Source organism: Nipponia nippon, unplaced genomic scaffold, assembly GCF_047370975.1.
Source record: "Nipponia nippon isolate SJK-2023a ecotype South Korea unplaced genomic scaffold, ASM4737097v1 scaffold_9, whole genome shotgun sequence".
In the NCBI taxonomy this organism is placed as follows: Eukaryota; Metazoa; Chordata; class Aves; order Pelecaniformes; family Threskiornithidae; genus Nipponia; species Nipponia nippon.
This window is the reverse complement of record NW_028262413.1, coordinates 42146768-42435125: the sequence shown is the minus strand read 5'-3', so window position 1 is coordinate 42435125 and position 288358 is coordinate 42146768. Positions and strand designations below refer to the sequence as shown.

At 46.0% G+C, this 288358-nt stretch overlaps 3 protein-coding genes across 4 annotated transcripts; 1 reads left to right on the top strand and 2 right to left on the bottom strand.

Moving 5' to 3' along the window:
• Positions 1 to 8213: 8213 nt before the first annotated feature.
• Positions 8214 to 28002, top strand: FAM174B (family with sequence similarity 174 member B). The gene is made up of 3 exons (XM_087745185.1): positions 8214 to 8554; positions 17145 to 17276; positions 24089 to 28002. Exons 1-3 carry the CDS (start codon positions 8265 to 8267, stop codon positions 24090 to 24092), a joined length of 426 nt encoding a protein of 141 aa, XP_087601311.1. The 5' UTR covers positions 8214 to 8264; the 3' UTR covers positions 24093 to 28002.
• A 22971-nt stretch (positions 28003 to 50973) lies between these two features.
• Positions 50974 to 84168, bottom strand: ST8SIA2 (ST8 alpha-N-acetyl-neuraminide alpha-2,8-sialyltransferase 2). 2 transcript variants are annotated; one of them, XM_087743860.1, is made up of 6 exons: positions 83969 to 84168; positions 68841 to 68903; positions 66762 to 66890; positions 65971 to 66228; positions 63359 to 63652; positions 50974 to 53493 (listed from the first exon to the last, which is right to left on the bottom strand). In XM_087743860.1, the coding sequence occupies exons 1-6, from the start codon at positions 84064 to 84066 to the stop codon at positions 53208 to 53210; spliced, it is 1128 nt and encodes a 375-aa protein (XP_087599986.1). In that variant the 5' UTR covers positions 84067 to 84168; the 3' UTR covers positions 50974 to 53207. The 2 variants fall into 2 exon arrangements, with proteins under 2 accessions (XP_087599986.1, XP_087599987.1); XM_087743861.1 differs by lacking the exon at positions 83969 to 84168 and adding an exon at positions 72956 to 73084.
• A 52804-nt stretch (positions 84169 to 136972) lies between these two features.
• On the bottom strand, positions 136973 to 283991 carry SLCO3A1 (solute carrier organic anion transporter family member 3A1). The gene is made up of 10 exons (XM_087744664.1): positions 283800 to 283991; positions 258827 to 259292; positions 171435 to 171533; positions 165748 to 166011; positions 157323 to 157487; positions 155134 to 155332; positions 154083 to 154221; positions 149513 to 149688; positions 146315 to 146379; positions 136973 to 141835 (listed from the first exon to the last, which is right to left on the bottom strand). The coding sequence occupies exons 1-10, from the start codon at positions 283974 to 283976 to the stop codon at positions 141456 to 141458; spliced, it is 2130 nt and encodes a 709-aa protein (XP_087600790.1). The 5' UTR covers positions 283977 to 283991; the 3' UTR covers positions 136973 to 141455.
• Positions 283992 to 288358: the final 4367 nt, after the last annotated feature.

Genomic DNA, 288358 nt, shown 5'->3' with positions numbered 1-288358 from the left:
TTAGAGGCACAGCAAATTTGGCAGGGGATGGGAGTTGGAGTAGAGGCTAGATTAGCAAATCCTCATAGCTAGGACCACAGTGAATTAGCCTCCTTAGGAAGGATTGTATGTTATTTTTGGCTCCAAACAGTGCTATTAGATTCCTACCTTCATAAACACTATGTTCTTTCACAGGTGTTTGGATTGGGGAAAGAAAATGGGGAGAAACAGGATAGGCTTATGGACTACGCATCTTTCATCTCCGCTGCAATAAACCTATTAGCATCCCACAGGTGAGGAAGGGTTTGTGGCACTGTGCTGTAACAGCACTGACAGCAGATGTTTAGTGCCAGGCAAATTCTTTACAGCCAGCCTTATTTGAAATGCTTGCTTCCAAAAATCATCAGCTGTATTTGGGGTGATGCTGAAAATATTTTAAACGGTGTTTCAGGCAGCAAAAACAAGAGATGGGTAGAAAATGCAGCTCACAAAGGCTGGCTTAAGTGACAATTTGTGTAGAGGGAAGCGACATTTATTTGGTTGATTTAAAGGTGCTCTGTAAAGGAAACAAAAATATTTTACACCTACTCTTCATGTGTAACAGAGGCTTAAAAATTTAGTTGGAAAAACGTGTTTCTTATTTGAGAACTATCAAGACATTTTCCCTTTCTCCTTTGCTTTTTAAACAGAGTGGAAAGTAGGTGTGAGGTTTTTTTAAAGTGATGAGATATCTGAATCTTCTGAACATCTAGATTCTTACCCCAGGTGTCTTTCTGATATTTGAATTAAACATGATAACAAGCAACAGCAGGTTTCTAGCAATTTAAGAAATAATCCTTCCTTTCCTGATTGCTTATCTTTTATCTTTTGATCTAGTAAGGTCATAATCCTGCTATTTCTCCACTCATCCTTAGAGACCCTCCAGCCAAACAAAGATAAGGCTTCATGTTTCTAAAGTAAAAACAGAGAAATCCTTCGCTGGAAATCAGCAAAAACAACAAACCCAAACCACCACCAATGAGCCACAGCGTTTGGGCCTCTTTGAGAGCAACAAACTGTAGCAAGAGCTCATGGATCTTCCCCTGTCAGTACACCTTTTGGGACGTCGTCCTCCTGGTATCCATCTTGCCATGAAACAGTCTTAGGTCTGGCTCACACAGGGGATTTGGAAGCCCGGCTGCAGATGTTAACAGATGTTTCCCTACCTTCCCCAGAGAGCGGGTGCCACTTGCACATCTATAATCCTCTATCTGCTGATTCCTGTCACAAGATGCCGCAAGGGTTTAATCTCACAGCTTCCAGGGGAGCTGCTCCACCCGGAGAGTTATTCGAGGCAACTCAAGATCACTGTCGTTCCAGCGGAAAGGCTGGTGCTGGGATGACAGTTACAGGCATTGCTCTGTTAAACCAGAATTAAAGAAGTCGTCTGCTGCTTAAAGGGGAATGTTTCAGTAGAGCCAGGAGGCAGTTTGCCTCATCCCCGCTCCATCGGCTGTTAGGATTCCTGTGAACTGCAAGCAGATGTTTGGCAAGGCGTGTTGCTCTCAGTAACTAGCTCTGCTGTAGCACTTTGACATGGTACGGGCTTTACCAAAGAGCACCCAGGACCAGCGGGGTCACTCCAATCCACAGGCGCGGTGCGTCACGGGGAGAGTGCATAACCCCTCCAAGGGCACCCCTCACGGTGAGATGTTCCACCACGGGATGGACAGGGAAGTCACAGAGCAACTCCGTGAGCTTCAGGCTTTCTAGAGACCAGCTACACCCTCCAAAGGGATGTCTGCGTGACAAACGGCGTGCAGACATCCCAGAGCTGCTTTCACAGTGGTAATGACCACGATGTGTGAGTGCAGCATCCTACAAGGGCTCAGGTGGATTCTCTGCTTCTTATACCTGTGCAGGACTTTTAAGACATAGGTGAGCAGGTACTGATGGATGAGAAATACTATTACAGCACACATACATCCCCTTTGACCTGATCTGACTTCTCACTCCTGCAATGACAAAATAGGCGCCATGTCTGAGGGTGACAATAGTTCAGCCGGACCAGGAGATCGTATACGCAAGGGTTAAAATCCAATTCTGTTTTTTTCACATCCAGGTCACTTGTAATTCTGGATGGAGTCCTGCTACTTGGCAGTCACTTTAACATCATCAATAAACCTCCAAAGCCATCTGAGGCTCCAAGATTAGCAGCTACCACCCCAATGAGTTTATTTTATATAGCTGAGATGAAGAAAAACAGTCTAAGGACACAATCTGCAAATTATCTTTAAAAAAAAAAATGACTTGAATTATTTGTTGGCTTCCTTCAGGTTGCACTTCAGCGGGCCAGCCAGGACGCACTGCATGAATAGGCAGTGAAGCAGTGGGAGGCAAAGTCATAATCAGCATTTGTGTTCTTTGATTATTGTTATCCAATCTAAACAAAGATTTGTGGTTTATTGGTGTCCTTCCTTTTCTTTTTTTTTTTTTTTTTCAGATTAACTGCTACACTGCGACTTTGTGTGTATTAGCAATATTGTAGGAACCTGTTCAAGAGATAATCTCTGCAACCCAGCTTAATGATTGCACCAACCTTTGTTTAAAAGAAATCTGCTGCTTATCATAGACTTAAATTGCAAGCCTTTTGCAGCAATAACACTGGCTTTTAAGTGTCTGTAAAAAGCCATAAATGCTTTACAGGGTTATAAGAAGAACAGGCTACTATGATGTGCTAACTAGGAATGTGCAAAGGAGTCAGACTTGTCCAAGTACATCTGAAGCTATTGCTTGCTCTAGATCACTGCTCTTTAATTAGTGATAGGACTTCACAGCAGCCCTCAGACCACTCGTGATAGATGAGGCATTGCAGTTTTACTGCGCTGCTGGTTGAGGTTATCTATCGATAGTCACTGGAAGAATGATTAATCCTTGCAATTACCATGTGCTCTCTTGTCTGACATCCAAGCTCAAAGACTCTCTGATCGAGACCTGGTCGCTCCTTGAATTCGTATCTCTGCTAGTAGCCTGGGTTTTTAGTTTTGAGACGTCAGAGGTGTGCTCATGTAGCACTGATCCCTTACATGTTATACTTTATTTCCTTCCTTACTGGAACTCCGGTCTTTGTCCAGAAGGTTTATTACTTCTGCAGAAAATCCTTGGGAAGGTAGTTTGCCTCATTTTGTACACATTTCATTTCTCACACAGAAACACGTATTCATTCCCGCAAATCCAGCTTGCCTAAATCCAGCGATTGAGCCAGCTTCAACTCCTTTGTTTATTTCTTCTCTGCACAATTCCTTGCAAACTCTCCCCTATTCCGAGAGCTAAAAATACATCTGGGTGCTGCCCAGAGGCCATCAGAGAGCAAAAAGGAAAGGGCAGCCTGAGCTTCATATGCATTGCTAAGCAATACATGAAGAGCCTTCCCCACAAATGGGGATGCTCTTGTAACAGACATCCATAAATACAGAAATCTGCCATTCCCAGAAGCAATTGCATATAGAAACACTCTCGCTCGTTCTATTTAGTCAGCACCAGACTCTTCTACAGAAAGTGCAATTGCTAGTGAGAGCTCAAACTTACAATGGTACTGAACAGGTGTAAACTGGAAGAACAGCTCAGCAGGGAGAAAAGCTACACCAGCTCCCACCCCTGCAATCAGCAAAGCCTTCTCCTCCAGGTTCATGCTTGTAGCAGGAAAGAAAAGCAAGCTCTCATCAGAAAAGAAACCAAATACTTTCTGCATTTTTCACTGACTGTGAATTTCCTCTCGACTTCTCAAAGCCCCGTGCTTCTACCCAAGCTCTCGGGAGTGCTGGCTTTCACATCAAGCACTGCTAAGGGGGTGAAGAAACCAAGATGTAGTTTCCTGTTATCCACGTGGGACTCCTTGTCCTGTATACATGGAAAACGTGACTTACTAGGTAAAATCTAAACCCCACAAATTAGTTCAGATCCCCAAAAGATGACTCTTCAGATACAATGTTTATTACAGAAGGGCTGGTAAACTCCCCTTGCTCTTATTTATTACTGCTCTGTTCATAACAAACCACATGATGTCATTGAAGAACAGAGTTGCGAAATCCCACATTCCAGACCAGGAACCAGGAATGATTCCCAAATTAGGCAAATGACATGTGAAATATCAGTAAAGCAACCACGAGGAAAAAAAATAAACCCACAAAAAGAAAAACCACCAAAAAAACCTAAAGCCACATGAAACAAATTATGTTCTCCAAAAATGTCATGTTAATGACTCTTCACCTCAAACACATTCACTCAGAAAGTCCTCAGTATCTTGAGAATCTGGAGCTAGGATTGCAAAGTTAATTTAAAATTCAGGAGCAATATTTACAGATTATTTATATAACAACAGTCTGCAAATATTTCCTTTGGATACTGCCATTTGACAGAGATTTTGGATGTCTTCCTTCCCACTTGAATGGCATTTTTAGGAGTGGGACTGTAAAAAAGCTTCCAAGCTTCCTCTGCTCCAACAGCCTATTTACTTGTTTGAATGTTAATATGAAAAGCAAGTATCATGTTATTCTGAAAGCTGAGTCTTTGAATGGCTGCGGTTTATTGCAAGGTTGAAAACCTGGAAGATCTTACTCCATGACCATCGTTGAGATGAGGGCTCTTTCCCCTCTCTGTTACAGTTTTGGGATTCCTTTCCAGTATAGCATTTCTTGAGGCTGGTTTAGTATTTGCACTTCTGGGGTAAAATTTCCCTCTTCTGGCTCCAAAGGAAGTTAAGACAGCAAGGACAGCTGGATCAGTTTATGTTGTCTAAAGTTAGCTGTGATGCTGGGAAGTCCTCAGGAGATACACCGCCTCCTGGGGCTTTATGCCTTGTTCTCAAGCAAGTTGAGCCATTTTCCACTGGTTCAGTCTTTTTAACATCTGAAGGGGAAGAGACTACCCTAAATGCCTTGTATAGCTCAGAAAAAAATGGATCAGAGCTTAGATATTATTTTCTTAAGAATCAGTCACTTGAGAGTTCTATTCAACAGATGGGAACAAAGCCCAATCTGGCCTAATTAAAGAACAAAACAAAATTAAATTGTAATTGAGCAGTTCCTCAGCATCCCACACAACGGGGTGGAATATAATGTCCCATTGCACTGCAGAGTGGAGACACCATGGAATAAATCTAGGTCCTCCAGGCTCCAAGTACAACGTTTAAGGGCAGCTACAGAAGGAAGCAATCCTTTGCCAAAGGAGCAGCAGAATTGCTGGGTGCTAAACACCCACCCGCCCACCCACCCCACGTTGTCCATGCGAAGGGGACATTCTCTACGGTGCACTCGGTGAGCCACGGGACTAATGCCGCAGAGTGCCAGCCAGCAGCTCTGCTCCATCTCCTCGCAGAAGGTCACAGACACCTCCAGGCACATGCTCAACTCCTCAAAGCAACGCGGAGTTTGGTGGAAGGGTCACCTGCGCCAAGAAGATTCCTTTTTGTTTCAGAGAGCTTCAGATGTGGTTCCAAGCATCACTGACGTATAATCTTAGCACCAGCCTCACAAAACACTCTGCATTTGGTCACGTCTGCATTTCTCTGACATCTTCCAGTTGCAAAGACACGCAGGGTTCGTGCAAGAGGTACGCAGAGGTATGAATTACAGGACCCCCCACTCCGCAGGTTCCATTTCCAAACACCATCAAGCCTCTACCCCCACGTGTGTCTAGACATTGCTGATCAGAAACTAACTGAATGCAAGGAATGCAATAAAAAGCATCCAAATCATTAACCACCCTCGCAGAGAGGCTGGTTAAACCCAATTATCTTCAGACCCAGGCAGAAGAGGGCATAAATAAGATCCTCAGAAGGCAGGGAACAGAGCAAGGGTACAAAGAGAACTAATTGCACTTTGCATGTGGATAACGCCTTCCTTTTCTTCCTTCTCTGGTGCTGCTTCTCACCTGAGCACCAAAAATCCCAGCAGCATAAGCCTACTTCTTAGGGGGATCAGAAACAAGCCAAAAGAATCCTGAGCTTTATCACTTCTAGACTGCTTGGAATATGTTTGACACCACACATCCTGGTACAATTGCACCTTGTCAAATAGAGGAACTCTGTAGTGACAACAAATATTAATTCCCTGTGCTGGCTTTCAGCCTAAATCTTAGTAGATTGAAATATCTGCCACAGGAACATCAAAAAAAGCCAAAGTAGGAATAAAAGTCAAACAAAAGTGCCAGATCCAGCATCCACCACCGCCTGGTTTATGCTAGTCAAGTAACAGATGTTTCAGCCTGTGCATTTCAGAGGAAATTACACTGATATGCTCATACAATACAGCAAATACTGTTGCAAATTTGCAGAATATTTATTTCAGGAATAAGTCTGGCTCTATTAAAAAATGGATGTGAAACAAAATTACTTGGCTTGCAAAGCCTACAATGCCCCTTTGCCAGTTCAGCACCACAGCAGCAATGCCGAGATAAGATCAAAGACGATCACAGGAAAATTGTAGGTCCAGCAATGTCCATTTTCAATGCTCAAGAAGGAATTTGTGCTGCCCACCCATCCTGCGTCACCCCAGGGCAAAGCTGGCAGTACTCAGCTCTGAGCAAGCTTAGCAGGAGTCTTTGCCGTTCATCTCTCCTTGCCCAAGGAACACCAAAGGAACGGACGTATGGATCAGCGTGGGACATCGTCTAGTGTTTACCCATCGCTCCTGTCTAACGGCTGAGCACGTAAGGTAGAATCCCGAGTGGATTCACACCCAGGATTCCCACACAGCGATTGCGAATATTAGTTTTTGAGGGTGAAGAGTGTCTTTGGGTACGTGCCCAGTACACAGCACTGTAGAGCTCTGATTTCAATATACAAGTAATGGCGAACGGTTGATGCGGATTTGGGCCCTAAGCTCCGTGACCAGCCAGAGGTGGTTCTTGCTTAGGAAGCCCCTTACACCTCTTCCTTCAGCCTACGGAAAAGCACAGCACTGCAAGAGGAACGGCAGGGTACGACCAAGTGAATGGCAGGGTACGACCAAGTGAAATCTGATAGAGGCCGAGCAGCAGCTGGCAAACATCTCCGAACAGGCAGGGCCAACATCAGGGTCAGTGTTTACTAATAATAAATCATGTGAGCAGCGCTCATACCAATGTTTGGGAAAGAGTCTGCATCACCAATCAGACCTCCTGCCCAGCTGGATTTTTTTTTTTTTTTCCCCCTGAACAGAAATAAACTAGAGCCTCATGTTGGAAACTGGGAAGCTACACAAAAGTAAGCAATGAAATAAAGCCAGAACAATGACCAATTCAGACAGTCTAGGGGGCCTTCTGCACATTGTCCAGGTCAAAATTTCCTCATCCCAAAGAATTTCCTGCAAAAAACACAGGATGCTTTTATTACCAAGTGGGTGGCATTTGATACGGCAGCCCAATTGGCTGGGAAAGTCGATGAACCACGCATTATTTCACCGCCACCTTTCCAATGGGACATGGCCATTAGGAAAACATCTCTGTCATCTTTTTCACAGTTTAGTCACGCGTTCGTATAGATTATACCCTGCCATGCCAACCCTGAAGTATAGAGTTTAATAGCAAGGAAATCAGCTCGCTCTTCTTTCCCTCCTTTCTCCAATTGACTTCATTTTGGTGGCAACATGCCCCTCTCCCGAGACACAATTGTTTTGCAGGGGTGAAGCTCATGCCCATACAAAACATGGAGAGCAAAACTGAGTTCTATCTTAGCAGTACCCTAGCGTGGGCTCCCCTGTTTAGTCTCCCCATCTGGCTTAGCTGACGGCACCGTTCACAGGCTCAGCACACCCAGGACGGTTTGCAGAACTGCGGTCATGATTTCCACGACTCTTAAGATTTTAAAGATGTGAAATATCGGTGAATAAGTTAACCTGGAAGCAAAGGCTAGGTGACCAGCGGTAAGGCGAAAAAAAAAGTAAATCTGATCTAGAAATTCTTGAGTTTAGCAGCTACGCCATGCTGGACGGGCAGCACAGGGGGGTCTGTGCCACGTCTGACCGCGGTTTGAACCCTGGGATCGCTTCGTTTCACGTCAGGGCAGATGCCGGGCGTTGTAATTAAAAGCGGTCATTATCGGCGAGGAAATGGCGTTGGCACCGGGGCTCGGAGGAACCCGCTGGGCCGGGGGGCGGCGGGAGGAACGGCGGGGCGGAGGCGCTGAAGGCCGCGGTTCCGGCCGGCCCCGGCCCCCGGCCGCGGGGCCCCGGCGGCGGGAGGCGGCGCCTCTCGGGGAGGCGGGCCGGGCCGGGCCGGCCGGCGCTGCCTTCCGGGGCTCGGCGCGGCGGCGGCCGGAGCCGGGCAGGATGCGCTCCGCAGCCCCGCTGCTGCTGCTGCTCTCGGCCTGCCTGCTGCTGCCGCTGCTGCTGCCGGCCGCGCCCGGCGTCCGCGGCAGCCAGGAGCCGGCGGCGGGGGTGGTGGTGAACGGCAGCCGCCTGCCCGCCGAGCCGGCCGGCGCCCCCGGCAACCACAGCGGGGCCCAGCTCAGCCCCGTGTCCGCGCTGCTCCGCGACCTCTCCGCGCTGAAGGCCGCCGTCATCGGGGCCTGCGCCCTCACGGCCGCCCTCATCGCCTGCCTCCTGCTCCGCGTCTTCAGGTAGGGCCCGCCCGGGCCGCGCCGCGCCGCGCCCTCCCCGGGCAGGTGCCGGCTGGCGGGCCGAGGCTCCGCCCGCGGCCTCGGGGCTCCCCTTGCCCGGGGCCGAGGAGGAGCGGGGGAGCCGGGGGTCGGGTGGGCTCCGGCCGAGGCCTCCCCGCCGACCCCGGCAGGCGGGAGCCGTTAAGCCCCGTCAGCGGCGCGACCTCCCAGCGCCTCCCCGGAGAGGCGGGAAGCCCAGGCGGCACCGGGCTCCTCGCTTGGTCATAATATTTTTGAAGCCTGACTTGAAGCACAGCATGTGTAAATGCCTTCTGAAACTCCTGGGGAGTCCCCGGCCTCAAAAATCCGCATCTTCCTCCACTTCTGCAGAAAAATAGGGCAGGAGTTGGGCTTCGAGGGGCTTTTTTCAAGCGTCGGGTACGTGGATCCCAGCTGTGTGCATGGGGCCACGGCGATGGCTGGGGACTGGAGTGGGCACAAACCGAAACATCTGAAACTCCACCTGAACATACGAAAATGTGGGGTTTTTTTGCTGTGAGGGTGGTGGGTCACTGGGATAGGTGGCCCAGGGAGGTTGTGGGGTCTCCTACGTGGAGATACTCAAAGCCCAACTGGACAGCGGGCTCCGGGTGGCCCCGCTTGATCTCGAGAGGTCCCGTCTATCCTCAGCCACGTGTGCTGCGTGCGCCCATCGGATAACGCAGGTGCCACCGCCGTAGTAACTCACGTTGGCTAAAAAAGATAAATCTTTCTTTTTCCTTTTAATGAAGCTTAAGCAAACGGGCTTGAGGAGGTCCAGCATAGCCAAAAGTAGATGTTGGTTTAGACCAGAGCCCTGATTTGACTGGAACTGTGATGTGTAACCAAACTCCCCAACATTTCAGTCGGGTAGATTGCTGAGGGATGCAAGCTCCTGCCCCCAGCACAGAAGGGAGAAGGCTCCCGGTCGCTCGCAGAGCCGTGAGAAGTGCTGGTGAGCAGCAGGAAGCTGGGCAGAGGTTTGCATCTGCTTGGTGCTTCTATCTTGTCCTTTTAGCGTGGCGTAACTGGCGCGGGCCAGTTCATTCACTGCCCTTCATGCTGCTGAAGTCAGGTGGTGCTGGCGGTGCTTGAGTTGCCCAGGCAGCCCTTGAAACTCGGGTATCGTCTCCCAGTGCGAGAGACATGAGCAAATTAAACTCAACCCCTTTAGAAAGCCAGTCTTCCTCTTGGCTTGTTGCCACAGCAGAAGAAAAGCAAATATTAAAGCTCCATTTGGCACTGTTAGTGTTAATTATTGTTTATTTCAGGGTAGTGGCGAGAGTGCCCGTGGTGCACTAGAGGCTGTCCCTGTCTCGTGCAGCCTACAAACAAAAAGTTGTCACCTGTTCGTGCCCGGCTTTGCCAGGGAGGATTGCAAACTTTCAGTAGTTAACAGTCACCTGATTTGTAGGTAGGGGCAGCGGGAAAGAGCCTGCAGAGCGGAGCAGCAGGCTCTCAGCGGCAGGGAGGAGGTGTGTGCCACGTCTCGGGTGGCAGAAGTCGTTGAACAAGTGGAGCTGGCGAATTCTTCCTTGTTTTGTCTTCAAGCAGCTCCTTTGCATTTACATGATGGCTCTGCTTCTCCTGCTTCTGGATTAATTCCATGTAGGAAGGGCAGTGTTCACAACAGTGGTATTATAAAGTGTGGTCTTAAAGACCGAAATTATAAGAACTGATATTTTCTAAAGAAATTGACATTTAACTAAATTCTTCTTATGTGTTGCAGCAGCTGGCAAGAGACAATGCAAATAAAGTTGCTCATTAAAGTGAGGTGGTTTGGGAGAACCCAGTAAAATATTGAAGAGAATTTTTTTTTTAATCAATATAACCACTTTGCAGCTGTATAAAGTTGTCATGGACAAACAGCAGAGTTGGTAGTAGGTATTTGTGCTAGAATTAGGAAGTCTATAACTACGTGCAGAATGAAAAGCTCAAGTTTCTACTCCTAATTCTCTCTGATCCTGGAGAGAGATTTCCTCTGCCTCAGTTTCTTCTGGGTATAAAGCAAGAACTTGTGTCAAGGAGACCTGGCGTAAGGCTGAACATTTCTAGCCAAAGAAAGCAAACGGATAGCCTTTAAAGACCTTTCCCTCTACCATAATCAGCAACAACAGGTCCAGGTTAAAGTCACCTTGGGAATGATGGATTAATTCTCCCATGCCAAAGTCATCATTATGCAACTGATCAGAGTTAATGCAGCATGAAAGATATGTTAAAAAAAAAAAAAAAACAAAAACCAAAACAAAACAAAAAAAAACCAAAACCCAAACCACCCTCTGAGATCTCTCCTATATCTTTAATAGAACCCTGCAAGGAAGATGGAAAATGAAGCTTTCAGCTTCTGAGTATGTTTCTTTATCTGACAGAGCAGTTGTTTGTAAACAGTTATCCCAGCTGCAAATGAGACAAGAATACCAACAGGTATGTTTGTACAGTGTCACACTTGTAGCTGACAACATAGATCGGAGGAGATTCTGTTGCAGAAGAGATAAGGGATTTACCCTCAATAAATGTAAAGCTTTTCTCCGTCAGAATAAGAGCTTTGTTCATACTTAGTCAAAAACATTGTGATTTTTTTTCTGAAGTGTATTGAATTACTATTACAGAGATTTTGCTGAAATCCAATCTTTGATTAAACTTTCACTGTGAAATTGTTCTGGGTTGCTGGAAGTAAATTATCCTTTTAGATATGGGTTGTAGAGATGAAATGAACTAGTGTGTGGACAGATATTCTTGTCACAGGCATTGGATTTTTTTTTGAAATTTTTTTTAATACATCTCATTTTTATATGTTTTTATGTATGTATTATTTTCCTTTTTTTGTTCGAGCAGGGATAGATATATTTCTCCAGCTTTCCAGCTCTGTTTTTAAGACAATGCTCAGAGATTCCTCTTCATTCCTTTTGGGAATGTTATGCTCTGAATCCATCTGATGGTCCTGTGATTCAGAATGTGGTGTCACCCTAAGTGGTCTGAATTTCCTTTCTCTCTGTGGCTACTAGGGACTATGAAGGCCAGCCAAGACTTTGCTACTTGTCTCTATGTGTCAAGGCCTAATTTGCTATAGTGTTTTGTGGTTTTTTTTTTTTTGGCAAGCTCAGTTCTGGGCTTGCTTTCTTTCCTATACCCCTGGGCACTCTATGCTCCCAAACTAAAACCATTTCCACAGCGGACCAAATTTCATGTTATTCTCAATCAAATAGCTGGGTAAGTTGCATTACCAAGAGACACAGTGTCTTGCAACAGCTTATGAACAGTTCATGCAGCTAAATTATCTCCTTGATCTGAGTTTTTGATACTGCCTTTCTACCCCCATATTGTGCCCTATTTCTCTCTCCTGGTGCAGCTCAGTTCATTTCATTGCAATGCAATTCTTGGGATCAGCTCCCAGGAAACATAATTTTTCAGATGTGGCTATCTGTGCTGGTAGACCACATGCCTTCTGGGGAAACTGGATAAGTTACTTCTGCTCAAATGGGCCAGCTGAAAGCAACACAAAGCTTTAGTTGCAGAAAACTGTGTGCTGTAAGTGTTTGCTACATGTCTTGACCTGTCCTTGAATGAACAGAACCCAGGCTAGAAATGGCTGCCGTTTTATCTAGATTTTTAGAGAGAAGTTACCTGCTTATTTTGTAACTCACTGCTTTGCTACATTGCTTGTTGTTCAGTTTTGATTTCTTCCTCAAAAACCACTTTAAGCTTAGTTTTCCAGTAATTGCAAAACTGGTATAAATTACTGAGATTGACGAGAGAGCTTCAAGCATATGATCATAGGATACAAGACCCTTTGTTCTATGAGCTGGGCAATTGCTTCGGGCCATCCAAGGCTTAACCCCAGAGAGTCTGACTGATCTAAAATTAATTGTATTATAACCAGTTAGAGTACTCCAGCAAAGACAAGACCTCTGCCAGGAACAGGAAAGAAAAACTCACCATTAAAATGACTTTAAATGGAGAAGAAAAAAAAAAAAAAAAACAACAAAAAAAACCCCCAAAGCACGTATTTGTGACCCACGTTGAAAGCTTCGTTTAAGATGCACGTAGTTTAACTAGAGCCACGGAGAATGACAAATGGGACAGTTGTCCTGGGTCCCAGAGGTCCTGTCTTTGGGAAGACTGAAGTGTCTTGATGTGAGCATAACAGCAAATTGGCAGAAGGAAGGGAGAGGGCATCGCTTTCTGAATCTGTCTTGGGCTCTTTACAGCTCTGATGTGAGCAGTCACAGCAGAGGACAAATGCTGTTTCTGGTAGGATTCACTGCCGTGAAGAGTTTGGGTCGATCATAAGTTTTCTGCAGCTCTGCCCTGTAAAGCAAGGATACTTCTCAAGCACATCTCGGATGATATTGGTCTGACTGTGCTATGATGTTTGGAAGTGCATGCTGGCACTGGTACTGACCACCAGATGTGAGTGGCTGTATTTTAATTACTTACAGACATCACTGCTTCATTGAACCACAACAATATCCCATTTAGGTGTTCCTGAAGTTATTCCCAGTAGCAGCCTCTGATCCATCCCTCCTATTAGCAGCACAGTTAAACAAGGGGATGCTTCTGCTTTTTGTGGCCGCATATATTCCATCTTAAGGACTTGATTGGTAGAAAACACAGCACCTTTGGTTTGCTACAGCAAAGTGTGTATCCAGAAAACATGTGAGGACTTAGCTTTGTGGTTTAACTTCATTGTATACAGCACCATCCAGAGAGCAGAGATACCCAGATGGATCAACAGTAGTGGAATATCACTGATCTAATTCATCGTCTGGTAATAACCCTGGAGTTTCCCCAGGTTTATATTTCCGTAGGTTTTTTTTTTTTTTTTTTTTTTTAACTGCTAAGGCAGTCCATTAACAGCAAATAAACTAGTCCCAGTTCCATTCCTGATATAACATTGCTGCAGTTCTAGGAGAAAGGTTGTAGCTGGTTTAATTAGACTTCCAGTAAGCACTCTGCTAAGAAGGGATAGGGTTTTTGTTGATTTTACTTTTTTTGCAGGGGATGGTCCCCTCCCTCTGCATCCCTTGGCAGGAAGTATTAATGCTAGATTCGAAATACAGAGACCTCTCTCTGGGTCAAGAAAAGCATTATCTTTGACTATCAGGGTTCTTGACTAAAATAGATTAGAGGCGTAAATAATATAATGAACTAGTGAGTTGACTTGAGCATTTATTCTGCCACGTGATGCCTCAGACAGGAGGGTGAAGTGCTGCATATGACTGGTGCTTGATCAAAAATAGCCCTGGGTCAAAATACAGAGACATAAAGTCAGCGTTCTGCTCCAGCCCATCTCTGTATGTTGTCCCTCCCTGCGCGGCACGGTGGAAGGAGTAAATCTGATTTCTGATGGACCTGACCCTGGCGTGGCATGTGGTGCTGCCCTTCGAGCCTAAGGGCAGTGCCAGTGTGTGAACACCACTGTGGCTGAACAGCTCCAGAGGAACTGGAAACAGGCTCCCACGTCCAATAAGTTGTTCTTCATCTTCTCTCAATTAAGCGCTGTGCTCACTACGCCTGCCTTCTGTTAACACCAACGAGTTGGTTTTGGTGGGAGCAGCACTGGGTCTAATGTGAAAGGTTAATATCCCTGGCTGCAGTTAACTTTTTTTTTTTTCCCCTTCTCATGATTCAGTGCAAGACCTGTAGCATCCCCTTCTAATTACGGGGAATGGCTGAAGTCAGACAGCAGAAGCAATGTGATTTTTTTTTTCTTTTTTTTTTTTTAAAGTTGAAGACAGTTTTCTGCGCTGAAATACCCAGGACCGCTTCTACCCTGGCTAAACCACTTGGGGAGCGTTTCAGCTTGTTGTTATGCAAGGGGCATACTCTGACCGCAGCTTCCAGCACGCTTCTTGTTTGCTGTAAAAAAAAAAAAACCCCACACAAAATGAATGCGGCTGGAAAGGAGATCCTCTCTTTGCCCATGAGGGCTAACGTCTCCTGATCCTGTCCAAGAGGTCTCCAAAGTTCATGAAACATTGGTATTCTGTAGTTCCTGCCCTGTGCTACTCCACTGACTCCACTGTCTGCCTGCAAACAAAAGACGCTGCCTGGTCCCACCTGCTGGATAAAATGCTTTTCCTTTTGCGTTGTTGTCACTGATGATTACAGGGATCCTACGGAGGTTCGGGAGTTTTAATGTGCAGTGGTTTCCTGACGGCAGGCTTATTTTGTGTGGATGTAGTGACACTCCCAAGGCTTTCCTTTAAAGTTAGCTTGGGTAATTCTTCTAGTATTTATGAACCCTAGGGGACTTGTTCAAATGAGCAAGTGTGAGAAAATGGACCACTGAAAAGTACAGATTAATGACAAATTAGCTAGGTAATCTGGTGTAGAATTAATTGAGGGAGAAGAGGCAAGGAAAGACCCTTTTGCCCTGCCAATGGCAAACAACTGATTGTAGCGGCTTAGCCAAAAACCAGCAGCAAAATGAGCTTCCTCCCTTCTCTAAATGAGCACTGTGGTTAAGTGAGGGTTGTGGAGGATTAATAGATCACTGTGCAGCAAATTCTGCTCCAGGTCCTCTTTAAAGTGTAGCCCAAGTAGACTAATTAATGGCTGGAGGCTAGAGGGTTCTCGTTTTCTATTTCTAAAAATACCTATTCTGCAGTAATTGCTTCAAGCATTCCAATATTAACTGCTGTAAGATGAACTCCATAGAATAAGTTATGTTTTCTAATGGAGGGACTGAGGGAGGATGTCTCTCAAGAAAGTGGGCCTGATACGCAGGTAGGGTCTGAAATGGGTGAACCTATGGAAACCCCCTGCGGACTGTATGTGTAAGGCAAAGTGGTAAGATGTGCTTGGCTTGTTCTGACAGGTAGACACAGGTTAGTTTTGGTCTATGTTTAGACTTCACAGCGTGAGTAAATGTTTCTTGTAAAAGCAATGCATTACTTGTCAGATGAGACCTCCCTGCATCACTTTGCTGCTAGGTCTTGGCTGAGAAGCAGAATAATATAGAGAAGTGTTTTCAAAAGGATTTTCAAGTGTTTGGGTTAAGAGTCCTACTGTATTGGATATAAAATTGCTTGTTTCAACAACAGCAGTAATAGAACAAACCACCCTGTGCTCTACGTGACACAGCGGCACAGATTGCTATAAAGATTAGACAACAGGAGACGACTTTCTTCTTGCTTCTGATACAACCTTAGCCTTCAGAACAGGGAGGAAATGCAAACTGCTCCATCCCAAGGGCTGGGACCTCTCTGTTCCACCTTGGACTACTGCCCAAAAGCAACGTTGAGCAGAGGCACTGAGACTTCCACGTCTGAGCTGTTCATGGATTTAAATTCCCTTTACTTTAAGCCTGGAAGGGACCGTTGCGGTAGAGATGCAAACGCAGGGCTTGAGTCTCAGTCTCTCTGTAATGCTCTCATCTTGGTTCTTGCCGCCGTGTAACTCTAAAAGGCATCCGTTCTTGATGCAAAAATGGCAATGTTGAATCTGGCACACCTTGCATGACATGCCAGGGCAAGACTTCTTGATGGTGAAAGTGTACTCATGACGTGCTGTCTGCTTGGAGCGGTAGTTGTGATTACCAAAAATTAGGGGCTGCTTGCTTGTGCCTGCACCAGCTCCCTTCTCATGCTTGGCAGTTGCCAGTTTTGTTTTGTAAAAGGTGAAGAGGAAAATTCTGCAGTTTGCGAACCAAAACCATCCACTTTTCTCCCTGAAGGCTAGCCGTACACATCAGCACCTTCTTTAATGTATAATCACAAAACTGGATTCATGCATGACCCTCCTAACATGAACGAAAGGAGTGGGTGAAGTAAAAAGGACCTGCGCAATTCAAGCTAGAGGCAGAGAATTAGTTGAAAAGCCACACACCAAGTGTTTGTTAATTGAAAGTAAGTATTAGAAAATAGATCTCTCAAAACCATGGGACATGCAGGCGCATGAGCATCGCCATCTCAAAAGGAAAGTAAGGCTGGCGTCTATAGGAGGAGAGGTGGTAGGTACGGTTAGCTTCAAATGATAGTTGATTATTCTTTTGTAGCACTAAAACAGTATAGAGCATGAAACTTCTCAGACAAGGCTCAAGGTTGTTGCTCTGGGAGTCCTGAGCGTGGCCTGATAGCAAGAAAAGAGGGCAGGGTGTTTGTACCCAAACATCACCACCCCTTTGCTCCTTATAATCCTGCCTGTAATATTCCCCTGTCTCAGCAGGACTTAACCTGGGCTTTCTCATCTAAACATGTTCACTAAACCATAGGCTGCTTCAGCTGATTAAGCCCACATCTCACTTATTGAGCGTGGCAGCAGGAGGATGTAGTGGGCTGCTGCACTCATATGCCTGCCCTGGATGCCAGAGGATCTTTGGTTTGTCAGCAGCTGAAAGACTGATGTTGATCTGGATTGCAGTTGACAAGAAACTGTGCTCTACGCTGTCGGGCACAAACGGTGGCCTTGGAAAGGCAGCGGGAGGGGACGCAGGCTGGCTCCACAGCCTTTGTGTCTGGGGAGGTCTGAATCAAACCGGGCAGTGATTCAGTGTTGGTGGGAACAGCTTCAGCCTCTCCAAGGAATACTGTATAAAGACGACGCTTCCTTCCCCATCTCTGTGTTTCAGGTCTGGCAAGAGGATTAAGAAGACCAGGAAGTATGACATAATCACCACTCCAGCCGAGCGGGTAGAAATGGCTCCTCTGAATGAAGAAGACGATGAGGACGAAGACTCAACAGTGTTTGATGTGAAATACAGGTACTGCTGCGAGCCTGTCCGGTTAGGCTTGCTCACTGAGCTCTTGTTAGTGAAGACAGCTCTTTTTTCCTCTGCTGGGCCAGCTTGGCAGAGATGAGGCAGTCACAGTCTCTCTTTCACTTTGCCCAAGCATTATCACTCTTTACAGTCCCTCCGCCTGGTTTCTCAGCACACATTGCTCTGTACTCTCCTGCTCTTGTAATAACCATATCACTACCCCTAGACTGTCTGCCCTCCTCTTTCCTCTGCAGAGCAGCACAACGGAATACACGTGCCCCAAATAGCTAACAAGGTTTAACAGACTGAACTTCCCCTCTCAGGCAGCTGTTGGCATTCGTTCCTTTGTGCTCTCAGTGTCTACACACGCACTGGACAGAGGGCTGTGAATCAAGGGCTGCTTTCCCAGGCGCTGCCGTGAGCCTGGGAGGGAAATGATGGCGAATCTCCACCAACCTCTGGGTTTGTACCAGGGTGCTCTCATGTTGTTCTGTGACAAAGAGAGGACTGTGGTCCCTTGCTGATGTTGTTAGCAGTTATCCCTTAGCAACAAACTTCCCTTAAATATGTTTGTCTTTTCGAGATAGAAGCGGTGTGACAACCCAAAACTTTTGGTGCCTATTCTGGGCCTGAGATTTATAGCAACCACTCAGCACATAAAGATGCTTCGCATTGATTTATGGCATCAGGGTATCTGCATCTCTTATTTTTATTTGCATCAAGCCATCCACAGCATTTGAGTTGCATTCTCATCCAAATAAGGCCTACTCTAAAATCTGTCTCACTTTGGCTGAAATAAGCTCTCCTAATTATAAAAACACAGATCTTGACAACTCCTAACTGGAGATTTTACAGACTTTACTCATGTTGCCCATCTCCTAACTTTGGAAAGGGGGAACAACACATTTGCTCCAAGCACATGTGTGCCAGCATCTAAAACACACACCACCGCACGCTCTGCTGGTCGTTTTCAAAATAACTGTGGTGTTTGTCTATAAAAGTTAGGCAATAGTTGGAAGCCATGAAACAATGAAGGGTATGAGTCGTGCCTTTATGTGTAAGTAATTAGTTCTTGAATTAAAAGACTCCTATCAGTCCTTGCATGACCGTTGCCATTCTCTGTAGCTGCCCTGTGTTTGCACTAATCCTTTCAGCTTGTGCAGTTTTTACTTTGGGACTGAGCTTTGTTAAACCCAGAGTGCAGAGATCTGTCTCGCCATGGCCTGCTTTAACAGTCTGTGTCTCCTGCCCCTTTTCCTCTTAACTGAATACTTTCTCTGTGAACTTTGGGTAGTGAGATCAGACAGGGTTTCCAAACACTCAGAACAGAAGATTCTTAATCATGGCAGTGCTTCAGTATAAGGTGTCTAATAGTAAAATACTAGATGAACAAAGAAGAGAGCTTGCTGGAAACCATCTGACTCCTGAGAGCTGTGGTTGTGTTATCTGGTGTTGCTTCCCTGGAGCACATGCTGTGCTGATGCTTTCACAAAAGTTACTCGGTCTTCGTGGGTTCCTTAGCAGTACAAATGGCTCTTCACCTTGTGTGGTGTTCTGTTCGGAGACCGTAGGGGTTTTTGGTTCTTAGCCAACCAGTCCTCTCTTCAGCTGTGGGAATTCTTCCTTTCTGCCACAGTGCAACAGCTATTAAATTCCACATTTTCTGAAGTCCTTGCAGTTTCAGACCTACATTTTTTAGCTCAAAGAGAACTACCTCAGTTTAGAGGGAGAGATCATCTTACGGACAACTGCTTAGCAGAACTGATTTTGGGAAAGCTGCTTTGAGGATACATTTGCTGTAAAAGGTATCAAGCTCTTTGGGCCCTTTGTGTGGCTCGAAGACTACGTTCCCAAACAGTTCCTATCTCCTGTCACCAGTAAAGACACTTCTTTGCAAATTTGAATTGCTGAGTTTGACCACTGATGTCCCCATTAAACCAGTCAGGAGGTTCTTCATAGGGAAGAGAGGGCTAGAGCTGCAGAAGGGGCATCTCAGACATGCCTGCAGTAAGTCAGTGAACTAATGTCTACCAGCTGTTCCGCTGGGGTTCCTTCTCCAGCCCTGCAAAAAAATTGACATTCAGGAAATAGTTGCCTTGTTCCATCTAAGGCTTCCTTTGTTTTTTGCAGCTGGGTGCAGATTCCAGGAAGACAGGGTGAGGAGAGGTAACTTTATCCATCTCTGAGGTTAATGGAAGCTATAAATACATGCAGGTAGCTACACAACTGGAGCAATAGGTTTGTTTTGATATTCAGCAAGTGCCTACAGTTTTAAAAGAGCCTTCACTAATTGCTAAGTCAGGAAAACTACTTCCCCTCTCTGTTATCTCAAAAAAAAAATAAAATTGTGCAGATGCATCAGGTAAACTTGCAGAGGTGTCGCTAGGGCTGATGGATAAGGAATGGGATGATACTGCTGTTTCAGTTTGTCAGCCAACTAAAGGAACACATCATGAGTTGCACCAACCTGGAAGCAGTTGTGATGGGGACAGAGGAGTGACAGGTTTTTCTTGACAAGTACCCATGAGCTAGAATATTCCGTGCTCTCTCTTCTATCTATTTATTTTTTAATTCAAATGAAGGTGCATCCTTGCCAGCAGTCAGTATCAGTTGTGGCGGCTGTTTGGATTTATTCAAGCAGCCTCCTAGCAGCGGTGCTTACTTGGCGTATGGCATGACAGCCTTCTGGCCTGTCTGTGCTACCAGGTCTTGGCAAGGGGATTTTGACCAGGTGCTGCTGCTTTGGTGACTGTACCATTACTGGGATTCCTTTCAGAGAGGCTAAAGCTCATGCAGCCCTGTGCTAAGGCAGGATCCACTGGTGCAGTGCCTAGGCTGACAAGAGTCATTACTGGTACTGAAAGATATGCCTGTGGGCTGGACTGCCCATTGTTCAGTGTTGTAACATACGTGCTGCCATATCTACATCAGAAACTAACTTTCCGTAGCTGTTTAAACCTAGAATTTTCAAAGTCTCCCTGGCTCCTGAATATTACATGAAATTAGCCAGAATCTTTTGTCCTGTTCATTTTTGATTTAAAGGCTGTGAAACTATGGGGAAAATGGTTCATTCTCCATAAAGTCATGACTCACAATGGTATTTGGTCAGTGCTTTCCACTAGAAAGGCACCAAAAGTATTTTTAAAATACAGGCTTCTGAGAAAACAAAGGACCAGAGTGGAAAGGGAATGAGTTTTCCAAAGAGCAACACAGCAGGGACATGTTGGCTGTGGTGGACTATAAGCATTATTCCATTCAAGTGTGACTTATATATACTGTAAGACAATCCTATGCTTTCACATCTCTGGGGTTACCACCCGCATGGCAGTAGGGAAAAATCTGAAGAGCTGGCTCGGAGTGCCATGACATTGGGTACCTCCTGTGCATAGTACTAAGTACATTACCCCAGTATTAACCTACTCTGACTGATATGCAGGTCATAAATAGTCTTGTTTGGGGTTTGTAGCATAGGTCTTTGCTGAGGATGATGTGGGTAGGCTCTGGGCTGGTTTGTTTGAGGCCCCCTCCCATCATTGAAAGATCTGTACTGGCACTGGCATCTGTGTTTGGGGGAGTAATTGAGATTCTGTGCTGTCTCCCCCATGTAATGCAAACAGCACTCTAATTAAAAGGCAGTCGGTATCTAGCAGCAACAGGGGAGAAGCAACATATACCTCTCCAATTGTTCTCATGCAGTTAATTTTCTTTCCTTTAGTCCTTTGTCCTTGTGTGTATTTGTTTCCAGTCTTACAAGAGGCATCAAAGAACAGCAGACTATAAATTGGGCTGTTGGATGAAGGTTGTTTCTTTTTTTTTTTTTTTTTTTTTTTTACATTTCTTTTTTTTCCAGGAGGCTTTAAGGTTTTGGGCTCCCGGTAGATCTCACCCCCCACTTCCCTTGGGCTGTGGAGCAATGAGAAATAACCACCTTCCTTCTGTAAAGCAGGCTAATGAGACAACTTCAAAATCTTAACCAAACACGGTCCTTTCTGTGGATGCAAAAGCCACCCACTGCCTGCCTCTGACAAATGCAGAAGCGTGCATGCACCAGATTAGATACCTGCTTTGCGATCTCATTTCAGTAGCAGGGAAGCAGCTCTGTCAATGGCTTCTCTAATCCTGCAAGCACAATTTCTGTGTGACAAGAGGCTGAAAGTTAAATCAAAGATTGTCACAGAGCAAAGATGGCAAATCACTTAGACATTAACACCTCCTTGAAAAGCTTCATGGAAACCATTTTTTTGATATGGAGGATTGTTTTCTGTGTGTATCTGCTCTGGTATTGAAAGAGGCATTTGGATAAAAAGTTCAGGAATTGTTCTGAAATTATGATAGAGCTACGCAAAGAAAGCAAACTGAACATGGAAAGGGTGTTTGTTTCTTGATCGCCAGTTCAATCTGTGCTGCTGAAGGCTGAAAAGTATCTCTGTCCAATCGATTTTTGGACCATATTAACTGTATTGGTCATCATTTTCCAGATGTCAGGTATTTTTTTCATGTTTTATGATGGGATTACACTTGCTGCACATCTTGGAAAATGAGTTAGTGGAAAGCTTAATCCCGTCCTCCAAGTGTGCTCTTTCTCATCCCACCAATACATCTTGATTTTAAGATTTCCCTCTCCTCTTTGCTACTTTAGCACCTTCTTTCAAGAAGGCAAGGGAACATTGCACAGGCTTCATGATCTTCTTCTTGATGGGGCTAACCCATTGATTCCTCAGGCAGTTGGCACTGTGTGGTACTCAAGAAGAGAGGAGCGAAGTAAAGTAGGTTACAGGCAAATGTCCCTGACAAACTGGTGTTAGCATCCATCCCCCGTCACAGAGCACTCTGCTTGTTTTGTGTAATAAGAGAAAAGAGATTAAAAGAGCTGCAAAAAGAACCAGTTTCTGAAAAGGTAAATAAAATTGTTAGCTTATTAAGCTTATTAACTCTCATGTAGCTCATTGGGGGATTTCTTGTCAGCTTCAATAGAAAACTGAAAACAAGCACTGAATAAATTCTGTGGTGCCTTGCACATGAAAGGCTTTGAAAGCACTTCAGTAATCTGGGATATCAGCAGTGTCCCTCTCCCTGCTGACTTGCAGCTGTTGGAGGCAGTGCGTTCTGCTCTTGCTACGCTTGCTGAGCCCAGCTGGGTGAATTTCACAACCATCTCTGCAGAGTATTATGAGTCCGGGGTGACGTGTGCCACGTGAGAGCCTGGAGTCAGGGAATAACTTGGAATTTAAATGCCAGAGCTGGAATTGTCCCAACCCCAATGTCAGGCTCCTAAATAAGTACTGAAAGAAAGTTTTTCTTGGGGCAGATTGAAACTTCCATCCTTCCTGTTGGCTAAGTGAAATTTCTCGGTTTGTTTTCCACGCTGATTGTCATTTTTCCCTCTGACAGCAGCAGCACTAGCAAAACGCAGAAGCATTTTAGGAATGCATCTTCCAAAGTGCTCTTGAAAGCAGGAAGATTTATGTGTAAGGAGTAGTGGCTGGCAGAGGGAAGAGGACGGTAACATTTATTCAACCACCATGGGACTAAAGGGCTTTTGAGAGCTTGCAGGATGTTTTAGAGGAAAGATGCACCATATGTAAAGGCTGGATTCATCCCTTTTTCAGGTGCCGATAGCATTGAACTGTGTGGAAACATCTTCATCACAGCTGTAGGGCTCAGCCTTTGATGTGCTCAAGTCTTTTGGGAGTCTCTGTAAAATATGAGAGTTACACTATCAGTGTCTTCTCTTTGAATACGTCCTTTCCAGATCCTGACTGTGTGTGCAGCTCTGAATGGAGCATGGTATTGTCTGCTTGTTACAGCAAGGTGTTGACTCTCAAGGGAGCAGCTCTAATGGATTTTTTTGCCAGCAAAAGCCGCAGGCCGTTCTGGATGATGCTAGGTGAATTGCGCTGGGGTTTGTAGCAGCTTAATTTTTTTTTTTTCCCCCAGCAGGCAGCAGTGACAAGTTGTGTATAAATGGAGGGGTACCATTTATCCTCATCTGAAGGGGGTACAAATAACTAACACAGTCAGCTGCTTACTATAAATACAACAAATTACCAAAGCTTTGGTGCTGCTGTTAAGGACTTCCCATGGGTCCACAACAGGGGAGGAAAGAGATGGTCAAAAAGCATTTTTTCATTTGGTTTTTGAAAGCCAGGTTCTTTCCTCCCTTGGCTGTAACAGTTGTTACAGAGCACACCACGTTCTGCTGCCTCGTTCAGTCGATTGTACGCTGGCAGTGCTGTCCTATGGGAGGGCTCTCACCTCCTTCATGGCGTGTAACACGTTCCTATTCAGACCTTTTTTTTTGAACTCTCAAGCAGTTAAAGCAGTAGGGTGTCAGGAGGAGAATCCATAGCAGGGAGGATAGTCCACGTGTGTTGGTTAGTAAGGGGCTGCACTGGTGTGAAAAAAGCTCTGAGGTCCAAGGTGCCATTTCACGTGCAGTGAAATAGCAGCCCCCCTGTGCACACTCCCTTCTCTGGTCTGCTGGTCATGACTATGACCGGTCACTATGACAGTGGCTGGTCATAGAATCTTCCAGCATCTGGGTTTTGTCTGCTATAACTCTGCTTTTTCTTTGCTTGGTCTATCTAGCTTCTCCTGGCATGGTGTTAACATCACGTCAGTGCCCAACGTCACCATAGAAATCAACTGCTGGAGGGAACTGCTGGCAATCACAGTGAATAATGCTGCCTTTTCCTTTGTGGCTTTTTGGTTTTTTGTTTTGTTTTTTTTTTCCACTTTGCACATGGGTTCTTGTCTCTGCCTGTGAGCTATTTAATTGCAAATCTACAGCTGTACTAATTCTTCTTGCTTTCCAGGTAAAGCAGCAACATGGAGCCCTGCAAGATGTCATTCTGCTGTTGAGGGACCTGCTGAAGCCATAACTGTGAAAGGGGAGGCTTTCATCTCTGCAGCGTTACAACCAAACCAAGCCTCACCTCCTCGAGGTGCTGTTTGTACAGCAGGCTATGGATCTTCTGACCAAAACGTCACCATTCAGTTCCCTGGTTTCCAAACTACTGCGTTGGAATGACCAGAGTTCCTCTTTGCAAACTCATCTCTCTCTTGCTTTAGGAGTGCTGTGGTGTCACTAAAGCATGACAAGATGCAGCCCTGTGTACTGACTTGCAGCTCATTACGGTCTAAATAAGTTTTGCAGAAGAAAGAAGACAAAGAAGAATGAACCAAGCTGCCCCAAGGACTTATTTTCTAAAATCCTAATTCAATACTTCAGTCACTGTTAAACTTTGGTCATTGTTAAACAGATCATGTATTTAAAAAAAATCAGGAAGTGTGTTTTTGGGGCCTTACAGAGGTGACGTACAATTTTAGGTGGTAAAAATGTAAGCCATGCTGAAATGCCACACTGTATGTTTAGTGTAGGACTTTGGGGGGGGGGGGGAGGTAAGAGGTTGACTCCTGTAGAAAATTTTCTTGACTTGCTACTGATTTTTTTTTTTTTTTTAAAAACAACAATTGCACTAAGCCTTCAGAATGGCATTCTCACCATCCCAAGGAGCTCTGATCAGACTAACTTGAATAAATGAGACCACAGGGAAATAGGAAGAATCAGGCATGCCCGAAACTACAACAATCTTGGATTAAAGAAGATATATTTTTGTAATTTTCTGCCCTTCCACAGGGAGTAAAAACAGTGTTTTGTACTGTCCTGTGCTTACTGTAACTTGTCTACAATTCATCTGTATTACCTTTTTTCTAAGCAAAATAAGTCCTCATGTGGAATGATCCGATTGCAGAAAGAACACCTCTTATTTTTTCATGGAAGCTTCATGTAAGTGATCTTAATCTGTATCAAACTGGAAGGTTTCCCCTACCACCTGCTTGACAAATCCCATTTAACTCAAGGATGCATTTTTAACCATCGCTCTGTGCTGTGCTTTGTGCTGCAGAGGTCAGAGCTGTGGGATGACACTACGAGAATTAGATTGCTGCATCTGGATGGACTGGGTTTAGGAGACCGCAGGCATGTACACTTTCCAGGCCATCTTAGTAAGGGCAAACCTAACTGGTTTAGTTTATTTACTTTGTGGTTTTCCTTTAAAGTAACCACAGATGCAGTTCAGACTTCTCTTTGACATGTTTATTCTCTGTTCACTGCACCCCTTAATACCTTTTATTTTGGGTTTTTAAGCTGGCTGGAACCTTGCTTTTCTTGGGGAATGCATGTTTTCCAATTGTTTTAGGATTGTCCCACTGTTTGCTTGACCCTCTACTAACCTCCTGCAGTTACAACCCCTCAAGGAGACTGCAGAGTATCTGGCAAAGCACCATCCTTGCAGCAAGCTGCCAGTTTTGGGGTTTCTTTTGAAGGCCGATTGGGATTTGAGGCTTGCTGAGAACACTGAACTGCTTTGTCATGACACCGTGACCTACGCCAGTTCTGTGCGGTTCCCTTGGGCCCTGTAGTCAGTAAAAGGAGGTGAAGGGGAAATTTTTTCTTTTCCAGCAGCCTTGTGCTTTCATCAAAGAAGCTTCCATAACACAGCTTGCTTTCCCTAGCCATGACTCAGCAAAGACTTTGCAAACAGCCCACTCAGCCTGGATGGAAAAATCCCGCAGCAGGCTGTTGTGTTAATATTAGTCATCAAGGCAATATAAAAATGCTATGTTATTTTCATTCATGGAATGAATTTGAGTCATTCCGTATTACTGTTACTAAGCAATATTTAACGTGTCAGCTGCGAGGTGAGGATGGGGCTGAGCGGGTTGTGGTCTGGCTGGTAGGAATCGCGGGGACCAGTAAGTTGAATGATGTTGTGGGTTGAGATGAGATCTGGGGCTCTTTCCCCACCTAGGTAAAACAGGTTTCAGACTTAGGCTGAATGATTCTGAAGGAAATATCGTGTCTCTTCAGGACAAAAGTACTTTGAAGACTGGGAATTGAACTACTTAGGCAGGCTGAGTCCTTTTGAAGTCAGAGAAGTGGCGATGCTGAGAGGAGAGAGAGGTTAAAAGCTTCTGTTTGCATTTGCAGAAAGAGGCGATGGAGTGAGGTGGCTGCCCTGTCTGAGCAGACACCATGGCAACATGTTCATGTCCACTCTTCTGCCAGACTCATTAAGCTGAGCATCGGGCATGCTGGAAGAGTGGTGGAGAAGGAATGAAACCTCCTCTGTGCACAAAAGAAAGGCGAGACCAAGTTATGTAGGAGAGAGATGAGAGGAAAAGGTGCATAAAGGACACTTCTCCTTTCCGAGGGTGAGTCAGTTTTGAAATCAGGAGTTTTTCCACCAACTTCAGGTCACTTGCTGAGTTAGGTTGGCAAAGGCCATCCACTTTCCTTGCTTGTGGCTAAAAGATCCCACTGTTTCCATAATGTGGCCAAATTCAGTGGTGGACAGGGATCAGGCATTTAAGATGGTGAAGATGGCAGTGCCTAACTGCCGCTGGGATGCTCTGGCTCCTCGAGGAGGTCCCAAACCGTGTGCCACAAGCTAAAAAGTACTTATAGGGAAGCAGCAGCTGCTTGGTGGAAATAAAAGGCCAACCTCACCAGTTGCTCATGGTCATGAAAATAATCCAAATGCTTTGTTTGATACTCAATTGCTGTTGCAAATGTGAGGCAATGTTTACCTCTACAAAAGTTGCTGTATGTGATTTAAAGTGTCTGGTTAAATATTCTATAGCTATATTTAGTTAAGATTTTAAGAGCACTTGATGTGACTCATCTAATAGTATATATATGAATATTTTTTTAATGGTAGGAATTTGTTTAAAACATAGTTTTAATAATTTGGACTGTTTGGTTCAGGTAGTTCTAGGAGTTCATTGGAGAAGAAATAGCCATTAACCACTACATGAATGTTTTACCTTAATGTTCTGTGTATCTTACACTGCAGATTTAATCTCGTTGTGACTGTAATGTGTCTTAGTATCTGCTGCTATTTTGTGTTGCATAGTCAAACTTGCTTTGTTCAAGAGCATTTTTAAAGGCATATTTTTTTGTTACAGAAAAGGAAAAGAGAAATGTTATTACAGATGTCTGCCTGTTGCTCGCTCACTGCTTACAAAATCCACCAACTGGTAGCAGAGTCAAACAGAGCAAGCAAATTAGAGGCTTTCCTATTTGTGCATGCTGTGCTGTGGAGGAAAAACCCTGCACAGAATTGCAGCTTCTTTACTCCAACCACAGCCCTGTCACTGGAGATTAGATTTGAGAAGCCAGAAGCTGGTGTGCCATGCTTGCCTGCAGAATTAAGTCAGAAGTATACAGGTAGCTTTGTATTGGGGTGGGGTTTTTGTTTTTTGTTTTTTGCTTTTTGTCCCTGGAATATGTGGACATGAACATCTAACTAGCACTAACTTGTGCTATCCTAATGCTTATCCTAAGCCCAAACTGACTTGTAGAAGTCTACAAGCACTAACAAAGCTTGAACACACAAGCACTGATGCATTTGAACATTTTGTTCATAACTGTTCCCTCCAGTTCACTGTACGTGGTATAATCTCTGCTGGGTGGTGGGCTATGGGTTTCATTAAGGGTTTTTTCTTCTGTTAGATGAGTTTCTGCTGCTGCAGTTTTTGTGTGAGGAGTTATCAGGACCATGCATTTTGTTTTGTGCAATTGCTTGAACTTTGTTTAAAAAATGTTTAAGAGAATTTGTCATTGTGACCAAAGCTTCTTTTTAAGAAAAAATTGGTAAGACTAGTTTGAATGGACTTCTGATGTTTCAGCAGAAACTGCCATCATTAAACATGTTCTTGAAATCCCCCTTGTGTTGTGTGTTATGCTTAGGGAGGGAATGGGAAAGGGGCTGTTGCTTGTTGAAGTTTGGTGAATCCGAGAGCCTTGTGTGATCCCTCGTTAGAGGGCTGCGAGTCCCTGTGCTGTAAATCCCTTTGTCCTGTGATCATGAACCAGAGCCTGACAAGAGGAGAAACTGGTTGTAGCAGCACAGAAGAGGAATACCTTTAATCACACAAAGTCCCCATCAAGAAGCTAGGCTTACACCTGGATTCAAAAGGCAAAACCACTCTGCAATAGTGAAGCTCTCTCAAGCACCTTCAACTCCAGCCACGTTCGGTACCTTGGAGCCCACAAACCGCGGACCTGTTGTCCCAGACTCCAAGCCCGGTTGTGTGAACCAAGCCCCATCCCCTCCCTCCCTGGGGGTCCAGGCCACGCCGCAGCTCTTATGCAGCCTTCCTTCCACTTCAGTCTGGCTTGACCAAGTTCCCCCTCTCGGAAGCAATTTTGCCTTGTGGCTTTCAGGGCACGGTGAGATGCTGCAGCGCTAGAGATAAGGAACAGGGCAATCTGAGGCTTGCTTGGTGGTTGTTGTGCGCATTTTAGCAATACTCTGAAGACTGTTTCCCTCTTGCACTATTTTTAGGTGAAGCACAGACACTCCTAGACCCTGGAGCAGCTAGAGGACAGGCTGAGCCAGTACCCTGTGCATGAATTGGCTCTGCTGCTGTCCTCTCCCACACCACAGAATTGCTCCTGCCCTGATGTCTTCATCTCTTCAGTAATAGTCTAAGAATAATTCAGTGCTGTAGACAAAAGGCAGCTGCTGTCTAGCTGGTGCCTTTTATTACGTCCTGCCAGTAAAGTAAAGCTCGATCTAATTCAAAATACTTCAAAAACACTATTGGGCTTCAGGCATGAGGCAGCTGTTGTGCAGCAAAGCTGGTTTGTGTAGGAAGCTCACGAGCCATCAAGGTTAGCCCCAACCTAACACTGCGCTGTGGCGGAATAGGACAGGCTCCCCTTAGCATAGGCTGCAGGAGTGAAGATGCTGTGTAATGGAAAGGCGGCAGCTGCAATCTCTGGGTGTACTTACCTTTCTGATGAGATCTCAAGTGGAAGATGAGCAAATGACCAAAAATCTGGTGTAAATTATTAGCTAAGGAAGAGCTGAAAAGCTAGAGCTTGATGAAGATGATTGCTGCTGGGGCTCTGGGCAGAAAGGCTGCGGCTCAGTTTAGCCCTTTCTGAATTTTGACATGGGGGAAGCCTGAAGCTACAACTAAGTTCTTGCACAGCAAAGATTTTTTCAGACAAGTCTGCAGATGCTTTTTTTTTTTTTTTTTTTAATGGATCCTATTAAAGGGTTATTTCTGCAATATCTAGAAGAGTTCTGCATGGGCCAGGGTACAACACAAACTTCTCTCTCTCCTGTATGTGGCGGTCGCCACCTTCGTACAAACTGCTGCTTTTATTAGCAAGTCTGTGCACAAGTATGAGGTTAACTGAACAGAGCTGTCAAATACACATCTGTAGCCCTGGGGAAGGGAGGGGGTGCCTTTCTTGTGTCTCTTAGTGATATTTGGATGCCTTGATATTGATAACTGCAAAGTTGTCAGCGATGTTTGGCAAGTGCTATCAGAGAGATGTTAGCTTAACACTGAGATGATTTGAATTATGCCTGACAACGAGCTCTAAGAGTATGAAACAGGAATAGCTCTAATTGCTTAAGACCAAGTAGTCTGTAACTAGGCTGCACAAAAACACCATTGAAGATAGTTCATCTCCCTATCAGCTGGCAATTACCCATTTCTAAGAGACCAGAAACTCTTCTAGCTCTGGTTTCTAACAGATATCTATTCCTCTGAGCTCAGCCAACTAAGCTCCCGGTTGGCTCACTTCTCTAGTGACCGCTTGCTCCTGGCATGTTAAATGAGCTGAATATAATTCAAAACAGCACTTTTATCTCATGAAAAACAACTCCTCAGTTTAGTGTGGCCAGCAGGACCAGGGAGGTGACAGCGCCCCTGTACTCGGCACTGGCGAGGCTGCACCTCGAGTGCTGTGTTCAGTTTTGGGCCCCTCACTACAAGAAGGACATGGAGGTGCTGGAGCATGTCCAGAGAAGGGCAACGAAGTTGGTGAAGGGTCTAGAGCACAAGTCTTATGGGGAGCAGCTGAGGGAGCTGGGGTTGTTTAGCCTGGAGAAGAGGAGGCTGAGGGGAGACCTTATTGCTCTCTACAACTACCTGAAAGAAGGTTGTAGTGAGGTGGGGGTCGGTCTCTTCTCCCAAGTAACAAGTGATATGATGAGAGGAAAAGGTCTGAAGCTGCACCAGGGGAAGTTTAGGTTGAATATTAGGAAAAACTTCTTCACTGAAAGGGCAGTCAGGCACTGGAACAGGCTGCCCAGGGAAGTGGTTGATTCCCCATCCCTGGAGGTATTTAGAAGATGGGTAGATGTGGTGCTTAGGGACATGGTTTAGTGGTGGGCTTGGCAGTGCTGGGTTAATGGTTGGACTCAATGATCTTAAGGGTCTTTTCCAACCTTGACAATTCTATGATTCTATGGGTAAGAAAGCAGTATGGAAGGGGTGGCCATTGCTTTTAAAGCTAAGAAGCAAAGGGTCTTAAAAATCCAGATGCAGTTCTTTGAGTTATGATCATGAAGGTGGTTTTTAGGCTTTTTGCTCGCCTCCTGCTGGTTTCTCATAAGCCATCTTGTTCCCTCGCTTCCCTCCATGTTGGGGGTCCGGCAGCACGGGGGGAGCCCAGCACCCCCCAGCTCCAGGGGGAGAACCTGCTTAGGCTGCGGGTGGACGAGGCAGGGGCAGGCAGGTCCTGAGGGGCTTGAACAGCTGCTTTGCAGCTTCAGCCAGCATGTTCAATCTCTATTTTGGAAGAAATTACAATCTTAAATGCCAGCCTTCAAAGGCTGCCAGCCGTGGCTTGAGAATACACTCCTAGCTGTTAGCTGTCGCTGCCCGCTCCATCCCTCCCGATGATGGAGGGCACCCGCTGCTCTGCATGTGAAGCAGGGACTAGGACTCCCTGGCCAGGGTTTCAGCTCTCTGCTCTGCAGATGGGGGACTGTTTGTTTGAAAGATGAGGGGCGATAAAGATTAGATGACCTACTGCACCGTTTCAGCCAGGTCGATTTAAGGCTTTTATATGAAGAGTAAGACATATAATTTACTTAGAGCTCTTCCTGACTCCTCTGGCTCTTTTTAAATAATTTAATCCCATGTACATGTTGTTATTCTGGCCTAGCAACAGTTTAGCAACAGATACCTGCTCAGGACCTTCACCAATTCCAAAACCCAAATGAGCCAGTTTGGCCATCTTCTCTGACCTGCGCTAGGCAGCACAGAGCGTGTCCCTGGGGACGCCTCCACCCAGTCTAAAAGCCAGGGAAATGACTGTGGCAGCGCTCCCACTTACAGACAGGCGGGAGAGCGACTCGCTCCGGGCTGCAGGATCACAGAAGCCAAACTCCTCCAGACTTGCTGGCCCTTCTCACAGTAAATCCTCAGCTGTGAGTTTCAGCTGTGCGTGTCTTGCCAGGTAACAAGTCTGTTAAGGGGATACAAGGGGGCCTGGGTTGATGTGCCTGGTCCTCATCAGCTCTGATGCCAGTCCTGAATAATCACTGTGCTGCTGCTGAGCAAAAATAAATAAAATGCTTCAAATCATCATCAGCTCCTTGAGGCATCACTTCTAAAACCTTTGCCTCCCCCCCAGCTGTTTTTTGCCCCCCTCCATGAGTTTCCAGACTGCCTCTGCCCTGATGCAAACATATTTAGCTGAAGAGAAGCTCTTCTTTACAGACACTTTTCTCCTGCCTTCAATTCATAAAGGTTTAAGCTCGGGTCAAGAACGTTTGACATTTCCCCACTTCATTTCTGCCTGGCTGTCAGCAGAGTTGTCTCAGCAGCGCCTTTTGGACAGTGTCTGAAATCACCCAGCTCTCTCCGTCTCCTCACATAAGGACTCCTACAATACAGATCCCTGTGGCATCAAGATGGTTCTCAGGTAAACAGAAAAAACAGTCTATTTAGGCGATTGCTCCTGTTTCCTTTCCTTCATCTGATAAATTTTTCTGTTGGGTCACACCAATTCCTCTTGTTGATGGTGAGGCAATGCTATCAAGCTCAGAAGTGAATGCCACCCAGCTTCCTCTGATATTTCTGCCACCAACTTCCCAGTTACCTTACTCTCATCCCCAGCTGCTGTGGGTTACCTGCAGTTACAGCTTAGCAACGCCCTTGCGGATAAGGCTATGGCAAAGGAAAAATAAGGCTGTTTCTTTTGGAGTAATGAGACAAAATATTATTGCAACAGCCTGCTGACAAGGATGGGTCTTGCTAGAAAAGCAGATGTTGGCCAGAGTGCTCCTGAGATCCTCAGGACCCGCTAATCCCCAAGGCTGACTCGATGACATGAACCCACCAGCTAATAAAATCCACGTGCCCAGCCCATACAGCAGCAATGAATGTCTATCTCCCAGCACAGGTCAAGCGTTTGACGCTCCAGGCTCTAACCCCGTCCCGAAAACCACCATATGCTTGGGTGCGGAGTTTGCAGGTGTGGGACGTGAAGGTTGCGCTATGAAAACCGCAAATGAAAACACACCGAGGTGACATTTGCCACGGTCTGTGCAGAGCAATGAGCGTGGCCCCAAGTCACCCAGGCACGCTCGCTTCTCCTCTCGCACGGCCACGGAGCACCCTTCGGTGGTACTGCTTGGTCACGAGCAAGCTTCGATGCGACTTAATCCAAGGTTCCAGTCTGAGCTCCTATAGTTAAGTCAGGTCTATTTAAGCGGTATTAGCATTACTGAAGCTTGCTGAGCTTAAATAAAATAATAGCACCACTCAGGATACTTACAGACAGGATGAGGTTTTTGCTGAAGAGCTGCTATTTAATGAGCTGTTCAAATGAACAACTTACTCTTGTCCCTCTGCGTATATGTAATATTTTTAAAATCACATATTTGCAATGCATTGTTTGCTACTGTCCAAGGAAACAAATGATTTACTTTTAACATAATCACTATAAGAAGTAAATTATTCAGCATTTGCTACTTGGAAGTTAAAAAGAGAATCGGAATTTCTTTTTAGTTTCTTCCTCTTTTTTATAATAGATATACAAGCTGCAGGGCATACTTTTATGCTCCTGTAGCCAAGATTTTGTAGAATTGACTAATAATCTATTTTGCATATTTATAAACACTTTATTATTTATTAATGGAGCATTTCAGGAGTAAATTTATAATCCTGCCATGTGAGCTCAGCCTTTCAGAGAAAAATGGTTGCTCATGTCAAAGAGTTGGAAATTAGAGCTGGCGCAACAAAGAAATGAGTGAGAGTATCTCATTAGTGTGAAAGCAAACAGGCAAGAGCCTTTTGCGAGAATGAATGCACGCACGCAAGATGGCTCAAAACCCCCATATTAGATGTCACATACAGAACACAGCACTCGAGATGTATCAATTCCCTGCTCTGCTTGCTATAAACTCCCAAGAACATAGTGCAGCCCTACAGCCACATAAGAGCGCTGGTCCAGCGCACCCTGCGCTCGCTCTCCAAGTTGCCATTACTGCACTTGGCTACTTCATCTCCAGATACTTTAAGCTTCCGGAGTTTTGAAGGGAATGCAGATGCCTCCTTGGTGGATTCAAGCCTAAAGACTAGATACAGGTGTCCCATCACCTTCCCACATCCCACCCTGCTAACGCTGGAAGTCACAGACCATGCATCCATTGCCAGTACCAAAGCTCAATGTTTCAGGCATCCCCCCTCCATCCCAGTGTACTACAAAACCACTCAGAGATGGGTGCCAGCATCAAACAAGCACATGTACACATATGTTTTCTGATGCCATAGTTGCTTCTCTTAAAGATAAAACCAAAACACCCTCTAGGTACACAGAAAAAACTTCTGAAAACCTTCTGAGCTCCTTTTTCTACCTTACCTGCCTATAGGAAGCCCTGGAGATCTATCCTTGTTGTGAATACCAACCTCCTCTGGTCTCCACAAGCTCTTCGCTAATGAATCATCTTGCAACCAGCTTGCACCACTTACAGTGATTACTCCACTTGTGCCCTTCATAATGTTCTGGTCTTGACCAGCATCCCATCAAGAGACCCAACGCCTGCCAGGTGCCTTCCTTGCTAAAGAGACTCCGCCCACCCCAATCCTCATCTGGCAGACCCAGGTGGAGGAGGAACCTCAATGAAGAGGACACAAGGCTACAGATCCAAAACAGAGTTGGCAGCTTGTGTAAAGACACAGTTGTAGGCTGAAGGTTTCTGAGTTATGCGGCTTCCTTAAATCACAGCCCTTTCACTGTAAGTATGCTGAGGCTATCCCCGTGCTTGCACTGTGGCCATGCTTACCCCGGGGCACCGGTGCAACATGCTGGTTTTGGAAGCCCAGTGGTGTTGTGTGCATTTCCTAGCCCCAGAAGATGCTTTCTCCTGGCTGCTTCCAGCCATAAAAGGAATGACACTTGCTACCCCCGTGCCAGGGCAGTGTTATTCAGCCATTTAACTGTGCGGCTGGGCTTGGCATCGCTACCGGCTGTGTGGGCCGGCTGGCTTTCTGCAAGGCTGAGCTTGCAGCTTGTGCCAACCTGCACAGCCCGAGCCATGGGAAAGACCTCACAGAGCTCCATCTCTTAACCAGGGCTTCACAGGTTGGACAGGACATAACCATCCTGCACAAAGGGCTGCAACACCTAAAGCTCCGAGAAACCTCAGGTCAAAAGCCTGGGAACCGCATCTATCTCTTTTTGATGCAGAGCTGGCAAGCAGGGAGTATGTAGCGAGGTCTCTCTTGGTAAGGGAGAGGTGATTCATGAGTCTGGCTCATAAAAGCTTGGACAGAGAACTGAGGAGACCTGCCGGGCTCTTCAGCAGCAGAACAGGCAGTCGGGTGCAAGGTGGGTCTCCTCCCGTCACGGAGAGCTGCTGTGCAACTTGCCCTGCACTGGAGGCATCAAGGGGCTGCCACTGTTACGGGGCAAAAGCCTCTGGAAGGTGACATTTTATGCACTCATTTTATTTTATTTTTCTGAAAGGAACTGGTAGCGTTTGGAGTTTTCTTTGATTTGAATTTCAGAGGAAGCAGAGCAAATCGGCTGTGCCTTGCCTTCTGACGGGGAGCAGGTGGGGAAGAACAGAAGTAGAGGAGAGAAGGTGAATCGAGCCACAGTTTGGCAGCGTACCCAGGTGTAGCAGCACGTCTTTTATGCTGTTTAATTGTTCCCTGCAACTCAAATAATGTGGAAGGCATTAATAATAATAGCAGCTTCATTATGTTCCTTTTTTGACGTGCTGTCTAAAAAGATGAAATCTGAGGAAGGACATTAGGAACCCAGCATTTTGGGTTTCCTTTGGCATGTTGTTTTTCTGCAGAACCTGAAAGTACTTCAATGAAGCCTATTAAGGCCTAATACAAATATGTGCAAACAGAGGAAACCTGCATACAGAATACAAATAGCGAGTTTTTAGCAGGTGGGGCGTTAGTCAGTGGTTGTGGTACTGCAGCACTGAGGTTTGCACCCCACATCTTTGACCCTCCCAAAAATGCGTGATCTGCTAGGTGAGAGACCAAGAGCCCTTGTTAGGAGCTACCTTTGTTTAGCACAGAGCAAAACACGTCCTGTTGGCTAAGAAGCCTCGGTGGGATGGAGGTAGGAAGGTGCAGGGTGCATGGCTTGAAGAGCTGGGGGAAGAATCTGTTCCTGCCGCCTTGGCTGTTGCGGAGGTCAGCTCAGACCCACCCCTACACGTTTAATATGGCCAATACATTAAATCCTCTCACTCGATGGCTCCGTCTATCTCTTCATCACGTCCTGCTGGCCGGCTCTCATCAGTGGGGTGTTTGGAAATGCAGCGTGGCACCTCTGAGTGCCCAGGGGGTTTCGCAGCTTGGTGTCATTCAGCCTGCATTAGGCTTCGGTGAAGCGCGTACTGACCATGAGTGAAAGAAGGAGGAAGGGTTCCTGCCAAAAATACAGCCAGTTCAGCTGTGGTGCTGCCGAGACAATGGTAGAGGTGGATTTTGTGTGCTGCCAGTTCCCAGCCGACAAGCCCTTTATTTCATTCTCAGTACATGGATGTGTTGTTTTGCTTTTTTGACTTTGCCTCCCCAGCAATAAAGAGCCAGAAGGACGGATCCTGCTCCCGCTGCCACCAACACAAATGGGGAGCTATCCCACTGCTTGCAAGAATATAGAATCATAGAATCATTTATGTTGGAAAAGACCTTTAAGATCATCATGTCGATGCCTTATGTATACAAGACAGATTGATTTTCTTTTCACCCCAGTGCACAGAAAGGACACACGCTAAAGAGAAGTTTTAATGGCATTGGGGCTGGTGCGTAGGTGGTTGCACAGAAGATATTCAGGTGAGATGCTGGAGTTTGTCACAACTCAACCTCCTTTTCTTCCCGAGGAGGCCTGCAGCCTGCGATGTTTACATTGTCAGAGGGTATTTACCATCACTGCTGGAATAAGTTTTCCTGACACTTGCTGGGGAGCACGGACTCACTGAGAAGGAAAAACTCAATGCAGCAGCAGCCCAGAGCAATAGGAGGTGAGAAAATCCTCTTGCACGTAAGACAAGAGGCTAAGCCGAGATTTCACAGTGTGCGGAGACACGGTCTTTGCAATGACCTACATTTGTACATGATATATGGGACCCAAACATCAACAAGGCATGATGAAAGAGCTGGGGAAGGGCAGAAGTGGTGTGTGGTTCCAAGGAAGGCTCTGGGAGGCTGCGCTGGTCGGAGCCGGACCCTCGGTGCTGGGATCAGTGCTGCACCAAGTGTGCTGGTCCTAAATCAAACCGAGGTGCCTGACCTGTTTCCCATCAGCTGATAACAAGATGAAATCGGTGACAAATACAGCTCTATCTGGGCAGCCTCAGAAAGCTGTTGATGGGAAGAAGAGAAGAGGAGCATTGATGGTGATTTGTCCGATGCACTTAAGTCTTGAAATAAATAGTTCAGGAGAGAGTTTAGGCTATTTGTGTTCCCCTCGCTCTTCAAGCCATGCTGTGTCCCTGATGCCAGGCTATCCTGGGTTTGGAGACATGCCCTGGGTGAACATCGTTGTTCTTTCAGATGTTACTGTGTCACTCAAAGGCCACCAAGAACAGCTAGGTGACCTGGGTGGCTGCTGTTAGCTATTACATGCCTTCCCCAGTGTATGTGGACACCAGGAATGGTGTTTTTTTCCATGCCTTGTCCTCAGAGCGTAAAAGGATGCTCCTTTTTCTCTTTTCCCCCTTTTCTCATACCATTCCTCTTCCTTCAGATTATTTTGTCTTTTCTTTCATGTTTAGCTTGTGGAAGGAGTTACTAGTAATAGTCTAGCAACATTTTAAATGTCCTCCCAAAAGTGGGGGACGTAGCAGGCTTGTGAGGGCTTTTCCTTTTTCCCTGTGCACAAAATCCAGTCAGTATTACTCATATTTTCTCAAGACTAAAGATATTCTAGGTGTTGAGGTGACATGATGGATGGAGTGAAGATGAGGTCTGAAAGGATCAGTGAAATTAGCACTTTCGTAAAAGATGGATGAAGCATACAAAGAATTCCCTTATTCACAAAAAGCATCTGCCAGGTTTTTTTTTCCTCCCCCGTGGAGGAAGAAGAAACTTGGAGTGAAAAACCTGCCTCCAGTGAAGCCAACGGCAGGAGTGCCAGTGATGGCAGCCAAGCCAGGACATCGCTGCCGCAGCTGCAGTCTGCCCGTGCCTCTGCCAGGGGCTGCCGTGCAGTGGGTGCGCCTTTGTTTGCTCCTGCCAGCCCCGTTCAACATATTAGAAAGACCACAGGAATGATAAAATTCCTTTTGTTATCCATCTGTCTCCTGTAAAGCAAAAATACAGTTCTGTGTGGGTAGATACCTTTACACTGAGACCCGAGTTTGCTGTCAGCTTGGGCAGGGCATCGTTGCAGCCATGGGTGCAGGACACGGCTGGTCTAGGCAGCATCTGCTTGTGCATGGTCATAACTTCCCTCCTTGGATGCCCAGGCAAAACATGGCATTCGTGTGTGTATTCCAGATTCAACCTGAAGCTAGAAAACACCAACACTGGCAAAAAGGGGTTTATTTGGAGCTGTGAATGTAGGTCATGCTGAAGATCAGGGACCTATATTTCCCAGGTTTGAAATTGCAGAGTAAAGGAAGAGTTGTTGAGCCTTGTGACCATCCTTCTGCTGTCCCTGAGATGGGGGAAGCCAGCCTCAAAGGTCCAGAATAGGGGGGAGATGGCCTATTTTAGGAAAGTTGAGAGGCACTAGACTGGCTTGGAAATACAATTTGTAAGCCAATATTATGCTTGCACTGAAAGGGCTGTGAGCACCCAGGAGTGGCTGTTGTGTAAGGAATGAAGGATGCCTGGGGTGCCAGTGGGAGATGTGTATCTCACTGTTTCAGCAACATTGAAGGCTTGCTACTATGGAAAAATTTAACTGGCTTGCCCTAGGTCAAGCAGGCCATTTTTTAGCAGAGCAAAGTGAACCAGGATCTCTCTCTAGGGAGCATGAAACTATGAGTCCTGCTCCCGGCTCTGAATCACAGCTCTAAGTTTCCCTTCCACCTATTGCCTCCAGATGCATGTCCTGCACTACTGCTGCTCCTGCCCCTCCTCAGGCTCTCAAGCACCCAAAAGCCAAAACACTGGCTTGAAAGGATTGGAAAAGATCCAAAATTAAGCTTCTTTGTTTATTCATTGGTATTTTATTGTGTTTTATATAGGGTTGTCTCCTAATTAATTTGGGTGTCTCAGTAGATACCGGCTTGCACGCTTCTCTGCACACCCTGCCACCTGCAAGGTCTTCTAGTTAGGGTTTTGAAAATGAAAACTGAGCATGGACTCAGATTCAGGAGCTGGAGTTGCAGAAAAAAACCACCCTTTGAAGCAATATGAGGCTCAGAGGAGGATCACGGTCTTCTGCAGAGGCGTGCTCAGGTCGTCAGTGCGGCACGCTCACGCATCGCACGAGAACTGGAGCTGCCATGCCTGATCCAAACACATCCTCTTGGGAATGTGCTTGGTGTTGGAGAGATGGAGCACGCTGGATTTCAGTCTGCGTGGAGGTCAAGAGCCAGGGCACAAACAGTTTCTTGGCAGGCTTGGGCAATTAGCAGCGCTTTTTGAATCCCCAGCAGCCTGTGTGTGGCTACCTCTGTGCAACCTGTGTAGTCTCATCAGTCTTTTTAGCATTTGCAATTGCCAAAGCCTTAGTGGGGGATCAAGTGTTAGATACCCTGTTCACCTGTCTTGACGTTAACTGAAGAATTATTAGTATAATAAACATTTCACCTTGTTTTTTTAAGCCTCAGCGCAGAACATTTTGTAGAATTTGACTGCAAATCCGGACCCTGTGGCTTTTGTCAAAATACTAAATACTGAACTCTCCGCTTGCCTCCCTTCTGACATCATTAATGATAATAATCATCCCCCCACAGCTGCTAATCCTCTTTGCAAAATGCTCTGCCGAGTGCCGGTCTGTCTCCTCTGCCCTGCATATTCTGCAGTCATTTATATCAATTCAATTCGACCATGGAAATGACCTGGTGGGACTTTAAACCGCTGTAAATGACCACAGAAGATGGAGGCCAGCAGAGATGGGCACACGCTGTTCAGGGATGGCTTAGCCGGTTACTGAAGTTTGGTCGGCTCCAAGTTGGGGCGTAGCTGCTGTCCTTCACGCAGGTATGGTACAGCCGTGTCTCACTGCAAAGGGATAGCTCAGGAGAGGAAAATCATGGCAGAAGGCACTTGCCAGAGCAGGGATCTCTCCTGAATCCTGTCTCAAAGATTCAGACGTGCTAACTTGCTTTTATTTTTAACACGGGCAAAATCTAGTCCAGTTGCTGTGTTAGAAACACACCCAAGCAAACAGAACCTGCGGGTGATTAGCCTGACCCCCTGCCTGAGATACCAATTTATTTTTTACATCTATCTTTTCTTGATGTGCAGGTGTTAAATCTCAGCTCATTTCACGTTCTTCTTTAAAATCATCTCTGAAGCGATGGGTCCCCTCAGACTAATACTAAAGTAATGATTGCAGTATCTCTGGGACAACCTTTGCGATGGGCACAGATTAATCAAGCACCAGTTATGGTGCAAATTCACCCTCACAAGAGAATGGCAAGACCTCAAATGCTCCCTCGTATAACAGTAACAGTGAGCTTTTATTTAATGTTCTCCAGCAATCTATCTCCAAGAGCTTTAACAAGGTGGGCTACTGTTTCTCTCCTCCTTTCGAAAATGAAGAACTGCAGCAGAGATACTAAATTATCTCCTCAAGTTCACACATTTTAAGGCCTGCCTAGTACCACCAGGAAAAAAAATCCCATTAAATATACTTCTGATGAAATTTTCAATTCTGTGTGCTTGAAGTTTTCCATGGGAACGACATGATTTTTACAGATGTTCTTGACTGAGAAAAACCAAGTCACGTCAAGATGATCCAACCTGCACACTTCAGGCGCGTTTACCTAACCTGGGAGGTGCCTCATGGACCCCGCAGCCCCACACTGCGGTGTTGTGGCAAGCGGAGGGGCACAGGGCACGTTACATCCAAACTGTGATGCCAGTGGGGCATTTCAGCAACACAGGTGAATGTCGGACAGGCTGAAAGCTTTTTAGTCTTTCTAAATCCCAACGTGTGTGCATTTGTGTAGCTTTCTCTTCTGTGAAAATGGTGGCTTTTGTCTTCATTCCCCAAGAAAGCGAATGCTGAGACTCTGGAGTTCTCTGCAGGGTGGGAATGCTCTTCTCCTGCCCGGGGGGGTAGGGTGGGATTAAAGCTGCAAAGGGATGGAGCACACTGATTTTCCTGCTGATAGGTCCCTTCCCTCCTGCAACAAGTCTGTGCTCTTAAAAAAGAGTAAATTTGTGTCCTGCCTCAAAGTTTTGAACTGTCCACACGCTCAGCTTTGTGATAACTATTGAGGTGTCCAAAAGGAAACAGCTTTTCGGTCTGTAGAAGATTGCTAGTCTGGGTCCTTTGGTACAGCCTTTCCCCCTTTCTCCCTCCTGGTTTATTACAGCCCTGAGACAAGCCCATTACAAGACTTCATTCTTGTTTTATGAAATGCCTTGCAGTCCATTTACCAGTACATTATAAAATCTTATCATAAATAATTAAAACTACAGCTGTCAAAATAAATGGCTGAAGCCCATTTTGGCAATGCTATGAAATACTATCCTACCATGTTGGGGGGGAAGATTGTTTTTTTGTTGCGGTTGCACGCTGGCAGCTAGGAGCCTGGCAGTGCCCTGTAATCAGCAATGAGTTTCCCAGTCATTAGTTCAAATTAGAGCAGCTCTGATGACAAGTCGAATGGCAACTCCAGCTTCTAATGGCTGAGGAAGGTGCAGGCTGACCCTTCTCACAAGCAGAGCAGAATGGTTTATTTTGTCCTGATTTCTGAAAAAAGGAACGGGCACAAAGCAGTTGTATAACGCTGTGTTCAGATGGGTTTGCAGCCGGGAGGTCTGGGGCCAGCAGCGAGCACGTGGCTTTGGTTGGAGAAGCAGAAATCTCGGCAAGAACCAGCAAACTTCTGGGGTCTGGGGAGGCTGCAGCCTCCACGTGTTTTGCAGACCACGGTCTCCCCAGTGCCCTTTCTTGGGGCTTCATTTCAGACCCAGCTTTTCTTGATCTCCTCCCTCCAAAATAGAGCTAGGGAGACATTTTTGTTGGAAGTAAATACACGTTGGGTTGGACAAATCCACCGGTGCCATGTGTGCAGGCAGGCTTTGAAATGTGTGCAGCAAGCAAAGGGGCTTAGAGACAGCAGGGGTGGAGGTGGTAGGAGTTTCCATCTGGGGCTTGCTTAAAACTGTCGGTGGGGGCTTTGGCTCTTAAGGTCTCTGCTCCCAGCAGTACAGCAGCGAGACCAAGCTCTTAAGATCTCCTGAACCTCTGGTTTCTCTCCCAGTCATTGAACTTACCCCAAGGAGATTTTCCTACCTGATTTCTAACAGTGAAGGTCCTGACCCAGGAGCTGCAGCCATGGTGGAGATTAAAGTTATGGCTGAGTGTGATGTGAGCTCTGGGTAAAAGCTGAGCTCTGCAGGGATGGGGAAGAGGAGTGCTGTGAGCTTGCACAACTTCTTTCACTGGTCATATGATATGTGGGGTTTTTGAAGTCACAGCTCTTGCACTTGCAATTATTTGAGATGCTTAGCTTTCATTAATACAATAAAAGCTGCAAGTTTCTAGCCCTCATGGTTACAAGGAAAAAGCTTGAATAAAAACCCTGAGAACCAGTGAAACACAACAAAATTTAAAATAGATGGCATACAGAAAGAGTCCCACAGGTATTATTCTGAAAAAATATTGTGATTTGGGAGGAAGATTGAACTGGAATTATCATCAGCTCCAGAGCTTGTACTTCCTTCCCAGGAGAGAGAAGCATCCTGAAATGGCAGGAGCCTTTCATGGGCATTTGCCCTGTCCTCCCACCCCTACCCTGGGTCACGATGACCCAGCCGGGGTGGAGGTGAGTGTCCCCAAACCCACCACACGCCCAGGTCTGGCAGAGGCTGGGCTGTCTCTGCCACACGCCTCTGTCCGGCAGCTGTCACCTGGAAAGGATATTTTGCGATGATAAAAGGAGCAGCTCAGAGGTCCAGGAGCCAGGAAACCTGGGGTTTTGTCTCTGGCCTTGCCACTAACTTGCTGCCTGATCTGAGGTGGGTCACTTAGACCAAGCCACCCTGACCCTGTAATGCCCAAAACACTGTGAGTGAGCACTTGGGTAAATGGTTTGCAGAAATACAAGGTACCCGCCTTCGCTGAACACCAGGCTATATTTTTAAATGCCTGGCTTTAGCTATGGAGATGACGGTAAAACCTTCCATGCCTCTGTTTTCCTTATCTGTGGAGTGAGGATAATAGCATTGGCTCATCGTCAGAAATCGCATTGAGCCCTTCGTTCGAGGAGGGAGTGGAAGTTTCTCGAAGAACCTCAGGCATTTGGAAGTGTAAGCCCTGGTGAAAATCAGTTTGCAATTAGTCTTAGACGATTTTAAGAATTATTTCTGCCTTGTATCTGCCTACTGGAGTGCGAGGTTTCATTTCTTGCATGTAGCTATTGCTTTCACTCTGCAGCAGGAGCATTTCCTTGCAAAGGTTTTCTCCAGCTCCTACCCAGCCGCTAAGCAAGCCCTTCTCCAGGTCCTGGAGACCTGGGGCTGGACCCACATCTCATGGCTCCTTGTGCCCTCATGGGAGTGACCTCTGGGCACCGCTGACTGGCTGGTAAACGCTGCTGGCTTCTTGGCCAGAAGCATCCCAAATGACTGCTGTGCTCAGATTTCTCTCCCTTCACGGATCTGGCTGAGCCCTTCGGGTGGCTTTTAAATGCCACCTCCCCTGGGACTTGTTAAAGTGCTTCATCAGTGCCCATCTTCCTCTGCAGGGATGACCTTTAACTCATCTCCGCTGTTGCTACCTGACTCGGATCACCTCAGAAGAAAGGTTGCCATGGTGATTTCATATTCAGCTCAGCCAAAAAAAATCCAGCTTCTGTATCTTATTAAATGCTCCCTTTTGCGGACCCTACACGTGGAGATCCAAGGCCAGGGGCTGCTTGCGTTCACTGCGGCGAGGAGTTTGGTCACCGGGAGTTTCCCCGCCAGCCAGCGTGGCTGCTCCTTACCCCTTTCCCAAGTCCAAGGCTTTTTTTTTTTTTTTTTTTCCATGTTAGGGTAAAAGCTGGGGGTTTAAAGCCATTAGTATTACTATGAAAACACTCCTCTGCAAAATGTCAATCTGCCTTTTCAAGGGGATTTTTCCCCGCTCTAATCTAAACTGCACTGTCAAATGTCAGGAGCGGCTGTTTAATGAGGATCAGTTGGAAGTCCTAATTGGATGGGTATTCAATGGGCTTTTTTTCGGTTGTTGTTTTATCCCTGGAACTCTGTTTTCACAGAGATCCTCGTTAAATTTTAGAAGCTGGTCTCCGTTTAAGCTACAAGCTCAAGGAACCTTGGTCCTCGGGGGCTGCTTGGAGCCACGGCTGTTGTGGGCTTTCATTGAATTCACCTGGAATGCAGAGAGAAAACCCATCCAGGATGCTTCTGCAAGAGCAACAAGGACTGTTCTGGGGCATAGGCTGTTCTTTTCTTGCAAAAAGCTAAGTAAGTAGCACGCACAGTAAAAACTAAGATCTAAAGGCGCCAAGGTCATGGGAGTGATGGAGAAAGAGCCAGGGAGTGCTGGGGCGGTTGGCAGGCTCAGTGTGCATTGGGGGTGCGCCTGGGGCTCCCTTCTCTGCTGAGAAATGTGCATAGACAGGGGCGTGAGGAAGGGGTCCAGCTCACAGGGATGCCCACTGCATTTGTCTCCATGGACTGGGCATCCACAGCAGTAGGCAGCTAACCCCTGACCCCTTCCAAGGCCACAAACGACCCCAAACTCATATAACACCTTTAAAACAGCCCGAGATGATGCCTGCACACCCTGCAGCATCCTCTTTGGGCCTCATTAACTCCCTTCCATCATGCGCCAGCATTTCGCTCCCATGGCCTCTGTCAGAGGCAACAGGTGCTGCACAAAATTATTTTAGGGCATCTGTCACCAAGCACAAAATTCATGCTGCTGGATCATCTTGGAAATTACAGCTGAACCCCCTCTGAGCCATCCAAAGATCATCCCAGCCCAAATCCCAATGTCCTCTGCATCCCCCCTCCTGGTGCGTGGTCCCGCTCCCCATCCTCTGGCGTGTCCTGCGTTTCTGGCGGCCAGTGTATCCGATGGGGAAACAGTCGCTTGGCAGATCCCCGTGGTAGCACAGCAGTCCCCCTGCACTTTATTGTCTTGTGCAGCACATGCTTCCTAACAGGAAAACCTTTCCCAAAGGGTTTATTTTTCCATGTGAACTCAGCATCCTGAACCCTTTTATATAAACAGTTGTTCTTTGATTTTCTCCCCCGCACCCCCCAAACAATTCATACCAGATGATTTTTAAAACATCCTGGTTTCCTATAGTCATGTTTTTAATTAAAACCTTGGGATGACCATAAAAGACACATCACAGATGCAAGTGCTTCCATACCCCATTTCAGATTAAACACTCATAAATAACCGCGCACCCCTGCGGCACCTCCTCTCTGCCCCCTTTGCCCTGCAGCACACTCAGGGGTCCATATTTTTAACAGATCCTTTGGCTAGGAACTGGCTCCTATTCCAACACACGTGTAACACCTTCTCTCCATCCCTAATTGCATTTCATTTAACACATGCAATTACCAAAATGACTTCTTCCAAAAATAAACCACAGGATGTTCAGAGCTGCATGGCTTCTCAGACAGTTTTCAGCCAAGAAATTTGTGCCCTCCTGGTCTCTCCTGGAAAGCCCGGGAGCAGGCTGGCATGCTTGTAAATCAGCCCCTTCCATAAAATCCTGAGAAAAGATGCTGTGAAGCCCATACTCGAGGCAGGTGAGACACACAGGTTACAAATCATAACGCCTGCCCAGTCATTTCTAGGCATTTGTTACGGTGTCTTAAGTCAGCAACCTCAACAACTCCCCTGGTCTCCAGCCAGGAATAAAAGCGCTGAAGGAAATCAGGCCACAGAAATTTCCCCAAACCACAGAGCTAACATGCATGGTAATTAATTCTTTTGGTGGAGAGAGGTTTTTTTTCTGCTATGAACTCTCCCAGGGGCTGACACAATAGCCCATCTCCTTGGCGGTCATCCCATGGCTTTAATCATGTGTCCCACACAATTCTGCAGAAAAATTCAGCAGGAATGTTTCCAGCATGGTGCCTGAAATTGAGCTGCCAAGGTCCATCCTTCAAAATGGAGATGTGACCTTCTGAAGCGGTGGATGAAATCGCGGTGCTGCTGGGCTGTGGTGGAAGCTGCCTCTTGACTTCAGCGAGATCAGGATGTGTCCCACCACATGCTGGCCTCTCGATGCAAGGAACAGCACTGCATGCTAAGACCTGGAGTCTTTTGGGACTCATCATTTGTTTTAAAGAAAAGAAAACATCGAAGTCCAGGGCTTGTGGTTAATGTAAACCTTGTAGGAGTAAAGTTTATTTTTCCTAGAGTTGTCTTAGTTGTGGAAGAACTTCAAGAGTCCTTTCACCAGCTTCCTTGAATTTGTCATTGAAGGTTTTGTGAATTATGCTTGCAAACCTCTTTAAGTCTGATCACAGATGGAGCATAAATGCCGTGTTATTGAAGTTGAAGGACACAGCTTACTTTCTGGGGAATAATACATTGCAGTAAGCTGATACAGAATAACTAGGATGATTTTTGTTTTGTTTTCTTTTAACCATGTTTCCTTCAAAGCTTCCATCCATAACACAACATTCACCCACCCCCATAACTAATTCATTATTTTACAGCAAGTAAAATCAAACAGGAGACAAATGACTGTTGTTTAGTGCCATTAGTTTCAATGGCTTTACACAATATTTGAGTCATTGGCTCGCCTCTTGCTTTGGAGGAATCCCAAATCTGGATGAATCTACGCGCATTATAAACCATCCATGGGGCCAGGCCAGGCCTGCCTAACAGATGGAGGTCCATATGCTTTGGCTCTGCACCCATATGGAACACTAATATGCAGTCCAGGAATAGAGCATGCCTCTTCTCCTCTTTTCTAGCAATCTCAAATCCAAAGTCATTTTCAGACACAAGCCGAGGTAAGCAAGTTCATCTGGAACCTGTGCAGGAAGACACTACAAGACTGATGGTCCAAGCATAATATTTTCCTTGCTCTGTGGTTCCTGCTGAAGCCTAAATTGCAACATTTTCTAGAAAATGGCATGTCAGGCTTTCCAGAGCGCTAGTTAAAAAACCCATTACATTCCTATAATGTGCTTTAACCTTTGCTGCCTGGGTCGGGCAAGAACATGGAGTGCTTCATCGGCCCTCACCGGAGGAATTTCTCCAGGCAACCAAATCAGCAAATAGCTGTGGATATTTCACAACGCCTGGGAGGTTTTGTTTGCTGGAGGCACAGGATTAGTATCAGATGGCCTGACACCATTTCAACATAGAGTGGCTTAACTTCTAGTGTTGGCTGCACTCCTCGGGCAGCACTGGTGGGTTTGTTCTGGCCAGGCACTTTGTGGGGGGACAAAACCCCCAGTTCAGGGACACTGTTTGCCCTGGTGCCTAATCCTTGCTCAAACTCTGTGTTTTTCTCATTGATACAATGCAACAGATACAGCTCAGTCCTGTTTGGAGCACGTGAGCAGTCAATTGCATGCCTGAACCATGCAATCTTATAGGAGGTAGGTATCTCCTTTAAGATGGCATCTCCCCAGCCATCCCTGGGGTATGCAGGGCCGGGGTGAATGTCTTCCTCCTGCCCTGTGTCCTTTTTAGGGGGTTGGAAATAGCTGCTGCTGGCTGGGTGCTGGGGATTCCTATGCTAACCAGGAGGGAGATATTTCCATCCATGCTGTTACTTCATGTTTATTCTCAGCTCACGCACAAGGTCGTGAGAGCATCCCGGTGGGAAGGGTTGGTGGGTGCTGATTGTCATTCTTGTACAAGTGCTTGTAGATTTGCTTGGAGATGATGTTAAGCAGCTAAATGCATCTGCCTTCAGCTGGATTGTGAATGTAATTGGCATGTGACGGCTTTGCTCGTGGATCGGGCTAGGTTTGATGGAGCTGAACAGGAGTTATTCCCAGCTGGAAAAGGAGCTTATTGCTGAATGCCTTGATGTTGCTAATACTGGGAGACAAGTCCATCCTCTTGAGAGCATGATGATTTTTTTGGTTATCGTTCAGGCATCTGTCCAAGGTCTTTCTTTGCATACATGGGTGACATGCAACTGTCTGGGGTGGGGAGCAATAAGAGATGTGGTCCATTCTCTGCTGGTGGCGGCCTCTCCAACCTGGAGCTTAAGCGGGGAGTGCTGTAGTATCCACAGTGAGGAGATGACCCAGCGTGGAGCTAGGACACAAGCCATCCCATGACGGTACTGGAGTCGCAGAGGAGACTTGCCAGCTCATGGGTGCTCAGTTGTTTTCATTGGAAAAAATAAGATTAAGTAGAAGTGAAGAAAAGGAAAGGTAGAAAGTGTTTGATGTGGTCAAAAGGGGAACCCCAACGTGAAATTCTGCTGTCTGGCGCCAAGGGCAATAGAATAACATTTAGAGATGGAAATATGTATAAATAAACCATTCATAAATGTGAGAAACCTAACAAGGAAAGGAACAAAAACACTGAAAGAGCTAAAAACCGTGTGGTTTAACAAAGCATTACTCTGGAGACCATGGTTACGTGCCTGGTTTTACCTCCTGACGTTGAGGGGCACTCCAGAGCAAACCACTTCCCTGCCATCCCCTGTGGGTCTATCAAAGCTTTAAGCTTTAATTTCCATAGTTTCAAGCCTCTCTAGCATGAAATTGTGTCGTTTAAATTTTTAAATGGAACGGTGGTCAAAAAATAACATCTATATATCAAGATCTGTAGGTGGTGTAACCTGTTAGAGAATATTTTGCACAAAATTAAAAATGAATTCGTATTAGGATCAACTGAAACCATTTATGTCATTTAAGTGATCCTGACTGAAGTCCACAGTGTTCAGTGTTATTCCCAAGTAGTATCCAGAATGGAGTGTAAAAATGAAAACCATTTTCATCACACCTTCAAAACAAAATATTGTGTCTTTCTGGTTTGCAAGGCTGGTATCTCAAAAAAACCCCAAACACCGTCACTTGCTTCTTAGCACTAAAAAAACCCCTCAGGCAGTTTGAAAAAAATGTTAAAAAAAATTTGTAATCTGGTTCACAAGGACTATGTGCACTTTGTTCACTAATTATCTGGGCTGTGACAGAAGCAGAGGATTGACCCTGCCCCGAGACCCGGCTGATGAGGCATTCAGGGGAAGGTGATCGGCCCTCCTCCATCCCTCCCGTTCGGCGGGAGCGATGTCGTGCCTCTGCCAGCCCTGCCCGGGCGAGGGGCTGGGGAGTGCGGGGGCAGCCGGGGTCCAGCACCGCAGTTCAGAGGAGCCACTGCAACACACCCAAGTCATCTTTAAATAAGGCAGCGCTTGCATTAGTTATAGAAGAGCTTGGCAGCATGGAGCCTGCGGACTCTGCAGCTCGACCAGAGGAGCCGTACTCTGTGCCAGTGCAAGATACGGGCAAGATCTCCCCCAGGAGAGCAACAGCCACATCAATATATATGTATATATACTTTTATAGGAAGAACAAAAGCGCTGTGCTAGTGCATTCCTCCTCTGCATGGCTGTGCAGCACATGCAGAGAGCAATGAGCGTGGCAAGAGCCGAATTAACCTTCTTTGAAGGATCCTTGTTCAGCCTGGACAGGTCTGTAATGACAGGTTTGCTCCTCAAGCTTTCTTCACCAGGAACCAAAATCACCGGAGTAATCAAGGGGAGAGGAAAACAAGAGTGAGCGCGTGCTTGCCGCAATGCTCGGCACCGTTGGAGGGTGCGGTGAGGTTTCATGGCTGGGCTGGCTGTTAGCCTGGAGAGACAAAGAAGCATGTGGCAGATCTGAAGGCTGGGATGTAACCAAGCGAACCATGATTAAAAAGAAAAGCAATTCAGGCAGCTGTGCTTCTGGCTGTGGCTTGGCTGAGCAGGCAAGACCAGACCCTTATCCCCAAGCTGCTGCAAGGGGAAAATGCACCAGAGGCACATGGCGAGGAAAAGGACAGAAGCGAGGTTTGGCCAGAAGCACCCATTAAACTATTGCCCCAAAAATACACGCTGAGAAACACAGCCCCAAACTGTGGGCTTAGCTGGGTGGAGACTCAAGTTTACCTCTATTTTACAAGTTCATGTCACTTGTTACCATCCAAAGGCCTTTTGGCACATATGTGCCTAACCCATGAGAGGGAGGTCCCTGTCCCAGAGCCACCAGCATCACCAGTTTGGGCTGGCCTCGCTGCTGGAGGGAGCAGTGGGACAGAGAGAAGACTGAAGGGAGCTGCTGCTGTCATTCAGGGCAGTTAAGTACATTCATGATGCAAAACATGCACCTGCATCCCTGCCTGAATAGCATCAATACTCTTTTTTTTTGTTTCACTCTTGACGACAGGAGAGCCTTAATTGGGCATGAAGAAATTCATCAAGCAGCAGCCTGGTGCGGCTGTCGGGTCCCCATAGCATCTGGCAGCTGCCTTGCTGCAGCCCTGCGGCTGCTCAACGGCTGGCAGCTGCCCCAAAATAGCCCAAATAGCATCCACCTCCTGCAAGCACCACTGCTCCCTGTGCAGAGCAGAAGGTGAACCCCAAACTCCACTCCTGCTGCTCACAAACAGCACATGGGTTTTACGCCTTGCTGTGTTGCAGGGGCTGGGGCTTGGTGGAGCCAGACCCCAGCTATTTGCTGGAAAGAGAGATGATAAAGTATGTTTCCAACCTGAGGAGCCTCTCACAGCCCACTAAAGCAAGGGGAAATTTCTCAATGTTTTTTTGTGCATATAAACTCAGCAGGGACCAACCCGCATGGCAGCGAGCTGAAATGGGAGCTCAGCCATTGATTTCAATAGCTGCAGGGTCTTACTCTTGGTTTAATATATTTTTAAAATTGGGGTGAGCAGGACCTATTCTGGGAATAGAAATATCACTAGCAATTTCATCCCCCTGAATAATTTTGCCTATAACTTGCCTGTGCTTAGACGCAGAAGCTGTTTCATGGGCACCAGAAATCCCTTCTCCCATCCCCTCTTAGCCCCCCCAGCACACCTCTGTTGTGCTACTGTTGGATTCAGCTCGGTAATCTCTGTAGGCACAGTGAGGACACCTTGGTGGCTTTGGATATCCCCCTGGCAGAGCACCGACATCCACCCCAGATGGGCAAATAAGCCCAGCCGTCCCCTCTCATTCCCTGGCAAAGAAGGTTACAGGGTCTCCCCATTTCATTCACATGGCATTTTATGGTCTTGCCCCACTTCTCACCCTTCTAGTCAATGAAAATAAATAAAAAATAAAACCCCTGCACATTTAATTCATTTCTTGTATTTTTATTTAAAAAGAAGGTTTGCTAACAGCAATCAGTACCGTGGCCCAGGCCCCTCAATACAACAGTTGGCTTTAGCAGACTCTGCAGCTTCATCCCTACTCTGTCCCTCCTCTGCGCTGGGGACAAACCAGGGAATTATCCGGCTTTAACAACCACTCCTGAATCACGGGAAGCTCCTTGGGATTGCAGACTTCTTCCATCTTGCAATTTTACTCTTTGTCTCCTCCTATCTCAGGAAACCCCAACAACTTAAGCTGCAGTTCACAGCGAGGTTCCCAGCTTTACCGTGCAACTAAACTCAAGTAAAAATAAAAAAAAAAAAAAGACAGGTTTAAAAAAAAATACATAAAAGAAATCATTTTCTGAAGGTGGAAAGAAATATCCCCTCAGTGGCAGATTAGCCCACATTTATCCAGTGTAATGTTGCTTATACCTTAATCTTAGGCATCTTCATCTGACGCTAATTAGCAGGCTGGAGGCTCCTGTGGGTACAGTAGCTTCTACATCCCAAAACATGAAAGCGAGTTTCTCTTTTTACCACTTGAAGCACTCAGTTTTTAAAGAGACAATGTCAAGTATTTAAGCCCCAAACTGTACACATTTTAACTTAAAAACCACAGCAGTAGGAGGAGGCACAAAGGTGATGAAACCCAGCCAGGAAAGCATTGCAGCGCATGTCCGAGGCTTGGCTGTGGAGTGTTATTTGGTCTCCCACAAATTAACCCCAAACTGCACTCACTGAACCCCGGACTCAGCCGCATTTTGGCACTGAGCACTAATTAGGAGACCAATAGAGTAGGCTAAAGAAGCAGAAAATTAAACAGGCTAATCAGACCAATCTAATTGCTTCCCTCAAAACCCTCAAAATTTAGGAGAAAAGCAAATGTGATTATAAAATCTTCTTTATATTTTGGGTTCTCTCGGGGAAAAAAAAAAAACGGGCAAAGATCATTTATCTGATGTTCATCACTAGGCAAGCATCCCGTCAAGATTCGACATCCTATTTAACTGTTCAGAGCAAGAGCTAATCGGAGCTTGAAAGAAGGGAGAGAGTGGGACTTCAGGAATACAGCGCTGTATGCTGGTTCTTTGTGGAGAAAGTGAAAATAAATTATTTAGGCTTGACAAAGTCCCTTGAAGTCCTGCGGTCTTTCTGCTTGGCTGGGTCTCAGGACTATCACCAATATTTCAGGGCTTATTTTTGGAGGGGGAGAGAAGGCAGGCTGCTTAGCAGGTAGCATTTGGGAATTAAGAGCTAGATGTACTTATGGTTTTCACGAGCCCTGACAGATGTTGAGTGTCTTCGACTGTGGCACAGTAAGACACTTAATACGAATGGTGCCGGTTTGTGGCAGCAAACCTCCTTCCTGCCACATTCCAGCATCTTTGCTCCTTTCTAAATTGCTCCTTAGGAAAGGAAGAGAAAATACATGCTCAGCATCTCCTCACCATCTGCCCGGCTCAACACTGGTGCACCCATTCTCTGGATGCCCTCACATCTCCTCTCCGAGCAAATGTCACCGGGCTCAGCTTAGCACAGATCCCCACCACCTCCTGGAGATCAAGCTGCAGCCCAGGAGGCTTCTCCTTTGCCTCTCCCAAGGCTGTGCTCAGCCTGGTGGTCCATGTTTCGATGGATCTCTGCGCGACTCTGCCAGCCACCGGTCCCTGCTGGGCAGGAGACGGGTCCTGCTCAGTGCCGCGGGCAGTCCCTCGGCTGCGAGAGCCGCCAACAAACCTTCCCTGCCCACCCCGCTCCCTGCCCCTTCCCCTCCCCACCACGAGCACGGGGCCAAGAACGTGCCTCGCTGCAAAAGTGCCAGCGCCAGCATCCTTGGCCAAACAAACTAACTACCAACCTTGGACCAGTCACAACAAATGGCTTAACGTTTACCCATCACCTAACATACCCTCAAAAACCAAGGCCATCTTCACACCTTTTGGACGTAGGTCGAACGCCCTTCCGAGCCCAGCAAGCCCACGGCAAGGGGTCTTGCCCAGGCCAGTCACGCCAGATGCTCCCGCATCTCTCCTGGTCCTTCCTTGGTGAACACCAAACAGTTATAATACTCAGGTCAATATATATAGGTACCACGTATATATATTTGTGTCGCTGTTCTGCGCATTAACAAAGACAACCAACCCCACCAGGCACCACTCGTCCTTTCTGCCCCCTCCCCTTCCTCCCGTGGCTGTGCAGGAACGCGGCCGGGGACCACCCTACGTGGCCCCATCGCACTCCCCCACAGTCAGCTTCAAGGCTCCCTGCTGGTGCAGCGTCTTTAAGGCTTTGAACTCCAAGGGCATGGTGTGCGGGCTGGCCTGCGAGGTGTAGCCGTACTTCAGGCTGTCGTAGTAGTGGTACTTGACCGGGTTCTGGTTCTGGTCCAGGGGAAAGGGCCAAAAGCCGTAGAGATAGATCTGGTTGCAGAATCGTGTGGCTAAGGTGTACATGAGGAGGCCAGTGGTGGGTCGCTTGATGTGCACCTTGTTCGTTAGCCAGTACCTGCAAAGGGAGAGTAGAGGAAAGTGTGTTATTCCCCCCCGCCAATGAAGCTCATGTCTTGCACATTTTCTCTCTCCAGCCTCTGACTGAGATATATTGGTAATTCAAAGTGAGAGGTTTCTGACTAGCAGAAGAGTTCTCCATGCCAAGAAAAAGCCTCCCTAGGGATTGCTTCATGAATAAGCATCCTCCTGCTCTCTGTCTGGCGGTTACATCACACTTGTTGCTATGGCATTGAAGCATCTCATGCCTCGGCAATCCTTTATGAAAAACAAATTGCTTGCAACGGTGGCCTTCAGTACTTCAGCCTACAATTATCTTCCAATCAACCCAGGAGATCAATACGACCAAACCATCCACATGTCAAGTAGATTCCAGCAACCCCTCGAAGCAGGCACACTCTCACACACACACGCTGATGATTTTCATTGACGAATGACGATTTTTACTCTGACAGTAAACACAACAGGGCTGTAAAAATGTTTGCCTTAGAATAAAGGGTCACCAGGCTGAAAGAGCTAAAACACACTGCTGTGTTCCTGTTACACCCAGCGATTGCTGCTGTGATCCTGGATCAAAATACATCACCATGCTCTGCAACGTTAGTCCTTGAGATAGATACACAATATAGTATATCGCAATATATAATAGGTGATATGGAGGTCAGCTGTGCTTGCTGCTGAAAAGTGCGTTAGTTTTTATGAGGGATGACAAAAAGACCAGGGGAAGGAGGCACCCTGTAGAGATGCACGAGCAGAAACGATATCAGCAGCTGTATTTTGTGCTGCCGATAAAAGTTATTGCAGCATCAACATCCTGTAAGAAGATGTTTCCAGTATTTATTGCACAGGCAATTTGTCTGGTTTGCTCAGCAGAAAGACACTGTCAGAGGAGCAAAATCAGAAAGAAGAAGGTCTGTGGGAGGTAGAAGATTCGCCCCTGGGTGCACTCTTTTCTCCCCCAGCACATTTGATGCCGGTGCTGCCCCACAGCAGGCAGGGATGGTGCAGGCAGTGCATCCCGCCGTGTTGCACCCCATTCAAGCCCTGGGATTATTTTTAATAGATATTTCAAAGGGTCTGAGTTCAGGTGAATGACTGGCAGCACTTTGGTTAAAAAGCTTGAGGAAGTGGAGCAAAGCATGTGGCATTTCTGTGCGCTCACCCAGAGGTTTGGGATCCTGACCCGGGTCCTGCTGTCGCCCGTGGAGCCACGGAGAGTGTCTTGCTCCTCATACACACTTTCCGCCGGGCTCCTGAGGGTCTGGCACTCAGACAGTGGGAACCCTTGGGAGAGCTGAGCCTTAATCCTGCAAATTAGCTTTTCATGAAAGCCATTAAAATTTAGCAACCAAGGCACAAAACGTACTTGCTTGTTCTCAGCCAGATAAGAGAAAAATTACTTTTCTGGTGAATCAAATTCTGGAAGCAGAGTGACCACCTCGGGGTGTGCAGGAAGGGCACGGCAGGGTTTACTGGGGTCCCACCCCCAGGGGTGTCCAAGCACCTGTAGCTTTAGCAAAAGACAAAGGTGATGTTTTGGGGAGGTCCTCCTTGCTTGACTCGTCTCCTCAGCCTCCAGCACGAAAAAGGAGCAAGAAACTGGGGGAAAACTGGTGAGATCCAGTATCTCAGAGGCACAGCATCAGCATTTTCTGGGCTTGCCTGACCATATGGGTTGTGCTATAGGGACACAGCAAAGCTTGCTGCGGTGCCAAGGCAATCTTCTCCCACAGGTAGCCATAAAACAGTCTCCTTGATGAGTTTATGGGTAAACACATTAGACCCCTGGCGTGTTTCCCAGGGAGAAATGGGAGATTATCACAACCATTTAACACTGTGAATTAGGGCATCCTCATGCAGCAGGGAAACCACCTGGGAAGAACTGCCAAGCCACATTAACTGGCTGGCTTTGGGGGAAGACAACTGTCTGGGTTTGTCCTGCAACTACTTTAGCCTTAAAACTCTCCTTTTATCAGTTTACCAGCTGGAGCACAGAAAGATACTGGTGACCTTACAGCTGCCCAAAATATTAACTTTCATGTTTTGTTGAGAGGTTGTAAAAACTCTATGAACATACAACGATCTTGACAGCATGATGAAGTGGCCCTTGCACATGGGTACAGGTCATTCATGCGACCACCAATGTTTCAAGTGTATTAATGATGACAAAAATGCCCTGGGTCAAACACAGAAGTGCCCTACAGAAGCATGCCGTCCTCCGCAACCCAGCATGCACAAACAGCCTTACCAGGAGCAACAAGCATGCGCAACCAGTACCCAAAAGCGGCCCTACCCAAACCAACCTGGCATATCCACCTCCGCACACGCAGCTAGTGAGCCCTCACTCAACAATATCGGGGTAGGGAACAATGACAATTCAGTTTCTTATAATAAAAATTAAAAACCTGGCTCTTTTATCTGTATTTCCCTCTATTGCAGGCATGGCATTGCAAAAAAGGGAAGGATGACAAACCTTGCTCCTACAGAATCATAAATTCTCGCTGCTGGCTGCAGCTTTGAGAGGGGGTGATGGACTCCAGGCTGTCCCAGCCCACCCACACAGATGACATACATAATATATAATGCCCAAACCATAACATAGGCCATGCCACAGTGCTTGCAGTTTGTTTCCTGGACAGTGAAGGTGGGAAATCCTCCGGTGAGGTCTGGGGAATACTTTTTAATGACTGGTTTGTGATGGGAGTGTGGGAGCTATGCAGGAAGATCTCCCTCTTATCTCTCCCACCACTGGCCAACTGAGACAGCGGCCACATTGCTGGTGCAAGAGAGAACAGCTGGGGATGGAAATAAAACCTAATTAATTCTGCAAATCCAAATGAGGTTGTCTGGGTGCACATGGGATGCTGTGTCAACAGCACACCTTTAATATGTGAGGTCCGGGATTTTAATTAGGAGGAAAGATAATCTTGAAGCAGGCAGTAATTATTTTTCAAATTGGCTACACCAATCACCATAACTATTAACTGCAACATTTTATGGAAAGAGACAGCAATTAAAAGAGAAGAGCAAAGAGCAGTCCTGAAACCCAATACCTCCTTTCTCAGAGCCTTTCTCACAGCATGGACCTCCTTCAAAAGCTGGTGCTGTGTCATTTCTGTAAATAAACCCTCAGGGGTGGAAGCAGCTACAGAGACAGGCTGGTGCCTGAGTGGGATGCAGCTATGAACAGGAACCATGATGCTGTCAGGCAAAAATTGTCCGAGACAGCTCTTGTTTCGGATCATGATAGTCACAGATGGAAAATGCCATCAGATCTTCAAGGCCATCTTTTGTAAGGAGGCAGCCTAGACACAAGCCCTAGCACCTATTTGAACTAATACTTGATGGTAGCCAAGGACAGAAGCTTCAAGAAGAGCAGCTCAGAGAGTCTCGTCCTAGCTGGTAGGTGGTTCTGGTTGCTCCTCACCAACATCAATTTTCCAAAAGGTTTCCAAGAAACTTAAGAAGTCTCCTAAGCAGAACTGCATAGCACTGCTGCCGGCTGCCCGACCATCGGTGTATGCCTCCTGCAAGAGGGCAGCCCCAGGGTAAGCGACTGCTGTATTTGGACCTTAAAGCCCAGTGGGAATCCTTCAGGAGACAAAACACTCTGAAACTGCCCCTAGGAAGCCACAGCTCCCACCTGAGCCAGGGAAGGTGGCAGCCTCCACATCACACATCTGGAGCATGTACCCCACCACGCTGACAGCACGGCATCCTCCCCCGGCACCACTGAATTCAGGGAGCAGAGCTTGGCCTTGATTTGGGCTGAAATGCTGGGTGGGTGCAAAACTCCTCCCTGCAGGCAGTGTTTGAAGACCGCTAGCGAGGGCAGGGTCCTGCTCTGTGCTTACCCATCACCTCCTGACATGTCTGAGAAAACCCTAAAGTAACTTGTACCCTCCAGGTAAGGGTTAACCTGCAGAATAAAATGAACAGAAAATCCATCGCCCTGATGAAATGAATAAAAAACTCAGGTCAATGAAGAAATCAAGTTTCAGCAGTATCAGCTGCATTATTTAGGGATACAAATCAGAACAGCTGAAATAATGCAATTTCAGACCCTTTTAAAACAGCTTATTCATAAAAGTGTGATACAAACACAAGCTGTTGTGGAGGTGCTAGTCCTTGACTGTCAGAAGCATATTATCAGTCTGCCACACACATCCTGCTTCCATTAATACTCATGAAGAACCAGCTACAGATAATCAGAGCGAGTGCCCCGACAGTGATCCGTACTCGCGGTGGTGCGGGCAAGGACAGGACCTGCCGGTGCTGGCAGGGGACAGCACGTATCCCAGCTGCTGGGTGGATGGAGATGAAGTGCTGGCGCCCAGGGAGCAACTGCTATCCTCCATCCAGCTTCTCGCAGCCCTTTTCTGTCCATGTATCAAGTCTCCTCTGTCACCTCCACCAAAATAGCTGAGAGCCATGTACAGTGATGAGATCTGTGCCGGACAGGTAGGAATGGCAGGTCCCCATCTAGATTCATGCTAATGCTGACTCCAAAAGCTGGATCTGGAGTCAGAGTAGGGCTTTATCCCCAGGCTGGGCAAAGCCCAAACACCAAATCAAGCCTCTATATTCAGACTGGATCTGTACCATGTGGCTTGGGTCTGGTTTTGGTGACTTGGCACAAGCAAATCAATGCTGAGTCATGAATAAATAACTCTTTTCACCTCCAGGTTTTGAGCTCTGTGATGCCCTTTCAAACACACATGGTACTCAACAGCCACAAGTTAAAGCATTTCAAAACAGGCAGAAGAAGAGGAAAGTAACTGGGAAGAGGATTACCCTATTTTTTCCCCTTTCCCTCCTATGCCCCTCCCCTTCTTTTGGCAAGAAAAGACTAAATCGTCTTCTCGATTAACCAGAACAAATTAACTATCTTGGGGTCCCAGTGCAAACACACCACAGCTTGGGTACCATGTGCCTCAAGTGCAGGAGGGGTGAGAATAATTGATCACACAAGGATTCATTTGTGGGATATCCACTGATCTAACCCACATGTGGCTTTACGGGGAGTTCATAGTCCCCCAACTCCTACCCCAGTCACACACTTGTGAATGGCTATTTCCACCCCCTACACCCTTCGGCCATCTTCATCCTTCACCTGAGTGCGGGACTACTGTCCTTAAACTTTCTGTGGGACCAGAGAGGAAGGGCTTTATGGCACGAGTCCTCGGGGGCAGATATTTCAGAGGAACCCCCTGTAAGTGTAAGGGACCACAAGGGAGGAAGAATGAAGTAGCTGGTTTAGAAACCCCACAACTGGGTGACACTGGCTAATCAACAGCGGAACCAATCTCAAGACAAGAGAGTGAGAAAAGATGAGCTGGGAGACCTGTGAAAAGGAAAAGCAGCAGCTTAGGTTTGATGTGATAGAGAAAAGAGAAGCCCATGGAAGGATGCAAAAGAGAGAATAACCTGCACGTGTGTCCTGCATGGCTACAAGCAAGGCAAGGCTGTGGGAAAGGATGCGGCATAATCAGGACGCCAGGTGAGGAGGGACCAGGGGAGGGTTTCCACCATGGCTCACAGATGGGAAAGGCAGCGTCTGAGCAGCGTTGCCCCGAAAAATCAGCAAAGGCTTAGATATTGTTTGGGTATGACGAGCCAGAGAGTCATCTGAGACAAAGCTGAATCCCACCAGGTTGTACTTCTGAGGATACGTGGCAGAACTGCACTAAGCAAGCTACCGACCCTGAGCAAGGCGATCACTGTTGTGAAGAGCACACGCGAACTGTCATAGCTATTTGGATGTTAACCCTAAAAGGAGATTTAGCCAAGGAGCTGGAAGATTTATAGATTTTTTTAATTTTTTTTTCTTTCTAGAAGCTCTTAACAGAATCTTATGGGATTAGAACTGGTTACTGCCAAGAGACCCTTGTGATGGACACAGTGAGAAATGCTTGACTAGATTATACAAGGCAAACTGAAACATGTCCATGAATTCTCTGCAAGGAGTGATAGTCAAACCTCCAGACAGAATTATTTTCCCTTGCTTCCTGCATTTCATGTTATTTCGCCGACAAAAGCTGCTTGGCAATAGGGATTACAAGGCTTTTTGGAGACACTAACAGATGACTTGTAAGGGGCTTGCTTGCTTCCCAGCCAGGAGACGAGCACTGCACTTGCCAGATGAATTGCTCAGGAGACATTTTACAGAATCACTCCGAAGTGAGTCACGCACCCCCAAAATGCATGGCACCGTCCCCGTCGCCACGAGCTGGCCCCCTGCCATGGCACAGCTTTCCTCCTCAGCCTTAGGTCGTGACTTGGCTTCCTTCTGAGCTCCTCCATCGAAATGCCGATGCCTCTCTCCCCTCTTGGCATGAAGATGGTGAGTTTAACTGTGTACGAAGAGCCTCCATCCTAGTGCACAGATTATCCAGAATCATCAACTCAGAAAGCTATCAGCAAACATTTAAGGCACCCTCACAGCTAGGAAGGTGATATCTCAAATGATGCTGTTAAGGACAACAAAACCAAATGCTTTCTACTTATCACAGGAACGCACACTCTACAAATGCCCCAAATGCACTGAAAATTGTAGGAAAAAATGCTCAATTGCCACTGAAATGCATTCTAGTCTGGGGGAAAGCAGAGCAGGACAATAAATACTGCGGTTCAAGGAGGAGTCAAGAACTCACAAATGTATTACGCTGGTAGTGAAGGAAGAAGAGAAAAGGCAAAGCTTTTGTAGCTGAACTGAAGTTGGCTGAGATGTTAGCCTTTGCAGAAAGTGCTATTCCTTGAAAAAAATAAAATATATAGAAGAGTGTCTTGGCTGAAAGACTTCCCCCATTTCTTTGTGATTTCCAAATCAACTTAGGATAGATTATAAAGGGTAGCTTTATCCAGCAAAGGAGAAGATGGGACATCTCCACAATGGCAGCCCACTGCAGCACAGAGGGATGTTCTGTGGGGCTTTGTGGATTATTGATTCTCTGCTGCATGCTACATGCCACAAAATGCATTCATTTCACAAATCTCGGATCTGTCAAAGGAAAGTGTAATGCTGCGAACCGGCATGTTCCGCAGAGAGAGCTGGAGAGGCAGAGGAAGTCATTGGAGACCATATCCCTGTAACAGCAAGGAGCTCATAAGCAAAAATATAGGATGATCATAGGGATTAGATAGTATCCCAGGAGATCAATAAGTAAGGTCCTAGTGATTCTGGTCAGTTTGACCTGAGGAAAGACTCCTTCTTTATCCCAAACTACATCATATCAATTACCCTGAGCAGGTGGTCAAGACAGCCCTATAGGTACCTGAGAGACTTCCTATAGCACCAAGAGCATCAGCACACCCCCCTCCCTCAGCTGTGGCCAGTTCATTTAGTACTGCCTGAATCTCTTTTAAATCCATCCAAGTCCAAACCTGAGGAGGCTGCACCAAGGAAAGGGTTAACATTGACTCTAGCCTTCCCCCAGAACAGCACAGCCCTTTGCCCCCAGCCCTGGGGTGGTCCCTCTGCACAGCTCCTTCGCCAGGCCACAACACACTGGGTAGGTGTTGAAGTGCTCCCATCAGTTCTGGCTTTCTGAGGGGACTGCAGTTTTAATCATATTAATCATTAATTAGTAGGCTTCCTTGTTTTCCTTCTGATAAGCGTGAGAGCAGGAGGGCAGGTCAGGCAGCAGCGCCCTTGGCTTAGAGGTCAACCCCTGACGAGGATTAGCACTGGCTTCTGCGGTTATAACTGAGTTAGTGCTGCCTCAGTGCAGCCATGACCCACCTTTCCCTATTGCCCCACAGCACGGTGACCAGCCCAAAGGACAGGATCGAGGTCTCAGCTGTAGCTCAGACCAGGTACTTAGAGCATCATCAGCATCAGTTAGTGTCCGACCATGTGCTGGTACTATATCCATCCCAGACACGCACCAACAGTGGCCACTTCACTCGCTTGCTGGTCTGACTGGTTGCATCCCTCTGAGCCCCGCTAGGTTTTCAGAAGCCTGCACGCATGTTCCTTGCACAGGACCCCATTAAAACCCACGGGCCACTAACATGTGCAAAAGGAAGACACTGCTTCAAGCCATGGGAGAGAGGGGTGCATCACTCCATGCGCTGAGAGACAGCGCTGAACCCTTGGGCTTGTCCCAAAATCCCTGCATCCCCTCCAGCCAGGCAGGACCTGCCAGCCACCGGTGGTGGCTCCAGCACCGCTCTGTGCAATCAGAATGCCAGCCAGCCCGGCTGGACCGCAGGGCTGCAGCACAGGAGGGCCAGGAAGGTGCTGTGAGTTGGAAGATAAGCTCAGCAGCAGAGCTTATCGAGGCATCCTCCTCCTCTCCCGTGGGAAAGTGATGCCCAGCCCTTGCCAATCCCTCTGCAAAGCTTCCTACAGGAAGTTTCTGGCACTGGGAATGGTTGCCAGCACAGGATTAGCAGCCTGTTGATTTAAAGGGCTTATTACAGGAGCTTAATTCTATTTTGACAGATGAAAGTAAGTCAATTACAGCTAGAAATAGCTCAGCATTTGGGTTGTGGGCTTCCCCCCCTGCCCTCCCCCCCCCCCTTCTGCGAGTTGTGGTATCGTTTCCTTCCTTTCTTTACCTCAAAGCCAGCTTTTTCTGTAAGATGCCTCTCTGGCCCAGAGAAGCCTCAAACACAGCCACTTGGGGCAGGGCAGACATGGTTCTCCTTGCCCATTATTGCTGCCTGCAACGCACAGCAGAGCCAGAGCCTCCACTCCTCCCAGCCTGCCTGCGGAGCCACCCTTCACACCCCTCTCCCTGGAGCATCCCCTTAGGAAAATGTGGGGAATGACCCCAAAATCTGTCCCGTGCCCACCCTCTGCACTGACATGCAACCCAAGCTGGGACAGAGCAACACCCAGCATGGACCAACTGACCAGAAGAGCTCAGGCTCAGAGGTGTGGGGGAGAAGAAGTGCTCAAAGTGACCAAGAAACATTACTGTTGAGGCTTAGAGGTGAGAGCACCAGCTACCTGAATGAATTCCCATCCCAGGAGATCAACAGAGTCTAGTCAGGATCGGAGAGGACACCTACTGCCGTGAAGCCATCTCCAGCATAAGCCACCACCTGCCTAGACTCCCTACATGCCTAATGAATCATGACTCTCTCCAGAGAAATAAAGCAAGAGCCTACCCCATCCCCAACCTATTTACATGGAAGTCTCACCCCTGGAGCTCTCTTTCTTTTATAACCTCCCCATCCCCACCACACCTGTGTCTCCCACATGCCTGAAGTTGCAATAAGGGAGCAAAAAGACCCCTTCCCTCCCTCCCAATAAATCCATTCACCACCACCCTGCCCTATTTATCTGACCAGCAGGACCAGACCATGTCAGTCTTTTCCCTGGGCTGGTTATTTAAGATGAGCCGTGCAGTTAGTGCCATTACAGGAGCACCCAGGCTACTCATGAACAGCCTTGGTCCTCTGCCACCACCGAGCCCATCCAGGCTGCCATGAGCTCCCTGACCTGAGGAGATGTGTGCGATTTGCATGTGTCACTCAAGCACAAGCTGACAAACCTTGCCACTAGCTCACTAAACCATGACGCACGCACATTTCTCCAAGGAGAGCCCTGACTATAGGCTGGGGAGTTATCATGGTGACACGCAGGCTTACAGCCAGCAAAGTGCTGGAAGACCTAGGCTCACTATGTTGCATGGCTAAAAGACCTCATGCTCAAAGAGCAGAGCAGGGAGCCCCTGATAGCGAGGTGGTCTCCAATTCTCATCTAGGGACCAGCCACCACCCATGGAGTCCTCCTCACAGTCTGCAGAAAGAAACAGCTCATGCCGTTTGCCTCCAGCACAAACCCATCGATCGCTCTCCAGCTCAGGAAGCTCACGAAATCCTGGCTCCAAGCACACTAGAAATGCTCTCACCCTCGGACAGCGTGCAGCAGGCGCAGCGAGGGGTAGGCAGTCCTGACGTTGATGTGATGCTTCAGGATGAGCTCGTTCACCCACTCCACTCGCTCCTTTCCCCCCTTGGCCATGAACGCCGGGATCCAGAGGATGCTGCCGTTGAGGCTGTGGAGGCGTTGCAGCAGCTTCTCCCTCCAAGTCTCGTTCACCAGGTCCTCGAAGGCCCGCTGGATGACCGAGGGGTTCATAGTCACCAGGTCCGTCTTCATGCCCACGTCCTGTGAGTACTCTTGGACAGGGGCCAGATTGCACCTGTGAAGGGAAACACTGAACAGCCCTTTACAATGGACGTGAGAGAGGGCAGTGACAAACGTGAGGGGTGTTCGATGCCAAAAGCCGGGGCCAGTGACAGATGTGCCCCTTCGGCCTCGCTTTTGGGAGGAGGAGGAGGGAGAATGAGTATCTGCAATAAATTAGAGAGGCTCTGACCTGGTAATGATGAGCCATCTTAATATCAGGTCATCATTCCTCAACATGCTGGCATGTGTGCACATATTTCTCTAGGGCAATGCTAATAACAGACATAACTTTGGTGTCTGGTGGGTGGGTTTGTACGGATCGGTATCTCTTCTGGTGCGGTTCAAAAATAACACTTAGCAACAAACCTCCCATCTTTGCTGCCACGGCAGATTTGAAATGAAACGGCCTTTCCCACGCAAGGAAAGCACTCGACTCTTAATTCTAGTCCTGCTGTGGTAATATTATCCCAAGTCCATTTTCTCTTCCTGGTGAGTCTCTGCTAACAGCAGACCCAGTGGCACCGGTGGCAATAATGACACCAGCAGGAGGTGGATGCCAGGACGTGGTCTCCACAGGGTTTGGCTGTCTGGAGGCTGTGACCTTCAAAAACCACCCCTTTCTGTAGTATTAATTGGTGCCTCCTCTCAGGTTGTGCACGCGGATACGGGCACACACGCTCCCCCGGGAGCTCCCGTGCCATGAGCTCCTGTGTCACGCCAGGGCTGAGGGGCTGCAGGATAAACTGCCAACAAATCACCCTCGTTATATGGAGGTTTCCTACAGCTCTTTGAGAGGGGATCCGTGGCTGTTAAGCTGTGGCCGTGCCATGCACGTGGCACTGGGTAAATGGCACCGGGGACCAGCTGATGGGGGGATGCAGAGAGATGCTCCCCCGGCGTGGTGAAAACCAGAGAGTATTCGTGTGTTCGCACACTGCATGCTCTCCTGCGGCGTTTTACAGCGAAGTCACAGTACTTAACGAGCAGGAATTGCATCCTTAACCATCTGCCTCGATAATCAGCATTACTGCTGTTTTCCCTACTTTACAGATGGGGAAACTAAGGGAATGGTGTAAAGAAAATCCAGCTACTGGCACGCGGGGCCCTTCTGACCCACTCATCACAGGAGTAAAATCACTGAAAATAAACATTTGATCTGAAGAGTGAAGCTGTATCCTGGACGCAGAGCCCATCACTGGTCACTGCCAACCCCACTGAAAAGGCTGCCTAGATGGAGCAAGCCTTCCTCAGGAAGATGCAGGTTCATGTGATGGCTCAGATAACCTACAGTGCGAAGAGCAGGTCCATGTCAGACCTGCACTAGCATACATGGCTGGGGAGAAGTTGCTCAAAATCCCAATCCTGACACCCAAAAAGCTTTTCTCCTGCAACTTTGCTGTCTGACATGAAAGTCCCTCCCTAAACTTTGCCACAACTGCAATAAGCAATTTTTCCTTTTGATCGCTCTGGTTACACTTAAGGATGCAAACGATAACGCCCCGTCCCCCGCGGACAGGACAGAGCTGCTAGCAGCCAGGCAGGCTGGAGCAGCTGGGCTTGAGCGGGGGGCAGAGGTGACATTATCCTCGCTCCCACGTCACGCCGGGGAGCGCCTCTGTGAGCTGCTGATGGATTGGGCTGTCTTCATAATAGACTCGCCAGAAAGCAAATGTCTGCACATACATAAATCATCAGCGGACTCCTACAGCCCCTCAGCTAACAGATGTACACGGGTGTCGGGGATGGCAGGGCAGGCGTGCTCCTCCTCTCCACTCCAAGCATCTTCTGTAGCAAATTCGGTGTGTGCCCCAGTGGGGGTCAGGATCTGCTGCTGCAGGTCCATGAGGCAGTGTGTCTGCGGGGACATCGGTGCTGGGGATGGAGTGGTCACAGGGGAACGTCAGACCTGGGCGTGAACAAACATGGTGCCTGGCCACCGCGTGGTGCACCTGGTGCTTGAGGGCAGAATTGACTTGGGGAAGGATCATGCTTGTGTCCATGGGAGAGTCCAGGACAGGGTTCATTTGCAAGTATGTGGGAAAAGACGAGTGAGTGCTTGGGTCTGGAGGTGCTGGGGGTTAGCAGTGCCCTGGGGGGTTAACGGTGCACCATGAGAACACACGGGGTGCATCTGCAAGGACAGTGGGGGAGCAGTTGGTGGTTGGTAGAAGAGTTTGCAGCAGGACGTTTGCATTGGTGAACTCTACACATGCACACAGGGCTGCAAGGCTGCGCTGCACCACATCGATTGGGACTCCAGCCCCTTTCCACCTCTCCAAACCCTTCTCAAACCTCCCCAGCCCCATCATGTGGCAGGGCATGGGCTCCTACCTTATCACGAAGCTGTGTGCGTCGATCTCAGGGCCGCAGCCGCTGCTGAGCAGGACCCCCGAGTTGCCCACGATGGCGCAGGTGGGGAACTGCTTGCCCTTGAGGGGCGAGGTGCGGGGCAGCAGCTCGTACAGGTTCTGCGAGACGTTCATGGTGCTGTCCCTGTCAAAGACGTAGTGGATGACGTCCCCCGGCTTCAGCGTCCCCTTCAGCACCGAAATGTCCTTCTCCGCATCCAGGAACTTCAGGATCTGTTTCCTGAGGACAGGGAAGAAAACAGCCCCATCAGGTGAGGTACAGAGATAATTTGGGTCATACGTAAGACGCACTCTTGCCTCCTGCCTGCCCTCGCGCTGTGGCCAGTCCCAGCCAACTGATGCTCTCCAGGAACAGCTTTCAAACAGATATCTCCATCTTAACGCCTGCTCCTTCTCCACCCATCCCCTCCTGGGGCAGGCTAGCATGGCAAGCCCACCATTAGTGGGGTTCCCTGCATTTGCCCCAGGGAGAAGGTCTCCTTCCCCCCACCACGACCCACCACCAGTGCACACTAATTCCACTTGGCCTGGAAAATGGGGGCTGAAGCACTCCTTGTTTCGTCGTTGCAAGGCCAGCTGGTTCAGCCAGGAATTCATTTCCAAGCGATCGCTTACAGATATGAAGCCTAGCTCAGCAGGAGATAAGTCTTTTATTTCTTCCTTGACTTCTTTAGATGATATACAGAGGCAATTTGCCAGCTTGCACTGGAGAGGACCAAATCTGTCTCTTGTCCTATAGGTAATTACCAGTACCTGATCTTCAAAGAGAGTGTCTGGTTGTGTCTCCATTTGGATGAGGCTGGTTTAATGTTGTGCTTAATGCTTTCATTACTTCTGTCAACAACAGCTGGAGATGAAGAATCATTTATTACTACTTCAGCTCTAGAGAAAAGAAAGACAGGGAGAGGGAGAGAGACAGGATCCGTTAGCATCCCAATAGCACTTCTAATCATTGTCTTTGGCTCTGGCTGCTGGAATTCAAACTTCATCAGAAAAGCAAAACTGTAGTTATTAGCTAAACAAGAACTGAAAGCCTGTTTGTATCCTGCTACATTCAAGCAGACAGACACAAATCCTTAAATACCTGCTCGCTTACATGAACACAGACTTACAGCCAGGCACAGCTCTACAGAAGACAGTCTTACACATCTAGCTGTTGAAATGCATGCACACAAAAACACAAGCAGGCTCTGCAAAGACAGGCTGGCAGATGCACACTCACAGACAAGACACCCCAGAGCCCCCCAAATTCACTGAGACATTTCCTACATGGGCAGCCAAGGTTGCTGACCTGCCGCCTCGTGGTCGCACGTGAGCACCCCAGTGTGGAGCCAGCTCAGCTCCTGCAGCGGGTTAAAATCCCCGTCAGAGAAGTGCAACCTTCACTTCACCCAAAGGAGAAATTAACTTAGGTGAGCTTCTGGGCGCTGCTTGTGAGATCGGACGACGAGCAGCCCGTACCGAACAGGGGCATGCTGGCTCACTGATAACTTTTCCCCTCGTTAGAAGAGAGCACGAGGATTTCAGCATCCGTATTGCCTGCTCCAGACCCAGAAATGAGCAGGGCAACAGCCTGATGCTGCTGTTTAGAGATGATCACTGGGAGACCCCAGCTTTTATTCCCTGTTCTAAGAAGCAAATCAGCCCCAGCACTCCAGTGCCATTTACATGAAATGGCATGAATTAAGGGAGCCTCTGAATATTTGATTCCAGCCAGATGCCCTCCAAAGAGAATACCCAAGCATCTCATCAAGAAGCTGCGCATGTGTCTGCAGCCCCGAAAAAACCTTCACACTTCAGAGCGCTCTGAAAAATACACAGCCAAAGCACTTGCTATCAGCTGAAGGGAATCTCCCTCTCCAGTGCAAAGGGCTTTTTCCAGCTGAGAAATGGTTTGTAAATAAATACATTTATAAAAAGCGTGTAAAAGCCAAGGAGGGAGAAGAGTGAGAGCTGGGGCAGAGCTGGCGGCCCAAGTTCATGGAAAACATACAGATCCCGGGAGCACATCTCCAGCCCAGGGAAGGAGCTCCCAAGGACACACTGTGGCTCACACTGTGTAATGTTTCAGAAAGGTGAGGAAATGTGTGTATAAATGCTGGCTGCCAGGGTCCTTATGTGTGTTTGTACAGTATCTTTTCAGAGGCTGCCAGTCGAGGCTGTTGGATTTGTTTGCATCTTGCGTTTTGCCATATCACCTTGTGTCTTGCAAAGCTTACTTATAAGGTGTCAAAAAATCTTGAGAATAACTACGTTTTTTTTGTTTTGTCCATTTTCTGTGTTTTGATCATTTGTGATGACATCATCAGAGAATGACATCACCCTTCTTTTCTCGCGTGGTGTCAAGACGCTTTGCAACCATGTCACTTGGTAATGCTTGGCTGACATGAAATTATTGTAAAAATAACACAGACAGACACTGAATGAAGCTGAGATGCCATGAAATGACTCTGCAATGGAGCAATGTTACTGAAGTGCATTAAGATAAAACCGAATGAAGTTCTGATGTCAAAGACAGCGATCGTTCTTCTAATAGCACATAGTAAAACTACGAAAATGGCAACTCTATCACTGACTTATTTTCACAATAAGTAACTCTCTCTTTCTCATTCTCTCAATCACCGCAACTTGCAGATCCTTGGTTATTTGCAAATGATTATTGCACTGAGCTGGGGGAAGGAGGGGGAGAAACGATTAAGAAAATGCAAAGCAGAAGTGAAAAGAAACAGATACATTTGCTAAATAAGAACAGCACTATCCAGTGAAGAGGAGAAGCAGATTAATAGCTGCCTTACAGCAAAAACAAATGAACACAAAATCTAATTTACAAACCTATTAGATTTGCTATGTAAGCTGTTCACAGCTGATCTGATTGTACCTCTGCCTCCAGAACTCCTGCAAGACAAAGGAAATGCATTATTTATAAACCCGGCTCCTCTTTGCCAAGCATTGTTCAACAGTCAAGAGATCCTGCTCTGAAGGGCTCGTTCAGGAGACGCTGCTGCACTGTTCGCATCCCGCGTCATCCAGAAGGGAGACGTCCTGATGCCTGTGAAGGGCTTTTCACATCCATCGTCATTGCTGCCCTGCTGCGACCGTAAAATCATTCTGGCAAAAAAGCTCCTAACCAACCCAATTAATAATACCTGTGCGATCTAACCAGCCATCAAAGACATCTGGTCTCTTGTCATCAAAGCAGCATGCAGCCTACAGGTTGCATTAAATACATCTCTACTTTTTTTTATGAGTCAGGTGTTAGCAGTGTGTAGAGAAGGTCTCCTCCATCTCCAGGTTGCCAAGGGACCTCCCGTGTCCTTCTCAAGTGGGGACTGCGCTGAGTGATCTAGACAGGATTCCCACCACTGTCTTCATCTTGGGCTTTCAGTTGAGACCACCCAACATCTCTATTTCATCCAGACCGAGCCACCAGCCTCCTGGGTGACTTGTGGAGACCTTGTCCTCACAGTGCTCCCTTCTCCCACTGACCCAGGCCAGATCTGGGGCCCTGTTCCAGCCCTCTCTGATCCCATGAGCACCCTGAAGCCCCTTGTCCCCACCTTTGGTGTAACCTGGCTGAAGCTATGAGGCCAACTCAGTGCAGTCACTTGCATGCTGGAGCTGAGACCTCAAGTGACAGCCTTGTCACTCCCATGGCCTGACAGAGCTGCATAAGGATGGTGCCAGACCTGCCAGAGCAAGATCTGTGGGAATGGAGAGCCAAAGTTTCCAGCACCAGGTGCTAGACTAATGCTATAATGAAGAATAGGTTGGGCCAAGCCCCTTCAGAAACAAATGCCACTCATACAACCTCTCAATCCTCAGTTAAAAATAAATACATACAAGTATTGGTCTGCATCTAGTTGGCTGCAGAGCCCCTTCTTGCTTTAGCTTGCTATTTTCAAAGGGCTCACGAAGAACCGGTCTCCCACTTTGTGATGCTCAGTGGGAGCCGGGCTCCTAGTCAGACACATTTTAACTGCCACATGCTCATTGCTCTGTTTTATTGTTTCCATTGCACAGATATCCAAATGAACGCACTCATAAAGAGAGCCAATTCCTCTTCCAGCAGAAATATTGTTACCTGGAAATATATACCTTAATGAAAATGTATCTCAGGAGCATGTATTTCTACCAGTCCTGAAAAAATCCCAAATGCATTAGACACAAATGAAAAAGAAATAGAGTGTGTGAACATTTGGTGCCATCAAAAAAGTTTTTCCGACTTGCGTGATGTGATGTAAATGCCTTTGTTAGGCTGAGCACAGCCCTCAGCACTGCATAACATCAAGCCCTTGGAAATGCCGTGACAGTTGTCCCTTTCCTCCCTCCTGCTGGAGACCATCTACAGCCAAGTCAGAGTGATTCTTGCCCCGACACTCTCCTCTTTCCTTTGACAAACCCGAGAGTCAGTGAGCTGTTTCATTTTTTGGTGCATCAAGGGAACAGCAGGTCTAGCTTATTCCTAGAGTCTACTGGCATTTAACAAGCCTTCGCTTTAATGGGGTTCACCGCAGGGTGTGGGAGCAGACTGGATTAGTGTGCAAACCATGCCTCCTTTCAGAGATGTCTCCTCTGAAGGAGCCTTCCAAATGGGATTCACACTCCTTCACACTTGCTGTGAGACAGATAGGGACTGGATTAAGGGCTTAGAAAAAGAAATGCTGCTCGTTGAATAAGTGCTGGTTCACAATCTCTGTGAAAGGAAAACAACATCCCAGAAATTAGGAAGTGGAGAAGACCTGTTAGCTCCTACCTCATCCATGTTTTGCATCTACAGTAGGGCTGATTTGAAGCATCACAACGTAATATTCAAATGCATTTATCCAATCTAGCTTTACATGCGCCCAGCGACAGGTCTGTGCATGTCTCCTCCTGAAATTAAGGCAGGCATCAGGCCTGGAGGTGCTGGATGTGAGGAAGACGAGTTGTGAGCACATCTCCCAGCTCGCTGCGTGCAGAGGTTGCCTGGAGCCCCTGCTGAGCAGCCCCTCAAGGGTTGTTTCAGGGGTTATTCTTTCCCCTGCACACACTTTGAAAAGCTAAACTTTTCAAAATATTGTAATGCAAACAGAGCACGAAGTGTTCTGCTGTCATATATGAGCATGGAGGGGGTGGCTCATCAGTGGAGGAGAGAGCAGGGCTCTGCTAGCCATCTTCCCGTGGACACCTGAGATGCTGGCAGAGACACTGCTCCATGTACCAGGCTTGGTTTCTCTCTCTGAGCCACGGAGATTGCCTAAAGCTGGGACGTGATACTTGGCTGAAGGTCTCAGCTGGTTTAGTGAATCCTAAAATGCTCCTGCAACTTCAAAACCATTGCCCTTTTGGCCCTTTGTGTCCTACACTGTAACTTCTGGACACCTTTCCTATAATCTCCCTTTGTACAGTCAAAGACAATGTGTGCTGTGAATATGGCACCGTGGGATGTACTGCCCTGTCCAGCCACCCTGCTCAGCTCACCCCACCCGTGGGTACCAGCCAGGCAAACCAGCTGCTCAAAACACCCATAGTTTAGCCAAGCATGGTATTTTCCAAGGTCTGCCATACTTCATTACCAACACAGGCAAGCCAATATCACCGTACTGCTTCACTTCCCCCACCTGGGAAGAGGAAAACATTAAGAAATGGAAGGCACTAATTAAGAGGCACATGTTAAAAAAAATAAAAAAGAAAAAAAAAGTCAGCCCATTTTATTATACCTTGCTGACCTGGAGCTTCAAACCTCCTGGCTTCAAAAGGCAAAGACCAACCTCGATTAAAATTGCACAGATAGGCATTGATTTTGAAAAGCTTTCTAGTGCTACACTGTGTTTAGATTGAATTGCCTTATTAATCTAGTTGTTATCAGTTTGATTGTATAGCCAGCTCCACAAAGTACCAACCTGCTTCCTAATCCTATTATTTACAAAACACTCTTCTTTTGACTTCTGTTGGGTTGTTTTCCAGTGATAAGTCACATCTATATGTGCTAATGCCATATTACGGGCTTATGCCATCCTTTCTCATTTTTGCTTTGAGATTTTCAAGCTGAATTTCCACTGTCTAAGATATTATATAGGTCAAAACATTCTGTGCTCAGATGTAAAATGACACCGATTCATATATCAGAGGATAAGGAAGAAAAATTGTCTTATGGTTCAGGTCCAAATTTTCTCGGATGAATAATTTCTGACAAATCAGGTATGCGAAGACTTTTCTTTCACCCACTATGAATGGGCTGTTTAGGGTTTTTGCTCCCCTTTTTATCATTTCCCACTTCTGAAATGATTCTCTTAATTGTTGCTAGGTATGGTTCGGTCTTGCTTCGAGCAATTTCGATACGTGAAATCAAAGCTGCTTTGACTGAACAAGTAGGTCACACAGCCTCTTTGGGTGAGCGGATCTCTAAGAGCAGGCTTTACGCATCCATATTCTCAGGCTTACAAATTCAAAAATGTGTTTTCCATGGATATTTTACGATGCCCACCTCCAATTCCTGCTTCCCCCTAGCCTCTGCAGCAGAGAATACACATGGGAAGTGGGTACGAGAAGCATGAACCAGCCAGAAATTTCAGCTGTACCCAGTCACCCATTTAGCCACATTTCTGCAGCCCATTCCCAGTGGAACAAAACCTCTGCTTCTTCCTGACCTCAGGCAACCCAAGTCCTCCTCTTCTCCCTCCACATAAAGGAGAGATAATAACATCTCTGTAGCCCCTTGGGGGATTGTTAAACAGAATTTATTCATCTGAATTCCTCAGAAAGAGAGCTCAGACTGGCACAATTTTTATCTGAGGAACTCAAATGATTAACACCTACTAATTAAGTTTTCACAACCTGCTTTTGTGTTAGGTGCATTTTATGATCCTTGTTTTATGGCTGGCAAAGTGGGGGTGAAGTGGCTTGGCCCTTAACACCAAAAATGACAGTTCCACAAGCCAGGAGAGGAGCAGGCACTATGGGCTTACAGCAGACATATCCTCTCGAAAATGCTCCTCTTTACTTGCTGAAAGCGAGTACAGCTCTTGCTGGGTGAGAGGGTAGGACACATCACTCAGAGGACCACAGGAATTGATCTGAAAAGGTCTCACTGGCCTGAAAAGCACATGTAGCCGTTGGTCTCCTGAAATGGCTGCAGGCCGTAACCGTAAGGCAGGCCGTATCTATTAAAAAAAAAAAAAAATTGTCAGCTATATTTACTTTGTTTTTCAAGGGTTGCTCTGCTGTTGTTCTCAAGACCAGAATTGCTGTTTTCTGTCTGAAGAGCACACAAGTGTGATGCCAGGCCCGGCCAGGGACCACCCTCCCAAAATCACTGCCCTCCCAACCCACGGGCTGTCCCCAAGGCAGCTGGATGGGGAGGGGACACAGAGCAGGACGCTCACAGATGCTCTGCAGGATGCTGCTTCGTGGCCAGATGGACCCAGTCACTGTAACTAAGAGTTTTGGGGAAATGGAGAGGCTGCCCAGCCATGGAAAATGAAATACAAACACATAGATAGCCCCCCTCCTCCCAAACTTGATAGACTTGCTCCTGCTGACGCTCACAGTGATATATAATCCCGTGTGCATTCACGGGCATAAGCCAGACCTTGCAACGTCAGGGACTAGCTGGCATCTGCAAGCCGCCTCGTTAGAGATGGGCTTGGATGCACCAACTGCCCTATTAAGTGAGTGAATTAATTTTGCTGACTAAGAGCAGTACAGTCATTAAGCTAAGCCACGTGCTCCCCAAGTCCTCAAGGAATGAGCAGGATTCGCTCGGGTCAGTGCTGTGAAATGTGGATCTGGATACAAGTTTCAACCCTCCCTTCTCTTCCCTGAAATTCAGGGATTGTGGTGAGACCAGCAGAGCAGTGAACGCAACTCCAGGGCTTTGGGGGAAAATTACCACATTTCCAAGTTGTCTACGAAAGAGTAAGAATTGGCTTCCGAGTGCCAACTTGTCCAGTCTGCCCCAAAGAGAAGCAAAGGTGTCCCAGGAGCCCAAACGGAGCAGGAATCGAGCCCAGAGGCTGGAAACTGGGATTACCCAGGGACCGTATCCTGGCTCTCCATCTGCACATCAGAGTCTTGCTGAAAAGATGGGAGACGGCTACGTTCATCAGCAAGTCCCCCTGTGGGCTTCTCACTAGACACTCAAGTGGTTTCTGTGGTCAAAGCCCACACATATCCATAAAACACTCTGCTATCACAGAAGAGACAAAATACGGAGAGGAAAAGCTTCACTGCTGGTTAGCCCCACACGTAAACCAACTTGTAAATTAGAAAAAAAAGCCAAAGCCAGGTGAGAAGCGATGGGATCTGAGATGCATTTTTGTCCCTGGAGATCAGGTTCTTGAACAAAACATTGTGCACCCTCCCTAATGCCTGTCTTCCTCATCCAGAAACGCAGCTCTCGCAGGCTCGGTTCTTGTCTCGCCTTCCTGCATCACATTTCATAACACACCAGGAGGAGCCAGGACATCTGACACTTGCAGATCATTCCCCGTGACATTTCACCAGTCACTTTCGAGGCTTTCATCCCGGTGTGTGGAGGAGGTTGTGATTAAGAGAAACGGTGGCCGTTGAGTAGCCCTGCATACCCACACTCTCCTGGTGAGCAAGGTTCTTTCCATAGGGATTAATTTGGAAGACATTTCTAAAGCATTTGTCTGCTAGGATGAAAGATCCTGCAATATATCTTGATGAGACGTTTGAAATCGCACTTTGATGTGTTTAAAATCTCACTTGTTCATATTGTCACAGCTTGGCAGCCTGAGTGTCAAAAACTTCCTAAATATCGGGTGCTATTTTTACTACTCCAAGTTTCATTCTTTCTATCGAGACATAAGACCACATTTGAGAGCGTGTGCCCATATCATGGCTTTCAGGAAAATCACCTTGCCCCGCTGGGGTCCTGCTGCAGATGAGCCGCAAGGGCAGTGATTGTGCAGCCTGGCTGGCGGTGTAGCATCTTCCAGCAAGCCAAGGAGACTCGGTGTAAAAGCACCAGCCAACGGCCTTGCTGTTGCTCACGGCACTTGCTATGACCCGCCATGGGAAATGCAGATCTGTCAGCCTCATGCAAACCAGCCTTGTTAATTTGGTCGCTTCCTCCCATGGCCTAATCCCACCTCCATCACGTCACCCATCCTGCCAGCTCCTTCCCAGGGACCACAACAGGATGGGAAGGTTGGAGGCGCTCAGCATCCCTACCTGTCAGCCAATTACACCCGCGTAAATGAGAGCAGGGTTTGGCCCTGAGACTTCTGCCTGGCTGCAAATCACTGTGTGTAATCATTGCAAGCGTATGCTGAGGACGCAGGAATCAAGACACATGAGTTTGCAAAACAGACACCTATTGCTTAATGGGGAATAAGCCAATTAGGCTGAAATGCTTATGTGACAAAACCAGTGAAGAATCAGTAGGAACGGCACAGCTCTGACAACTAAAGGACACGAGGCAACACGAGGGATGCCCGCGGCAGCCTGCCACCAGGACGCTGCTTGGGGGTCACTCTGCGCTGGGGTAACCACAGCACCACAACCAAATCCCTGTCTCTGCCTTGAGCTACCTGCTCTGAAGGACCTGTAAGAGGCAGGAGGATGCTTGGAGCAGCCTGATGGTTACTGCTGCCTGCGAGGGAGCCACAGTCCAGGACTTTGAGGCTCTGCCTCCAAGCCAGCATGCTCTTTCTCTGAGCCAGAAAAGTCTCTCTTGCACCTGTAGAGTGTCAGGTCTCACATCCACATGCATTCACCATAACGTCAGCAGGGCCTGACTCGATCACCCCATGATGTTCTTGTTTTATCGCTGCTCTAAAGACAAAAATACTCATGTGCTTGCCGGGCTCAAATGTCACACACTTCACCTCTCCCATCCTGCATACTGGCAGGACCTTATTCCTTCCTTCATCTCAGGTCTTCCATTAGAATTTTATTCCTGGTATCTGTTGAGTTTCTTTGGCTGTGTTAATGAAACAGCCAGCAAAGAAAAAGACATTGAAGCAGGCAAAAGGGATGCAGTGAGGGGCTTGGGACTGGAGTGTGTATTTATTTAGCTTTCCCCTTCTGGAAGAGAGAAAGAAAAAACCCCAAGAGCCCAGCAAAGACCTAGAAAGGAGCTAAGACAAAAGCCTCACTGCTTAAAAAAACATGTCTACACTATACATTTTTCCTGAGATAATTTTTTCAGCCAACTGAGCAGAGCTATCAGGGAGTGCAAACAGCAGAGCATCAGTCTTGCAGCAGATGCTGTCACCCTCAGCATTTGTGTCCCAAAAGGCAGAAATCCCAGTGGCTCTTGCAGCATCTTGGATGCCACGTACCTTGGGAAATGGGAACGGTGCAATATGAAAAGACATCACGTCTGAAGGGCTGTGGGTCCTTGGGCTCATCCTCCCACACGTGTCTCTTGCCTGTTTGTCCCACTGCTCTGCGCAGCCCCTTGGAATTCTTGAGGTCTCATGTGGTTTCTTCTTCCACTGTTGACGTGGATGCTGAGGACCTCTCCTGGGCAGTGACATCCTCCTGGGGTGGTTCTTCTGTATGAGCATCCTCAAAATAACATCGTGTGCCTACACAAAGAGGAGTGGGAATGCCTGGATGAGAGCTGCACCCTGCAACCAGCCACCGCCTGAGCTATTTGCCTGCCATCACAGGCACTCACCAGCAACAGAGCCATCCCGGGACCTTTGCAGGGACTTAGTCCCCAGATGACAATGTCCAGATGCCAAATATTGAAAAGCCAATTGTGGTTTCAGAGCTTGGTCTCCTCTCTCCTCCCCTGGCTCACAAAGCTACACTGTGGAAATCCAGGTTGCAGTAAGGAGGAGAAGTTTAATTACCAGCTGAGCAGCTGCTGGTTGACAGTCGAGTGTGCTTCTGGGTGTCTGAAAAGGTGCTGGAGATGCCTTATGATGATGCTTAACCTTCGCAGGGGAAACATGTCCGCTGTTGTAGCCGCTGGCTGAGAGCTGAGTTATATTCCTGAGGATGCCGGTACAGCCTGGGCTGGAAGGTGATGGGTCGTGGTGGAAGAACCATCCTTCAATTCAGAGCTGCCAGATGCATGGGTGATACCTGGAGCCCACTGCGATGCTGTTTGACTGGGGGAGGCCTTGAGAGAGCACTTCAAAACTGTGTCGTGACTGTGACAATACGTGCTTTTAAAAGCAGCCCTGCCCATGGAGAGTGCTGGACACAGAGAGGTGGCGTGCTCAGCATGCAGATGGCCAGCCTGTTTTTTTTTTTTTTATGTGTGTTTGTGATATTCCCAGTGGATTTCTGTATGCAATAACACGAACTTTATTTGCAGTAGCAATAAGAAAGAGTCCAGTGCTTAAATTTGGAAAGAGTTGACCCGGTGCACGAACAGCCAGCTCGATGAATCAAACGCTGTGCAAACAAGGAACCTCAGAAGGGTCAATAGCGAGGCCAGCAGAGTTAGCAGGATCAGGGCGATGAAGATGCTGACTGCCTGGCAAAGGGAAGCGTCCCTAAAGCTGACAGCATTTCTGCCTTGTAGTGTCACCCCCAAGGTGACAGTCATCCCTGGGCTGGTGCAGGGACTCCTCCTAATGGGGTTACCTGATGGCAGGACATGGCATTCGTGCTGTGGCATCACTCACTGCTTCAGGAGGACCCTTTTGGTCCCACCACCCACACACTGAGCACCTTTACCATGTGCTGCCCTCCCAGCTCATCTTCCTTCCTGCTCCCAGCCTGCCCTCTCACCCCACACCATCGCCACTACCCCGGAGGGTTTTGGCAGCACCGTGCCCATCTCCCTGGATCAGCCCTTTCGCTTCCCAATGGGAGCCAGCGCTGCTGCTGCTGAGGATGCATCTCCCAAGGCCACCACCACCATCAAGGCTCCTGCTGAGCCAAGACAAGTTGTTTAGATTTACAGTGGGAACACACAAAAAAAGGAGCTGTAAAGATGCTTTTTTTTTTTTCTTTTCTTTTTTTCTTTTTTCTATTGCATTGCAAAGGGCGGAGCTGCTGACACCAGCCTGCTCTGCCATGGTGTTTGCTGGACACCTGGAACTCTGCTCCCACAGTGAAATTACCGTGTCAGGGAACACCCTTGTTTCCAGAGGCAACTGGGGATGGAAACCAGAGAAATGGCAAAATAATTATTGTCTAATATTGTAGCTTGGGCTTATTTCTTGCTGCTGAGGATGACCCAGGCCCAAGGAAAACAAATGATGGAGGCAATTAGAGGAAGCCTGTCTTTGGAACAACTGGGTTTTATAGCAACCGTGCCTGTAGATGTATTTAAATAGCGCTGGTCTCAGGAATGAAAAAACAAAATACCTGTAGCCTGAAAGCCCAAGGAAAGATAAGGGAGCTCCTGTTAAATGCTTTCCTGGAAGATCAAAAGCACATCTGGCATGCAAGTGGGCACTGATGAACAGACGCCCAAGCAGAATAATCACAGTTGCTGCAGAGAATACAAGAAAAAATCCTGATTCCTTTATCCATGTCCGGGAGAGGCCAGGAGGGCTCACAGCAGCAGCAGGATCTGCTGTGTCACTGCTGGCCGCGGTCCCAGGGCTTCGCTCTCTGCCCACGAGTACGGCAGTAGCACGGAGGAGCGGGCAGCGTACTGCTGACGGCTGAATCACTTAACCTCACCGTTAGCTGCTCAACAAGCCTTCACTAAATGAACCAACATTTGCAAGTCCTTGTTCTCTGCAGGGAGAAAAAGGTTTTCTTTGCTTTCCAGCCTGGAATAGTGCATTTGTGGCATTAGAGGTGGGAAACCAAAAGCCCACCTGAGCAAAAGGGAAACTTGGAGCACTTGTCGGAGCTGCTTTGCTCTCTTCATTGCTCTGCGGGTGGGACTGGCCATGGCTTTGGCAACTCTGCACTAAAAAAGCGCTGGCTGATGAATTCCATCCTCCTACCACAGCTACTGTCCTCCTCACTGCTAAGCTCAGAAATTCCCTCCTTGGGGGTCTTGCAAGCTGCTGACAATCAGGACTGGACCGAGGAGTAACTTTTCACCAACTGTAATGGAAAGCCCGTAGAGGGACTGGTTATGTTCACAGCACTGGGTTTTCTTTTTTTCCACTGGATTGCCTGGGGGTCTGCTAGTGCTTTCCATCCTGCTGCTCCCAGCCCTCCTGCCGGATACCGCTTCCCTGCGGGTACCACTGCTCCTGCCATTCCCTCAGAGCTCAAGGAAACAAGCTACGGAGATTCATCTCCTTCAGCTTGCTCTAGGCAGGAGCACAGGGGTTTTGGATATGGCTTTGTGGCAGCCACCTCTGCCCCTGCAGGGCAGCAGGAGATGAAGGAGTGCTTTGCAGGGAAGAAGGGGAGCTCTGCTGCCAACCTGAAATTGGCTGCTTGAGCTCAAGTTATCGTCAGAAGAATTGCAATCAAAGCCTACACCAAGTATTTTCTTACTCAAATCAGTGCTCCAACATTGCTTTTATTTTCCAGCCCGATGCATCATGGGGCTTTTGTTAGAGCCCTGCCATACCCAACGAGCACAAAGGTGTCTCCATTGGCTCCATTGACATGAATAGTTACAGGGTGCCTGTGGGCTTCTGTCGTGCAGAGAGGTATTACTCCTCCAGACCAACCTGGATAATTGTTGGCTCGTGTGCACTCGCTGTGCGAGCGCACAGAAGTGTATGTTGGTAGAATATAGCACTTTTTTCAACAAACCTTTCTGGTGGAGAGCAAGTCTTTGACTCTGGGTCAGGCGCAGTAAATCACAGCCTAAAAGACCTAAGCAGGACATTTATACTCCATGGACCAACCTTGACAAGAAGCGTTACGACTACAGCACGCTACAGACCACTCAGAGCAAGCACATCAGCCACCATAAAGGACTCAAAATCTCTTTGTGGCATTCCCAAGTCTTTGAAAGGCAAGTGTTAGAAAAGGGCACATGAGGAAAAAGTGACAATTTACTGACAAGCTTCCAGGCAGGCCAGCAATATTAGATACTCCAATTCATCACTTAAAAAGAGCAGAATATAATTCCTCTTGTAATCAGGATGGAGAGGCATGTGGTCTGGACTAGCAGAGAACAGGTTGACTCATATTAAGTCCAACCCATTACCAAGTGTCAAGTGCTCCCTAAGATGGCTCACACGCTAATTTGAGAAGTCACCTGGTGGCAGCAGGTCACCAGCTCCCTCTACAGACAATCAGGACACAGACGGACCCCTGCAGAACTGCTACAGCAGACGCATAATAACAAAGAGTCCCTTTAAACTGCCACCAAGGAGCAGAATTTTCCTCCTCATCACTGGCAATAATTATTCCACTTGACGCCGAGTCCTTTGTCTTCCTCCGCAGCGAGAGGTCTGGCCCGCTCCCCTATCATGGGGTGGATGAAGAAATGGCTGCGATTGCATTAGTGTTCCCCAAGACAGACGTGAATGCGTCTTTTGTTTCCTTCCAGGGAAACAAAGAGCCGGAGCAGGAGTGATGGAGGGAAACATAGGCGCCACCGGGCTGCAGGAAAAGTTCAGCAGCCCGGAACCAGGTGGTTGTTCGGAAACAAAGTGCCAAGACCGTTCGCAACGGCAATACTTCACCACGGCAGCACACACCGGCGAACGCGAGGAGCGAGCCAAGGCGAGCGGGATGAGCGCGCCTGCCCGTCTGCTGACATCCCGCAGCACCGCCGAGCTCGCAGTTCAAGCGATGCGTGTACAGGTGATATGTACGTATAAGGACAGGGATGTAGCAGGATGAAAACGCGCGCACAGGGGTGGCTGCAGGGAGAGAGAAACTGGCTAACGAGAGCACCACAGCATCGGGAGCAAGAAACTGCTGAATTTTCATCCTTGCCCTGACATCTCTTTGTTTCAGTATCTCCCGTCTGCAGGAGGTGGTATAAGAATATCTGGAGGTGCAAGACGGGACTGCTTAAGAAGCAAACATCTTTCTCAGAAGCCCCCGGCAGGCAGAGCAGCTCCAGCCGCCCTTGGCTCCTACCTCCCTTCACCTGCGATGCTGGGAGCTTATTGTCCAGGGAAACAGCATGATTTTTTTTTTTTTGTCCTTTTGCCAGTAACATTATACTCTTACTTTGTACCTAATGAGCACGTTGTTCCTTCTTTCTGCGATTTCTCAGTATTTGTAGGTGAGAGAAATATGCTCCCCCCTGCTCCTACCCGTATGAGGCATATTCTTCCAAAGACAATCCAAATCACAGGCAGGGGGCAGGGTACGTGTAAAAGTGGGCAAGCTGTTCGCTCCTCACAATAATTAGAGAGTGTTTCGATGCCAAGGAAAAAGAAGAAAAGAGTTGCACCTGCCCGCATTTCCCAGCCCGCCTCGGTGCCATGAGCCTGCCAGGGGATGCCTGGCCGGCTCTTTGCTTTCCTTGATGTTTGGGCTGCGCTGACCAAAGCGAAGGTGGTCTGTGGGGGTGTGGAGGAGGATGCTGAGCCACACGATCCCTTAGCCAAATATTCCTGACCTGGGGAAGAGCTGCACAAATATCTGGGACCTCCCAAACCTCTCATGGAGAGGAGCTGTTCCCTCCTGGACACACAGAGAGCTCCTGGAAAACTTTGGAAGGGTCTCTTTCTCTACACTGTTGTGCACTTTTGCTGTCACATGGTCCCCTTTACCTACAGGACCTGTTTGCAAAAGATGCTGCTATCATGTGGCCCTCGAAGTTGAAAACCCTTTATCATCCCCTGAACTGCTGCAGATCAGGCACTCAGCTCTTCCACACCTCCCCAGCAATATACTTCAGCCAGGTCAGAGCATCGTGTTGACCATCCCTGGTACGGCAGCACACGGGGATGAAGTGCTCTTTGTGCCAGGCTCCTGTGCTAAGAGGCTGGAGTGTAAGATGAACAGTGTTGGGCCCCTTGCTGCATTTGGGATGACGGAGCTCGTCAAACCTGAACCACTTTGGAGATGCAATGGGGAAAAGAAGTGGATGGGAGAGGGCAAAGCAAGAGAAAGGGTCAGTTTGCCCTGCTTCGTCATTACTTCTTAATATAGCGGGGTTACACCTTTGCTCTGTGCATCCCTGTATCCGAAGCACAGCTGATGTGGGAACTTATCTATGAAAAAACAGTCTGGGACTACCACACATCAGAGGGCACCAGATTGCAGGACCCATCCTTCGCTCCCTGGGGTGTAGGCTGCTCCTCTCCTTTGCTAGTGACCTTGTGCACCGTTATTTCTGAAATGCTGTATGAAACAAGCTGCTTGCTCTTTCTACAGAACTCGCCTGACCCTGTTGCCGTCTCTGCCGCTGCACTGCTTGGCAGTACTTCCTTGGAGGAACTACAGCAACAAACTCAGATGCCAGGGCTTGGAGATAAGCAGCCAGCAAACATCCAATTTTCATACAATGTGCAGAAAAGAGAGGAGAAAAAAAAAAACCCCAAACACTGGGAATCCCTAATGAACCAGGGTGAAAACCAGGACAAGTAAGTAACAAAACAGAATAGATTTTCAATAAGGGCACAGCAAGTTCTAGTGGACAGATTTAGCAGATAGACGAGGAGAGAGAAGAAAGAACAGAAACCGGAAAAGAAGATGGGAGGAAAACAAGGGGATCGGAGCAGCCGGTCTGATGGGGAGGATGCTTCACAAGCTTTTCATTTCCTTTATTATTATAGAGATAGTGCTAGCTCATTGCACAGCAACAATTCATCTAGCCTGGTAACCTACAGTCCGGTGCTGGATGTTTCTGGACAAGGTTACTGACCTTTAAGCACTTCTTGCCTGTGGCACCCAATATAATATAAACAATGAAACAATGACAAACATCACTGCATTTCATTTATGATTTCAGCCCCCAGTGCCAGGTATTTGTTTTGATGTAACGCAGTGGGCAATGCTGCCTGGTCCCAAACAGACAGACCTTGTGCCATTTTGGGCACTGTCAGTGCACCTCACATTACTAAATTATTTGATTTGTTTTCCCACACTGCTGTAGTGAGTTCCCCAAGTTAATGCAAACCCTCCTCTCTGCATTTGTTTCTCTCATCCCCTGAGCTCCCAAGCAGCCCTCAGCCCCAAGGAGATGGGGTTTATAGGGTGGGCAGGGTGTTGCTCCTCGCCTCAGACTTAGGGGCTGCTTTAGCCCCTGCCATGCGGGGCACCTGCCGGTAAGCACCCACCCTGGAGGCAACCGGGAAGGGGTGATCACAAAGCCCCTGACACTGCCCATGGGGACAGGCGAGTGTGTTGAGCTCTCCCACCCTGCTCCATCGCTCCCATCCAGCAGGTTCCTTAGTCTCTCCCACCCTGTGGACTGGTCCTTGCTCCGGCACCCTGCACACCGGTCCCTTATCCACCACCCCCGCAGGCTGGAGCCCTCTCCGCCGTGCCCATCCAGACCAGCACTGGCACCCAAGCCCCCTGGGCTGCAACTTGCTCCACCATCCCCGGCCAGCAAACTGCCTGCACCAATATCCCGCTTAGGGACCTGCTCCATCAGTCCACCAACACCTAAGCACTGCCCGCGCCCAAACCCCTCTCTCCAGTATCTGCTTCAACATTTCTAATCAGACTGGTACCTGCTCCAGCATCCCTACCCCGACCGGCACCTCAATGACTCTAACGGGACTGGTACCTGCTCCAGCATCCCTACCGGGACCGGTACCTCAATGCCTCTAACGGGACTGGTACCTGCTCCAGCATCCCTACCGGGACCGGTACCTCAGCGTCTCTGACGGCAGCGGTACCAGCCCCCGCAGCCCTGCCCGGCCCGGCGTGGCTGCCCCCGGCCCGGTGCCTCGCCGCGCCCCGTCCTGCCCGGCAGCGGGGCGGTCCCGCCCGGGGCTGCCGCCGGCTCCGCGGCGCTGCGCGGGAGCGGAGCGAGCTCCCTTCCCACTTCGGCACGGCAAGAAACCGGGAGAGCCGGAGACAAAGAAACTGTCCGGGAGCCCCCCCACCGCCGCCGCCGCGGCCGCCGCTGCCGCCGCCGCCTCCTCCGCCTCCAGCACCCCTCTCCTCCGCGCCCCTCCGCACCCCTCCGCGGCGGGGAAGGGGGTATTTACCCGCTCTCCTCCTCGATCTCGGAGATATCGGCGAAGATGAGGAAACCGACGAGCAGCGTGAGCAACGCCAGCGTCCAGCCCCGGCACGGCAGCGGCATGGCTCCCGGGCTGGGCTGGGCTGGGCTGGGCTGGGCTGGGCTGGGCCGCTCCGCGCCGCTCCGCGGGGTGCGGAGCCCGGCGCCGCGTCCCGGCTCGGCGCCGCCGCCGCCCGGCGGGGCCGCTCCGCCCCTCGGCAGCCGCGGAGCGCCCGTCCCGCCCCGCCCGGCGCGGGGAGGGGGCGCACGGGGCGGGCTCTGCCCCCGCCGCCCCCCGCCGCCAAAGTTTGCGGCGGGTCCCCGCGGCCGGGAGCGGCCCGGGAGCGGCGGGGAGCGGCTGCCCCGCGGCCCGGGGGCGGGGAGAGGGGGACCGCCGCCTCCCGCCCGCGGAGGTGCCCGCTGCCCCCGGGCTTGGCAGCAGTGTCGCGTCCCCTCCCCTGCGCCCAGCGGCGCGGTGCGGCGAGGTCGGTCCTGGCGGGGGGCAGTACCCGCGGGCGGGTGGCTTCTCCCCGAAAGGACAAAAACTGTAATAAAATAAGACAAAGCTAACTACTGCTTGCGATGGCGGTGGCTGTACCTTCCCCTCTCTTGCAAGGTGCGTGCAACAAAGCAGATCTTTCGGGATGAAAAGCACTTTGTAAACAAAGATGATGAATAACTAATCACACCTATCTCTGTTACTATTAATACCCATTTTGGTAACTATAATCCTTTACGTTACCATAAATACTGACCATCATAACCACACCAGTCCTACCGTGACTCTTCCAATCCCGCTGGAGTTGGAACAGGCAGAATTTGTTAAGCAGAAACCGCACAAGGGGCTCCGCTTCTGAGGCACCTGGATGCGTCTCTGCCACACACGCAACCCCTGCAAGCAACCTCCTGCGGGCTACAGGCATACCCTTAGATTTCATTAGGGAGAGGAAAGGCTGCAGTTTCTACCCAGAAAGGGAGATGAAAGTGTATGAAAGTTGGGAAGAAGGAAAAAGAGACTAGCTGGACCAAAGAACAGCTAAAAAAAAAGACCAAGAGGTCCTTTCCCTGCATCCCTGTTACCTGTTAGTCCAGCGCCAGCCCCGGAGAGGAGAGGCTGGCTGTGCCGGGTGTCAGGCAAGGCCAGCCTGGCAGAGTGTCTCCAAATCCAAGCGTAATTCTTTCAGACCAGAAAGTTGCTGAAAATTGGAATATCTGGTGATATATGCACCGCCAAGCTGGAGGGGGATGCAGTGGATTTATAATGCAGCAGATAGAAGAAGCACAGATGTGTTGAGAGAGAGAGATACTAATTGCTTACATATTTAAAACAGCATCTTTAGTCTGAATGGGAGGCACCATTAAGCAAAACAGAGCTATTAACTGGGGCCACTTGGAAAGCTGCCATTTTCCCTTCTGTGCACGGCTTTTTGCATCAATACAAAAGTAACGTTGCTCAGGGCATGATACGCTGTCAATGTTGTGTGATTCCTACTGAGGACGCTGAGGTCTTTGCACCGGGGTAAGCATGTCCATATGTATGGGGATGCGTAACGCCGGTATTGTGCACGGGCGGGCATACTCAGCAGAAGACTTTTCTCTTTATCTGGATTAAATGGTGGCAGGAGCCCGTTATGGCCGATGTGCATTCCTGGGGATTCTGAAACTCTTGTAGAAAGAGGGACAAACAAATCACCGTTACATTTATAGGTAAAAAATACAACATAGGTGAGTCTGGTACAATAACACCGTAGTATATATGGCAAATTTACAGTCCAGTATACAGCTTTTATAATAGAGCATATTCAGGCCCCTAGGGAGAAAGTGATTTTGGGCAGTGTATGTAGCCCTGTAATTTACCTTCTGCATAAATCTGAGAAAAGGCTCATTTTCCTTCAGTTTTATTCTTCTTGGACTCCTTTCACTCACCCTATTCTGGAGTTTCACAGCAGTGTGACTGGCCTGAGGATGAGGAAACAGGCTTTGAGGTGACCTTGCTGGTGCAGGGACTGACATCGGGGTTTCCCGAGATGCAGCGGGGCAGAGCACCAGTCCCCTGTGGTTCGGGAGCACCACACCGCAGCTGGCTTCTTCTCTTATGCATCCTCGAGAATACAGATGGAGATATCTGCTCCTGCATCTTTTTCAGCTCCATCCCAGGTGGTGTTTCAGCTTCTTTTGTCTGATCTTTCCATTTCAGTTGCCAGTCACGGTGGCGATGTGCAAGAACAGAAATCTTGATGGAGGCTGAGCAATAAGTGGGGATCGTTCAGTGCTTGGTGGGAGTCAGTTTGCCTGGATGAGGACTCTCTCAGGGGCAGGGATGTCCTATCTGCTGAGATGCTGCTTCTGCTGAAGAGTAGCTTGTCTTAAAAGACATGCTGGGATTTGTCTCTGCTCTTGCGTAAGTCAATGGAAATGCTGCTATTAACTGAAATGAAAAAGCCCCCTCCTTGCAGGGTGAGCTGAGAGTTAAGCTTGATGCCCTTCTTCGGAGAGCTCCACTGCTTGGGGCTTGCACAAAGAGCTCTGTGAATCCTGTACTTGGTGTCATCTGTTGCTTTATTCCTCTGAAAGATGTAGGTTGGAGAGAAAGGTCATTCTTCAGCTGATCAGGCTTCAAACACAGGGACCAGGGCCTTGAAATACAGCCGGCTTTGAATGAGGAGGCAGCAAGTTATATAGAAGACGCAGGAACAGTGCAGCTTGCTGACTTATTTTGTAATCAACTAACGAGGTTGTATAACATCACCAAGTGTGACTCTGCGATGAAAACCTGGAGATCTTGTTGCATTGCTGAAGACTAAATTCTGCACGCTCAGGAGTCTTACGTAGCGATAGAAAGAAATGAATATAATAGGTACTGACTGCAGGAGAGAACATTTCACTCTGCATTCGCTCCGAGCCCATCCTTTAGAGCATCCTGGCCACATTTGGGGGAGGAGGAGATAATGCACCCTAGTTTCATGCATTCCTCTTTATCCTGAAGAACTGCAAACTGCTTTGGAGCAATTGCCATAGTTCCTCAAGTGTTAGTCATTCCGCACATTCAATTCGCTATGAATCCTTACATGATTCAGCTTAACCAGGTGCATAAATGTTGCAGGATTGGGTCCGTAAGCATCCAGAGCCTCAATTTTATGTCTCATTTGTAAGATGGGTTGCAGGAAGATGAGAGCAAACTGTCGCAAATAGACTGTTGTGGTAGAGTAATATGTTCTGAAACAGAATAAAAGGCTATTATATCTTCTAGTTCCTAATAATTTGAGGAAATAATTCTGTATCCAGAACATCTGCAGTAAATACAATAAGGTGTACTGAAAAAAAAAAATCTTAGCATAACGGCAAAAGTAACTGCACCAGAACAATATTGCATTTTGCTGCTTTGAAGGGAGAAGAGAAAAGAAATGACATTTTTACATTTTCTTTTGACCTTTGAGAAATATCAGGAATATGTAATAGCCATATTCACCAACAATAGCTCAGAGGATCCAGAGAATAAGAGTTAAACACCTAGGGACATTTACAAACAACTGGCAGAGAGGTGATGAATTTAAGATGTGGGTATGAAAGGCACAGATACACAGAGAGTGCAAAAATAATACATATTTAAAATGTTTTTAATCTGAGAAGCATCATTGAAAAAGGTGGTGGCTCCTGAACAAGCAGAGGGACAGAGAAGATGACCCATGAGGTCTTTGCCACGGTGTGACAAATGTTAAGACCTGGTGCAGCGAGAGGTCTCAGGGGACCTTTCTCCATCAAATTCGTAATGCTGCAAAACACACGTAACCTTTATCATATCTGTCAGCCAAAATGAACAAAGTTTACAGCCCATTTTATACAGCTAAACAGTGCTCTGATGTGATGAATGGGCATGACAAATGGGAGCCTGTATTAACCAAGGTTGCGACATTTCATTGCCTCATTACTGGCAACGAACCTGCCTCCAGGTGCTTTCTCCAATGAAACCCTCAGTCCCTCCTGTGAAAGTCAGGCAACTCCTGAGGGGCATGAAGTGTCTTTTCCTCCTCACTAAGTTCGTTAGCAGGAAGGAAGGATGCTGATTCAGTAGGCTTCGTACCCTCCATCTTCTCCTGAATGCTCTTGCCAGTCTCTGCATGGAGCAAGGGATCAGAGAGTACCACTCCAGCATCAGGAATCCACAGCCTCTTTGCTCATGGATGGGGAAACACTGGTAATAATCAAGCAGCTTCCAGAGCTGTCAGTCTCCTCACCTGGCTTTATTTACCCTTGGGTAAATGTTTTCTAGCTGGATCTATTGGAGATAGACTTATCTAGTTGAAGATGTCCCTGCCCATTGCAGGGGGGTTGGGCTAGATGACCTTTAAAGGTCCCATCCATCCCAAAGCATTCTATGATCCCAAAGCAGCTAGGTCCGTTACTAAAGTGCATTCACCTGCCTCCTGGAAGAGCTGTGAGTCTTACTAAAGGACTCCCAAATGCTGGACAGATTAGTGTTTGTTATAGGCAGGGTAATATGAATATGGTTTGCTTTTAAAAAGCAGGCAGCACTGAGATACAGCCCTGGCAGAGGCATTTAGACGTGTTCTAATGTCAGTGAATGTGAATTTAGCCACATTAGAGGGGTCTGTAACTTTCTGTGGTCTGTCCCCTGTTAAACAGAGAGAAGAAGCATCCGTGTTCCTCATCTCTTGGGCTAGAAGGGAGAGCCTTTGCCTTCGTTCAAGGAAGAGCCAAAACCCTCCTGATTTTCTCTTCTCAGGGATTTTTGCCATTGGAAGGAGGACTCCGAGTCTATTATCTTCTTTATACTCAGAGTGGTGTAGCAGCAACACGAAAGCTTTGGTGGTTCACAAGAAAGGGAGAAGAAAATGAAACTGTATTAATTTCAAGCTCTATTAGGATTTTAAGAAAGTAAAATCAATAGAAAAGGATGGACTCAGTAGGGAACGTGACCTTATTTTCCCAGTGTCTGAAGGGGAAGTGCACACAATGGAGAGACAAAAATACATCTATAAAACCAGATCAGTTTCTTTGATGTTGAAGAAGAGAAGTTAAAACGCTTACGTAAACAGGCATCATTTGACTGGCGTTTAGGAGAAGTGTCCTAAAGAAAAAAAGAGCAAAAGCAAAAAAAAAAAAACCAAAACCAAAACAAAACCCACCCCAAAATCCCTAAACCCAACCTCATCCATTAGTCCTTTCTGTTTCTTTCTCTCCTGCAGTAAATCGCAAAAATGGTGTGATCCATGCAACATTTCATCAAATACGACTCGCCATTGTCAGAGCAAAATGTTTGATATAAAACAAGAATGATCTTTCTTTCTTTTTGGTCAGATAAGCTGGTTTGGATTAATAAAAATGCCACATTCACAATGATATTGATAATTTGCATGTGAAAAGCCTTCCCCCTGGTAATGAAAACAATTTTTCAGTTTTGCCACCACTAGTCGCAAGAGATAAGGTCTGCTGTCCCCCCCCATCACAATTAACACAAAAAAGGGAAAAGGTAGAAAAAAGGGAAAAGGTAGAATAGGTGTGACAATTGCAAATTGCCTGTTATCTGAACTCGACGCTAAGGTATTGATATTTCCAACTGCGGCTGCACAGCTGGCACGCTTTTACAGCCTGGCTGTGTGTGCGTGCCAAGACAGGCACCTCCAGGCTGGGAAGGCAGAGCTGAGTACGTGCTTATATGAAGTTTTTATACCATATTAATGGCATTTTGGGGAAAAAAAAACCCTAAACCAAGTTTTCACCCCCCCTCCTTTGTGCTCAGCAAGCCACTGGGTGGCAGTGCTGTGTGCGCACATGTGTATTTATAAACACACATAACGGGGGGGGACCATCTTTTGGAGGGGGTGTCTCAGACCTGGGTATGTTTTGCTCATCCTTGGTACGCTGATGGCCACTGCGGTGCCCAAGGCAGGGGAAGAAAGGGCCGAAAGATGCTTCAGCTTTGAAGAGCATAGATGATTGCTGCATTTTCATCGACTTGTGCGAAACTCGGCAGCCAGAAGGAGAGAGTGCCCGAAGGTCAATCCCAGCGTCGCAGCTCCAGGCTGATCCAAGCTGTCCCAGCCTTGCCTGCAAACCTGCACTTGCAGCATGTGTCTTGCGCTGTCATCGGAGGAACAAAGCAGCCCTTTGCTGATAGTCCTGAAACAGAAAAGGCACAAGTTACCTGCCTTGTTCCCTGCCTCTACCCTAACCCACACACGTCGCCCTTGTTCTTCCCACCCTGTAGAGAAATAATTAACTCAGCAAGACCATATTTTCAATGCCTCAGAATATGTACACGTGCTCAGTTGCACATGAAGCATGCACGTTTCTTGCATGTGACCAGCAATGATTTGAATTTAACAACACGTCCCCCCAAGATAATTCCAAACTGATAAGTATTTCTCACTTATAATGGTAGATTTTAAGTATTTGATAAACAGATATAGGTTTCAGATGCCAAATTGAGACCTCGTCGAGTTTTGAATTTTCTCTCTTATCTCACTTCAAAGCTGCTAAGATGTGGCATTTCTTTTAGGTTTGTTTTGCAGTACACCTTCATCACGGTACTTCTGTCTGCATTTCATGGCCCTTAAAGCACAGGTCATATTTGACTCTAGTTTTGGCCTGTTTCAAGTTGGCAGGTTTGATTAATCTTGTCCTATACTTGACAGAAACCCAATTACTCTCCACAACTGTGTCGAGGAGGTAATTGTACCTAGTTTGGATAAACAATCCTACATGCGGGATGAAGAAATAAACTGTGTATGGGCACCGCGAAGTATGGGAGGGGGTTTCTTGCAAGATTAACTTGAGATTTCAAGTTGTTTCTGCCTGTGAGAAGTCACAGTGAAAAAGAGGGCTGGAGAAGATGGCACAAGAATAGCTAAAGAAGGAGGAGGAAATCTTTATGACCCTCCTTTGGGGGCATCCAAATAAAGAAGACAGCCCTGCTAACCACTCAAAAATCTATCATCACCTTAGTGATGAGCACACCTGAGAAAACCGGCAAGAAGGCTGTCTTGCTTTTTTCTGGTCTCCTTATGGTCCTTGGGAAAATTTTGATCTAAATCTTTGCAAAATGTGCAGATTACAACAGCAATTAAAACAACCAGAAAAAAGAAAAAAATTGCATGCACACATGGTCCTTCACAAACAAGAACTTTTCTGCAAGGAAAACAGAAGATTCAACAATATGTTCCATTCAGCAAAAATGACAAAATCTTAAGGGGCAACATAAAGAATGTAACTTTTCCTTCTCCCCACATCTTGCTAACAGCTGAAGAACTGCTGTGCAAAAAGTCTTTAATGCGAAACCTCATTTCAGCTCTAGAAACGTACTTGGTTTCCGTCTATAGTGACTGTCATTTTGCTCCCCATCAATAATAAATGCTTTTTTCTTTCCTCTTTTATACTAATATTTCTCATCCTTCGTGTCCTTTGTGGTGGGCAGGACTGCTGAGTGAATTGCATAGGCTTCAGAATAAAGGGAATTTTGAAAGAGCAAAGTAGGGCAGAGGGATTTCCCCAAAGAGCCCTAGCCAGAAGCTGCAGAGAGAGCATGGCCCCCAGGTTAGCTCCTCCTGCGGGAGCGAGAACAGAACTTCTTTGCCTAGAGCTCACCTCTCGGTGGCCAACACCAAGGAAAAATCACCTACATTTGATCCAAAAAGCTCTTAGGGCACTGCAAACACCCCAATCACAGTAAAAGCAGACAGGACAGGGTATTTTCAATATCATACTCCTCTTCTGGATCCTAAATTAGAGTTTCTGAATACACGACCCTGGTTGTGCAGCACCATGCACTTGAAAACCCACCTCTTTGGAAGCCTGGTTTGTCAGTTCAGCAAGCATGTGCCTCGGGAAGGAAAACTTTAGTGCAGCTTGTGCCTAAATGTGATTTTTGCTCTGATCTTAGATCGTTAGTGTCCTCTGTGGTGAGGAATATGAATGATTGATCTGCTGCTGGCTTGCACCTAGCACAGCAAGATACCAGCAGAAGGGGGAGACTGCACGTAACACTCCTGGCAGGTTTAAGTGCTCTGTACAAATGTAGAAGGAGTGAGGAGCAAGAAAAAGAGCCAGCGTGGGGGAGAGAGACCACAGGCATGTAACAGCCTTCCTGACCCAGTGATTTATTTATGGCATTCCTAGAGGGGAAGAAGCCATGGAAAGATCATGAGCCTGCATGCTGCAGTAAGTGGTATGCCCGCATATATTTAGCAAGCAACAATACAAGGTACAAAATCTACAGAGGGTGGGGAAATGCTTCCACTCCTTGTGAGGTTATTGAATGATTACAGTCAGGGAATGAGAGAGATTTATTTGGAGGAACAAGAAAGATTTCCCTTGCTTCTTTCTATAAATAAATTACAGGAAGATTCTTGGTTTTGCTTCCTTGAAAGCCAGGGTGTTTTCTCTCCCAGCGCACACCTCACCACGCTTTCCTCCTGGTCCGGCCAGCTCGTTCAAGAGCCTCTGCAGGGAATTTTGGATACTGATAGCCATCTCAGGTCTGTTAGAGAAAAGGCTCTCTTTGCACTGAGATGCCCGGGAGATATATTTCACAGTGAGCTGCCGTCTCCAGGAGAGGTGAACAATGAAAGAAGTGTTACAGAGAATAGGCCTCCGATACAGCACAAAAAAAGGCAGAATCTGTGTCAGCTGAAACCAGTTGCATTGTTCACCGGGCTGATGAATACTTGCATTGGCAGATGGGAACGTTTATAAAGTACAGTATTGATGAGGGAACTGCACAAAGATTAACTCTGAACTCACTGACAGGCCTGATTCTGCGAGGTGCTGAGTCCCCGCAGCGCCTGATGTAGAACCCATTACTGTGGCCACCATGAATAGACATTATCAAAGTGGTTCAACTTCTCTTCGGACTGGAGCAAACCCTGGATTTCACCAGGATGGTGCAGTGACAAGTGGGACCTCCAGCAGCATAGCAGGAGAGAGCACCATGCAAGAGGGAGAGCAAGGGGGAACACAGGGTATTCATTAGCACTCATCAGACCTTCCACATCACAAAATATTAAGCCCTAAATGAGGTCACAGTCTCACTTTAGAGCTCTTGCCTCTGATGTCTAAATCAGACCTCATCAGAAAAAAATCTTAAACAAAAGCCTGGGCCACCACATTTTGTTTCTGAATGTAGCTTCTGCTTCAGGTTTGGGGCTTTCAGAAGGAGGTAACCCTGGTGGCCTGAGGCTTCTGGAGATCTGTGGGAACACAGGGCACCAAGTGTCCCAGCTGCCTCTCCAGCTGTGTGAAGCTGAGGGTCTGACGACTTGAAGAAGCCTCAGAAGCATCAGCATTGACTTGACTCGAGGAGCTGGATTTAATTATTCCAGGAGTAGACTTAATGCTTGGACTTGCATGCCAATCAAACTTGTGTGTTGTTCATAGACTCCGAGTGGAAAAATATAATCTCCATTTGTATATGGGAATATAATAATCAATCAAGCTTTATCTCTCCTGTTTCTATTCTAGCAGCTTATAACCATATAATAAAAGCACATAATGAAAAACACACAGGAAAAACACATTTACCATGCAAGCATTGCCATCTTAGCACATCCTGGATAGAAATGCTGAAGAGTTCTTGAGGCTCCTGCTATGTACTAGTAACCTCCATAACGCTACATCACACCCACCCTTTCCACTCGAGGAGTGCTATCTATTTAAACGACAATGGTTATGGAAGACACATGTAAATGTTTGGATTCAGAAGACTAAGAACATGAAAGGTCTCCAGAAGAGTTTTGCCTTCTTGGCTTTACGAAGTTAGTTAGAAAATTCTGTGAGAAAAGCCTCTTCAGCCGCTTTTGTTGTATTACAGCCCTTATTGGAAAAGCCGCATGAGATGGGTGTTGTATTAACACTCTTCTTCCCTGTGGTTTAAATTAAGGTTCATCTTCACAGGCACTCCTTTGCTTTACTTTGAAGGATGCAAACAGCTCTCTCTGCCTCCCTGCTCTAGCGTCATTTTCCTGACACTTTTTCATATACCCTTGCTCTGGCAGACCATGGTTTCGTCTCACTGTAGATGAATCAACACCTGCAACAGCACCTGGACTGGGGGATGATTCTGCACCCTGACAAAAGATATTGGTCCATGCTAACTCTGCTTTACACCCAAACTGTTTTGATTCATGTCAGATAACTCTTCACTGTGTTGCATTGAGATATCACTGGCAGAGTAGTAGCACTCTTGGACTTCTTTTCCCACCCCGTGCAGCAGCAACTCCTTTATCTGGGGAAAGTTGCTTAGGTCAAAGCCTTGTGTAGCTGGCCACTGAACCTGCCCACTTGTCCCTTCACGTATTTTCTCACACAGTTAGTCCAGTGAGCGAATAAAGGGGATATTAATCATCAGTCCCTTCGTCAACTTTATCCTTCACTTCAATAGTGCCAGAATAGTTACCTCCACTTTAATAAGAGCCTCTTGAACTCTTCTCACTTTCAAAGATTTTGTTTTGATTTTGAGGCCAACATTACAGTGACACTGTGAACTTAAGGGCTCAGCTACAGGTTGATTTTTCTATTTTTTTTTTAAAGCCACAGATGTTACTAGTAACATCTAAGATGACTGAACCTGGTTATCTTAGAGATTAAAGGCAATATTGTTCCCAATTTTTTCCAGCTGCTTATTTTGTGTCTTTGGGAAACACTTTGTACTCACATGGCTTTGCTTTTTTTCTCCATTACTTCTCTCTCCTTTGTTTGCTTGACACTTTCATGCAGAGAAAGGGGAAAAACACAAACTAGGCAAATGTGATTTGATCACAGAGCTGGTAGGGGGCAGGTACAGTCAATCACGCTGCCTTGAACTCTCTTGTGTGTGATCAGCTGGAGTTTGTTTTGAGAGAGTCCCCTGATATTATGTAGCACAAAGATGCCGATGCAAAGCCCACGATCAAGGGATGCCTTTGCATGGGCTCTGGATCGGGCATAGTATGCAAATATGCCCCCATGTAATTTGCAGATGCGGGAAAAGCTGGAGGTTGGTTTACCAAAACCCGTAGATTGATTCAGCCGCAGAGCAGAAATTCCTGGCCCTGGTCCTTCGGTTCCTCTCATGAAACATAAAACTGCCATCAGAGGTATTTTCTTCCAAGTTCTTAGCCTCTTCAGAGACACACTAAATTAACCTGAACTCCCTTGGTTTCCCTTAATCTTACAAAAAATGCAATACGCAAAGCAAACCCCTTGTAAGCAAACACATTACAGATGAAGCCAGCAAAGCTGTCCCCCCTCCTTACACCAGTTCTGAATTTGGTCCCTGGGATGTTAACTGTTCCTTTATCTACTGAAAAGGAATGTTAAAAAGTTTAATTGGCATGTAATGAGGTAACTATAACAAGTTAATTAGTTCTCAATTAAATTGCATTTACCATACGTTCTGAATGTGTTCTTAGCAATTAACGACACCTAATGAACTTGCAATAGCGACTGAGTTTACAATGACAAGGAAAAAAATAATAATAATAATACTCACACGTGGTTTCATAGTGCATTAGAAGCGACAAATGATTTAATAAGTATGTGGTTAAATCACCATGTCTTGTGCAGCCACTGGAAGGGAAATGTCCAGGAAATTTATTCTGGCACATCTAACAGGGTCTGGGAGGAAACAAATGGCTTTCAGGATAGGTCTTGCTCGGAAAAAGAATTCCTGGAGAGCTGTAGGAGAATTACAAAGGAGAAGAGAAAGCAAAGCTGCAAGATAAGGTCAGTTATTCAGTTTGGACTTAGGAAAGCATGACAAAGAAAGATCGAAACAAACAATTGATATAAGGTGGAAACCCTGGTGGATGAGGGAAAAGGGTTAAATTATTTTCCAAGATCACTTAAGCAGGTGAGTATATGGAGAGCAATTTGTCTCTGTGCTGTGAGTTAACCTCCCCTTAATGCTTTGTGCCATTAGAGTGCCACACTGAATAGGCATTAGAAGGAAAAAACCCTACAAACTAATTTACATTTTAATGAATTTTTAATTGAACCAAAATCTGTTGTTTCTGTTTAAAGATGCAGTGTTGACTTTCTGGTCTGTGCTGCTGAGAGCCAAGTGGGATCTTAATGTGATAAAAACAATGATAACGCTAAGCTTAATTAGGTTTCAAAGCGTGCCTGGTAAAGTGACGTGGAATAAAAACGTTACCTTCCTGCATCGAAGCCGAGCAGCGGGGCCAGGCAGAGCCTGGACCACTCGGCCGTCCTGGCTGTGATGAAGCAAGAACCAGAGCTGCTACTTGTTGCTCGTGCAAAGCTCAACTGATGGCACAAGTGAGGTGGGAGAGAAAAACCTGGTCCCATATGCAATAGGATCACCCACAGTAACTCTAGCTCCATCTTCTCATGCCATTAAATCCAGATTTAATGACAGGCAGGACCTAGTGGGGTTTCTCTAATCACTTTCCTCTTTGTAACAGGCTATATCGAAAAGCCAAATTGCACTTTCCAAGGCCAGGACTTGGTGGCATGGGCTCTCATGCTCTTCTCCGTCCTGGAGCGTGCCTCCAGCAAAATAAACATATTCTCCCCCTATGCATCCAAGCCTACCTAGAGCTAGGAGACAAGAGAAAAGCACTTACACAGGCATTTCTCAGCAGCTGCACTTGGATTTAACCAAAAATGCTCCCTAGTATTGAGGTGCGCTCATTTGCTCTCTCTCTGGTGTACCTGTAGTCCTGTCCAGACATTTTAAGGCATTTTGTTGTGTTTTTAATGTCTTGTACTGAGCGATTTGCCAAGTTGACCGTGGCACATACATAGCTAAGGAGCTCAATGAAATGGCAGCAAAACAGCTATTTTAACACTAGTTTCTTGCACATCCTCTTCTTTCATCCTTACTCTGTCTGCCTCTGCTCCTGGGAGGATTCCTCTGTTCATAATATGCTCAGGGTTTCACATAATGAAACCTTGGTTTTATTAGTTATTATTTATTTTGTTCTTGCTGATTTGGTTCTACAATGAGCATAAGCTGAATACACCCCTCACCTCCACAGAGAGCCTGAGCATCTGACACTCTAACGAACCCAAATAAAATCACAGCAATCAAAAACAAGCTATGGCAGCAGGTTTCAAAACCTGTTAAAATCACTATGTGAGCTTTGTCTTCAGTATCCTGCTGCTGCCTACTGGGTCCTGCATTTTGCAGCAACTTGCTCTACTATTGCTCTGTTATGACACTTGAATTTATATTGCATATAAGTCAGTAGCCTTCAATGCTCAACTTGGTACTTTACATTATATGCCACGTTATTTTTGACTTTTAAAAGTCAGGGTTTTCCTGACCAGTTTATTTCATACCTCCTCATAGTGCCAGTGGGCAGCAATTTGGTTCCCTTTTAGCATGGGCTGGAAACACGTTCCTTCCTAAAGAGAGCAAGTTTGTCAATAAAAGCATCCTTGCATGCATAGTGGGCACAGAATGGTTAAGACAGAGATCTTCCACCTTAGAATCAGAGTCATAGAATCATTAAAGTTGGAAAAGACCCTTAAGATCATCGAGTCCAACTGTTAACCTATCACTGCCAAGCCCACCACTAAACCACGTCCTCGAGCACCACGTCTACCCTTCTTTTAAATACCTCCAGGGACGGAGACCCAACCACTTCCCTGGGCAGCCTGTTCCAGTGCCTGACTGCCCTTTCGGTGAAGAAGTTTTTCCTAATATCCAACCTAAACCTCCCCTGGTGCAGCTTGAGGCCGTTTCCTCTCGTCCTATCGCTTGTTACTTGGGAGAAGAGACCGACCTTGTCACATGCCTGAAACTCTCCTTATTTCTAGTTGGAAGCAAGCAACTTTTCGTTGCTCCATCAATTTTTGAACTGCTGGTGATTTTGTCTTCAGAGGCATTAAACTCCAAACTCTCTTTCCCTACTTTGCTGCTGTATCTCAGCGGCTGCTCTCTGGAGCTGGACCATCTGAACAGACAGAGCCACAGCTCTCCTCTCATTGCCTTGGCTTGGGAAATTATTCCTGCCAGCCCCTCCTTGCTTTGCAACAGCAGGAGCTGTCAGTGAAGTCTGCTGTTGCTGGGTGTGATAAGCACCAAGAATAGCCCTTGGTCCTGACAGGAATAGCTGGGACATTAGGAAGTTAATGGAAGGGGAAAGAAGTCACTGGGAATTTTGAATTTCAACCAGGGACACCAGGACCCCCAAAGCCACGCATATCGAGAGAGACAATGTACTGAGCCCAGGACTCAGCAGGCTCTTGCCTTCGCACAAGACTTCACAGTGGGGATTCACCTGCAGGTTATCAGGACCTCTCTGGGCAGGCGGGGTGCTGATGAGTGCTAGCTTCTCAAGAGCAGATCTGGAAGAGGTTTGTGTGTTTCCAGTGTATTGTGGTCTCTCTAAACTCCTTTTTTGAATTGGCCATTGAGCATGAGCAGTCCCAGAGCTGGAAGGTTGGATGCAAATCCAGTTAGCAGGGCTGGGAAGCTCTCAGGGGACAGACAGAGACCGCGGAGAGGCCTTTTTGCATGTCTTTCTGCTGCACTTGTGCAGGAGCTTGTCACTGTCTAGCCTATAGGAACAAGCGATCTTGAAATCCAGGAAGCAGCTGCTAAATGGCAGAGATGTCTTTGCAGTTACACAATGATCATTACTGGAGTGTGTGAACTCAAGCTTCTGCAGATAACCTCTAAATGTGGGTGGGTGCCACCTCATTTTGCTTTTTGCTTCTTCCTTCAAAAAGGGTCTTTCAACAAATTGTGCCCTCCCTCCCCTGCCTTTCTCGTCTCTCCTTCTTTCTCCTCCCTCCTCCTGTGCTGCTGCTGTGGGAAGTTAAACGTCAAGTCAATTGAACAATTTTCCATTTTGCTCTGACAGTTGCAGATGTTCAAGGCCACCTGGAGCTCCTGTGGCACCAAGTGATGGACCAGGCCAAGGGAACGCTGTCTCTCTCTCTAATGAGCCTCAGCAGTGTGGCTGGCAGGTCCTGATGAGCGCCGCAGCAGAGGACTGTCTCTGCCATAGAGGTCACCTCCTAGTCAGCTCAGGACATTTCCTTGGAGGGATTTGTAGCAGAGGGCTGTGGCTCTGAATTTAGCTTGATCTGGGTGATTCAGGCTCTCAGACCCAGACAACACGCACTTTCCTGCTGTCAGAAATAGAGTGATACTCAGTAAACCACTCCAGATGCCAGACAAAATAAATGGCAAAGAGGTGAACCACCATTATTTACTGTTGAGATCTTTACTGTCTGGTGGGTCCAGCTGTGCTGGCACCTTCAGGACCAGACCTCATTGCTGAACCAAGAGAGAGGCGCTGGATGTCCAGCCACAGATGAGTTTTTCAGAGCAGGCTCAGGGGTCAGTGCACCCCAAGACATACCTTGGAGGTGTATCTACTGCTGGCATCTGCCTACGAATGGGGAGAGGGTGGGATGTGGAACTGACTGTGCTTTTGCTGAGCTTTCACGGGGAGTGGGCACAGCAAGTAGTGCCAGCACAGCGAAAGCCGAATATCCATTCCCAAGCGCTTCCAGTCGCAATTCATTCACCAAACATCTATTACAAAGTTGCTTTTGTGATAGGCTAGTAAAAAAAAAAAAAAAAAAAAAGCTGGTTAGTTGCCTTTTTGCCTATTTAGGTGCCTAAGGACCAGCACTACAGAAAAGGCACTTCTGAAGTGAAGGATCCCTTAGAGATTATTTCTTTCCATAGCTCTATGTAAAATCTCTCTACTTCTTCCCCACAGCTGAATCAGATCCATTGATCTTACACTGCAAGCTTTGCCTCTCCCTTTTCACCTGCTTCTGCCTCTGTTCCACATAGTCTGGTAATGATTTCAAGCTACAAGAGCTCAGTGCCGCCTCATAATGAGTCCCCTTGTATCACAAAGGTCCCATATTGTCAAGGTCCCATTTATGGAAACGTCTTTAGTTCTGAGAGAAGAATGATTTTGCAGTTCTATTTAGGAAAATGAGGACAACGAAGGGAATTCAGTGCAGAAGGGTCCACAAAGCATCTGTTCCACAGATGCGGGCCACAAAACACTTTCCATCTCCCTTTACCTAACTTAATGCCTACAGGAAAAAATAGGCCCACAATGGATTGTGCTGCAGGAGGTCTCCCAATGTCCTAAGTCAGCATCTTTGGGAGAGAAAGCCACCTGACAGATGGGTTTGTGTGAATGTTGCTGCAGTGGTTTAAGATGTTGCCTCCTCCTCAGAGGGGAACATGGACCTGGACCTCAGTGGCACCCAAGCAGGTTCTGGCATCCTTCTTCAAAGCCACCATCACCATGTGTTGCAAGACATAGACCTGTGTGCAGAAAAGGCTGAGGTGCTAAGCTGAGAGGAGAGAAGCTTTGGCAGATAGGCAGCAAAACAGCCAGAGGCTGTAACTTCTTAAGCTGTTGCAGCAGGAATTCTTCTGCCAGCGCTCTGTAACCAGGAGGTCCTAGTGAGTATGTGGCTGTACACCCATTTCCAAGAAGGCTTAGGTCAGTCGTGATCATTTTGTTCCCCAGCTCTGTAATGAGGATAGGCATAGAAAAGCTGTCTTTCTAAGTGGATTGATATAATTGACTCAAGCAGAGATCAAAAACTCCTAGGAGATTAGGACTATGGTCTTCTTTGAATGTGGATAGTTCCTAGTACAACAGAGCCCTGACTTTGGTTAGGCCTCCTGCAAATTAATGTGTTATAAATTATATAATGGATGGAAGAACTTAAACAAACCACTTCTGCCCAAGAAGGTAGAAGTTATTTTTCAATAGCACACTTTTCAGATTTTCACCAGGCTTCAGATGCTTTTTGAATAACGAAATAGATGAACAAGTGAAATACATATGCTAAATCCACGATCCTAATTGAAATACATTATGGTCAAACAGGGCATGTTCTACACAGGCAGAGATCAGTGCGATAAAGCAAGGAACAAGGTGAAATAGTGCTTCAGAAGTGTTTAAAAGCTCTTCCCTTTTGGCAGGAGTGGCTCACATTTGCAAAACATTTATTCAAGTCTTAGTTGAAAATAAATCCTTGAATGTAGCTATGCTATTGAGAGGTTGCAAAGTGGCAGTGGCCTCTTTAATCATTGTCCCATTCAAGCCCTAATCAGCACAGCATATGCAGGAATGAGTGGTAGGAGCTGAGAATTCACCTCCTCAGCAGGGTGAGCTTGTGTGTGTCTCTTCTTTTTAATTAGAAGCTCTATTCAAATGTTAATCAGCAACACCATGATTAAGGAGGATTAAAGAGAGCACTTGGACATCGCTTCACTGATGTGGCTAAAGAGGTTTTTTCTTTCTTGTAACAAATAAGGATGTTCTTCTCCTGGTGGAAGTCAGTTTGTTTTCCAAGTGTTGTTTGACTTCACCTTAGCCACGAGGATGCCACGTCTCCTCCATGATGCTGAAGCAATGGAGGGCAGGCATTTTACATCCAAGACCTTCTGCCTTTTGTCAGCCATCTGAGCCACGGGTCCTTGGTAAACGTTGCTGGTCTGCTGAGGCAGTGATGAGGGACTCGGCCACCGCAGCTGAGAGGAACTTGGGAAATAATGACGACAAAGGTGGCCTGAGAGAAGGTCACAGGAATAAGCTCTCTGTTCCCCTGATATTAGCTTTGAGCTCTCTCCTCAGTTATTCCAGTGCTTTAATGCCCTTCTTATCCCATCTCTTCCCTGCTGATGCAGGCTCCTAAACTGGCCTGCTTGGGTTTTTCTTTAGAGAAAGGAAGAAAATCACTGGTGGGGTGAGATGAAATCAAATGAATCCAAGCTGAATGGGAGAAGTCAATGAAGGAATATTCTTATAGCTGATGGCAATGGACATAACCCTGCAACTGGAAGGGACAAGAACACTGGAGATTATATCAGAATGACTCCAGACCCAACAGAATAAAGATGGACCACACAACCAATGGGCACTTTTCCATCCAGAATGTCTCTGCTCTCCCCTGTTCAAAGGGAAAAAGTGCTACATGACTAGAGACCATGTCCTTCTCCAACGCCCTCTCCCGGGGTGCCTGCATCACATGCCGTGCCTTGCTCAGCGATACCGCGTCATTCCCAGTGCCTTCCTGTGCCCCATAATTAGGGGAAACAAAAAACTCTCTTGTGTTTCTTCTGAGAGATGAGCTCAGCTGGCATAAAATGAAACCATTTGTCTAATGGTCTAATATTTGGAAAAAATCCCTTCAAAGAGACTGTACTGGAACTGGCAAGTCCTCCAAATACACGAAATGATTTAATTAAAGGTGACAATTTAAACAGAAATTTTAGTGGATAGTGACCTCATTGTAAGTCTGTATTTCGCTATTACAAAAAGTTAGCAGCAGGTGAGACTGCTTTCCCAAATCAAATGTTGTAACATGACCAAAATCCTGACACAAAAATATTCCTCTGAACTCTGGGGCCAGGGAGAACTCCCTTCATTTACATCTTTCAAAAAAAAAAAAAAAAAAAGAAAAATCAAAGCAATCAGTTCACTTCTGGTGGAGAATTTGGATGCTACCTCCTGGATCCATGCATAATCCTCAGCACAGCATTCATTAAGCCATGATGATTCATAACTGGCTTCTCCAGCTGAGACACAGGATGGGTTCAGCCATGAGTTGTCCTCACTATCTGAAGACATTTGACTCCAGGGGTGACAACATACAGATTGCTGTGGATATTTTGAGGCTGACTTTGCTCTGCAAAGCTAAGTGTTGACTTCAGCTGAGTTTCTGACAATACAAAAGTAGGCAAGCAGGAATTCAACCCTGCACTATATATTATATACGATTGCTTGGGGCAAAAACTACCAGTGTCTTTAATTCTTCTTGGTATTGTACAGGGGAAAAAAGTGGTGGCAATAATAGGCTGTGTGCTTGCAGAGTACTCCCAGGCTGGATTCATTTTTAAAGCCAGCTAAAGGTTAGCACAGAGTCGTCAGGGACTTCTGAAAATTAGGGGGTTTCAAAGTGTACAATTCCCACATTGAGACGCTGTTAGCAGTCAATATCCAGGCTGAATCTTCAAATATCAGCTGAGCCTTCAGCATACCTTTGTGTCACACTAATAGACATTCACGTCTCAGCCACTACCACTAAAAGAGTGACTCTTTGAACTGGAGTCCTGTCCTATCTAATGGAGATGGACTGTAATCTTAGAAAGCATATTATGCCAGGTTTGATGTATCCAGCATGGACAACAATGATAGTGAAGTTCTGATGGAATAGACACTTGTGTAAGCTATACAAACTAATGGTCTGCTGACCCATGGCAGCATCCACATCCCTCCACTGTCACTGCTTGCTGGTACCTGCCCGAGGTAGATTAAGTGTGGCTAGATCAACCTGCCCATATGACGGTATAGCTACACAGAAAAATCAGGGGAGAACTGGAATTATATCGAAGTGTGCCAGAGGGAAGGTAAGTAGAAAACAATTATTCACCGTCCTTGCAGCAGAAGAACAAGGGATTAAATGAAATTCTCAAATTTCAGAGTTAAGCAAATAAGCATTTTGCACACATAGTTCAACTGGAATATACTGCCAGAGGATTACAAGGAGGCCAAAAATATTCATGGCCAGAAAAAACTGTCAAGAGCCATTAAAAAGAAAGACTTAAACATTGCCCAAAGGAGTGCACACGCTACTACTGCCTAAAGGTGAAAGGACACAGAGAGATGTTTCCTCTCTTCCTATACTAAAAGCTTCTGCTGCTGATCACTGTTACAGACAGACACCAGAGCAAAGCCGATGTTTGGTTCAGCTGGGTACAACCATTCTTACATCCTTAAAAAAAAAAAAAAGTTCTGTTCATGGACTTGTCCTTTCTGGAGAAGTTCAGGATCTCCAGATATCATTTTGACAAATTTTGGAAACTAATCAGATAATCAAATATGCCTTTGACTGACACTGGACAAGGACCATCTTGTTGGCTGATTGCAATTAATCCCAAGAGTCCCTCCATAGCCTAATGGGTTACCATGACTCCTAAAGGTCATTTCCTCCCAGCAGAGCACTCCCAGGATAGATGAACTCCACATTAGCAATGCCATCCATGTCCTTACACAGCCAGGATAGTGTTGCATACTTCTCCTCGCACTCAGGGTCTCGGTTCCTCTGTTCCTCAGCGCGAGCCAGCAGACTGAGAGGAGCCTGTCTCAGCTTTGCAGCTGCCCGAGTCTCTGACATTTTACTGCTGTCACCATGGCCACGTCTATACAGCATAATTCAGTGCTCTGCAGAGCTGTATCAGACAACTGAATCAGGCAGCATCTGCACTATTGGCATCTGAGCTGCATGCACGTGGAGCTCCCTGGAAGTTAACATATATTATTTCTCACCCACAGGGTTGCTTTGGTGTCTCTTGCACCTTTGCACCATGGAGACACACCTTTGCTTAATTTTAAGCACATGGCAATGAGGTCTAACATCCCCTTTGCTCATTGCTGAAACTGTAAAGACAAAAAACTGCAAAGAAGAGCCATGTTGGGCTGTGCCATCTTGACACATCTTGCTGCAGTCCCCACCAGCCTTGGGGAGGTGAAAAGGAAGGCTGGCAGGATTAACAACACACCAGAAGTACAGACTTACAGCTTCAGTTGTTAGCACAGCACCATCAAATTCAGGGGTGAAGCTTAGCAGGGCAAGCAGCATGTCCCTCGTGGTTTCTGCATGCACAGCCACCTCCTCAGCAGCCTGCAAGAGCCCTGCCAGCCTACCTGGTGCCATGCAGATCCTAGGTGGTCCAGCAGGCACTTTCTAGCCCCATCAGAAGCCCACACTTGGAGACATTTTGTCTGCAGCATAGGTGAGTCATGTCTTGGGGCAGCCTCAGGTCTCTCCTTATGTTCACTGTGGCGTTGCCATTTCAAGAGCTTGACCTCCGGTGGGCAAGGGTGAAATACTCTCACTAACAAGCTGGCTCTTCTTAGCTAGGCTGAGATCAGCTGGTGCTATTTAGCTAGGGACATCCAGTAGGTACCACTGTATTGGCACTGTCCTCGAGAGCTTAGAGAAAGACTGGGAAAGGATGAATTCCCTGTCTCCATATCTTTCACTTAATGAAAACATGGCTTTGCATCAGACCCCTTCCATATGCCTAAGTATGGGACACTTTTGTCTGGCAATAAAATTCCCTTAAGGCATTTAAAATAAAAAAAAATCACAGAGCTACAAAATGTTGAGGTTTTGATCAGAAATCATTATGCTTCCCACATGCTTAGAAATATATTTATATTCTTCTTGCTTGCTTCTTTCGGCTAACAGTATCTCCAGAGGAGTTCTTCCAACCTCACCTATTTCTTGGCTAGCAAAGAAATAAAAATCTTGATTGATGATCGCAGGCAGGTGTGATGAAAGCATCCCAATCAGAGGTACAACATTTTGCCTGAGTAATGGTTTTCCCACCCCCATGGGAGGCAGCACGTGTCAAGTGCTGAGCTTGCTTTTCTAGTGGGCAAAATTCTGCACCATCAGATCTACATAAACAGCTGCAAGTTCACTTCATAGGGTGAGAAGAAAGCAAATAGATAAACCCAAAATACCTCCCTGCCCTTGTCTTTACTCCTGTTAACATCCAGGTGTGAGCATTAGTCTGTTGCAGTAGGTCATTTGTTTTGTTTTAAGATTGTATTTGGCTCAACAGGGAGTCTAGACAGAAATCTGACAAGTTCCCATTGTTCTTCCATGCATCGAACAAATCTTGGATGAGTTGGTGCCTCGAAGGCGTAGCTCGCTCCCTCAGGGAGGCTGAGGTAGGGACTTTACTACAAACCAGCCTGGAGGAAAGGTCCTGGCTGACCGTGCCAGGTCTCCTCTTGAAGCAGAGGAGGAGGGTGCTCATCTTCCTCTGGAGCAGGGCTGAGACCTTTCAGAGTGCCATTACCACAAAACTCTTTTCCAGATCACAAATTAAAGGAGTGGTGGATAAGCTGCTAATGCCAGTGTGAATGAATAGATAAGTTGCTTTTTAGGGCAGCAGAACTTTGCTTTACGTACTGTATAAAGGATATTTCCATGTAAGGCACTGGGTCCTACCTCAGCCTGAATTTGGACCCTAGTGGAACCCAGGCTGGATCCCTTTACTGCTTGCAAAAATCAGCAGTAACTGGAAACAGCTGCATCTTATTGATGTGTCTTCCAAGATGCTGTAATTATCACCCCAGGCTGTTCTTTGCCACCCAAAGGCACCCTCTTAATGCATCTTCTTTGGCACGTGTAGGTAACCTCTGCCATAAAGAGGTCACCATGTGGCTGCGTTCTTGTAATGCCATCCATTGCCATAGTCCCAGACAGCCTCTGAGCAGAGATCAGCCAACACAAACCCTTTTGGGGGTCACCAGGGATTCTGGACCCACATTGTCTATGCATGGTTGAGAAACAGGGGTCCAGGCAGCCCACCAGCTAGAATGGTCCTACTTTTAATGGCAGCCTCCCAATACTGATACAGTAGTTCTTACAGCCGCAATAATCAGGCACAGAGCCATGGAAAGACAGGCAGGCCAAGGTCATTTTAGATAAGGTAGCAGTGAAAAATTGACAGCATGGCATGAGGGAGAACTCTCTCCACAGTCAAGGCTCTACTGACAAAATGATGCAACTTCCCAGCAAGAGCTGCTCAGTCAGCTCCAGATCTTCAGCTTCTGGTGTTTCTCAGAGGACACCTTTCAGATGGGATTCTTCTCCAAGAAGAAGGAGACAGGGAGTGAAAGCTATGAGACATGTGGCTATTTTGGGATAGAGAGCTCTGGAAGTCCTGGAAGTAAGGACAAACATGCCCATGGCACTGCACAGTTAAGTTTGTATTTTGCTTTGTTGCAAGATGCTGAGTGCTCTCTCAGTGATGTCAGGAACCCTGTGTTCATCTACAAGCACCCATCCTCTGTCTTCCCACCCCTGTTCTCCCCACTATGCATACACATGCACAAAGCCATCTTCAAATTGCCAAAACCTGCTTCCGAAGGCCAATATCACTAGTCCAGATGCCCAGATGTTGCACAGGGCAGGGCGCACTAACTTTCTCCAGCTCCTGCAAATAAAGGGCAGCCTACAACAACTCCTGTGCACCAAATTGGACATGATGCTAGGTGAGAAGTCCACACTTTTTCTCAGCAATGCTCCTGGCTTGCCTTAGCCCTTTGCCATGGGGCGTCCGGAGCCAATGTGCACTGCTACACACGTGCACCCCTGAAAGTACGCAAGCAAAAGGGACCAGGGAGGGAGCTCCAGATAAAGGTTTTTGGCTGCAGCTCTGAACACTCCTCTGCCGATGAAATATTTATGATGACATGTTGCCTAGCAATGACCAGATTGCCCTGAACAGGCAGGAGATAAAAGAGACTATGGGATGTGGGAACCAAGGAGAGACTGTGAAGGGTAAAAAAAAAAAAAAAAAATTAAAGAAAAACCAACTCCAAATGGCCACTGATTTTGGTGGGCTTAGAACATTTTACAAGTAGGAGATGAAAAAAATAGATTTTTTTCAATAAAGTGTTGGATTGGTCAGACTAATTTCACCAGCTAGGTAGAAGGCTTACAGGGATAAAAGCAGGCAGTCAGGAAGCACTTAGCTGTTATGTAGCAAAATGGTTTATTTTTTTCACTGCTTGGCGATGTGTGTCCGGACAGCACTGTCCTGTGGTGTTTTCTTCCCTCTCGTTGTCAATGTGCCAAAGCTAATTAAAGTGAGCTGGGTCTATCTGTGAAGTGGGATTTACTGAAACAGACTAATCAGGAAGGCAAAAATAGCATGTATTTTTGTCATTTGGAGGGAATTGTTTGGCTCAGAAAGAGGATGGAGGGGAGAGCTGACATCGGATGTCATCTGTTTTGCCATCTGATGCTCCTCATTCGTCCTGGTGTATACTGAGAGCACTTTCAGGTTGTTTTTTTTGTTTTTCACCTCCTAGATTTAACCCCATTTCCAACACGCTGAAGAGCCAACAGGTGAGCGAGCTAGCATTTCTGAAAAACAACTGCTTTAAAAAAACTGCTGGCACATTTGCTTTTTGATGGACCTCGGTATAAAAGAGGGGAAAAAGGGAAAGAGAGAAGTTCTTTTTCTGTGAAAAGAGATCATCTTGCGACTTCATTTGCAGCATTTGTTTGCTGCAGCCTTTGCAGAGGCCAGCTGTTAATAGATGGGCTGCATGAGCCTTCTCATTCAATTTATCACCAGTCTTGCACAAAATGATTCTGCTGCTTTCGCCGGGGCACAGTCAATCTAACTATCTCACATATCTAGAGAAGCCCTGATTACTTTACCATCCATTGTCTGGCAGTCTTTATTCTTCGAACAGCCCTGTGGGGAAGGGGTTGTTCCTAGCTCCATTTTACAGATTCACAGAGAAGTAGTGCTTAAAGCAAGAAGGGAACTTTGCATCATCCACCCTAACACAGATTGGGACATTTCATCACTTACCTCAGTTCTTTGTGCGTGACTGCTGTCCTCCTTCCCCATGGTACCCCATCCTGCCACCAAGCGATGGAGACTCCCTGGAGAGCTTGTTGCTTTTGGTTAACCTCCTGGAAAACTATGTTTAATCTCAAATCAATGCATATTTGATTTCAACTCCAAGCTGGACAGCTGAGGCACAGAGAGCCTGAAGCTATGATCTTCAAAAGCAACTAGGTTCTTCCTTTTACTTTAGGATTCAGTGGGCTTTAAGCACCTAAAGTTTTTGAGGACCTGAATATGCTCCGGGATCCTAATGAATCAAACCAGGGCTTCTGGGTCAGAAATGTCACACTGAGCTCCCCTTTCCTACCTTCAAGAGGATCTCTTCAAGGGTTTAGTTTCAAAGGTTTTCACAATCTTAAGGGATTCAATCAATCTAGGGGCTGTTTGCAACAGCCACAAGTTTGGCTGGTTGGTTTGTTTGTTTTCCAAACCATTTAAAAGTAATCCTCAGAGGCTGTAGTGGAGACTAGAACATGGTTAAAGTCCAGTTTCAGAAGATATTGATAAACCAAGGAGAGCTCATAGAAGGGGAGTGAAAAATATTCAGGTCTGGAGGGGTGATTCATGGTGACAGACGGGCTAGAGCTACCTGTGTTGACTAAATGATGACTAAGCAAGAGGGTACTAATGGGAAATCTATTTGAAAAAGTATAAAATATCAAGGGCAAAGATCGACTCTTTCAGGTGGGTGCATGTCAGTGTGCCAGGGAAAAGTTTGGGCCCACTGGCAAAATTACCTTCTCAGCAGTAAGGCTCTGGGAAGCTGAGGAACGGTCTCCACAGGGGTAAGAAGCTAACGTGTGACTTTCACTTTAATAATCAGTCTGGAAACAAACCAACAAACAGAAAAACAAATGTATGGGAGGGACTTTCCTGGCCAGACCAGGAGCAGTGCTGTGGGATGGGACTGGTGTTTTCCCTCCCCAGGTTTCAGCGTGCTCATGGGCTCTGATCCCAGCAGACTCCTTCAAGCATTTTGTCAACAGCTTGAATTTCTGCACCGCTCTGGCTTCATGGAAGCTTTTTCAGCTTCGTCATTTTGACAGGCCAATTCTGTGACATTTTCTCCTCCGCTGGGTTTGCCAGGCAGAGGCGACGTGCTAGTCGAGCTCCCAGCACTGTCCTTCCACAAAGCAACCCCTGGGCACCTGCCTGGGCTGTAGCGATGCTTGCCAACCTTGCAGCTTTTTCCCCCAGCTTTTATTCAGAGCAGATGTTTAGCTGGACCCCTTGGGGATGTTCACTCAACTGCTTGCACGGTGGAAAGAAATCCCTTTCTCCAAGTTGGGCAATCGTTGTGGAGCTGTACAAAGGGATCGAGGTGGTTGTGCCATCCTCTTGCAGCAGTTTTGGGGGCAAGGTTACCTCGTCCCCTTCTGACTCTCACTTAGAGTCAGTGTGAGGGGACTAACTGCTGCCTTCTTTAATAGATAAACCAAGGGCTGTTTAAACTTTGATGGCTGAGTGGATCTGGGAAATAAATCGAACAATCTTAAACACAGTGAATTATATGGTCAAAAAGAAGCAGAATGAGAAGGCAGGTCCGTTCAGCTGCTAAAATTGAGGTGCAAGGGGCCAGAACGTGACCCTCTCTCCTCCATCCAAATAAAAGGCTGTCCATCACAGCAGGAGTTCAGGGGTGGGGTGATCAGATATGGCATGTTTGTGGCAGGAGCCAGGCTCATCAATTACCATTGACGGGCTGTCACTGGGGAGATATCCCCCTTGGCACAGAATCAGATAATGCTGAGTCAAAACCATGCCCTTCAGGAGATTTCAAAGGCCCTCGCTTCCTACTCGATGCTATCGCTTTTATTAGCAGCTGGAAGTGTGAGATGCAGTGAGCGCAGGGAGGAAGCCCCAGGTCCCCTGGGTTCAGTGCCCGGCTTTGCCAGTGATTTGCTGGATGCCCTTGGAAAAGCCAATTAAGTTTTTGTTGCCTCGGATTTCTCAGTTGTACAATCCAGAGCTGTTTGCAAGCGTAATTAACTCATCTTCTGACTGCAGTTTCAGGCTTGTGGTTTGTAAAAGGAAGGCATGATTATTTCAAAAATCAGGTATCGAAAGTATTAATAGATTTTTAAGGCCTGAAGCAACGACTGTGCTAATTTATTTATACAGCATTTGTTAACCAGACCGCAGAACCTCTTCCAGCAGTATCTACGCTGCAGGCATGGCTGTAAGTCCTGTCTGTGCTACAGCATACCCTCTAAAGAGATGTTAAGTCTTGATTTAAAGATCTCGAGTGACAGACACTTCATCACATCTGTAGGTCAGCTGTTGAAAGGCTTATTTACCTGCATTGCTAAAGTATACCATATTGCTAGTCTGGGTGTATCCAGGATCAATTCCCAGTGTGAGAAGATTAAAGAGCCGTAAATGTGAGCAATCTCTAACCCAAGTGGGAAGCTGCAGACAGTGACTGAGTGAGCTCTTTGCATTCTGGTGGATAAGCTGAATAGATTAGGGCTTAAGCATCTCAGAATAAAGCAGGTTTTTGAGATCTTAAATAATTCCTGAAACTCTCTCCAATTTTTCCAGCATCTTTCTTTGAATTTGAGATGCCCAAACTGAAGAAAGTACCAAAACTGATCTCACTGACATTGCAGTTAGATGTAGCATCTCTGCACTACTTAAAAATCTCTTTCCTTATTCATTCATGACTCATATTCGTGCTCTTAGCTACAGCTTTGTGCCGGTAGTTCATGTTTGACTGGTTTTCTACTGCGATGCCCTGTTTCTATTCCAACAGAATTTTTGAACACTCTCAGAATATCTGTTTACAACCTGATCAATGTTTAGACATAAGGGTAGGATGAGTAACTTGATAGTTTGATCTAAAATAACTTAACAAGTGCTCAGAAGTCAGTCTGAGTCGGAGAGGTGGAGTCAAATTCACAGCTGGAGTTGTTCAACCAAGACTTGAAAGGATACCCTGGATGGAGACTGGGAGACTGGAATTAACTTTCACGGTGGGGTTTGCTGCTGGAGCACAACAAACCCAGAATTAAGCTTATGAAATGCACTTTTTTTTTTTTTTTTTTTTTCCCCTCACTGTGGCTTTGAGCAAGAACCAGCTAAGGGAATTACACAGGATTAGATGCTGCAGACATTTATTCTAAATTTTTATTGCTAAAATGGGAAAGTAAGGAGGACCCATACAGGCAAGAAGACAGACAGGGAGAACAGAGTTTCACCAGTGTGTGCATTACATCTGTTCTTTGCTGGCACCTTATTTAAACACAAAGTCTTTGCAATACATCTGTGAGTTGCTGTGGGACCACGGATGACAACCCTCACGTACATCCAATAAGGACCATTCTCAAGGGCATGGCTGTGGGGCCACAATACAAGAAATTACAAAAAAATCTTCGAGTCACCAGGCTACAGAAGTAAATTAGAAACAAAACATGTCCATTAAAAATTAATAAAAAAAACCCCTACTGCTTCAACATGATAAAGGGACTCTGGCTCTCAGATGAGCCTTCATGCAGGGGAGGAGGAGGGTGTGTTTTTACAAGGAGCTATTGGAGTTGTCTCTCAGAGGCCACCTGCACCTTCTTTTGTTGCTCCTCTTCTGATCAAGTTCCCAGCTTCTTCCCTTTGTTTCTGTTGCTTTATGTCCTCCACCCCCTGCCTTCTGAGGAGTAGTCTAAGAGGAAAACTAGCAGTGCAAAGCCCTGGCCTGCCCTGGGATACAGCACTGTAAAATGCTGATGCTCTTGCATCTCTTCTGTAGGTCAAGAGCAATTAGCTGGAGTCCGACCCGGGCAGGAGGCTCTAGGGCTTGGCAAGAGGAGCCTTGCTCTGCCAATCTGTGCCGAGCAGCTGGCAAACGTCCTGTGCTTCCACCACAGCCGTGCTGAAACGTGGCTTAAAACAAATTAATTCCCTGACAAGTATTGCAGATGCTCCTAGCAAAGATAACCCCGTGGACTGCAGTGTCCAAAAGCCTTCACCTTGTCACTGCCAGGAAGAGCTGGTGATTGCTCCAGCTATACACTGACCGCTTCTGGAGCGGCTTGCACAGGTATAGGATGGTGCAAACCTCCAAGGAGTGTCCCTTTACAAAGCTGTCATCCATGGAGGAAGACAGAAATGAGGACGAGGAATATAAGGAAGATGCAGGACAGTGGAAGAACAGATCGAGGAATGGTCTCTGGGAAGAAGCTCTGTGGGAGGTGAAGGGTATTGGCAGGCAGGAAAAGGGGATTTCACTAAATAGAAGGGAAGTTGTGGTAAGAAGCAAAAAAAGCCAGGACTTGCTTTAATAAAAAAAATGAAGAAAAAAAGATATGAGAGAGTGGTAGAGACACCTGCAGAGAAACCTGGAGTTGAAAACTGCTTGCTTACCTGAACTAAACCCAAAGTTGGCTAATTCCAATTAATAAACCCCAGTTAAGAACTCGGTTTTCTTGCCAAGTGGATATATCCTGCTAAGTAGAACAGACAGTGAAGAAAAATAGTGGGCAGAAGGAAAAAAAGATAGCATACACTGTGCGTGAGGTGTCAGTGATGTACTAGAGGCTATACCAAAAAAGCAACAGATTTGAGTGTTTGCTTTTGAGGGGAATAAAGGGGAGACTGGAAGAATGGTGAATAGAGATGAGAACTGTCCAAACCGAATGATGACTGAAAATCAGGAACCGTGAAACCAGTGGAAAGGGAAGCTGAAGGGAATCGGGACAAAATCCTGTACAGCAATAGCCAAAGGAAGGGGGGACTGCCAGCAGAGGGGAAGGGGGAATGGTTTGCAAGGGTGAAAGGGGAAAGCAAGTTCCTCTGCAAAATCTTGTATTGAAAAATCACGATCAATTACATAATGAAATGTTTTGGCCTCTGGCAAAGTCCCTGAGGGGCTTCATACAGCACTTCCAGCTGCTGCGTTCAGATAGAGAAATGTCATCTTCTTGGAGGTCTTGTACTCCTGTGTGCAGAGCTGGACGACAGGAGCAGCCAGTGCCATGATCAACCGTATCGTATATTAATGCTATCAAGTTATGGCTCTGCGGTTATTGGGGTACATGGTGGAGTATGTTTTACTCCTGGCAGTAAATGTAGTGTTTGCCTTGGGATGTCAATCAATAAAATATCTGCCCTAATTGCTATCGATTTATTCATTCATTACAATACTGCACAATGAAAACCAACACTCCTGCATTGTCACAGCCTCTGCAGCCACAGCGGCAGAGCTCTTGCAAAATCCATTTTGCACAGCAAAACTCAGGATTTCAGACGGGGACAAACCTCTGTGAAACTCCCAGCAGCTTCAGCTCTCCACTGGGATACACGGGGCCACCGTCCATCACTTCTTATTGCTGTGGACAAGGGACTGATGTTCACTTTTGCCTTTTCTATCATCTGCTCTGAATGGGAAGAGAAAACCTCCCTCTCCTTTCTTTCTACCTCAATTCAGCAATGGAGAACAAAGCTTCCCCTAAGTGAAAGTGTAAGCTTAGATATCCCATTGGTTACAAGGTGTGTTTGCAGCCTGTGGAGATGCTCGGCAGCACGGTGATTGGCTTTGCTTAATAACGGCGACAAAAGCTCCTTATCCTGCCAAAGCAGCGTTAAAACCTCCCCTGCACAAAGGGCCGGGCGGGCAGCGGCGATGCTGCGTGTCTGGCGGCTCTCTCCAAGAGACGCCTGGCTTCTGCTGTGCTGTGTTTACAAGGCAAGCAGGTTTTGTGCTACTTTTGGCTCAGTGAGATCCTGCCAGTATAACAAAACCTCCTCTTTTACCTGGGAGGAGGCAAAACACTTCAGTTGAAAGATTAACCCTGACACGGCTCTGAAGCTGCTCCAGAGGGGCAGAAGCAACGCAGCGGTGCCTCCAGCCTGGAGAGCGCGGGCTCAGGATGGGGCCAAGAGCTGGCTGCTCAGCTCATGGCTTTCTTATTTATTTTTTTTAAAAAAACAAACAAACAAAAAATCTGTTTTTGCTATTCCCGTACTTCAAACAATGTCTGGGATATCAGGCAGTCCCAGAACAAGGCTGCTGAGGCTTATAGCATGATACAGAAAGAGGAGCCTCGTTTCCTAACTTGCTGGTACCCTCAGTCATGGCTTCTTCCTTTGTTCTGGGGATGCCTCTACATCCCCTGCTCCTCCAGATGCCTCTCTCAGATGTGAATGTATGTGCTGGCAATTAGAGTTGGTGCAGGCAATTACGCTTCTGGGGTTTCTCTCTGATCTCACCTCATCTAAGCAAGTCAATTAATCTCCCCGCATCTCGGTTTCTCTGCCTGTAAAACAGATAATAATGCAGGCACCACCCAGCATGGCTTAATCGAAGTGCTGGCATTGCCCTGGCTGAGAGGGCTGCAGAGGTACGATGGGTTTTTTTCATCTGAGGCAAAGTAAAATGCCGTTGTCTGACTGGTGGTCATTATACTTGCCGAACCGCTAGCAGCCTGCGCCCACCCCCGGGATTCGGTGGGTCACCTCCCAGGACCTCCTGCCTGCTGCGGCTCTGAACCACCAGAGACCCTGCTAAAAATAACAGTCCTGGCATTTCTGCTCAGGATGCTTCAGCTCATCTATTTTTCTTGTTTTGAAGTGCCCATTTCTCTGCCACTTCTTTAAAAAAAAAATGAGGAAGGAAGAGGGAGAAATCATTCAATTAGAGATGAAAATAATGGCCCTGTTAGGCGGTTGCTGCTGAATTGGGCAGGAGGAAGGTGAACTGCAAAAGTCTCATGTTGGGAGCAAGGATGTGTGGGGTGTAAAGGTCTCTGTTGCAAATAGCTGCTGGTCTGATGTGAGGAGAGCAAGGCTATGATGGAAACAGCCCCAGAGGGATGACGGAGCTTGCCCAGGGCTGTGCGCCGGGGGTAGGAACAGTGTCCGGCTCTCCTGGGGGGACAGGCCATCCCCCAGATGACAAAACGTCCCCATATCTCCCTCATCCACGCTGTGTTATTCCTCACAACACTGCAGAACATTAGTCTGAGCCTTTCTTGCAGTGAAAAGTGACCCAATTAGATTCCAGGACGAAAATTTACCAATTAAGTGACTTTTCTACAGAGAAAATTGCTGTGCACGTGCCATATCTCTTCAGGAGGAGAGGTCCATTAGTGCTAATTGTGCTGGTGGCTTTGGTAATGGAGACACTGGTCTGTTTGGAGTCGGATGGACAAGCTTAATCCTATTTCAGTTACGCTACTGAATGGATAACAGCTGTTAATTACTTTAGTCACTAATTCTCTGGATCACAGTGTAACCCATGATCCAGAGGGGAAAAGTTTTGTATCCTATTATCATATCCCTTGCATCAAGTAATGACTCCAGAAATAACCAACATTTAAATTAATAGTAATTTCTACGTGCTTTGTGACAACTCTATTTTCAGTATATGCTCTTTAAACGTTCTGTATTTTACTGCAGAAAATGTATTGTGTTAAAGCTGGGAAAGCTATTTATTGGGTATTTTTGGTATACGATGAGTGCTTTTTTGGCATTAGTCCATCTTATGTCCACTTGGATTTTAAGGAGAGACTAAGTGGCTCTGACTGAGTAGAGAAGAGAAAGCACATTGAAGAAAATGTAATTGGAGTAGATGAACTTTCCAAGAGTCCAAGTGGACTGTAAGAAGAACCACTCTGGAGTTTGGAGAATCTCCACATTCCCCAGTAACAACTTATTCCAAGAAAAAGCCTGTAGCTCTGCAGCTAGCGGTGTGTATGCAAGGGAGACACGGGAGCTGGGGCAGGCTGGAGCCCTTTGAAAAATTCTTTGTGTTGTCAGCAAAACATATCCTTCCCAAAATTTCAAATTTTCATTGGAAAGCTATAGATTTGTCTATGGAAACCAATTTTTTTCTCATAATTCATGGTTTAGGGACTAAAAATGTTGTTTACCATCAAGTAATTAAAAAAAAAAATTCCCAAATTTCTAACTCTCCTCATTTTCTCATCCAGTTTCCATTAATCTGTGCTCATCCATCTTAAAGCATAATAAGAAGTTTTTTTGGGGGGTATTTTTGTTTTGTTTGTTTTTTTTATAACGCAACCCTAAAACAACATTTGAAATTCAGGCACTGACATGTCTGAATGGGTGCACTGAACCTTCAAAATAATTTTTATGACAGGCAGACAGGTGAAAGGGAGAAATCACAGGAGGATTCAAATGTCTTATAAAATGCAAGAACCAACCTGAGAGTTCACAGGATGCTGAAACAGATGGCTTTCTGAGAGGTAATCTGTTTTCTCAGTTTGGTGTTGTGGAAGGCACATAAACATTTCCTAAGGAGAAGATGACTCCTTGTCTTGATAAAAGGCACCTGCCCTCCCTGCAGCCAGTACCTGAACAAGGAAGAAAAGAGAGAAAACCGAAAAAAAATATTTAAAAATCAGGTTGCATTTTCCAAGTCTGTTGCAAAAAGGATGTAGAGAGGGTGAATACTCCTAATTATTATCTGAGAAGCATTCACAGACACTAGCTTTGGGGAAGCCTGTGGCAGGTTAAGAGAGCACATCAGCAAGTGCACACAAATGAGGAGGTGCCTGCTCAAAGAGAAACAATGCATAAAACATCCTGCTTATGCAAATGTATGATGATGACATTACCAGGCACTGATTAGGAAATCTGATTTGCTTAGGACCCTTTTTATCAACAATATACTGTTTTTTTAAGGTACCTGGTAGCTGTAACCTTGGCTCATTCCTCCTTACTTGGCTGCCTCCTGAGGTTAGGTCCAGTACTTTGGAGATTAGCAGGAGAGGGAAGGCTCCTGCTCCAAGGGGTTCTGCAAGTGAGACTCCAGACATGGCCGATGAACAGGTCAGGGTGGCTTTTGAGCTTGCCACAGGTGAAAATGCTCTTTATCCATCCAGTAAGCTGTGTTATTCTTGCTCCTAAGGATGCTGGGGTATACATCAATTCCTCTCCAGCCTCACCCCATGAAGGAGAATCTAGTCAGGCAGCAGAAGGAAAAATACTGAAATAACTTATAGAGTAGGTTGGTTAGAAGTTCACTTCTTGCTGTATTTACAGAAGATTATAACTTTCTGATTTTCACTGCAGGGGCAGAGACATCAGGAAATGGCAGGAATGCTCCACCAGCATCAGCTGGTGCAGTCCCAAATACCAAACGGCAGCATGGTCCTCCTTTGATGGTGTTCATTGCTAGGGAGATTTTTTCTGAATAAACAGTGGCCACTAGCACATTCTGCAAGTGCCTTTTCTAAGCCCATCTCATCTTGGTATCCATGACCTGCAGAGACTGGTTCCTAGCTCTACAAATTGGCAACAGATCACATTAACAGATGGCCTTGAGTACATGCGTGCCAGGACTCATTATGTGCCTTTATTTTTTTTTTTTTTTTTTTTAAGAGCTGTGTGTGGACCCTATCCAAGTATGTGGCAACATCTCTCACGTCTGGGATCATGGTGATACACCTTTGTTATAGAAGAAAGGAGCTGCCTCCATTTGCGATGCCCTCTGAAGTCCTCACTCACACTCAAAAGGAGCGAAGCATCTGTCTGGCGTGAGTAAACAGCTGTGCCCTGGGTTTGGACAGCTTGGAGTGGGCTGCTGGCAGCCTGCACAAAACAAAGCTGCTGCGATCCATGCAGTCCTCAGTAGACTCCCAGTCTCGGTAGATTTTCCCAGGCAAAGAAAACCTCAAACACTCTCTCAGCTGAGATTCCCATGGCAGCCACAGCACAAGGAAAATGGGGCACGGAGTAGGAATTTTCTGGCAAATGGCAGCAGGCTGCAGACAAAGCCCACAGAAAGGGCGAACGGAGCCTGGGGTGTTTTACTGCTCGGGGCGCATTGCTGGGGCTGCCTCCCCTGCAGAGCTGGGCAGGGAACCTCTTACAGGTTGCAGCTAAAGGACATAGGCACCATAGGCACCTCCTGGTCTAACAGACACTGGTTTTGAAACTTTTAGCTTAATTGGTATAACTTCAGGTCTGTGTTATTTACCTGAGGGAGAGAGACTCACCCCTTTGTCTTCCTGAAGATCACCACGACTCTGCCGCCTCCCCGGTTGTGTCAGCCTCAATTTTTTTTTTCCTGGGAGAAATATATGTCATGCACTGATCTGTCAGTCACTTCTTTGGGGATACTGAATCTATTAAAAAGAAAAACCTGGTTTTAAATGACATGTCACACTAAACTGTCTCATTACCTCCAAAGTGAGATGAAATGCATTCTCTCTACATATTATTTTTTCCCCTATGTCTCAGTATTATTCTTCATTCATGGGAATGGTGTTTAGCCTGGAAGATTATAGACTGGTCATAACCAAAGAAAAGGAGAGAAAGATTTACTCCAATCATGTCAAAGGGACCTCAGTGAATATTAACTGATAAAGTATACACAGATCTCAGGACACCCTCATTGCCCCCCTGTGAATTTATCCGGCTTGATAAATGGGAGCAGTTTATAGAGCAGGCAGAAATTGATACGGAAGAGGTTTCTATCTGGAATGCTCTGTATAAATTACTGGATGCTTATCTCTGAGTAATTCCCTTGCATATGCTAGCTGTCCAGACACTTACAGCCTATGGCAAAGACATTAGATAACCTTCGATTCACAATTGCTGGGGGCAATCTTCATGCTAAATAAATAGTTCATCTCTTTCGGACTCAAATGATATATCCGTTTGCAAGCATCACAAGTACTGGTCTAGAAATGGATACTTAAGCTATAATTTTTTTCTAAGCTGTCCTTCCTTTTTTTGTGCCTGCAATATGTGGCTGCACTTTATGTAATTTAGCAGCCTGCTACTTCTGCCTCGTCTATTTTATCCATCAGGTTTCTAATGTGCCTATCTAGGTGCCTGTCAGGTAGATGGACATTTAAAGACATGATTTTTTAGCTTACTCTTTCTTGTAATACGTGCTCTATTGAGGGCATAAACTACCACAAACATGTTTCTATATTTGACTGTTAGGCATCTTTGCCCACAGTTCTTTCTTGCTACAGACTTATGTGCTGAGCTGAAAAGGAAATATTTCCCTACTGAGCTCTGCAGTCCTGAGATCAGAATTCATCCGAGCAAAAAGTGAGGCCAGGATGCAGGCAGGATGAAAATCAAGCACTCAATACGTAAAGCAAAGAGCATTTCCCAGCACTCAGACAGGTGAGTGACAAATATAATCTTCTTTTGACATAACTCTCCCCACCCCAGCTTAATACAGACATTGCAGAGTGTTTGTTTGGTGTAAGGTGGGTTTATAGCTCTATTTTCTAGAAATAAAATCACCATCTCTGCCTGGAAGTCAAAGCAGATTTTTTTTTCCCCCCAAAGGAATTGCATTGGCACTCGCAGCCCATCTTAGAGGCCAGTGCCAACCAGGTGTAAACGAACCCAGAGGAAGTTCATCACACAATGAGAAAACTTCAGGCTGCTGAAAGGCTCCAGGCAACTTACAGCAGCAGACCAAAACCAGATGCTTGGAAGTCGCTACTTCTCCAGCCATCAAGCGCTAAGCCAGGGATGCCTGTCCCGTTGTGACCCAGCTTCTGAGCCAGGGAAATATTCAGCCTCCTGGTGAAGGTGAACTGAAACTGCGATCAGTGAATCAAGAGCACGTGGCCGAAAGCTGCGGTGTGCTGGGAGCTGATCTGCTGTCCCTGCCCGGAGGGACACAGCCTCCCACGGAGGGTGGGCACAGGGCTCAGGTGGTCACAGCCGCTGCCTTTGACTTAAATCTGCTGCTATACATCAGTCAAACCGTGCACCTTCAGGCTAACCTGGAACAAGCTGAACAAGAGGGTCTGCACTTGCCTCCTTGCCCCGGCCATGAAATGAACTGGAAATTATTATTAAAACCTGGGTTTAAGACACTATTCACTGAACAATATTCTTTGCTCTAATTTTTGCTGCCTAACAAGTTGTGCTGATAAATGCAATTTGCCTTGGAAGTTATCAGTGAAGCTGGCTCTGTTTGTTTGCTGGATTTGTATTTCTCAGCTCTGGAAGAGGTGCTGATCCCATGTCTCATTCTTGGCATTGCCAAGGTCCCTGGCAGAAAGCTGTGCACAGATCTCTCCACAGGGAAATACTTCATTAATCAAATGCTGACAGACCTCCTTGCTATTTTTTCCCCATGATGGTCAAACATGTCATTTTTGCTCCTAAAAGATGTTGCCTGTGATTCTGCACAGCACAGCTGCATCGCAGAGGCCTCGGCGGTGGCAGAGGGTCTGGCTCTCAGCCTGTATCTTTTGGGAAAGGAGCAGTGCTTCCCACCAGGCCTCTGGGATCTCGCACAGATGCAGACACAGAGCTTGCCTGTTGACAAGCTTCTTCCACCTTCTGAGGTTTAACAGCTAGTGACAGTCCATTTCGCCTGGTCAGAGGCTCTGTGAATGTCGTAAGCTATGGTATCATCTCCAGGCTTGGCTGCCCTCTGTCTCAAAGCCAAGATTAACCCATCCTTTCCCCGATTTGCTGTGTGAAAGCAGCACCCAGCAGCTGTGCACAGCTACAAGGCAAAGCTAAGTACCTGGAGTCCATACCCCCACCCAGGGTATCCCACTCCCAGGGTGAGGGTATCATTTGGAGGCAAATTGACAAAATGTCTTGTTCTCAGTAGCTTTCCTGATGATGTCCAATATTTTGCAAGCTTTTTTTGGCTGCCACTGCACATTGAACTAATGATATTGGACAACTGTCAAGAACGAATCCAACTATGCCCAGTCCAAGCTCAGCGCATGTAGAGATGGCTGAGATTATTTCCCCCTAGATTCATTATGGTCAGTTACACCGAAGCTCAGATTTACCTATTCACTCAGTTTTCTGCGATCCTTCTGAGGTTCCCCACTCATCATGATGGCATTTGACTACCCAAAAGACCTGAGCTCTTCCTTCTCACTCCAGCTGTGTTGCTAGCAAAGGCACAGCTGAAGGGATGCCCAGTGTGGTTGGGTATCAGAGCAGCAGATATTGTACACTGAGCTCAGCTCTCTTTGGGCCTCTTGCCTGCCAATCCCTGCTGATAAGAATCTGAAGGCAGATTTTATACCACTATTATTTTTTCATAAAATGCTGGCATCATTGACTATAGAGGTCAATGAGAGGAAGAAACCTCTTTGCATCAGTCTCTTTAGCTGAAATTTGGGAGGTACTGCCCATCTACCAGGGTAACGCTGGAGATAAGCCCAACGTCCACACTCAGCAGGAAGCTACCACACCGCTAGACCTGGCCAGTGCAAATAACATCTCTTGCCACTGCTGCTTGCCTGTGATTTGGGTCAAAGAAACCTTTTTCTGCATGCTTTCAACAACAATTTGCACAAATTTCTTTAGACCCAGTGCCCAACGAGTGTCCTATGTAGAAGGAAACTGGGCGCAAGTTTCTTTCTCTGTCTCTACAGAACCATGCGCATTTCCATCTCAAAGGAGAGAAAATCTAGATGTTATTTCTGCCTCCTCATGGCTTGTTGCAGCAAGGACTCTCCCTACTACCTTTCCCAGAGGGGAGAAGAGTTGCCTTCATTTCTAAATTTAGCTTTAATGAGTGTAAAATGAATAAGGTAATGGGGGAACCGAATCTGGTTAGCAGAGGAGCAGCAGAAAGCACAAGATGTTTGCGTACAGTGTTGGATTTCGATTTCCTGTGCTGAATCCACAGGAGCATTGAAAGCACTAAAGGCTCCTGGAACTTCAGTGGTTTTGGGGATATACAGTTGGGTAGGAATTAGGCAGGTTGTCCTTACTGCCCGTGATGACAGCAGAGCTGTACTTGGCCTTGGGCAAACACACGTGCCTGCTGACTTTGCTGCTTGGATGCTGTTTATGAAGGGAGAAATAGCACAGGCTGGAATATATAAACTTCTGTGCAAAACCATCCACTTGCCAGAGCTTGCAGATGTACTTCACTCCTAACACGTACCCTCTGGCTGTTCCTGCTATCATCCGCGCTCTCCGGTCTGACAGAGCCTGGGTTGCCTTTCTCCTCCAGTCCTGGAGCGCTACAGAGCTCTGTTCATTCATCTAGGTTTGAAGCAAAGTTATTTGCTATATTTATTCAGCTCCAAGATCCCAAAACAACACTATCAATGCACCTCAGCCTTGCTCCAGACCTGATTCTCGGGGTCTCTACTGATGCCCCTTGGTCCTGACTTGCATTATCCTTTCCGCTCTTCACAGCCCAAAAGCAGAGTGCTGCTGAACTCAGCTAAGCTGCACGGCAATATAGATCTGCAAAATATCTAAATGGATAGGATGCCCTATCTGACTTTTGCAGCTGGGAGTTGGGATTTACATAAAATGTTTTGTCCAAGAACCCCAAATACTCAACAAACCTTACAGACCCAAATTCCTTGGTCCATTGCTGGGACATAGCTCCACAGGCCAAAGAACATTGGCATCATTGTAACCAAAGTAGCTTCACTTCCCAAAGCACAAAGAAGAACACGTACCAAAGAGAGAAATTATTCAGATGCCACTGCAGGGCATTTTAAGCCAGGACTCCAAAATTGGCACCTGGCACTCGTCAGAAATGGCAGAAGATGGCTCATGATCGTAAATGATCAAGGCATTTCCTTTGGCCTTATATGAAAGCTGAAACTATCTTAAGAAACAATCAATTCCTCTAGTTCTGTGCTGATGCCACCACTTTCTGCAGAGTCCTGGGGCTTCCTTGGAGGTCTCTGGGCCAGACACACATAACAGATGTGCAGACTGAATTTCAAAAGCGTCTCTGCTTCCACAACTTCCAGTGAAGTCATCCAAGGAGGCTGCAATGCTCCGAATCCTTTCCTAATTAGATCAGCAGTCTTGTCACCTCCTGAGAGGGCTTGGTATATCCCCTGGCTTTTAAAGGAATTCTGTATTAAAAACAGAGATCTGACAAATTGGAGCCTTCCTGAATGCAGAAAGAAATGTAAGGACAATAAAGTCTTTTTTTTTTTTTTTTTTTTTCCCCTTGCAGTTTTGAGTAATGATAGCTAGAGAAATAACACTTGTTTGTAAATAATCCATGACCCTTTTCATCCAAAGGGATCTTAGTAGCAAATGAATCCATTTTTTTAAGACACAGAGGGCATTAACAACACGTTCGGTCAGTTTTCTCACTTGGATTTCAACTTCTTCAAGGCTGTGAGCACACATTCACAGAAGAAGAAATAGATAATATATTTAATTTCTCAATAATTTATACAGGCTTATTTTTAGGGGATCAGGCAGATATAAGTTATTTTTATACACATTTCTATTTCAGGGGATGAATGAAAACAGTGACCACCATCATTTATTCAATCAAGCACAGAGGCAGAAAATCAGCTACGTCTGAGCAAATCGCTCATATGAGCGCCAGAGTCGGTTATCCCCCTATATAAGATATTTCAGCAGTATATAAATTAATACAAAAGGATGGATTCACATTTCAATGCTCTTGCAATTGCCTGCTGTTATGTAGATACTGCATGTTTGCTTATCGTTATGGGATGAGGGTTCATTTGTATGAGTGGGCATAAAGATGACACTGGATCTGTGGCTCGTAGCATTTGCATGGTAAGCTGACAGGACAAGGAAACGGTACCTGGGAAAAAAGGCATTATTATTATTCCCATTTTACAGGTGAAAAGTGAAGGCCTAAGAAAGCAAGCGCGAGTGGAAGTGTATAAAGGACTGAGAAGTAAATCCTGTTTTTTCAGTGCCCTGTGCTTGAGTCACAAGGCTTACATCTTCTCAAGAAGCTCTACACTACAGAAATTCAGCAAGCAGCTGGGAAACTGCAGATTTACCCTCGCTACCTCCAACTAAATGAATGGGATTTAGAGATGCTCAGAGATAACAGGCGGCCCAGAGGTCACCAGGGTGCCAAACGTTCACATCCGTAAACCCTGTGGGTGAGACTCGTGCAAGCCAAAATGAGCAAACAACAGTGAAGTGTTTGTGAAGATTTATATAAATGATACTTGAGTGTTTTCCTTGGAGATGTTTCTGACCTTTGCCATGAATGTTCATACAAATGATATTTTTGTTTGCAAGAACAATTGTGCAAAGGGAAATGCTCAGAAATGTACATTTGAGTGAAGCATCACTACAAAGGGGCTTATACAGCCATGCAGAAATCTCTTTGCTGCGTATAAAAGTTTCAGTCCCTCAGGAAGCAAATAGCAGTAGTACGATCTAGGCAATACATTTTGCAAAACAGAAAATAGCAGCGAAAGGCTGGCAAATGGCCAGATGCAGCTGAAATGAACTTGAGGACCGAGCTACATCACGGACCGTGTTTGAATAAGGAACATTGTCATAAAACCCAGGCCCGTTCATTCATGAATTATACAGGACCAAGAGACAGGTCTGAATTTGTCCTGTAAATTATTTACTATAACTATGAAATGGCCACCTGTCTAGGCTTGCGGCAGTGTTTGAACCTAGGCCCTTTAAACAAAAAAGGAAAAGATAGAGTTGCTTAAGCTAAAGAGGAACTCCTCTGCTGCTGTGGAGTAGCACGCTGCTGCCCTTGCACGCAGAGGTGTGAGCAGGAGATGTGACCTCCATTGGGCTGAGCCCTCTGTGTTATTAAGCGGGGGAACATGTTCGGGGGGGCTTTTCACCTTGTTCTGCTGGTGAGGTGCATCATCAGTGATGATTTTGTCCATGGTGCCCAAGCGTGGGACCAGGCCACCAAAGGGACCCCAAGGTATCCCAGACAGCTGAACCTACCAGCAGGATGGCCAAAATGCCAGAAGGCAGCAGCGCAGCCCACCTCCAGAGAGAACTGCCTTCTCCAGAAGTGGGGTTTAGGCTTAGTGAGATTATAGCATTTAATGCAGAAAAGTTATGAGCTGAGGGCAGAGATGTCTTGATTTGCAGAGGCACTTCCTAGATGGGATGGACAGGAGCTTCACAGGACCCATCTGCCAAAGCCACTCTGACCTAACGCCGAGGAGACAACAGATCTTAGAAATACACCACCTTCATGCCCAGCCAAAAGCAACGGTTAGAGATGGAATAAAAGCTGCGCTGGAAGAAGTCTAAAAGACGTTTCTAAGGATTCTGGATACACCTTAACACGCCTACCCCAGACTGTTCCCACCATCTCAACTCAGTCAGCTCCTCCATAGTGACTTGCAGCTCTGATCAGCCTGAGCTGCAAAAGGGCAGAGCTGCTCAGGATTTCAATGTGTTGGGTTTGTTGTGGGTTTTTTTTGTTTGTTTGTTTCATTTTGTTTTTGTGGTTTTTTTGTTTTGTTTCCGTGGGGTTTTTTTATTTATTTATTTTAGAGCTATTGCTCTACAGAGTGCTTCCAAAAAATCCCCGCAGATCTATAATACACAAGAGCTACTTTGGAAAGCCACTTGGCATGCTTGTTTAAATAACCTCTTACTCTCAAATTGTCTTGTTTTTCTCAGGGTTGTCATAGAGAGGAAGATATTGATGAGTTAGTGGTGTGTCAGGGAGTATAGATGAGAGTGAAGTCATTTGCTCTGTTCTTGAAAGCATTTATTTTTGACCTATTTCTCCATTGTGTGTAGCTATAGCATCTCTCTGTTCCTTCACGTCAATTTGGACATTGGGAAGAGCATCCTGCAGTAGGAGCGGTGCAGAGACTTGGTTAATGCTGCACTGCCTGGGACTGGAGGAGTATCTGGCACATTCAATGCATCTTGAGAAAGCAGACACCTTGTAGCAGGGAAGTCAATAGGTTGTTTAGTTATACTGAGCTTCTAGAATGCAAAAACCTCATTTTCACTTCTCTAAAGAAAGGAAAGGTCTTAGATATCAGTGCATTAGATCTTAAGAATGCCCCATCAAAACACAGGCTGCTGTAAAGGCTGTTACCTTTTAGGAGAAATGTCTTACTGAAATCAGCAAGGTCTTTGCGCTCTCCCTCATATGAGAAAGGTGATGAATGAAAGCAGGTGGTAGGTTCTTCGACTGTTTTCCCCAAGAATAACCCACAGCTTTTCTTCCTGGTGCATTCCAGCTTTGTTTGCATTTAACTAGAAAACTGGAAAAGAAGAGATAAAAGGTGGATGATGCCAGGCCAGGCTGTCTCTGAGTTTTAACCATCAAAAGGCTTCTTCAGCAGAAGTAGTGTTAGGAAAAGTCCAAGGCAGCACACATAACGTGGATCGAGAGCTACCTACAAACTTCAGCCCTTCTTGAAGGTACAAGCACTGTTGAAGACTTTCCCCTGGATCTTGTTTCCTGCCCTTGCTGAAACACGCAGCTCCTCTGGGGGGCCTTCCCGACCCACACAACGCTTCTGTCCTTTCAGACATCTCTAGCAATTACTCCATTCACACTGGAAGGCAGCAGTGCCAGTAGAATAGTTTTGATTGTAGCAGTATATTAACTAAACATACTAATTAACTGACGCCCCCTTTTATTGTCTCATGTTTCCACTATCGCACAGCCTGCTGTGCTCTAACAATACTTAAAAATTCTAACATGTTTTGTCTCCCCTGGATTTTAAATACCCTTGCATTCCCATTTTCAGCTTTGTATAGGGTACACACGCAAAACCAAATAAACATGTGTTTTTCAGACACCTTCACCTTCTTCTGAATGCAGCCCCCAAAAGGCTGCTGCCATCCTTGTTTCTAAAGCCTTAACCCAAGTGATGACAATATTTAAATACAGCTACAATAGTACATGGCCATGTGGCTAATTCCAGTGATGGCAACCACAGAGCAGGAAAAGCAGGGAGGTAAAAAGGAACCAGCTTAAATAACATTTGCTGAAAAGACGATCCTAAACGTTATTAGCCTGATTCTCCTCTGCCATCAAAATTACACTGAGGTATCTCTGGTTCAATGAGAATCAGACCCTGAAAGGTAACAAAATCCTTTCTGTTAACAAGCCCATAAACTAATGGCACTTGAAAAACTCGGCACACCAGGCTTTATGACCCGCAGTGAAAACAGATTAGACGTGATGCAAGGGCAAAGAGAGTCCCCTCGAACCTCATCTTCAGCTGCAAAGTGTGTTCCTGTGATGAGCAGGCTTTGGCTTGCAGCTCCACATGCATTTGTGGTTCAGCGGCATGTTTACGATATTGGGAAAATAAATTAAAAAAAAAAAAAAATCAAACACCGTTTTGTTCAAATGTCATTTCAACAAAGTCTGGGTTGTGTTCTGACTTCTGCCTTCATCCAGAAATCTAGATGTCTTTCAAGTTGCTCTGCTCCTTTCCAGAGGCATTTAGAAATTGCGTGTACTGGATGAGCACTGATTTCAGTGGGGAATTAGTACGTGTTCTGCATGGAGAAGATATGCTTTGTATACACCCAAGGCTTGCAGGAAAGAGGTCTCCAGGATTTCAGGTAAATGCATTCCTAATTAATCTAAGGGGAAAGGTAGCATTCAGTGTCCTTTAAGGGCTGCCACGACAACATCATCATATCAATCATTCATATCATCGGTTCAGCAGTCCCTTTCTTCTGGCATGCGAAGAGAGGGCTGGAGAGATAACAAGTTTAACCCCAGAAACTATCTCTAAGAGAGAAAAGCAGGATGAGGCTCCACTCCAGCCTGAGCATTTCTTAGCCTTCTGAATTTCTGGTTGCTGAATTTCTTCACTTGCCTGCTGGAAGAAGCCTGAGGACCCCTGTTCATTTTGCACAGGCCATCCTGCAGCCTTTAGGGGTCTATTCACTTCTCACTGCCATCTTGAGTCCATCTGAGAATAAGATAGAAGTCTTTGTCCCCTTTTCTCTCCCACCTCTCAGCAGAGATTTTCCTAACTTGCTGTATAATGAGACCATTTTTATTCTTTCTCGCCATCTCCTAAAGGTGAAAGTGGGACCTCTGCTGAGCATCACCACCCCAGGCTCAAGGCTTTTAATGAAAACCTGAAATTCCTTCTACTTAAGGCCAGGGAGGTGACTAATGGACTAAACAGCCAGAGAGGCGGAGGAACGGCTCTGCTGAAAAGCACTGTGGCAGCCAGCAAGGTCCGCGTGCTCACCTAATGTTCACGACAGCCAGCAAGCCCTGTGGACCTCAGGCAGGGAGCAAACTCCCCTGATCTGCACTTTGTCCTCAAGCTCATATTCAGCTTTTCCCTACCTACAACACCAGTGAAAACACCAGATTTCTACAGCTGCCCTTCACCTTCATGGATCTTCACCTCTAAAATAGGGATCCTCCTACCGAGACCACTGTTTTCTGCAAAATACCAGCTATAGCTGTGTAGTCTTTTGCAGCCAGTGCTGTGTTCCTCCCACCTGTGCAGAAAGGCAGCGGGACATGAGCAAGAGCTGCCCCCAGATTCAGTGCTCCCAGTCAGAACATGAGCCCAGCTCACGCATGGCGCTGGCAGCATCCTCCTAGCCCCTGCTGGGAGCACAAGGGGGGGGATGCAAATTTGCAAAAGAGCAGACACAAAGCCAATTTTAAAATGAACGTTGGCCTGAGACTAACAGGGAAAATGCACCATTGGCTTTGATTTTAAAATACATTAGTTCTTCTCTCAAAGACTGAATCAATGGAAAAAGGAAACTGAGCAATGGGTAACCCTGTACTTGCTTAGGGATAGGATTTATCCTCACGCTGTCTGGCAAGAGCATGGCCCACTGTTAGGTGACTGCATGCTCTTGCATTTCCCTCACAGCAGCTGTGCCTGCTCCCATGTCCCAGGTAACCATCAGGCTGGCGATGTACTAAAAGTAGGTACTGGGGGGGTCTGGAGTGGCGAGAAGCATCTGTGAAAAACTCCAGAAGGTCTATATGCACTTGTATTTCAAAATAGAACAAAATATTGAATTTCAAAATTTCCACAGAAGTGTAATGTTTAGCAGAAAAGATTGCTTGAAGGCAATCAAAACATTTCATTTTGATAAAAGTCCAAATACTCCAATTTATTTTATATCTTGATAGAATTCAAGCCACAGTTTCCCAAAGAAAACTCAAAATGATCCAATTCCAACAAGACACTGCGAGCTTATCAAAAGATTTAGTTTGGATGAAATGCCACTGAAATGGAGATATTCCCACAAAAAGTCATAATTTTTGAGGGAAATAAGATTTTTTTTCCTCATGGGCAATGTTCTGACCAGCTGTATTTAGCAGTTACTTTTTGCACTTTGCAAAATTCAAAGACATTTGTGTGGAAGGAGAAGTGCCACATCATGAAGGAGCTGAAATCCATCACGTTATAGAGGAGATACCTGCCAGGGACGGAGATTCCTCCTTGTGCTGCTGAAGGCTGTCTCATAAAGCCAGGGTAGGTCTTGGTGTGCAACACCTCTGCCAAGCAGGCTGAAAAGATTAGTCATTTTTCCCTCTACCCCTCATTTATCAGCTTCTATCTGGTTATCTTTTGTGGAGATCACAGGCACTTCTCTTGTCAAAATTTGCAGAGCACTTGTCTCAGTTATACCTCATTCAGCGGCAGGGACCAGAGGTGTTGCTGCAGCACCGCTCACAGACAACAGCATCACGTGGGAACGTGCTGAGCTCTTTCCTTCTGCCCTGTACAAAAGCAGCCTTACACCGGGTGCCTGTATTTACTGAGCTCCATGTGCACATCTCCCTGCTACTTGCGTGACATAAAATGTCCTTTGCCATACAGAAAGCAGCGAGCCCGTTTGGGAGCAGTGAACGGGGAGGAATTTAGCTCGCTTACGGAAGCGGTGATGGCCAACAGTACCGTGATAACAAAACGGTAGGTAGCATGGTAGCATTTTGAAGGCCTCGAGGTATCTAGATGCACATGTGCCTAAGCCCTTTGTCTCAGCATCGGAGGCACAGGAACACGATTCAGCACGTGGCTGTCAGGAACACACCTGCTCTTTAAAAGCAAGATTTGAAAGAGAAACCTTCAAGCTCCTGCTCAAAGTACCTGTCTGATCTCTTTACCTCGTACTAGCCACATAAGCCAGGATCTGTCCCGACAGAGCTGAGAGAGAAACAGCAGGAGGTACAACCAGGGAAGCCGTGGATCAGCAGGCAGCTGCCTCTTGCAGAACAACCCCTTTCTCCTGGTAACAGGACCTGGATTTGCAGTGAGGAGACAGTGTGGTCCAGGGCTGCTCAGGGTCAGCCAGGACAGAAGCTGCAAACAGCTCTCTGAAGACAGGCGGTTCCTGGTATTGCGAGGCACAAACCCGTGCTCCTGCCTGGCCCATATTTGTCACTAGAGTGATGGGAAACCAGAGACAAGGGATAAATACTTAATTTTGCCCTGCCTTGAACAACATGGGACCTGTCTGTCTTCGCTGACTGGCTGAGCAGGGCTCTTCAAACAAGTTTTGTGATACAAAAACTCACAATTCCAATGACATGCTTTATCTTTCCAATATTCTCCGCTCCTGATCACCAGATTGCTCTTTGCATGATCCTTACTCCGGTAAGCACACATCCTACAGCATGCTCTGGTTGCAAGCACAGGAACAGCAGAATACAAAACCAAAATGAATTCTTTCAAGCCCCAACAACTACTTCATGCCATTCAACCAGCTCAGAAGCACCATAAAGATCATCTGCAACTTCAGATGCTGAGCAAACTTGGTGCAGAGCTAAGACCTTCTGCCAAGCATATTCCTCGATACACAACCACCTTCGCAGCTTGGAGTTCCCCAGACTTGATCACCAATTGCTGCCTTTGACTGAGCCCAGGCTCAGAAGACCACAGGCAGGCTGGCCTTGGGAAGGCTGCCAGGATTACCCCCTCCCTGAGGCTGGGGAGGGCTGCCACCATATCAGCAAGACTTACCCAAAGCCCAGGGACAGCAAGGAAGAGATGCACCAGAAAGGGCTGAAGGAGGCAGATAAACTTCTGCTGTTGATGTGACCCACCTGTGAGTCCTTTCTGATTAAAGCAGGGCTCACAGCACAGCCACACACACAGCTCTGCTGCTAATTAGGGAGGACCGAGCACTGACACGTTAACCTCCCGGTCTCAAAACATTAACTTTACCAGGTGTAATATCTTCTAGGTGACATAAAGGTTAATAATCTGCATCCAAAACAGAATCCAGCTCGGTAAATACCCAATTAACCGGGTTCTGTCAGAGGCGGCAGCAAAATGCAGGGTGTAGGATGGCAGAAGGGAGGCCCCGAAAAGCTGGGTGCGATGTGTGCTGGTGTGCATGCCGGCTGGGGGGACAGCGGGGCACCTCTGAGGAACAGCCAGTGGAGCATGCAGGAGTGATGCCTTCAGCAGGCATCTGTGTAAGCTCCAACACCAGCAGTAGTTAGGCTGAGGGAAAGCAATAAAATGAAATAAATAAAAGAGGCTTCGCTGTCGACATTCAGCAAAGCATTTTTTCCAGCCTTCCTCCCGCACTCCCTCCTTCTGAACCGCTCTCCAAAGCTTCTGTTGTTTGAAAGTGAATTCAAAGCAACAGTGGTTGGATTCAAGTTCTGTGCAGTAAAATGTAAGGGTTTTTTCTAACTTATAATCTTTGTTTTGCCCTCTGCCTTCCAGAAGAGGGAACTGGAACAGGGAAGGATAAAAAATGAAACAAACAAGGAATAACTGAATATTCAACTCAGTTTGAATGTAATTGCCTCATTTAGCATCATTTTGTGGAAGCTCAGGAGAAAATGATTTTCTTTTCATACAACAGATTTGAAACATTTAAAAATAATGGGTCAAATAAGTGCTTTATTCTGACCAATGCAGCAGCTAGAACAAGTGGAAAGGATATCATCACATGCTGAGGAATATGCCACTCTGCTGGCCCGACCCCATGGCACTGGGTGCTTTGATGGAGATAAAGGGAGAAGCCTCTGCAGCTCTTGGAGCAAAAACAGCTGCAGGGGCTCAGGGCGCTTTGCAGGGCTCAGCCACTTCACCGAGCTGTTTCTATTTTAGCTAAAAGCTCTTTTTTTTTTTCTTTTTTTTTCTGAACAGCTGAACTGACACAAAGAGTGTGAGACATATTCGTCACCAACGAGACATCCAGCATTTTTTCTAACTGCTCAATGTATGTTCCCTCTGAGCTCCTCCTCATCCTACTGTCTTCCAGGTGTTCAAGTCTCCCCACTCTGCAACCATCTAAGATGTCCTGGTTCTCCCTCTGCTTTTCTACAAACATTAATTACGCTTCATCTTGCCCTTTCCAAAAATCTGCTTTACCTTCTCTGTCACAACCACTTCTTCCCCGGGACCTCTCCTCTGAAGGCACCGCATATGCACGGGAACGCGTTCAGCCGCACTGCCGTTTCTAGCAAACTTTCAACCTCAACATCAAACCTCCAACCCGAACTCTCGACTCCACTTTTACTGAAACGGAAAACTTTCTGGGAGAGACAGAGTACCAGCCCAGCCAGCCAAGCCGGGCGAACCAAAGAGATCATCCAGTGAGACAGGAGAAGAATGAAAATAGTGTTTTTAATATAATTTACAGCAAACTTACAGTATGTATTTCACATCACATATTTCTAAACTGCTCATCTGGAAAATATAAGCTGCAAAAATACAGAACACAGTACTCAAAATATATCGAGCATGTGGTTTCTCTTTCTTTTTTTTTTTTTTTTTAAATCAGTTGTACAGTGAAATATTTCCTTTTCCAAACCAGGTTTTGGTTTATTTTGGAAGTGCTGCTAAACATCTGCAAAATTACCAGCAGTCAAACCAGCACAATTCAAAGACCTTTCCGAGGACCGCTTTGCCGTGGGCACTGTAGGAAAAGTGATGTACAGCCCACGGCAGGGGAGAGGCACCCGGGCTCATCCAGGTCCCACGCATGCTGCTACAGACCATCTGTGGAGATGTCCTATGCAGGACGAACCTTCTTCACATACAACCATGCACAAATGCTGCTCTGGCCAGGTGACTATGAAGAACAGCAATGATACACAGGACTAACCTCGCTGACTGGTCTGGTATGGAGGCAGGTAGATACTCCTGCAATACTGTGGACCCTGCACAGAGCTCCGTGGGGGAGTCTCGAGCCATAGATGTGACAAACTGCACAGGGTGGTCTTGTTTCTCCAACAAGACAATCAATTTGGAAGCACCCTCCACACGCCGATGGAAGATTACATGCCCACACCAGCTGCAAACACTTGCCAGAGAAGTCCTGAGCTGCTGAAGCCTGGAGAAGCTCTCACCAACAACCCAGTTAACAGATGCATAACAATTTGGAGGGCGTGTGGCAGACCTGCCTCACTGAAATGTGTTAATTCTGTTATTACACCATGAAGAAACATGAGGATGGAGAAGGGAGTGGGTTAAGGAACAAAGTAAGTTCCTAATATTCTTATTAGCCAAAAAAAGCACCCCTCAATGTTTGCCAGAGCCACAGAGGGGCCAGCTCGTTAAGAACAGAACTTCTCTCCCAATCTGCTTTGAATTTTAAGCTCTCAAGTTCGCTCAGCTGTAGCTGCTGCTAAGGGACGTCAAGGGTGGAGAATAATGAGGTTACACAGGCAAGACACATGCTCCCGATCAACCTCTGCATCAGGAGAACCAGCAAAGAGAAACCAGCCAAACTAAAACTTTGCTTTTCCCCCCCATCATGAATGAAGCATGGCCAAGGACTGGGCAGCACTGTTGCTTCTGCTCACAAACCACTTCAAACCAAGAGCTGCTCTCCTCCCGTGTATTTAAGCTGCCCCCACTCCCTCCACTGTTGCTGGTTTTCATATGGTGCTTGTGTCTCATCTATACAGGGCAAAAGGAATTTTAACATTTTCTTATTGCAAACATTTCCTATCTAATGCCATTTATGCATTTCTAGCTCACACGATCCCAAATGTCCCCATGCCTGGAATGTGATATAAGTACATACAGCAGGGAAAAAAACATTTCTGCAGACTGCATTTGACTTGTTTCAAAATCCTAACGAACACCACATTTATTGTACTTTATTTACATGGTAGTCACGTATAATATAATACAATACAGCGTTCCATTTGCAGTGGTAGGCACTATGGGTTTTAAAAGGTCACAGCTCTTCCCCTGCTCCCATCCCCACCCCTATTCCCTACGGACACGGTACCAAAGTGCATCAAGAGCTTCTTTTTGCTCAAAACGCTGTGCGGTCCCAGCGCTGCTGCACTTTTCCACTGAAGCCTGCTCTGAGATGGCTCCTTCCCAAAAGCAGATGATGGGAGCCGCTTTCATGTACTAACATGGAGATTCCCAAACTTTGGTGGTCATAGACCACTGGCAACCCTTAACATTTGTCAGGGACAATTATGCATAGCCTCATCACCATGCTTTGCACCGAAAACATCGTGAAGGCAATGTGGGGCCGTAGACAAGCTACAGACCCCTGAGCACAGCTTATAGGCCGCCTGCGATCAACAGAGCACAGTTTTGGTCCCGTTGCATGTAAGACTTTAGGAAAACAGCTGTGAGTCTTCAAGAGGGATCATCATTCTCCCATCAGGCAGAAAGCGTCATGGGCCAAGAACAGGGGTCATTTCTTCCTTTCAAGTTCACACCGTTAGAGTTGTGAGGCACCAAAAACACAGCACTGAGATGTAGTTTACATCGAGGGGTAAATGCACTGGTAATTGTGCGATGCCATACTGCAAAAGAAAAGGGTTTTGAAGGGCTAAGATATACATGGCAGGGAAAGATGCCTTTTGCTGTCCTACAAACTGGCAATTCAATTGGGAAGAACTAAGATATGTTAGGCCATATGCACCTCCCTGACTCTTGAGAGATTTCTGCTTCCGATCTAAGAGCTGTGCAAACATCGCAAATAAAATTTGCACCACCTGCCTCACCTTAATACCAATTTGTTTTTATCTGGGTTCATACCCTTCTCATGTTTGCTCTCAGTAATTACTCAAATGAATGCATTAACTGGTAGGAACACTGGGAGAGGCAGAGAATTTCAAGCATCTGTGAGAGAATATTCCTGGAAAGTGGATTGTGAGTTGGAAGCCAGCATTTTGGCTGTCCTGGAGCAGTGTACGTCCAGTGGCGCTCTGCCCACTGGCATCGAGCAGGGATCCTCTTACTCAATTCCTAATCACATACTTTTGAATTAAGTATTTGTACTGATGAGAAAATTCCAGCCTAGGGAACTCAGGGAGCAGAAATATCCCCTGTGATTTCTATGTCCAGTCAGAACAAATCAACACGTATGACTTATAAGCAAGCTTTTCCAAACCCCTCCAGACCACAGATGATATGCAGAAATGACCTTGCAAATACACTGGAGGCGTTTTCTTGGTTTTCTCAGCAATTCACAAGGAAGAAATAAAAGGGAAAATTCATTTATGAAGTTGCTATAAATTATTTGCTGAGTTGGACTTGACAAGTTTTTTTATTGCTTTCTGCCATTTGCAGACACCGACTGTGTGTAGAACAAGCCCAGCACTATAAACTGTCAGGGTATTGCTAATCTTTTCCTTCCTAGGGTGTGACACACCGCTCTGCCACATTTAATCTGAAGAAAGTGGAGGAAACATCGCAAACTCATAGTATCCCAAAGACCCCATCCCTGGAGTCACTCCTTTCATCAAACAAATAGAGACTGAAGCAAGGCGTTGACAACCAAAACAGCATACACACTACATGCATCCTACAGTCCCACTCTTGCAGCCATTTAAATGAATTCCTCTGTCCACGTGGCTTCTCCTGAATTCCCTGTATCCTTTCGAGACTGAGGGATGCTCATAGCCAAGCAGCTGTGGCAAGACTGAAGCTGGAAGAAGAGTGGTCCATGTTCATACTCTGTCAAAGAAAACACCGGTATTGCTTCTGAGTAGACAGAGCCTCCACTGGATTCAGGGAGCAGACAGTGGCGAAAGATTTTACTTGGCATCACTAGTTAATAAAGAAGTACCTAATGTCTAAGAACTGCTGAAAGGCCATTTTTCAGCGAAGCAATTGTATTACGACTCAGATTGGCTAGAAATGTCAATGGAATGAAAGAAAACATCATTTGCAGCCTAGAAGTAATAGATTTAGTGTATAAAAGCAGAACGAACGATAATATTTTGAGCATATGTAATACTAAGTGAGACCTGCTGGCATCCCAGGCAAATTTAAATACCAGTCAATAACTCTGAACACCTCGCACTGACTTGGTAGAGCTGAGCTGTGCTTTGCCATTGGGAAGAAGGAAGAACTGTGACTGGAGAAAGGAAGCTGACGGTCAGTTTGGAAGAAAGGCCCATAAACCGTGGGTCTCGGAGGTAGGGCAGGTAGGTCTCTCCAGGAGCACAGAAGGGTGGATAATCCTTTCAGGGACTCCGGATGGCTCAGCCACAATGCCCTGGTTGTTCCTTTCCTCCTTGGATCAATCTCAACCATCAGATAACTGAAGTTGAGCCTGGCTCATGCCAAAGGCTCCCATCACAGGATTACCCATCTTAGTAAGTGCTGCCTACGTTGACGCCCATTGTATCTTGGCTGCCTCTCTCCTGGAGTTGCTGCCAACAAAAAGGGTGAGTTGCAGCAGCAGCATGGGATGTTGGGAGAGGCGAACTCAAATTTAGGTAAGAAAAGCAAAATGGGAACAGGTCAGTATTATTGCTTATATTCAGGGGTGCTCTGCCCTACATACAGAAAGCCTGTGAACTTTGCAGGCATTAATTAGATCTAGAGAGAGAACAACAACAAACCTGCTTCTGTCTGCAAAGATAGTTCACACAAAATTAGGGGGAGAGATGAGCATGGCTGTATCTAAAGGCAGAGTGGGAATAAGTCTGGAAACCCTTGTGAATAAAGGAATAAAGCCGTTATCACATCAGTCCAGTGAAGCATTTGTATATGTCTTTAATACTGACAATTCCTCATGTCACCTGCCAAGAATAAAATAAACATTGCACCAAGATTGTCCAAGTCTGAAGAAAATACCGAGTCCAACACACCCAGCTGTGAGAAACTCTCACATGGCAGCAACAGCCGTGGCTGACTCGGGGGCTAAAGCTTCACAGTGCTGGTAACCTTCAGGTCGTCTTGGGTTTGCTGCGGAGTGAAACTGCTGGTTACGAGATGGAGTCGCCTTTCTGTCTCCCAGGACCTCGTTTACTGAGAAAAAATATGTGTCTGACTGAGACACAAAGGTAAACCTGAAGTGCATTGCCTCCAACAGCAATTTGATGAACATAAAACTCTGATGGGGATAGGAGGGACTCCAAATCTCATTAATTCCCTTAATTTTTTAATTTTTTTTTTTTTCAATAAAAAACTGCCAATGCATCTCAGCCATTTGGAAATACTCCAATCACTTTCCAAATGTCTGCAGACCAACAGTACAATTCTGAAGCATTCTGAAGCATAGCTAACTCAGCTAATAGAAGCTAATTCCTCTCTGCATCTTTCCCTTTTCACCTTCCCAGCAAGGTGAGACCCAACTGAAATTAATAATAGCAGCACTAAGTACTTCAGTGCGTCTTGCAGGGGTATGGCAGTGTGAGGCCCGTCTTAGTTGAATTCCCAAAGAAAGGAAGGTTTGTCTAGATAATTCAAGTGATGGCCTTTTCGGTCCCACTATACATCCAAGATGTGCTGGGCAAAGTCAGAAAAATGTATGATTTCAACACGTTTAAAAAGAAGGTTCTGAAAATGCATTCCCTTGTTAACAAGGATGCAAAGAAACAGATGGGACCGATTCTAGTGTCATCTGCACCCATTTTAGATTGGGGTCCCCTTTTGATTCCACTGGAGCTACGCCAAGGTGGTATCTGTGCAAGGGAAAGGAAACCCCAACCTGAAGTCATGCAAGGCAACTGGACAATCCCATAGAGACTGCTAAATCTCAAGTAGTTTATATCTCCAACATCCCATTCCTTAGCAGACAGCCATGCAGGGAACACAGCGCTTGGAAATGTCAAAGTAACATTTCTGTTGAGACTGAGGTCTCAACAAAACCCTGAATTTCAATGCCCCTGAATATGGAGAAAAAATTTCCAACATTGGATCTGGACTGCACGACTCAGACCATGCCCCTGCTTCTGTTCCCAGGAACGGGCATTTTTGTAACTCCATCCTTGTTCTTAAGTTGCCTGCATGGTTAAGGCAGTTGCGGGATGGAAGCGAAGTGCTGACAGGCGAAGGCCCATATTGCAATTTGGGAAGGGGGAGGATGTCTGAGACTCTTCATTTGTTATTCTATAACAAAAATTGGGTCGCAGGCAAAACTGGCTTGCGGTTTTGAAATCAGAAAAAACAAAGAGCCTGCTGGGATGGATGAAGGTTTTGGTCTGGGTGTTTTCTTTAAACTAAAGCTCTGTTCTTGAATCTGTACCAAAGCACTGACAGTAAAGCCCTTCATGATGCAGGCATCTGATACATCCTTAAAAAAAAAAGAGTGGGATGGGGAGAGAGCTTTTCAAAAGTCGCATTATCAAAAGAAATAAAACAACAATCATGCAGGAATTTTAAGTTACAGTTTAAAAATAATGTAAGTAACCCCATTCAACTGCGTCTCCCACACATACCGAGAGAAGAGATTAAATGAAAAAAAAAAAAAAACAAACCAAAAATAAAAACGAAAACGTTAAGTGCCCTGGAATCCTGTTTCTATAACTCCAGTCAAGGGGGACTTTTGACTGTACTGACAAACCACAGCTCTTGAACACCGGGAGTTTGTTTTGCATCATGTCAGCATGCTATTCTCCTTCACCTTGGACTTTCAGAGGGGAAAAAAAATGAAATTGTGAAAGGGGTTATAGAATTTCAAGCAATCAGGCTTTTAGAAAGGTTCTATTTTGCGACATTTGTGTTCAAGTCTGAATGTGTGTGTATAGTATAAAATTATGAGCTAACATTTGAGAAGACAGCAGTCTAAGTAATAAATTTTCAGAATGAAGAGAACTGTACAGAATGATTTCAAAGGCTTATACTTGACAATTATACATATTTTATGAGACAGTTATGCACCCTGTGCCTTTTTTAAATTCATTGTTTTATGGATGCAGTATCTCTATTTTAGCAGACAGGATATACTAAACCAATCTAATGGTCTAAAAAGCATCGTTTACCACCCAACATAACAATGGCACTGCACAGCTTAATAACTTATTTTTTTTCCTTAAACTCCTTCATTAATCAAGTGATTCTTAACATGGCTGAAAACCAAGAATCAAATATCTGCAGTTACAATATTTGTTGAGTATTTGGCACAGTGGAGTTTATTTGATACACCCTTTTTTTTTTTTGCCCTTGTTGTTGCTGAACATATAATGCGGTGCATAAATTACAAACACACATGTGAAGCCACTCAAGTGGAAGCAGTTTGATAGCCCACACCCATGTTTCAATGCCTAGATAAGAGCAAAGGTGTTGAACATGAGTGGCAAGTTATCAGCCCTCTGTAATTGTGCCAACTCTGGGGTGTCCGCTGCCAGCAATGGACAAGGACTTGGGGAAGATCAGCCCCTCTGCCAGCTGCATGGATGTGACGTCCAGCATTCGGTTCAACATGCCAGGTTACTTCTCTAAACATCTGCAAGTTCACAACAGCTTCAAAATACAAACAAAAAAAGGGGCTTTTTGATTATGATGCTAACCCTTAAAACCCTTCTGACATTTAGTCCATTGGAAACGGGTCTGGTTCCTGGGAAAAACTCAGCAAACACAACCAATTTGTATTGCTTCCCAGCGGGAATGTTTTGGAAAATAAAAACACGCATGCAAAGTAAGCCTGACTCAATGCTCCTTGAAATCAGATGAAAGCTTCCCCATGACTTTTGCAGGCTTAGATAAGACTGCATTGCAAAAGCAAAGCCAAATCTGCTCCTGCATGGGGGCCTCTTCAGCATCTGAATGAAAATTTCAGAGGTGCTCAGTGCTTACCAGCCTCTGCTCCCATAACCCAGCCTTCCATAGGAACACTATTCGCACATCTAAGGGCAAAATGTGGCCTCCAGGAGGGGACATTATTCCACCTTCCTCACGTGGCTTCCACTGAAGACAGTGGAATTTCACAGGTGAAAAAAAAAAATTTAATTGCGAGGGTTACAGGATTAAGGTCGGTATTCCTTTCATCTTGTACACACACACACGCACACTTACTTTAAAGAAAACATCCACCACACAATTTCTAGATTGCAAATTATATATATATCTTTAAAAACTGGAGAGAACATAAACAGCCCCTCCATATATATATATATATATATATATGTATTCACTGAGTCACATAGAATATGAAAAAACTATATTAGGTAAATCATCATATTATCTATAATTCTCCAACTGACAATTGTTTTTATAGAGACACAGTGCATTCGTTCTCTTTTTTAAAAACATATTATGTGTCTTCATTGGCTTGGTAGCATATTAGAATGAAGGCGTATGGATAAAAAACGCAGAGGATTAAACAAACCCCTTGAGTCACATTATGTTTGGGTGAATTAAACAGGATCCTTCCCCAAACTAGCATAAATAAATCCTCCCTATGGAAAAGTGTCAGCGATTTAAGGGTTAACATAGATTTGAAAATAATTTTAAAAAAAATCTTATTAGAGGACTACACAGACAAGTATTTGGAATTCATCCCCCTTTAAAAATGACAGCACATTTGGCAAGTGTGAGCAAATGTCTTGAACTTTACTGGGTTTGAGAGATCTGAGCACAGCTATTCACAGACAACCACAAAGCTGCGATCTGCGAATAAGCCTTGGCTGGAAGGACTCGGATACCTCTGACAGCATTGCTCGCCACCTGGAAGGTTTCCAGCAGCTTTCAAGGTATTTATCGTGGACTCGTGGCTGGTGACAGAGTGTGACTGGTGGAACAACTCCAGTACCGCTCCCTCTTTGCCATCACAGAGTGCAGCGGGTTTGAACAGCACCCAGACCGGCTAACCCTTCAGCCCACGCTGCGGGGCTCCACGTATCCCCGGGACCCCGTTTGCAACCGCAAATGCCTACTCCAGCATTGCCATTATCACCTTGCTTTCTCTATGCCTCATGCCCAAGCCTGTCCATTTGCCGAGCCCTCCGATGAACCTCTGCTGATGCCCTTCTTGGAAGCTCGTACTGTCATCAAAGGGGCTGGTACCCAGCACAGCGGCTCCCTGCTTTCTCCATCATCCCGCAGGATGTCACAAGTGATCCCATTAAAAGACGCTGTTCTCAAGAATCCTGGCTGGGTCTGACTTTGAGAAAAAGACAAAAGTTTCCTGTGTTGCCATTGTTGTTTTGCAGTTGTGTTTCTTCATTCGTGCTCTCTTCTTGCTTTTATTAAAAAGGACCCTTGTATTATTAATATAGTTCACCCCTCCACAGTCACTATAAAACAGACTCCATATTTTCACACCACTCATGATCTTCAAGGTTATAGATAAATTTTGTCCTATGTGATTGATTTTGGGGCACCGAGTCCCGCCCCAGATTGTCTAGGGTGAGAGTAGAGGCAAAAAACTCACTAGTGCTGAGACCACCTTCGTGGTTCTTGATGTATCTTTTATAGTTTTTCCTCAAGCACTGCCAGGTGGTTGTATATAAGATGAATGCAAAAGACTTCAGGGCTATAGCAATACTAACATACAGGTATCTATAGACCACGTTGTCGTACAGCGCGCAGGCTCCTTGCTCGCCACAGAACGTGCTCCAAAACAGACACGTGGAGTCAATTCCAGCCCCAAAGATCAGTGGAGGTGGGATAAAACCTGTCAAAACAAGAGAGACAAATTATGCTTTTATGATCCTTATGATAAAGAGAGAAGACGTGATTGCAATGAATGGAAAGAGAGTATACTTTATCAAGGTTAATGGTCCCAGCTGCAGCTTGTGATTCTAATTTTTTAAGTTCTAAATCAACCTAAACAAAGTGTGGATGAGTTTTTTAGCTTGGACTCAGCGTCTACGGAAGAGATTCCTGCTGATATCAACATGCAGGAAGGATTTTACTCAAGTTTAAGTGGCTTTTATTAAGCTTCTCATTTGCCTAATGAGACTGAGTGGAGGGGTAAATGAAAGAGGAGGACAGCCTTGCAGCTTGCTCTCTGTTTAGATATTGGTAGTTCTGCACTCTGGGGTGTTCACCTGAAGGATGTCGTGAGACTCCAGTTCAGAGCCTGATATCAGCTGGGGCACTGAGGTCTAGTTTTGGACCTTTCCCTGACATAGAAGAAGGTTTTCTCCGGGTCTAAGGAAAATAAACAATAGCCTCTAATAGATGCCAAAGATTAAATCTGAAAAGAAGGGAAAATTTCAGCGCACCATTAAATGAAATATCACAGCAGGATTCTCCCACAACCACTGCAGCTAAATACTGATGAGCATTTCTCAATCATAGTTTGCAGCAGAGCTGCAATCTTAAAGCAAAGCAATCACTCCCATCTCATTTAACTAATAAAGGCAATGTTTTTCTTCTCTACTTTTCCCCATCCTAAAGGGATGTTATAGAGGCCCCCTGTTTCACATTACCCTGAGAGTGGTTAGGACATCCACGTTCCAGCTTTGCACTCCCTAGCCAGCACACGTGCACCGAGCGTGCAGCACTCACAAGAAAATGTGGATGTTCTACATATGTAAACCATTTCTCTTCCTTCTGCTGTATTTATGCGGGGAGGCTGGAAGCGGATAAACCCTGGAAAAAACCCTGATCAATAAAATCATTGCTGTAGGTTAAGTCAGCAAGCAAAAGAGAGCATCATATCTACTGAAAATGAATAGCAAGTGGGCACAACACACCCTCAACAGTACCACTCCATTCATACATGCTGTGATGCCTGAGACTCTATAAATACATGTGTAGGCAAAGGGACACAAGGACTGCAGTTTCTAGACAGAAGAGTGTTTAATCTTGGCTCCAGTTTCATCATTAACCTGGATTTCCAAGCTGAAAAAAGATACCTTCCTTCAGCTTGTCATGAACAAAATAGTGACGTTCATGACATATATCCTAAGACTACAAATAAATTGGTTGTCTTCACCGTTTCCTGTGGTAACTGAGATCTCTTTATTTTACTTTGTTGATGACTAGAGCTCTGCAGATTTTCTTTGATCTTCCTTATATGTTAATAAATGCAGGAGTTAAAAAAGGCTATATGGGCTTTTGGTACTCATTTTAACCAGTCATTAATAGCACAAATGTAGTAAATAAAAACAGATGATACAAAAGCAAGACAATCTTTTTGTTAGAAGCACTAGTTCCAGTCATCACATCTAAAAACCTGGTTATGTTCTGGAAAAAATGTCAGCACCAGCTCCCTGTTCGTCATTTCAATGACTGCAAATTCCAGACTGGGATGGTTCTGCTTCTAAGTTAAAATATGCTTTTTTTTTTTTTTAAACCTGTGGACAACCACACATTCAACCTGGAATTTAAAAATTCAGCTGGGCTCCTGCCAGAACCAAGCAAAGACCTTGTGCTGCTGAATGCAGTTTGTGTGCCCAGTGCTGCCCTGGGTGCCACCTAAGGGGGTAATGGTCCAGACGTGGCAGTGACCGAGGAGGCAGGAGCCGCAGGCTTTCTGGGCTAAGAGAAAACTGCATTTGGATCCTAATTTTGAGGTGTGAGTCCCTGCTTGTTACCATGCGTAGAGATGTTGATACAAAGCTTTGGAGATGCATAGGCTGAACTTCAGAGAGAGCTATCATCCCCATCTGCTGGCTTCAGCTGGCTTTCCAGGTTTTCAAGACAATTTGGCCTGGAAATTGCTTCGCGTAAGACTTTAGGAAGGACCCGTTTCATTGAACTCCAAAGCTACACCTATGAATGCAAGCATGGATGTGGAAACCTTGAAGAAAAATACATGAAAAGCTTTTAACAACCAATGGGTATTTCAGGCCATTTTTACCAGAGGAGACGATGAGACTCACAGCAGCAACTCAGTGCCTAGACCCCCTCAGACAAGGGAGTCGAGGAGCTGCGCTGCAGATGGGAAAGTCCTTCTGAGACAGAAACATTGTGGTTTCGTCATGTTGGAAGAAGAGAGGCAAACAACATGGACTCGTAGGAAAAACAAAAGGAAGTGCCCTGGTAAGCGGAGCCTTTGCTCACATGTGAACATGCATGCACAGTGAACACCATCCAGAAAGGACGCATCCAGGATCTTACAAGTCCAAAACTCTTTGCCATTCCAGACATTTCCATTCCAAACCTTTGGCTCCAATGGCATTGCTTTACACTCTTCTCTGAGAAGCTGCAGTAACGCTTTTATATGAAGATACTGTTATGCTGCCCTGTCATAGCAGAATTCCTATGGAACGAGATAATACATCCAGGAGGATAGCAGGAGAATTCAGTCGTGTTTCATGTTATTACAGTGAATATTAAAGAGATTCAATCATGTTTTGCCTCTTACTGCAAAGCGTTGCAAAAATTTCTGCTATATATATATATATTTCACTGCAGAAACTGTAGGGCTGTATAAAAAAGCTGCTTCTGCCTTACTGAAATCTGTTAGCTACGATTGCACCTCTGGGTCTTATACTTCCTATATTTAATACTCTCCTTTGGTTCAAGAAGCAGCTATTATCACTCTCTTCTTAAGTCAAAGCTTAAAGGTGAACTGAAAAGCTTTTAAAATAAATCAGTAAAGCTATTCTCAAACCTCAGGTTGTTAAGGGCAAAATTTGGATACCCTTGCTCATATAGAAAAGTACCTTTCTCTTCATTTTCTATGGGTTCAAGCTACATTGCCGACATGCTTCAGGATGTATTGTCTTATTTCACGGGAATTCCTTAGTGACAGAGCAACATATAAAGATTTGAGTTTAAATTCTTACTGTGGCTTCTTATTGGAAGAAAAAAAAAAGTTCTATTCAACTTAAGCATACATGTCTGAACCTGGTTTTAGAGGAATTCAAGACGCCACTGTCTTGGGAGGTTTCTGTCTTTTGAAATGAAAAGAGAAAAGAGAGAAAATCTCCCCCCTCAAGTACTTTCTCCTTTGGAAACAACAGCCCATAGCCATCCTCCTCGCACACTTGCCTGCTGAAACTCTGCATTAAGCCAGCGAGAGCTGAAGACAGGCCAAAACCTGACAGCAGCCCCAACAGCTAAAGAAAATGCTGTCTTTGCAAGGCTTGAACCAGAGCTGACGCAAGTCAACCCAGCAGCTTCCCTTTGAGTTCTCTGAGCTCTGGATAAGATCACTTGATGGACCTTTAGGTATGACTGAAGCTACTTCATCAAAAGCAATGAAAATCTAATTGGCTTTATTGTAAACTGGTCTGGGATCACCATTTCCCTTTCAGCTAATGGGGAATAAGGTATTACAAAAAATGAGGTCACTTATTCAAAGCAATGGATGATACTGTGGGATTTTTGGTCCCTTACTTCCTAGTGTCTTGCTGCAGCCTAGGAGATGGCATTTTACTCTCCAGCTCATTCCTTTGAGACTTTGAGGGATCATGTAGGGAAGGCACTGCCCGTCCCTGCTAAGAAAAAATAAATTCCACCCCCACAACACGCAGAAACCCCGTGCATGAGATGGACCCACACAATGATGGATCAGAGAGGATTTTGCCCTGAATCATTGAGATTAATGAGCTGAAATATAGGAGCTTTAAAATAAGAGCTATCTCTTCAAAAAGGGAAAAAACCCTCCACCCAGAAACAAGAAGCAGGCGAATGACAGCCCAGTGTCTTTTTTTAATTCATACATGAGAAGCACATACCGGTCCAGAGGAACACCCATACGCATTTTAATGGGATATTAACCCACGGGAGGATACAAGGACTTAGCCTGCCTCATTTCACTGTTTCTCTTTCCGAAAGACCCGAAGGAAGGAACAAGCACACCACGTAACACAGGTCCTGTCCCTCCAAGGAGGATGAAAATACGTATCCCTCTACTTCAGCAATATGCAGTACAGCAGTCATTTTGCAAGCTGTGAACATGTTAATAACAGCTACAAAAGAGTAACTGGCTGCGTGGGACCATGGCAGAAACGGTCATTTCTCATGCAACACTGCATTTTCTTCCATTAGCACAATTCAAATGGCAGGAGAAGTGCCTTCAGGAGCCTTGATGTGATATCCTTCATAGAGAGGGCTCGGCCCCTGTTGTGTCAGACCCCACTCATGACAAGCACAGCACTACATGGAGTAGAAATCAACTTTTGCATGTTAAAAATACAGTTTTCTGTGATTGAGGAAAGGATGGGAGAGAAGGACATGAAATTTTTGTACCTACCTAGCAAACGGAGAAGCAGGAAAAGCACCCCCAAAGCGTAAGACTTGAGTTCGGGGCTCACGGTTCTGTAGGGAGGAGGGAGGGAGAGAGAGAAATCGATTCTTGTTGTTCTGCTTTGATTAACACACCCTGTGGCCATTCTGTGCTGTCAGCCAGGATGCCACCACCACCTCTTCAAAAGTCATTAACGGGGTTTTTCTTCTCCCTTCGCCTGAACTGCCTACAGCCCCAAAAGTAATTGCATTGGTGATAGGTTCAGGAATTTAGCTAAGTCATTAATAACAACAGCTAATCGTGTCGTCGGATGGGGAAAAATGAAATTCCCATCCCAGTAAATCATCATTTACAAGCTCCCCATCATGCTTTCAAGGCTCCAGATACTGAGAATTGGAAAGAGGGAAAACTTTTTGTTCTAAAACTTCCCAGACTACTGGGAACAAAAGAGGGAAGGAGGATGACAGACCAAAAGGTTCGGTCAGCCTGTTAAATCAAGCCTCCCAGTGAGGAAGTGCTCAAGACCAGTTTTCATGGGCGCGAATTTAGCATGCAAATTTTTTTTATGCTGGGAAGACAACGGTTGCACTGCTTTTTTCTACAAACACAACCCACTCTATTGCATTAGTGTTATCCTTCAAAGGTGCTTTAAAAAATAATTCATAGCTTTCTAATTCACTTAGCTCAAGGATGCTACTGGCTAAAGTCATCCTCTTGGGGTAGGCTCAGCAAAGTCTTTGGCATTTCAGAAATCATTAATTTGGTCTTAAGTCTTATAATAGCATTTTATTTCCCACAGTATCTAAAGGCTGGGAAAGCAGGACAGTGATCCCCATATGAATAGATCCATCACACAGGAGAACTTTAAAGGCCTCAGCTGCCTCTTCCATTAGCTCCTTACAGAGGTCTGCATGCAGCACTGCTAGTGGCATCCATGGTGGCAGTGGTGGTCCTCGGTATAAATACATTGGAGGGGCATCAGACAATAACAATAAAACAGCCAGAAACAGCAATAGGTTTTAAGTTAAGAGAAGACGATTCTGATCACCTGCCCTCATCTCACACATTACACGGGCCACGTAACACCATGCCGTGACTCCTGCATGAAGCCTGTGACCTCTGGATGAATTTCAGCAGAGTTTTTAGGCAGACCCGCAGGCTCAATATAAAGCCTTTATGCCAGGAAGTATCTACCCTTGGAAAAATGTTCCAGTGGTTAATGGCTTGGCTCAAATAGGATTCTACAGTTGGGTGGGAAATGAAGGAAACAGAAGGAGTATTATTTTATGGAAAAAATAGATTATTATGTGAAATATTCACAGTGGGTTTTCAATCGGTGGTAGTGTCCTTCTGTCCACTTTTTTGTATTTAAGACCAAAGTCAATCCCCACACCTTAGGGCGGAGTAAAAGTTGCCACCTGGAGACATCTCCTTTTCTCACTGACTAGAGCAGTGAACAAATGACTTGCCTAGAAAAGACATGTCATTTGTAGACACTGAAGTTCTTTTTTAAATTAACCGTAGGAGCTGTCGATGCCACTTGTCACCGCCACAGACACCAGGGACACACTCATATGCCAAAACTTTCTTTTAGCAATCCAGGACGACAGTTGCAAGAGAGCATGAGGTGGTATATGGTGAACAGCTCTTCCCCGTACATTTCAGTAGCTACCAGTGATTCTGAGGGGAGTGTAGTTACTAATTTGGATATGTGAATTGTTTATTTCCTACAGCTGCGAGCTGAATATTTTTAATATTCCCTTCGCTTTTCTTATTTCCTTGTATTCTTTCTAGCTGGTGACTGGCTTATCTCATTTGAAGTCGACACAAAGATGTCTCCACTCAGGATCCTACAGGTGCTGGCAGCTCCCTTGAACAAAGAACTCTTCAAACTTCAAATTACTTTTGCCACAATATTTATCATGAGAAATTTGATTTCCCTTTAGCTATTGTAGATGCAAAGAGAGAAACGAACTAGTAGGTGGAATATCTCATTTTGTATCCTGCAGGGAGACATGCCCTCACAGAGCTGTTCTGTCCAAGATCCACTCAAGAGTGTGTTTCTAATACAGACCTTATTGATTGAATTTTATTGGAATTTTCCAGGCAGCAGAATGGATCTGCTATTTATGCCTCTGGTTATTATTCTCAGTAAGTGACAGCCCGGACAGATAAGTAATTCTGGATAAACGTGGGCTTCGATATATACGTATAACATAAGGTGAAGTGTTCCATGTGTCTGGAAATAACACAAGGTCAGTTATTTGAATAAGCTACTTTTGCCCACCTATTCATATTGGCTCAACTCAGAGATGTCCTTCAGACTTTCAAGTTCCTTCTGTTCTTGGACTTGGTCCAGGGTGAGAGAAGTTAAACTCTAGCCAGGGGGTTATTAACCAAAGCTAGCTTTTGCTGCAGCCTTTCATTTTTCCTTGGTTTCTAAGATTTCCAGGCCATCTCTAAAGGCATCTTATTAAGGCATTACATTCTGAGAACATGGGGCTGCAATTCTGGCCCTTTCCAGATGCAGTGGTAATGACCTTACTGCCTGGACTGGAACCTGCACATCCATATATCCCTTCCCATGCTAATCCCAGCCTTGGTAAGAACAAGCCTGCCACCTTTCTTTGCAGCATCCCTGCAGGGATCTTCTCTGTTTGCAAGCCCAGTCCCTCCTCGCTCCCATTTTACCAAAGCTGTACTCGAGCAATTCCCATAGTCTTTCTAGCAGGCCAGTACTGTAGGCACTGAACTCATTGGGGTCATGCCATGGACAAACCAGGTGCTACCAAGTGAAATATTGGCTTAGAGAGAAAATTATTTAATTAACACTTGAAACCATGGGGCTGAAATTCAGGCAGGACTGCTTGGGCTTTCACATCCCCAACTCCTGCCTGCGTGTAAAGGCAGTACGAGAAAGTCCATAGCTCCTCATTTGCTGAGGAGTTCAAAATCTTTTGAAAATATGGGCAGTTCTTTCAAGGTGTCTCCACCAGGGAGTGCTTAGTCAAAGGAGGATTTTCTGATGCACTGAACCTCCGCTTAAGACAAAGTCGTTGATATGGGGACCAAAAAGGCCAGGAGCTGTGCAGGACCCTCGGCTCCCCGCAGCTCCCAGCAGTACCCAGCCGTCCCCCCAGCTCTGCTCCCACCCCAAGAGCAGCCCCCAGCGAGCTCATCGCATCCTCCCGGCAGCGGTCCTACCTGATGAGTATGATGACTGACGGCGTCTGCGCCATGGCCCCAATCATGCTGCAAACGCACATCACGCAGAGGAATGTCAAGAAGGCCTCTTCGCAGCCGGGACTGGGGCATTTGCCGGGAACGACGGTGGCATTTTCAGGAGGGACCGAGGTGAGGCACGAACAGCCACTGAGGTTCTGCGGAGGAGCACAGGGGTTCAGGGGAAGCAAGGGCCACAGTCCCCACCACCTGCCCTCTGTAATGAGGGCTTGCCAACAACAACTCTCAATCCTCTAACGGTCAATTAAGTAACTCCTAAGTGCTTATTTGAGGGGGGTTTGGAAAGGATTTCAGAAGTACATCAGCTCTGATGCATGCTACCAGCAAGGCAAAGCTGTCTCTTGGCTTGTTTCTTTTCTTCTGCTCCTTTCAAGTCTCTCCCATAAATGTCACTGCAATAAAATTATTACCAAGTTATACCCCTTTGGAGGAGAATAAAGAAACGATCTGTGCCCCTGCGACAAGGAAGATCCCCAAATTATGGTTCTAATTACTTTCTTATTTACCTCCATTCTCTTGGCTGTTGCAATTAAACTGCAGTACCTTAAAAGCAGGTAAATCGGCAGCCCTGTTTTTGACTGCAGGTTCAGTGCTTGCTTCCAGCACCCTGAATCCCGGGAAGGAGCCACCCACCATGGGTGCTACGGCTCACCAAGAGCTGAACTATCACAGCTTGGCAGCACAGACACTGCTGGACTGAAGTGTGCTACAGGGCTAATAAATGACATCTGGTTCAGAGGGATTTGTGTTGAGCTAAAAGCTGAAGTCAGGCGAGATAAACTTTATCAATATGTGATCAGAAGGAGGGTGAAATGACTGCATTTTTCTTTGATCTCTCCAGCAAGCACAGGATGTGAAAAGAAGCTTTGTCTGCCAGTCACAGATTTAGGGATTTTTTTTTCTTATTTTCCAACTCGCCCTCCCGATTTTCTGAGTGGGGGATGTCCGTGCAATTAAGGCGCACAATACTACCAAGAAATCCCTTAACAAATACAGAATGAAACGATCATAAATGATTCATGGCTTGTCTTCATCAGCCCGCTGGGTTTGCAGGTCACATGTTTGTAAGAGAAGTAACGCCATAAAATAAAACATATTGAAAAACAGCTATATCTCCTCCCCTTCCCCTCTACCATGTTCAAGCAGAAATTCCTTTGCTTTTCCGCTGCGGTCCCCTTAGGACCATACAAAAGTACACTTTCTGGTTTACTGCCTCCAAAGATAAGGATCCGCGGGAATACTACTCCAGCCTTTCTGACACCAATCTCTTTCTTCTGCATAGGAGTCAAACGATTTTCTTCCAAATAAGTGCACAGAGGGCAAGAGCGACCGCAGTGCAGAACTCCAGGAGAGCTGGAGTAGACATGCAGGTGCCTTTCTGGCTGGCAAGCAATAATTAACATAACAAATTCCTGTGCTGTGAGTTAGAAGCTGACACCTGAAGGCTTCAAGGTGGTGGCAATTAGCACCACTGCAGTGGTGTTTGCACAGAGACAACAGGAATCTGTAGTTCCTGGCTCTTACTGCAGTGCATTGCTAGCAACAAGCCTGGACACAGCCCTGTGGATTAAAGCCCATCTAACTCCAGTAAAGTACATACCTGCACTGAAATATCCTGGGACAAAATTCCCATCATGGCAAACACGCAGAACTGGCTGCTTATTTCCCATGGGCTCTCACCAATGGAGAGAAAGTACCCATTTCTGACAATGGTGGGGCAGATTCTCCTCCCACTGGTGTGATTTTATACCTGTTGAATAAACCATGAGGCAGCACCCCACCTCCATTGCCTGAAACTTTGCCCCTCAATCCGCTTTTTCAACCATTTTGCACCAAGGCGCTAACCCAAAGTAGTGCGAGTAGTTTGTACATCTAGTGCTGCACCTCATCCTTACCTGGGAGATCTTTGATCTTTTATTACTGACACGCTATATACAACTCAGACATCAAACAAGGAAACATCAAAGATGGGAGTTTTATCTTTGTCCTGTGGAGAGGCAACTTCTTGCTACCCATGCCAAATTGCTATAGATTCCCTTGTCTACAACCCCACCGCATTCAACCACACATTATCACAGCCTTCCACTGCCCAGCAGCTTGCACGTCCAGATTTTCTGTGTGCACGTGAAGCTGCATAGATGCAGAGTTTGTACCTTTAACAGCATCCTGAGTTTGGGGTAATTATCTAAGCAAATTACCCATGTTTTTAATTACTAATTTTTTTAAACCCTGGCTCTGACAGGGAAGGGACAGGCTGGTACTTCAGCACAAAGCTGTGAGGTGCCAGCACAGTAATGCAAGGCTGGAATTCATGTGTCTCCTGCCAAAAGGGGACACTGAGAGAAGCAATGGCATCAAAACAAACAAGCTGCATGGTCAAAGGCTTCGTACACAAGGGTCACTCACAGAAATGGATTGAAAGAGAAATTTCTGAGGGTGCCAGATCTCTGCCTATCAGCACGGATACTCCTACGGCTTTTTGGATATGTGCACCTCTGCAACCAGCTCAGTGAGAGAGAAGAAATGAAAAAGAAAAAACAGAGCCTGAGCTACTCATTGCTTTTAGAAATTGTTCGCAGAGGAAAAGTGGAGAGAGGCAGTCAGAAACATCCAATGCAGTAAAGTTAAATAAAGCATTCAGAGAATTTTATGTCCCACTAAAAAGCAACCCTTGGCTCATCACAAGCATATAACATTCACAAGACCCTCTAGACAGGTCATTGCCTGGATTATGGGTTTAAAACCTGGTTTGGCAATTTGGCTTTGCCTCAGGGCCATTGCATGGCCAAACTGGTCCATAATTCTTGATAATGCCCTTTCCAGAGGATGCTATTGCTTCACTAATTTGTGTTCAAAACATTATTGAAAAAAAAGCCACAAAACAAAGCAATGAAAAGAATCCCAAGATGATGATGAAAAGGCAAAATAAGAAAGAATGAGTAAGAGAGAGGGTGAGAGAGAGCGAGGTTTTTGCTCAGAGGTTTGCTCTTGCAGAGCACGAGGTCAGGCAGCCGCAGACCGAAGGGGTAGAGCTGAATTTTCATTACTGTGCTCCTTCCAGAGGAGCCAGAGCTTTTCCCTGAACCACACAGCAAGGAGGTTGCTCCCGCGCTCCAGCCACGGACCACACCAGCTGTATTCTTGCTAAGGGCTCGGTGAACTGGTGAGACACTATTCTGTGTGCCCTCTGCAAACTGGCTTCTTGTTAAAATGATCGTGTTGCTGCCCCAGGTGCTGACTTGTCTCTTGTTGGGAGGAGGAGGAGGGCAGGAGGTAATAACTTTACATGTGCCACACACTCGTGGAGTCCCTCGTGGGGTTGCTGAAAGCACCTTGAAACTGTGGTATTTCAAAGGGATGCCTACATCTCCGAGGCTGGAGTGGGAATTGAGGAGAGAAGAGGTTTAAGCAGGACCAGCTCCAGGTCCTCCGGGCCGTGAGGTTGCACTTGCTAGCAGCAAGCTTGCACCTCCGCTCGCCACCACTCGCAGGTGGTTTGTCTCTAGGGCAGGAAGGGAGGTTTGGTATCTCCCCAAAAAGGAAGGACGAAGCTATGGAGGGGTAATTGCATGTGGTGAGCACTGATGTCCCTGCAGGCGTGAACTGTCACTGTGACCAGGCTGACCGCCCACAGGCTCCACACAGGCAGTGTGGCAGCAGTCACCATGCCTGGCACGGCCCTGGGCAGGGAGCAAGGACTGCAGGAACCCCACCAGTTCCCATCCACGGGAGCAGCAGGCACTCATTTTCAGCATAACCCAGAAGACATTAGCATTTCAGCAGCAAAAAATGGAAAAGCAGGCTTTTAAGATATTGTTAAAAATTCCCCACATTTATACACAGAGATGGTTTGGTCTTTGAGAGTTTTCTAAAGGAAACAAACCCTTAGATATGGAGAACTGAAAAATGCAGAATGTCTTTGGATGGAGTCCCTGCTCCCTTGACAACTGCTCTTGCTGCTGCCTCAGAGCAAAGCAGGGAAAGAGAGAGAAGCAAGAGGAGTGGAAGGAAAGCTTAAACAAGGGTGAATAAAACCAGGATCTGGTCCTATGTGTCTAGGATCCAGATTTGGGAAAAGAGCAAGAAGAAAAAGAATAAAAGGACTGGGCAGGGTGAACATGGGCAGGTGGAGAAGCAGGGAGATGGGGAGCTACAGGAGAAAAGAGCAGCTGGTCCCACAGCCCAGGCTAGGGAGCTCTTGAGGAAGATCTGGGTTCTGCCAGCGGACAACTGTGCAGATCTCCTCTCGTGTTCCTCTGCTTCTGTGCTGAGGAGAAAGACCAGAGGAGTGTGATGATAGGAAATCCCATCCCGCTCTGTGGGTGGCCCTGGCAGCCTGCTGCCAGAGTCAGCAGGCATTTATGCAACAGAGTGAAAAGCTCAGGCCCATCTGAGGTATGAGGTTAGCTTTTGAGGGTGTAACCACTGCTGGCTGTAAATGAGCTACTCTACCAGGTACACACTAACCTCACACGCTCGTGCTCACAGAATCGTTCCTACAGGTGGGAGGTCCCGCGGAAAGCCCACTCACCGTGCTGCTGCAGCCAGCAAAGCAGGCAGATAAGTATGTGACCCCGTCTGCCCCACAGACTGGAGTGAAGGAATCAGTTTGGCATTCACAGTTGTTATTGCAGGGGGAATATGGGTCCAGAGATGAGGTTGGAGTTGAGCTGTAAAAGAAACAGAAAGAGAAATTATATTAGCCATGAGTGTAATGATCAGCCAGGTTTTCCAGTTGGTGCCACACAAAGATGGCTTTGAAGGGGGTAGTTAAGGCAAACAAATTACAAAAAGCAGTGAGCCGGCTAGCTGGGTCCCAGCTTTAAGAAACCCAGGCTACAGCCTCTCCTTGGGGACAGAAGTGCCATGGCCACTATCCCTCTGCAACAAGGAATCTAATGAGTGGCTTGGGCTGCCTTGTTACCCCAACCAGAAGCCCCAAGGAAACCCAAAGAGACTCTACAGAGATCGCTCTGTATTTTTCTAGAACAGTAACCGTGAGGAGATGAGAGCCTGAAGTTGTTACCTTCTAAAGAGTTGCCACTGCATACTGAGGAGCACCAGAAAAGAAAATACAGAATAACTCTCCAAGTCCTGTGAATGCTACAGGGCACCATATGCCTCATTTCTCCCATCAAAATGGGCCTGGAGCCACACATACTCTCTCCTCACCATATCTGAATTTCCAGGCATCTAAAACCTGGTTCTACAAATTCCCCTCAGGCACTTAAATAAACATACAAAGCAGGGCATATCCATCGCTGCCAGGAGAAACCAGATGGTGTGGTGGACCCAACGCTATGTAGGTGGCCATGGGTGCAGAATCAGGTCTGGCACCTTGTGATTCAGTTTGAATGACTTTAGTAAAACTCTGTTGTCAGCTAGAGGTACTCAACTCTCACAGCAATGAGTGGCATGAACACCTCCCACAGTAAGAGCCCTATACAACATTGCCTTCTATATGCTTGCTCTGTATGGTTGTTTAAGGGCCAGCACTGCCTGAAGACTGCCCATCGAGGACAATAACATGGCATTTATGTTGGTAAGGCTGCATGAGACCCTGAAACTCTCTGGGGACTCACTTGTTTCCATAGGGAACAGTAACCCCTGCCACAGGTCCTGTGTCACATCCCAGGAACAGGAAAGACACGTAGCAAGCTGTGGACACCAGGTTCACCAGCATGGCCATCCTGATGGCTCCCAGAGCAGACAGGCTGAGCTTCTTCACCAAGAGGCCACCCAGGAATATGCCCAGACATGCACATGGGATTGCTGTCATCCCTGCAAGAGGAAAAATCAGTTAGCAAGAAGTGTGAGCGAGGCTCAGTGGACCACACCATTACAGCTTTTTACTTTCCAGCAGAGAGATCTGCGTGCTAGCATGGGGAAACCTTGTAACGGCCAACTGCTGGAGTAGCACCAAGCTGGGGCTGCCCAAAACAAGAGGAATGGATGCAAACAGGTACGCTGCATTGCACAGAAGAACTGGGATCTTCTTCCCGTTCTTGTCCGTGTTGGAGGGAGATGCCAACATTGCTGAGGCTGGCCCACCCTAACCTAAGCAGCAGCATCTCTAACGCTTCCTGCAACAGTTAGCAGACAAATATAGTCAAGAATTTTTTGAGGTGTCTAGAGGCTTTGGATGAGCCCTGCTTGGTATACTTCACAGCAGTCTGATCTTCAGACATTAGGCAACAGTTGCATTTGAAAATATGAAGTCTCCCTTAAAGAACCTTCTTAAACTGTGAGATGCAAAATCACTGCCAGAAGTGACTCACTTTCCAGGCACAGAAAGGCATTATCACACTAAGCTTGTCTGGGTTCACTTTTATCCCTTTGCTGCCAATTATACTCCAGACCTCACCTACCCAGGCTAAGCTTAGAAGTGCATCGAAATCCTGGCAGTTCTGGATTCCACAAATGCCACCTGAGAAATCTGGCAGGAACTTTGTTCAAATTAAACAAGTTGTTGTGAGGACCGTGGAAGTATCAAAGTCTCCTTTCCCACTGCTAGGTCAGAGGCAGGACGTGCTCTGGCTCACGGGTGATTCCCTCTTTGCTGACCATCCAGCTGTACACACATGCTGACTGGCCAGGCATCCCCCATCAAACAGTGTAGTGGTTTTCCTTCTCCCAGTGGGTCAACAGTGAAGTTGCTTTCCTTTGCCAAGCCTTTAATTTTCAGGAAAGGTGGAAGACCCTAACATCTTTGAGACCTCTGCCCTTCTGTCAAACCCTACTAAAATTCACCAGTGAGTTCCTGTGTTGCTGGAGGAGGCACGATTGACTGCAGGGGATTTTTTCTTTTGGAAAACCAGGCCAAAACCAGAAGATATCAATGAGTTCAATGGGAAAATAAATAACTGTCAGGACAGCAGCTTGCAAGCTCCATATTTTGATATTAAGATCCATCCATTTCATGATGTCCCAGTTTTTGACAGATCACTGCCAGCTGCCCATCTGGCAAGCTGTGGTTGCAGATCATCCAAGATCACTTCACAGATATCTTAATTGGGTGCTGCCGAGAGAATGGCTGTCATAAACAAATTGCTGGGCCTGCTTAGGAATGAGCAGTAGGAGAAAACAAATGAAGATCCTGCCTGTGCATCAGTGTCCTGACAGGGAATGAATGAATGTTGAGAAATATATATATATCTGGGAAACCATGGCAGCATAGTATGGTCAGAGAGAAGGGGCATTTGAAATACAACCAAGCTGCACTAGCTTGGCTGTTTGAACTGCTGATTGCATTCCTATCATTTCCAGTCCAAGGGGAAAGGAGAGACTAGCAGGAGAAACTGGGCTTCCTAACCCAAATGGAGATGGACTGGATAACTCTGGGATAGCTGAACCATGAGACAAGGAGTTCAATGGGCAGCCCTGTCGCTCAGCGAGCAACTGCAGTCTTGGGCAAACGAATGGCCCAGTTTGGCTGGGATTTCTGCCGTACTTCAGGGCCATCACAGACTTTCATATCCTGGCTGTATCATACCACTTCTCACACAACGGGCTTGGCTACCGGGGAAGTGATCGCAGTGGGCTGCAGTGGAGAGCGCAGTCAAGGAGGAAGGATGCCGGAGGTCTGCTCTGGGCTCTGAAGCCAAGGCAGAGCTGGAGCCCAGCCCTCCCACTCATGGACTCATTTCTAGACATTGGGCAAGCCACTTTCTGAGCAGCCTAACCAGTGAGCCTGGCTGTGGTTACCATCCATGCTGAACACTTTTAAATGCCTTTGGACCCTGGAGATTTGGTGGCCCCTGTGGTTACTCACCCAGGAGCTGGTTGGCAGATGAGGTGGTGAGGTTGAACTGCTGCTCCAGGTACTTTCCCAGGAAGGCGGCAAAGCCAGCCACCACCGCAATCTCCATGCAGGCCGCCAGGATGATACAGGTGAAGACGGGATTGGAGAGCAAGTGCTTAGTTACTTTGGGGATCACTAGAAGAGAAGAAAAAGGGAGAGGTGTTTTTGTGTAGGCTCTGCTTGAGGTGCTGGAGGTGCCTTCCTGCTCTCCTGCAGGACAAACTCGCTTCAAATGAGGAGTAATTTTCTATTCTGCACAGATGAACTGGTTGAAATGTGGCAACACCAGAACAAAGTGAAACACCAGAACAGTGTCATCTAAAGATTCAGATACCAGGAAGGTGCAAAAAGAAGTCACCTGTCATTATGTTTACATCTTACAGATGATTTTGAAATTTTCCACTATTGCTTGTTTCCCCCATAGGGAAGTCAGCTGAAGTCCAGTATACTCTTTCTCCTTCTCCCTTCCCTACCTGCTCCCCACAAACAATGCTGAGCCAGCTGTCATGAGTACTGTACTCAGCACTGCACAAATTTTTGCAGGCTTTCAGACACAAGCTAACCCAGCTCACACTTGGCCTTTCCTTCTCCTGCCATCCAGATTTACTTCATTTTCTTATTCCCACGGAACACTGGCTCGCTTGCTGAGGGACACATTCTTGCAGCACATTTGGGTGCAAGCTGAAATTCTCATGCTTAGCCTGGGGCCACGGCCACCATGGGCATAAAGGACCTCATGCCTGGGACAGGCATGTTAGCATGCATGTTCCCATAAACCAGAGCTTTACCAGCGAAGCAACACCTTCCATGCAGACCCTACCAGCCTTCGTGACTGCAACGGTGGAAGAGGACACGCTGAGCTATTCACTGTGTAAGACGCACACACACTTGCTTTAGTTGCGTGATCCCTTGCTCCTCCCTCCCAAATCATTAGCGTCCAGAGTCCTCTTTCCAAGTCCATCTCTATTTCGGATAAGCAAACACGAGTTACCTTACAAAGGGAAATCTGGCTAATGAATCAGATAGCACATTTTCTCCTTCAGCGAACATTTTAATTATTGCCGAGATAACACAGCTTGAAGAGGAGAGCGTCCCAGTACAGAAGAGAGCCTTGCTTTGTCTCAATACCTGATGACTAATTTCTCCCTGAATTAAATGTGAAAATCATTAAGTTTGAAAATTACCTCGCTGAAGTCCAGTGAAGCCTCAATGGCCCCCTATTTGCATTTTGAAAATCCATCCCCCACATGCCCTATGGTGTACCAGGGTCTGGCAGATGACAGATTTCTCTGGTGTTGGCTTCTGTTTTCCCTAAGGGCTTTTTTTGGTGCAAAATCTAATTGCACTGCCCTCAGCAAGTAAATGCACAGCTCTTTGTCAAGGCTCTGCTTGGGTCCCCTTGGTTCTTTCTTTGGGAAGGAAAAAAAAAAAAGGGTTATAATTAGGTTTGATCCAACCTTTTTTGGAAGGGGCCACTCCACAGTTTCTGGTCTCTTTATATCACAAATGTTTTTTCATGCTGTACAAAATTCTTGCTTCCTGAGGATTTGCTGAACATAATGACGGTGCAGGAGGCGTAGTATTTTTTAATAGAACGGGGTGGGGGGGAGGAGAAAAAAAAATACTGAGAGGGAGGAACGGGGGCGGGGGGATTCAGACGTAGATAGATCTCAGAAACCACCTGCTGACTCCTTCAGTTCTTTGATGGCCACCTACAGAATTTCCCCATCTGCCAGGAGAAGGAGGGAAAATACAAAGGTGGAATTGGCAGCGCTGAGCTTGGAAAGCCATATTTAAGATATTAATGTCTGTTGTGCCTCTGGAGTCCAGTTTGTTCAAGATTAACGGATTCCTCGAGAAGTAGCTTTGTGCCAATTCAAATGCAAAGACACAAAGGTCTATCTCTAACTTTATCCACCAGATAATAACAGTGACAGCTTGTCTTTTGGAGGAGGGAGTTAAAGATCACGGATATTTATTTCTTAAGTTGGCAAGGCTGGTACCAAACCATCATGCATTACCAAAGTCAAAATCCATCCTTCGTACTTAGAGAAGGACAGCAAAAATTTTGCAGTTATTGCACCATCTCACACAAGAGAGGAGGCCCTCATGACTGCCTTGCCTAACAGTGTTGGGCTACGAGTCCCATCACTTCATGACTGCTTCTCCTCCTTGTGTGTCCCAGTGTGAGTTTTCTGGGACAGATCCTGTCCTCCACTGCATGTTTGACCACCGTTTACTGCAACAGGGCTCTGTACCAGCTGGAGAGTATAACACAAAACCCAGTGCAAAGAGTGCAGAGGCAACACAGGCAATGCCTGGCAGCCTTCACCATCTCCTCAGCCAGGGCCAGCTCGTTCCCTTTCATTTTCTAAGGGAAATAACAGGAGGCTCCCCATAGAAATGAATATCCTTTCATCTTGCTACTGCCACCCGTTAAGATGAAACATTTGACACCTGCTGCTGCCTTATCTGTCTCAGTTCTTGGGGTGAAATACCTCTGGGAACAAGATTAAAAGTCAGCAATGAAGTTTAAAAATCTCTCAATAGACTAGAGTGACGTGCTTTCAGCTGCCTGGCATATGGTGTTGGGTACGAAGGGGGAATGGAAAATGTCTGATGGGGGACAGTAAAGCCCTGGGGAACACAACAGCTGAGCATGGCACTTCTTCACTGGAGCTGTTCCCAGCAAAAGTCATGATAAATGTTACCCTGCACCTTGTTGGCCCAAAGGTTAGCTGAACACTTTGTAGCAGCACTTTGGAGCTATAAATCTGAGGTTGAAGCCCATTCACCAAATGGGAAAAGGGAAAGGCCTTTTGGATTCAGAAGAGTCTCAGAAACCTACTTGGAGAACCCACAAGCTATATCAGACACAACACAGGAAGACTCACCCTCCCATGCATAGGATGACCAACTCATTTAACATCCTTATCCCAATGCACCCAATATGCTACAGAAACGACAGCAGAAAAGTGATTCTCATTACCATGGCAAGATACACTGAGAAGAGCAAGAAACCTCAGCCTCTTTTCACTGCTGAAGTACTGAAAACCCAACTCTTCAGACCATCCACGTGCAGTGCTGGCCATAGGGTCATCCATAGGTTGGAAGGGACCCAGAAGGATGTCCCAAAGCTTTCCAACGCCCCTGCCAATCCCTCGACTTCCCACCGTTTAACACCCCAAGCAACACCCGTGCCAAGGCATCAAGCATCCTCCCTGTCTCCTGCTGTGGGGCCAGCTGTGGGTGACAGGCCACGGACTTGACAAGCAAACACACTTATGTACACCAAGTACCTTTGATTTGTCACTAAACATCAGGGAGTACCAGGGATAATTGGCAACCTCATTACATGAGGTTTAACTACTCTCCAGAAACGACAAACTATAATGATCACGTTGGTGCTTGAAATGAATTGTTTGGAACATTACAATCACCAAGGCCCCTTTTTCCAGTTGGAGTACCCTACAGAGACATGTTTTCAATTTGCAGTAAAGATGAGGAACACAGAAAGCAAAGTAATAAATTAGATGGAGGTTTACAGCCCAGTCCACCTAGGACAGTGTGGTGAGGGAAAGGCGAAATGCAGCGTTGAGCCAAAATATTACTTTCTAATAGCAACGTAGGCAGCAAAGCCTCAGATCTGAATAGAAAACAAAAGGCACAGTCTCCACCTGGCTTGAGGAATAAGGGATGAAGAAAATAGTGCAAGCAGCAAGAAGAAAATACCTCCTGGAAAGAGGCAGCTCCCATAAAAGACAAAATGGAGTAAGGCAAGAGGTGCTGAAGATATCTCAGGTGAGTTTAATACGCCGAAGTCCATGTGCCCTTGGCAAAATTAGTATCACAAAGGATGTGAAGGAAAATGATGACACCTATGTCAAAGAGGTTTCTTGACAGATAAAGCTTGAAGCAACAGTAACGTTCTCATGCATGGAAAGCAGGTTCTTCTAGTCTATCATCTTGCCTCCAGCAACCACCTTTGCTTGACTTCAGAGGGGAACATAAACCTCCCTCACCCGTGTTGTGGAGGTCATGGCAAGGCACAGTATCTTTTCGGAGACAGACACACTCTGCCTGACCTCAGCTGCTGTTCAGCTTCTGCCCCGAAGTGTGCAGGCTGAAGGCCTTTCTGAATTAATCAAAGCTTCTGATAACAAGGATGCTGGCTTTGAAACAGCCAAGAATAACCTACCAACAAAGTCTGCACCAAGCCAAAGGAAACTCGGAGACTGACAGGACCTGATGTGGGGCCTTTTATGACCCCCCGCCATCCCCTTACCTAAGATTAGGATTTCTCAGCAAGCCTTTTAGAAGTTGGTAGGAAGCCAAGACCCAAATCCAAAAAGGCATTAAGGTCTTGGTACCCGTCTAGATCTGGGCCAAAGGCTCATCGCTCTGGCCATGAATGAAGGTACAGATGGAGCCCCCTCCAAAAGGTTGTCACTACCACTCATTAGAGTCATGAGTTTAGAACTACTCGTGTTAGCCATTAATCCCGCTCAATCCTATGAACTCCCACCAAGGAGTACAGGCTTTCCACGGCCCAGGACCCGCCTGCACAACTGGGAGCTTCTGGTCCAGTGCTACGTGTCTGCTCCCAGAGAGCACTTTTGGGGAGAGAAATCCAGGATTCAGAGCAGCTCCCTCTCCAGGTATTCAGCAGATTGGTACACAGAGCAGGAAGGAACGGAACAGAAGACAAGACAGCTGTCAGCTGCACATCCCAGCTCTCCTACGCTCTTGGAAATGAAGCTGGACAGAAATCAAAATGTTTCCAAATCTAGGGAATTTGCAGTTTTGAAATTCATTTAATTCCACAGTGAGTTTTCTTTTAATTCCTTGTGAATGAGCTTCTCTCTCCAAACCTGAAGGATTCCATATCAATTTCAATCCTTTTAGGTTTTTAATCTCTCTCACCAGACAGACAGGCAGAATGTAATGAATTTCTGGTTTAAACCATTGCAAAACAAAATGCATTTAGAGCAGAATGTTTCAGGGGTATTAAAGATAAAGCCAAGGAAGCATTCTGAAACCAAATTTCATCAGAACTGGCCGCTCAATTCAGTAGAAGTGACATTTCTGTATGGAAAAATAAATTATTTTAACAAAGTATTTCCAAGCAGGTCCTGGAGCAGGTGGTGGGTTAGAAGCAGCATGTTAACACCGAGTGAGAGGGCAGATGCCGGACAGACACAAGCAGAGGGCACAGGTGCCCTGACACAGACAAGAATCATCTCTGGCCCGGAATAGCAGAGAGGTCCCCAAAGCAGACCAGAGGTAGGGAAGCAAAGCTGTCCCCAGGACAGCAAGGGCTGCCGCAGCCCACGCCTGAAGCACTTTCGCAGACCATACGGAGAGCGCAGGGCTGGAACAAGCCTGCCAGCCTGCCAGCCGAGAGCAAAGAGCGATGGCAGCATTTATCCATCCTCTCCCTGCTATTAATCCTTCACTTCCCTGTGCTCCCAAATGGATTTGTGTTGCTTAACCGAAATACTAATTAGGTAAAGCAATGCAGCATTCATATGCCAGTTTAGCAATGGTAAGCACCTCCCAGGACTGTCCCAAAGCTTTCTTGCCTGAGCCACCATGCCCCTGTGCAGAGCTGCTGTGGCAGCTGCCCGCCACCTCTGCTGCCTTTGATTGCCTCTTCACCTTGTGCTGTTCAAAAGCATGGCTTTTGTTTCAAGTTTGAAGCTCCTCTTAAGGATGCTTCTTTTCCAAGCATGAAAATAACCCACGGGAAGAGATGCCGTGGCTTCCCAAAAGCTGAGCCCTCCCTCCTGTTTAGACCTTAATAGAGATGTAAAAGACTTTTTGACACTTTGAGTAGGTTCTTTTCATATTAGTCCTAGCTTTTCTGTATGCTAAGGCTAGAGACAAGCAAGGAGACACCCAGCCCTGCGTCTCACTGTCTTTCAGCAGATCTTGTAGCGTCTCGAGCATCCTCCCGCGTGCCAGCCATGCCACGTCACTAGCTGACAGATGTGACCCAGCTGGGAGCATGTCTCCAACTGACACCACCCTGCTTCCTCTCCTGCCAAGTCCACTCACTTGCAACAGTCACTGCAAGGCTTGAAAAAAATAAAATAAAATAAAAAACAATCAAAACCTTTCAATAGCCAAAAAGGAGCGTCAGTTCAGCCTCTAAGGATGCACTGTTGATACACAGTGTGTTCACGCAATCAGTCCAGAGAAACAACCCTTCCTCCCCACACTGCGCACAAGAGATGGACAATCCACACCTCCATGCAGAAACGGACTTATGCCCAGCACACACCTGCCCAGGACCAAGCTGCAGAGACAACACTTGTTAAAAAGGAGTGCGAGTTATGGCCACACAAACCCCGATGAGCATTTCCACCCACAACCCCACGCACAGGTACATCTTCTGCCATTCATCTTCACAAATACATGCAAACCCCAAAGCCCGTGATAGGACAAAAGACGTGACTATGCATGCACATATATATTTTTTAACCTCTGTATAGAATTACCAGTCCTTTTTATCCTAGGAAAAAGGCTAAACAGTCTAACTTTCCCCAAAGGAAACCTTATACAATCAACAAACAGACTAAGGATACTACATCCCACCACATAGGAATGCATATATATATTTCAGCTGCTGGCAAAATAATGTATACACACAGCAAGATTCAACCCATCACCTTAAACACTGCTCATCAGGAATGAGCGAGGCACGTTTGCCTTCCCTTGTGGTACGTGTCTGAACATCTCCTCCAGGCGGGCACTTTAGCAAACACGACTCTTGACCACGTTCCGACTGTGACAATAGTGGCAAGGGACTTGAAAGGAGATGTCAGCTACCGACACCGTGTTGTCTATGACAGCCTCAAAGGCATAACTAAAAAGGTCATTCCCTGTCTTATTTGATGTGATGTAAATTGTATCTCAAAGTCCATCTACAAAGAGACTTCTGGAATACCGCCTGATTCGAAATGGGGTTACCTGCAATGAGAAGGCTAATGTGGAAGACTGTGGTGCCTCCTGATGTAATCAATACTTTGAAGCTTATGGATGTGGCAGTTTAATTTCTCTACTTCAATGAGCAACAGATGCTCTAGCAAGCCTCCCATGGCCTCCCGGTAGGCAAGAAACTCAGCTTGCTCAGCACCATCCTCAGGCAGAACTGCTGCCCCTCCGTGCAGCAGGGACATATCGTATTCTTTCGCTTCCCTATATGAAAACCTGCAAAAATTTCCAGTGCCCATTCCAAAAACTCAGTGGCCAGCAGCAGGCGCTCTGAAGAGTCCACAACAAAAGCCACAGAATTATCCAGATGGACATACCATGGGAAAAGCCCATTCCTCAAACCTAAGAAAATCCTTGTAACAAGGATGAAAGGATGAAGAAATTAATTTTACTGACAAATTTTCAAACAATTTATCCCTTTACCTTTCTTTTGAATTTTCTCATCAAGTCAAAATTTCACATCTTTGACCTCCCCTTAATGAACAACCACATCAACTATTCAAGGCACTTTTATATTTAAGAAAACACTTTTTTCCCCAAAGTCTCTTTTTCCTTCCCACCTGCACCTCATTCAACTCCTAATTAAGGAGACTGCACAGGGAGTAAGTGGTTTTGTCCTCATTTATCAAAATGCATTAGGCAGTAATGAAACCCACTCTGCCACAGTGACAGAGAGTGGGAAGCAACCACCAGTGCTACAGAAACACCCTCCTAGATGAAGGATTTTCCAGTGCAGCCTTACAGAAAGGATATCTACCCACACTCTCCCACAAAACACTGGATCCTTAGATGACCTTAATTAGAGCCAGGTCCATTTCCATCACTGCAGGACACGACGTGGGGTTTTCTACTCTAATTTGCTACAAGTCATGCTCTACCCTGCCACTTTGCTGCTGTTCTGGGTTGGTATCTACCTCTTCCCCATCCCAGTTTAAGAGCTGTGGTGGTGCCCAGCACTTATTGCTTTGTATCTGGGATTGCACTAAGCTGCAGCTCAGATGCCAGGAGCTCCCAGTTTCTTTTAACCGCCCTTGCTGGCTCACTCTTTTGGGATGCAGAGAGGAGCAGGACAGTAGACTGGAGAGAAGTTCACAAATTGCTTTGGCAACTGTGTTCCCCTTCATTTTTTTATCAACTCCACAGGACTATCGTGCATTTCTGAAGCTTTGTAGTTTTAAAAAAACCCAAACCTTTCAAGTGGAACAAAGTCTCTCTTTAAAATGAGGACAATGCCAGAGATAATTAGAAGCTAGGGACTGAAATTTCAGGATACTGAGGATTTTGGGATTTTTTTGGGGGTAGAGGTAGATAGCCCAAATCAGAGACCAATTATAAATCCAACCAGCTGTTAACCTGTTACTGACTCTCACAGAAAACGTGACAAGAACCAGTGTCTCACCTCGCAGCTGCTGGAAGCAGGTCGTGCTGTTCTCCCCATCCAGCGCATGCCGCAGGACCCCGTTGCTCGGCTTGGGTCTCTCGTAGTCCCTCTCGGGAAGCATGGCCTGCTCGCTCTCCCCGGTGTGCTCCGGCCGTGGGGGCAAGGACTGCGGGAACCCGAACATCGGCAGGGACGAGAAGAAGAGTAAGGCACCACACAGGAGGAAGCCTCCCCACCATGCACCGATCCACCGAGGGTCATCCGGGGTTATGTCCAGCTTACCTGCAAGGGCACACACACACACACACACGTGTCAGTGGCTCGGCCGCAGGGAGCGCAAGATGACAGTGTTAATGATCCTGTAGGCTGGAAGACGGTTGTTGGGGGCTTTGTTGGCGGGTGAGGGGCTCCCACACAAAAGGTGGGGACTCACAGTGCATCCTGCACCCACACCACGTGAGCCACCAGTGCTTAATGACCTCCACATCCAAGAGGTCCTTAGGACAAGCAACCCATCACCTTGTCTATCTAGATGGTACATCCAGCTGCTGCAACACCCTGTAATCAGAGCTTCTCTCCAGTATCTTTGGCTCTGCCAGCTCTAGGAAGCTGCCATGTACTAATCATAGAATCATAGAATGCTTTGGGATGGAAGGGGCCATTAAAGGTCATCTAGTCCATCCCCCCTGCAACTGGCAGGGACATCTACAACTAGATCAGGTTGCTCAGAGCCCCATCCAGCCTGGCCTTGAATGTTTCCAAGGATCGGGCATCTACCATCTCTCTGGGCAACCCGTTCCAGTGTTTCACCACCCTCATCGTAAAAAATTTCTTCCTTATATCTAGTCTGAATCTACCCTCTTTTAGTTTAAAACCATTACCCCTTGTCCTATTGCTACAGGCCCTGCTAAAAAGTCTCTCCTTATCTTTCTTATAAGCCCGCTTTAAGTATTGAAAGACTGCAACAAGGTCTCCCCGCAGCCTTCTCTTCTCCAGGCTGAACAACCCTAGCTCTTTCAGCCTTTCCTCATAGGAGAGGTGCTCCATCCCTCTGATAATTTTTGTGGCCCTCCTCTGGACCTGCTCCAACAGGTCCATGTCCTTCTTATGTTGGGGGCCCCAGAGCTGGATGCAGTGCTCCAGGTGGGGTCTCACCAGAGCAGAGTGGAGGGGCAGAATCCCCTCCCTCGACCTGCTGACCACGCTGCTTTTGATGCAGCCCTGGATAAGGTTGGCTTTCTGGGCTGCGAGAGAACTTTGCTGGCTCATGTCCAGCTTTTCATCCACCAGTACCCCCAAGTCCTTCTCCTCAGGGCTGCTCTCAATCCCTTCATCCCCCAGCCTGTACTGATACCAGGGATTGCCCCAACCCAGGTGCAGGACCTTGCATTTGCCCTTGTTGAACCTCATGAGGTTCACACAGGCCCACTTCTCCAGCTTGTCCAGGTCCCTCTGGATGGCATCCTGTCCCTCAGGCATGCCTACTGCACCACTCAGCTTGGTCTTATCTGCAAACTTGCTGAGGGTGCACTCGATCCCGCTGTCTGTGTCATTGATGAAGATACTGAACAGCGCTGGCCCCAGTACAGACCCCTGAGGGACACCACTTGTCACTAATCTCCATCCGGACATTGAGCCACTGACCACTACCCTCTGGATGTCACCGTTGAGCCAATTAACTATCCACCAAACAGTCCACCCATCAAATCTGTATCCTTCCAATTTAGAGAGAAGGATATTGTGGGGGACCACGTCAAAGGCCTTACAGAAGTCCAGGCAAATGACATGAACATGAGCCAGCAGTGTGTTCAGGTGGCCAAGAGGGCCAATGGCATCCTGGCTTGTATCAGAAATACTGTGGCCAGCAGGACCAGGGAGGTGACAGTGCCCCTATACTCGGCACTGGTAAGGCTGCACCTCGAGTACTGTGTTCAGTTTTGGGCTCCTCACTACAAGAAGGACATTGAGGTGCTGGAGCGTGTCCAGAGAAGGGCAACGAGGCTGGTGAAGGGTCTAGAGCACAAATCTTACAAGGAGTGGCTGAGGGAACTGGGGTTGTTTAGTTTGGAGAAGAGGAGGCTGAGGGGAGACCTTATTGCTGTCTACAACTACCTGAAAGGAGGCTGTAGCGAGGTGGGGGTCAGTCTCTTCTCCCAAGTAACAAGTGATATGACGAGAGGAAACGGCCTCAAGCTGCACCAGGGGAAGTTTAGGTTGGATATTAGGAAAAACTTCTTCACTGAAAGGGTAGTCAGGCATTGGAACAGGCTGCCCAGGGAAGTGGTTGATTCCCCATCCCTGAAGGTATTTAGAAGATGGGTAGATATGGTGCTTAGGGACATGGTTTAGTGGTGGACTTGGCAGTGTGAGGTTAACGGTTGGACTTAATGACCTTAAGGATCTTTTCCAGCCTTAACAATTCTATGACATCCGTAGCTCTTCCCTTGTCCGCTGATGTCGTCACTCCATCATAGAAGGCCACTAGGTTGGTCAGGCAGGACTTGCCCTTGGTGAAGCCGTGCTGGCTGTCTCGAATCACCTCCCTGTCCTCCATGTACCTTAGCATAGATTGCAGGAGGGTCTGTTCCATGATCTTCCCAGGCACAGAGCTGAGGCTGACAGGTCAGTAGTTCCCAGGGTCCTCCTTTTTACCCTTTTTAAAAATGGCTGCAATATTTCCCTTTTTCCAGTCCCCAGGGACTTCACCTGACTGCCATGACTTTTCAAATATCATAGAGTGTGGCTTGGCAACTACATCAGCCAGTTCCCTCAGGACTCTGGGATGCATCCCATTGGGACCCATAGACTTATGTACGTTCAGGTTTCTCAGGTGGTCGTGAACTTGATCTTCTCTTACAGTGGGAGGACCTCTGCCCCCCTGATCCCCGTCAAATGGTCCATTGACTCGGGAGGTGTGAGGAGAGAGGTTGCCAATGAAGACTGAGGCAAAGAAGTTGTTGAGTACCTAATCAGTGTCCCCCGTGTTGGCACGGAGGTTTTGGACATCACTATCCCAGTGTGTCAAATGTGCACACACAGATGACATACCTACTGGCACAAAGACCTGCATGGAGAAGAAGCAGCACAGACAAGGACATTGCATCTCCATCCCAGCCTACCCTTTTTTCCCAGGAGGTCAATGCTCTCCCTGCTTTGAATTCACAGGCCTTTTCAGCAAAGGAGAGAAGGGCATTTGAGCTTTATGGGCACCCGTGACTGTGTGGAGGGTGAAACAATCCTAAATATTGGAAAAGAAGCCCACCCACTGCATCACATGGGCTCAGAAAGGTAGAGAAATCATCAGAAAATGAAAAAAAGCAAAGTAAAAGGCAAGAGTATCCTGTAAGCCATCACTCAGTGGAGATAAGGAAAAAGGCGGCTCTGGAGTCAGTTTGGGGGAATAAAAATAAGCAGCAGGAGAGAAGAAACTGTGTTCCTAACAGCCCCCTCACTGCCACAGCCACTTGGCAAGCTGGAGGAGGGTGCCCAGCACCAGAGCTGACTCCCAGGGGAGACCCAGGTCTGCGTGGCTGGAATAACAAGCTCCCCTGTTCACAATGTCTGTCTGGTTACCGCCACACTGAAAAATCTGTCTCAAGTGAGGCAATCAAGTTGTCTCTCAAGCAGAGATGGAAGGAAACTCTTTTCTCCTTAGGGAAAAAAACACGTAGCTCTCAAATATATATAAAGTTTGAAAAATAGTGTTTTGGAGGGATTGGATTCTTCTGCTTTTCTATCCTCCTGCCTGAAGTGCATTTTTTTCAGGTTCTTGGGAACACAACCACATGAAGAACCACATAAACCAAGGTCTTCTTTGCATCCCCTTCCTAAAATAGGTCCAGTACAAGTGGGCAGCGGAGCAGCGTGCCCTGGCATCCCACACCTCCTGTCCGAAACGGGAAGCAGGACAGGGCTCAACCCTCTGGAGCTTGGTCTCCTTGTGTCACCCTGAGCTGCAAGGCAGAGCCAGCTGCAACGCAGAAACTCTTTCCCATACAAAAATAGACAGAGGCCATGCGTGCCCCAGCCTTCATTTGACAGCGATGGACCACAGATAAAGCCAGCTGGACCTGCAGCTGGAGAGCGCTATACCCTCCCTATGACCTGCTGAGCCACAGCCCCTCCACACTGCTCAGTGATAACACTCCACCGTTCTCCTCCGTGGCTCCGTATTTGTCGCAGGCTTTTTGAGCTGTAAATGCGAAGCAATGTCTTGTGTTTAAAATGGCCAGATCACATCAAGTTAACTTTTTAGCTAGGCCAGTATCTTGCCTCTGATGGTAACCAGCTGCAGATGCCCAGAAAGCCCACAAGAATAAAGTCAACATATACCTGATGATTCTTGCGATTTGTGGCTCAGGGGCTTTCTAAGCTAGATTTGGTGTCATGTTCATTTTTTCCTCTATAAATTTGTCCAATTGCTTTTGAATCCATTTGTAGACTTTTAACACCCTACAGTGAGGAGTTCCACAGCTTCACCTACTGAGGAAAGAAAGATCTTCTTCTGCACATTCATATTTTAGAGTAAATTATACTTAATGGTCAAATACGTAACAGGGTTCAAACAAGCTCCTCTGTCTACAGGACCAAGTGAGTCTTTGGCATATCTTTGCTAAAGCCAAGAAATGAAAAGGGGCCATGTGGTGTTTGACCAAGCCGCAGCTAATAGTCTCAACCATCAAAAAAGATACTTCTTTCCTGCTCGTTTGATATTATTTATATTTCTTCAGCTGCCATGTGCATGTGAGACCAAGAAAAGGCAGCAGCACTTTTCCAGATTTGCACAATTCTGTTCTGAGTCCTGCAAGGTTCAACTCCATCCAAACGCATCCTGTGAAGATGTATTTGCAACATCATAGAACTGGAACACATCCTCAAAGGGGACAACACACCTGCGGCAGGATAAGAGCCCGTGGGATCAGATGGAGCTGAGAAATGTAGAAAAAGCACCTGAACAACTAAGGGAAAAGAATGAAGCATCAGGTTTGCAGTCTACAGCCAAAGGGCTTGGGGAGCAGTGGAGAACAGCCTGTCACACATTGCCCTCTAATGGCAAAGAGCACGAAGTGCAGGTAGCAATAAAAGAATTTGCAGATTTTTTTTTTTAATGAACAAAAAGACAATTTGCAAACAATTTGCTTTAACCCAAGTGCAGAGTCAAGGCGAGCAATAATTAGCACTGCTTTGGGAAAAAGCAATAATGCTGTGGGACTGAACCTGTTCATCCAACCAGGGTCATTCACAGGAGGTGCCAGGCATGGGTCTTACTGGTGTGCCTCCATCAGAAAGCCTAGATGGTCCTCCCGGGTCCTGTGGATGGCAGCTCTCTGGATTTCACCCTGTGCTCTGGCCACAGCTCCCTTGGCAAGACTATGTCGTCCATGGCTAGCTGCTGTGCCCTGCCACAGTGATATTTTAGTGTCCTCTAAGACATGGACTGAAAATTATCTCATAGTAGAAAGCCCATAGAAGGGAACAAATTTTAGCTACTACAAATCTGTTATCTATGGGGACAGAGTTGAAAACTTTTGAATCCCAGTCAAAAGTGACACCCTAAAAGCGACATCCTAAAAGTGACACCTATACATGCAAGAAGCACTCAAGATGGAACAAGAAGCAATCTCCTGCTTGTGAGTGTCAACATTTTTGTCCTGCTGATACAACATTAGCATATTTGATTTGAAACCAAACCCAGTTTTCCTTACTTGTGTCAATGAATACAGCATCCACATAGATTTTGGTACAGAAGGAGCCCAAGATAAATCCACAGGCTGGTCCAAATACCAGCATCGTAAACAGGATCCCTATAAGGAAAGAGAAAAGAGAAAATTAGTATTAGGCTCAGGTTATTCATTGCAAGTTGTTCTGTTTGTCTCTTGCGAGATGCTATTGCCCTGATGCCAAATAGATAGGGATATGTCTCTGTGTTGAATGCTTCAGGCAAAAGAGCACCCTAAATGCTTTTTGCTTTTCAATATCTCTTCAGGAAAAAGAATAGATGGAGCCGTGATAATGCTGAAGGATTTCTATTGAGCTGAGAAGACAGTGTGGACGTATACTGTGTTTTGGTCGGCTGGCTGCTCTAAAAGATATCTTACTCAAAAGCACAAGGTAAAACAAACCTGCCTTATTCCCCCCAGGGAAGTCTTTACTTTTGCCACCTCCAGCTAAATTCCTGGTAGATAGGGATATTTTCAGAATTTAGGGCCAGCAAATCTATGAAATGCAGCATTGTCACAGACTGCTGGATAAAGTCCCTTTAGAGAAGTAGGAGCAGTCTTCAAAATCTGTGAAGTTCTTCTCCCCATCGTACCCACACGGCAAATATTCCCCAAGGTGCACGGCTCTTCCAGCCTCTCACAACTGCTTCCTCCTCCTGCAAAACCTGCAGGAAATTGCCAGTCTAATGCCAGGCGAAGAGCTATTATGAGTAAATTACTTATTTGCTTCGATACAATATTTAGAAACATTTATTCTCACTCCCCTTTTGGCCGTGAAACATGAATGCTACAGGCACACCGCCAACTCTCAATTATCCAGGGCAGAAAGGCAGAGGGACACAAGGATAATCCAGAAAAAGAAGTAGCAAAGATAACAGAAAATATTTGTAAGTTAGACAATAGGAACATATTTGGTACCTTCAGATTTGGGATAGAAAAACAACAAAAAGTCCCCAAGGTCCCTTGTAAATGGCTTTCTGAAGGAAGGAGGGGCAAGCCTGAGCAGCACGGAGCAGAGCATCCGCCTGCTTGTTCGCTCTGGGGCAGAGCATTGCTGATGGACCCGTGTGCCTGGTGTGGGGGGCAGCACTTCAGGACACTCAGCCAGTGATGTGCCAGCCTGTGCTGGCACCAGCCTTGGTGTCGCTGCACTTCAAACATCCCATGAAGAAGCTTATTTGCATCTGGGTGCTCTGCTCGCTCTCCTTCGGCAGCAAGGTACTTCCCACATCTCTCTCCAGATCTCTCTGGGGGTGCTGCCTGGCATCTCAGTGCGTTTGTAATGCACTTCATTGCAGCTATCTTAGCCCTCAAGTTCCTTAACTGGAAACTTTTAATTCCCAAGTTCTCTCTCTGTACATTTCTCAGGAGTTGGAGAAATGATCAGAGCTGTACAATATTCCCAGGAGACCACCAGCCCTGTGCAAGACAAAATGTACCTGCCGATGGCAGCTTAGCCAAGCAGAATAAACTGGTATGGCCAGAAATAACTTCACCTTCATTTTTAAAATGCAGAGCGCAAACTAATTCCTCCAGGTTTGTGGCACCGTGACTTGGCTGGATTAATAACTAGGTACAAAGCAATGGTGTCTCCAGCCAGCCACTCACACAGAAACCCAGCGCGTTAATGCCTTCACAGCTATCACCTACAGAAGCAAGAGGGAGAAACAAAGGTGGTGGGAGGAAAAAAAAGTGTCAGGTCGTATGAGCGGCAGTAACGAGTCACTGCTGTCAGGACAGCGGCAGAAGCTGCCATCCCTTGTCCCGTCTCAGCTAAGCTCAAAGCTGCAGCAACGGCACCGCGTTGCAGCCCATTGCTGCCAGCTGAAATTAGTCCCCAGAGCCTCTGCTCATGATGTCCACACCAGTAGTGCAGCAAGCCACCTCCCCTCCTGCAGTCACCTTGTCCCTGGGCATTGGGTTTGTGCTCCACAATCCAGCAGTAAATTGGGGAATTTGTGCTCCTCAGTCAACAGAGCTGCGTAGGAAGCCCGTGCCTTGCTCCCCTGGGGATCTATAAAGCCTCACGTGGGAGATCCCCATCCCTGGTTACCTGCAGAAGCACTTTGTGGGATGTGAAATGACTGAAGAGCCAGATCGGGAGAGCAGAGAAAAAGGATTTCTTTTCCCAGCACACCCAGCACCATCTCCCTTCTTCCCAGCCCCAAGGCCTGCCCCACTTGAGGCTGTAAAATTTCCAGTGGCATTGTATAAAATATCCACGTTGCATTTTTTTTGGTCACTAGATGGCATTAGTGTTTGTCATTCATCCCACAAGTGCCACGTGGAGCAGGCTGGGTGACAGCGCAGCCCACCCCAGCTCCCCAAACACAATCGCGATGGTGTTACTGGGGGTCCTACAGCCCCTGGGAGGATCACACTGACGGCAGGGTGCTGTCTGCGCCCACGTACCTGCCACAGGCGCAATCAGGTTGCGCCCCATGGCTGTTTGCATGCAGGAAATCAAAGTTTTTAGAACAAATTGTTCTAAAATTGTTAAGTTTTTAGTCAAAGAGTTTGAACAGACAGCATCTAGCAGAGGAAGGGCCATGGCTATTACCCTGAAGAACAAGCTGGCAATCAAAGATCAGGTTAATCTCTGATGATTGAACATTAATTATGAATTTCTGTGTAGTTATGGTCAAGCATGTAAGGACACACTGGGCCTCATATCAGTTGGAGCAGTGCCTGGGGCGGTGACAAACAGAGCCCATGTTTTGGATGAGGAGCCCTTGGCTTTAAGCAGGACTCTGGACATTGCTCTGCTCTTACTTCCCTACCCTAGAAGGAGTAAGGGGAAGGAAAACCCAGGCAGACCTGAGCACCTCCTCTTTCCCAGTCCCAGATCCTCAGCCCAGAGCCCGGTACCCGGCACTGCAGAGGGCAGCGGCAGAGAAACCTGCTCCTCCAGAGCTGCCCAAGGGTTCACATCCGCAGGGATGACCCCCTCCAAGGGACGGTTGCTGTGGGCACCAAAGCACCCCGGGCTGCGACAGGTTCCCAAAGGCACCAAGGAGCCAAGGGGGCTGCTAAACCGCTGTGCCATTGCCCTGACGGGACCTGAGCGTGCAAGCAAAAGGACTGCGTGACCAACAGACAGCTGACTCCAGGCACCCACAACTCAGGGCAGGGCAGCTCTGCAGCTCTGGGCACCGTCGAACTGGTTTAAGACCTTGAGGACAGGATGAATCAGGCATGACCTGCTCTCCACAGGCAGCAGATATTTGTTTTTCTTTTTTTTTTTCTTAAACCTATTGCTGGTTGATGATTTTCTGTAAGTGTTTAACAGCTCTGGAGAACTGGGAACATCAAAATTGTCATTTGGCACTGACGCAGGCTCACGTGGCTAAGCAGGCAGAAGGACAAGGACCAGTTCTAACCCCCTAGGCAACACCTTTGGATGTACCACTGTTGGGTTGAAGAGGGACAGAAGTTTGTCCCGTGATGTTCTCCAAACGACAGGCAAGGTTGTCAGACCATGTGTATACAGGCAAAACCACAGAACTGAAGTGTGTTTCATGGAGCAAAGGGTAAGGCAGAGAACGTGGAAAAAGATCATCCTTCACCAAAAAAAAAAAAAAACAGGGAATATTTTCCCCTTTTTCCAAAGCAGAAGAGAGCAAGGGCCTCTGGCTAGCAATCCAGCAGCAGCAGGGAGATGCTCACAGAGGCAGTTAGCGCAAACAAAAAGCAAACATCAAGAAAGCTGCGGCCAGTGCGGGTACGTGCCCCGGCACCTGCGCCAGGTGAATGCTGCCCCTCCTCACGCTATGAGCATCGCATGGCAAACGGCCACTTCAGAAACAAGCCGTGCCCCCAGTTATTAAAGTCCCACATTTTGTATCCTGGCGGCTGCAAGCGGGAAGGCGTTATTTGCTCTGCAACGTCCTCGCTAGAGGGCAATGTGGGATAGAGCATCCACTGAACAGGGAAACCGGTATCTAAGATCTTACAATAAGATATTAAATTATTCACCTCTAGGCTAGCTTAAGAAACCCCCACGTTAATTGTGTTTTTACTTTTTCTATAGTTTGTCCTAAAATCAAGAAAACAACTGGCTCACCCCATGCCCTTTTCGTTATCTTTTTTCGAGCCTCCATCAAAATCCTACCATTGCAGTAATAGTATTTTACACTTTATCTCACAAATCAAGCAGGCTTTGGAAAAACCCAAGGCACAGACCTGGACCATGCTCAAGGATGAACGGAGCACACTACTAGGCACAAGAATTAGGCTATTAGGCGATTGGGATAGTGCCTGTGATTGAACATTTATATGGAATTGAGGGTTCAAGGAGAAATCAGCCAAGTTAGAATTAGCTTAAGATATCTGTCCTCTTTCTAGGAATTCTGCACGATTGCTAGTCGCCCCTGTTATTAGGAAAACACCTTCTACATCATCCACCTAGTCATGCAACTACGAAGCTGCTGCTTAGCAGAGAAGGAGGTCTAGCACAACCCCTCTTCCCGGGCCTGGGGTTGCTAAGGATAAAGATGTGCTAAACTTGTGGCTAGCTTTGACACCACTTGCTAGGTCTTTTCCCATGTTTCCCTCTAACTTTTAGATCAGCCTGATTTGATAGAGCCAGAGGGCACTAATACCAGGAGCAAACAGATCAAAGGTCTAATCCTGGCTTCATCAACCTCTTGCAAAACTCTCATTGACAGCAACAAAACTGGTGGATCACTATAGGATACTGCAACCTCTTCCCTTTCATCCTCAGCTTAAAATTTATTTCTATCACTCAGAGCAGCACATTAATAAATATCCTCCTCGAGGATACTACCCTGGAAACAAACGCTGCTTGCTCTGCAGGGTTGGCTGTGCCTCTTCAAAGGGGTCTGTGCTTGGTCCTGCATCCAACGTTTCAAGGAGGAACAGGGCATGTCCCCAGTGTAGTCAGCACTACACAGACCAGTGGAAATAAGGATAAAAAACGTTTCTCCTTTGTGCAATTTAGCGGTATTTTTATTTTTAATTCTTACCAAATTATGGCAATTCTTAGAAATACTCAAGAGATGCGAATTAAAAAACAAAATGACCCTGCTTTGGGACAATTCAAACATTTTGTTTGATAACTCACAAATACTTCATTTCTGTTTGGGTCCTTTTAAAGCACAATTACATTTTATTTTGCAAACAGCTAATCATTTTCAGCTTTCCTGCTCTATCCCCTTCACCAGTCTCCTCGCCTCCCAAAAAGGCGGCGGGGGGGAGAAGCAAGCCAGGCTGGACTGAGAAATCAGAACTATTTTCCTCCCCATCTTTTCAAATGGAACAATTTGCCAAATCCTACTTTGTCCTGTCAACTAACAGACATTTTCCAGGGGCTGAGGAAAGGATTGGGACAGAGGGGAGTATTAGATCTGACATTTTGTGATGGGATTTTATCACTAGTAAGGCCCAGGACTGATAATGCAGTTTTCCATTAGAGCAAAGGGAAGGAGCAGCAGCAGGTACCACTGCATCTGTGGAGAGACTGTGGCACAGAGATGCTCAGTCAGTCATGCAAAGTGCACAAGACCCAGGCTGCAAAGACAGGGATAAAGGGTGTCAGCATTTCAGTAATAAAGAGCTGCCCCTTGGCGATCCAAGTTGCTTTCCAGCAGCAGCAGGATCCTGAAACATAAGCAAACTTGTGTTGTTTGCAGCGTGAAACAGGTGAAGCATCAATTCAATCTCTGTAACAAATTAACTGGGAACAGTAACTCCCAGCAGAAACCCTCCTGGCTGGAAATGAGACATCGAGGGAGATGCAGCAAGGCTTCCCAGCCTCACCAAGGCGCAGCGAGGAGGCATCTCGGGTAGAGTTTGCCAGGGAATAAGAGCAGGTTCAGCCCACAGACATGGCCTGAGAAAAAAAAACCTGGGCAGCTAAAGAACACCAAGTCACTTCGCTTCAAAGCCTCAGCCCCACCAGGGGCTGAGGACGCAAGGAAATTTATTTTGGAGAGCTGCCACCAAGCGCCAGGCAAAGGCGAGCTGGGTAGGTGAGACAGGAGGAAGAAAAGCAGCATCTCCCACGGCGGGACAGCACACGGGGCTATCAGAGCAGGAGCCATTCCTCTTACACACGTGTCCCATCATGGCCCCATTTCTACTTCCCAATCGCCTGCCGATACGGTGTTTCCTACATCTGTTCTCTTCCGCCTGCAGGTTTAGTTTCTTTACATAAAACCCTGAAACAAAATGGTCAGGAGTCCGGGTTTTGTTTTGCTTTATAAAGAAACTAATGCACTTTGTAAGGGGATTTAGTGAATACTGGTAGGAATGTCAGAAGTACGCCATAACGTGGAGAAATGAGAAAATTAAAAAGTCATGTTCAGCTGTCATCTTATCCTATCTCACATTCCTCCTAAGTCCTGATATGAAGCATTACCAGCACCTGCCATTTATTTTGCCCAATAATAGACTATGCAATAATGTGTGACAGCAGGATACATATTTCCAACTTAACTCCTCTCAGTGTTTAGATAAAGTTAAGGCCTGCTTCAGCAACATACCTGAATCAAGCTCTTTGGCTTCAAAGGAACTGGCCCAGGAACACAGGAGAAGGTGCTAAACCAAGACTTTGGGGATAAAGACATTGAAGGCTTCCGTCCTTGCCTGCCTCAATATCAAACTCTAAATATCTAAACATCAAATCTCCCAGCCAAGAGTCAGTGCCACTTCCAGGTTACCAGCACAGCCACCTTCTTCATGCCCTTGCTCTGTGCATTGGGTGCCACACGTTTAACGTTCACCTTAAAGCTCAGGTTTTGGAGATATGTGATTCAGCGAGCATCTCAGCTTGGTACCCAAGAATCCACCTACCACTGTGGACCCATCTTGCAGCTCCACAGCGGCCTCCTGCTGCCAGGACTGAACTGCTATTCATATTTGTGCTAGCCAGTGTAAAGCCTACCTTGAGCACACCTTCCTGAGCTCCAGTCACCAGTGCAAGCACACCCTGAGCCCAAGGGTTACCAGCCTTCCTGACCTTACCAAGCGGCAGACTGAGATGTGATTGAGAAGCACTCACTTTGGAGAGCTGGGAGAGAGGGAAAAGGATGCAAGGTTACACTGAGAAACATCAGTGTTTCCCCAGTGTTCCCAGCTGGAGGATGGAGCTGGGTATGGAGCTGAATTATAGTCCCTGTGGCCCCTGCCCACTTACTTCTTCCAAACAGTCCTGCTACCAGTCCCAAGAGAAGTCATGCTCCAACTGTTCCCAAAGTGAGGACTTAATTGATGCTGAGAGGAAGGAGATTTGTTCGTGATGCACTTTGGAAAAGTTCAGATAGACAGAAAGCCCCCATGCAAAGCAACCCTCTGCCAATACAGCCCTGGAAATTGAGAATTGCCTCCAGGGACTTGCAATCACATTTGAAGTTTGCTTGAGTCATCCAGGCACTTCTGCAAAGTACTGCTTACTATTTCCACAGCAACCTCAGTCACCCTTCTAGGAAGGACAGGGTCCAAGGTGCACATGCACACACTGCATTGCTCCGGTCTGCTCCTCCACGGGTTTGCAGGCAGCTGAACCAGATGTGCTTGAGCTCCACACAGTTAAATAACCTTTGCAACATGCCGTGAAACTCTGGCAAAGCAGCGACACTTCCAAAATGATCCATAAAGCCAGGGCCTGAATGCCCAAAGCATCTTCACTGCTCTTAGAGTGAAGCAGTTGAATACAGACCGTCAGTAGTGAATTGCACAGCGTTTTCTAACCATGGGCAAACCCCTGCTGTTGCAAAGGATCCTGTTTTATTTAGCTATGGAGATGTCACTTAACTGCTGGGCTATGGTCCCCTTGAGCCAGGCTGCTCCTGCCCTGGCATTTCCATGAAATTAGAGTGTAGGAGGTTGTGCACAGAGCTCCTAAGGAGCAGCACACCTTCAGCAAAGCGTATGGTCAAAGCAATACCTCTTCCCTGTTGCACCACCCCAAGGGACAGCTTTGGTGGGCAAAAAGCTGATAAGTCTGGAAGATGTGGGAAACTCTCCGCTGCAAAGCTAGCGTTATCATTGCATCAAGTAACTACAACCCCACGGAGAAATGGATCAGGGAGCAAAACGTCATCTCTGTCAAGGATGACAGCAACCAGGTGGTTCAGCGACCATCACAAAATGCAGGTAATGGGGTACGCAGAGGAGGGCAGAGCACACACACACGCTGCCATGGCCCTGGGGATGCTGCTGCAGACACAGGACAGCATCCCGCCGGGCACGTCATCCCCAGCCCCCTGCCTGCTGCAGGAGCGAGCTGCTTCTAAAAGCACAAAGGGAACTGGCTTTGCAAAGCACGAGATAATCTCAAAACCCTGCTTGTCCCACATTTCTTGCTGCATGGAGGACGGGGCAGTCCAATGCGAAGGGATTACTGGAATACGGTAATTCATGCGCTCTGTGACCTGCTCTTAAAGAGACACCATCCCAGCACAGCCTGCAGGAATCAGAGGCATACTGGTACAGACTGGAGATGCTGTATTCTCCTGCATGCAAGGTACTGGCCCTCAAGGACTTAGGATAAAGGCTTCTGTACTTGCACCCGGTGGGCAGAGCCTGTCACTTCAGCGGGCTTTCTCTGATTTCTGTCAGTTGACGTAACCTCAAAAACCTCACAGTAAGGGTAGGGGGAGGCTGTTTCCTAGCCAGATGGCTTCTTCCCGCAGCAAAACCCACCGGAGTCATCCGGCGCTGTCCATCCTCCCTGGCAGACAGCGTGCCCACGAGCCGCCCCGCTTCCACGTGGGCGCAGGGATGCCTGCATTCCTGCAGAGCCCAGCAACAACGCTCAGCCCCCGATCTCTCCTTCCCAGCTTTCCTGGAGACAGCCTTCCTCATTTACCATGGAAAGACGTCATTTTTCCTGCCGTTTGACTCCTTGTCTACGCAACCAGCTGCCCATCACCACCTCCAGCTCCTTACTGCTCCTGCTGATTTGCACCGCTGCGATCGACTGTAGGAAACTTGAATAGGCAGCGTTGGACCGACGGTGTGTTTTGATTTGTTCTGCTTCCTCAGTGCAACCACTGAAGCGAAGGGAATGTTCAAACAATCCTGACAGATGTTTCCAAGTGCCTGCAGCTGTCAATTAATGAGGAGCAACTTTGGGATAATTCACTTCAATGTTTAGTCTTTGTTCTGATGGGGATCAAAGTGGTTCCAGCCCTGTATTGGTATGAAGTGGGGAAAGGGGAAGAGGTTGGGTGTTTCTGCCATCTGTACAGTAGCACACATATTATTTATTAGTTTTGCCTCCAGCCTTCAGGAGCTCAAAAACAGTAGACTCTTCAGATGATGACATCTATTTAGGGTTGCTCAAGTGATGCCAGAGACTGGGAAGGATGTCCTGGCACTCCTGAGGTTAGTGAGAGATTGAATTCCCTGCTCAGCCATGACCTTCCCGAGGATGGTTCGCTGCATCTTATCATTATTTCCACCTTTTAATGACGGCTAGTCCCTCCTCGTTAAGTGTTGCAAGATGCATGAGCATTATGCAATGCTTTAGTAACCAGGGACACAAAATGAGTTGGAACAAACATCTGAGTTTTGGTTCTGAGCTCTTCTCATCGATTCCACCGCAACAGCTGGTTGCCTGCATTTGCGTGTGCAACACCTGGCAAAACAACCGACAGCGCTGTCCTGAGACGTCCTGTTTCTCACTGTCAGACCTGCAGCTGCTGGTGGCCGGGGAAACAGCTCCAGCAAGCAGCAAGCCTGCAAAGCAGAAGCATTGATTGAACCTGACTTCTCCCATTTCCATGGGACCACTTGTGACAGGAACCCCATAGAGAGGTTCAGTATTTGATTGCCCTGCCTTTAGCCAGTAAAGTAAATTATTACCTAGTTTGAAATCAGGCAGCCTTGGACATCTCCCGTCAGCTTCCTCCCTGCTTCTCCTATCAAACCTTTCCATTAATTTACCAAATCACTTTCTGCAGCCTGTAAAATCAGCTCTTGCTTCATGAAAATTTACTTTTTTAATGCAAGCTACTCACCACTGTATGGAAATGCTGCAGAATGACTTACTTACTCCTGTGTTTAATAAGACCTAACGGCTGTATCTAAAGCTGGTTCTTCACAGCACAGTTCTTTGTTCTGGCCTATATTTAGCATTCAGATGTTAATCCCTAAAGAGGTTGCTAGGACTTGAAGGTGCCTGGTGAATTGCCCTGCATTTTCAATTATTACCAAGCCTTAAATTTATCAGCAAATCCCCGTCCCCAGCACTATCAAGGCTACATTTGATCAATGTTAAACCAACAACTGACAGTCCCAGGGGATCCTGATGCACACACATAAAGTTTGCAGAGCGGCACAAAAAGTGATTGGACTTTTGCATTAGGTTAGCACAAGCTCAGCATCCAGCCCCAAATTTTCCGTAATGACCAGGTGCATTTCTGACAGCTCAAAACTACACCATTAGCTGGCTTGTGCTCTCATTCTGATAAGCACAGAAATAAAGAGAAACCCCCAAACCAACCAAAAACCCATCCCAGAGCCCTGTTTGTATTGGCCTTTACGTCACTGCTTTGCCCAGCTGCTGCAATAGGATCACCAAGATTGCAGAGAAACAAATCACGCAATGACAAATGCTCCGCAGCCCTCAAAACTGCATTTGCAAAGCAAAACAAAAACTAAAGTAGCCAATCTGTGAGCTCTGCAAGGTAAACTACGGGGACGCTCCTACTACAAAAGTCTTGGGATTACTTTGGTCCCATCAGCCGACTCTGGGAGCAAACTGTTCCCCACTCCTGAACAGTTTTCCTCCTTAGCATCCCAGTGCCCTTCCAGGCAGCAGAGGGACTGCTTGCTGGATTTCTCCCCTTACTGATCAGAAGCTGGAGAAGAAATTTGCTTATGCTAAACAATCCCTGGCACCAGTCATACGAGACACTAATCCACTAGCAATCTCCATCAGTCTCTGCATATTTAACTAAAGCAGTGAACACTCATGGAGGATTATGAACGCAGTGGTATTGTTGTAGCAGTGTTTTCCTACTTAAGCTGCAATCACTCTGACGCCCTGTCTCCTACTATTTACATACACTCTACATATAAACAACCTGCAGAATCGCATCAGTCCATGCAAGCATACTGGTCAGACACTCTGCCTACAAAACCACACGCACCACCTGCTGATTTAATAGATCTCCCTGCACTGTACAATGCCGTCTCCATTATCCTCTGCCAAAATGCTTATGTTCATGGTGGTTATTTATATAAAGCAGCATTCTTGAAAGTATACATATCACTTAACGTTCACAAAAGATACATCTCTTCCTCCAAAGGATTTACAGGTAGTTTGGACATGCATTGCAAGAGAATAGAGACTGAAGCTGGGTTAGGCAAACTCTTGAAAAAGAGCTTAATAGTCCGGTTTTCTGTCACTTTCTGCAAAAAGCAAACAAAGGAACAAAAAAAGCCAAAACCCATGCCCTGTCCAGTCAGGTGTATCACAGAAAGCCAATGCTGAGCAACGTCTGAAATGTAAGGACGAGTCACTTGCTCCACCTACCCTGCTGGCTCACATTCTTGTCCCTGAAATTTGCTTGTTATCACATCAGAAGAAGCCAACTCATTTTAAGAAGCGGGTGTAAGAACGTACCTAACTCTAGCGTGCAAATCCAGGGCAGGCTATATACACCCTGATGCACGAGCCCATGAGACACAGATTCTACACTTTCAACATACGGTGCAAATACGCCAGCCGTAGCTGTGGGCTTGAACTAGCGATTTCCACCTTTCAAGCAAATTTCCTCCATGCTAATTACTTTGGGAAGCAGCCACCAAAGAAACCTTGAAAGGAAAAAAAAGTACACTCAAATGCCAAGTACACTCTTTTAAATGCTTTAAGTCGCATGCCTTCAAGCTGCGTTCATCTCCTCCCAGCTGTTAAACACAAACACCTGTTTTACCAAATCTGCAGTGCCGCTTTAACTAAAGACAGCCAGATTTCCTTGCGTTATTTCCCAGGAATTGTGCCCACAGTAGGTCAGTATGGAAATGCACTTCCAGGGCACTTTTTCCTCTCTACAGGATGGTAATTCTCCTCCGAGTTTGCTGACCATTTTCTCATTTAACACTGGGTGGTTTTGATCCTACATAGGAGTATAGGGATACATCAGGCAACTGCACAATGTCCTTCCCATTGCTCTCTCCCCTGCTCGGGCAAGCTGTCTAACCCACCTGCGAGCACAACCTGTGTTTGTTAAATGGGGACACGAGCCCCTTCGCAGGGTCTTGTACGTTTTTATCTCCATCACTTGATTTCCGTAACAGCCAGTGCTTCTCATTCTTCTTGTACGCTAGAATACACCAGGAAAAAACCCAACAGATCATACAGCTGAGCGCACAATGAGCTATTCACACATACAGGCCAAATCTCAGAGCCTGAAAAATCTGAATTTCGGCATTTGTCAGTTTGGAGGTTGGTGCAACACCGCCTTCCTTTTTTTATTTATTTATTTTTTAAGCTGTGCACGGAGTTCAGCACAGACGTAACACATTCATTTGAGGATAAGGCTGCCAAGACTGCCTCCCTCTCACTTTAACCTCAGTCTTGGGGGTATCCCTTCCCATCCCACATACTTTAAATGAGAAAATGGTGAGTCCCATTTCTAACTGACATTTCATGTCAACACAGACAGCTTGCTGCTTTTCTAAGCAATGATGCAGTCAGGAAGAGAAGTTCAGCTGTTTCCTTCCCATTGGACCTCCTCCATGCCAGCCTCACTGTTTGAAAGGCTCTTCCCTGCAAAACTCCCCACTCCTCCTTCCCATCTCTCGCCTGACGGCAGCAGAGGACCACTGTTGCATTTCCAGTCCTTTTAATGCCTCTGATGTAGTGTTTGCCATTTCTTCCTTGTGCCAACAACCCCTGGGATTTCAAGACCTCCCCTCTGAGCATCAGCCAGAGATGCCGTTTTCCAAGATCAGAGGACACAGATTCATTCAGTCTGGTACAGTGCCGCATACCCCGACAGCCTGCAGCTCCCCGAATCCCCCTCTCCCCCTGACTGATCAAGCTGTTGCACACAGATACACGTGTAGTTATCCATCCCGATCACAGTATCTGCCGCAGAGTCCAGCTCTCCAAAACACAGGTGGAAAGTTCATGTTTCTGCTGTTCAGGTATTCCTGTGCCAAGGAAAAGCTCCCATTGCCCTGCAGTCCCTATCACTCCTGCTCCAGGGCTGCCAGCTCAGCCAAAAGCTCCCTGGGAACATTAGCTGGTTTTAAATTTTTTTTTCTCCTTTGTTTCGTGTTTTTTCAAAAAGCCTGGGAGGAAAAACTCCGGACAATTAGAGAGCAACGTAATATATGGTTTGCTCCCCTGCAAAGAAAAGCAGGAAAAAGAGAGTGGCCAAAAAGCAACAGTTCCCCCAAGAATTGTCTGGGCAACCCTTTGCCCTCCCAAAAGCCATCAGCAAAACTCTCACTTTTAGCAAGAGCAGTTTTCAGATCTTTTATGAGGTCTTTTCAAATCTCCCTCTGCTTGGTGGCTGCTCAGGTCGAGACTATGCTGCACAGTGGAGGATGATTCAGGGGCACCAAGTACTGAGTAAGCCCATCCTAAATTCCTGAAGCAAGGAGAGGCCTGGGAATCACCAATGACAGGTAAGTTGCTGGGAAAGTAGTACTGATAACAGTTATCTGTAGCAGCCATTTAGGAAAGTGCTGCACTTTCCTCTGCTGAATAGATTTAATCTAGTCTAATAAAGGCTGAGTCGTCAGGAAGGAAAGGAAATTAAAAACAAAACTTCTGTTGTTCCGCTTCCTCATATTGCAAACACCATTAGAAAAAAGTATTTGCTCTTGACAATAGTCATTCTTTTCACTGACCCAACTCTCACTGAAGTTTATGGGAACTCTTCCACTGACTGTAACCGGCTTTGGATCAAATCCACCGTTTGCTTCTTATGGAGGATGGCCAGACATTTAGGGTGCTAGCCTGGGGCCTGGAGACTTTTACTAGTGAGCAGCCATGGCCCGGTGCTGGGATCCTTATGTCTCTTTCTACCCATCTCCTCCCTTTGAGGTCCCTCACTGCAGGGGCTGCTCAGCCCTCAGCTGTGTGCAGGTCGCAGCTCCACCTGCTTCATCAGGGTGGTGGAAAGAGTACGCCGAGGTCTCCCCATACCATCCACAGGGATCGCTGTGGGCAATGCGTGGTTGTGGCTCCAGATGTGCTTTGCTTCATGGCAATCTTACTTCTCAACAGGCTCTATGCAAACTTCTCAGCAAGAGAAACTTGGGAAGTCTTAACACATACTATTTATGGGTAGGACAGCCCTATGTTCCCACAAAACACTTCAGAGCAGGCAGCAGAGGTGGCCCAGTGTGACAACCCCCTCCAAATATCCCCCCCACTCACCCCACGTGGTGAAATCTGCGGGATGCCAGATGCTAGTCTGTTCTGGGGGATGGGGAGGCTGGCTAGATGCAGGATAATCCCCCAATCTAAGATTACTGCCAATATAATTTCTAGCAGTTGGTTGCATTATAAACACAAACCCCGGAGCCTGGAACTGGAGGACTATAATTCCTGATAGAGTGTGTTATTCAGCATTTCATCCCTAGTGCCCACCCTCCCCTCCACCTCCCAAACTTACAGGCCACGTGGATGTTTTGCAGAGGTTTCTTAGAAAGTCAGAAGCCATGGGGAGCTGCCAGCCTCTCCAGTATTGCTATCATAAAAATATTTTCCTTTGTGCCAAGGAGGACCCTGTCCCTAAAGAGTCTCCTTCTCCCCAGGGGAGCGAACAGCTGCCACTATCATTATGGGCTTGTCTCCCTTAATTAAGCATCCACAACTGAAAGATGAAAACAAAGCCCTTTTCTAACCCTCCAGGAGAGGGATAGGATGAAGGCTCTGGAAGAAGACAGCAATTCTCTCCCACAGTAGACCTGGGACTGCCTTTTAAGTTGGGAAGCAAATTAAAAGCACCTGAATACCCCATTTAAAATCAAACACATGAGAATGGCCCAGTTAGAGGTGTTTAGTGGGAAGCAACCCTAGTGGGCCAAGAAGGATGAACATAGGAAGGTGCGTGATAGCCTCTTGTTTCTGACGCAGAACCTCCAAAATTGTGCCTGTACTACTCCTCTTCCCAGGTGCTCAGCGACCTTTCAGGAGCTGGTGTGGCTCTGCAAGGTCACTCTCCTGGCTTAATGACAAATGCCAAGTTGCCACTTCGTTCCGAGATGTCCACCTCTGGATCTGCTACTTTTTGGTGGTGTTCATGGTTTCAAGAGGTTGGAGGTGTAGGTTTGGGGTTCTTGTTGGTTGGGGGTTTTTTTATTATTATTTTTTTAATTTTAATTTTGAAATTAATACAAGCCCCTTAAATTTCCATACCTTTGGCTTCAAGCTGCTTTTCTTCATAAGCTTCATTTCATCCTGGTTAACAAAGAAGGGGTTGCACTCAACCAAGTAATTGCAAATGTCTCAGAGTAGCATTCCTAAAAGTCACCCTGGTACTGCCACCCACTGGCTCCTGCCCATCTCCAGTGTGGCTCTATTAATGAATTCATCGGGACTCTCTCATTTCTCTGACTGTTTATTACCCTGCTTACAGCAATCACCTCCTGGAAGAAGTTAACCCCTCAAGAGCACACAGGTGAGTCCTCAGAAAATGAAACCAGTTTCAGACACCAAACTATTCTGGCTGGACCTGAGCTGGATTAAGAGATTGATAGAGCTTGTTACCACCCATATGTTGCAAGTCCTGCCAGCCAAACTGCCAGTGCTGGCATTCCAAGCCCAGTCCTGCAAAGCAATCCAAGTTGAGATACTCAAACTTTTAAAATAACCCAGCTGAAAGAACTGCTACAGGGAGGAATTCTACAGAGCACGTGACAGGAGGCTGGAAACAGCGATTTCCAAACCAGCAAATGGAGCCGCATGCTTCTTATATCGTCATTTCATAAGGTTTACCTTTATTGCAAAGTCCTGGTAAGCGAAATTGGTCAGAAAGCCTTTGAAGGACCACTGTGCCACTGGAAAAATACAGTGGATGAAGTCAGGAGGCTTTATAAGAAAAAAAGGACAGCGTGTTGAAAATTCTCCTTCTCAGAATTTCAGAATGGAACACATTATTATTCTGGGATTTGAAAAAACATTGTTACTTTTATGTGATAAATTTTCATATTGCATGATATATAGCCATATAAAAGACAAAGAGGTAATAAAACCACTGATCTCTCAGACATTTTGTTCTCAAAATATTCTATTGTGGAAAATTTCAAAATTGACCGTATTTTCCTCCATGCAGAGGAACGAAGACCCATTCCATGAAAACGCAACACCTCGCAGGAAGCAGAGCCACCGTCTCCCGCCCCGCTCCGGTGAGCGCCAAGCCCTGCAGGATCTCGCTTGGCTGGCCCGCACAAACTGCCACATGTTTCAGCTGGTGTGGCTTTGGATGATGATCTACTTTTATTATTTTTGGCAGAGTTTGTCATTTTCTTTTGGACAGTAATTACATTTTCCAGGGCAGGCTTTCTGCCAGAGCTCAAAACGATGACCAACAGGCCCTTTTTAACCACCTGCTGTGATTCCAGCCTTGATTAGTTATTAATGTGCTGTTGAAACTCATTGCAAGAACCACCCTTTCTGGTTTTGTTACCAGTCTGGCTTCAGAGAGGGGTAGGTTTGAAAGGAGAACAGGGAAATACCGTAAGCAACAAAGACAGAAACTTGAAAGGTCTGAAACTGCAGAGATTTTATACGATGGTACTTGCCTTTGTGAATACTCAGACTGCACCAGCCTTGTCCCCACTGTTCCCACATCAGCTGGGATTGAGCAGCTTTGATCTGATAGGAGCAAACCCAATGCTAGTGATAGCCAAAAATGGAAATAAAACTTCTTGTAAAAATCTGGGGTCTTTTTCACCTGACAAATATCAGCCTCCCATTTTCTTCTTGTGTTCTAGCTGGTTCTGGGGAATGAGACAGGATTGAAAGAGCTGGGTGCCTGCAGGTGTATGGGTGCCTTCTGACCGCCTCCTCGCTAACAAACACCAGCTTCATGGACTCATTCGTATCTGACAGAAAATACGGGTCTTAAACATACTAAATTTTTATGACTGGCATGAATACGTGGTCACGGGGAGCAGCAATAGCTCTGTGCTAGCTCCAAAGGTCAAGTAGCAACAGCCTGGCCACAAATGCTGTCTGTATTTATAGGTATTGCAGATGTTTATTATGTGGCATCACAGAGAGATCTCAAAGCACAGTCAGAAGTTCATCTGTGGGTTGGTAGGATGTAGCAAGCTCGCCTTGGCAGGAGAACAGGTCTTTCAGGCCAAAGAAAAGCTCTCATTTCCTCCATCCTCTAATTTCCACCCTCTAATTTTTACCATCGCCTAGTTCCCAAAAAAAGAAATGACGGTTCCTGACACGGGGGGATCAAGCCTTGGAGGAGGAAGACTCACGTTCTCTCTTGCTAAAGGGAAGTAAGAGGCTCCTATCACTGCATATCACACACTTCAGGTATTTTCTTCACTAAACCAGAGAAGACAGAGGATGGAGGCACCAAGAGGCTAAGGGATGTGACCAAGGATATTTCCAGGGTTTTAGGGAACCAGGATCCTAATCCTACATCTCCTTTCTCCAGCACTGCTATCAAGAAATGCCCAGATTCCACATTAGGTACTTTACAGCCTGCTCTGATGGATCCCTTCTCATAGTTTGTGCAGCAACCCACTGAACTGCATGTCCTTCTCCTTTTAATAATCATCAAGTCTTAATTTTATCTTCAGTCATCGAGCACAGAAAAGCGTCAAGGGCTTGGCACACATCACAGGCACAAAGGACACGGATGCCTGGCACCTTCACAAAGCAGCAGTCCCAAAGCGAGTGATCACAATTACACTCAATGTGAATTTCCATTCTCTACAGGTACCAAATTTTAAAGGAAATATGACTGAAAACATTGCTGATGTCCTGTACAGGAGCTACAATGCAGCAAAAAGCACATATCCTGATTTAAGAGCACTCAAATAGCAGATTTCTTTGTAGACTTGGTCAGAAGTAAATGTTCAGGCTGTATCAAGCTCCCTGACACCTCTTGCATTCCTTCAAAGCCACCAGGATTTCTCCAGCCAGGCTTTCCCCAGCATCCTCCCAGCCTCTCCGGCTGCAGCTGCAGGCTTGCTAGGGCTGGCTTGTAGCTTCCCTCTGAGTAGACCTCAATAAAGTTACCCACAGGATCTTGATAAAAATTAATGTGATACTCTGCCATATGTCACCAAATCCGCATCCTGTGGGGGATACGATGTATGAAAATTACAAACTTAGTTTTGTGGTAAAGCATCACCAATGAAATGGCCCTCTCAGGGGAATATTCTGCCTTTGTTTTCACTCTGTTCTTTTATCATCTCCCAGAAGGTTTTTATTATTAAAGCTAGCAGTATGTTTAAAAGGGTCCAGAGCGGACACGTAGTGCTTGGTATTTATTGTGATCATTTCTGCTTGCAAAGCAGGCATATGTCTGCCAGAAAGCGCTGTGCTTCGCCTCTGCCAGCATAACCTGAACTGTGGGGAATAGAAGGGGACGTGGTTTTTTACATTATCCTGTTTGCGTTCCTTTTCTCAACGAAGCTGCAACTCTAAATGCATTTTAAGATAATTCCTCTCAACACTTTTTTTCCTTTACATGGTCAAATCCATGATTTAATCAAGTTAGCAGTCCCTGGAGATAAACAACTACAGTTCTGGTCCCCGTTATACAAAAAAGATGTGGACAGGCTGGAGGGGGTCCAGAGAAGGGCCACCAAGATGATCAAGGGTCTGGGAAGCCTGCTGTATGAGGACAGGCTGAAAGAGCTGGGTTTGTTCAGCCTTGAGAAAAGGAGGCTTAGAGGTGGTCTCATCACCACATGCCAGTACTTAAAGGGGATCTACAAAGAAGATGGAGACTCCCTTTTTACAAGGAGTCACATGGTGAGGACAAGAGGTAACGGGTACAAGTTACTCCCAGGGAGATGCCGATTGGACACGAGGTGTAAATTTTTCACAATAAGAACAGTCCATCATTGGAATAATCTCCCCAGGGAAGGGGGTGACTCCGCTACGCTGAACACGTTTAAGACTCAGCTGGACATGGTGCTGGGCCATCTCGTCTAGATTGTGCTAGAAAGGTTGGACCAGATGATCCTTGAGGTCCCTTCCAATCTGGTATTGTACGATTCTATAACATCATGGCAGTTCCTCAGCGCACACTGCACTGCCAGGAAAAGTAAAGAACACAACCCTCAGCTTTAGAGGCTTTGGTTTCTTTCTGGGAAGTTTGGCAGAGCAGTTCAGTAAAAAGAAAAGATTTTTCCATCGCTGTGGAAATACTTCCTTTAGTCCAACGTCGAGACAAATCATCAGACCTTGTGATTTTTTTTGCCAAAAGAAACATTCCCAAAATGCTTCACTGAAATCACTGAAACATTATGTGTTGATAGAGTAGAAAATAGCTACCTGGAGTTTGTTTCATCTTACTATTACATTATATTACAAAAATCTTTTGCCTCCATCCAAATGGCATAATGTTGACAATTTCCTGTTGAATATTTGGACAAATTCGATGCCAATCCTTCAGAAGACCTCAACTGGAATGAATTTACCTTATAGAAAATTGCCAGAGTGAGAAACGTCCAGCAGATACAGCTCAGCAATCACCCTGTAAGTTTTACCATGCAAACCTGGTATGTCTTGTTTTCCCAGCAGGAAGGTGCAGGGATGACCAAGGGGGTTTCTGATCCAAAAGTGACCTTTATGAACATCCCCAAACATGGAGGCCGTAACAGAAAGTTTTAATCATTTCATCACTGCATTTTGGCAAGATTACGCACAAGACTGTAGCAGGGCGTGTGTCTAAAGGAAGTTACCTAGGCACTGAAATCATAGACTCTATTCGTCTCCAGTGCACTAATTGAAGCCTTCAGGCAAATTATTATACCTTTCCAATTAGGATAGAGAAAAGTTTTCTTTCCCAGTGAGTGACCATTAACCACATAATACTAATAGGGGATAGCAGCCATTTGGAATGATAACTGAAGCGTAGGTCACGAAGGACAATTTGGCAATATGCATCCAGTTCACTACCAGAGGAAAGCGTATCACTGCGCAGCTGTATTATAGCACAGCTCATGTTGGGTCCCATCTACTTTATTACCATGGTCAGAGTAGGACTGCTCTTCCTAGATTTGTAAGGGGATCATTTTCAGATGTCCACGTGTACAATTTTACTATGCAAAACTGAGCATTTATGCTCATTGTTAATACTGAACTAGTGAACAAGTGGAGAAAAGGAAGACAGGAAAAAGGGTACTTGATGTTGTATGTGAAAACTACTATTCCTTTCAACAGCAGGTGCTATAATACAAAAAAAAGGTGCTGACTGACACAGTCTGAAATTATAAAACCCTTCTGGGGACACACAGATCTATGATGCTGCTCATAAAGGGCCCTTCATCCATCCTGAAGTGACAACATTACACAGGCGCCACTGCAAAAAGTGTGTTTAATCCAGCCTTTGGACTGCTCACTAGCACTGATCCTGCTTTCCGCATGCTGCTTGGTAAGAAACGTGCTGCAACCACCCCGTTTAGCGATGGCAGGCTGCGAACAAAGCCCTGGCCCCCCATTTCTCTTCCACCATGGTCTGCGGAGGAAAGCACTTGTGGTCCTGTCACAGCAAGAAAAGATAATGTGGAGGAAAACAGGTCACCTCTTTGTGCAGAGACCTTTATAGCCCTTTAATTAATATGGGCATCTGAAGTAAATCTGGGCTTGCACAGAAGTGTCAGAGAGAGAAATGTTTTAATGCATTTGAAAGAGGGAAAAGGTTGATGAGAGACATCCTGCATACCACAGATAAAACACCTATGGATCTCCTCACCTGCCCTGAGAGATGGGCACTGAAAGCCCATCCCTTTGCATGGGGAGCTTGCTTTCATTTCACTGTTCTCACAACTTTTGTCATGGGTGATTAAGAGATCTGAAAAACCCTTCAGACTGAGCAACTCCACTCCAAACCCTGCTGGATGTTCTCAACCCAGCACTTCCAGAAAAAATTCCCAGTGAGGGTTATTTTTTTGTTTTGTTTTGTTTCATTGCCATGATCAAAAATACCTAACCTCCCCCATGCCAAACCTGTGCTTCATAACCTGCCAGAGGAAAAAGAGGCAGCATTACTATTATTAGCCCAGGCATTAGAGTATTCCTCCCTCACCGGCCTCCAGGAGACCACATTTCATTTCCTTCTCTTGCCGGAGGACGACCTGCACCACTCCCTGTCTGATCCCAAATTTCACACGTGATTATTCCTGAATTGGAACCAAGCCACAGGTTCCCAAACCTCCCCTCAACTTGTATGCCGGCTCAGGATCTGAATTTCCTAGCTCAGGAAGCAAACTGGGGAAAAAAAAAAAAGTAGCAGCAGCAGTCAGAAAAATCACATTTGTTGCATACTAAAAATCTACGCCTTTCGCTAACGAGTGCTTCTCTCTCAACGCAGAGGTTCTCAGACACATCTACATAAGAGGCTTGCGCGAGCTTAGCTCTCCGGAATACGTGTCACACCAGACCCAAAATCACAGCGCTGTGATGTCACGGCCAACAGCAGCTCAACTCCCAAGACTTGCCTGTTTTGCACCAAAATAGCAGTTAAGCCTGAACAGGAAGTTCTGAAACATTCATAACAACGGAATTAGAGGTAACACTTAATCCTCATTGCTCACTATTGGTATTTAGGCAGCATACTGTCTGGCTCGTGAATAATCCAGAGACAGGAGGCAAAAGAAGTTAATATATGTGAACAAGGTACTGTCATTTCAGAAAAGTGACTCTGTGCTGCCTGTCGGCCCCATGTAATCTTTGTGGGCAGAGGGAACACAAATACCTCTCCTTTTAACTGTCATTGTAAGAGAAAGTAGAACTGGCATGAATCAGGAGGAGAGCAGACAGTTGCATATTTGCTTCCAGCTACCTTTACAGTGTATGAGTTGCACTGAAACTTCCCTGCCGATTTAAGGACAGTTTGGTGGGTGGTTCTCCGTGTCCACACCACCTTGCCCACCCAACAGCAGTAATAAATACTGCTGTAAGGCTTGAGCTACAGACAAATATTCCCTTTCAAGTGCAGCTGTGCCCCCTTTTCGCTTCTCATTATTTCTTTTGCAAGCAGTAAGCACAGGCCAGCTGGCTAAATTGTTGGTGCAAGGTATTCTACCTCGTTCAAGTCAAGAGGAACCATATTAGCAAAGACCTGTTTATACCATTCATGGTCACCTGCCTGATTTTGGTTTAGGGAGGGATCAGACGAGCAGCTCTGCCTGCTGGGACCAAGGGTCAGCATCTCCTAAATACCAGCAAGAGGAATAAACTCTGCAGCTAGCACAGTAGGGACTAGAAAAGGTCACATCTCTGTGGCCTCAGTTTAGCAGTAACACTCATTTCAGGGACTGCACATTTTACAGTCCTTGATCCCAAAGTGGTTTGCAAAAAACAGCCAAAATATTGCTTTGCTTCCTTCTAAAGACAGAAGAAACTGAGCCCAATATACCTGCCTCACTTCCCACTGCTGGCAAACGGCAGAGAAGACAATACAAACCAAGCTTTCTGGGGTCTCCCCAGCACTCCATCACCAAACATCTTATCTCGCACACGTTGTGCCGGGTACCACGTTAATGTCCCTTTTGGCTGTGCTGCATCTCCCCTTTGCTTCTCCTACAAGGACAGGAAAGCAGCAGCCAAGCTGAGGATCCGTCTGCCCCCGTCACAGACTTCCTTACCCTCCAGCCTTGCTCTCTTCTCTCTCTCCTGGATGAAAGCTCCTGTTCCATCCCACTGTCATGACCAAGGCATCTCGCTTCCACTCAACACACTAAAGCCCTTCAAGAATGGAGGCTGCTGCATTCTGATAACACCAGTGAGCACCAGGATTTTGAGTAGAAGATCTGAGTTTGCCGTGAAGGCATCAGCCCACCAGGCTGTCAGCCCACCGAGCAGCGATGGAGAGAGAGGGCATCCACAGAGGCTCTGCACAAAAAAAAAAAAAAAAGCAGCCCTAAAAAATGGACTGCCAACTGCCTTCAAAGCACTGCAGGGAAAGCAGTTTTCCTCCTTAATCTTTGTAGTATAAAGATTCACTGGATACCCTGTAAATGAGGACACATTAGGTACCACCTACTTCACAGGTTCTGCACGCCATTCCAGTGATGGGGTGACAAGTGCACGAGGTGGGGATATTGCCACCACAGGCAGGGCTGTGACAAAGTTGTGACTACAGCACAGTCGCTCCGGCTGGCTTCCAGCACTTGTACCCCTGCACTTGCAGCCCACAAAGGGTCACAAAACCCATCTCCAAAGCAAAATAAATGGTAAAAGCAAAACCTTACTCTCAACTTGTGAGGTTCGTGCATGCATCAGACAAGTTTAAAAGTAGCTCTGCCACATTGCAGAGCAGTCTCTGTCCTAAAATGAGAGGTGGCATAGGTCAATGCTCAGGTATCTCTGGATGGTTGTAAAATGCTTTACAGATATGGGATAGCAAGCCACGTGACAGCCCTCTGGTTTGTGCAGAGCATGCTGCAAGGTTGCAGAGAAAAAAGAAAAGGAGATTCACTCATCAGCATGCAAGAGTGTCAAACTGCCAGAGCCTGTCCTTCCCGCCGCTGGATTCTGCCCTGTGGAGACAGAGATGTGTAACCACAGAATAAAGCAGGATTTCCACCTCTGACATTAAAAAAAAAAAAAAAAAGAGCAAAAAGCCTGCTGCTTACTCACAGCTCCTTTGTGCCGTCCCTGTCGTGTGGGCAGCAAAGCTGACTGCAGATTGCTAACAGTAGTCACCACTGCCATCTTCAAAATTGCCATTTGCAACTGATTAATTAATGCTGCTTGGGTACAGACTGTAATGTTAATTAAGCTAAGGGGGAGTTTTAGAAAGCAATACTGATGAGTGCTACAAGGCTCTAGAAGGGGCTGAACGTGCCTGTCTTTCCCCTCCAGAAACAGTGAAAACAAACAAACAAGTAAAGTATAGACCTGAACAAAGGGGGTCCTAGTACATTTTTAAACAGATTGCATTTGGTTAATTTTGAATAAATGCTATGCAATTTAATTTCCAGGGCTAGAGGCAAGAATAATACGGCCCTGCTGTGTTGTCTTCATCCGTCTTCTAATAAACTGATTAGAGCCCAACACGTTAAAGCCCTGTGCACCATTATCTATTATTCAGGTCCCTAAAAGATGTTAATTAACCCGCATGTTCTGAGGAGCTCCATTGTAACACATACAATAGGGAGCCACATGGCACAGTCAAAGCACGTGTTGCTTACTCGTTTTGACTTAATTACATGGGCACGACGCCAAGGTGGTTCTAGAGGAAAAAATATAATGTTGCAGAGACAATGTCCAGATGCCCACATCAGTTTACAGTTCATTATTTTACTGGGGGGCGGGGGGGGGGGGGGGGGGGGAAGAGAATCCACCCTTCTCTGTTCTTACACAACAAAAAAATTCTAGCTTAGTCAGAACTAATTTACTATCAGATTTGCCTGACATTAACCAAGGTATGTTTGGGTTCAGAAAGCAGCACTCCAAGAGTTGATCCTGCCATGCAGGAAGATCTCAAAAGCAAGTGTTTTTTAGGTTGAAATACAAACTATAAACTAAAGCAGTTGTAGGAGGAGATGAGTGGGGTTTTGACTCAGGTCCCGGTCCTTCAGCCATTGAGAAAGGAGAGGGAAGACTAGCTATAGAATAAGAAACCTCTTGATCAGCTCCTGCAGCCACGGCATGTGCATGCCCAGGGCAGATGGAGAAGGTGCGTTACCCAGGTCTCCACCAAGCATATACAAAATACAATCTTTCAGAGGCTCAGCACTAAAAATCTTTCAGAGCTCCAGGTTAAGCACACTTCTGTAGTGATGACAAAAGGCTCCTGTTAAGACTTCAAAATTATCTCACATTGCAAGGCATGGGAGTATGTGATAACTATAAGAATTATGTTACTATCTGAACACGGTAAAATAACATGTGTTCAACCAAAACTACTGAGATGTAGCTGTTTATGCAGAAAATTATGTTTCTTCCTAAAAACTAATCCTGAGGTAGACACTTTGCATGGAAAACTTGGGGTCAAGTTTTGAAAGTTGGTGAAGTTATAAGTAGTAAAACCAACACAGTGCAAAGGGATGGGATCAGCTGGTAATGCGGCTTGCTCCATCTCCAACACTGCAGGGCACAGATTTAGAAAGATACCAGGCAGACCACCCAACCCTTTGCAAAGCCTGAAGTACTTGAATGGTGTCTTTTAAACCCCCGTCATCAAACACAGAGGGTAAAGTCAATGCAAACTGGGACGGTTTCTGAACTGCTGGTGACTGGTTTCCCAGAGTGGGGTTTCTGGACAACGTGATGTGCAACTTAGGCTGAACTAATGAGAAGTCCCGTACTGTGTGGGGTAAAATACATTACCTGTGAAACTCAGAAGATGAATATCAACATAAATTGCTTACAGGTGTTAACCACTGATTTGGGGCCAGTCCAATCATTACCAGAGATAAGCAAAAATCACCTCTACAATAGATCAAACAGGATGAAAGCCAGCACTTTGGACATTATGCTAACCCACCTCTCTCTTTTGCCAACCTCTCCCCTGTTTTACAACATTTTCAAAAGATAAAAAACAAACAGGCTTTTCCTACAAGACTCCAAGGATCACAGGGAAGGTGAGGGTGCAAGAGGAGCACAGTAATCCCTGGTAGGAACCATCCCTCCTGCTGGGACTGCACCCAAAGTAACACGGCGGGGCTTGGCTAGGAGCACACCACATTCTTGTCTAAAGGAGTCACAAAACGCAGCTGCCAGCAAATGAGCCCAAACCGCTCTTCTGCAGCCAGGCACCTGGCTCCGAGCTCGCTGATAAGGGCAGGTCTTTGCTCTGGGGCAGGAACCGACTCTGTCCCCCAGGGCCTTCATGTTCTGTTTCTCTGCCATAAATCTAAGCCAACTCCATAAATCTGCTAACGTAAACTGCTGGTGGGAGTTACGCAAACACGACACACGAGACTGGAGGTTTGGAGAGAGCCTACCTTTTTGTTCATCTCTGAGAACTGCTGGTATTTTTTTAAAAAGCTGTTTAAGAGCTGCTAGATGTGCCAAGCATGCATTTCGGCCAGCACAACCAACAGCCTTTGGGAGCATATTACTTTGTGGGTTATATTTTATGGCCGTACAAGACCTTTGTGATGGGGTTTCAGGTGTCTCTGGTGTCAGGATTTTGTACTTAAATGCAGGACAATTTGTTCCTTGTTCTCAGAAAGAAGGAACTTGAAGACATGACAAAATTTGTATTAGAATTTAATGTTAAATAAAAAAATTTGAAAGGGTAACTTAAGTCAAGCTGTCCTTAAGCCCTTGTGTATTGGAGGGAACCAAGTATCAGGGACACGTTATCCCATGCGTATTTATCACAGATCTCATATCTTCCTTCACACTCATGGAAATTTGGAGAAGAAAAAGGCAGTTTGAGGTTCCCTTCCATTTATCCCGCTGAATCAAAGATTTCTCTTTACCTATGCAGCTCCTGCTTTCCCTAATACAAATGTCAAGCTCTCCCTGTGCTTCCTCTGAAGCTTCAGTAGTGCAGTCTTTACAGATGGACCACTGGACTGGAGAGATCATGGGTTTGATCCCTCCTTTGTTTGTTTTTTAAAAAAAAAAGGAAAAAAAAGAAAAAAAAAAAAACAGAAGAACTTGGTAGTTGCTGAAATATCTACTCGGCAACACAGAAAGTACCCATCTGAGGTTTATTCTGCTGGCAGAACTGCACATGCCGAGCAGGTCCCCTGATGGCAAGGGAACGCGGCTAGCCAAGCACCAGCATCACCGGGATTTTATTGTATCTTATGTTGACCCTTCTGCACATCCACCCAGCAATTTCTACCGCTGACAATGGCAGTATTTTTATGATCAACCAATATCAATGCAGATGCCATTAATATGTCTGTGTATATCAGTGTAAGTAATAGTGCAGTGTTAATTGAATAGCTCGGTGTTCATTTCATCACGCATTAACACTGCTGAAAGTTATATAATTCAGTTCCCAGGGAACATTTTACTGTATACCATAAACTACCTCAAGAAGAAAAAGCAAAGACAAAGCAAATCAGAAGATGAGAAGGCTGAAAGCTCCTAGCAGCTTCTCCCCTTTTGGAGGGCCGTTATTTAATCAGCTTTTATTTCCATTATTTATCATGTGGAAGCAACTGTGCTGTTCCAGTTGCTGTAGCTTAAAATGTAATAAAATATGGCTGTGACACAACAATACCTGGATCCTCCATCCAAACCCTGCATTTCAGTGTCAGGATGTACAAAATATTAATCATCTGATGCAGCTGCTGCCGCCTTTGTGAACAGAGCATATATTTCACTGCACCCTGGCACATCTCTTCTCCTGAGGGCTTTTATTAAAAAGAGCCTGTGAGTTACTGAACTGTAAGGTTTGCAAGCCAGAAATTTGACCCAATATCCAGGTTCATAATGCTCTTAGAAAATATTTAAATCAATGAGCAGACCCAGACCCTTAAATCACAGCAAAATAACACCTGACACACCATTATACAACAAATCTTTTTTAAGAAGAGGCGGCTGATAAAGCTTAGCTCCTGGCATCATTATTTGCAATGTTTTGTAATCGAGGAGGCCAGGTTCCTACTTACGAATTAGGTCAACAGAAAGAGTCAGAAAACATTTGGGCTGACAAACCCTTTCTTAGGTTTTATCTTTGGGTCATGAGTATTTTAACACCGTCATTAAGGAGAACATTAGCAAAATGCCACTGTGCAGTAATAACACACAGTTCGTGTGGAGAGGAACGCTGAAGGGAAACCTCCTCCTCTGCTAATGCCGAGCACGTACCTGCGCTGCTGAGTTCAGACCAAGGCTCTGCTACAGAGCAGAGCTGGTCCTACAGCAGTAGGAGCCCAGCAGAGGTGAGGCTCCAGCTCCTTGGAGCTCCCCAGCCTTCAGACCAAGATCATCTGTTCACCCCAGACTTTAAGAAAAGGGACTACAGAAACACAAAGGAGGGTAAGAACATTTCTTCTGGCTGCAGTGTCAGTCTGGATGAGAACTGGGTCATTAAAGAACAGCTATTTCAGCCATTATATCTAATTACAAAAAGGAATCAGTCTCTAAAAATAAGGCTTCAAGTGCCTGAACTATATTAAAGGCAGATAATTAACAATCAAATAGAAGAGGCCATCTTCCCCATCACATTGAGTCCGGGTCTCCTGCTGAGACGTATCATTCAAGTGTATCGCTAACACGGCAGCCCCACGCAAAGCGCAACAGCCACAGCTCCTGACTGATGATACCAACATACAGTAACCTCTTTCTCTCTCTTTGAAACCAAAGAACACCACAGCACTTCTGTATTTTTGCTGCTAAAGGAAACTCCTCTCCATTGAATTCACAGATACAACCGAACCACAAATTGGCCAAATATCTGTTATCTCTCTCCAGCTCTGACACATCCCTCCTATTTAGACACATAAGTGATGCATCTAATTTATAGGTACTCCATCCTCCAAGGCCTGAGAAACATGCTCAGAGGCAATTCAGTCCACCCGAGACACAAACCCTCCTCTTGCAATGCCTACCTCTTTCCGCAGGCTCCACAGTCGGCCTTCTATCTCTGAAAAAAGTGCCAGATGTTGGGCCTGTCCCTCCAGATGAGGATGTCTCAAGGCCACCACCCTTCGTCCCAACTTTAGCAGGGACTCCCAAGCCAAGCCTCCTGGTGGGAGTTGGGAGCAAAACACCTTTGGAACAAGAAGGTAGGAAAGAGGGTGCAAGATTGCACAGCCAGTGACGGGCAGAGCTTCAAAGCTTGTTTGATGTACGTAAACATGCCAAAGATCAGACGTATCTTTGAAGCTCTTGGAATTGCAAAGCTGGAGTGGAGTCTCACAAAAATAATCTTGTTCATGGTACATCTTGTTCTTCCTATTCCTGAATGTGATGGGAACACCGCGAGAACAGCCTCTGCCATGCAGAGTAGCATATTGTATTCCCAGGCTCCACAGCAACAGAAAAGCAGAAGTGAACGGAGCAAAAAAAGCGTATTGCTTTGGCATTATCACCCTCAAAAAGACTCCAAGTTTTAAAAAAAAAAGGTCCAAATTGCCTAATGTGTCATTTGAAAGTTTTTCACACCCATTTTATCATCAGAGCACTTCTCTCGAGGACAATTTCGCAGAGAGGACCTAAAAGCTAAATCAGATTTGAGAAATTCATCCACATTGGGGTGAATACCCTCCCTTTCCTCTTCTAGAAGACCATGGATGCAATTTATCTGTGCAAACCCAAAAGAAAGGGCAGGGAGGACAGGAAGGAGAGATCCAGCCCAGCTGCAATGAAAGAGGAGCATCAAACACATCAGGGAGGGCAAAACAGCATCCAGCCACTGATGGGGCAGTTCTTGCCCAAACCTGAGGGAGTGCAAAGTTAAAAGCTGTGTCTACTGCCTTCTTCCCCACACCTTCCCCCCAAAAAACCTTCCTAGACTATTATCTCTTGCTCATGAAAGAAGAGTACAGCTACTAAAAAAGGACAGAGTTGATAGCACCTTTGGGGGATTCATATAAGGCCAAAAGGGATCATTATGAACACACACCAGACAGCCTGCACAAACACGGAGAACCTCACCTAGCAATTTCTACATCACTCCAGAGCATCTGTTTGAGCTATGGCACTTCTTTTAGATTAACATCTAGGCCTGGACTGAGAGATTTCCTATGACAGAGAACTGTTCAGTAAATTTTTTCAATGGTTAATTAACCTCATTATAAAAAAAAAGCATCCCGTATTTCCTATCTGAACACGCCCAACTTCAGCTTCCAACCACTAGACCTTGTTTGGCCATCTCCTGCTCAGCCAAAACACCTACTGCGATTGGATATTTGTCTTGTTAAAATCATTTGTTGGGTGCTTGTATACCACAGTAATAGGCGGTGTAGAATGCGAGATTAAAAAAGGCAGGAGATGGGACACCGCAGACACACGCACACCTACTGAGCTGGAATAGTCATATGTAAAATCCGGCATTTGCCAGCCCTCCCTGCCCTCGTCCCAAGCCACTGGCCAGGCACGCAGCGCCGAGGAAGCAATGCCAGCAATCAGCTTCAATATGAACAATGCTCAAGTTCAACACAAGTTCCTTTATGGGGCTTAATAGCACTTCATAAAATCTGTTAAAGTAACTTTGGGAGCGTTTGTGCTGCTGCTTTCGAGCTCTCTCTCTGGAGGGGAGGGGGGCCACCTCTGAGGCTGGGAGATGCGGATGCTCTGAAGCACGGCTAAGCTCTTTGCTCATGCCATTGGTTACAGGGCTAAAAGAAGCATCTGCTTTCCATGTAGGCATTGCCCTCCCTCGGGTAGCGACAGACTGAGGCAGGGCAAGCCAGCTTATAGCATCAGTTCAGGAGAGTTTTCTACTGTGCTCTGCCCATTGCTTACTGGTGAAATGAGACAAGTTGCTTCAACTCTCTGTGCCTCACTTTCCCTCACTGTTAAACCAAGGTGAAGATGTAGTGATGAACTACATAAAACATGGGCATTACCCCCAGTAAAGTGAGGAAAATGCAGAGTACTTGAGCCCAAAATTTGCCCCTTCAAAACGATCAAAACTATGCACAGAACGGTCAAAGTTCCCTTGAATGCCCCCATCCTGGTCCCCCTCTTCATCCACCCCTTTCCCAGCCACACTCTGCTCTTCTCCTTCTCAGGGCCAGGCCGTTACCTGGGCATTTAACTGCATTTGGATGAAAAACCAGGCAACAAGCAGACTTGAAGGTGAACAGACACTCATAGTCCAACAAGCTGCTCAAGATGACCAAGACCTGAGGTCAGTGTGAGCATACTGAGATGCACTTTTAGGAAAGATGGCAAGGATAAATCAGGTAAAGACAAAGTGAGACGAACCAGCTGCAGAAACCCCTCAAGCAGAGATGTCCAGGCAGATCATGCAGTTTGTGATAGCAGCTTCTTCAGCCTGTTGTTCAGGTTCTGTTTGAACCATCCTCTCCCTCCCTTAGGAGATTATTATCTTGTACCCTCCTCTCTCACTTTTAACCAAACGTCTTTCATTCTTCCCCATCTCCTTCTCATACACAACTTTTACAGATGCCGTTCACCTGCCTGTACATCACACCCCTCCCTGCTCCGTGTTTATCACGCCTATTCAGATCCCAGCTCTACAAAGACACTCATTACGTCACACCTGCAAAGACTTCGTTAGCCAGACTTTCAAAAGCTTACAAGTGGGATTAAATACCATCTAGTAGACAGTGAGTTGCGGGAATCAGCAAGTTTTTCACACAGGGCCATTCAGGGTAATTACTAATCACACATTCATTGCAGATGCAACCTTTTCTGACCCAATTCACAATAGGCAACATCTGTCTGCAAAAACGTGCATCATTGTGCTACAACTCTCATATATATAAAAAGGAGCTATTATGTACAAAAAGCCCCCCTTTTCCTCAGAAATCTTTCTACAGATTGGATGGGTTTTGCTGCTCTCTCGCACTGCCTTCCTTCCCTTGCCAACAGCCAAGAAACTTACATCCCTTGCTGTTGCACCTCTTCGTGGCCATGGGCTGTCCTGTCCCATGCTTCACTGCTTACCGAAAACTTGCCCTTATAGGCTACGGGATGCTCTTTCCTGGTCCTAAGAAGCAGGAGTGTCAGGGCTGTTGCTGGGGCTGAAAGCTCTTGAGGGTGGGGAAGAAGCAGGGGAAGGTTGTGTAGCATCTGATCCTTTCTATTACTCTTCAAACACCTCACAGCTCCAGCCAAGCAGGTCTTTCTGTTTAACTACCTGCTAATCCAAATTTGCTCACTGCTCACAGGTTAGCCATCTCCTCTGAGAGTGGTACTGAGGGATGCTGAAAGAAAGAGGAAACTAATATATACTCATTTTGTCACTGGTTAACCCAGTGCAATTACCACAAAGTTCATGTTCTGTAATAGGCAACAAGCTCTTAACAAAGTGATGTTGTACAGAAGCTCCTGTAGATCACAGCTGGGAGCCGGGCTGAGAGCTAGAAGCAGTCTGGTTAAAAATAGGACAGTACATGGAAGAGGTAGGATTTGTAACTTCTAAAAATAGCCTTCCCTAAAAGGATGCTTTTTACCTTGCTCACACATCACATGTGCATTAGGCCTCTCGGCTGGTACCAGCCGCCATATCAGGATTTTTGCCTGATCTAACTTATTATCTCAGAAACATCTAATCCTAACTCAGAAATTAAAAAAAAAAAAAAATAAAAAAATAGTATTTACCATAATGACTCATTCTGAGAACTACATTCACAAATGCTCCCTTCCCCCTGCCAGGAGACACATTCCAGGACCACGTGAGCAAGAAAACACAGTGGCAGTTCCCAAACAACCCAGGCTCCGCTTATTTAACAATTTTGGCAAGCCTCTGTTTCCTGATTCAGTGTTTCAGATTTGCAACAACAGAAGTGAGCGATTACAGAGCAGGTTCGTGTGGAGGCTGAGACAAATGTAGGTCGACCAAACTGAATTTCGTGTGAAGAGTAGGAGAGCAGTGTTGTCACACCATAATGGTCTCCAGCTGTTACGCCACCAAAATACACAGCTAACATTTACAATACATGCATATAGTGCTTAAAAGCATGTACAAAGCTGGCTGTCTGACAGGAGGTCTACAGGGCAGAGTCGCTAACGCAGGACTGAGTATTTATAGAACGCAAAGAGAGCGATCACTTGGCGACACTGTTTACATGGGTCTGTTCCTGCTACGTTAGTACCTCAACTAAATCATATTGGAACAAGGCGGATTAAATTGAATGATTCTCCAAATTCCTGCCTTCTATTGCTCTGCCAGCATCCCTGCTAAGCTTGTTGTTAATGTATAGCATCCAAGTTGTTATTCCACAGGGACAAGGAAAGCCCAAACTGCACTGCTGGGATAGGGAGGCGATGTGATCCAGCAGATGCAGCATGGGCCTAGCAACACAGCCGCTGTTCCCAGCCCGGCCACTGGCCTGCGGTGCATCCCTGTGCAAGGAAATCTGCCTTTTTGTCCTCTCATTTCCTGATCTCCAAAGTCAAATTTCTCTGTTAAGATCTTTAAGATCCATGCACGTTCAAGAGCTAGACTGGTTTCTGCTAAAATGAGGGCAACAAAGGATCACCTGAGCAAAACACGTAAGTTAATGGAATTCCTCCAGTTTTTCATTTGTCTATAATAACCAACAAGTCATGACGCTGGCAGGTTGCCACAGGACTCTGACAGCAGCTGGTAAAAATTACCAGTTTGTTTCTTCCCTTGATTTGGGCCTAATGAGGGAAGGGCACTGAATGTATCGATCTATTTTTAAGCCAATGCAGTAAGCAGCACCATCTGACAAAAGCGCTGGGCATTACAGATTTTCAAAAGGAAAAAATGCCTCAGTTTGGACTGTCGAAATGATATCGCCTTTCTCTCAAGGGGCTCCACAGCCATGACTGGAAGACTGGTGCAATTCCACAAAACATGAGGTAGAAAAGGCCAAAGTCAAGGTAACCAGAATTATGTGCCTTTCAAAATGCGTGTCTAAAGAGTCTTTTCATAGGTGTTTTGACTTAGCCTTTGGCAGAATGGGAAGGAAAGAGAAATATAAGCATTTCTTTCTCTTCTACATCCTGGGCTGGCTATATTTATAATGCCACACAAACTGTTGACAGGTTGGTTCAAATGTCGTAATAACAACACCTGAAAAAGCCTCAATTTTCTCAACAGACTCCTTCAAGCGATACACAATGATAAACGACATACAATACGATACAGTTGCTGTGTAACCAGGACTCGAGGTTTGCACTCTGGGTAGACAAGAGATGTATTTGCACTATTTCTACCTCCCACATGGGCTCTAGGATGCAGCTCAAGAAAAGTTCATTTGGTACAACTTGCCTCAGGGCTTTTGTTTTCAGGTTTAACATTTTACAGGACAGAACGGCCTGGGAGCAACTTGAGACATCCAGTCACAACCGACTGCAGGTAAACGGACTCTCCTTATATTGCAGAATTGTACTTCCCAGCATTTAATGCCAGAACAGATCTTCAATATCAGCTAATCTTAGTTTGCTTTGCGGAGTCAATACCTTCGTCTGTGCCTTCCTCCAAGTACCTCGTGCACCAAGACCCCAATCGCCTGTGCTTAAATACCCTCTCTCAGAAACGTGCTTAGTCTTGACTTGAAGACTTTAAGAGATGGAGAAGTTTGTCCACAGGTTAATCGCAGAGCGCTGGAAGGAAAAGCACCGGCAAAGATGACATAGGATGGGCAGCTTTCCTGCTATGTAATGTCCTGGCTCACTGGTTACCATTCTGGCAGACCAGTTTCCAGCCTTTGACATTACAACGTTGTCTGGGAGCTGAAAGGTTATTCAACAACAACAAATGGTGTAGGCCTGAGGAAGACATCTGCAACCAAGCCTGCTCATGGCATTATGCAAGAAAGAAGCAGAGCTATCAAGTTGACACTACTGTCCGTGGGGAAATTTAGCAATTCCTCTATCCTATATAATAAACTCAAAGAATCAGAGGGAATTTGAGGTGGCTGAAGGAAAGAATTAGGATACAGAGGTAATTGAGGCCCTATGTTTGTATTTCGAGGTGGAAAAAACAGAGCAGGTGAGCATGTTGTACTGTACCTGTAGGCAGAAACACCTATTGGATCTCATTAGGCCTACCATTGAAACAGAAGTGACCACAAGGCATTGATCTCTGGCAGAGTAGAAAAAGCAGCAAGAAGGTTTCTGGGTTTTGGTTTTTTTTTTTTTTTATCTTTACTTCTAGCAACAGGCTAGTGTCTGGGCAAGCAGCTCTGGTGCCATGTAAATCCGTGGCCTCCCTTTATGTGCAAAGGCACTGAAAGAAATTAATTTATTAAAGGAAACAGTGACACGACTTTGATGCATCAAAAGCTACGCTGTCTGCCTCTCTGAACAACTGAGTCATAAGTCACAAAGGAAACTCTTCTGAAGTTTATTTCTTCTCTAATTTGCATGTTGTTTTCTTGCTTCTCTTTTGTAACTTGTGCTTTGAAAGCACATTTCCCTGCCAGCAGCAAAGCAGAGCCCGGGAGGCGAGAAACCTCCCTCCCACCATTGCAAGGATTCCTCGCTTGCTGCCTACACGTCTTCTAACACTGGGCTGACCCTATCCCACCGTTAGGAAGGAGGGAGCTCCCTCTCAGAGCTCACCCACTACCTGCCTTCAAGGGCTCTGGAGAGACCTCCATTCCCTATGTTGCACCCAACGTCTGGAAAGAAATTGTGCTTCATCAGAAGGAAAACAACCCATACATGCTTGCTGTCGATTCACACCCACCCCACCACAATGAATTCGTGCTCCCATGCTTTCCTCAGCCTAGTTTCTAAGAGTATGTCTGGGCTAATGCAAACTTTGAAGCTCTGCAATCACAGCCAGCTGCAACCACTACTCTGACCTCAACCATCTGACCATGATGGAGCATCATCTTAGGCCACAGTTCCTGCATTTGATTAGAAGGAACAATAATCGTACATTTAATAGTCAAGACATTTGCTGGATAAGGGCAGCTAGGTTCAGGTCTATGAGAAAGTTTTGCATTTCTCTAACATCCTTTATGCAGTGTTATGGAAACACGCTACAAATTCCAGCATCTCTCTAAGCCAGAATCTGTGTTCGCTTTTGCTCTTTCCAAGGGACCATGTGGCAGCCCTGAGCATATTAGGGTGGTCCCACTCTATACCCATACCCTTGGTAGGGTTCTGTGACTGTGGCCTCCTGGGAGGTGGTTTAAAACACATTTATTGTTTTGCGAAGGGATTTTAAATACAACACCATCTCATGCTGCCAAAATCCAGGGGAAAAAATGCAACAGACAGGCATAATTTTTCAATGATGTCTCTACTACTGCAGGCCTCTTTTTGAACCTAGAACTCATTTTTAGAGGAAGGCTATTAAAACAACTAAAAGACCATGACAAAAAGATACCTTAGTCATACATTCATACCACTGTCTGCAGCACCAGTTTTGCCCTGCAGGAGTTATTACTGTGACCTTCACATTTCTCCTTCAAAGGGCAACACCTAGGCTGGACAGAGCTGTACCCACATCTCCAAGTTCAGTGGGTGACCCTAGAACTCAGCAAAACTGGTAGCTCCAAAATTATGCAAAGTTTTTGCATGGGAAAGACAGATTTATCAAGTTCCTGGCATCCTAGCAACGGCTCCATGGCTACAGCCTATATATCTAACCCTAAATGCAAAAAGAAAGGAGAAAAAAAAAAAAAAAAGGAAAAAAGGGATTTCAAGGTCAAAACATTGTGTTTAATTTTCTCATGAATAATGCAATAGCAGCAGTATGAAAATCTTGCCTTCTGCCCCAATCATGGTTTCTCAGTCATCAGAATTCTAGTGGTGCCTTTCTATCTCTCTCTGACTCTCATAGGTAGATACTTGACAATTCAGTAAACTAAACTGAAATGAAGGCTCAACAGAGCACAAAATTTGAGGCTAGTTGCAGTCTTTGAACCAGACCATTATGATATTTTGGGTCAGTGAGTAGGAAAACAAGTTGGGATAGAGAAATGTCAAAGTGTAAAACTGTCAGAAAAAAGAAGATGTCAGAAACAATATACTTTCATTCCTCCCTGAAGATGACTCTGTTTGTGATACAATACAAAAATCATTTTACACACTAGAGATCCATAAAGTCCTTTCAGATGGAATAGCAGCAACTGATTATCTCTCTCTGGAGCAAGTACGGTGAGCTTCATCACTCTTGATCTCATATTTCAAGAATCGACTTTGCCCATGAAATTTTATCGGTAACACAAAAATTTTTCAATATAGCTAAGCTGATGGCTTTGTAGCGCTGAGAAAAGGAGACACATTTATTCTGATCATTTTATCTCCTCAGAGACAAAACTAAGAATTTAGAAAATGATGTAAACTTCAAATCACAGATCTTCTACATGGGTAAGTTGAAAGTTACAGTTTTTCCTTGGCTAGGAAACAGAAGTTCTATTAATTTACAGATCATTCGAAAAGCCTGACAGTCAACTTTGCAACACTCTCTTGTTTTCTTCTTTTTCTTAAGCAAACTGCAACATAGAACCTATAATGTCATCTCTAGAAATAACCTTATGAAAAGGTAGCAAAGATACTTGCTGAATCCACTTCGGATAAATTTGCACTCACTCATGTATTAAAATCAATGACAAGAGAGAGAACCATCTGAAGCGATGCATGAGAGATGCTGTAATTCTTAGGTCAGCTGCACCCCGAAATAACTTGGCTGAAGTTTTTCCAATTAGACAGTACTGCGATTTAGCAATTAACTTTAGCTGTTGTGTGAAGTACCTAGTGTAACCTCACTGTAAAAGAGCAAATAATTTGTAACTGGAGCAAGAGTGTGTCCCTCGACAAACATTTCTGAGTGTATATCATATGGGGGGGAAGAGACAAGTTGAAGTCTCTAAGCACCTCAGAAAAATCACAAAAGATGGAAGGTTTCAGATTTCACCTAAGAACCAGATCATCACTAACCACAAGGGATCATTATCATCGTATGGCTATTAACGGATTTATGTAAAAATGCGTATGAAGGTCTCCCGCCACAGCCCAATGCGCCACTCCCACAGTGGCTTTAACTGGGGTCTTTGCTGAAAACTCGGTGTCAATGCCAAAAAATTTGAAGAGACGCAAAGCTTGAGTGCACCCTGGGATGGTCACTGAAAGACCATGTAGAGGAACGTCAGCAGCTTCACGTGGGAAGCTCTCCCCACCTTCCCAGCTCCCTAGATGGAGAAGGATGCTCTTCAGGACAGACAATCTGGCACTCATGAGCATTAAACTAATGTTAAATACTTTAAAATGATAGTTTTAAATTAACATCCATTTTTTTTCTGTACATTAACTATTGAATTGAGTATTCCCCTTCCTCAGCTCCCGGGGAAAGCAAGCACGAATACACTTTGTCAATCACAATCTATCAGTCTGTAGCCCAGACTTCCCAAGAGGTACCCTGGCACAGGAGCCATTTAAAACTGGACTGGATGGGCCATCAGCATACAGACTGTTGGAAATCATCTTGCATACGACCCTGAGAGGACAGGGTTGTAATAACTATTTCCAAATTCTCATTTCTCTGGTTCTGCTCGATGTACTTTTGTTAAAAAGGTAAAAGATAAGAGAAAAAGCGGAGTTAAAATAGCCACTTGCAGAAAATGCTCAGCTTGATCCATCCAGGTCAAGGATCCTGGAATGTAAATACAATGCAATAGAAGGCTGTAAAATAATGGACTTGATTGTTTTCAAGCGGGTCTTTCTTCAGGAGAACTGCCTTTATATTAGCCATGGTGCCTTCAGAAATGCAATGCCCTCAATTAGCAGAAGTAGTCTTTGAGTGGATGTGTCGAATTTAATCTAGGATCTAGAAGTCTGCTCTTTTCTCATGCGTATTCCCCAATCAGATAGTTATTCAGAAGGAGAGAAGGAGAGAACAGCAAAGACAATTGTCAAGTGTTTTCATCAGCTGAAATGTGTCGCAGATGCCTTGTAGATGACCCCCACACCACCTGCGATCACACCGCCTGGTATCCCCACTCACCCAGATCGTTGTGCCAACCAAAGTAATTCCTTCCCAAGAAAAGTAATGCTAGCTATATACCTAGCACATGTATTTTAGGGCACTTAAACAACTAAGAATAGGAAGACCAAACACCAAGTAATCAAACAGAGATGAGTAAGCTGCTGCTTGCAGATAGCTCACAGGGAACAATTTGGCTTCTAATATTTATTATATTACTGTATTCCCAAAAGCTTAAACAAATGGAAGAAAATACCTTTTTTTCCCCAATTAATTTTTAAGTTGTGGAACTCATTGCCACATGATGAGAGCCAAAAATTTAGGTGGATTCAGAAAGCAATTGGCCAAAATAAGAAATCTCTCTTACTGCCAGGTAACATAGTATGTTTGTGCTGACAGGAGAGAGCAGGGTTTCACTTAACCTGCTATGAGATGGGACAACGGGCAATGCAATGAGGAGATAACATCACACCAAACCAGCAGCATTCAAAATCCCAACCCTGGTCAGTATATGAATTTGAAGAGACAGACACTCAACTTATATGACCCAAGTGTATTCTGCTGGTTTATATTTGCTCAACATTTGGCCCATGAATTTTCCATCATGGAGAGGTCCTCATACAGCCACAGAAACATGACAGCACAGGCAAGAGCTCCTATGCTCCTCCTGGTACCCAAGCTTGTATTGATGGCATTGAGTCAGATGTTTGTTGATATTGATTCTGACTGGCGTTACAGAACCCCAGGAAACCTCCCAACAGCTTTTGGGAATGAAGAAACATTACTAATTTTGCTTAAACATATATAGGATGAGACACAGAGGTACAAAGATACTGAACTACAAGGTCCCAAACAAGAGTAGCAGAACAACCTGGATCCCAACCCAAGGATCCTCAATCCAGTAATTTAAGTGTTATCAGCATGAAACCTTGAAGTGGATTCTGGCTGCAGCCACTGTGGTTAGAAGCTCTTTTCTTTGTCATTCCCCTCTAATCAAATGTTTTACTTTGCAGAGACAAATTACATTCCCAGCTTTTATTTACTCAGGGACTGCTGTGACCCAGCAATCAGCTCCAATACTCTTCCGTCAGGTTTAAAATGCTGATGGCCAAATAACATCAGAGGTGATTCATCTTTCAAATACATCAAGCCGCTTGCAATTGCCTGACTGCTTTTCACACACCAAGGAGTGGTTGGCTTAGGGGTCTGATATTCAGAAGAAACAGGATTCCTCCAGTTAACTTTTACAATACATTCACAGATGTCCCACACCGGTATACATAGGCTCTTCTCTTCTTGAGTTTCATTGCACAGGGGAAGTCACAGAAGTCATTCATCAATACGCATCATCTCTTCAAAATAGCGAACCGGTTCCAGGGACAGTTAGATCCAACCTCCTCTCCTGCCACCACATGCTGAAGATGGTGGAGCAGCCTCTTTTTGCTCCCAGCCATGGTCAAACTGTAGTCTGACACCATGATCGACAGCACAACGGGTTGAAAACGCACAGGCTACAAGCTGGCCAAAATTTTCTCAAATCTGATTTTATAAAGAAGCAGTTTTTCTATAAAAAGGTAAAAAATAATTCTAGTAATTATTTTTTTCCCCAAGAAAAACTTATTTAAGAGATAGAAAAATTAATTATCAGGAAATTTAAGAGGGAAAGAGTGATTGTCAAAAATTGCTTAAGTGCCAGAAAGAAAACTCAGCCCATCCCCTTCCTACTGTCATGGTGGGAGCACGATACAATTCACTGGGAGGCCTCAACCCAACAGATTGGCTGCTCATAGCCGCTATTACACTCCCCCAAATCCAAAGTCTCTCTTTCTGTCCCAAGTGCTCCTTCCACAACATGAGGACAAAGCTGATACACAAAGATACGGATAGATGTCTTTGTTCCAGCTGTTCAATGGACAAGGAAATCAGGGCAGTTGATTAGTGCTCACAGCTAGCACAAATTTAACTTTTCTTTGGAGATACGGACCATAAAACAGCCTAAATCGCCATCCCAAAATCAAACAACTGTAAGGGTTGAGGTATGATTTCCAAAGGATGCAAGTCAGAGAGGCAATCAGCATATCCTCTTAAACTTCTGCAAGTGGAAAAAAAAAAAAAAAAAAAAAAAAAAAAAAGAGAGTCCAGCACTAATTCTTTTCTTTATTAGAAGTCAGTGCAGACCATATGTGCTCCAACTTTCTGGACTCGAGACAGCCACCTGGCACCAAAGCACTGCACCCAATTAGTGTGATGGATTGATTTCTCCAACAGACCAAATTAATGCAAAGCATTAGTGTTATCCAGCTTGTATCAGCATCTCACAGTTCGCAGAGCAGGTGACACCAGCCTGGCAACACTATGAAGATACGGGGAAAATGTGCATCCCTAACGCTGGCCGGCTGGTGAAGCGCTCAGCCAGGATTTGAGGAAACCTCGGGTGACTGCCATGAGACCTCTGCTTAGGTAGGAAACTTCACTCGGCCCCTGATGTCTGCAACCTTGACTGCAACCGGCTAATACCTCTTTTCATTAACCAGATGCTCTTTGCCCAGTAAATCCCATGTCTTACATCACACTTCAACATCTTGCCAAAAAGGACTTCTTTTTCTTCCCATTTATGCATGGACAATACCTTCCTCTGCCTCTCGGCATTGTAATAGGCAACCTTAGGGTCCCATGTTTTGTTCACTTAAGGAGTGCTTTTTGCAGGCAAGAGAACTGGCTAAATTCATCTGCCAAGCCTTCAAAACAGCAGTAACATGGATCACACTTACAGGGTCCCTTTGCAGGTCACAAAGTCTTTTCAAACTAGAAGTAGACGAACAGTACTTCAGGAACTCTCACTATAAGGAAAAATAGCCCTGGAGACCCAATGGCTGTAACAGACTCAACAGCTACGGCTTCAAAAATGAGGCAGAATTTCACTTTTCCATAAACCCAAGAACAGATTTCTTTTTTCCTTTGTAAAGCCAAAAGCAGGAGCAAACCACATGAAAAGGAGGTAAGGCAGTAAAATGAGGCTGTCATCCCTACTCAGGTTTGTAGGCATTGCTGCAGTATACTTCACTGTATGAGAATAACAGACTCTTCTCGTGGTATTTTGGCTGCTGCAGCCCCAGCTGGAGTACAAACATGCACTGAAAGCCATAGAAACAAAGAATAATGAAAATAAATTATTATTTTTTAAAAGCTGAAAAAATCAATTTGAATATGGCATACTTGTTTATTTTAATTTAAAACTGCGACAACTGTGCCGATAAACTTATTACAGCTTCTTCACAGATGGACAGGTTCAGGGCAACGCTAAATGTTAAATTATGACCACAAACCTTCAAAACTGCGGGCCGCTAAACACACACCCAGCAAGTCAAGTCCATGTTTAAGAGTAAAGCCCTAGTGACATAACTATGATTTAAACAGGGGGGAATAACCTAGATTTCCAAGAACATCAAGACGTTTGTTTTGGTTTTGATGGGTACACCTTCGGCCAGACCAGTATGTACTCTAACACTGAGTGTTTTACAGTAAATGATGCTGCAAACTATGCAGCACAGAGGCATGTTGCTCCCACCCGTGAGCCCCAGGCTCCCCAAGGTAGCTGGTCTGGTGTGACTTTGTAGCTAACAGAGCATCAGAACACACAGACAGTGCAGCAACCAGCCCGGTCCTTTGGAGGAAATGACTCAATACCTTATTCCAAGAATCAATTCCAGGGAAAGCAAGGAAAGCAACAGGGGTACGAAAAGCCTGATTTACTGATAAATTGGTAATTTTTTCCCCATCTTTATGGGACAAGGGAAGAAAAATAGGAACAAATAAAATAGGATTTCACAACTAGAATAATTTGCTCAGGCAAATATCTTCCCAGACACCCCGTTACCAGAACGGCTAAGCAAGATCAGCCAAGCAGTGATCACCAAGCCAAGCAGACCAACTCCTTACATGCACTGAATTGTCTGAGAAGATATGGCTGGGTAGGGGAATAAGCATCAGTTAGAGCTGGAAAGGGAAAAAGTACTAATGGTTTCATAACCCATAAAAAAACAGGAGGAAGGAAACCTCTACAAATTTATGCTTGGGTAAAGGTCACCAGGGCTTATAACCCCCATGTTTCCTCCTTCCTTCTCCTCTCTTCTGAGATCCTTGCTAAAAAGGCATTTACAACCCCTTTGCACGGCTCTGTTGTAAGAAGACTCCTTTGTTTCCTCTTCTTTAAGTTCCTTTTGACAGGTTTGCCCAAGGGCATGTTGGAGCAGCACCTCACAGACATCTGTTGCTCTGGCTCCCTTTTCAAGCTTGCCAAAAGACATCAACTGGATTGCTTTGCAAATACAGATGGGAGGGTGCAACCTACAGGTATAACCTACATGGCATCCCTTTTGCAGGTAAAAATAATAAAAACAGCCTCCGTGCAAGCTCCAGTCCCTGCCTTTTTATAATATGTTATGGTAACACCTGGCCACTTCTGCTAATGCTCTGTTCTTTGGCAAAACAGAAAAAACAGAAGCTTATCAACATGGATCATAAACTAGAAGGCTCTCACCTCCTGGAAACAGCGCACACCAAGAACCGTCACGATGGAAAAGTCACCCAATGAACTGTTTGCAGAGCACTGACAGAAAAACACAAGTTCAGTCTTCCCCACAGCATCAGATGCAGAAACATCTCTCTCACCTGCCAACCACTCAGCTCTCAGCTTGACACCGCCAATATCATAGCTCTGGCTTCTGCTAACAAGATCCCTGCACTTAGGGAAATTCTTCACAGAAGAGGCAGCTTCCTTCTTCATGTGAGACTGAGGGGTCCCACTGTCACAGCCCAGGGCAGATGCCACCTTCCAGAAACAGTCTGAGGAGGTTGTGGTGACTTCCACTCTCAGATGTAAAGACCGAATTAAAACTGGCTTTTGGAAGCAGCGCCTGAATTACTCTCTCAAAGTAGTTCGGCATCTGTCCACGAGATTGGGAGCGTGCTGCTCAGCAGCCAGTGCCAGGAGAAGAATGAAGAACAGCAACCACGACGAGCGTTGATGTGAAGTGAGACAGACGGACAGAAAGGCTGCAGACAAGCCTGTGGAGAGCGGTAGCAGGGACTGATGGAGCGCCAGATGGTTACACAGCCAAGTTTTGCCTTCCTTCGTGGCTAACAGCATTGCCCTTTGAGCAGCTCCGCTGTCAGCGTAAAATCTGTTCTCGTTCAGGGCCTCGTTGATTTATATTTGCTCTCTGGTCCTCCTGCGCTGGTGCAATGTAATGATGCACAAGGCCCAGCTGCTGCAGTGGCCACGAGCGAGAGAGGGGAAGGAAGGCTCTCAGCCACCTACAAGAAAAGTGTTTGTCTTGCAGTTTAGACCCAAATAAACCATTTAGAAACTTGCCCCAGTGATTCTGGTATTCAATAGACTCTGACAAATGCCTCAGTGAGAAGCTGGGTGCCTGGTTCCTATGGATGGGAAAGGTTTGCCTGGATTTATCCGTGCACACATGCATGGGATGATCTAGGCTGCCTAAAATAACTGCCTAAGCACTGGCAGTCAGAGGCAGATGTCTCTGATGACCTTGATACTGAATTTTTGGGAGGTCATGGGAAAACCCCCGTTTGAGGCTTTAGCAATTGTGACCCTGAGCAATAACTGGGGGAATGGTCCACTATCAGACCTTATACAGCTATACATACAGGATCACAAAAACAGGTCCCTCCACGCTACAGGATTTGGGAGACTGCAAATGTCGTCACTTTGTCCGGCCTTATTTCACCCCCTCTCAGTCTCTGGCACCTGCAGGAGCTTTGGCACTGATGGGAACAGAACAAGGGTTGCCCTCTTGCCTTGATGCAGGCAGATTTTTGGCTGCCACATAGGTGAAAACCACAGAATTAACCCTCAACAGTCCACAATAACCCACTGCACAACATGTGCTGATTCAAAAAGTAAATTTAGTATTTGAAGGGACTTGCACAGAGTCAGTGGGGAATACACCACTGTTCCTCATACACATAGTAAATGTTATTCCCACCTTGCAATTCTCCAGCACAAGTATTCCCAAAGCTTCATCTCCTTTCCCAGGAAAAGCAGTGTACAGCACATTAAAACAGGCTCCTGTACGCAAAAATCCCAGGCAAAACTTCCAGCTTCTACCTCCACATTCATGCACTTAACGACACCACAGCCACTTGCGATCCATAAAATTACAGCTATAAGATTACAGCACCGGTAATGATATAAATAGAGGGTGCTGGGCACAGATGGCAACGAAGATGAACGGTCAGGGATTTATCATCCGTCAGGTGTTGCATTAGCAGATGATGGCCAACAGCAGCAAAGAAGCCCGCAGCCACCCTGGATGGCTCTGGCTCGTTCACGTCTCAAGCTCCAAATCTGCTGTAAGACTTTCCACTTCCTCAGCAGCTCCCCAGTATTGGCACAGTGGTATTTCCAGTCTACACTATCCATAGGCAAAGCTGCTGCCTGACCTCAGCTACATGGGGAGCAACACGCCACCAGACCCCATCGCCCCCCCACGCAGCAGGGATGCATCCCGACCCCCGTGCTGCGCTTTGAAGTCCAGTGCCGTGTCGTGACCTACATCAACCAGCGTGACCATGTAGGCAGGCTGCTTAGAGCTAAATGAAAGGCCTAAAAACTTGAAGATTTGGAGGATTACAAGGGAGATGAGGCTGAGTCAGGTCCTAATCCTAAGTATTTGCCCGATTTTGTGCACTAAAATGAGATCTCTGTGACACCATGTGCTGCAAGTTGTCTTGTTTGTATTTGTCCACAACCTTGTAGTGTTTGCCATCTCAGTCCCTTTCCTCCCCATAAATTTCATCACTAGAGCCTGGAAGACCACACATTATGAGCAGGACACCCCAATTTGGCCCTTTGGATTTAGTGTTATCTTGAGATAGAGAGAGACCTCAACACACAAATCCTCCCTTTCCCCATTGCTCTGACCACAGCGCACCTTCATGCCAAAAGTCAAAGTAACAAAAAACCCCAACTACTGATAAGGTCAAAAAAAAAAAAAAAGTTGCTTTTTCACAGCATCTTCTTGACTAGTTATTAATCCACCACCATCACATTGTAAGACCCTGATGAAACTTGTACAGGGCTTTAAGGCTTTTAAGGGAAATTTTAGACAGAGCACTAGCATTTCATGGACCGGACAATCCAATTTAAGGGTTTGCCTATGCTAGGAAGTTTGCTGCTTTTACTTGCCTGCGGTAGTTAAAATGGCATCCTGCTCACCCAGCCACATGCCTCAATATGGGTGCAGTTGTGCATATAATAGTAATTGCATTTGTATAGCTTATTCACTTTTGTAAGAAAAATAAACTATACCAAATAAGACAGTGTTGCCCTTAGCCCTGCACTGGGAAAACCATGAGTACAAAAATAAAATCACATCTCTGACAACATGGTTATTTATGAGCCTGTGTTTTCCAGCGTAGGCAAATATTTGAACACTTATGGAAACAAGAGGTGAGCAAAGAACCAGGAGAGAAGATGGAATACCTCACTTTCCAATTTGCATGGATTTACTAGTGCCTTAGCAGTGATGTTTCACGGCATATTTTCCCCCAGGAAAGGAGGAAATGGGCTGACATCCCACTATCTTTTCCACCCTGTGCTGTATCACCTCCAAATTAGCTCTACATGGAAATAAATTCTCTCCTAAAGCAAATAAAACTTTTCCTCATAGCACAATAAGTTTTTCTTCTACCTCAAGACTGTACCATTTTAAACACAAACTTGCTCCCCTTACACCAATTTCTGAACGTTAATGGTGTGATACACAGGCACAAAACAGGATTCCTGATAACATCTACTCGTCATGCAGCTTTGAACCTTGGCCAGGATGCGATGTTAGCAGAGCCCCAGTTAACAACTTATTTGTGCCATTTTCACATCAGAAAACGTAGTTTCTCATGGTGCAAACTGAAAGGGACAGTTTTAAGTCCCTTCTCTTCCAACCACTGTTTGGAAACATTTTTGAATCGCCCCTGTATTTTCCCCTAAGATGCCTTCAAAATGAACAATATCACCTTTTCCAGTCTGACACAATGTCAGAAATTTCAAATTAAAAGAAAAATTAAAAAGTAAATAAATATTCCAAAAGATAATCGTTGGTTTAGTATCTAGAACTTGCTTTTTGATGACAACACTAAGATTTTAGGGGTTCATTCTGGCTCAGAAAGGGAGGGGAGACAGCACTGCTGCTCCAGTCAAAGTATCCCAGCTGGGGGAGAAGCAAGGCTGATGGTAATGCTGCAAGCTGGGCAGAGCGGTGGGATTCATCTCATCTCTCATCAAGTGACACCTTCATTTTGGAGGGTGAAAGCAAGACAACCAGAAACACCATCCTGACCCTCGTGCTGACTCCCTGCTTTATCCGTTTGGTTGCAATGTCTTCTCCGACCTGAGCTTTTGTAGGGTTGGTGTGTGTGCCTGGACACCATCCTGCCTCCTTCACCCGCTACGACAAGCGCAGGCTCTCACTGCAGCATGAGGATGCCAACATTCAAAGCGCAGACAGAAGTTGCTGGGTGGCACTGCCCAACCCGCTCAAACGCACAACTAGTAAGTATTTTATTAGCCAACATGGTTTCTGGACTGGAGCTATTTAGCTCGTTAGTCTTACAGTGCCTCTCTCTCTCCAAACAGGTCCACGATATTTCTTTGCCTGGTGTGGCTTCATGGATTCATGCAAACCACTCTCCCCCCCTTGCTACTTTTGCCTTTCCCCGGGGAAACCCAACCACCAGACAACACACAACATACAGAGTATCATCCTGCTTTTCTTTTCTCTTTGTTGTTTAAACTGCTCTGTACATTTGTGGGATCCAGAAAACCCTCTTTATTAAATAATGTAATTAGCCACTTGGATCTGGAGCACTATCATTAGTCTGCAGCCTAACAACATAGGTTAGGAAACGTGCAGTTTATACACAATGCGTCGTGGGGACTTGGATCATGACGCAGTGTCAGGGCCTGCTCGAGTACTGCAAAAAGCATCTGAACAACTTCCTCAGCGCCCAAGTCCCGCTTGTCCCACAGAGCTGGACTTGCACACAGTTTCTGCCCTTCCTCCGCTCACCCCCAGTCTTCTCTTCCTCCAGCCACAAGCTGCGATATCTACAAGTCACAGAGGGCCAGACGGCTGGTTTTTGAAAGCTCTTCTGAGCTCACACCTCCCCACAACAGCGAAGAACACTGGTCCTTCAGCAGGGCCTTTCCAACACTCCCCCTGCGTCAGCAATCCTGGGGCTCGGCTTTGCTAAATAGACAAAACTGGGCTGGGATAGCAGGAGAGCGCCCTGGCCCGCACAGCAGACCCTAGCACAGCACAGAGAAAGGGCAAATTCAAAGTCTCTGCAACTAGAGCTTGGTTCAAATTAGTTTAAACTTCCTCTGTGGTTTCTCCTTCCACCCCATCTGCTCTTGGATAAGCGAGATTCTTCTTATCTGGGTGCCCATTTCTACATGTGGTTTCATTAGGCTGGTAGATGAGGTTTTCTTACCCTCTGCATCCCGCCAGAGTGGTGAACAGAACGGCTCATGAATAACGGATGATCAGAGAGGGGAAGAAAGAAAAAAAAAAAAAAGAAAACCAAGGCTCACTTATCCTTGTTTTTTGGTGTTATTGAAGCAGGTTTTCATTAGCTGATAAACACTCTGACAGTGCAATTACTCCAAGAGAAATCATCATGCAGAACAAATCAGTACATCCACAAGGCTGTCTCCATTCTCCAGCCTCCAAGGCAACCGCTTCCCCTATCGATCAATGCGTAGGGGAAGGAGATGCTAATTCTTCCTAGTTATACTTTGCCTTTCATCTGAGATTTTCAAAGCACTCAACACTGAGCATTTGTTTTGTTAATGTTTAGAGGACCCAAGAGAGCGGAGGGCCTCACTGCATTAGGAAATTGATACAGTCAAAACAGCATCATCCCTATGCTGAAGGCTATAGTCTGACCAGACTGGACAGATAAGGTACATCAGAAGAAACCAAGGCAAAGGAACTTGTGTATAATTACCCACTGAGATGATTATGAAGACAATTCTGTTTCCCTGTGTCTCAGTCTTACTCAGTGGATCAGACTGTGAACATTGCAGCCAAGCTCCCCGCACCAGAGGCACAACATCCCCATGCAACAGACAGGAGAGGCCGAAGGAACTTTGATTTGCAGGAAGCAGGAGAAGTCACAGAACAGAAACTTATTTCTCTGGTCCCTAAAAAAGGCACCCAGGTATCTCCCTGGTAAGCTAAGGCTCAAACACCTGCACAGAGACTGATCCACCATAAATGCCAGGAAGAAACATGTGGAAAAACGTACAATGTGAACAACAGTCACTCCTCTTTTCAATGTCAGTATTTTCTTCCAAAGCAGAATGCATTGTATGTTGCTTGGATCTATAAATAATTTATCTATCTGAAAGAAAGAAGGCAAGGTCTTACAAATTTAGGTACCATATGCCTACATACACATATTTATGTATAGAAATCTATGCACGCACAACACTGCTGTTCTGGCACTCGGTTTTCTTCAGACAGCTCATTTCTTTCCCCTCTCCTCTCCTCCTTTGCAGGATCACAATAACGAAGTTAGGCCTGGCAACATTAGTGAAGCACTTATTTAATCCACCCTTTCAAATTCAACTGATATCTGTCCAGATAATATCAAGAGAGCAGCTGAGGCCCCTTTGTCAGCAGCCTGGAAGGAGTCGTAAGCAAGAAGATAATAAGAAATCTTATTACCAGCTTGGAGACAAGAGAAGAAGAAAATAGGGATTTGGAGAGACATATAAGCCAAAATCGACCCTAGGCAAGCGCATGTGAATAGGGCTTTCAAATGCAGTACATCAGGAGAGCCCTATAATAGGGTTTTAAATGTGTACAACACACCTAACCAATTAAAAAGGCATTTTATCAGATGTTGGGCAGCTCTATCTCTGTCAGGACACAGCAGTAAATACTTATCCTCAGCTGAAGAAAATAACTTGCCTTTCTGTTTCAAGTCCAGGGCATGAATTTTCTTCTGTTCTCTCCCCTTCTAGAGTATCAATGAACAAAAATGGCATTCTTGGTTTACAGAGGATGCCTTTATATATCTCTTCAAAAACACAGAAACTCTCCGCACATATCTGGAGATGCCATCTAAATCTTAAAATGCATCCCCAAAATTGATTTCAGTAACAAGATGCTTTTGAAATAAGCTATCTTGAAGAGTGATAGTACTACGTACTTGCCTGCAAAGTAGCTGAAGTCACCGTATTTCTTGGAATTTCTCGAGAACCAGAGACATGGCATATTTTGATGAATTATTTATCTTATATTTCTCATAGAATATTGTTTTTTTGGCAAATTTTGACCAATTCACATTTTTATACTTGAAGCTGCATAACACTTCAAAAAACATAAAGGTTTTGTAGGCCTGCAAAGAGACAGACATATAAAGAAATCACAAACAATAGTCTGATGCCCAGAATGACCTACACAAACCCTTATGTTAACTATTATGTCTGAATTACTGATTCCTTCACCTCTGTCCTCTTTCCTTAAAACCAGGCTGGCACTCAATTACCGATGTCCTGGCAGAGCTTTGGTGCACCACTGTTTAAGCTTGCACAAGATGGGAGAGGAATCTTTGCTAGCGAAGACACAAGGACCCATCATCACTATACCTTCAAAGCCAAGGCTAAGCAATGCTTTGAGGAAAACATTTTCACCGATCTGAAAAGCAAAAGGGAGAAGAGGACGGCTCGTTATTAACGACAGACAGCTCTCAGTAGCAGATCTTCACAAGGGGAAGTCTGTATCATTTCCCAGTTTGGGGGCTTGGAAACCTGAGACACCACGGAGGTGAAGTGGTTTGCCATGGGGCACTCACAGCACCTCTGCTTCTTCTGATTTATTAATAAACTCTATATACACTGACTCAGCTGGAAAATATGATGGCCTCTAAAGACAGATGATAGCTGGTTTACGGCCCAGAAAGGTAACACCAGTTGAGTGTATTTCTAAGAATGTTTCTAAAGCGAAAGTTGTATTTAAGTGCTCATACATTACACCTGATCTCACCCCAGAGGATGAAGTCTATTGTGCTTTGCAGTTAGAATGAAGGAAGGGTGTCCCACTGGGGGCAGAAGTAGTAATCTCAAACAATTGCATCTGGAAGGTTGTTTTTTTTTTTTTTGCCTTGGTTTTGTGGTTTTTTTAACCTCAAAACCCGAATAAGTAGCATTTTAAGTTGGCCCAAATACTTGGTTTCGCATGACCCATTTCTGACTATGACGACAGTATACACATCATTTTCAGGTCACCAAACTGTGACTTGCAGTGAGGAGCACAGCAGCTGCACAGCAGCCCAGAAACCATTCAGTAACATCCTACCCTTGTATCTGACCACTGAGAATCTGAAGTCTCTTCATCACCACAGATTTTGGTGCAGAATGACCATTTCCAATGGTTACATTAATTGCACATCAAACATATGGTCAGGGTGCAGGACGTTAACCCATCTGATCCCGCTGCCATGACCAGCTTCTTCATAAGCTTGGGACATACTCATTTGAAGAATCTCAGCCTAGCCCATATCAAGTCTCCTTTTGACTGGATACAATACAGGATCTAACACCAATAAGAGATGAAGTAAAGGTGGGCAGTGGCCTCTTTTGCTGCTCTGACAGACTAACTATAAGCAGTAACTCGCTCGCAATGAGAACAGCTCACCCCTGCACACTAACCTACCCCTGACCTAGGGAAAAATATGGACTACTGCAGGCCACAATGGATCTGCTCTGCATCAGGTCTGGGATTTAAACAACAAATGAATCAAGTTTGCAACTGAACTACGGACTCAGGCTGTAGGTCTACTAGGTAATGCAAATATGGCCTATGCTGCTGCAATAGGGTCCTTATAGGGACTGCTGTGCAGCCCCATGTTGTTCCAACTCCTGCACCAGCCCTACTTCTGTGGGCATGTCTCTGCCTGGGATACATCGGGGAGCTGCGCTGACTTAGTTTAGCTCTGTGCCTAATCAAAATTAAAAGCCTCTTAGAAAGACCGCAGTCTGCTAAGACTTCAAAGGAAAGGTTAACTAAACAGTATGACTACCTGCAGACCCAGAGGAACAAAATTTTCTTTTGCTGTCATAACTGAAAGTCTAGAACTGTATATGGCTGCGTGTCGTGGCAGGAAGCTGTGAAAAGAGCTCCTTTCCCCCTCCACGTTTTGCCCATCTCTGAACAGTTATCCCTCCCTCCCCAGCAGCTCTCTCCCATAGCTACTATGTCAACAAGGCACTTCTCCAGCCTTGAGGATCTGCTTCTCTTCAGTCTCTCTACAGTTACGAAGCACCAACTTTAAGAGCTGACAGCTTATGGTAAGGGTGGATGCCTCCTGTCTTCACGCATCCATCCACAGACCATGCCTCCCAGCCCTCGGTAAGCACTTCAAGAGGTGTTTCCCTGGATCAGGGGGAAGAGAACTGCAGAGCTGCGTGGCACTTCTCCAGTAATCACATTTGCTTCCCACAAGTGGATGCCTCTGAATGATATTTGAGAAGTTACTGCATTCACTGACACATTTGCACAGTTTTCCGTTGACGTCTAAAGATGCAAACAGATGTAGCCTGCCTTTCATGGACATCATTTCACTCCGCAGGCATCAGGTCCCAAAGGGCAGACAATATTTGAGCACAGTTCAGTGTCCCGCACTAGATGCCACAAGCCTACCTTATTCTGCTGCAGGCTTCGATACCTGCCTGACCTTGTGCACCCTGTCTTTGGTTTCCACAGAAATTCATCAAGATGCTTACGTGCCCATCTTAACTGGAGCCTTCCTGACCAACTGAATTAAATCTAATCACCAGCTTATTGCCTACATTTGATTAGTGTCTACGAGTGGCAGGGAACAGGGAACATTCTATAAAATTCAGATCAGGGCCAGGCTTGATAAAACTTGATAAAAATTATCTCTGGAAATAAGCGTACTGATGGTGTCTGAAAACAGAGGCTCCGTAACAGGGTAAAATAGCCTGTCCAGAGCTCTAAGCCTCTGTCCTGCATCTGGGCTAGCCTATATAAAGCTCTATAGAAAAAAAGCAACGCTGGATTGCAAACCCATGCCAATGCCACTGTAGCATCCAGGGAAGCCCAATGAACACTTGATATCAAAGAATACCCTGAGCAGCTGCATACTCTGTCCTTAACAACGGGGACAACATTTGGAAATTGCTGTCACAGAATGGGAAGCCATCACACCTCCATCTACGCAGAAGGCACTCAGCCCTTTGCATGGTACTCGCATCGCCTCCAGAGCTGTATGGAGGTGTCCAGGTGAGAATGCAGTTGGAAAAAGCAAGAAACACATCATCAGCTTTGCTGTTCTGGAATGTGGTTGTTTGCAGAGCTAAAATATTTTGGGCCATATATACAAAATCCATTTTAGATCTTCCTCAAGTTCAATTTTGATAATTAGAAAACGAACTTTTATATTCTGACTGACCCTTTATTTTCAGGGAAAGTTATGTCAGTTTTGGGCATAAAATACTGATTATCAGCTGCTTCTTTCACAAGTGCAGACAACTATCTTGCTTCCCCAGTCTAATTTATCACTAGATCCCTGGGAAAAGCAAGCTTGCTTTGTTCAAGACTTGTTACAGCAGGAAACAAGACACACAGTAGTGCTGAAGTCTTGTCATGACACCAACTAAAACTGTTGTCAGAGTTAAACTGGCAATCTCTCCAAAAGCTTGAGTAGAGGAGCGATGTCTGGAAATGAAGCAAACGGGCTGTTTTTTTCTGTGCAACAGCTGGGAAAGAAAGCTACAAGCTTCTTTTCAAGCCCAGCCCTCATTTAACTGAAAAGATTAGAACAAAATCAAACAGTAAGCCACTCTCAAATCGACAGAGCAGGAGGACAACACATGAAAGCAAGCAGCTTGCATGCAAAAGTCAGACAGTTGAAGAAGCAATGGCTTTAGTTTCCTCCTGGAAAGCAGACTGGGGAGTTAGACATAGCTTGGCTCTGCAAAACTTTGGAGAATATCATCTCCCACTCAATCAGCATCCTTTCCCACACCCCTTCCATAGCAGACTTAAAGAGCAGCTTTCAGAGGATCACCGTAACACTACAGGGAGGCAGCACAACAGAAAGGCTCCAGCTCGGATGGCAGACTCCCACCTGGGAGGAGGACCTGAATCTCAACCCCACAGCCCAGCCGGCCCTGCTACGTGTGAAACCAAACTGGCTGGCAGCTCTGGGCGGAGGCAGAGTTGTAGAAAGCCACGGAGGGGAAAAAACACATTTATAAAACATACTGTTTTGGGAGAGCTACAGCATCTTACAGTGACACAGCTTTACAGAGCAGCTAATTAAGCCCAGGCAAGATGCAGGATTTCTGTTCCGACCTCGTTCTCTGTGCCAATGCTATAAAGACAGAATTAAAGACAATAATATGACTGATATGCCTCTTTGGCATAAGGGATGCCCACTGCAGTTGTTGGGCTGTGCCACTAGCTCATTTGGCACTAGGAAACCTGCCTCTCAGGCAGATGACAATAGGAAAGGCACCGGCTGCTCCCTCCTCCTCAGGTCAGGGCTGTAGCTGTTGGACCCAGAGAGCCCAGTGGAAAGCAGAGCATCTTCGTTCTGGTTCCTGCATGAAATGAGCAGAAGGATCGGGTATAAAACATGTACCTTCAAATGAGAACTTCTTGGACCTTCCCTCACGTTTACAGCTCTTCCAAACCACATCAAGTAGCACATCTCTGGTTTCAAGGAAGCACCACGTGTCACAGCACTTTGGTTTGTTTTTTGTGGTTTTTTTTGTTTGTGTTTTTGTTTGTTTTTGGTTTTTTGTTTTTGTTTTTGCTTTGTTTTGTTTTGTTTTTTCCTTGACTGCAAGTAGAAACACATGGATAAACTGGATACCAGAGATTACCATGACCATTAAAGCATTTGACAGTACCCCAAATGAGAGCATTTCACCACCACAAATAAAACATTTACTAAAACCAGGACATGTCCAGCCGCAGCCCATGATGAACAATCAGTAGCTCTATGTGTTGACAGGCATTTCCATCCTAGTAGTAACCACTGCTTTTACCTCTTCGACAATATTACTCAAAGCCCACAACACCCTGTAAAGTTTTATAAACGTGGAAAGCGTAATTTAAATCATTCATCCAAAGTCTCGGAGGCAGTAGTGTCTCAACTGGATTATAATCCAAGCAATTCTTCTCCAACCCTCCTCCCCAAACGTGAGCTCATACTCAGTTGCTGAGAATTCAATAACAACTAATTTTTGCACCACAAAAACCTAGCTGTCTTTGCTGACAGAGTTCCCATTCTGCAAGCTATATTATTGTTGTTATAGGAACACAAAGGAAAATATCTGACAATGAAAAATTAAACAGTTTCCACCAAGTGCCTCAGCCCCGTACAAAGAGCAGATGTTAAAACCTTCGAATGGTGTCAAAATATCTCTCTCAAAAGTGGCAGGTTTTGAATGGTTTAGTAATTAAAAACTCTGAAGATTGTTGGCTTTAGTTCAGCACACTTCACATTCACAGAAAGGCTTATTTCTTCCCTCCACAGTGCCAGATATTGATGCACGACTGAGATATTTAAAAAGCCAGTCAGCCACCAGCTTCCATGAGAGAACGGCAAAAGCCAGCAACGCTAAAATCCCAACATCTGCAGAAACTACTCACATATCATCAGTCTGCCTGGGTAATAAAGAGACAAAAACTTGCAAAAGCACATAAAACCACAACCAGTGTTCACACCTTACAGATGAGGGAAGGGTTTCTTCCCACAAGCACTGCCAACTCTGAATGGGGAATGAGTTAACCAGCACCTCAAGGATGACTTTCCAAGCACGTATCTCAATGCTGTAGCCACTGTATGCCCTTTGTCAGGTAAGTCTCTAATGGAGTACCAAACCCTCGCATGGCACAAGCTCAAAGATCACCATCTTTCCCCTTGATTTCTTTTTAGGCCTTAGTACTACCACATCATCCTCTTCACTGAACCCTTCTATTAGAAAGAAGCCCCGGACATCCATGGAAAATTGTAGGCAGACCAACCCCTTTATCTTGAGGCGCATCATTGCAACACAGTCACCCAGAAACATCTGCAATATCAATTTTCAGTATCAGTATCACACGCTTTTTCCTCCTGCATCAGTGCCAGGGTCGTTGAGCGTGCACAGCAGAGCCATCGCCTACCCAAGGCTACTCCAATTCAGCCACATGGTGAGGCTGATTATGTGCAAGGCAACAGCTTTGGCTTGGAAGTTTTCGCTCTGTCTTGAGTAGGTAGGAAAGCAAGCTGCCCCATAGGGACTTAAGGGCTAAAAATGTGAAATTAGCAGGTACACAAAATCATCCAGAGGTGAGAGAAGCCACAATGGTCCAATTCACTCAGCAGCAGAGAAAGAAGATGACCCCTCTGTCCCAGCAGTTGGAGAGCAAGTACCTCACGGAGATATTAAACACAACCCCAAGGGGAAGAGCAAACGAAGAGCAGAGGAAGCTCAAGCAGGACATGGAAGCAACCAAAACCCAGTCACCTTAGGAGCCAGGTATTGCCCAGAGGAAGCTCCGTTTTGAACATACTGAATAGGAGGCTCTAAAGCTGTCATACTTTGGCCGAACTCCATCGCTATTTTAAGAGGCGATCTGGGTATATTCCTTCCAGGATATACAGAGCATACTGAAACACGCAAACTCCCCCATAAATATGTTATAGATCAAGGAGAAAACCGAGTCCTCTTTTTACACCAAAAATATTTTCCACACAAAAGCCATGTTAGTAATTACATTTTTTTCCTAAAGTGGCGCACACCAAGGGTTAGTCATAGACCTCCCATTGACTCTAATGAGAACCTTATGGCTAGAGCAGCAAACAACTTTTTCCAGAACATGGTGGGTGGAAGTAATTTCTATTTTAATAGGTCAAGAGTAGTGAGAAAGACAGAAAATTAGAAAAAAAATTAATCCCCCTCCATGCTTGGAAGCGGAAGAGATATAGCGTATGTGCTCTCTGCCTGATTTCAGGGACTTGAAACACGTCTTCAGACTAGTTCTTAAAACTTTGCGACAAGACAAGAAACTAATTTTCAGAAGAGATGTCATTTGCTTGACTTGCTCCTTCCTATAGGGTGAACAACCTCCCTGTGCAAAGGACAACAGCAAGATACAGGCATGGAAGCTGATAAACACAACTTGGGATTGAGAAAGATCACACAGAAAATGATACATGTTGTCAGTGGTTCAAGGTTGGCATATCTAGATTACCAGAGCTGGGGGGGGGGGGGGGGGGACGGACGGACGGGGGGAAAGACTTCTCCAAAGAGCCACGACATTTCAAGCAAACTTGCATTCTGAAATGGAAACTCACCCCCTCGAACCTATATTTAGAAAGAAAATCCTTAAAAAGTACAGTCTGAGATTTCATTTAGGAAAACTGAAAACAATCTTGTAACTGAGGATTTTCAAAACACTTCTGAAGCTCCTTAAAATGCCTGAAGCTCAGCTGTTTGCAAGCTGACGAGCTGGGCAACAGACATGCGAACTAGGTTGTGAAGGGTATTTTAAAGCAGAGGAGTCTCGCACGGGGCACCCCTCTGAGCAGGGACAGAGGAAGCCCTACAAATCCCACCTGCAGGGCAGCACACCCGGTGCAAGCCTGGAAGCCCAGATCGCTGTAAAGCATGAAGATAGTTCAACTTCCAGCTTCTTTTATTTGACAGTTCTGTTATTCCAAAGGGCCTATTAACAATAACCTTAGTATTTGCATAAGGTTTCAAAACTCTGTACAAACATCAATTAAACCTCTCAACAACTTTGTGAGGTAAGCCAATGAGTATTATCATTTCCATTTCATGGATGAGAAAGCTAAAATACATAGAAGAAGTTAAAGCCATATTTTCAAATGAGCAGGTGAACAGAATGAACCCGCATTTCTGCTTGAGTGAAGAGCCAGGTTGGAGACATACACAAACAAGCTTTTGGGCACATACAAATCTAGTCAAACTGGTGCTTCACCAGGCTCAGCCACCTCGCTCAAGGACACGCAGCAAGCAAGCAGCAAAGGCAGAGGAATCCTGCCTCAAATTCTGTCCAGTGCTCAAACCCACATTGATCTCAACTCAGATTTTTAACCAAATACAACAAAGAGGTGAAGGTCTAAATACAAGTAAGCTCCTAGTTTTGACAGAAAAGGCAGAAAGGCTTAACATCTCTCTCCAAGAGACAAAAAATTGCAGTGGGAACCTGTATTTTACCAAACACCAGGGACTCCACATTAGAGAGAACCTTAAAAAGGCATCCCAACGGGAGAGGATTCAACTGGACATGTCAAGTCTGTAGACAAAGTCAATGAATCTCAGTCCCAAATTCATGGGAAAATGGGCTTTGTTCGTTGCAGCGTGCACAGAAACTCTTAAAGGATTTTTACTGCTTTATCAGTGACAACCTAGGGAAGGCAGCATCAGGTTGAGAGGAGCATCCCAAAAGTGTAATAAAGAACTCTTTCTCCAAACTAAATATATTACTTGCAGGTCTGGTTAGATATTCAGGTTTCTGCAGCAGCAGGGTATGCACACCTTCATCCAAAGGGTGACAAGGTTTTCTGCTCAATATTAACACTCCTTACCACACCTGATACTCATCTTCATGCGACAGAGGTAAATTCTGCTTGGGGGCTCCCAGTTATACCTTGATTATTTGGATCTGATGGCAGTGCAATAGGTAAGAAGCTGCTCAGTGAGTACAGCAAGAGATGGGTCCCAGGTTCTTTCTTCCAGGAGATACTGAATAATATTCTAGCAAGCACCACTCCAGCTCTCCCTGTAAACAGTTCACCCCTTAAATCCAAAAGGTCAAATCTGTTGATTTGATACCAGATACAGCTGGGATGGGAGGTTTGATTCTTACCCCGCAGTGCTCTTCAGGACAGACCACAGTGGTTGCTTCTTCCGCAGTGCCGGGGAGCTCACTCAGCTCCTGCTGTACACAGTAGAGGTTGTCGCTACATTTGTTTTTATGTCTGGTTTGTTTTGAATACGTTTGTCAAGGGCACTTAAGTATTTGGGCTGGGCATTTTATCATCTTGCTCTTATAAATCCAAATAAACATCACATCTACTAGAAAAATGGCTTAGTTATTAAAAAGCACAAACATGAGCAAGCAAGAATACTTTTTGTTTTAAGATCTCAAAAAAAAAGAAAAGGGTGGGGGGGACGACACATGTCCAAAAGTCATTAATGTCTGGAAGGATAAAACCCCAAAATGCACAGTGCATCGGGAGCAGCACAGGCTAATTTATATGAGCCAAAAACCTTTTGTACAGAGTATACTGAACTGTGAAACAGGTTTGATCATGGGCCAAGTCGTGTTTCCTAGGCTGATGCATGATTATCCAGCATGACTTTGCATTACAGCACAAGGGCACTGGTGTGATCTACGGGTAGGGAGCTGCAGAGAAATCACAGGTGAAGAGCCAAAAGCTGAGCATTTTTAACACAGAAAAAAATCCACATTTTCATTTCAAGTACAAGAAGCTTCGAGTTAGGACACAGTTTTTAATTGTGGTGACGGGGAGGAGAAGAGTAAATTAATTCTTGCTTATATGCTTTTACTGCTGAAATATAAACAGATTAGATATATTAAACCGATGACAATGACACTTATATTGAGAGTCAAGATGCAAAGTAACAAACATGGATTTGCTGTCAGAAGCACATGGAGTAAGACCTAGATTTTCATAAATCTCAGCTGTTGCTCAGGCAACAGCCACTTTTAAACAGCTAACATGCAGAGAGCATTTTCACAAACCCAGCCCGTAGCACCTCTGTGACTCAGTTTACTTGCTGCAAGCAGGGATGAGAACCTCGGGGTGAGAGAAAGCAGCACGTGCTTCATGGTCCCTGCATGAGGAAAGCCTCCCTGGGGTCACTATAAAAGCTGATGCATCCCAGGGAGAAAGCTTTGCTGTTCGCTATGTAAGCAAGAAAGACTCGGATCTGTTCTGTCACCCTCCCTGGGTAGAGGCACGATGCGGCAGGGCTGCAGGGAGGAAGACCTGCCCTGTGGTTGTACAGTATCCTTATGCAGTCGTAAAAGCCCTGCCAAATACAAGAATTAACAGACCTGAAGCAAAGTTTCTCCTGATCCCCGTGCCTACAGGAGCCTGAGACCTAGAGAGCAGCTAAAAGGCAGGGGGAGAGCCTGCATTCCCCGATTCGCTGCCCCTCCCTCTGTTGGAGTGCGGCATTTCTGTCCTCCAAATGCATTAGCTTGGCCATTTAATTTTTCCTCCCTCCATTTCTCATTGCTGCCCATAGAGAAGCAACTTGTTCCCTGCCAGCCTGTTTCTACTCACTTGATCCTATTGTTTCAGCTCACTCTGACTGTCTGCGTGGGAAGGAGTGCTTAGTAAATGAGTACAAAATGTGTTATTATCAGATTTTTCTTTACGTTTTCTAGCAAGGTGGTACACGTATGTCAGTATGTTTCAACTTTTCTTGCTGAGCGGTTGGATATAGCCTGAGAGTTGTTTGGGATGGAAACCTGGTAGCAAAGCTGTTTCAGTTTGTTCTGCCCTCAGAGCACAGAGATGACTTACTTCGCATTTAAGTATTATACCCCAAAAAGATACGTCTTGCACTAACCCTTAATGCTCAGTGAGATATAAGTAGCCTGCTTTGCTCTGCATACTAACAACAAAAACCTCTCAATTTTATTTCTCTCCTCTGATCAAATAACACCGGAGGTTTTCAGGCTTGGACACCATTAAAATCTGTATTTTCCAATAGTCAGTAAAAGGCACATGAATAACTGAATGGGGCAATAAGGCATAAACGATTTTTAGATGGTAAGTCCCACTGGTCTGTACTAAGCACAGAGGATAAGACTGGAAACTGTGGGACCTTATACAAGGGCTGTATTTTCAAAAATTGAAAGCAAAGCTGGAAATAACATTTGAGGAAGAGGAAAGAGGAATCACAGATAAACAAATATAAGGAATAACTGACCATCTTGCGACAGGCGAGACGATAGTAGGCATGCAAAGCAGCTTTAGGGCTGAGAAGGGGCAGAAGGAGAAAGGGATTCAAATGCGGAACCAAAGCCAAAACACCCAACAAATGTGGCTTTGATTTGCCTGTGCAACAGCACTGCAGTTACCTGGAGTGACCCTACAGAAGGGGCCCAGCAGCAACAAGGGTTATGGGGAGAAGTTGTGGCCAGATTGTCATAGAAATGCAGGGTATTTTATCAGGTTAAAAAAAGAACAAGGCAGTTCCCTCCGTGCATGACAGTAAAGCAGCAGCCTCCCTGCTGACCTCGCAGAGGTAAAAAGGCAGAAAGACAGGAGGGTTTAGCTGAAATTAAATAGACAGTGGATTAGTATGGGATTTTTACCCTTGACCTGGCTTTCTCTATTGCAGACAGCTTACACCCAAGCACATTGGCAAAAGAGAAACCGGGAGACAAGTGATACAATTTTGCCTTGGCACAATCAGAGGAAGGAAGGGAGGAAGTTATCCGTGGTTTTATATACACACGGCAAAATTTGCTTCCTGCAGTCATAGGAAAGCTGCTCCTTCCTCCTTTCCCAAAACACCTTGCAGTATTCAACACAGCGATACCGAGTCCTGTACAAGGTTAAATCCACACCCTCAAGAATAAAGAAGAAACTAAACTTTTTTTTTTTTTTTTTAAATTCACATCCTCCACAAATCCAAGATTTACATTTGAAAACAAATGGAAAAAGTTAACAGCTGCAGACAGTGCTATAAAGCAGGATTCTCCTCAGCCAGTTCAGAAAAACACACATGAATCAAAAACAAACCCTAGGAAGTTTGCTGCCATCCTTTCATTCACAGCGTGAGGGTTTCCCTTCCCCAGCCACTTTTCACAGACAGAAGCTGCATCAATAACCACTTCATCCTACACTCCAGGATGAGACGCTGTAGGCAGGAGTTGGCTTTCAGTTAAAACAGAGTCCGGAGCATTTTCTGCATTTAGCCTAGCAGCACAGCCTGCAGCCCACCCTGCGCTGGCGGGCTGTGTGAGGAACGTTTGCCTAAAATAGTTGTGTATCTTATTAACTACAAACCAGTTCTGCTTCTAGTGCCATAGAGACAGCAGCTACTTGAAAACTTCTTCAGAGTAGGTAAAAATCATAAGGCCAGGTGATAACTTTTTTTTTTTTTTTAAGCTGTGCCAAACAAAAAAGCCTCTAGCATCACCCCTTTTCCCATCCCAATCCCATGCTGGCTCTGCATCCCAGCGCAGCAAGGTTGGAGCAGCCCAGGGCTGCTGTGTCTTGTGGCAGCCACCTCAGCACCCGTTCAGGACCCCCGGAGGACTTCGAGGTCCCCATCTCGCCAGCCACAACAGACCCATGCAACCAGAATAAGAGGTGGCAGCAGGCCAGCAGGGCAGCTCTGGGAGGCAAAGCTCTCTGCCCCAGGCCCCAGCCACCAGCTCTGCCCGAGAGCCGTAGGGTTGGGAGATGGTCAGATTTCTATCAATGTGAAGGCTGACGCAGGCGTGAGGAATGGCAGCAGCAAGGTAGCCCCTCCATCGCTTTGGCAAAAGATACACCACCGTCTCTCGCTATGCAATGAACTGAGATTGTCCCTTTTTTTCTACTATTTTGAAACAACCCCCAGAAAAACCCTTGCTGCACCTACCTTGGAAGTCCCAAGCAACCAAAACTTTGACATACTTTCTTTTGAAGCTTTCCTCCCCGCCTTCTTTTTTTAACCCTTGAAATATTGACTTTCTACGCAGTAAGAGCGGCCGATCCCGCACAGATCCCCAGCCACGGACCTTCTTTATCCCAGACCACCCTGCTCCCATCAGATTAAAACTCCACCAGTGTTACTAGGGTATTCAGAAGGAACACCGTTAAACCAAACCTGAATCTCAGGATAGTGTGTTCTCTGAGCAAGCAACACCTGCCCTTACTGAGAATTTGAAAATAAGGATGACTTTGCTACTCTGTCACAAATCCCTGTTCAGTATTTCAGTTTAGTGGACTTAAACTGCTCTGGCATATAACACAGCCAAAGGAAAAATGCTCCCCTGAGCAGCTGCAGTTGCTTGTTTAAAGCAGAATAATCCTCTGTAGCTCCTCAGGATGCATCACTGGAAACGCTGGGATTCTGTGATGTTAACAACCCATTCCAAGATGACACATGTAATCTTTTGGCTTTAAAACAAAAGCAAACTGAACCACATAGGGGACATTCTCCTTTAGGTCCCATCATCCTCTGGAAACACAGTCCATGAAATGTTTTACCCGCTTCTGCATTGCAGTCACCTCTATGGTGAAGTGAAGCAGCAGATCAACATCCCATAGAAGAATCCTAGTATGACTTTGAGGACAAAACATTGCTATAATGTTTTCTACCGGGGAGGAAGGAGAGAACGAGAATTGCACAAGCACTCATGTAGGGCTGTCCCCAAAGCAATAGTTCAAGATTAGCTCACACAAACCACTGGAGAGCCGAGCTTTCTGGGGTCAGAAGAGGAAATTTCAGTCCTTAAGCAGTTTTGCTTATGCGAGTCAGATGCTCTTGGAGCAATCTATGTACACATGTGCATTTTTACACGCATCCCCTTACCCATATATTGATTAACAGCAGCACGCTCTGTCCTTTCTTCAGTTCTTTAATGCCGACCCTGTGACTGCAATTCAGCTCTGTGGAAAGGAGGAAGCTCTAACAAAGCAGGGGGAATCGATACATGACAACTATAATTCTCTGCTCAATAATTACACAGAATTTACACTGCTGAGTAGGCTCCCTCCATTGATTTTTACAAAAATATTTACTGCAGCAGGAACACAGGTGGAAGGCTAAGTTTTGAAGCTCTGCCTTTTCAGTGCATTGATTTCAAAATAATAACCAATTTCATACTGTACAATGCTTTAATACCTTCATTCAGAGACACACCTCCACACAGACAGGCACCTGTGCCTACAGTGTTCTTTTCCCTTCTCTATTTCTCTTCCTTTGTTCAAAAAACCCAAAGGGTTCCCAGTCCAACTGCTCACAAATCCTGCTCTCAGCTACTTGCTGCAGACTTCCCAAACAAATCACATTCCAGTTTAGCAACTCTTAAGTATTTATCACAGTCTCAATAAGAAATGAGTCATGTTACAGAAGGTCTTAAGTCGGACAAGAAAGGAGAAGCATCCCTGGAATCAAGTCAACCAGCTCCACCCCATGACACAATTGCAGAGCTGTCAAAATCACCAGACAAGTATACTGCTTTAATATCTCAGCGCCAAGTTATTATAAAGCTAGACAATGCTCAGGCTGTAAATTACACTGTCATGGGAAAAAAAAAAACAGCTCCATCCTGATACCAGAAAACCTCTCAGAGTGTGTTTTGCAAAACTGAGAGGGGAACTGAAAATGGAAGAGAACACCATGATGTCACTGTCTAACTCTGAAGCAAACCTATGTCTTATATCGAATGTGAATGTCTGGCCATCCAGCCTTAGAAACAACAGAAAAGAACAGGATTAGGAAAGAGAGACAAGATGAAACAAGGAAATTAGAAATATAGAATGGAAAAATGGAAGGAGAGAGCCACTGGATTGGGAATTTAAGATGAATACAAGAGTTGACTGAATTGCATGGAAGAGGTGAACAAAAAACAACTATTCTCTCAGGGCTTGTGGGTACCCAGGCAGAAGATGTAAAAGCGATCTGAAAAGAAGAATTTAATTTGTGGAACTCACTGCTGCAAGATGTTGCAAGGCTTAAAATATAAATCACGTTAAAGTCAGGTTAGATAACCTGGGAAAGCATAGGGTCACTAAACACAGCAACAGTTTGGATGCAGCCTCCAAAGCAAACCACTTAATAGTCAGAAGCTGGTTGCAAATACCCAGGAGAGGATCATCATCCTCACTTTGTGTTGCTTCTTCCACACTTGAACATTTGTTACCGGTTACTATGTGAGACAGGGTGCAGGCCAAGAGGGACTCTGGCTACAGCTGTTCCCAAGTTTAATGTGGCATAGAAATCCCTGAACTGTCGCCAGTACAAATGGCATGAATGTGTATGCGAAGGGGAGGGCAATTCAGCAGCACCACAGAAAGATGGACACAAACTCCCCCCATCTTCAAGGAAAAAAAAATCACCATCTAATTATTTCCCTGCTGTTGATGTGATCCAGAGGGAAAAAGCAAGATGGACCACACATCTGAGGTTACTTTTCCACAGAACACCAGTGTACAGCAGTTCCTATGGACTCTTAACAAAAGAAACTGCCTTTTCTCTTTAAAATGAGAAAGGAAAGCGTAAGCCTTTGACTCAAGATCAGAGGTCTGGATCCAAACTAATAAATCACACTGGCACACACAGATGAAGGGTAGCTATATGGCTTTCTGTATTTTCCTCTTAATTGCAATTTTTTGAATTTCATTTTCTAATTTTCTATATGCTGTAAAGAAACTGTATTTTAACTCCAGGAAAAAACAAAGGCAGAAGGTCAATACTGCATAAGAAGCCTCACTTCTCTTGGTTTTCCCTCCTGAGACTGCTGATGCTACTAATGTGCCATGAATTTCGTAAGAATGATTCGTTATCTAAGTAATAAAACATTACGCTTTTTTCCACCTCCCTTAAACTTCTCCAAGAGCAGGGATTTTTAGGAGCATGATCAGAGTAGCTTGCCGTGGAGGGCGCAGGGGCCACAGCTGGACTTGCAGCACCGGGTGCAGCATTCACATCTTGGAAACCTCTTCCAGGCACTTTGCGCAGCCGTGCAATGATAAATGGCAGATTAGGGTCTGACGTGCTAGAGGAGAGCTTGCTGTTGCCCGCTGTAATTACAAGCAAAGCGGAAAGGCAGAGGCGAGGCTTCCAGGAGACAAGCATTAGAAAGGTTCATTGAACAACGTTTCTTGGGGTGGCAGCGGGCCCCTTCCACACCTCCCGCACGCCCTTCCGTAAGCTTTCCCTATGCTGGGGACACACCAAAGACACATAATAAACTGCCACAGGAGCGGTGAAAGAATAGTAAGAGGAATAAAACCTGTACCCGGGCTACAGAATAATAAATATTTACTGCCTTTCCTTTTTGCACATTGTGAAAACAGATGCAAAAAGAAGTTCAGTGACTTGCGGGAAGTGAGCCAAAAATCAGCTTTTCTGCTGCTGCAAATGAGCAGAGTCAAAGGAATGGCTCCTGTTTACCTTAGTCGTGCAAAATATGTCTGTCCATCCAGGACAGACCTGGAATACTGCCCTCTTCTTCTAACCTCTGACATCGTTGCTCCACTTCCACATGTACCAGTCCCCCCAGTCCCACATGCTCGGCAGCCCTCCATGCTGGGAACAGCAGATCCCTCTCTGCTAGGCAAGACAATGCACTGACGAGTGGCCCTCTGCACCACTGACATGTATAGTACTTATTCCTCAAGTATTGAAAAGACAGAGTAGCTGTTGCTACTTTGTCAGAAAGCCAAAATTTTAATAGCTTCTGTTGTCCAAGACCCAAATACTCTTCTCATGTGATGAGAACCTGTTTTTGTGCCTTCACTCAACTCTTTTCAAGGAAGCCTGTTATATTCTCAGACCTCTTTCAACATAACCACACACTAATGAAACTGCTTGTTCTCTTGTCGTGCTGCCGAAAGCATGCAAATACTACAAAAAGCCACACAGAACCAATGCAACAGCGTTTTGTTTGTTGGCTTTTATATTTTTTCCGCAGATTAAAGGCAAGTCCCACCCATCCAAAACACAGCTAAAAAAAATCAAACAAAGCAAGCAACTACAATATATAGGGAAGAGGCTTAGGACCAACTGATGCCACAAAGTTTGAATCCAAGGATCCCAAATCAAACTTGCCTCACAGTCAGTAACCCGGCTTCAAAAGGGATGGGTGGGAGTTTTAATTTCCATCCTTTCTCAGTGGCTTCTGGTTGCTCTGTGTAGTCACTTTAAAGCTGCCAGTTCCACCTAATACCTCAAGTGACAGGTTCCTGCTGGCTCACACCTCACTGGGGGATACAGAGGCACAAACGCATCTTTCCGATTATTTAGCCGGTGATGCATCAGGAAGGAAACGCATCTGGCAAACTCCTCCCGAGCAGCTCAGGCTTTCAGCAGCCATTCATCAATCAGCAAGGTGGCAGGGCTCGCGCAAACCCCCACAAAACAGAGAGGGTGAGGAAGGAGGGCCCTTTTTATGAGCGGGCCACTCTGAACAGCCTCATTAAAAGTGAGCTCTGGACAGTGAATGGGGTGGAAAGGGTGAGGAAACAGACTTGGGGAACAAGAGCTTTGCTCCCAAGACATGATGGTTCCTCAAAGCAAGAACTTGAAGGTGGGGAGACAGAGGACAGGCTATATATAAATTGTTCAAGATGCATTTCTTTCCATAAATGAATGGCTGAAGTGCATCACACGTTGCCAGAGGCTATCAGAGAAGCATGTAATGTGAATCAGTTCAAGGAAAGAGGGAGAAACCTGGGTTGGGGGTTAGTGATGCAGAAACCAAGCAGGTCTCTGGGCTGGAGAGGAAGAAAGGCTGAACACACCGGGAAGGGACCACGCTTACAGAGGCCTCCAGGTACCACCGGTAACAGCAGGTGAGACGGGTTGGCGCAGTTTCACGTGCTCACGAGAGGCCTCTGCAAACAGCAGCACCTGCCACGTGGTGGGAGCTGCTGCTCTGTTTCCATGCACCCTCTGCTCACTGTTTCCTAATGCAGTTTGTTTGTTTTTTTTTTTTCTTCTCCTCCATATCTGAAACATCTCCAGTTGATTTAAAAAGCCACTTTCTTTTTGTGGAAACATGAAAGCTCTCCATTATTCAGCACTTATTCCACATGGATGAAGGTCATCGGCCTCCTTAAAGAGCTCTCCCACAGCATGTAACATTAATAACTGTACCAAGATGAAATTAATTTCATTTTCTGAGATCTTACTTTTGACACTGAACAAAGTGAGTGGGATGGGAGGGAACAGCAGCAGCAATTCCTTGCATGACTCTAGGGGAATTACACCTCAGGCACCGGGACCAAACCCCACAGATCATTTCTGCCCTCTCCTCCAGGGCATGCAAAGGGCTCTGGGTTGAGTTGGTCCATATTGGTTAGCACCAAATCCCAAACCCCTGCTCTAGCACATGATTTTTAATACTTATAAATCACAGGCAGTGCCCTTCCATGAGTGACATTCACAACACAAGAGCATGTTTGCAGAAGGCTTCCAGGAAGTCTTACAAATCCTTAGGAGCTTAATAAGGTGAATTATGGGGTAAAAAGGTACTTTAGTCATCAGAAAGAACCCAAAGATCCAAACTACACTCTTAAAGGTGGCAAGAATGCGGGAAACAAGAACAAATAGCAGTGAATGGTGTCAGCTCTCTCTCCTCTCAGTAGGAAAAGTCACCATTTCCATCATATTCCCAGTGTAAAGGGCTGGGTCCCAACAGCTGCATCTCTGCTGGAGATATGCAGGGGGGAAGAGTTGACCATCATACACCCCCCGTACAGTTCTCATTGCAACGGTTACAGCGTTCAGAGGCCTGTGTGAGCCCTCAAGCAGAAAGTTTAATACATCTCTGAAGATACAACTGATGCTCATTATGACAGATCCAGGCCATACAGCTGGTCCCAGGACCAACTCCATCAGAGCAGCAGCTGAAGTTATGACCTGGGCTGAGGCTGTACCTCCACTTTATCTGAAGCTTGGTCCTAACAGAAGAAGAACTCAGAGGTCAGGAGCCCAGATTCCCCCATGTGCAGCCCCCACTAAGGGGTACAGCAGAGAGGACGTGTCGGTGCTGCAGTGACAGACATTTCAGCAGACCCTCAAGGTTAATGGGCACCACTCTCGCTGCAGCTGAGCACTACAAAGAGGTTCTTGCTCCCAGCTGCTCCTCACCTCTCCCTACCAGAGGTCACCTAGCAAACCACCTAGTACAACCACCCCCAACCCAGTTCTGCCAAAACAATCCATACCAGCTTTAATCCTTTAAACAATTGATCTTCTGAACCTGGATCTTTTTGACTGAATGGGGTGTGGTGACACAAGCAGCTCTGCGGAGAGTCCGCTGAGATGGGAGCACCCATCAGGAAGGCAATGATAAAGCCACTGAAGGGCTCTGAGGCTGAATGCAAACCCACCTGGGGTGGAAAAGGAGAGAGTTTGGCAGCAGGGAATTACAAAGGAAAGAAGGCTGAGCCAAGGGAGCGTAAAAATTAAGAGGAAAGGGGGGAATAAATAAGTGTTGTGACCTGCCTTTTTACTCTGGGTAAAGAAAGGGTAGCAAGGAATGATAACACCCGTGCCCTGCTTTCTGCTGTTCTGACCTACCCCTGTTTAGTTCACCAGTATCAGATGGTATAAACAGCCCAAAGAAGATTTGCCATCATCATGTAGAAATCGTATGCCATTTAGAAGCCCTGGAATTAAGTTGACTTTGCAATTCAACAGCAAGCACAAGAGGAAAATAAATAAAAAGCCAGTGGGTTAAAAGTCAGGATCTCCCTCAGTGCTGGAAACACAGCTTGCTTTTAGCTGTGCTGCACAACTTGAAGACTAAAGCTTAAGCCATGATATACGGCTGAGAAGATATTGGCATTTGGACAGATGTCAGCAATTCTTTCAAGCGAGTCAGAAGCATTTCTGCTGTGTAAAATGTGACATGCCAAGATATTCATTCTGTTGCAAATGATGCTCCACATAAACCTTGAATACTGGGCTTCTTGCAACTGAAAAATAGACACCCCATTCTATAGACACACATACACACACAGAGATCTTGGTCCAGGTGTACTGATGGTCCTGGCCTCTTCCACTCACCCCAACCTGTGGCCCCTCGCAGGGCATTTGGGACTTGTACAGCATCCAAAGCCCTAATACCACGTAGCTCCAGGGAGAAAAATGATAGGAAAATGCCTTTACATTAGCCATGATAAGGCTTGTGAGCACAGACTGGGTGATGAATGCATTTTACTATCACCGACTACAAATCAGAGCTGAGGTACAACCACGTATTGCCTGTTAAATGATCAGTTCGTGTTTTCAGCGAAGTCCTTTCACCCTATGCACCCCCTGGAAAGGACTTCTTTCTTCTCTGAAGGGCACACGAAGGAAGCGGGATGGGAGAAGGGCAGCCCAGGACACACCGCCCATTGCAGAGCTCCCAGCAGGAGCACTGCCAGTTCCCACGGCCAGCGAGAGCGCTGCCTGCAGCGTCTTTGCTTTAACGACCTGGGCAAGCTGTGACCCTGGAGGCCAGAGCTGCCCAACTGAGGATGCTTGTAACCTCACTGAAAATAACAGGCTTTTTAGCTGCTGGCCAAATATAAAATGTCACTTTCATGCTAATTTTCAAGCTTGGACACAAGCATTTGTTTTTCAGAGAATGCTCCAGAAAGCCTCTGCCTTCTGCACAGATGGGTACAGCCCAAGATCTAGAAAGCAATCCACCAGAACTGATAAAAGTTGATTTTACTCCTTATGAAATTATTATATCAGTGATTTTGTTGAATATAGAAGGTTACAGTTAAAACTTGGAAAAGTGAAAGCAGAAGACGGCTTTCATTAAAAAAAAATATAAAATATTGCCAGTACTTCTGCTACACAAAAAGCACATTAAATGCATTCCTCTATTCAGAACTCAATATTCAAGGTAAGCATTTGACTTGTTACATTTGTTTTTTTGCCAGGCTTGTTTGTGTGTTTGTTTTTTGTTCTTTCTTAAATAAACTCTCTCCAATTTGCTGCTAGAAAACCCCAAAACAGTGGAAAGAAAAGGGAGCCAAGTGTATCTTGCCGAGAGATCATGTCCTGCTGCATTAAGAAATGCAGAGAAACAGGAGGGACGAACTCGGCCAACGGGATTTTGGGCCCATGGGATGTCGCAGGTCCGGGAAACACTTTTTGCCTCCTTACCACGGTTCCAGATGCCACAAAGGGTGGAAGATAAAGGCAAGCTCGGGCCCCATGTGCTCAGGCTGGGTGTGCAAGGACACAAATGCTAATATCTCCACTCCACGTTAAGCCCTACATCACCCTTGAAATGGGCCAGGACCGTAAGGCACTGATGAACCTTCAGTGTATTAATAACTTTCTTTGCTCCCTAGAAAGATAACATTAAAAAAAAAAAAATCCCATTTTAATTTCCCTTGAAGTAACTTGGGAAATGATCATTCTGACTTAACCTTGGGCATTCTTAATTTTTTTGATTCTTTTTTTAAATAGTCTACAACTTCCCTGAAGGAAGAAGTAAACTCGTTGTCTGTAAATGGAGATTTACTTGGTCACCAGTTGCATGCAAGTGGAATTAGATCTTCGTCATCATTTTTAGAGCATCATGGGTGCACGCACAGCACTGCACAAATGAAGAGCTGGGCCAGACAAATAACAGGTCATCCATCCAAAAGGGCTTACGTTAATTACGTTAATCCAGTAGAGACAGAGGAGTGTGATTAAACAGTCTCTGCTGCCTGGGATTTGGCTGTTATCCAGCGGTAATCCTGCACAATCTGTGTTTGAAGTGTGTGTGTAAGGGGGATACTCTAACCACCTACTTTCAACATCAAAGCCAGAGACTTGGGTAGATGATGGCAACGTTAGATGCAGAAGCAGTTCCTGGAGAGCAGCATCTCCAGAGATGAGCCCCGAGTCCCTCGGCTCAGCTCCTGCAGAGCAGCCGGTCTCTCCCTCGACTACCATGAACCCAAGGACATCGGGTACTTGAAGTTAGGTAGTAACTTTAATTAAACCCCAAAAGCCTCTTTAAGGAAGAGCAGAAGTAGACACAAGAAACACAAACTTGATGCTAAACCGAACACTAAGTTGCTTCCCATGGGCCTGATACAGGACAAAGTCTCTTTCGGAGGGGAGGAAGACTCAGCCACACTGACCCTCCATGCAGACACCTGCGGTTAGATTCGGACTCCCTCTCCAGGAGGGAGGAAACTGTACAGGAGGCGGCTCATCCTCCTGCTGCACAGAGGAGTCTATTGAATGACAACAATTTAAGTGTCACCTTCGAATCTCCCTTTTCTTTAGCCATAGCACAACAGTTATGAACACAACCGGCTGAAAAAGGATACTGATTCACATGCAGCAACATAGCCTAGGGCATTGATAGAGTCACAACACACAGTCTCTACCAAGTCACATGTTTGTGACCAGCAGAAAAGGAGACAACCCTTCAGGCGACTGAAGCCACTTTGTGCTACATAGGCAGGTTGCAACTAAGGCAGCTTTAACCTGGGTTGGAGGCAATAAGACTCAGTGGTCAATACTGCACCTTCTGCTCCTCTTCCACTACCTTCCCGCAGAGGGCCAGAGGTTACAAAGAACAGAAGGTGCAGACCCTGCAAAATTGGGCCTGTGAGTGCTTGTGCCACTTCCCCACCTTGCAGCAGCAAGCCAGTTTCACCCCAGCAATGCCTGCCAAGCACGCTCACCATCCCCAGAGGCACCGAGGGTGGCAGGCGGAGTGATGCAGCAGGCTGCAGCCGTGACTCTGCTCCTGCAGTTTCAGCACAGCAAAAGGTTATCCCAGCTTCTGGCCCTGCTGGCAGCAGACCTTCACCGCTGCTGTGAGGATCCTGCTGATTTACTACCCACCTGCTGTAACTGGAGCCCAGTTCATTTATTTGCTCTGTCTCTGGCAGGCTGTCTCCCATCCAGAGGCATCTCCCAGGGAAAGGGAGCAACAGCCCTGAGTCACTGCTAGCAGGCACGGGGAGCTCTGCCTACCCCCTCAGCAACTTTTACCAGCCCATTCGGTCCTAAACATCACCTTTAGCTAGCAGACAGCAGTTCTGTGCTAGCTAGCACAGCTCCAGAGAGAAGCTGACAAGAAAAACAATGAATCATCTGCTGAACTTCAACTCGTGGGCTCCACCATGCAGCAGCTGGATCCAGCACTGAAGGCTGTGAGGAGCAGGACCAGATGCACAGCTCCTGGGATGTGAAATGGGACAGGTCCGCTCCTAAACATCAAATCCTATTTCTACACTCAGAGCTGACAATGAAGCAAGACCTTTAATCTAAAAGGATCCATTTAAACAAATCCCATTCCTTGCATCCCTCTCAGAGAAAGTCTCCGGGATATTGTGGGAGAACCGGGACACTCTCATAATAAAGCTGAGGTCCCAACCCTCCTTTTTCCTGCTTTGCACCAAAGAAAATAACAAGTGAAAAGGCAGGTGTGAGAAATGCTCTGTTGCTAAGTCTCCTGGACAGAAAACTGAGGTAGTAACTTAAACACATATACCTGCAGAAGACAGTAGGACCATGACTAAAAGCTATTTCTAAATTCCCAGTCCCATTTGCCAACTGAGATGCTACACACAGCAAGCCATTTCTCTGTCTCAGCAGGGGACATGGGACAGAAGTCCAGTAGACAACGCGAATAAATGCTCCTCGGGCAGGAATCAGAGTCAATGCTTGGGAAGTGCCTGGATAACACAAAGTGCAGATCACGGCTACAGAAGCCTGGTTTGCAATGTGTTCTTTCATACAATGGTAGAAAACCCCACTCATACAAGCAGGGAAGAATGTAAAAGTATAGCCATCCTACTAGCAACTTTGTGGTGGACAAACTCACTGCAAACTGTTAAAAAAACCCAAACTTGTGAGTTTGCTGTACCTGTCATTGCCAGAACCTCAACTCAAACAGAGGTGCTTTTTGATGAGCTGCTGACAGCTAATTTATTCAAGGTTTGCATTTTGTTTGAAAAGCCCAACATCCCCAGCATGAAAAGCAACAATGTTTTCCTTGGGTCAGCAAAACAGGGCAAATGCAGCTTTGATTTTCCACCCTAAGCCTAGATGGGGGAGGCAGGGCTCACACTCAGAGGGACAAGTACTCTCAGCCACAGGGCTGGGAATGAGTTTTGGCCTGTAGCTGTGTAACATCATCCAATTCACAGTTGGAGGTTTCCCAGTTAATAAAATGGCCATATGGGGCATTAAAAAACAAAACCAAAAAATGAAAGCATTTCCTTCCTTCGCCATCTCCAGTCTCAAAAATCTCTGCAAAAAATGCCAGCCAAAAAGTAAAACAGCAGTCAGTGGTGCTCCTGAAATTCAAGAATGCCCTGTTTTTTCTTAGGAGCTTTTTACTCAGTGCAGGTGTTATCAGCACCTTTGATCACTGTGCTATGGGCAGAAGACAAATAATGATGGGTTGGAAGCAATAATTAGCATCTTCAGTAAACACTGGGATCTCTTTGGGAACAAGGCTCCTAGCACACTCGCTTCCCTCCTGACACCACCCACACCCGCCATCAAAACACAATGTTTATTCACAAAACAAGCTTGCTTTGCAAGAAAATGGAGACCACGTGCGTCCTGTGGTCTAGGAGAAGGTACACAGCAATGCCCTTGAGAATCGCCAAAAAATTGTGATCCAGAAAGGCAACATTTAGCCCAGATTCTATTTAAACACCTAATTCCCATAGTTATTGATTAAAATAAAGAGACTGAATTTGAATAGAAATTAAAGAGCCTTTTGATGTGAGGATCCAGGCTTCTGTAGACTTAATGGAGATGGCCCATACCTCGTTGCTCCTGTATCGGCTTAGCTCCTGTCTTAACTCTAGGTGCTTTGATACCTGCCCCCCCCAGCCTTAATACGCTGCTGATGATCCCTACACTCCACCTCCCCACTTCTCCTTACTTTTGCCAACATCCTTATTCTTGCCTTTGCTGAACACATGCAGATTTCCCAAATCCTCACCCCATCCTAAGTCACCTCCAACAGCTCCCTAGTGCACTGTAGATTCAATTTCAAATTGCCTTCCTGGGCTTCAGTAAGCAGCAAGGACTTTCTCGAGCATATCCTTATCCAGTGCTACACCTCCTCGCTTGCCGCCTCCTCCCTCTGCTCCTCTGGCTCAGCTCTAGAATTTACTGCCCCTCCAGGGCTAATAAAGCCCAAACTTGCTGATTTTAAGGCACAGAGTAAGTCTCATCTGTTTACTCAGACTTGGAATACCACAGGACAGTGAGATTGATTTCTTCAGAAAGCTTCACTCGAGCTGCTCTATTCTCCACATTACTATGGTTTTGGGAGGTGCAGCATGTGAGACGAACTCAAGGAGCTACACATGGGAGCATTTTATCCAGTAACACTGGAGAGCAGCAGAACTTCATTTTCACTTCTCTTGTTTATCTGAAATTTGCACTTCAACAGGTCTTTTATCCATCAGCAAAACTCATTTAAGACTACATTTTTCACCTAACAGGATGCCCTGCCCTAATCTTTGCCAGCTGCACCAACCTGTGCCTTATCCCCCCCACCTCAGTGCACTTTCTCACCAGTCCCAGGAATTACAGGAGCACTCCTATCAGTGGTGGGATGTGGCAAAGCCTTAAAGCCAAAATCCTAAGCATCCAGGCAAGAAAGTTACAGACTTGGGAAGAAAAATGCACAACCTAACTAGGAGATGAGAAAAGCCACAAGGAACTGTGGAATTCACTGCCATTCCTGTTGCACAGGCCATAACCGAGCTTCAAAAGTGACTGGACAAGCCCAGGGCACACGTCTCCTGTGCTGGTGGCTCCTGCAAGCAGGTTACGGAGCAGAGTGGAGCCTGACGGTCCTCAACCTGCTTCTTGCACCTCACTGACCACTATGCAAAGACAGCGTTGGTCTCAGTTTAATTATCCAACCCTTGGAGACAAATTAAACATAGTTTGCAGAGGTGGAGCAGGCTAGAGCTAGCAGACAAGAAGCCAGGACCATTAACCTCTCTGACACTGAAAAGGAAGGAATGTCTGCACCCATGGAAGATACATTGCTTTGCAGGAATGCAGTGAAATGTTTTAGGTCTCAGAGCAATTGCAGAGCACTGGAGTCAGAATTCCTGGGGTCTATTCTCACCCTCCTGCTAACTTGTTTTATAACCCTGGAGTCATTGCTGGAGTAAGAGTATTTGTTTAACCCATGCTTAACTTGAGTTTTGCTACTAGTTATAAATCAAGTACCTCCAGGATACTAAGCACCTAACGAGGTGTGGTATCCAGTTACAGAAGAGACCGGGTTTCCATTTGATACATAATTCTCACCAACGCAGGAAGCGAAGCAAGGCTTGGAGAAACAAGAACTGTATTTCACCAGATCAGGTGACAGCTGGGAAACAAAAAGTAAATCCTTAAGTATGATTAGTCACACTGGTCAGAACAAGATCCACCAAGCATGAACATGTGTGTTTTCCAGCTGCCTCAGCTGATCAAATAGAAAGTGTTATCTCTCCCTACAAACCTCTTGCCCTCTGGCACCTGTAGGAAACTCTTCACAGCTTACATAGAAATACTGCAAATAGTTTAGTTTCCTGCAATGCTGCTTCTTGCACAGTCTACAATGCAGCATGCTTGTCTACCACCAGTACCAGAACAGCATGCTTTTACAGAGGACGTAAATGAAGATATGCGTTGACATAAAACAAAAGTGCCGTAAAACATCTTTACACTTGAATTGCAGGAATGTGAGTTTTTACGTAAAACGCGGAGGGGGAATATTGAACACACACCCACCCCCTACACAACAAAACCAATGAGTGCCCAAAACAAACAGAAAGCTAAGAGGCAACCCACAGCTGAGGACAGGAAAGCATTAGTCAATGCTCAAGTCACCTTGGCAGCATGGCCAGGGTACTTCGTAGCCCACTTCTTGCACGCCACCGCCCCTTTCAGTCCCCCCAGCACACAGTTTATAACTCTGCAGAGGGAAAGCTTTCTCTAACAAGTATTATTCTTTTGATGATCAGTTGATTGAATTAGGACATCCATATGTTGTTCGCTGATGGCTAACAAGATACAGGTGGTCTTTCATCACAAGGGTAATTGGTCTCTGCAGCAATGACTAATACAGCAAAGTTGTCCCAGTTGTCTTTTCACCCCCCAATATTATTTCTTTCCAACTCTAACAAGCAGTATCACTGTCTTGTACAAATAGTTACAGCAGGAATGGTTTGTCCAACACTGAGGATAGGAATGTACAGAAAACCACAGGGAAAAAGCGAGGTAAGCAGATGGAGATAGGGAGGAAAGAACTGGTGCACAGTGTGCATTTTGCTCTTCTACCTGTTTGAACTCTTGAATTTACACTATTGCTTTGATCTGCTGCCTTTGGCCAGATCCTGCACCTTGTAATAGAGGCAGTCTTGTTCAGCTGCAGTGAAATGCTCTGAGGTATTAAGTCAAAGAGCAACGTGACATGTTGTTAACATCCACCCAAGGAACTATTTAAATCCTCACATTTTAATTAGTTAATAAAGGGCCAAATTTGGATAGCCTCCTCCAGACAAAATCCCTATTACTGAAATCAAAAGGGGACTTAGTGAGAGCAGGCCTCCCTCTAAGGAAAAGCCAAATACCTCATTAGCAGCACAGTTAAGGAAATGGCTGTACCTTGGCAGAAAGAAATCTGCAAAAAGAATTTCCAAGTGCTTTCAAAAGACCAAAGTTTGAAGGAGCAATTTAGGGGCCAAACCCCAAACTTGGAGAAGGCAAAGCCAAAATGATTTGTCCAAAGCCAAGGGGAAAGCTCCCAGCTCAATAATCCCAGACCAGCCAAGCAGAGGCCTTCTGCAGCCCTGCGGCTCTTCTCCAGCAGCGTGGGCGCTCCGAGCCTCCCCTTCCCCACGCAGGACCGCGATGCCCACGGCATGCAGTGCTCCCCAGCCACGCGCTGGATGCATTCAGCTGCCAGAGCCACACCGGCAGCAGCTGGAGGGGACCGACCTACAGTGCAAAAAGCTCATCCCTTCCCAGGGTTTACAGCCCTGCAGATTGCCTCCACACTGCCCACACGAAAGAAAAAAAGAAAAAAAAAAAAAAAAAAAGCAGGTCAAAAAGCCTCGGGTTTACTCCCAGGGTGAACCAAACCCTATACGTGAAAGGAGAACATCATTGTTGCCCTGTACCGTTTTCAGCCAGAGCTTCTGGGATGCAGCTCATGGCCAATTTCACCTTTCTCAAGCTCAGTTTAGGTCCTTTACTCAGCGTTTTGCTTGTGGCAGCAGAGCTGGTTTGGAAGACGCAGTGACTGAGAGCTGTGCAGTGACAGGTTAGTCAGTGGGGAACACCTTGGCACCAGCGCAGCGGTGGCTTTCCCGCCAGCAGAGCGGATGGGGCTCTAAAATGAGTAGGCAGATCTTCGGGAGGTTAAATCCCAGCACCAGGCCCCTGGTGAGAAGTCTCCCAGATGAGAGGTTTTAAGTTTGCTCCTGATCCCGTGCATCCACCGCCTTCCCCCCGAGGCCATGCACCACACCAGGGAAGGGCTCTCACCCCACAGGCTCTCCTAAACAGCTTATGAAGGTGACCAAGCAGCACATCGAGGAATTCTGTAGGTTTTTTGCAAGATGCCCACCACTTGCGGCCACAGTTTTTCCTCCAGGCTGGTCCATCAGGGCTAATCAGACCTTTCTAGTTATTGAGACTGCGCTGATGTCTCCACAGCAGCTCTGCCCCGGGCCTCACAGAACAGGTACTATTGGGCTGTCTCACACCCTTGATTCATGTCACAGCTGTTCCTCTGGTGTTAACACCATTAATTTTTAATTGTTCAGGTTTGCACACTGAACCTGCAACATTGGTCAGGCACCTGTTGGATGTCTCATGCCAGTTACACATGCAGCCTTGAAGAAAGTCTCATCCAGGGCCTGATCTGCCATCACTCCTTGATGTCCCCTACAGCCTCTGGGAAAACCTTGTCCTGCCCCATTCCACAGATCCCTGAAGGAGATCAGCTGCCTTTCGGCTGCTACGTTGGGCAGCGACCTGCGGAGAGCTGCCAAGGCACAGCAAAGCAGTCGTGATAAAAATACAACCTAACAGCAGCTTTGGCAGCCGAGCGCTGCCAGGCCCCATGTGTCAACAGGCCCGTGTGCTTGTGTCGTGGCACTGCTTGGGACTTCGCAAAAAACAAACAGTTTTTGGAGGTTACTCAGATAGCACCTATCTGTCACCCAAAGGGTGTGAACGTCGGCAGGCCTGGCACCCAGCTCAAACCTGCAGCAACCTCTCCACAGGGAAAAATAATTTGTTTGAGCATCTCGCCCAGCCACAGAAGAGGCAATTGTGAAAGAGTGAAAGCAGGAGCTTTTGTAAAGGGGTTTTGCGTTCTCCTATACACTCAATATAAGCATCTTGTCCTGCAGATAACTGAGTAACAGCCAGCCACAGGCGGGGAGGTGTAAAGCCAGGCCGGCCAGCTTCCCCTGCAGCTCACAACACGGCAGACATCACCAAGAGCAGCAGCTCTGAAGCCCTGGTAGCATTGGGCAGTATGTTTGTATCAGGATATACAATAAAGCAGTAACTTTTTGCAACTTTAAGGCAGTGATTATCTTTTAACACTACTTCAGGTCACTGCCCTTTGTTGCAAGGTCACAGTGGTACAGCAAAATTCATGAAAGCCGTCTCTTGCTCACTTGGCTGAGGAAGAGTGGGATAATCATTTCTGACAAGTCTTTAAATATTCTTCATACCAAATTCTTTGTTACAGTAGGAAAAAAGGACAACATGAGACTCAGTATCAGGCAACAAGACTTTCACCACTGCTTTGAGGGCAGTGCCCTGATTCATGCTGGCGAAGGGGCAGATCCTGTGCTTTGTCCTGCCATGGGAAGGCACGCGCCAAACCCAGCTCCACGTGTCCTCAGTGCCAGCCCGTAAACTGGGACCAAAACATCTGGAAGCTCCTTATGTGCAATGAGTTAGGGAGTCTAAGTCAAATTCCCAGGAGAAGGGGGCAAGACTGACAGCACACGCCAGCTCGCTTCCACTTGCGCCATCAAGGAGGTACAATACAGCCTTCAGCTCTTGACATGGGCAACTCGGCACCTTCCAATCTATTTAATTAATTTTATGAACCTTAGGACTAATATGCACCGTCCTCTGTACGTCTGTCATTTAAGTGACAAGGACACTGCTTTAAAGAGGCTGCCCCAGGAATGATGTACCTCACTAGCCTCTCCCAGCTGATGACTGTTTTAAATACACTACAGAAAGAAACGAATGTGCTCAAAAAAATTAAGCAATTTTTACAAGGCACCAGAGTCAGCAAATCCCAATTAAGCCAAAATTCAGCTGCAGAGTACACAGAGAGCACAGACTAACGTGGAAACAGCTCCCACCCTCAATATGCTCTCACACAAAGTCATTTGTGTTGGACTCAAGCTTTATTTACTCAGCTCATGACAAAAAAAGCTGCTAGCAGAAGGTTAAGGTAACTGGAGCAATTGCTGTAAAATAATGGAGCCCATAGGAGTTACAGCTTTGTGCATATATACGTTTAATTGAATAAATATATCCATTCAGCTACTGCCTTTCACAACTCAGCCTTCCTGCCCGCAGTGGGGAAGGTTATTCCCATTAATTGATTATTGCTACTGCTCTAATACACCCTACACACTCGTTTATGTTTCCATTTAATTTTCCAGGATATTACCACTGGCACTGTAAAAGGGGACACGTGTAAATGAGCCAGCCCCGCCGACACGCAGCAAATGAGAACACAGATCTCTCCCCAAAGGGGAATAATTATAAAAGGCTGCAGGTTATCAATGGATCAGTGGGTTCGGCCAATGTAGTTAATACCGTATATCCACGTGAAGCCATGCAATTTAATCTGATCACAGTTAGTCCACGGGGAAGACAACGCAGTGAATCTGATGCAAAGACACTTTCCAATAACGAACAGGCATCAACAGCACTCACGCTGGCAACAGCACTCCTTTTAGTTTAGTGTTAATACCGTGTCTTTCTCAGCCCCTTGGAGACTGTGGCAGAAAGAAAAGGCTCTCCAAACCACCCGTAGGAGGATGCATTTACCAAACAAAACAACTACAAAATTCCATCAAGTCTTTAGGCTAAAAATATTACATACCTATAAAACCGCGTATACCAGCAAGGAGAAAAGCAATTATCTGGAAAAAGTGCTCACGCTCCGCAAGCGCACGTGCCCATATGGAGGTGGACGACTCACCAAGCAGCTTGTGGGTATTGAGTGGGCACACAGAGGAAACACAACAGATAGGAAGTCAGCTAAGATCCTCTATAGAAGACCTAGTAGAAACAGGCTTTAAAAGGAAAAGGGTTAAGGAAAGCACAAGGCTGGCAAAGCCTTAGCGGGTGAGCTCAGAGAAGCATGTTGCAGCAAGAAGGGCTAATGAGAAAGTACCCGTGTTGTTTGCAGACCACAAATGAGCACACAAGGAAGGAGTACGACCAAGTGGGAAAGGCTGTGAGGAGTGAAAGGGAAGCAGCCAGGATGGGCGGCTGTACAGACCTCTCAAGCGGGTCCTAAGGACCTTCCAATCAATACACATCAACGGAGGGCCTCAAGAGGCTGGTGATATGACCTGTATGCTATAAACAAACAATTATTCCACTTGCTATGGTTTAGAAATGTAGGTTCAAACCTACCCTTCAAAGAATTTGAGAAATTTGCAAAGGGTAAGACTGAGCAAAATGCATTCATCCTCCACGCAAGAGACTTTTCAGAAGTTAGAGACAAAATTAGCAAGCAGCTACTGGCAACCTAAGTGAACTTCTTGACAGGAGGAAGGAAAAAAAAAATAAAAAATCACAGAATGAAAAAAAATTCTGCAGAATTGGGAAGGGACAGAAACAATGCCCATCTCCACACATTTTTGTGGGTACCCAGGGTCCTCGCTAACTTCACACAGAACCCACCACACTGTAGATATCAAGCTATGTAAAGAAGAGAATAGATTTCCAGCCTGAAAGCCAAACATCTGCAAAATTTGCTCTTTCAGCTCCAAAGTATTCACGTTTCTCAGAATTCTGTGGTGTGTCCCTCAGGAAACAGAATTCTGAAAGCTTCAAAAACAGGGAGACATTTGCTATTATGAAAGGTGCTGTCACTGACTGCCCATTCTACAGTCCTTCAAATATAATAGGTTACATACAAGAATACTGGTTAGACAATGGGGGTACAGCCTGCGGAGGGTTGAGGTTTTCAACTCGCTGATTTCTATGGCTTTTTCTTTAATGGCATTGAACACTTTCACTTTTGTTTATAAAATCAGAAACCCCATTTCCTTTTTTTATTTTTTTTTTTTTTTAGTATTTATTACATATATTAGGGTTCACCAATATCAGATACACAGTAGATTAATGGTTTCAAAAGTCACAGCAACTGCTTAGCTTACCAACATGAGCTTCCTAATAGAAATCCAAGTACTATTTGTTTGTATTGCTACATACAAAATGTTGACTCAAACACTGACAATTTCAGCATCTTACGCTGATAACTTGCTATTAACTCACCACCATAGATACTAACTCTCAGATTTAATTCTTGTCAGTCGAGAAAATGTTTCTGCTTCTCCAAAACACAATGGCTGCTGTCATTTTGACTGACGTAAGCTACCATAAGTGATTTTTCAAATGGACAAATTTATCCCTGGAGACAGCAAGATTCCAACTAGGGCATGTTTGTCTTCCTCTGCAGCAAATCTTGAGTTGGTGCTTAAAGCAAGCAAGAAAGCACCAGAAGTGAGCGTGAGCATTTCTCTACGACTGTCATCGCAAAACAAAAAGTGCTTCCACACATTCGATGCAAAATAACCCCACGCTGCTGAAGAGGTCAAAGTCAGCAGTGATAAGGCAGGGTCCCGTTCCCCTTGCTGGGTTAGTCCCCATCTGGGCAGATGGGGAAAGAGAACACCATCCTGTTGACTTATCCTCTTACACCAAGGGTAACAGCTGGAACAACCATATCATAAACCAAAATACACACAGAAAAGGCTGGACAGAAGCCTAGTAGATGAGACAGAAGAAAGCAGCTACAGACACATCCAGCAGTGCTGAGTTTTCTATTTTTCCGTTCCTCTGCCCTGCCACAAGGCAGGCCAAGAACAGCTCTGTGCCCCTGAGCACGCTACGCTCGAGCACACTCATCATTCCTCATCACTTACTCCTTGACGCAAGACTTGCCCCTTTTGGGATTTCCTCGAAGTCATTCTTCATGTTACAGCAGTTTCTGCAAGTCAGCGAGGAGTCTGAAGTGGTGGGTCCTGAACATGTGGGCTATGTGTCCATGAAGTTAAACACTGAGACAGCTTCAAAAAACTTAAAGAGAATCTCTGATGCATTAAAGATCGACACAGCATTCTTCTGAATGAGCCACACAATCTGGCAGTGCTCCCTCCAACATCAATATCAATTTCCTCCATCTACAGGAGACAGAATAATAGCAGCTTCCTCTATATAATGCAGCCCTTAATTGTCCCAGATCAAATACTGGCTCTCAGAGGCTATTCATTCTGCTCTATAGGTAACCACATCCTAGACAAGATGCAACAACTTTCATCAGCAAATGTTCAATGCTGCAGAAGGCCCAGAAGGCACGTGTGGAGACAGCTAATAACGTTAATCTACCACATCACTGCACCGGCTCTAACTGAGCACGCAAACCACTGCTGAGAGCAATGTGGGTACTCCAGTGACCAGAAAACACTTGCAAGTCGTTGTTTGTCTGAGAGGCAGCAAATCCATACAACTACTGTCAGATCAGGTTTTTTACCCTCCCCGTATCAGCTCCATGATGCCTCTGATCCCCCTCCTAATGACAAAGTCTTCATTGATTTCAACAGAACTCAGCAAGACCCAGCAGAAAATGAACTAAAGAAAAGAGGGAAATGTCAAGTGAGTCATTAGTGGGTGGAGAAAGGAACTGTGTAGTAAGTAGTCTTCAACATACATTTCCTCCTTTAAAATAAAGGATGCCACAAATTGAGGAGATCCTTTGACATTAGTGAAGCTGCAGCAGTAATGAGCCCTGCACGGTCTGCAGGAGTGAGGAATTCCTCCGCTCACAGGAGTTACTTATGCCAAATGCCAATAACACACAGGTAAAATTAACTCGCTTGTTTGGAAACCTCAAGATGGGAGTTCAGATCTTAAATGCAAGAGCAGTCCCAAACAGAGAGAAGCAAGCAAACCAGCACCAAGACAGAAGGTTCCTCCCAACTTCAAACAGCTAAGAAAATTCCTTTATTATTTCAGCTTTTGGCTGCTATTGGCAACGTTATGACCTTTGTGTTGAGCAGGCAGTTGGATGCTGAAATGGGAGGAGAACGTATTTCTCATCATTAGCAGGAGCAGGCATGGTCCCGCTATCTAACCGTGTTACAGCTCAAATGTGTTGTTACAGCTCAAATGTGTTTTCTTTTGAACATCCTTTGGTGCGTATTTCCATGCATGCATCTTTTTGATTTGATTTGCCCTCGGTTACCACAACACAGCCCTTTTTCCTAGGGCTGGTTACTACAGCAACAGAATCTGTTTGAGTTTGGTAGCAACACATTGCAGGCATCAAAAAATCCACTATTAGCTCAAGAAACATGAAACTACATGTCAGCAGCCCATGCCACAGAGATATCTTCCTGTAATACCTCACCCGTGTCTCTCTAATTATAAAATTCTATGAATCCCCACCTCCTTGGCAGAGCACAAGCCTGAGGAACCTGTCTTCAAAGGATGCACATCAGCGGTGCACTGCCCACCACCTCCTGTGTGCCTGTCACTGCAGAGAAACCACAACGAGCCAGATTTGATGGACTTCATGGCCAGAAATGTATTATATTCCACAGATACTGTTACTTGATCTAGCAGTTAAAGACAAAGTTTCACTTTAGATTCCATATGGTATCACATCTGCATTATTCTGCACTCACGTACAAGTACTAATACAAAAAGAAGAGGGGTTGGGCGGGGTGTTATTTGGTTTTGGGGTGGGTTTGTTTTGGTTTTTTTAAATTAGAGGAGTCTTCCTGTATTGTCATTTCACTGCAAAGAGACTGTATTAGATATTATACCAAGTTACTCCACTGAACTCTTGTACAACTCAGAAGGAAGGAAAAAAACTCTCAGTGCACAGAGTTATTTCTATCTAATTCACTGCCTTGGGACACAAGAGGGTTTTTATTGCAGCAGGTGAACAATTACTAGTACTTAGCTGTCAGGTGAGAGACTCCTTCTCCCCCCCCAGCAACAATACAGCCCGAATGCAGCATATACATACTCGACATTAGCAATATACTAAAGACAGCATGGACTGGTCAATCTGATCATTTCTCAGCCGCAAACAGCCATGATAGAAAGTACGGCCAGACTATTACTGCTGTTATTAATTAGTTTCTATCCTGAGAGAACAACCTATGCCAGATTTGCTCCTAATTTAAACTGAGGGAACTTACCCAAAAACATTTTATCCGGTCACACACAGTGTAGCCCCTACTGAGTGAGTGTGCTATTATGAGAAAGCAAACTGATACAAATATAGCACAGTGACAGTATACACTCTGCAGTTATTTCCTCTGCGAAACAGAGAATGAAGTGGGTAAGCTGCTCAGCCAGCTTTCTGCTAAGGCGACGGAAAATTGCTTTGATGACATCAACAAAAATAATCAGTTAAAGACAAATCTGAGCAAATAATTCTCAACATTTTAAACTGAGGAATTTCACCTCCTCTCAAGTAGTCACAAACCTAAGAAGACAGGTACATTTCTACCAGCTTCTTCTCCATTTATAGTCATTCACAGAATAGATTTTTCTCCTGTAATTTTTTCCTGTTAGCTTTTATTTTTACTAGCCAAATTGACTGCAAGTTGATGTACGAATTAATCACCCCATACCTGAAAACCTGCTTGTGATGGGTAGGCTGGGACAGGGCAGATATTAAACTTCATTGTTGGTATGACTGATTGGTTGAGTGTGCATACACATGCACTTTTCTACAACCCATAATTCATATGTAGAAGTTCAGATTATGATTTTCATAGCTAAAGCCAGTAAAGCAAACAACCCCAAAATACTTGGGGTTTTTTTTTAAACTCTACATGTAGAGAGGAACAGGGTTAGAAGCATATGTCTGAAGGAAAAATAATGAAACAGCATATAGTAAGCAGAAACCATTTTCTGGCAGTATTTTCCCAGCTACAGTTGAACTGCCAACTTTAAAGAAGTTATTTTAGCATACAAGATGAATGTATCGCAGGAGCAAAAAGAATCACTCTCCTAATCCTCCTCTCATGCACCCTCCTCAATCCTGCTCTCAGACATGAAGCATTGCTTAAAAATTGCCCATGGAACAGATTGAAAGAAGTTGCTGCTTCTCTGTATAGTTATTTATAATAGATAATCTTCGAATCACTCTTAATTCCAGCACATCATTTATAGTGTTGGCAAAGTTGCTCCAGTGAATTTAGTCTCATTATTCACCTTCAGGTTGTACAGTATCTTGTATTTTGTATATCACCCTGCTTTACCCAGTGGATCCCTCACGAGCACTCACAGAACCAGGTGAAGGTGAATAATGATCCAAGGACAAAGCTAAATGCTGAGATACTATGATTTTACAGCCAGTTACAGGAAAACATGGACACACTTGAATATGCAGAAGAACCTCTTTAAGTAAAGTAGCAATACATCCAGGAATGCCACAGCATGTTATATAGTTAGTCCTTTCAACAGGCCTCTGCAGTATCCCAAGACATTGAACACCACTCAAAGTCAGCAGGACTGTTCAGCTTTACTGTCTGTGGTCATATCCTAGCTGCATTCAGTTACGCTTAGGAACTTGATAAAAATGTCTTAAAAAAAAAAAAACAACAACCAAACCAAACAAAAAACCCCACAAACAAACAAAAACACAAAAAAACAGTAATGGGATCATCCATTCAGTTGAAAGTCACGTCAAGATAAGGATGATGGGCCAAGTGCACAGAGTTTGGTTACTAGAAACTATACTAACAAGTACAAAAGGATCACATTAATGGCAGCACGCACTTCACCAATTTATTGCATTGGAGCAATTTATCTAGTGACAAGTCCTGCAAAAAAAAAAAAAAAATGAGCCAAGCTGGTAACTTTTTTCGGAGAACAACTTCACCCCCTACATCCTCTTTAATCCTGCTGGACAAGGTACCACTGCTGAGACCCATGAGCACTTTACCCCAATAACAGAGATGTTTCATTGGGTAACTGAAGCCAAATTTCATATCTTAACCATCTGGAAGAAGTCTGCAACATGATCACCAGAATCATGAGTTCTACTTCAGGCTCACCATATCTCAAAATAGAGCTCACCAGCTTCCACATCCCATTCCGTTACAGGGATCACATTATCTGGGGTCCTGCCGCAGCACGCTGGGTCACCTACTCCTTAACAGGCACTTCCTTGCTAAAACGAGATGGCAGTGGTGACAGGACACGCATCTCCTCTCAGTCTCCTTATACGGCAACAATCACTCAAACACAGACAAATGCTTCAGAACAGGAAGGGAACTAGGGAATCTGGGGGGGGGGGAATCATCATATATGCTACTTAGAAATTCTTCAGCTAAAACTCAACCACAAGCCACCAATATCAGAATTTAAAGCAATCTGGGCAAACACAATAGAGGAAGTGAGCATCTTCTTAAATCTTCTTAATCATCCAGTAATAATCACCATGACTGTCAACCTTTACCATCACTACAATACAAGCAAATATCACTGTGTTTCCCTGCTGCTTACAACTGCTTGGTGTAGGGACCCATGCCAAGTTACCTTCACAAGCACAGCAGCACATGAAGAAGAGGCCTCAAGGCATCCCTTCCACTGGCATCAAACAGAAAACAGGAGCAAGATGCCAGCCCACAAGGAAAGCCTTCAGTGAAAAGTTCAGAGAGCCTTACCTATGTACAGGGAGGAATCTTTCCGCCTCACGTGGTCATCAATGTAGGAAACTCCCAGGGGCTGGACAGGGGTAGCACCAATGCCCAGGAGGACCTGTGCTCCAATGAGCAGCAAGTACATCATGTTGGTAGCAGTCCTATTCCTGCAGATAAGGTCCGGGTCTGGTCCCTCATCACTGGTGGACCCGTTGGCAGCACACACATCCCTCCCTTCAGCCCCCCAGCGTATTTCTCCTGATTCATATTCATACTGGTGGGTCAGAAATTCAGGCAACGCGGAAAGGAGGGCACCCAAGGCCATGACTATCCCTCCACATCCTATCAAGCGTGGCCGGTGTCCTCGGGCTCCAAAGTAGCTCACGAAGAGGATGAGGGCCAGGTTGCCAATCTCGAAGCTGCTGGCAATGACACCCACGTCAGCACTCTGAAGGTTGAATCGCCGCTCCAAGGTAGTTAAAACACTCACCTACAACAGAGAAATCCAGAGAAAATTACTGAAAGGGAATATGACCTGCCTTCTGTCCTCCCCGTATGTACTGCTAAAGCATAAGTTTCCTTGACTTTCCCTTGGAGCCAAACACATGCACATCAAGGATATCCAAATCACAGTATAGTAGTAGTTGACCTCCAAGCATGAACTGACTATTCAAATACAGCCACATCAGAAGGTCCTAATACCAAGTAACATTTCACAGCCTACCACCTGTCTGAGCACATGTTCACTTCCAAATTCCTGCATACATCAACGTATATTTTGGGTGCCTGCAGAGACCCATGACTCGATGCTTGGTTAGCCTCTCTGAGCTCCCTTTCCATTTGAACGCACAGCCTTCACGTTGCAAACACTGTCCCGCAGATCTAAGGCACAAACCACGCCAAGCCTCACGTCATGCCGGGCACCCAATCTTTCTCTTGGAACGAATCACAGTTAGCCAGCAGCAGAAAACCTTGTGGATACTTGGCTCGCACACCAGCACAAGGCCATCAAGTCAATCAGAGACAGTGGTGCACAAACAGGCAATTTGGCCGGCATAGAAGGCTTCTATTAAAGTATATAAATAAAATGCTGATCAAAGGGTTTAAACTGTTTGTGGGTTAGTTAATGACTGGGATTGTCACTTACAGAATATTTTTGAGAAGACAGGCCAATTAAGGTTTACACAGAAGACTTAAATCCACCACAAAGAAGGGAAGATTTAACAAATAGTGGTTATTTAACACTAAGAAGAGAAGCACATAAATAGTCTTCAAATATTTAACATTGCTGCAAAAAAAATGACCTGTTCTTTGTATTCAAAATGGGCAGGATGAGAAGTGACAGGTTTAAACTGCAGCAGAGATGACTCAGGTTAAATACAAGGTGGGGAGAAACCAGACTTTTACTGGTAAGGATGGTGAAGCACTGAAATATGCTGCCTGGAGAGGCTGCAGAGGTCTTCAAAAGAGCATAGACCAGCATCTGTCAAGGAAGACACAGGTATGACTGATCTTGCCATAGGGCAGGAAGATGAACCAGATCATCTCGAGAGCTCTTCCAGCCTTGGTTACATGCTACAATGAAACACAATGTGAGTTTTCAGCAACAGTCATAGCACTGATCAGAGTATGAAGATGAAACATTAGACACCTCACTTGCTGTCATCCCTGCTCAAGGGAGACAACTCAGTGCATTCTCATGTCTACAGCAATGTCCCCCTTATACAGGAAAAAAATAACAAAAGAAATCTTGAACATGTCACAGAAATGCCAAAAACTTTTACCTTGGATAAAAGACTATCTTGTTTTTCAGATTGCAAAAGATGAAGATATTTAAGGTTGTCCTAAAACAGGCAGGTTTCTCTATTAAAAAAAAAAAAGTGATAGAGACCTCAGAGCAGAAGATAGCCCCCGGAACAGAATAAAAATAGCCTCCCACTGGAGGCACTGAAAATCTTTGCTGATAAACCTCACGAAGCAGGAGCGAGTCTGACCGACTTTAAAGTATTCTGACAGCAGCCCTTCTCCGGAGGCAGTTAGCCTCCGTTAGGGTACACCAGGGCACAGTTGGACAAAGACAGCCCTATCGGCAACAAAACGGAAAAATGGAAACAACCCACTTCTGCTGCTTTGCATAAGCAAAAGCTCCCAAACCTGACCCCGATAAGTGTTCAAGTCAGATCTCCAAAACTGGGCTGTTTTAATGATTTCTGAAAATTCAGCCTTCATCCCATACAGGCAGTTATAATTTTATACTACCACTGTAATCCTCCCCCACTAAAGAGGCAAGAACCAAGCAAGGCAAACCAGAAAAACCCTAAAAATCAAACCCTATGACTGAAGGCAATGCAATAGCAATAATTCTTCCCCACGTCAAAGCCAAGTGAAGATGTGTGTGTTGCAGGGAGAGAAGATTGCCATTTCATTTGAAACACCGGGTACGGGTACCCGTTGGGATGAAATGGCTCTGTAATTCACCAGGGGAAACGATGTCCTCTTGTGCAAGGGCACAGCACGGTCTGTCCCTGCTCCAGGGACCTTGGCCACGCTGCTCAGCGAGCAGTGCTTGAGCACACATCTAACAGCGACATTGCTGTTCCCAGCCCTTCGTGGGACAGAGCTGAGCAGATGGGGACAGACACTGCTAGAAAATACTATGTTGGTATTTTCAAAGCAAGGCACACCAAGGTGGAGGGATACGGACAACATCCCATTGCCCCAGGCAGCCCCACCAGGCACTCATGCGACAGAGCTACATTTATCATTCACAACACAGGACTGGTTTTATTGCAAGGTGTGATCTAACAGGGCTGGTGCAGTCAGACTGGTCGGACTCCAGACTTCAACACCACACAGCAAACACCGAACTCTAAGTGATGCAATGCCCCTGCTATGAAAGCCCTCCTTCATGCTACCACCTCCAGCACGTCCCTAGAGGAACTCTGCTATAGTTGAGGTCCCATGAACCCCAATGCTGGCAGCATGGGGAATCTCTCCAAGATGAGTATATAACCCTGAGCATGCATAATCATGTCTATGGTGCTCATTTCTGAGCTGTACCTAGATAGGAAACTCATAATTACTCATTACAGCTGTGTAAACTGAGGCATAGAGAGCCAAATATTAATGAGACAAGTACAGTCAACAAAATTAATTTGTGATGGAATAATTGAGGCTGGAAGACTGAAAGCCAACAGAAGTGATTTCCCAAGGCCAACTGGTATTAACTAGCTTTGGAAGTCTCCCCCACATTTCGACCTGGCTGCCAAATTTTAGGCTTTTACCGTACATATATACAAGTGCCTAGAAAGCAGGACGGTACTTAGAAACACTTGAGTGCCACACCTTACAAGGGTCAGATTTTGGACAGCTGGATTTCAGATAAAAAACTGCACCATTTCTAAGTGCAATTTACAATGACAAGGACAGTAAATTGGTGACAAACCTGGGAACTAAAACCAGAAGTCCCAATTCTCATTCTGCTCTTATTTCAGTGGGACTTGAGGCGTTCCTTTCCTTTTTACAAAAGCTAAACCACTCACAATAATACAACAGAGTCTCACTATCCCCTAACGGTTTCTTGCTTTGCTTTGGTGAAGAGACTGAAACAAAAGGAGGTGGACGACACAAAGCAAACTCCAATCCTCGTGATAAAAGCTGGCAGGAGTTCTCCTTATTCCTCTGGCCGGACCACACTGCATTTCCCAGCTTAATGCTTCTGGCTGTAGCACTGCCACCCAGTGCTACCAGCTCTGCCTTTATTAAGTAGAGTATGGGGTGCAGGGGGGCATGGTGAAAGAACAAAACCATCACATCGGCCTCGAGCATCCAGAGGAAAACAGCAACCCAGTACAAAGTGCTGAGACCAGCATCAGCAGAGTAGCCTCCAAAACACTGACAGACATGGGGGGGGGGGAATGACATCCCAAAATAAAAATAGGGCTGGGAAATAAACTGTCAACATGCAGATTTTTAGCCAGAGAACACCAGGAACACAACTGCATTACATCCAGGGTGGCTGCAGACCAGACAACACAGCCCAAATTCTTGCTTTGACATTGGCTGTGACCTTAAATACACAGGCCGACTACAAAATCGGCATTAACACAGCAGAGATGTTACCTGCATTTATTCAAAACAAACCTCTGCCCATGGCTAGAATCATTGTCCCCACCTTTATGGGGCTTCTCCTATAAGGTGTGACCTGACTGAATACTTGCAGTTTGCAGGTGGGATGCTCCCGTTGCCCTTGTAACTGTTAGATAAAAGCGCACTGTACTGCCCATACTTCCTTTCACAAGCCTGCTCCCCAGCAGATAAGCCATCGCCACTTCTAGACACTAGCTTTATTTATCGAGAGTTACATAAAATGTTGCAAAAGACACGACTGGTCCCTGTAAAATACTGATGTCACGTGCAAAGGCTGCAAGGATTATAAAGGGTTCCTGTGTGCCGAGACCAGGTTGAGCATTCAGGAGTGCAGCCCACGTGGACGTTGGTTTAACAGCAGGGACGCGGGGAATGGAGTGGTGCGGCAGCACAGTGGCTTCAGATGGACAACCTCCTGCTAAAACACAGCGGGAAACACCAGGAGCCCGCGTTATTAGCTGTGAAGCTGCTATTTCCTGGCTCCTGTCAATTTACACAGCTGTTTTGCCAGGGCTGGAAAGAATAGATTAAAAAGGATATTCAGTTAAAAAAGCTTCTAACCTAAGATGAAAACAGTTACAAGGAAGCTATTACAACATCCAGTAAAATTCATGCAGACGAGATACATGAGACATGAGGTTTGACGCCAGAAAGTTAGCGGTGTGAAACCACCCACTGGACCAGACAAGTCCAGAGAAGGCAGGAGAGGACAGAGGTAGAGACAGTGTTGTAACCGTGGCAAGCGCCAGTGCCCACGATGTTGGGAACAGCACTGAAGCTACAGCTTTGTACGGGTATGCGCCTGTGCTAAAGACGGCTGTACCTTGCCTGCTAGTCTTACGTCCTCATGTCTGTCCTGCAGATCAGTCCTTAGCAGGTCACTGAGGCTCTGACCAGCAAAGAACTTTAGCTGTACACAGCCCTCAATCGTGCCAGCCTCGTTGCCTTTTTCCATGTCTCAAGGCCTCCACCACCCCCTTTGGTAGGACCTGCCTTTCTGTCTCTAACTGCATCCTCTGTCTCCAGCGGGATTCCCATTTCACCCACTCCAGACATCTCCCACCCGGTTTTTAAAAGCAGCTCCACTAATTTAGCTATGGCATTAGAGACATCAGCAGGATCGTGCGGCTAGTGTTACTCCACAAGTTCATGCTCCTCCAGACTAAGTCTACACCAGATCAGTCAGCTGGACCACCGTAAACTAAATCAGGTTGGGCATCTGCACACCTTGCTCACGCAGAAAGCAGGCTCGGGATCTAGAAAGATCATGTAACTCAGCCTTCTGCCTTTCTGTGAACACACTGCCTAACACACAATAACAAGAAGTAATTACAACTTGTACCATGCTTGCACTATCTCCTCTTCTTACAGAGCCATAGAAGTCTGCACACACTCGTTTGGTGATTTCTAAGAGCAACCTCAAAAGGACCTGGGCTAAAGAGGCCTCCTAAGTCCACCCTAAAACACTCTTCAATGATTGAAAAGGGAAAATTATCTCACGTAATGCACACAGGGATAAATGACCCACATCAAAAAAAAAGAAAATAAATCAATCACCATCTTGAAATTTTCCAGCCAAAGCACCTTATATTGCAACCCCTGTAACTAAATCCAGGGAAGCTTCTGCCATGCCATTCTGGACTTATTTCAATAATACATGCTCACATTCATCATTCCTGTCTGTCCCAAATCTATAGGTCTTGGCTTTTCTGAACCAAGGTAAATTTGTTCTCTCTATAGACTGTTTATTTTATATTAACGCTCAGCGAAAATGCAATCCACAAACCCGCTTCACGCTATTGCCCCACTTTATCACTAAGAAATGAACTGAAGGCTGGGGGCACCATTGTGGAGTCAGAGAGACAGTGCATTGAAAATGAATATCATATTGTTCGTATCTCCAATGATCAAGTCATATTCACCCACAGAGTCTACAGATAAGTTCATTGTATTAATAATACAGGGTTATATATAGAAAACACATTGACTTCATGCCTGAAGGGCCTTTTTAAAAGGCTTCTTTTTAATGTAAAATACATTTTCTCAGTTATGTGGTAAGAGATCAGACTTGAAGAGACATGTCTGCGGTGCTACAGGGTGTAAAATAATTGCCTGGCAACTATGTTCCCAAAGGAAAACAAATGCGAACCATCTCCCACAGCCTCCATTACAGAGCCAGGAAACACAAGATTCCTCGAAGAGCCAGTGACCATCCCAGAAACAAAGCCGCTGCTTCCACACGCCTCCACCCACTTCACCAGATGTCACCTCATCCTCTCCACCAGCAGCCACCTGGGCCCGGGCGAAGGCCATCCCATGGCTGGGGGCAGGCTCTCCTCCCCGCCGAGCTGCTACCCGTGGGCTCAGCCCCCCTCGCCACCCACCCTCCCAGCTGACAGCACAGCCACCAGGCTCAGGCTTCAAGCCCATGCTGATCCTCTGCTCTGATGTTTTTCTGCTCCGCAATTCCAGCGTTGAGATGATCGCTTGTGGTTGAGCCCAATTTTTTTTAAACTGCAGACAATTCCCTTGGCATTTTGCCCACTCCTTCCCTATCAGATGGCTGGGAGGAGGGCAACAAGCTTAATACCCTTTGCCCAGCCCCAGGCATCAGCATTCCTTGCTGCTCCCCACCCCGCTGAAACAGTGAGCGCATCAGGACCTCCCATCTCAGGCTGCTGATCATTTGTTTCAACACCATTCCCGGTCCAATAAAGTCAGTGGAAACTTAAAAGATGTTCTCACCGCAGATGCTGACACCCGTGCTGGCTTTGGGCACATGAACATAAGGGAAAGCAAATAAGGGTGGTGATACGAACACACCCAAGCTGGCTCTGCTCAAGGTCTGGAAATCATCTCTGCATAGAAATCTGCATTCACATGACAGGGATAATAGACGCCGCAGCTGAACCACTGCTGAGAAGTAGGGTGTTATTAGCTTGGCTGTTGCTGCATGTGCTTATGCTGTTTCTAGGCCAGCACTGGAAAATCTGCAAGTTACTGTACTGGTGCCACGAGGAGTTTGCAGCTTGGATCTATGCCTCACTGGTGTGAAAAATTCATTTTATATTCCATTGACCAGCTCTGAGATTACTGACACGGTCCAAATTAAGCACACGTTCAAGGTCAGGATTTTCAGGGGCCTGAGTAGAAAGGGTATTACACCGTGCAGCAACAGAAACAGCACACTGTACTCCTGGTCGCGGCAAGACATGTATTTTTGGCAACCCCTCCTCTCTGGCACCATGCAGAAAACTTTTCTGTCGCCTCTTGTACCCCACTGTGCACCTCCTCCCCACGTTTCAGTAGTCGCAGCATCCTCTGCCACTTGCCCTCAGCCAACGCAGGGCACAAAGCAAGCGTACCCGGATAGCCCTTTGCTGGGTTATGCAGCTCTGCCACAAACACTCACAGCAATGCTATATGCTGCTGCACATTGCAAACAGAGCGAAGAGCAGTTGGCACCCACAGAAGATATCCTGTTTGGTCAGGAGTTGATACACCAGTGCAAAGCCACAGTTTCAAAATAGCTTAAAACAGAAAAACGTCACATGTCTCTCGAAGTTAAATGAGCGTATTTTCCACTACTCTAGTGAAACTGGGATCCATAACAATCAAATATGCAACATAAAATCCTAACCTGTAATCCACGCAATCCATGTAGCAAGCAGCAATGCAACGGGCTGCCGTTATCTTCCCCATTTGCTTCCTAAGGATCCTGCACGGGACACAAGGGACTGACCCCCTTTCCCTGCCTCCCCTGAGGAAGAGCAGGAGCACTGCCCCATTTAGAGAGGTGTGAACACAAAGATCGTCAGAGGTGTTATTTGCAACCCACCCCCTCACATCCATCATGGAAAGTCAGCGCGAGTCACCGACAGCTCAAAATAGACCCAGGTACAGAGCAGTAGGCCACACCGAACTTCCTAGCAAAACTTGAAAGGCTTTTTCTGTTGCTCTGAACCAGATGTGCACCACGGCTGAGATCTGCATTTTTTTAACCTTTTGAAGTCCCAGCCTATGGTGATATTATCACAGCCGCAGACGGAGTGTCCGCACGAACTTTCTGCCTCCGAGTCTGCTGTTCAAGATTCACCTCACTGTGTGAAGGCAGGTGATATTTTAGTTTCTGACAAGGTATCTACATAAATACATCCAGTGCCAGAATCCATTTGTAGCCTACACTGCTCTTTAGTAGCACACATACAACGAAGCTAGTGGATATTTGAATCCTTATTTATTTTTAAATGTTATTTTCACTGGCAGCAAAATAATGCATCATAAGCATGCAAAGAAGCACAAACCTCAACCCTGTAACTGCGTTTTTGCGTGCTTTAAAAACCGTAGCACAGAACAGCGCTGCTGGCACATTTCAGACCTGGAGGATGAAGAATTCCACGTGGAGTAAGTGTGCAGCAGCAGGGGCTCGTGAGCGGGGCGGCCGCTCAGCTCTGTCAAAGTAAACAGCCAAGGGAAAGCAGCTGGAGCACCTTCGACACGTTCAGAGATGGAGCTCCTTTTTTTCCTGTGGCCGGCAAGTACGTGTACAAAGCCAGATAAAGAAGAATTTAAACTGGATATAACTCAAATGTAGGCTCCTACAGCATCAAAGGCACTCTTGGCCATATACAGGACTGGCAGTAAGATTCATACATGGGTCCAGGACTCTGCAAACAAGGCACCATTGCCCTGAGTTCACTTCCAGTGGAGAAAAGGAGATGAAACTCCTATCTCTGGAAGAGTCTTAACAGGAAAAAAGCCCTGTCCTATGTACTGTCAAAGCACTGGAGAGGCAGGATCCTAAGCTGCCACACTGCAACATCCTCACTTCTCCACCTCCCCAAATCAATGCAAGTTTGCTTGTTTATCTAATAAAATACTTCCTAACACAACACTTTCATGCCTGCAGAGAAGGCTTTCTACTATAAACAACACTACTTACCACAGCAGAAACCATAATGCAAGCCTGACAAGAAAACCAGTCATGCGAAGGACTGCATGTTATCTTAATTTACGATCAGGAGCTGAATTCAGGGCTAAGGGTTGCATCCAAGTTATGCCACAGCGCAGATGAAGAGGCGGCCCGCGGAGCTGGTTGCAGAAGCATTCCCAGCTGCCAGGCAAGAACCAGGGCAGAAGAGACACAGGCAGGACACTCTAAAGCAGCATTAAGAAAAGCCTTGATGGAAGCTGAATTCAGTTTTCATGGTTGGAGGACAACGGTGATTATAAAAATGCTATATACTGAGAGAGGAGGTTTTCTGACAAGTCCTACTACTTTTCTCCTCATCTGCTCTGGCTCTGCTGATATCTCTTGTGCTTCACTCCCTACCCAGCAGCAAGGATGCCTGGCTACAGCAAATGGAAACTCAGCTTAGGGAGAAGTTACAGGCATTTCTCATCAACCAGTACCACGAAATGCTTTAATTTAGTAAGCCTTGGGAGGAAGGAAGCCATTTAAAAGGGAACCAACAAAATGGCCACATTGCATTGTCAATCCGCAGCGCTTTGTAACAACTCGTAAAAGAAACACCAAATTACTGTAAGCATCTGCATGTGGAATTAGGGTCTCTCTAGCACCTAACTAGCAACACCCCGACCTGTCCCAAAGCCACGTGAGCTGCTTGCTTATCCCCATCTCACACCCTGCAGCCCACACAAGAGCTGTCGGTGTCATCCTGCTTATTTGCTAAGTAACACCCTCCCACAAAGCTGTTCACAAACGACTCATTTCTCCTTCCACGTTGTCTCTGTGCAGAGCCAAGGGTACGAACGGGAGCTGCGTGCCGGCTGCTGCCAAACTTCCCGTCGAAGAATGGGGCAGGTTGGGAGGTGAGCGCAGGGGGTTCGTGGTGTAAACAGACAACAAGTCAGGGCTTGAAGATGATCTTAAATCTATTCCCATCGGAGAACCTGGTTATTACCTGAACGTTTCCTGTGTGAAGAATGGGGGGTGGAAGTGGTAAAGGGCAGACTTGTGCCATTTGCATGTTTAAGTTTGGCAGTCCTGAGTGCAACACAAGCCATTCAATTTATATCCCATACCATCATAACATCTCCCCATTTTACCACTTCTCAAAGGCAGCAAGCCCCTTTCCTCCGGAACAGAAGGCGATTTACAAATGTCTTTTAAAATAACACAGACAAAACAACATATAGGGAACAAAAAAATTCTTAAAGAAAAATTAAATGGGAGATCCAGCTAGGACTTGCAGACTTGTCATAATCTCACTTGTCTCAACTTGTTCCCTGTAAAAGGGAGACACAGGCAATGAGATGTCTCACCAGATGATGGGAGCTCTGTTCCTTGGGATTCACTATGAAGTGAGCTATCAAAAAGCCAATGAACAAATGCATCTGCTGAGGTTGTACACACAGATGGCTGAATTTCAGCCCTGTATCTACAGGATTAACAATAACCCGTGTCAGAGACAGACACCGAACAGCAGCTGACAGGGTCCCCTCACTCTCACTGTAGAATCACCAGACCCTGCAAAAATTCAATGAGCACATGCAAGGAAAACAGAAGTCACCACCTCTTCCACTTACCCACCAGAGTCTGACGGGAGCAAAAGCACAATACAAGAGAGGTTCCCATGGAGGACCACTGCTCCTACAGCAGGGGCACACCAAATTCTGGGAGGAATCCAGAATTCAGGCACTGCAGAATGGGAACGGTTTTGCATTCAATGCTCAACACCAAGCCAGAGACATTCACTAACCAATCGGTCAGTGCAGCCAACATGAGCGCTATCTCTTTTCTCCGTGTACTTTCTCAGCCTCTGGTTTCTCTTAACCCTGATTTTGCAGGTGCATGACAGACCAGCCAGGACAAGAGTTGCACACGTGGCTGCAGCATTCCCACCACAAGCAGGAATCTCTCACCTCCAGGTGCATTGCTCAAAGCCATGCTAAGCCTCACTGGGAGATACACAGCAAGCAAAGGGAAATGAAAGTCATATGCATGAAACCAAGCAAGACAAAGCCCCTGATATCTCAGCAAAGTGGCCCATGCAGTCCCTGAGCGTGGGTTTCTCAAGCTGGGAGATGACACTAGTGGACCTGCAAGAGAGAACAGGGATGAGTCCAGTCCAGCTTCCGTTGGGGAAGCTGGAAAACTGGCACCTGCATTAGCCTGTCTGCAGGTTACAGTAACTGAGAGGGTTTGACTGGTGGAAGGATCATTCTTCATCCAGTCTCACTACCTGCTATGCTAGATCTTTTGTCTTCTTTAACCCAAGCCTATTAAAGTTTGCCTCGCAGCTCCATGCTCATTTTCTTCCCATCGCACACATCCTCCGCAGCCGTTTCAAATCCCGTGTTTTCATCTCCTTCCACAGTTCCTCACTCATCCTTCGCAGACAGCTTCTACATGAAGTTCATTCTCTTTATACTCAGCTTCTCCCTGGTTCCTGCCTCCCCAAGGTACTAATTACAATACAGTTTATTAGCCAGACACATAACATTTAGACTCTAAATTTGGCCTGCTTTAAATCAAGCTAGACACCACTGAAGCAGTCCATTGCAGTCAATAACAGGGAAGGAGATTTTTCAAAAGCACTTAAGTGGCTTTGGAACAAGAGTCCCATTTTCAAAGAGACACTTAGTCACTTTTGTCAATGAGAATATGGCTCAGAAAGCATCTTTGAAAAATAATACCCTCAGGCTCTTTTAAAATCCAACACTACACAAGAGCAAGTAAAGCAGCCCCAAGTAGTCTTTTCCTGTGAAGGCTCAAAAAGCAAAGGGCCAGACGCTTCAACCCTGTGATTTCAGGCAGGTGTGAAGGAAGCAGGGATACCACTCAGCTGGCAACAAGGCTGCATCACAGCCCAGGGTGAAGGGAGAAGCCCCACAGATCAACCACAGGTAGGATAACAAAGTTACCAGCCCATTAATTCATTTAATTCAATTTATTATGGTAGCTGATAGAGAGCTGGTTCACGGTCCAAGCCAGGGTGCCGCTTTCATTCCAGTTACCGTCACTGTAGCAGCTGAGTGCCCACCACCCCAGCCCACAAGATGCCCATGAAGCCAGACAATACCATAACTAGCACATTTGCTGATGGAGAGAAAAAGCCCAAACAAGGCCTGGGGAAATCCATGACAAAGCCAGGAAAAGAGCCCAAACACCCCTGGTCTGCATCGTCACCAGAAAATACAAATAGTTGTTGTTCCTCAGCCAACAAGCATTAGCCCATGGGCAAAGCTATCCTCTCCCAAGTCTGCCACATGTCACATTGTCCAAATGGGAATGAAAACAGGTTTCTCTGGGCACAAACATTAGTCTTGACTGATGAAGGGAGTCAGTTTGGACATGACAGCTCTGGACAGCCAGCTGCAAAGTAAGAGCCTGGCTTGAAAACATTACCCACGTGTGGCAGGAATGTTCCTCTGTCCCTGCCAAGATGCCACCATCAACAGAATCTGCCTAGCCAGTATTGGCTCAGAGGAAACAAGTTGCTGTTCCCCCATCATTTAATCTCTCACTTGTGTGAGCAGCGGGGGCGAGGGAGAGGGCAGGGAAATACGCAGTGACATGGACTTCTGGAAACACTCCATGAACTTAATTTTCTGTGACGCTGTCTGGATACCAAGAGTTCTGAGCATAATCAGGATGCTGAGAATCAAATTGAAAGCGTCTGAATCTATACACTATGCACCATAGGGGGCAAATAAAGGAGAAAGCAAAGGTCATTTTAGTTTCAACTTGCATTTCCAGTGTAGCAAAGTTCTATGTATCTCTTAAAGACCCCATACCTTGAAGGCTCAGTGCAATGCCTAACAGAAATCCATAAAGTTTTGGCCAAATTTGACATGGAAGTAACCAAATCCAACATTGGAATAACCAGACACACTCCATTGACGCCAAGAGGCACTGTTAGCTAAATCAGAAGACCCCACTTTGCCACAGGCCATTTGCAGAACATTTTTGTTCATTTTGGCCAACCACCCCCCCCCCCCCCAAAGAGTAATGCCATCTCAGATCAAGTAATTTTGAAGACGGGGACACAGAAGTATTGAGCTGGGACATTACAGGAGAGCCTAGGAAAAAACTTCCAGACATGAGACCATACAACCTTATACTGATTCCCAGACTTGCTGTGGCTTCCACAAGCAAGAAATCCAATTCAATGAAGCCATGTAATGATTATTTCCTGCAGCCCTACTTGAAGGGCTTTCTCCATATGTAAAAGGAGCTCTCCAAGAAGTTAAATTCTGCCTTCCTGCCTCCACCCCAGACACTCCCACTCTCCCTCCTCCCTTGACTCAAAATCCCAGCTATGCAGAATCCTCAACTGGTTTCACTGGTCTTCTGACCCTGAAGAAATAAAAATCTTGTGTCCTGGATGAAAACAAGCCAGCTTCTCCTGCCAGCAACCCTCTGGTACCAGCAATGCACTGAAAGCAGAGAGAACTTTGCATTCAGGTTTACCTCCGAGTTGTTACCCTGCTAACCGACTGCTCACTGGATACCTGCCCACAGAATACCAAAGATGCAGCTTATTAATGTGGGATCATCTTGAAAACTCAGATAACGACAGGGGACCCTGGGCACTGCTCGAGAGTTTGCAATTTGAAAACAGCACAGAACTGATTCTAGAGGCCGCATCCAATATTTCCCAAGAGTCATTATACACAACTACAGTAATTCATTAGGGATCTATTTAAATAAGAAGTCAAAACAAAAATTCTGGCAAAAAGCTTGTCCAGCATTAAGCTGAATGATTCAAATCAATAAATGCCATCTCAGCTATGGAAGGCTACACCATAAGCTCCAAATGATGCCACAAGACACAGCAAGAAGAAATTTGAAACTTCTGCCTTCTTAGTAAGAGCTAGCACTGAGATTAAGAGCAACACAGCAGCCTTGATGCATGCCAATCCACAGAAAACACTGGACTTCTGTATAGGGCCAGCATTTGAGAAAGCTCGTACAGTTGTGCCAAATGACACAACAAACCCACAAAGCTGTGCCTCTAGCACATGGTTTGCTAGTGTGGCTTAACTTCAATAGCCATCGAATAACTCCCAAGCTGTTTTTGGAATCCATTCATTCACAGAGATTTGTCAATGCAGAAGTGGCCTCAATTGAGCAAATAAACTCTTGGAAGCAAACGGTTTATCTAGCTCCATGGAATACTTGAAATCTTCCCTTTTCAGCCTTTGCTCTTGAGTTCTTGAAAGTTGGTAGGTTTGAATCCCAAAGACTATGGGAAAGTTTTTCAGCAACCCCAAGGCAGCTCCCTTGATATACAATTTTTTAATAGTATTAAATATCACAGATTATAGCAAGAGAAGAAACAGAACACAAAACCCAACCTAGACTAGCATCATAGCACTGTGACCCAAGGGCTCAAGCTAGCCATGTGCTTTTTGATACCACCTTTTGATGACAGAAATACAAACTTGGGGCCAAAGCACCCCTCTTTGGACCGAAGCTGGAGAACACAAGATGCAGCAGGTTCCTGCAGGAACACAATTGAGCTCAGTGGGCGTTCATTGCACCGAGCACCACGGATGAGACCGATTACAGGAATGCCCAAACCGGCTGATATTACAAAACTAACATCACCACCCTTCACAAACAAGCACCCTTAGACAAGGCATCCCTTCAGCTAAAGCTCCTGTCCCTCAGCAAGCAGCTGCGCTGACTTCAGACATAAGGACCTGCATTATAACTAGCCATAGGCAGCAGGAAACAAAGTGTGCATCTCATGCAGAGGCTGAAAGGCCCATTGTAATTAACCGCTCTCGGCCCTGTACGTTGAACAAGACAAAAACAAAACCCACAGTTTTCTTTTGCTGGTAAGCCCTAAAAATGCTGCCTGCTATTTCTCATAAAGGGCATATACGCCCACCGCTTTCTCTGCCCATCACACAAACCGCAGCACTTGGCATAGCCGATGGGGAAGGTTAATTCCCAAAATAATAAAATTTTACAGACAACACCTGCAGGACAGAAAGAATATCACCATGTTTTAGTCACACAGACACGTGTTTCTTCTTGGGCTGAACTTGCTTGCTGCCCAGTGGCACACCACAAAAAACAGTGACCACCAAAGATCCAAGCACAGGGAAAACCATTTACCCAATGTCAGCCAACATTTCTGCAAAGAGCATGACAGTGCTCAAACATGATTAACTGTTTACTTTAGCTCATGGGCAAGGGCAGATGCTCTCCCAGGACAGCGCAGCAAGCATCCGATGGAGACATGCCCCCAGTGAGCCTGGGAAGAAGGGATGGGGGAAAGGCAGTGTTTTAATTTTTGTCTTTGTTTTAAACATCCAAATCTATTTTAATTGGCAATAAAAATTACTTTTCCCCAGGTCAAGTCTGTTTTGCCCCTGACAGTAATTGCTAGTCTTTATCTCAGCCCACAATCTTTTTCACCTCATGTTCTGCCCCTGCCCTGTTGAGGAGTGAAAGAGCAGCTGGGTGGGCGTCTGGCTGCAGTCCAAGATTAACCCACCACAATAGCTCACCAAGCAAGGACAGGACTGAAAAACTGGAAATCTAAAGTTTTTCCTCTTTAAAAATCAAGACGTAGTTACATATTGTTATTTTTCTGTTGTTTCCCAGTTACAGGGAAAGAAAGGATCGACCCCTAATTTGGCATCTCAATTCATCATGCAACACTCAAACTGCGTCAGGATGAGAAGTAAGCATGTTTCCAGCAGATGAAAGTCATTAGCACGGCACAATAAGCAGCAGGACACCACTGGGGGCATTTTTCCTTCATATTTTTCAAAATAATTTTCTTTTAGTCGGTATCTTTAGTTTCGCTTTTGGAAGCTTCAAATGCTGCACCTCTTCTCCCTTGACATTTCTCAGTTTAGACATGTGTATGTGTACATACAGGCCTGGTATTGTGCAGAGGACTTGTCCTGCTACTGCATCAAGCAAGGCACATGCCAGTCCTCCTGCAGCCTTTCAGAGATTCCCTTCAAGCCAAAGTGAGAGGTTTGGCACACACTCCAGCATCATAATGCTCCCAAGCAACTCTCTGGTCTACTGCTAATGATGTGCCAACCTATGTTTGCACAAAGCTGAGGAAAGAAGTGGAAAGAGGTAGCAGCTATTTCACATCCTCCTTTTCAGAAATAAAAAAAAAAAAGAACCCCAAAACAACCTTTTTGCAGCTCTTCCTGTTGAAGTTCTACCAGAGAAAACAAAGACCGTTCATTGTTTAACACGACGGGTTGCAATCCTATGAAGCTATGTTATTTTCTCACTCTCTGTTATCCCTTTGGAGAATTAAAAGGATGAAACAAATCTGAAACTACAGAAAACTCAGAACTCTGCCTTGATACAGCAAACATACCCATCGCTGCTAACCTCTGGCCATCCTGCATTTGAATGTAGGTGCTCCCTGCCAGCTGAGAGCATGCAAAGCTTCATCTCATACAGGTTCCAAGCAGACCCCAGGAAAAATACTTACTTTTCGCCTTACATAAATTTATAGAATAATTCACCTGGTTTAGGAACATAGAGGACACAACTACCTGGCACCTTGACTGTAAAGCAATTCCCCATCGTTTCATTAGATTCTTCAGGCATTAAACTGTGAAGTATCACCTTAAAATACACATATACAATATACACTTACATATACAAATACAATACATGCATCAAGGCTGTTTCTTAGACATTGACCCAAAACCAATGCTGATTTCAATTCAGCCAAAATAAAACTTTTAGTGGGAAAAGAAAAGATACTATATATTTTTGAAAATGAAAAGTGAAACATTTCCACACCCACACCACACAAGTCTTCCCAAACAGAAAAGCTTTCTTCCAGTTTCTTTTGTGGCAGAGTTTGTAGTTGCCTCTTTATTAGGGAAAAAAAAAAACAACAAAAACAACAACAACAAAAAAACAAACAACCTAGAGAAAATGTTGGATTCAGATGCAAACATCAAAGCACCAAAAAAAAAACCAAACTTGAAAGCAAATCTGACATAGTTGCTTCAGAAACCATAATGCTGGGTGAGTCACGAAGACCTCAATACAACTGAATTATCCAGGTTCCTTCAAAAACTTCACTGTCATTTTATGGACCACCATGAAACTGAATTTTCAGTCTTTTTCCACTTTCAGTAAACTTAAGGCATAATGAATTATAAAGGTGAACAGCATGGTAAGTGTTTTAAAAGGACATTTAAATATTAAAAACAAGACAATACCACCAATCCTTGCCCAGAAAATAGATCATTATGTAGCATGGAAAAACAACTTCTGTGCTCCCACACCTGCCCTCACAGCCACTTATCTAAAAGTCACTGAGCCTGCAAACATGCAAAAATCATCCATGCGATAGCTGCAGACACCAAAAAGAAAGATGTTCAAAAAATATGGGGAAATCAGCTGGCTGCTTGGTGAGGAGAAAGGGTACTACGAAGGCAGAGGCAACAGAGAGGAAAAACAAAAATCAAACCATAACACATTGCTTTTCTTGAACCATAGAAAAGAAATAATGATGATGATAAATATTCAAGCAAACCTGAAATAAAGATTTTGCTTTTATGCTGCAAGCAGCCACCTGAAACTATTGAGTGCGTTCAGGCACTGCTGCCATACGAGCCCCAGTAAAAGATCTGCAACTTCAATACAACGGGCACTGTGCAACAGCAGAAGGAGGGGGCCTCCCTCCCTTCAGTAAGGAATATTTAGGTATCAAAATGCAGAAGCACATCACATTCAGAATAAGGCTCGAAAAGATAAAGTTGCTAACTGGAGAGCTTAAGAAATCTGATTTTAGTTCTGAGGTCTTTCCTAGACTTGCTAAATGAGAAGGGGCAGTTCCAGTCATACCTATGCTGTAGGTCTTCATCTCTACATGATTACAACTGCATCCCCACTTAAAATCTGGGAAAAAGGAATAGTTCCTTTTCTCCATGCTTTGATCCGTCCACTCAAACTGAAACATCTTGGATGCAGGGACCATCTCTCTAAACATTACAGAATGCTTCCCACAACAGGGCAGAGTCCTCCCAACACCAATGGGAAGGGGTGCCAGACACTCCGGGAACTCCCTGAACAGCTTGCTATCGCTATCGATTGTATTGATACTGAAGCGTGGCAGTGTGAAACCTCTACTTAGTGGAGCAGGCAATGCAATTTGCATTGCACTATGTATCTACAAAGAGACACAGAGATCGCTCCAAGGTGACCTAGAGATGGGACTCTTGGGGTTCAAGTCCTGGTTTTGCTGCAGAGTTATAATGAAACCTTGTAAATCAAAATCAGTGGCCCATTTTTCTATGCAATAGGAAAAATGAATTCTTCCAAACTTCACCGGAGCACTTAAAGGAGCTACTACACATAGTATTATCACGTGTTTATTTAAACTTCCTTGGATGATGCTTAAAATATGTCACTTTCCAGCTTCATCTGGTGTTGATCAGAAGACAAAGCTATACTAATTCATCCAAGCTGCTACCTCACCCTCTAAATAGTATGCCATTGTTTAATCTTGCTAACATGAAGGAACAACTAGAGACTAAGGAGTATACAAGTAAGGAAGCATTTTGGATTATTATACACAGAGGACAAATTCTTCTTGATGAATTGCAGAATAACTCTTTTGAGGCAATAAATTTACACTGCCATAGCAGAACAGGAGCTGGCTTTTGGTCCTTTACAATACACCAAAAGTAAGGGAAAAGAAAGTCCACGCAACCTGAGAGACACCCCTTTCTGGAAATCCCGGAATATCTGCTCTCCCTTGCAGAGAAGGAGAGAGTTCAACCGAGCCCTCTCTGGGACAGGGGCTACATTACGGTTTAGCAAGTCACACTGCATAAAGTTACTAAGCAAGAACAACACAGACCTTCAGACCAACGCATTCTCTGATCTAATTCAAGATCCCTTTAAACCTCAGCTGCACTAGTACTGCAGGCCATTAAAACCCAGAGAGCTAGGTGTCAGATAGGCACACAGCAAATGCTAAAGGGACTTTGGAAGCGAAGGCTGGCCAAAAGAAATGAGACATTGGGTTTACGATGGATCATAACATTTCTAACAGGCTGCTCTTTCTTTCAGGGCTTACAAGTATCACTTGGCCCTTACAGAGAAAAGGAAAAACTGCCAAACTTTCTGCTAAAAATAATAAAAAAAACCCCAAACACTAAAATCAATTAGTTCACTCTCTTATGCATCAAGTGCATTTTGCCTTTAAATGCATTTAACCAAGAAGGCATCAGATTGCAAGTTTGGATTTACTCTGCAAATGGCACACAGTATATAATGTAAGAGACAAACATGTTGTTATATCTACACCATTTCATCTATTAGCAGTAGATAAAAGAAAACTTTAAACCAAAGCATAAATGCCAGTTACTCACAAGCCTTCCCGATACTCAAAAATCCAACCTACGCCTGGATCGGAATTAGTTTCTACTGATTTATAGAAAGTTTTTATGTTAATGAATCAATACCACACTCCCGACCCGAGCCCCACGGGAGTCTGAAGGCATCAGAACCCAGAGCTGGATCTGGTTTCTCCTCCACCCTGCAGTCAGAGACCCAAAAAACATCAAAAGGCTTCTTCAAGAAGAAATATGAATGGAGTCAAAAGAGCTACTTTAGAATAACTTTCTGCGCAACTCAGCTGCAAAACAGACAATATTCTCTAATGGGAAAGGCATACTAGAAACAACTTTCCAGAAATAACATTGCCAGCAAAGATATATTAAGGGAAAATGAACTGTAAGCAATAACCAGCCAATGCTTGGCAATCTTCATCCCCACTAAAACATTTATTTTCACTCCATGTTTTTTTTTCCCCTTAAATACCCCAGTGACAAATAAATTATGAGCATTACAGCTAATTTATTACTCAGCACTGCTGAGGATGGAAAGAAAAAAAAAAAGGACAGCAGTATTTTAAAGCTGATTCTTATTCTAGGAAAATAAATACTTTAATAAAAACAATAATAAATTCAATGGGAAAAACTGCTCTTGCAGTTAAGTCATTGGACTGAAGCACCTGAAACTGAAATCCCTTGCTCTGCCAGACTCTTCTCCACCCATGCCTAAGCCATTCGGGCTCTGCTGTTGTTAACCAAGCAAAAACTTTATCAATAGCTTCAGCAACAGAATCAAGCTCCTAATCTCTGCCTCAGTTTCCCCACCTGCAACATTTCTCCCACCCAGTCTACTCCGACTGCAAATGCTCAGAGGCAAATTCTATTGTACAGCACCAAGCCCACCAGAAAGCTTTGAAGCGTTGCAGTACTCCTATATCGAAATTGCCTTTAATGATATCCTCCATGCGGACCTCTCCACTGACTCCAAGGAGGGTTTGAGTGGATCTCTCCAACAGGATACAACCGCTTTCTGTAACAGGAAAACAGTATTGTATTTGTCACATTCAACATGGGAGGGGAAGGGGTTGCACACCAAAGTGACCTAAAAATCCAAGAGCCAAATTCTGCTCTTAATCCCTCAGTTCCCCGGTGTCCGTCTCACAGGACCCCTGTTCTGTTTGTTCCAGCAGGAACCCTTTGATGATTAACTTTATCTGTATTTATCTTTGATACTTATTTTTTTCCTGAATATGGAATTTTACGATTGTCATTAATATCCCAAACCCCAGTAGCAATAAAACTGAACAGAAGGAGCCTGTCTCAGAGACCACATACACACACACAGTCCCACCTGGACTCACACAGTACTATTTTTACTTCAGATATGTTAAGAGGGCTTTTGCAAGCTGCAGTCAAACACTGCTGCACGGGCAAAGCTCTAGCCGGGAAGTTAAGCGTGGCTCAAAAGTTTTCATTCAGCAAAACAAGAAACAATTTGGCATTCATTCCCACGCAAACACCAATGCACCCTCCTTGGGAGGGACCAATTATTTTCCTTTCCATCTCATGCTCAGGCCAGTCATCCTCTATCACTTGATAAAACACATGAATAGCTGCATTCAAAGCTGCAGCAAACAGAGACATCTCAGTAAAGCTCTGTAAAAACAGCTATCCAGAGCACACCAAATAACTGTTTCTCAACGCGCTTCCCATATGCATGCCCTTTATCTAAAGAAGCCCGTGACTTTGGCAGATGTTGGGTGCTTGCAACTAGGTCAGTTCAAACCGGAGCGAGCCGAGGCTAAAGGCTGTGGAGAGAAAATCAAATCGCGCTCCTGCTCCACAAACTGTGGCTGTCAAACCGAGAGCTCTTCACCTTCTGCTAAAGCAATGATTTCACCACTGGCTAGGCACAAGGTTTCACTGGCAGGGTGATGAAATGCCTCGGCGATAAACCGTCAGGAGCACTTAGAACGTTATTACCGGTTAAACTATTCCAAAATACAACGCAAGCAGCAATTCAGGGGTGGGGGAACAGGGAGGGAAGTGTTGCCAAGGTATGTGAATCAGCCTTATCGAAATCCTCATCGCTGCACGGCCGGCATGACTGATCACACTGCTGCATTCGCCTGAAAGGCACAAGGCTCTGTCTGGAAAACGGAGGTTCCAGCCTTTCCCTCCTGGTGCCATCTGCACCAGTAACGCTCGGCTCTTTAATCCACGGACCTACGCTGCAGGAGAGCAACCGGGGGTGGAAATCATCTGGGCTTTTGAAAGTTGCTGCAAAACCCCTGAGTAACTTCTGCAGCAGGAATGCCTGCAGACTACAAGCAGCATTCTCCTCGCCGCCACTGCAGTTGCTGGGAAATTCAAGTTTCCAAAAGCACGCAGGAGTAATTAGATGAAGCCAAATAAATGCATACACAAAACCTTACAAGAACATGCAAATAATAGGGTGTATTCAGCAGCCCCAGAAATTAAGGCAGCAGCGCAGGCTTGCATTTGCATAAACTATGCAGGATATGGCACCAAGTCATTTTGGAACATGTGCATTTTGCAAACAGCAAGCACAATAATTGACAAATATTTTGGAACATGACATTGATAAAATACTCCCTAAAACTTCACATGAAGAACCTCAGAGACACCGTACTAATTAACCGTAGACATCCACTATTGGCATCCTGGGCTATTTTCACTGCTGAGTTCTGTGGGAAAAGAATTGGACTTTATAGATTTTTATCAGCATTTATTATTTATAAAACCCTGTTGGCAAGCACAATGTTTTATGAACAAATAAAAGTGAATGATCTTTGCTTCAAAACCACATAATGAATGAACGTCTACTTTGTACATATGTTCAAGTGGGCACTGCTAGTTTATTGTGCGGAGAACATGGAAAAAAGAAGTTTTTACATCTCTAAAAAGAAATAACAATATCCACTTCTAAATGTACTAACATGAAAGCCAAGCCCAATCAAAACTGAGCTCTACAATCACTCCTAAAAAGCCAAGCGGCTGCCTTGTTTGCTCAACAAGCTGAGTTTTTGCCCTCATGGTCTCCCTGTGCAGAGCAAGGCAGACAAAAACCGAGGAAACCAACTTGTCGCCGTATAAGGCGAAAAAAGGTTTCTCTTCCTGAGTTACAAATAACTAGGGAAAGTCACACATGTGGCCAAGCAAAGCAGAAGTATGAATACAGTACTCGCTCACTGCTGACAGGCTAAAATTAGTAGTTTATTCAACTGCCCAGAACTACACACTGTGCCTGTCCTCCGCAGCATCTCCCTATTTGTCTTTCTGTTTGCTCTCCGCTTTGTCTCGCCTGCTAATTTGTCCCCCGGGGAGCAGCCCGGCGCACCAGCGCCGAGCCCAACAGCCCCTGCTCATCCCAGGAGCCCCAGTAAATGAATATCCACTTGCAGTTACACCTGGGCAACTCTGCAGTGCCTCCACTGATTCTACCCCCAAGACAGCACCTGAGAACAGCATTTGGCCCCATGGGACATCTGGTCTGCAAAAATGATTAGGTCCTCCACTCTTTCCTACCAAGCATCTTTCCTGCTCCTGCTCCCACTCCCCCGTGACACCTGTAAGCACAGCGCTCCTCCAGATTCGCTTTAAGCACAGATTTACCCTCCAAAGATAATTCCACATTTGCATCTGTTCATTGTTTGAAGAGCTGCGTGGTATTTGCAATGACGGAAGATAAATTATACAGGGAACGGAGGAACACTTGCACAGTGCAGCTGGGCCACTGCTTATGCATGCTGGGGATTGTTTTGAGTTGAGTTTTCTTTTTTTCTCTCTCTCTCCCCACTGACCAGTTGTCTGTTACTGTTTCTGGATCCGGCTGGCCATGGGGGGCCTGATGTCATGCTGGTCAGGACACAGTCCTGGAGAATGGCAGAGGGTAGGGACAGCAGCACCTCAGCCCAGTTAACCCCTCGGAGGAGGGAGGTAGGACTCTAGGAACCGCGATGGCAGCGGTGTTTTCCAGCTGGTGGGGCTGGGGTGCATGGGAGGGAGCGAGCGCGCTACTCCGGTACAAAGCACACCACCAGAGTTGGGGAAAACAGGAAAAGAAATGCTGAATTGGTGAGGAAAGAGCAATGCAAAGGACTTTGAGGAAAATGCCATGCTAGGGACTATTCCTGCCGATCCTGTCCTCAGACACGGTAGCGAAGCGTGCAAATAAATAGTCCTCTAGCAGCCCTACACATTTCCAGCATACTGGTGCCCACTGGGTGACATCACCTGAGCGGGCTCTTCCTTGGCCATTACTTTGACGAAGGATTATCCCACACTCGTTCATGCTGACAGCTCATTTTGCAAGTAGCTCATCAGAAACAGTATATTTACTTACTACAGTGTTACTCACATAGAAGAGGCATGTCCCTGTCTGGCTCCTACAAATTAAGTGATATCCACCTATACTCACATAGGGTATAGAATTACTTAATTTATCTCAACAGATGTGATGGAGTTCCCTTTGGAATTACAAATGTGTTCCAAACTAAACTTATGCATTTTATTCTATGGAGATGACTGCTAATTTCCATTTCATATTAACAGGGAATATTAACCACGGTTAGTGTAGCCACATACCTTGAAAAATTATAGATCACGTTCAGTACAAATTTGCATAAGTAGTTTGAGCATGTGAGAGAGGAGCAGTGCTAAATACTGAATACAAGTACAGAATGCGGAGATCTTACACTTACTGTATAATGTATTACGTGTATGGCCTCAAAAAGCCTCAGAGATTATGAATACATTTCTTTTCCATGGAAACTATAATTCTCAAATCCAGCAAGCTATTTTGAGAAATTTAAATCAACTATACGCTTACATCTGCTGGAAGAACGCTTCATTTTCACAGGCTGCCTCTCTCGCTGTATACTCAAAGGCACAAGCACAGCCGTATGGACATCCTTCCAACTTTTCTACTACGGTTCCGCCTCTGACACCAGATCTCACTATGTAAATTCAGTGCAAAGTCTTATTTGGACCGTTCTCTACCTAACGCCAAGACTTACGGAGCTGCTGCGCTTAACACCGCTGCATCACTTGAAGAGGACAAGGAAAATGAGTAACGCAGGCGGCATGAAGTAAATGCCCCACTAGGTTTTCTTGGTATTTATTCAGTATAAACTGGAAAGGCTGGCACTTGACCCGAGTTACCGGCCAGCTCGGAAGCCGGCAGCAGTGACAAGCCAGCCCGCATGCAGAGCCGTGCGGCGGGGTTTCGGGAGCCCGGGGGACCGGCTGCAGAAGTTCCCGCCGCACACGCCGGAGGGACGGCAGAAGGGTAACCCCTCAGCGCTGCTGAGTCATTTAAGCCGTGAAACGCTGGGCTGGTGTAAAACCCACCCGGGGAAGGGGAGGCGGGGGGCTGCCAGGAAACTTCCCCTCCACTTCTGCCGGCGCATCCCCCGCCCCGGGCGCCCCCCGCCCGGCAGCGGCCGCCGGCTCAGCCCCGCCGCGCCGGCTCGGCAGGTAGCGCGGGGGGCTCCGCGGGCCGGCTCCCACTCACCAGGTAGGCTCCCACCGTGCCCTGGGCCAGCATCAGGGCGCACTCGGACACCAGGAAGAGCTGGATGCTGGAGAAGCAGGAGACCTTCCTCCGCCGCCTCCGCTGCCGCGGCGCGCCGGCCCCGGGGAGCTCGCTGCCGCCGCCGCCGCTGCCCGCCGAGCCCCGCTTCCCCGGCATCCTCCCGGGCACCGCCGCCGCCGCGGGATGGCGGGCCCCGCGGCTGCTCCGCGCCTTCCTCCTCCTCGGGGTGCCAGTCACAGCGGCAGCCCGCGGCGGCTGCCTCTCCGCCCGCGGGCTGCTGCCATGGCCAGCTCGCCGCCGCCGCCTCCCTTCCCTTCTCTCCTCCCCTCGCCCCGCCGCGCTCCTTCTCTCCGCCGGCCCCGCGCAGGCCGGATCCGCGCCCCCGCCGGCGAGGGGCGGGGGAAAGCGCGGGGCTGGCGCCGGCGGAGGCTCCGCGGCGGGCGGGGAGGCGGGAGGGCGGCCCCGTCCCGGGATGGGCGCGGGGCGGCGCGGCGCGGCCGGCTCTTATCGCCGCGGCAGGGGCGGCCGCCGCGGCACCCGCGTCCCCCGCTGCCTCCCGGTGCGGGGCCGGGGCCCGCGAGCAGGGGAGGTCCCCGCACGGGGGTGGAAGTTCCTCACGCAGGGTGAGGGCGAGCTGCCCCCGAATAGGCCTGGCCCGCGTCTCCTTCCTGGCCTCCCCCAGCTTGGGCGCCCTAATTTCATCTCTGTGCAAATGCTCCTTCCTAAAGGGCGAAGGGAGGCCCTATAAAAACTGCACGTTCAAAAGAATAAACCGCAGTAGGTGTCCTGCGTTGCAGCGCTGCTGCCATGTGGGTGAGCCTTCGCTCCCGGCCCGTGCTTCGTGTCCCCCGCCACGTGTCTTTCTGATAGCGCCTTTTGTTGTCGCTCCCACCTCCAGTTCTAATTTCAAGAGATATCTTCTTTTAAAAACCACTAATCATCACTTCTACTATTACAGATCACATTCCTTGTTGGCGTAATAGCAAAACCTGATCTGCTTTGCTCTTCAAGAGCACTTTTCCAGTTCATTTCTGGGTCCGCACCAAGGGCTGCTGCCTTACTTCCTTATGTTATTAAGACTTCCAGTTAAGTGGAACTTTAAATACTTGATCCATTCACTACTGAGATGTCAGTGGCCTTTGAAAGGAAGAGTATTCTGTGAAACAGAGGTTACGTTTTTCAAAAATAACTGCATGATCTGGATCCTAAATTTTACCTTCCAAGGTGGTTGAGCCTTCAGAACTCCTGAACACCTATGAAGATGCCTTTGAAAATGGAAATTAAGAACACCCTAATTTTTCAAGGCATAAGCCAGTCATCACCAGTCACACTAGGAAGTCAAGAGAACTGACATTTTAAATAAGCCCTTTTTTTTCCCAGCACCCTTTTTGAATTTCTTTTCCCAAAATTGCATCATTGTTTGGGGGCTTTTTATTTTGGCCTTTTTTATATGAGTACCTTTAATAAATATGACACTGATAATTAATCTTGAGCAGAGTCTCCACCCAGGCTGATGAGTCTTTACCAAGACCAGCTGGTGCACATTGCCCCAGCAGAAATTCAGACCATTGCCAGAAAGAAATGCGGGAGACCTGGCACGCTCAGCTGTTGCCCTTTGCTCATCAGCTGCCAGCAGCTCCCTTGCATGCTGAACTTTGGCTTGCCACTGCTTTTCCAGCAGGTCTGGGCCATATCAACAAGTGTCAATAGTCCCATCTACCACAAGGACACTCCAACACTGATGGCCTGAGGCAGCATTAACAATCAGTGGGGTGAACAGTCTGGTGCTTGTAGCTGAGTGGTCTTAACTTTAATGAGACACATATCAGTCTTTCAGACATTGTGCACCTCACAAGATGCACGTTAGAAGCTACCTGAGGCCTCAAATGCCAAGGTGTTTGCATGAGGTCATGAAAAACTGGCTCATCCGTAGCAGGGTTCTGCCTGTTCATAAGGTGTTTGTTTTCCATCCAGGGAAAACTGGTTCTTCCACCAAAATAAAACAAAACAAAACAAAAGCTCATTTTCTTGAAATCTCTTTAGACTACAAAAGTGCTCATCTCCTTCCTAACATGTTTATTTAGGGACCTTGGCTATAAAAATCCTGAAGTTAGACAGCTAGAAAGGTCTCTGTCTCTAGATGGGTAGATTCACAAACTAATTCAATTAGCGTGGCTAGACAGATGCTTTGCTCCAGATGGATGCTGTGGTGCGTTATAAACAGGATGGACAATATAACAGACTTTTCAATAAGTGAAAATAGAGTGGTGCCTCTTAAAACACTTGAGCATATAGAATTATGGCAGGGGAAGTCTTAAAATTCCCTGGAAAAAAAAACATTTTGGGGGCATGCTGGTCTTTCCAGTCAGCTTTTGCCTGCTCTAGGTTAGGTGCTAAAGGCAGCAAAGCTCTGAAAACTCATATAACTCACCAAGTGTGTATCTGGAGACCCAAGTAAACTTCTGCACATGCTACCGCATTTACCAATATTCAAGTGGATGCTTTAAAGCTCTTGAATATAGGCAAGTGCCATCACGTGTCTTGATCACGTCGTAGACATCCTGTTGGAAGAGTTTGTCCAGGCTGAGGAAGCAGGTATACTGCTTGTCTGTCACAAGGAAAACAGCTGCTAGAAAAATTTGACTCTAATGCTAATTATCTGAAACATCTGGTTGGTTAGTTTATTGCAGCAGAATACAATTATCAGTTAAATTTCTGTCCAGAAGAGATGGAATGACTGGATTTTTTTTCTCTTCTTTATGTTGTATACTTGCACTTACTTCCTTTAGAAAAATTCCTCCTGGTTTGCTCTGCTGAAAGAAAGAATGAGGGTCTTGCATCTCTACTCAAGTACCTCAGTAGACCTGAGTTTGCTTTCTGCCACTTTTCAACATACCACATTCCTGAGAGATCTCAGTGGAGTGCTTCAGGGATAGACAAATGACCTGTTCGGATTTAATAGTTAATTATTGTTATACCCAAACATTTTTTCTGGTCTAAATTGACCCAGCTTTAACTACTAATGTGTGGAATACTAATGTTCTTGGATTATCATTAGCCTAGAACAAAAAGGGACTTTATAGCTACAATAGTCCCTTTTCCTCAGGGCTGAGTAGTTTTGCCAGCACAATTCTCAGCTATTATTTCCCCAACCAAAGCAAGCATTAGCAACTTTTTCCCCCACAATAATTTGTATTAAATTTCTTGCAGATACCTTGTCAGATTTTTATAAACACTTGTCATACCTGGGAGGCAACGGGCTGCCATAGATAAGGTTGGACACTAATGAGTGGACTTAGTGAGTCAGCTCCCCTGAGTCAGTCTTATTACATCTTGTCTGCTGGACATCTCCTTGTTGAGTACCTGTGGGCTTGTGTCAACGTCCACCTTTGGGTAACAGCTGGAGTTTTCTTGATCTGTCACCATTCTAAAACAATTTTTGCTTTAGTTCATTTTTTCCCTCCTGTTTGTGATTAATCTTATTGAAAATTAGCTGTGTAGTCATGTGTTTTGATACTAGACAGGCCCAACTTTTTTCATCCATGTCTAGAATCAGTGCCTATGGGATATGGGGTTCATGGCTAGCACAGAAGAAGGACTGAGGGAGAGCTATGAAGGGTGAGGACCTCAGTGAAGCACTCGTCTGAAATCCTACACCTCAAGGGGCAAAAGTGCAAACTTAAAAAGAAAATCTAAGCGTAACCATCAGCAGTGTTGGTAACAGGAGGAGACACAGTAGAGGATGATTTTCCTTCAGCAGAGTTGGTGGAAACCTCTTCTGTGAAATGTGCCAAGGCAAGCAGCTGATCTGTGTCGTTAGGCATCTCTACAATTGCCATTGGAATCGTATTCCCAAACCTTCCAGATATATTTTACAGTCCAGGGAGCTAATGTGCGCCTCATCCAGTACAGCCGCTGTGGAGCAGCGGTGGGCACCCCGTGTACCTATTCTTGCTGAGGACGCAGCAAAGAACAAGGACATGTGCTAAGAGAAGGTGATGGTCTCACAGGAGACGTATCAGTCCTGTGGTGTGTATTAAAAAAAAACAACAAAAGCAGTACTGCAACCATAACTATTATCTTCTCTCACCCAAACTGCTCACCACAGGTCTCTGGACATTTTCTACAGGGCCATTGTGTATTTTATTGCTCTCCTTTACACTGCCGTAGGTCAGGAGCAGCTATTAGAGTTTGATACTCACCCAAGTGTCTGCATCCTCGCCCTTCCCCGTGGCCATGGTTTTATGACAGGTGTTTGTGAAGTGCAGCGTTAGGGTTTCTCTCCTGCCCTGTGGCCCTGGGTGCCGACCTAGCTGCAAATCGCTGTTAATCTGGCGTAATTGCAAGAGTGCATAAGGAATATTATCTTGAGAACTACCTTCGGGGCATGCTTGCTTCGGTCTGCCAGGTTGACACTTGTTCTGCCCCTTGATCTGGCAGAGTAGATGCTTTCACCTGCCTGTGAGGATGTCATAGCGCTGCATTAGGTGCTGGAAAATAATGTTCCTGAGAGGTTTGCATTCTGCTCCATTCACAAT

Bases quoted from the DNA above. Each gene is read 5' to 3' on its own strand.
- FAM174B (XM_087745185.1), top strand. From the start codon at position 8,265: ATGCGCTCCGCAGCCCCGCTGCTGCTGCTGCTCTCGGCCTGCCTGCTG. The intron at 8,555-17,144 runs GTAGGGCCCGCC...TCTGTGTTTCAG, and splicing joins CTCCTGCTCCGCGTCTTCAG to GTCTGGCAAGAGGATTAAGA.
- ST8SIA2 (XM_087743860.1), bottom strand. From the start codon at position 84,066: ATGCCGCTGCCGTGCCGGGGCTGGACGCTGGCGTTGCTCACGCTGCTC. The intron at 66,891-68,840 runs GTTTGTAAATTA...TCTTTTCTCTAG, and splicing joins TTACATAGCAAATCTAATAG to AGCTGAAGTAGTAATAAATG. The intron at 63,653-65,970 runs GTAGGAGCCCAT...TTCCCTTCACAG, and splicing joins GCACACAGCTTCGTGATAAG to GTGCAATCTGGCCCCTGTCC.
- SLCO3A1 (XM_087744664.1), bottom strand. From the start codon at position 283,976: ATGCCGGGGAAGCGGGGCTCGGCGGGCAGCGGCGGCGGCGGCAGCGAG. The intron at 157,488-165,747 runs GTGAGACACTGG...CTTCTCTTCTAG, and splicing joins CTGCTTCCAGCAGCTGCGAG to TGATCCCCAAAGTAACTAAG. The intron at 154,222-155,133 runs GTGAGTCCCCAG...TTTCTTTTACAG, and splicing joins ACTGTTCCCTATGGAAACAA to CTCAACTCCAACCTCATCTC.